The sequence below is a fragment of the Microtus oregoni genome, unplaced genomic scaffold (genome assembly GCF_018167655.1).
Source record: "Microtus oregoni isolate MIOR12 unplaced genomic scaffold, Mior012 000080F_ref0000499, whole genome shotgun sequence".
Taxonomy (NCBI): Eukaryota; Metazoa; Chordata; class Mammalia; order Rodentia; family Cricetidae; genus Microtus; species Microtus oregoni.
Genome location: NW_024544538.1, coordinates 4,409,262 through 4,697,619, shown reverse-complemented (window position 1 = coordinate 4,697,619; position 288,358 = coordinate 4,409,262). Strand labels below are relative to the sequence as shown.

General features: G+C 39.1%; 1 protein-coding gene across 8 annotated transcripts; it reads left to right on the top strand.

Annotated features, from left to right (window-relative positions):
• Positions 1–72,768: 72,768 nt before the first annotated feature.
• LOC121441694 (kelch-like protein 13) lies at positions 72,769–271,510 on the top strand. 8 transcript variants are annotated; one of them, XM_041642920.1, is made up of 10 exons: positions 72,867–72,891; positions 76,152–76,250; positions 164,607–164,678; positions 201,010–201,075; positions 235,286–235,427; positions 250,191–250,323; positions 251,240–251,436; positions 261,941–262,736; positions 267,653–267,766; positions 269,948–271,510. In XM_041642920.1, the coding sequence occupies exons 3-10, from the start codon at positions 164,629–164,631 to the stop codon at positions 270,433–270,435; spliced, it is 1,986 nt and encodes a 661-aa protein (XP_041498854.1). In that variant the 5' UTR covers positions 72,867–72,891; positions 76,152–76,250; positions 164,607–164,628; the 3' UTR covers positions 270,436–271,510. The 8 variants fall into 8 exon arrangements, with proteins under 8 accessions (XP_041498855.1, XP_041498859.1, XP_041498860.1 ...); XM_041642921.1 differs by lacking the exon at positions 76,152–76,250 and having other exon boundaries at positions 72,769–72,891; XM_041642926.1 differs by lacking the exon at positions 201,010–201,075 and having other exon boundaries at positions 72,860–72,891.
• The last annotated feature ends 16,848 nt before the right edge of the window (positions 271,511–288,358 follow it).

Below are 288,358 nucleotides of genomic sequence, written 5' to 3'. Positions count from 1 at the left end.
GTGGCAGAGAACTGGTCATATTACATGAGGAATTCTGCCTCTACTATACAGAGAGCTAGGAATAACTACAATCGCCGGGCAGTGGTAGTACACGCCTTTAAACCCAGCACTCAGGAGGCAGCGACATGTGGGTATCTGTGATTTCGAGGCCAGCCTGATCTACAAGAGCTAGTTCCAAGACAGGCTCCAAAGCTACAGAGAAACCCTGACCTCCCCCCAAAAAGAATAACTACAATCATTAAAATAAACAACTCAACTTAAAAATTAGCTCTCGAAGGAATACAAATGACTTGTAAATGCTTGGAGAGGTAGTCAATAGCCTTAGCCATTGAAGGAGTGCAGATTAAGACTGCTTTAAGATTTCATCTTGCTGCAGTCAGACTAGGAGCATCAAGAATACAAATGGCAACAAGTGATAGAGTGCATTTATTGGTTTTTGTCAACATTTAATGACTAGAGAAAAAAGTAACTCAGAATATATGGTAAAAAAAAAAAAAAGCCTTTCTTGGCTGACCCAACAAAAGTATTTGAGCTTTTAGTTTTATTTATTTTACTTTTAAAAAGATGAGTGTTTTTCTTTCTATGCACGTAGGTATAGGTATTTTTGCCTGTGTCTTAGTTATGATTGCAGTTTCTGTGATGAAACACCATGACTAAAAGCAAGTCAGGAGGAAAGGGTTTATTCGGCTTACACTTCTATGTCACTGTCCGTCATGGAAGGAAGGCATGACAGGAACTCAAACAGGGCAGGATCCTGGAGGCAAGAGCTGATGCAGAGACTGTGGAGGGAGCTGCTTTCTGGCTTGCTCCCCATGGCTTGCTCGGCCTGCTTTCTTATAGACCCCAGGAGCTTCAGCCCTGAGGTGGCACCCACAATGAGCTGGGACTTCCCTGATCAATCACTAATTAAGAAAATGCCCTACATCCAGATCTTATGGAGGCATTTTCTCAATTGAGGTTCCCTCCTGTCTGATAACTTTATCGTGTGGCGAATTGACGTGAGACCAACCAGCACATGTATGTCAGCATGTATGTCTGTACATTACGTGCATGCCTGTATACACAGAGTCCAGAAGAAGGTGTTATTGGATTCCCTGAGCCTGGAGTTCTAAACCACTCTACGTGACCATGTGGATGCTAGAAATTGAACCCAGGTACTCTAGAAGGGTAGCCAGTGCTCTTAACTTCTGAGCTATTACTCCAGATCCTATTTAATTTTTTTATGAAACAAGTTTGTTTTTATTAATATATCATATTGTCCATATTGAGAGATTTCTGCATGGTATTTCCATGCACGCACACAACATGGTTTGATTGTGTTGAGTGCCCCTTTTCCTAATCTTGCCTTCACTTTCTCATCCCTAGTAACCACTCGTCGACTTTTAGGTCGGTGTTCGTTTGCTTTCCACACAGGAGACCGAATTTGTGACACTTGTATTTTCATCCTTGCCTTATTTTACTTGACAATCTAGCTTGCTACAAATGACAGAGTTTTATTCTTCTTTGTGGATGCCTAATACCCTATTTATAGATGCACCACATTATTTTCCATTATTATATTAATGGACACTTAAACTAATTCTATATCTTAGCTATTTTGAACAGTACTGCACTAAACTTGGACATTTTTGTTAGAGTTGGCCCATAACATTTTGTCTTACTGCTTATCTGTCAATAAATTAATATACAGGGTGATGAATTGACTCTAGGGACTGAATCCATGGTCTTCTACATGTAGAACAGAGCTGTATTCCCATCATGAAGACTTTTAAAATGTGATCTACATGCCAGAGGGGAAAATTCAACAGGAAGTAATAACTTATACTCTACTTTAGCATATGTTGTATGATTTTTGTTTGACCCCCTTGTATATATAAAAACCAAAGGCTTAAAAATAGCTCTGGTCACATTCTTACTTTACATTCATTTCTATTTATTCCTGAAATAGAGCAGTGAATTGTTTAGGTTTTACTTTTCTTCTTCTTCACTGTCACAGTTTAAGAAGCTCCTGTAAACAGAGAAAACTTTTATTCTACTGGAAGCCCCATTCCTCGTCAGCAAGAATCATAAAACTCTCTGGGTGAAGTAGGCCTCAGAACTTATTCTAACTAATTGCTCATCACTTGTGCCTCTCCCTTTCCAACACTTGGAGTAGGATAATGGCATTTTCTGGTTTTCTTCATATATTGCCTCTCATCAGTATGATTTCTCCTCCAGTCACCATATTTCTGTTTTTCCTGCTTTAGCTGTTTCTAAACTGCTTTCCTCGGGCTCCTCTCCTTTTGTTCATTCTTCAGTGTGGTGACAATATTTTTCCCAAGGTTAGCAATGATTGTATTACTGAATCAGAGGCTAGTACTCTCATCTTGCCAGTGCATTAGAGCATATGAAACATTAGCCTCCTCTTCTTGAAAACGGTACCTTCTTTGGCTAGCGGTTGTTTATGTCTACCTCTTAGCTCATTCTTTGGCTCCATTTCCTCATCTGGAACCTTCAGTACTGTTTCCCAAGGCTGTAAGCTTATCATGGGCTCTGCCCTACACTGTCTTCTGAAATGTCAAAATCATCATTTTGTGCACGTAACGCCCAAACTAACCTTCATCACAAATTTCTCCTTCTGTGCTCCAAGATGGCAGATTTAATTGACCATCAAATAACTCTACCTGAATGCCTCATAGGTATTTACCAAGCTCTACCAGGATCGTTGCGGTAACCATCAGTTCCATTCCATTCTCTTTAGTTCTCTATATTGTCGACAGTGTAAATTTTCAATATAAATATGTTTGGGTCATTCTTCAGTTCAAAATTTTTGCTGCTTATCCCTTGCCTGTAGTGTAAATCTATACTTCTTCATGGAGCATCCAAGGTCTTTTATGAGCAGGCTTTTACTTTTTTTCAGTGTTTATCTCCCTGAATACCAATACTGTTCTGCTGTATAGCAACACCAAACTTCCCGGTAATGTCATATCATTTCATATACACAACTTTGCCTGTGCTGTTCTATTTTAGGTCACAGCATCCTTGGAAGTCTTTCTTGAGTGACTTTTCTGGATCTAATCCTTTCATTACATCCCATATCAACCTTCATTGTAGTTAGCATTACCTAATAATTGCTTCCATTGTGTTTTGGTTTTACTAAATACTCATATTAGCTCCAAAGGTAAAGCAAGGAGGAAGCTTATGGGATGAGCGAACCTTTAAAGCAAGACTAGGACTCACAACCTATGGCTAGAACGTGCAGAAACTTTACTAATACTCTCATTTCTCCTACATTCCAATGGCCTTTCTTTCTTTCTTTCTTTCTTTCTTTCTTTCTTTCTTTCTTTCTTTCTTTCTTTCTTTCTTTCTTTCTTTCTTTCTTTCTTTTTTGAGACAGGGTTTCTCTGTAGCTTTGGAGCCTGTCCTGGAACTGGCTCTTGTAGACCAGGTTGGCCTTGAACTCACAGAGATCTGCCTGCCTCTGGGATTAAAGGCATGTACCACCTCTGCCCAGCCTCCAATGGATTTTCATTCCTTAAGTGAAATTAGGAATGAGGGTGTCATTTAAAAAAAAAAACTGGTAAGGACTGCTGTTAGCAGAATAAAAGATAAAGTGAAGCTTTCCTAAAAGTGCATAGGTGCTCAACAAAGCTAAGACTTTTCTTGTCTATCTAACAAAGCAATACCATCTTGTCAGTGGGTTCCATCATTGCTATGAGACTTACATGTGCCCTTCTGACTCTGTCGCTCTGTGTTTTTGTGACAGCTACATACTGTCCCAATTGTTACAGAAAAAGGAAAGGTAGCAGGGCAGGTTGAATACAGGCCACTTACAAACAATGAAGATGACAAAGCGATTGTCTGCTCAAGCACACTAAAAGAGGATCCACATTAGGGTCAGAAGCACTCCAGAAAAGAATAAACTCTCAGGGCTTAAAACATACACAGTTTTCAAAAATACCAAATCCTCTATTTTCTGGGCTGGGGACAGAGTTCAGCGGTAGAGTACTTGCCTGTTATGAGTGAGACTGCTTTCTGTCTCTAGCACTGCAAACAAGGGAAGCACCACTACCAAAGCACCTTCAGCCATCTCTAAAAGGAGTAGACTAAACCTGATACTGTGGCATTAAGAGAGCTTTTTGACCTGCTGGAATATTTATATTGGTCTAGATGATAATTACATGGATGTAAACAAAAATAAAATTTTATCATGACTCACTTTGATTTTTAGACTTCACAGCCTATGAGTTATAACTCAAAAAAGTTAAAATAAATAAAATACATCAGAAGAAAGCAATCTGCCACAGTTTGATGTTTTTATTTTTTATAGTTCCTTTGTGTGTGTGTGTGTGTGTATAATAAGATGACTGTCTGAGGGTCAGAGGACAAGCTGTGTGAATTAGTTCTCACCTTCCTCCATGTGGTTCCCAGGGATTTCAATCCAGTCATCAGTCTTGGCCTCAAGTGCCTGTAACTGTTCAGCCATATTAAATTAACAACACATAATTTATATTTCAATCACAATATTAGCAAATGCAGATTTCTATCTCATAGTTCTGTTTTATTTAAGGGGTTTCCAGCTTTTGCCACCTTAGCAGACAAACTGGTGATGAAAGCAAGCAAAGGTCCTTACAAAATGCTATTCCATTAGGTGTATAGTTAGGCTTTTGTAGAGACTATTGAAATTGTCTTCTTTCCTCCCAATGCAGTGGAAATCTTGCACAGCCACGGAGGTTATTTTACATCGACCTGTGCCAAGTGTGTAGCGTAGAGCGAGTTCCCTGGCAACGATTGCTTCTACAATAATTGTACTCATTTCTGCAAAAGAATAAGGCAGGCGATAATTACCTTCTTATCTCCTAATTTTCTGTATTCATCCATTCCATCTTGGGGTCTGTGTGCTCTGCTTGTCACCTACAGTTGCCTGCTCTTGTGGCCATAAAAGCAGCTTTTCTTCTGCAGAAACACTGTGCCACTTAGAAAGCTTGCATTTTGTAGAGACTTGTTGATCCAGGGAGGTGCTGTTGGAACTGAAGGGATAAGCGTGTCCAGTAAGCCAGTCACCAAGAAGGTTTGTCAGACTGCTTTTGGGGCTGATGCCAAGAACAACACAAGCGAAGAAACAGCTCAAAAGTGGACCCAGGAACTAAAGCCCAGCCTGGGACGCTGGGGTCTTAAATGCCCATTCATAGCATTCAGTCACAGACACAAAAGCAAAAGTAGGACAGGGACAAGCAGGAGAGATTCTTAGGAGGCTCCAACCCACTCTAAAAGAGACACAGCTACGTGGAGGCCATTTGTTCCCAAGCCATCAGTTGTGAATCCGTCTTTTTTTTTTAATTTATTTATTTATTAAAGATTTCTGTCTCTTCCCCGCCACTGCCTCCCATTTTCCTCCCCCTCCCCCAATCAAGTCCCCCTCCCTTCGTCAGCCCAAGGAGCAATCAGGGTTCCCTGCCCTGTGGGAAGTCCAAGGACCACCCACCTCCATCCAGGTCTAGTAAGGTGAGCATCCAAACTGCCTAGGCTCCCACAAAGCCAGTACGTGCAGTAGGATCAGAAACCCATTGCCATTGTTCTTGAGTTCTCAGTAGTCCTCATTGTCCGCTATGTTCAGCGAGTCCAGTTTTATCCCAGGCTTTTTCAGACCCAGGCCAGCTGGCCTTGGTGAGTTCCCGATAGAACATCCCCATTGTCTCAGTGTGTGGGTGCACCCCTCGTGGTCCTGAGTTCCTTGCTCGTGCTCTCTCTCCTTCTGCTCCTGATTTGGACCTTGAGATTTATGTCCGGTGCTCCAGTGTGGGTCTCTGTCTCCTTTCCTCGCCCGATGAAGGTTAATATTCAGGAGGATGCCTATATGTTTTTTCTTTGGGTTCTCCTTATTTAGCTTCTCTAGGATCACTAATTATAGGCTCAATGAATCCGTCTTAAACTGGCTGCACACGTTTATCTGATGGTCAACTAAGTTATCTGATCTTACTAGATGTTTAGTTTATCATAATAATACCTTACAATTTCACAGTCTTTTAGAGTCTACAAGATTCTTTTGTATTCCTCACACTCCAACCACAGCAGTTCCACGAGGGCATTGCAGAAGTTGCTATCATAGTCCCTTATCGGGGTAATGAAACAGAATTCCAAAGTCACATAGGTAATAGTTGATAGACAGAACTAGGATCCCCTTTTCTGGATGCAAATTCAAGTTACTCTTTGTTAAAAACTACACTATGGATATTGATAATGATTTTAGAAGTTATGTTTTGCTGGTACTATTTACTTTTCCATTGGCATTCTTGAAACTCAGAAAGGCTCTAATACGTAGAGAAATTACTTGGAATTCTGGGTATTTTGTAGGATGTGAGAGACTCTGCCTAGTTCTTTTCAAATCACAGCATATACATGGCAGCTTGGGTTGTGCTCTGAGAACAGACTATAGTATTTATGCTTTCTGAGCTAAAGTGAGTGATTCAGAAGATTCCTTTGCCTCTTGCTTGGCAGATGAAGCAGTGTGTCATAGTTGTTAAAAACAAAGACTTCGGAGCCTGACAGCTTGGGTTATAATTATAGCTTTGTCGTGTACTGACTATATAACCCAAGGCAAGCTCTTTACTCCTCTGTGCCTCAGTTTTATCCTTTTGAAATGGGTAATCATAGTAGCCGTCACTTCATATGAAGATTAAATGATTGATATATTTATTAACTTCACACTAGTGCTTACAGTACACAGTAAATGCTGTGAAAGTTTGCCTCTTAATATTGGCAGTGTTCCTCTTGGAATATCCATAGAGGGCTGTGTTCGACGTGAGTATAAATATGAGTGTTTGTGGGGGAAACAAGAGCAGCTAGAGTGAAAACTAGGGTATTGGTCAGATACATACATCATGCAGGGTCCTACCTTTGATCGCACACATACATCAGAACTTCTGAATAGCCCTTCTTCCAAGAGTCGGTAGCTCTAAGCAAACTCTAGACATGCTGTGCTTCAGCATTTCAGGGAAGGTGGCTTCCATCTTGTGACTGTTATATAATTACAGTCCCCAAAATTGCATAACAGAACAGTGTTTCTGTGGACTCCAAATGTCAAGCATTTGCACTTTTCATGCATGCAGATTATATTGTATTTAATTTGCTGCAGTGTGTTTTTATGAGAGAAAATATTCATGTATTCCTTGGATAAATGGGAAGCAGATCCCCCCCCCACACACACACACACGTACTTTTGCCATGCTTCAGGAAGGGTGGGCATGATGACTGATGAAGAGTAGTTGGAAACAGGTCCTTGAGAGTGCCAGCCTCTTTCCTGGCTTGCTCCAGGAAACCTTTCAGTTGCTCAGCTCCCACTGATCCTCTCTGCCTCTGATCTCCAGAGCACAGACTGCCACTCAGTTTGGCACTTAATTATACACTGCCTAAGGTAAAATCTCCCTCCCCAATTATAGCCCACTCAAAGTATACCCCTGTTCTCCCAACAAAGTCCTGAGTGAGACAGTTGATATTTGAGAGGGAGAGTTAAGTCATAAATTAACTGTTGATTGCCCATGGCCCTTTCCATTTTATCTCCATATCCAGTCCGATGCTCCGTTGAAAGGCATGTAACTGAGCTCTTTTACTTTGTTCTCCTCCCCCCTCTCACTCCACTCCCTCACAACAGCATTATCGAATTTTGTTTCCCCACAAATGCTAGCTTGTGGTTTTATGTTCCTTCTGTCGCTTTGTAGCTTTAAGTGAAAGTTAAATCTTTGATGGAAGGAATGAATTATACATAAATAAGGGGCAAACACATATGCAAATATCCAAAATGAATTCCTAGTTAAAGTAGGCAAAATGGTCCCATAAATTGAATCCTGTGTTTGTTAAGAAAGATGAGGAAATCTGAAGGTTGTGTTTGAGCAATGGGCTGGAAGAGGCAGAATAGTTGTTAAGAACTGTGGGCTTTTGGACGCCTATGACTCCTGAAGTGTCAAGAGTATAAATATAGAACTTGTAGAAAAGCCTAGGGAAGCAGATGGGACAAGATGCTGTCTGCCTAGAAAGGGGGAAATCTCTCTCCCTTTATTTTGTGCCTTCCCATGGTCCCCCACCTCAGTAACTAAATCAGATTGCTGCCCCCTCTTTCTTGGCTGCAGGACACTTCCTGAGTACAATTAGGATTCAGGTTCAAGATTTTTTGTGTATGGTTTCCTGCTCACATGCCATCTTGGATCACACCTTTTCCATGTGTGTTCAGAATTTTACAGACTGGATTAGAACACACACCCTTTTCAGGTATATGATATTGAACCTGTGCATTTGAAAGTAGGAATAAAATATCTTCATGGTCAGCTGTGTCATTTTTCATGATTTTGGCCCTGGGATGGAGGTTCATTTTAACTATGGGATCGAGAGGGATCCTGAGTGCCAAGATCTTTTGAGATTTTTTATGATAGTGTGCTGATTGTAAGTATGATATAGAAATTGCTGGGTTCTGGTAGGATTTTTAAAATTAATTATTACTGGGAATCAGTAAACTATACTACACATTTTCTCTTAAAGGTACATACGGTTATTCAGATTTATGAAAAAATTAATTGGTTATGTAGTCTGCAAAACAACTCACAGAGATTATTTTAGGCAGCAAACTCCTCTGGGATGCTTACTATAGGGGTCAGTTGAAAAATCCAGAGAAGAAAAGCCTTTTCACTTCACATGCAGTACACTTAGAACCGTCTGTTAAATGAAGAATGGTGGTACATTTAAATCATGGCTTAATGTTTGGTTTGGGATCTAACAGAGAGTCCACTTGTCCAAATGAATTCAGTTCTATCTTTGTCCAGGAAAGTCTTATTTTGACTTTGGGAGCTGAAGGTAATTGGATTAGGATCTTTTTTTTAAAAAAAAAAAAAGTCAGCAGAGAGGTACCATTCATTCTGCCTCCTGCCATGGTGGTCTCAGACAACTAGATTCTTGTTGCAAGGGAATTTTAATGGTCAATGGTCCTTTCTATGCACTTCTTCCCTAAGGGTGTTAGCTAAAACTGTGGTATTTAATTTTTTTTTTGATAGCGTTTCTGTGTCAATTCCCAAAAAGAGCTCATAAATTTCTGGTAATATGTGAATCATATAGAAAAAATTGTTAGCCCAAGAAAAGTAGTACAGTCTTAAATTCTTTCTGTATTTACTGTTAAGACCCCTCAAAGCATAGCTTACTCTGAAAACCATAAGACCACTGTGACTTTTATATCATGTTTTACCTTTTAAGTCAAACTTGTATGTCATAAGCAGCCAGGCATGCAGGGACACAGGAGGCAAAGAGAGGGGGTCAGGACTGGTCTATACCCAGGGTTAAGGCTTTTACTCAAGAAGGGTGACCTGCTATCCAAATCCTAGCATCCAAAGACATGTGGTACATTTCCCTTAGAATGCAGTAGGGATCTTGTTTCGGGGATTTCCGTTGATAGAGAAGAAACTGAGTGAGACGCAGGACAATAATATTCTTTGGAATAGCTGGGTGAATATGGATGTCTGTCTTGTTTTAGCAGGATTTCTTCTAGAAGCTAGGGACAAAGGAATGGCTTAGTTCAAGAAACACAAACAAATGAGTAGGGTGAGATGGTCTAGTAGTTACTGTGATCCGCTACCCAACTAAAGTCACTTGAGGGAGAAAAAGGATTTATTTGACCTTACAGTTGGAGGGGATGGTGAATTGTGGTGGGACAGTGAAGACAACGATAGCCTAACGCAACTGGTCATCTTGTGAACAGAGTCAGAAAGTGGAGAGATAAAGGGCTCACCTGGCTTCTTCCTTTATATTCAGTCCGGGACCCAAATTCAGGGGGTTGGACTGCCTCTTTTGAGGGTAGCTTTTCCTTGTTTGGTTAAAACTTCCTGGAAATACTTTCATGAACATGTCCTTGGGGTATGTTTTCGTGAGGATTCTAAATCTCATCAAGTCGACAGTCAAGATTAACCATCACAGATGGGGACTCAAATGGTCATAGCCAAGCTAATTGGGAACCCAAGCAAAAGATAACGGCTAAGATTGGAGAATTATAGAAGAAACTCGGCAGTGTAGCTTCAATCTGAAATGTCCCCCAAAGTTTCATATGTTAAGCCTTTGGTTGTTAGCTGATGGGCTTTTGGGAAGTGATTGATTCCTGAGCCATCTGGTGTGATAAATGTATTTAAAACTTTGATGGCATTATTGAGAGCGTGGGAAAATTGAAGACCCACCAATTCAACATTAACTACTTCCTAGTTGGGGAAAGTAGATCACTGGGGCCAGTCTATAGAAAGACACACTTTGTGCTAAGCTACCTCCAGTCTGCTGTGAGGTGAGCAACTATATGGTTTCATGCCTTCTTTGGCATAGTGTTCTACTTTATGCTCGAATAAAAGTTATGAATCCAGCTAATCTTGAACAAAGCTGTCTGAAATTGTGAATCAAAATAAACTCTGCCCTTTTAGCTTAATTTTATCAGATATGTATCACAGTGATGGAAAACTGACGAACACACCCAGTCCTGCAAATGTTAGTATCATGTATACATATCGCACATTTTGTTTAGTCTTTGTAGCATATCCACGAGATAATCTGTTGCTTTCATTTACCCACACTAAATGTGTATTGTCTTTTCTGGTCATGTGTTTGTGTATTTGTGCAGATATATCATGTGTATGTGGCAGATGGGTAGACTTGTCCACGTGTGTACGTGTGGATGGAAAGCAGACATCTATAGCAGGCATCTTTCTCACTTTTCACCTTTATAAGACAAGGTTTTTTAGTGAATCTGGATCTTACTGTATTGGCTAGAATGGCCAGGGAGACTCAGGGATTCTTTTGTACTGCTTCCCCAAGGCTGGGATTACAAAGACACGACCAAACCCAGTTTTTTATGTGGGAGTGGTGGATTTATACTCAGGTCTTCATTTTTGTGTAGCAAGTGTCCCATAATTTACCGCAACTCTAAGTTAGCCTGACTTCACAGGGTATAGGGCTTTTTCAACCTCAAATAGGTTCCTTGGGTGACATAATTTATGGCCAGCTTATTATCAATATGGAAATTTCCGTCACTCTCCTCAGATTTGATAGTTTGGTAAGTTCACAGACATCATGAAGGCGCTATTCTTTTGATTATGCATTGTTATATTACACAAGGATGTTGTAGCCAGTGGAGGAAACACACAGGCTAAGACACAGGAGATAGATACAGAGATTACATATATTTTCTTCTAGTCAACATGTTTATCCACTAACCTGGACTCTCCCCAAGTCTCTGTTTGCCAGAATTTTTATATAACTTATTTTCTAGCATTTATCTCTTCTCTAGAAATCTGTGGGTGGGAGTGAAAACCTCAATTCTACAATCACACTGAGTACTTCACATGATCAGCTAGCATCTAGAAGTTAGCTAGGGCCTCTAGCATCTTTAGCTCAATAGCATACACTCAGGTTGGATCAAAAGACACTTGTTATAGCTAGTAGTCACCCCTACCACTGAAGAAATACTAAGAGCTTTAGGAACTCTGAGCTAGGAACCAGGGATATGAGATAAAATATATTCTTCGTGATATCACTGGTAAATCTTTCTTGTCATTTTTATTTTACAGACAGTGAATCTTGGATACATGGAGCTGAAGTGATTTGCTGAAGGCGGCAGAGTTGGGAAGTGAGTGGTACTCCCGAGAATTGAGCCTAAGCATGGCTGCTGTCAAATGCTCTTAGCTACTACTATTCCTGCCTGTATTCCCTCCCTCCCTCCCCCCATTCTCTCTGTGTGTGCGTGTGTATGTGTCTGTGTGTGTACAGATTGGATGCAAAGAATGCTAAAACTCTGGCGGCTCCAAACACATGCAATGGTTAGAATAGGCAAGGTGGTTCTCAACCTGTGGGCCACACACCCATACTCACACCTGTGGTAACTTTTAAGTTGATGGCCGAGCATGGATTTGGTTGTAATCACCCTGCTTCTAGTGACTCATGCCAACACCTTCAAGAACTCAACTACCAGCTAGGTCCGGATGCAAAGACCAAGCTGGTGACTGGATGGCGCATGTTGGAGAGATCTCAAGAGCAATGCAAAGGTTTGTGAACTTGGACCAAAGTTAGAACTGAAGCCAGCCCACCAAAGGGGACTTGGAAACTGCAGCCAAATGAACCAGGTAGATTGCCTAATAAATTAGCCACATTTCCAAAGACTTGAAGGACGGCCTAGAGCAGTGCTTCTCAACCTGGGTGTCACAAACCCTTTCGGGAAGAGAACACCCCTTTCACAGGGGTCGCCTAAGACCATCAGAAAGCACAGATGTTTACATGATGATTCAGACCAGTAGAGAAACTACAGTTAGGAAGTCAGAATGGAAACAAGTGTGTGAATGTGGGGTCAGCAAAGCATGAGGAACTGTATTAAAGGGTCGCAGAGTTAGGGAGGTTGTGAAGCCACCATTGTACATACTAAAAAACGGGAACAAAGAAAATTAATAAGACAACAAAGGAAACATTCAATCTTAGTATTGCTAACCACCAAGTACTAAAGGTAGTGATGCCAAAGATATTTCTCTTTTTATTTTAAATTAGGGATACGTGGATACTATATGCCTTATTCCCATGTGATCAATGGGCTTAAGCAACAGATTTTAATTAGCAGGAGGAAGTCTTTGTTCATTAAACTAGAGTATTTGCCTGCCGTTTTTCAGGTATTTTGCAAATGATATCCAGTGAGGAAAGTTGACTATGGAAGAAATTTGATAGAAGCTAAACCTGGGGAAAGACTAGTCCAAAGGTCACCAGGTCACAGTGTGTCAATTCCTTAGGCTCAAAAAACAAGTTGTGTCATTCACTACCAATCACTGACTTATGGAATTTTCCTGTGTGATCTGGGCAATAAACTCCTCAGTTTCATCTCTCTAGCCCCTATGTTTGCCCAGATAACAATGTTTCTATGGACTGGGTCAGCCTTGCTTGGTTCTTTTCCAAGGAGACATGAAATTTCATTTGTAATATGGAGACGTGACTTTGTAGTTATTCTTTTAAGGTTAGTTAGTCTTCCTTCTTCACTGAGGGCCACATCTTATATTATGTGTATCTGAGAGAAAAGCATGTTATTACTGTGAATGAAATATTGTGTCGGTGAAAAAGTCTAGGTGAAGTATAGAGAGGAAGAAATACTAGAGCCAGCAGGCAGCATGATTTAGAGCAGGCCAGGCTAGAATCCCAATACAGATAAGGCCAACAGTGGAAATGTATCCTTTTGGAGGAGGTTCTGGCTTTTTTAAAGACGCTAAATGTGAACACCTAATCAAAATAATTAGGGGAGATGTACCAAGGCATTTTGCAGTCATGAATAGAGTGGAGTCTTCTTAAGTCAAAGGACAGCAGGTGGGCTGCACAGTGAAGGAGAAAGAGCCCCGGGTGGGGGGGGGGCAGGGAGGCTGGGTGCTAATTCAATAGCTGCTACAAACATTTTCTATGATTTGCAGCAAATTATAGAGCCTCTCCCGACTCCTCCATTCAGCCTCTGTTATAAGAGGAAGCTTGGGCTAAAAGATCAATCCATACTCATGCGAGGCAGCAATTGAAATCGACTTCTGACTCCTGTCTTGCTTTTGGGCACTTAACTTTATTCCTACTGTTCGCAGTGAAGAATTTCAACACTACCACGGGCCAGAGGACAGTCTGTGTTAGAAAATTCTCAGATGGATGACAATTTACAGTCTTCCATTTATAAATGCTCATGGTTTTTGTGTCAGCATAAATACGGACTTTACATATATTAATTTCAGCCTCTACAAAGATTAGTGGCACTCTTTTATAAAGTTGGTTTAGGGCAGATGGAGCGAAAAGGGTTGTCAAGTAAAGGACTTTGCAGAGATTGCTGGAATTAGAAAGGGTTGATTGTGTCTAAGTTGATGGAAACACAGCATCTGTGTGGTTCTCATCTGTTGAGGGAAGCAATATGTTAACAAAACTCCCAGTTATTGCCTCTGTTCTTTTTGGTTTTGCTTTTTGGTTTTTCAAGACAAGGTTTCTCTGTGTAACACCCCTGGCTGTCCTGGAACTCACTCTGTAGACCAGGTTGGCCTCGAACTCACAGAGGTTCTTCTGCCTCTACCTCCTGGGTGCTGAGGTTAAAGGCGTATGCCACCATGTCCGGATGGATTCATTCTTATTTTTATAATTGCTTATTCTGTGGCAATCAGTCAGTCAAGTCCTTTGTGTAAATTACATCTTCGATTCACACAATGAATCTATGAATCTATGAACTATTGTTTTCTCTCTCCCATTTTTACTTAAAATGAAGCCTTAGAGAAGATGGGGTCATTCCCTACACTGCAGGAGAAAGGAAGTTTGTTTTAAAAAAGATGCTGGAAGATGCAGAGACCATAGGAGGTTGAGATTGAATTAACTGAAGGGAATATTCCTTGGATTTGAAACAAGGATCAACCACGAAGTCCTCAAGAGAAAGCCTGGTGTCTCCAGTGACTAGAAGTAGTAGCTGATTAACTTGGGCGAGTAACAAGATTCTCATGCTTGGGAATTGAACTTATGTGCAAAGATATCAAATTTGTTTTGCCTTGTTTTCTTTGGAGACCCCATCATTTCTCCAAAGAATTATTTTTTATTTCCATTGTGGATTTTTTGTCATCAATTGGGTACATAAACTGGATTTCTGTAGAGAGAAATGCAGCATATTTATACAGATACATTTGCCTATGGAGATAAAGTATTGAATCTGATGATAATTCCCCTTTAGGGATGCATTGTAATAAATTTATTGACTGATTTGATGTTCACTGTAGTTGACACCATTTAAATTCATTGATCTTTAAGGCTATTCTTTGTAGCTTATGTCTGGGCTATAATCAATAATTTTATATTTAGTGTGAATTTAACCATGACCAAAAGATTGATCTCTTCTTTGTCATGGCTCTTTATTGTAAATAGAACTTATGGTTTCTATGTTGTAACCAGGATAAATGGACAAGGAAGATTTTCAAGATTCTGCCCATGTGTTCGGAAACGTTATAGTCATTTTTAGCCAGGCCAGGAAGCATAGAATTCAAGGTATTATAAGTAAGAAATATATGCTTAAATATGACGGAAATTATTTAGAAATAGTGTGTCCGTTCAGTCTAGCTCCAGCCTTTAAAAGATCTTCCATTAAACACCCTTAAGAGAAATTCATCTGTTTTCACAGTAACTTAATTATAGCAAGTTGATTCATTGGATAACAGTATATTTTGTAGCCATTCATTTATACGCTAATTTCTTCCTGCTGATATATGATTTCCTCAGATATTTAACAAATACCAGTAGAAGAAATTATGTAATTTTAATGAATTCACTTAAATTCGGTATTTATACACCCGTATTTTACCTGTATACTTTGCAGAATTCTTAATAAGACCTTCTATTTCTGTTAATAGGATCCATTTCTATCCTTTCGGATCACCCCGAGAACTCTAGTTTGGCCCACAACCACTCTCTCTATTGGCATTCCTATCCACACTTGTTTTTCTTGAGACAGGATCTCATGATGTTACCCAGAGTGATTTTAAAGTCGGTTCAAATGCTCTTTCTGCCTCAGTCTTCTGAGTAAGTAGGAATACAGATGTTGCCACAGATACAAGCTGACACTTACATTTTGACTTGCTCTGAAATTCTCTCCATTAAAGTAATGTTGAAAAACCATGCTAAAATAAACAGATGTTATACGTAAAAGGAAAAAAGTTTTGGCTGGTGTGATATTTTGCATCTCTTATTCAGGCAATCATATTATTGAGAGGTCATGGGTGAAATATCCTCATTATGTCCAAAATGATACCATATCGTAGCAGTCCTCCTGCTCCTCTGCCTCTTAAAGTCTTCCTTCCCCCTTCCATGTTATAGCCTGAGCCTTCGGTATGGGGTTATGCTATGAAATTCTCTAAATGTTTGAATAAATAAAGTAAACAAATCAAAAAGGACCCTGTTCACCATTTTTAGCCATGTTAATGCTCATAAGATTTGTTGATTGTTACCTTGGAATACATAAATAGCTTAACTCTCAGGAGATTTACTGTATGGTGGCCAGAAAGCTCGGGGCCCTAAGACCCAACCTCTGTCTGCCTGTTACGAGCTAAGAATGTGAGCTGGCCTTGGTCACTACACTTTCTGAATCTTAATATTTCAATTTATTTATTATGGGATGCTGAATAATGTTCATTCTCAATATGCCTGTGCTCTGTTCCCTGGTAACTGACTGTTAGTTTACATGGCAAAGCAGTCAAGTCCATGTGTAGATAGCTTAAGGCTTTTGTTCTGAATTATCTGGATGAAATTGGTGTTATCATTAAAGTCCGCAGGAGAAGGCAAGGAGACACAGAAGGGGAAAAGACTGTATGATGATGTAGAGGTTGGAATTATGTGTCTTGAAGGAACAAGGGTGTAGAAGGAGCTGCGGACTGCATCCCTGCCACCCAGCTACCGGCTGCCTGGCTAGCTTATGCCTCAAAATAATGACACATAAACTGTATTCATATAAACACTGCTTGGCCCATTTCTATTAATGTGTGTAGCACCACGAGGTGCGCTTACCAGGGAGATTCTAGCCTACATCCATCCTGGGTCGGAGCTTCATCACATCTGCCCCAGAGAGGAGAGCTATTGAGTCTGAGCTCACTTTCTCTTCCTCCCAGCATTCTGTTCTGTTTACCCCACCCACCTAAAGGCTGGCCTATCAAATGGGCCAAGGCAGTTTCTTTATTAGCCAATGACTTTCCTCCATCACAAGGGGTTATTAGTCAAGAAATTCAGGTAATCACTAGATGCTTACAGGGGTAAACAAGTGGTTAAAATGAGGGAAACAAACCAGATTGGTTTTTATCAAAAGACACAATTGTATTTCATATGACAACCTTCTTTTCTTGGTGGGGGGGAGAAGGTTCTTTCACATTATCTCTTGAATTATATGATCTATATTTTACCTTTATTCTACTTTTCCAGCCATGGACAGGAAGAATGTTTTATCATCCTCGCTAGAATAAGAAACACTAGGACAAATGCCATGACAAACGGCCCCTAATGCCATGGTAATGGCCACTACAGTGTTGGCGGGGCAATAGGGAATGGTGTGAAATGTGACTATCTAGAGAATTCATGCCCGTTCTAACGAGGACTACTTCTACTCAGCTGTGTTGTCAATAACCACCATAGGGGAACACTCCTCTAGAACTGCTATAGTTTCTGGTGGGGGGGGGGGGGTGGGAACCAGAACAATTGTGGTAGAGTTTTACTGCATAGCTAAGGATGCTCCTACATTCATTAGATAGCCCGGTCTGGTCGTTTAGCCTACATACCCTTACCTCTGCCGCCTCAGCTGGCACTATACCATTTGTGACCTCGCGTTTTCAAGAAAAGACAGCAATACAGATTTTTAAAGGTGACTTCACCTCCATTTTAAAGATTAGTTTTTTTTTTTTAAATTACTAGGTATTGAGTGGGCCTCTAAATTGTGAGTGTGGGCATTAACATTGCATTATTTTATTTAAATAATAATTTAGCAAGTCTCATTTTTTCCCTTTATCTTTGATCACCGCCAAGGCCACATTCAAATGTCTTCATCTAAAGCAAGCGTGGGAATACAATTCAGACTCCTGTGGTGGATAAATAATGAGATGAAGGAAAGGGACATAAAGAGGACAAAAAGAAAGAAAAGAACCGAGTCACTGTTCCTACGTGTTGCCACGTAAATATTTCCAGGGTGTATCTTTCACCTAAAACAACAAGCCAGGACATATGATCTGACGGTGAGATTAAGAAGCTGACGTGAGAATGTCCAGGACAGCCTGGAACACGTGGGACACATGATAACAGAAGTGACGTGCATAAGGGACACTCTCTAACCTTCAGTCTCCATGACAGTCCTCACACCTCTACTCCAAGGACTTTCTGTGCTTCTGAATGCTAATATGTTGCTAACTGAAAGCCCCCAGACAGACCTGCCTGCCTGTGAGTTGCAGATGTATAGGTACTCTGGGGTTTGCTATGACTCCCTAAACTTTCAGTTCTGGCTCTTCAGAAAGCCAAGGACCTGGCTGTCTTCACCTTGTCCTAGATCCCTGACTGTGATGGGGAGGAAGGCCTTAAGGCTTAAGACACAGTCCTCTTCAGTGTGCTTTTCTGTATCGGATGTCCTTGGGCTATGCTGACTTATAGGAGAAAGTGCAGAGGGAAGTGTGCTTCAGCTGAAATCAAGACTTCTCAGAGAATGATCTATTTCTGCTTGGGAGTCGTTTCATCTTGGACAACTATTGGAGACCAGGCTGATGGTTGCTAACGGAGGGGGGTAAAGAAGGCAGTAGTAGTGTCGTGGAGTCTGTTTTCTAAGTCTCAGCTCCCAAAGTGTCTGGGGGCCAGGCATCCCAGTTAAAGTCCGAGAGTGGTAGCTAACTTGAGAACGGGAGAAATTGAGGATGCATGCTGGCCTCCCAACACGTGGGCTCGATTAGCCAAGCTTGTTACCAGCAGGGGCTTTGGCCTAGTTCCTTTCTGAAGCCCTCCAGCTCTGACCTTTCATTGTTTGCTTGTACTTTAAAAACCCAACCTTAAAGCGAAACACTTTAAATCCCCAAAAAGTGGGTGTGTGGCCAGACAACATCTAGAAAGAAAGGCCTCTTCTCTGAGAAAAATAACCTGAAGAGAAACTAAGGATGGGGGCAGACCTTCATGTGGACTCTCTCAACCTCCTCTGTCATCCCGATCCTTCCCTAACGTTCGTAGACTGATATTCATCAAGAAATACTCAGATCCAGATCCTACTGAAGACTTTAATAGTAAATGCTCACTCTTCTCGGTGGCTTTCCTTATCCACTAACAAGCCAGGTGGAATTGGATTTGAATTTATTAGTACTTACCAATTTGATACTTTTCAAAGATTGAAGGTTAAACTTGCAGTGGAGTATGATTTGAGGTGGGCTGAGTTCATGCTCATTTTTGAACTTTGAACTCATACCCAGGCCTTCCAAAAAGAACAGAGGGCAGGGCCTGTTTCACGAGGCTTTCCCTGGATGCTTACTTGGTGGTTTACTGATCTCCTCTTTCTTTTGCTCGTGCTGAAGCTGGAACCCCAGGCCTAGCACATACAGGCAAGCGCTCGACCACTGATTTACAGCCCTAGGCTGGGGACTACCGTACTGAATAAATGCGTCATCGCAAGACTCAGTTTTGTTGTGCTGCCCTTCGGCCTCGGTTCCCCAGGGGAAGCACTTCTGTCCACATGCCCTTAGCTTTAGGAAATCCAATGCTGCTCAGATCTGATGTGAAGCAGCAAAAGCAAAGGGCTCTGACGATGACGCATTTTTCTAATGGCATCTGTATAGTGTACAGAGAGGCCTTAACAGATGACATTTGACCAGCAAAATATTCCAGGTCAATCCAAAGTAAAGCATCACCGTAAGGAGCCTACCTAAGTAAGCAGGAGTGTTTTTTTTTTTTTTTTTTTTTTTTTTGGCCATTTGTTTATTCTGGAGCTCTTCAGTTCCTCTTACACGACCCAGGAACACTAAATGTAGAGCATCTCAAACAATCCTGCTGTTGCTAATGGGAAAAGAAAATAGACGCAGACCCTTGACTAAGTCAAGGAGTCCTCTGATGTTGCTTCATGAGAACTGAGAATTTCTGTTACAGCTTAAGTGGTAATTTAAGAATTTATGAGAATTTGAAAATTATACGTAATGCATGTTACAAAGGAAAATTATTTACTACAAATTCTTTGTCTCAAACTCCTGCTCAGAATCGTGGACTCTGTTTGTTTTCTATGGCATTCTCTGGGGTATCCAGGTCATATTATAGGAGACCCGCTTGAGAAAATTGGAACCGATATATCTGGCCCCTTGAAAGAAAGTAATGATTCTTAGCTCAGAGAAGGTATGCTCCCTTTCCTTTTATAAGTTTAAGGTAGTACGTTTCATATAGTTTTAAAAATCCCTTTCAAGTAACAGTTTCTCCAAACCAAAGCTGAAATGGAAAACCAATGTGTAAAAGAAAAAAAAATGGTTTGTCAGAGCAGGGAATTGGAGTTTCAGAGGTTAGGTGCAGGAGCTCTGGGGCTTAGGAAAGAAGTTTGAAAATCTTTCCCCTGGCACATGGCCATCTGCATGCGCCAACTTTCATATGCTCTCCATACACCCACTTAACGTGTATGAGTGACTATGCGTGCCTAGACCGGCTTTTGACCCTGCTGAGGGACACAGGGGTGAGTACAGCAGAGATACCTGCCTGCCATGATCAAACTGAAGTGTGTGTTCCTCAGCCTTCTTTTCTCAAACACCTTACACAATCCACCTGACAGGAGCGGAAATGTTTGTTTTCCTCACCGCTCTGGAATTACACTGCCAGCTTGTTTGTCCTGTAGTACCTTAGCCTGTCCTGAGGCTAATCATCATGGCTAGGGGTACGTGACAGAAAAACACAACCAACAACAACCAAACGATTCACCTCAGATAGAAAGCAAAGACAGGAGAGAGACAAAGGAAGAGACACAAAATCAGAGATAGAGAGAGACAGAGACAGAGAGACAGACACATAGAGTGGGGGTGGAGGAAGATCCCAATAGCAGCTTCCTGGACATATTCTAATTATCCAAATCTCATTTAAGAGGGTGTCCCTTCTAAAGGTTCTATCGCCTCTCAATAACACCAACTAACTGAGTATAAAGCCTTAAACACATGGATCTTTGGAAGACATTTAAGATGGAAATCGTAGTAGAACATTTAGTGAAGGGCCAACTAACATGCTCTAGAAGAAGAAGGCATGGTTTGCTAACTAACTGTGCTTTTAAGGTGAACAATAAAATGGCAAAAGGGTGTTGGAAGAGCCTGGATATTTGCTTTGGAATTTCAGAAAGTGTGGCCACGAAAACTATCTCTAAGGGAAGTTTGAGTGAAGCTTTGAAGGAAATGGGGGTGCTCACCCTGTGGAGAGTCAGTGAAAGAGCCTTCTGTAACACATTCAAAACCTGGAGGTGGGACTGCACCCTAACACATTTCGAAAACAGCAAGGTTTTTGCTATGGGTCAAAATCAAATGTCAACGCAGAGTTTTGAGTTTGCAATGTTAATTCCGACAATATCTCCTAGGCTTCTGAGTAAACAATAGATTGGCTGAAGGTGAGAATAGAGCAGAGCGACCTGCTCGTTTTTTCCCCAGTGATGATCATTGAACCCAGGGTCTGTGTATGCCAGGCAAAAGCTCTACCACTGAGCTTTATTCCCTAAATTTCCACCCTTGCTTTCTTGAGTCAAAGTCTTGCTATATAGCTCATGCTGTATTTGAACTTGTGATCCTGCTGTCTCTGCCTCCCAAGTCACTGGGATTATAGTCATGAACCAAATGTCCTTAAACAAGTTAGGTTTCTGTAATAATCCAGAAGGGCAATAGAATGGATTGGGACAAAATGGCAGCACTGGGATGTTATTGGTGTTCTTCTCCTATAGGAGGGCCAACCAGAATTGCTCTGGAGCGGATGAGGGGAAAGAGACACATACACACACACACACACACCATACATACACACACATAATACATAATACATACATACCATACACACACACACGGAGAGAGAGAAAGAGAGACAGAGACAGAGAGAGGGGGGAGGGTAGAAAAGACAGCAGTGCCATCAGTAACAGGTTTTTGATCTCAGGTCTTCAATGAACTAAAATGGGAAGAAGGAGGGATAAGAAGGGTTTATGCCTGAGGGTGGAATAGGTGGGGTTGGATGAGTCGAGAGAGTATGAACAAATTGAGGTGTCTGTCACACAGCCAGACAAATATGTCTGCTAAGCATTTGGGTGCGTGCATATTGAAGTCCGGACAAAGTTGAATCTGAATATTTGCATTCTCCCATGCTCTTGTAGTAGACATGTGATATGTCAGAAATCCATCCGAGAATTATCTTTGTATAGAAGGCACACGCCCAGAGGGTTTGTAGCTTCCTGGCCCAGTCACTTCACTTTTGAGTTGGCATCGAAACGCCCTTGATTTTACTCTTCACCAAGTGGGATAGATAAACATGTTCACAGTTTCTTTCAAGGGCCCTTAGGGATGCCATGTGAAAGTAGGAATTAGAGTTCCACAGAACTAAATTTCATAATCTTGGATCCAGAACATTGGATTTTAATTGTAATGACCTCCTTGGAGGGCCAAAGAAACTTGGGGATAAAGCAAAGAAAATTTGTTTGGCCACCAAGACTGCCTTTCCAGAACCAAGGGCACAACACAAAGCTGGCATTAGCCCACATTGTAAATGACTTTATCAAGAGGAAATCCTCTTCAAAGGAATGTTCGGGGCAGTTAGGAGAGGAAAAGAAGCCAAAAAGCAACAGGCAACTCTGGGAGGAGGGGCGTAAAGCAGCTCTGCCTAGACCAGAGAAGAATGTTTTCATGCCCAGACCTTCAGTGTCAGTCAGTGCCAGACGGGTAACTTGCCTCCCTGGATTCCAGTAGCCGGACCCTAGAGGAACTGCACAGTCCCGGGTTCAAAGCATGGAAACTGGAACAAGGTCACTAGTCAGTCAGTGCAAACAAAGATGCTGTCTGGAGTGCAGGAGGTGGGGAAGAAGAGGAGGTCAGACAGGAAAAGGATGTTGATAAAGTACAGGAAATAGTATTTTACTTATTTATTTTCTTTGACAAATGCATACATGTATATAATATATTTTGTTCATTTCCAATACTCATTGCTCCTTCTCATACCCCTCCCACCCCCGCCAAAGCCATTCTTCAGGAAAGGGTATTATTGGGCGTTCTCCAAGGGAGAAGTACAGTTAAAGACTCTGAGCAGTTGATGGCCTTTGAATAATGAGGTGGATTTGGCTAGGCCGAAATAGGGAAGGAGATAATCCTAATAAGGGAAATGGCATGAGCAAAAGGAGATAACTCTAGGGAATAGTAAATTAAACTGGGCAGACTTAAAGAAAGTGGAAGTGTCTGAAAATGGAGCTCATGCAGTCTGGAGTTAAATATTCTCTGGAGTCAGACTGATATTGCTTTGAAGCCTACACCTGCAATTTACTCGGTGACTTTGGGCAAGTTATGCAACCTGCTTTATCCTGTTTCCTCAATGTAAAATGGAAATAAAATAATTGCATCATATGATGTTTGTAATATCTAGGTTTTGGCACAGTTCTACTAAAGGATTTGGCACAATTCTCTCTTACCTATCAGCATGACCAATAAAGATAAAATAGTGAAAGAAATCGTATAAAGCATTTTATGCTAGTTATCCTCTTGTTGAGGGATTATGAGTAATTTGTAGCTATTCTATAAAGATTCTTACACTAGTAATTAGGGAAAACATAACAAAACTTCCTGCCTTTTAAACAATGTCTGAAAGGAAGTGAAAGACACTAAAATCACAAAAACAGATCATAACTAAGTTATTAAGCACTGCCACATTGAGAATTTCAAACTGTGTGTCATGAACTTTAAGAGGCAGTGAGTGTTCTTCATTCCATGGAGCCTGGATTTAATTTTCTGTATGAAATACTCATTATAAAAGCAAATATTTTAGAACTAAGTAAATTACACGTTAGGTAGGTAAACTATAAAAATTATTACAATGGAGAGATTGAATTTATGCCGCCACTATTTTTGTCCGTAACCTTAGTGAAGTTGCTTTGCCTTCTGTGTGCATGGGTGCAAGAGGAACTGGTAAAGCTGTCTTTGCGGCTATTCAGCTGTGAGAATTTCTCTATACTTTACAAAGAGAATAGAACTGAGAATTAAACAACACAATTTCAATAAACAGCGCCCTAATTCTTGATTTCAGATTTGTGTATTTATCAGAAGAGCCTCATGTTCCTCACTGATTTATTTTATAACACATAAATATAATTATTTGAACTTGAAAATAAATTCATGTTAATGTAATTTTGCCTGTTTTATACACCAGGATTCTGTGTTGTATCTTCTTTTGGAGAAGAGTCTGTCTGTTTTTGAAAAAATATTTAAAAAATGCTAAAAGCAAAGTGAGGGAATTGGGGGGCTTTGGACATTTTGGGATAGAGAAATATAAATGTTTGATCTGTGTTTTTGGAAATTTTATTTGGCAGAAATGTGAGAGATAGACTTGGTCTAGATAGATAGATAGATAGATAGATAGATAGATAGATAGATAGATAGATGTAGTCTTTGATAGAGAGAGACAACCAATTAGTAGTTAGAGATACATGTCTGTAATAGATAAGTATTTTTTTGAATTAGATTTGGGGGTGATCCAACTAGAATAGATAAAGTCTGCAAATTTATGATACAAACCATTAATAAAGATAGATTTTTTCTTTTTGAGATTATAATATAATTACATTTCTTCCTTTCCTCCCTCCAAACACTCCTATATAGCAGTCCATTTTTTTCTTTTAAATTTATGGCCTCTTATTTCATTAATTGTTATTATATGCAAATATGTGTATATATATGTGTGTGTGCATGGGTGTGTGTGCGCGCGCATCTATCTTCAAAATTATAACATGCTTAGTCTGCATAATGTTACTTGTATGTATGTTTTCAGAAATGATCATTTGGAATTAGATGTTCTTCCCTGGGGAGCCGGTATGCTCTTCCCTGGGGAAGGCTATTTTCTCTTCTCTCAGCTTCCCTTAGTTACCTATAATGCTTTGTATAGGTTTGAGACCTCAGGGTCTTTTCCGTGTGCATATTGTCATGTCTGTTGGTACTGTTCTTACTCATGTTTTTGAGTCTCTACTGGTATGTTTTACTATGAGATTGTATGTTCCTGAATATGCTATTTATTTGGCTCAGTACTCTTTGTGTCAAATGACTTCATGATGACAACTGAAAAAAAATTGTTTCGCCTCTTTGTTTGGGTTTTCAAGTCAGGGTTTCATAGTATAGCCCTTGGCTGTCCTGAAACTCACTCCTAGACTAGGCTGGCTTCAGACTCAGTGATCCTCTTGTCTCTGCCTCCTTTGCAGTGGGATTAAAGGTATGATGTAACTTGGTTTCTTGGTCTTTTATAGACAGTGAATTGATATTACAGGTAGTCAGGGCTTCCCAGCATAATTTTGGAATCAAGCTAGGTGAATATTGAAAGATTCATGTCAAGCACTCATCCAACTTCACCTATGTAATTAAGCAGCCACGGGCGAATCACATGTTCTAAATCTGTCATAGACTATAAAGGTTTTTGATTTTTACCAGTGGGAATACATGCCAGAGAGAAATTAATTATACCTGTAGTGCAGAAATCACAGTATGAATAAAGAAAATGGATTATATGCTCACAGAGATCTTTTACCTAACATATTTTGATATGTATACAGTTTTGAAACTGAAAAGTGATGGAATTTTAGAACTCAGCTCATATAGTTCCACCAGTTCCGACATTCAATCCTAAATTGTATTTGATATAGAAATTTAGAATTTAAGTAATGCCAGTATCCTTCCTGTGACACGGCATTTTTTAAAATAATTCCACTCAAATTTTAAACTATTGTGTTCGCTCTTCGAAATCAAGGGGATTTGACACACAGAAGGAAAAGGAACTTTACCTGTTAAAGCATGTGCGCGCGCGCGTGTGTGTGTGTGTGTGTGTGTGTAAATGCTTGAGTCTTGAGGTAAGATCAGTAAGTTGAAATTTTGCCCCACTCTTCCACGTTTGTGGTTCACACATTTCCTTGTTTTTCCTCAAATATATTTGCCTACATAGACTATACTTGTGCAATGCGGATCTGATAACTAGACCTGCAAGAAAACGATCTTTGTTAGAAGGTTACAGTGCGAAAAGTGTAAGCAGTGTTTGTTACAAAGTTGGTGTTTACGGTTGGGGTGTATGGAAACTTACACAGCAGGGCCATTTTTCTTGTTCCCTCTGTATCCTTGCCAAGCATCTCATTTATAACATTTTAGAAATGGCATCTACTTTAAATTGGTAAATGGATCTCAACATCCAGACAAACTTAAAAGATGCTCTCGCCATGAAAGTACAATTTGTAATTTTATCTCAAAAAGTCTACAACAGATTGAATATTCCTTATTTAAAAATGCTGGCGACCAGAAGTATTTGGGATTTCAAATGTTTCTAGTATTCCACATAGTTATGTGTTTAATAAGATACCTTGAGGATAGAACCCAAATTTAAACAAGAAATGTATTTATGTTTCATATATATTCATATACACAGCCTGAAAGTAATATATTACAGAATTTTTCATTCTGAATTTGAGGCATTTTGAATTTTAATTTTTTCCCCCATTTTTAGAGACGGGGTTTCTCTGTAGCTTTGGAGTCTGTCCTGGAACTAACTCTTGTAGACCATGCCGGCCTCAAACTCACAGAGATTTGCCTGCCTCTGCCTCCCGAGTGCTGGGATTAAAGATGTATGCCACCACCACCTGGCCTTAAATGTTAAATTTTAACTTCTAGAGCCATGGTTCTCAACCTTTCTAATGCTGCGACCCTTTAATACAGTTCCTCAACCATAAAGTTATTTTCAGTGCTACTTCGTAACTGTAATTTTGCTACTGTTATGAGTCATAATGTAAATATTTTTGGAAATAGAGGTTTGTCAAAGGGGTGGTGGCCTACAGGTTGAGAACCACTATTCTAGTAGAATGAGACCAAATTTTATTATGGATACCACCAAATTGGGAAAATTAAATATCATCCAGCTACAGATAAGATTTTTAGTATAATCATTTATTTTTTCAGTGTCTCAATTTTTACCACAATCTTGAACTGAGTGGTACTAAATGTTTGTAATTGCAAAAAAAAGTTAGAAAGGCCTTAAATTTGGAATTAGATTATGTGATATCTAATATATTAAAACCTTGTCTCAAAAAACCAAAAAAATTATTAAAATGTATAATCGTTGTAGACCACTTTTAGAAAATTAGAAAATACCAAAAGAAAAATAAAACACATCACAATCTCATTCCCTTGTGTGTGTTTGATGCTAAGAACTGAACCCAGGAAAGTGTATTCCATCATTGAGCTATCTCTCCAGCCCAAGCATCCTATCGCTGGGCCATAGCCTCTTCCCATGGTATCTGCTTTTTAATAGTGAAAGCCCCATATGAAAGTGTTTCCTCCAAATGTATAAATAGAAATCCAGAAAGTCAAAACACGACTTAACGTCACAAAGTAAAATGGTGAATTAATGAGAGTTCCATGGCTGTGCCTTGCATTTAAAGTATACGAGTTGCCCATCCCAGGTCTTATTCTGTCCCACATCCCCAGGCAAAGAAGAAGCACAGTGCCAAAGCAACCAGCTAGAGAGTTGCTGATCACTTAGGCGATCTTTAGGGCTTCATGGCCCACATGATACATTGTCATCACTGAGGCTGATATGCAGCAGAGCAGGCAGCTTCTTCTCTGTAATAGAAATAGACATTCTATTCAAATAGCTGCATCAGACAAAGATGAAACGGATAATACTAAAATCTTACTGGATATGAGAAAAGGAAAATGATCTTTTCTTCATTTTTTTTTAATCCATTTTGCATAGCAACCACTGTCTCCCGTCCCTCCCCTCTTCCCCCTCGCCCCCCCACAGTCCCTATTCCCCATGGACTCCTCAGAGAGAGCAAAGCCTTCCATGAAGAGTCAGCAAAGCTGTGCATACCAAGTTGAGGCAGGCCAGGCCCCTTCCCCCTGTAGAGTTATCCCACCATAGGCAATGGGCTCCAAAAATGGACTTCATGCCCCATGAATGAATCCTGGTTCCACTGCCAGTGGCCCCACAAACTGCCCAAGCCACACAACTGTTATCCACGTTCAGAGGGCCCAGTTAGGTCATGTGCAGGCTCCCCAACAGAGTCAGTGAGCTCCGACTAGCTTGGGTCAGCTGTCTCTGTGGGTTTCTCCATCATGATCTTGACACACACAAACACCCCCCCTTGCTCATGTAATCCCTCCTCTGCCTCTGTGACTGGACTCCAGAGTTTTGGTCCAGTGCTTAGCTGTGATCTCTGCATCTGCTTCTATCAGTTACTGAATGAAGGTTCTGTGATGACAACTAGGGTGGTCACCAGTCTGATTACAGGGGAAGTCCAGTTCAGGCTCCCTCTCCACTATTGCTAGGAGTCTTAGCTGGGGTCATCCTTGTGGATTCCTGGGAGTTTCCCTAGCCCTAGCTTTCTCCATAACCCCATAATGGCTCCCTATGTCAAAATATCTCTTTCGTTCAGGCTGCTCTTTAACAAATCTCTTATCCTGTCTCTACCTTCTCTTCTTATCCTTGACTTTATCAGTAGACAGCTACTCATCACACAGAACAGAGCTAGGCCTCTAAAGAAGTATCAAAATGACGTATGTTCTCCCTTTTATGGAGGTTAAAAACCAATGAGAATAATAGGCACCAAATACCTACGCCAATGAACAGTTAGTTGTAAAAGGTATACTCCTGGAGTTGCCATTATGAATACTTTCCTTTTTATGGAATTAAAATATTGAAAGTTATATTTTGCCCGTATAACCTATAAAGTTACATGCTATTTATATAACCTAGGCTATACAGAGTATTCTGTGAATGCAATGTATTCATATGCAATGCAGTACTCACAGACTACCTATGTAGCGCCTAATGGAACATTCCATGACTGTCTGTGGCAGTCTTGGCTCTCCCCCTTTTACCTGGTCTGCTGATTTTCGACCCTGATGGGAGAGCTGGAGTTTCACTGTGATTAGGTAGGTGGTGGTGGAGCCCTGGTCCTGAGATAAACTATCTGCCCAAAGGCCACTGCTTAATCTCAGAAGGCAAGAATGGCGCCAGGCCTCCACACCACCTACCCCTTTGAAAGTTCTTACAGCCGCTTGGTCATTATCAAGATAGAGATCAGTTGTTCTAGAATGCAGCTCTGAGGCAGGAGGGTAGCGTCTTGCAAACTAAGATAGGGGTGGAAACTTGAAGAGGCACCTCAAGCAGCGATTCTGAAGCAGTTGGAAAATGTTCCTCCTCACTCTTCCCACAGAGCTGCTCTTTGTCTCGTGGCCGATTTCTTCTACATGAATAACTCCCCTTCTTGTGGCCAGACCCAACAATCCAGCATTCATTGTTGTGATAAAAATAGAAAGTAGCAGGCATTGATTTCTCATGGCAATCATTTCTAAGTCTGTCTTCTGATTTCTTGAATACATACAAACTAAATGGGCAGGGCCATCATATGGGAGGGAGTGCCACGTGCGGATGGGAGGTGGATATTTTGACAATAAGGAACACTAAAGGATGGTGTGTGCCTGCTGGAGCTCGCATTATACCACCCTGTGCCCTGGGTGCCAGGCCTGGAGGTGTAGGAATCAGTGTTTGCTTTGCTGACTGGCCTTCAGTGGTGCTTTGGTCTTAGTCTTTGTTTTCCTACTTCTCCCTCGGGGACTGGAAAGGTTTAGCTATGCCTTTGATCCTTGGATGTATGGAACTTGGTTTTGATCCGACAGGGCTCCCAGCTAAGAGGTTGCCTTAAGTCTCAGAAGGCAGTTTGCAGCTGGGCTTTTGAGCTAAGACTGTGATGACTTTGGGAGAAAGACTAAATACATTTTACCTCATGAGGTGGGTAGAGGCTTTTAGGGGGGTCAGAGGCAGCATGCTGTGGTTGTAATATACTGGCCCTGAAGGCCTGTGTATTAAAGGCTGAGCTGCCAAGGTGAGTAGGAGGAGGTGGTGAAAGTTTTAAGAAACAAGGCCTGTTTGGAGGAAGTTAGGCCACTGTGCATCAGGCCCTTAAAGGAGAAGTTTGGAACCTTGCCCTTTCCTGTCTTTGTCTTCTGTTTCCTTTCCCGCCTGCTGTGAGGTTAACATGCCTCCTTTGCCAGGTGTTCCTGCCATGTTGTCGTGTTTTACCCAAAGCTACATAACCAAATAACTGTGGACTGAAACCTCCAAAACCATGAGTGGAACACATCTTTCATCCTGAAGATGAGATTTTATGCAGTTGTGATGGGAATGTGTGCAAGCATGATTCCACAGCAAACACGATTCCACAGCAAGCATGATTCCACAGCAAACACGATTCCACAGCAAACACGATTCCACAGCAAACACGATTCCACAGCAAGCACGATTCCACAGCAAGCACGATTCCACAGCAAACACGATTCCACAGCAAACACGATTCCACAGCAAGCACGATTCCACAGCAAGCACGATTCCACAGCAAGCACGATTCCACAGCAAGCACGATTCCACAGCAAACACGATTCCACAGCAAGCACGATTCCACAGCAAGCACGATTCCACAGCAAGCACGATTCCACAGCAAACACGATTCCACAGCAAGCACGATTCCACAGCAAGCACGATTCCACAGCAAGCACGATTCCACAGCAAGCACGATTCCACAGCAAGCACGATTCCACAGCAAGCACGATTCCACAGCAAGCACGATTCCACAGCAAGCACGATTCCACAGCAAGCACGATTCCACAGCAAACACGATTCCACAGCAAACACGATTCCACAGCAAGCACGATTCCACAGCAAGCACGATTCCACAGCAAACACGATTCCACAGCAAGCACGATTCCACAGCAAGCACGATTCCACAGCAAGCACGATTCCACAGCAAGCACGATTCCACAGCAAACACGATTCCACAGCAAACACGATTCCACAGCAAGCACGATTCCACAGCAAGCACGATTCCACAGCAAACACGATTCCACAGCAAGCACGATTCCACAGCAAGCACGATTCCACAGCAAGCACGATTCCACAGCAAGCACGATTCCACAGCAAACACGATTCCACAGCAAGCACGATTCCACAGCAAGCACGATTCCACAGCAAGCACGATTCCACAGCAAACACGATTCCACAGCAAACACGATTCCACAGCAAGCACGATTCCATAGCAAACACGATTCCACAGCAAACATGATTCCACAGCAAACACGATTCCCTTGCAGCTGCAGTCCTCTGCTCTGGGCCTATGCAAGTCCAGGCCTGTCACCAGCTAATCATGGGCTGGGACAGGCCTCATGGCTCCCTACCTATCTTTGCTGAGCTGTTCCTAGCTGATGGATTCTGGGGGAAGGACAGTCATTGCCTTCAGTTTTGTGCTCTATGAGGAGCCCCCAAAGCTCTCATGGATAGATTCATAGATAGGCCTCATTAAAAGCAGTGGCCCACAAGACAAAAACATGAATGCGGGAAAGAACCCTGTAGGACAGAAGGAATATAAGACAGGATGGGAATTAAGAGTGTGGGATGCACACGCCAGCTCTGAGCGATCTGCCTGGCGATGAGGAGAAAACACAGACACCCAGAGCTTGGTGGCACAGGGGGGTCTGGATTCATGGCCCTGCTGCAGTCACGGTCTGCCTTGATGTCCTTGGCTCCTCTTAACATTGAAGGTCAAGAGGATAGGGTGCAGAGGGTCAGCCCCACCCCTCCCTGGCTGCAATACCAGGGAGAACTGACCCAGCCACAGCACTTGAAAGAATGGGCCCTGTATCTCACCTGGACAACACAAGAGAGCTGACCCTGTCCAAAAGGGGTGCGGGTGAGCCAGCCCTTAGAATGAAAGCTTGGGAGACCTGTCCCTGCCTCTCATCTGCCATTTGGTCTGGCGGGCCTCCCCACCCCAACCACCCCTCACCACCTGTGGCAGGTGGGAGAGCTGGCCCTGAGGTTATGAGAGCGAGCACGAGAGCTGTCCCTGCCCTTGACCAGCTGCAACACTCAGGAGAATAGCCCCTGAGCCTGGCCAACACAGTGGTGTAATTGTGGGTGAGCTGGCCTTGGTGGCATGAAAGGAGGAGAATCGGCTCCACCCCTTGCTTTTGGCTGCACAGGGTGAAGTAGCCCCGGGGCAGTGCTGGAAAGCTTATAGTGGTGAGGTTGAGGGACAGCTGGAGGGCTAATCAACCCTGTAACCACCCAAGTTCAGAATCAGGGCTATGAGATGACTCATCCCAACATTTCCCCCATCTCTGGTCTGCTGGGGATCCAGTCCAGTCCTTCAGATTCAAATCTGCAGGATCTCTACGACACAGGGCAGTAACAGGATATCCAAAAGGAGTCCCTGTGAGGACCCCAGCATTGATAGTGTAGCAGAAACCAGAGGTCTTGAATCTGACCAATGACTCATTGCAGTGAACACTCACGAGTCAAGATGTGTGGACATAGGGTAAACTGTGTGAGTCACTGTCACACTGCAGCTTCCATGGTGCCATTTTTCTTCTTTTTTCTTTTCTCTTAAATTTTATTTTATCTTGCGTGAAATGTTGCAAGGGCAGAGGGCAGATACGAAGGGATGGGGGGGATGAATGGGATCGAGATTCATGATGTGAAAACCAAAAAGAATAGGTAAAAAGTTTAAAAACCCCAAACCACATTAATATATACACAAATTGTAAATTGTAAAAATAAAGTTAAAAAGGAAACCTTTAGAATTTAGAAAAAGAGTAGAGAACACACCATATACATGTATGAAATTGTCAAAGAACAAAATCAGTAAATACAAATGGTTATATGAATACTTTTATTTACTGTTTACGCTCAGTCTTTTCATGTTTGCCATCTCAGGTTTCATTTTCCACCCATCTGTTTGGATTGTATGAAAAGGACTTGATAAGATCAGTTCTGAAAATCTATAGAGTGGCCCTTTGTAAATTAGAAATGTTTCAGGACAAAAAGATACTACTAGTCATAATTCATCTCACAGCCATTGCTGGAGACTCTGCTCTGTGACCAGTACTGAGCGAGATGCTGGGAGAGTACACAGGACAAGGCAGGCACAGTCCAAGTCTGAGTTGCCAGGGAATCCGCACACCAGTGGAGTTGACACTCAGTGATAAGGAATATAGAATAAGTTCAATATGATATCATCTGGAGAAATTTTAATTATGTGCAAACATACAAGAGATATATGGGAATGCAATAAATACTAAGTGTTTGACAACTACAAACTACCGAAAGACCTAATGCTGCATTAATACTCAAAGCCAAATATTCCCATTACAGAATTAATTTGACTTATAAGAACAAGTCTGACAGTTTATTTTAAAGTTTAATTATTACCATACTTGCATTATGAAACATTTTAGCATTTTTTTTTTTTTTTTTGGTTTTTCGAGACAGGGTTTCGCTGTGGCTTTGGAGCCTGTCCTGGAACTAGCTCTGTAGATGAAACATTTTAGCATTTAACAATTGTACATTCTTCTGTTCTGTTATAAAAGACTATTATTTTTAACACTGTCAACTTCTGGATTGTTCCTGTAGACAGTCAATTATAAGGGTATATGACTAAATTAGTTACCCACAGTTGACAAAAACCAGTACAATAATGTAATGCAAATAATAAAAACCCAGAGGCAGATAACGGAGTTCAACCTGAAGATCAGAAAAGCAAAAGAGCCAACCACTGCAGAGACCTTTTGCCTCTACCAAATCTTCAGAATGAAAGGACAAGATCCTGTCTCTACGAATCCTCAAACTCCACACTCCACTAAGTTCCTGTCTCTTCCCCCTTTATATTCCTCTCTCTGTCCAGCCATATTGCTTCTATCTCCACCTCCCTACTGCTGGAATTAAAGGCGAGTGAGCTCCATCTTGCTTTTAGACAGATTCAATCTTGTGAAGCCCAGGGTAGGCTTGAACTCAAAGAGGTCTGTCAGCCTCTGTCTCTCAAATTTTGCTATTAAAGTTATGTATCACCACTCCCTGGCCTGTATGGCTGACTAGTATGGCTTCTTTGCCCTATGATCTTCAGGCAAGCTTTATTTATTAAAACACAAATAATATACCATTATACAATAACAAGCTGTCTTGAAGATGCCTCAGTTTTTAAAAACATTTTCTTTCTAATTTTATTCATTGTATTTTCTACTATATATGGCATTAATGATGCAAGTGCATGGATATGTCACAGTTTGCACCTAACATGTCCTCCCAAGGCACATGTGATAATGGATTGATCTCCGGGGCTGTAACACTTGGGAGATGGTGGAGCTTTTAGCAGGGGGTCCTAGTGGGAAGTCTTTAAGTTGTTGGAGGGATGTCCCCAAATGGGGTTGTAAGACTGTAGTCTCTTCGTTTTTCATATTTCCTGGCTCTGTGCTGAGTGGTGTTTCTCTGTCATGCATTCACACTATAATGGAGAACTGACTAATATACTATGATTATAACTGGGTTTCTAGTTTTTGAAACTTTTGACAGTGTGATATTCAAATGCTAATATTGCACTTAACCCCCCAGGTTATATTTCCAATAGAATTTGCTTTTTTTCTGTATATAAGGTTTTGAAGACTGAACCCAGGATCATAAACATGATAGACAAATGCTGTGACTCCTTTTTTATTGACAAGAAGCCTTTTGTTTTCTTGCAGTGCTGAGCTTAAGCTCCGCATTTACGTATAACCCACAAGCACTCAACCACTAAACTGAGCTACACCCCAACTCAGGCCATTTTATGAAAAGGCTTATTTATAGCCTAAATGAAAGTAAATATCTGAAAATTAAATTGAACACTTAAATATGATCTTGTTTTAGTTTAGAAGCATATAGGTATGTCAAATAACTAAAAGTACTAGAATTATCATATACTTTAATCTACATTATTTGGGCTGGCAGTTTTATTTATTTTTATAAACATTATTACAAAAAGTATGTATTCTTCGTACATATAAATAGTGAACATATCTTTAATATGTATATTGCTGCTTAATCTATTATACCGTTTATTTAACTATGTCACTATGTATATATGACTATCCATAGTCATGATTATTGGAAATTTAGCAACTTCTTCAATACTTATGCAATAATAAAAGTGTATTTATGTTTAAAGTGGTTAAAAATTTTAACATGAGGATAACATTAAGGTAATTATGTGGAATAATTATCTAGAGTGCTTACCTCTATTGAAAATTAATATATAGATATTAATAATAATAAAAATTGTCATGCCCTGATCATGTACAAATTCAAGCAAGTCAAAATGATATCGGTGTCACCAGTAACCATTTCATTTTCCAAAACCTTAGTTCAAATCAAAAATCAAATTAAAGGTTTGGCATAAATAGGTAGACCAAACCAGATTCCCTTTTCCTATTTGATACATTTATAGGTGTTGAGGTTATAATTTATACATATAATCAAATTCCCTCTTAGTATGTAATATTTAATAACTAGAATTTAAAATAATTTGGATGTATTTTGAAAAATAAGAATATTGTGTAAGAATAACCTGCGTTTTAACCAATGCTTCTGCTTTCCCTTTTGTTTTTGCCACGGTTTAGGCAATTTCTTTCATGAAGCTCTCTCACGTAGCCTTTGGGTGTTCCTCCAGTTCCGATAGCCTGTCTCAACCTATCCACAGATGCTGCACTTAGCAGTATTTTTACCCAGGCTATGATCCAGTTAAGATTTTTACACTGTTTCTCCGGGCAGCACAAATGGCCCTAGGAGACATAAAGATGGACATATGGGTGTTAATAAATTTTCCTATGTCGCAAATTATTTCTAAGAAGATTTAATGCAACAAGCATGTTCATACTTAATCCTGAACACCATTTATATTTACAGTGGTCTGCCCAGAAGCAAAAGAAAATGTATGTAGGATTTGCTTGATTGCCATTGAAAAATATTAATATCCATTGGCTTATGTTTATGGGTCTCAAGACATAAACAACAAAGGGGTCAATTCTATGAGACACTGTCAATACTAGACAGCGACCTTTGCCTTATCTTTTAACTTTATTGTTGCTTTGGCAGATTATAACAAGATAAACTATCTTCATGAGCTATATGATTGATTTAGTGTTTGACAGGTGATCAGGGGACCTTTTTCCAACAAATTTCTCTGATGTAATAACTTGAATACACATCATCGGCAACATAAAGAACAGACTAAAAATATGTATTGGTTTTGTTAGAAGTAACTGAAATAGAAATATTAACAAAATAATAGAAGAGGGTTAATTGACTGATTACAGGGATTGCAAACTGATTACAGTATTAACAGCTTGTAATACAAGAACAGGAGTGTTGGAATCAAATAGCTCTGCCATTAACTCATTTTGAGAATCAGAATAAAACACCTGTGTCTCTATGCCTTTACTTACTCTTCTCTAGCATGGAGGGTCAGATGGATCTGTTTCAAAGAATTGTCCTGAGGATCGAAAAATCAATGTTAAGTACTTAGCATGGTTTTTTTTTTTTTTTTTTTTTGGCCACAGATGCACTAAATAAACGGTTGAATCATCATTTATTATTTGTAAACTTCATTAATGACTCACTTATGGCCCTTATTACTGATGATCTTGTATCTGAGTTGTAATATAAGAGCTAAAATACTAAACACCTTGAAGAAAAATGCATGTCCTTTTCTGGCCCTATAGATCCTAATACAGTGAGGTAGCACTTATTTAGCGTAGATAATCAGACTAAACAGGTACCTTCCAAGCATTTTTATACATGGCTTATTGAGATATTATCACACATCAGCAAGCATGGATACATTTAAATATGAACATTTTAATAGCAATGTTTATTTGTGTTACTATATAAATATTTGGTCTTATATATTGTGTGTGTCTTTCTATATATTTTGTGATATTAGAGCTTGAACAAGCTATATTTTATTTCATAATCCAATGAATATTCACAGTTGAATTGAGAAAGTTTTGAAAGACAGGCTTCACTGTGTGCAATGAACTCTGATTATTTTCTTTCCTACTCAATTTCACTTAATTGATTGTATTCACTTGGGCCTTTAAATTGATTCAGAAACTCAATAATAAATCTCAAACTATGGTATGAAAATTCCTGCGCTGTACCACCACGGAGTTCTGGATCTCCTCACAAAATTATGTTGGCAGATTAAGCTAGTAGGATGCAAACAGAAATTTTGTATGAGAGACAAATGAAAGCTGTTTTCAAAGCAGTTATGGACTGAATCTAAGTCCTAGAAATAGGCAGTTCAAGAATGGCGGGGCGGGCTGGAAATGCAACTCAGGGGTAGTAAAAAAAGGGGCTCTACATTCAACCTTGATCTAATGGCAAGAGTCAGGGGTAGAAGAAGCTGGGATGAGAAGGGAGAATTTGCTTTGGTTTTAAAATGATGAATTTTGAATGTGAAAAGATTCTAATACAAAACGAGGCTACATGGTCCATTCTATCAAAAAATCTAAAAGGAAAAATAGCACCAGGGATTTATTATCTAGAATTGAAGTTGGTAGGCCCCAGTGCTACCTAGATATGTATGTTTCTGCTACTTTAGTTACTTCAGGTTTGAGAATAGGGAATGAGGAATGGCAAAAGAATTCTGGTTGTGAAGGACAGTGTATTCAGAGCATGACAGTAACTTGGTTTCCCAGTGGTCAGAAAAGGTAAGTCATATAGTAATAAAAGGACATGGCATTTATATTATTGAATGTAGTGAAATTATCACTGCTTCTAAACCCTTTTAGTTTCAGAATTTCCTAAAGACAGCAGGAAGTAATCTGAATGTTAATTTAACACAGTCTTGTTTTCTGAGTTCAAGACACATTATGAAGCTAAAATAGATAAAAAGAGCATTTCTAATGTAGAGAAATGCATAACACAATGAAATAGAATTGAGAATCAAGGCAAAAACACCAAGAATGTGGTCAAATTATATTGACAAGGATGCATCTCACAAAAAAAAAAGTTCAAGGAAAACCAGATATCCACCTAATAAAGAATGAAGTTGCAACTCAATCCATGTATAAGCATCAGCTCAAAATAGACTCAAGGAATAATGATTACATCTGAAAGTATGAAACTCTGAGAAAAATACAAACGAAAGCTTCATGATATTGCATGCATTTGTCATTGATTCCTAGATATAGCACTAGAAGTACAGGGAATAAAAGGAAAAATTGACAGATGAGACTGTATCAAATTCTAAAAGGCTTTTTGTTTATCAAAATGAAAAAGCAAAACACAAAAGTGAAAATGCACCCTACAAAATGGAAGAATATATTTGAAAATTCTATATTGAACAAAGGGCTATTTATTCAGATATCAAGATACATCCTAAAGCTCAACAACAAGAAAATAATGCAATTATAAAATGATTAAATGATATGAATAGGCATTTTTCCAAAGAAGGCATATAAGTGGCCATTAACATATTTAAAGAGGCTCAACAACACAAATCACTAGAGAAATGTGAATCAAAACCAAAATGAGATACCAGTTCATATCCACAAAAGATGGCTACTTGTGAAACAGAAGTAACAAATATTGGTGATGATGTAGAGAAATTGGACTCTGTGTATTTTTGAGAACGTAAAATAATGTAGCTTAGTGGGAAATACTATCAGGAAACAGCATAATGGTTCATCAAAAAAACTAAAAAATATAAGTACTATGATTAAGCAATCCCACTTAATGGGTTTATAAGAAAAAAATATTGAAATTAAGCTCTCTACCCAGGTGTGGTGGTGCATGCCTTTAATCCCAGCACTCAGAAGTTTGAGACATGCAGATCTCTGTGAGTTTGAGTCCAACATGGTCTACAGAGTGAGTTCCAGGACAACAGGACTACAGAGAAACACTGTTCCAGGGATTGGAGAATAAGAAAAAGGAGCTCTTAAAGAGGCATTTGTACCTTCCATGATTATGTTAGCTGTTTGCAATGTCTAAGAGGTGGAACTAACCCAAATCTTCATCAACAGATAAGTAAATAAAGAAAATTTGGCAACCCTAAAATGGTTTCCTTAATGAAAATATCTTCTTCCCTGCTCCTTTATCTGCCCTTCCTCCATCTCAACCCTTCCATTCCCCCAAGCTCTTTCCAATCCTTCCCTTCGCCCTTCTCTCTCCCCATCTCCCCTACCCCCCACACCCCCATGCTCCCAACTTTTGCCCAGTGATCTTTTCTGCTTCCAATTTCCAGGAGGATCTATATATGATTTTCTTCGGGTTCACCTTTCTAGGCTTGTCTTAATGTCCTTGGTTTATGTCTAGAGTCCACTAATGAGTGAGTACATACCATATTCATCTTTTTGGGTCTGGGTTATCTCACTCAGGACAGTGTTTTCTATTTCCATCCATTTGCATGCAAAATTCAAGATGTCATTGTTTTTTTTTTTTTTTTTTTTTTACCGCTGAGTAGTACTCTAATGTGTATATGTGCCACACTTTCTTTATCAATTCTTCCGCTTAGGGGCATCTAGGTTGTTTCCAGGTTCTGGCTATTACAAATAATGCTGCTCTGAACATAGTTGAACAAATGCTTTTGTAGTATGATTGGGCATCCCTTGGGTATATTCCCAAGAGTGGTATTGCTGGATCCTGAGGTAGGTTGACTCCCAATTTTCTGAAAAACCGCCAAACTGATTTCCAAAGTAGTTGCACAAGTTTGCATTCCCACCAGCAATGGAGGAGTGTTCCCCTTACTCCACATCATTTCCAGCATAGGTTATTATTGGTGTTTTTGATTTTAGCCATTCTGACAGGTGTAAGATAGTATCTCAAAGTTTTGATTTGCATTTCCCTGATCACTAAGGAAGTTGAGCATGACCTTAAATATCTTTTGGCCATTTGAACTTCCTCTGTTGAGAATTCTTGTTCAGTTCAGTACCCCATTTTTTTTTTAATTGGGTTATTTAGAACTTTAATGTCTAGTTCCTTGAGTTTATTTTATACTTTGGAGATCAGACCTTTGTCTGATGTGGGGTTGGTGAAGATCTTCTCCCATTCAGTAGGATGCCTTTTTGTCTTAATGAGAGTGTCATTTGCTTTACAGATCTAATGGGAGCTCACCAAATCCAGCTGGACTGGGACTGAACGAGCATGTGATCATACTGGACTCTCTGAATGTGGCTGACAATGTGGGCTGACTGAGAAGCCATTGATAATGGCACTGGGACTTGTTTCTACTGCATGTACTGGCTTTTTGGGATCCTAGTCTATTTGGATGCACAGCTTCCTAGGCCTGGATGGAAATGGGAGGGCTTTGGATTTCCCACAGGGCAGGGTACCCTGCCCTTTCTTAAGACTGGAGGGGGAGGGAGGAGAGTGAGTGGGGGAGTGGGAGGGGAATGGGAGGAGGTGGGGAAGTGGAAATTTTTGAATGGAAAAATAAAAATATAAAAAAACAAAGACACGCGAGCGAATAGTATTCATACCTAAAAACAAAGGAAATCTTATTATTTGCAACAACTTGAGAAGAACATGAAGATACTATGGTAAGTATGCTCAGCTAGTCTCACAAAGACAAATATGATTGATTCTACTACATACAGGAAGTATCTAGAGCCGTTGTTCTCAACCTTTGGGACATGGCTTTTTTTGCGGGCCGAGCGACCCTTTCATAGGTGTGGAATATCCTGCACGTCAGATATTTATATTAAAATTTACAAGAATGGTGAAATGAGAGTTATAAAGTAGTCACAAAAATATTATGGTGGGGTCAGCACAACATGAGGAGCTGATTAAAGGTTTGCAGCATTAGGAAGGGTGAGAACCACTGCTCTAGAATAATCAAAATCATAGAAACAGAAAGTTGGATTTTGGTTGGAGGAACTGAGAGAAGAGGCGAAAGAGCTGCTGGTCAGTCGATAATGGAGTTTCAGTTTTCTAAGATGACTAATTTATGGATATGGGTTGTGTAACAATAAGCACATACTTAATGAACTGTACAATTAAAATGGTTACATTGGGAACATATATGTGTTATATATAACATATAATATATGTTATATATTTTTACCTATATTAAAACTTTTCTAACATTTAAACATAAACGTTATATTTTTAAAAATAAAGTTCTAAGGCCCTGAAGAGATGGTTGAGTGGTTAAGAGCACATGCTTTTCTTGAAGCTAGTTGTAGTTTGATCCAGCACCCATGTTGCAGTTGACAACTGTCTATAACTCCAGTTCCAGTGGATCCAATACTCCCTTATGGCCTCCAGACATGCATGAGGTACACTGACATATATGCAGATAAAATGCTCATACGTATAATCTAAAATAAATAAATCTAAAATTTTAATAAAAAAATTGGCATGTAATTGTAAATATTTACGGGATAGAGTGCAATATGATAATACATGTATATAGCATATGATCAGATTAAGGCAACTAGCATACCCATGACCTCTATATTATTTGTATTGGTAACATTAAAAATTGTCTCTTGCTGTTTAGAAATATACAGGCAAATGTTGTCAAGTATAGTCACACTACTGTGCCCTAAAACATTCCAAGTTTTCCTCCTACTCAACTAAATTTCTACACCTCTAAATTATGGTCTCTCCATTCGTTCCTGGTACTCCAATATTCCCAGCCTCTGCTAACTACCATTCCATCCTTTTATCCTATGGGATCAATATTTTTTTAGCTTGTATATACAAGAGGGAATGTGTAGTATTTTTCCATGAGTAAATTTTTTTCAGAGAATGTTCTCCAGGGTCAACTATGTTGCCACCAATAACATATTTGTTCTTTTTATAGCTGAATTATGTTCTACTGTACATATATAGCATGTTCTCTCTACCAATTAATCTGACAATGGATAGCTAGGCCAATTCTATATTGTAGCTATTGTGGATGGTGCTGCAGTTGACATGGGCATGTTGCTATCTCTTCAACATACATATTTCATTTCCTTTGCCTATAAAACAGATAGTGGGGTTACTGGATCATATTGTTCTATCTTTTTCTTTTCTTTTCTTTTTTTTTTTTTTTTTGCTGAGAGTCTGTGCTGTTTTCTATAGTGGTTGTACTAAGTTATAATCCCACCCACATTAAATGAGAATGCACCTTCCTTTGCATCCGTTTTTGCTAATATCCATTGTAGAGTGGGTGATGTGAAATCTCATAGTGGTTTGGCTTTGCAGTTCCCTGATAATCAGTGATGCTGAGCACTTTTCATATGCTTGGCGGATGTCTGAGAAATGTACCTTTCGACTAATTGACGTTTGTTTGTGTTTGTTTGGGGAGATGAAGTTTTGATAATTGACCGGGCTGGTCTCTAGTTGTGATCCTCCCATTACTTTATGAGCGTATGTCACTATAGTTACGGGCTACCATTCCTAGCTTGCCCACTTTTATATGTTTCATACCTGAATATTAATACAGTATTGGATTATTGAGTTTCCAGCTATTTTCTCCCATTACATGTGTTTTATCTTTAGTGTTTCCTTTGCTGTGTAGGAAATTTTAGTTTGTTGTCCTCTCATTTGCAAGTGTTTATTCTTGTCTGTGTTTGTAGGACTGTGTTTAAAAATCCTGGTGCAGAGCAATAGCTTGAAATGTTTACCTTAGGATTCACCTTCTTATTTAGCTTCTCTAGGAACATGAATTATAAGCTCAATGTCCTTTATTTATGGCTAGAAACCAAATATGAGTGAGTACATCCCATGTTCCTCTTTTTGTGTCTGGCTTACTTCACTCAGGATAGTGTTTTCTATTTCCATCCATTTGTATGCAAAATTCAAGAAGTCCTTGTTTTTTACTGCTGAGTAATACTCTAATATGTATATATTCCATACTTTCTTCATCCATTCTTTTGTTGAAGGGCATCTAGGTTAAGAAGGTGAATCCAAAGACAAATACATAGGCATCCTCTTGAATATTAACCTTCATCAGGCGATGAAAGGAGACAGAGACCCCCATGGGAGCACCGGACAGAAATCTCATGGTCCAAATCAGGAGCAGAAGGAGACGGAGCACGAGCAAGGAACTCAGGACCACGAGGGGTGCACCCACACACTGAGACAATGGGGATGTTCTATCGGGAACTCACCAAGGCCAGCTGGCCTAGGTCTAAAAAAGCATGGGATAAAACCGGACTCGCTGAACATAGCGGACAATGAGGAATAATGAGAGCTCAAGAACAATCGCAGTGGGGTTCTTGGTCCTACTGCACGTACTGGCTTTGTGGGAGCCTAGGCAGTTTGGATGCTCACCTTACTAGACCTGGATAGAGGTGGGCAGTCCTTGGGCTTCCCACAGGTCAGGGAACCCTGATTGCTCTTCGAGCAGATGAGGGAGGGGGACTTGATCGGAGGAGGGGGAGGGAAATGGGAAGTGGGTGTGGGGAGGAGACAGAAATCCTAAATAAATAAATAAATAAATAAATAAATAAATAAATAAATAAATAAATGTTTACCTTATGTTTTCTTGTAGTAATTTAACAGTTTGGAACATACATTCAAGTCAATCCATTTCATGTGATTTTTGTGACTTGTGAGAGAATGAGGTCTAATTTCATTCTTCTGAATTTGGGCATCCAATTTCCCCAGCAACATTCATTGGAGGGACTGCTATGTTCTTGATGTCTTTGTTAAAAAAAAGTGGCTGTAAATATGTCCACTTATTTCTTAGTACTTTCTTCTGTCCGGTTGCTTCTATGTTTAATATCAACATTATGTTGTTTTGTTTCCCATGGCAGCATGTTTCCTCTGAGATATGGAAAAAGGCCATGTATTCCCACTTCTATTTTGATTCAATTTAGAGAAGGGAGTCCTAGCTAGAGCAAATAGCCAAGAGAATTAAAAGAAGGGCATCCAAATTTAAAATAAGGAAGTTAAACTCTCAGTGTTTGCAGATAGTAGGATTTCATATCTAGAAAACCCGCAAGACTCCACACACACACACACAAACAAACTGAACACTAAACTGTTAAAACTGACAGGTCCCATCCATTTGTAGTATCCCAGGCAAATATATACATCCCAGTGGTATTTCTTTATGGCAATTATTAATTAGTTGGTATAGAAACCAAAAAAAACAATCCTATTAACAATAATTCAAAGAGAATACATAGGTAAAAAAAGTACTATATAATCAAAACCGTAAAGAAAAGCACTGACAAAATAAATTCAGGAGAATGTGCAAAAAAGTGGAATCTATGTTCATAGACTAGAAGAATTAGTGTTATTGACATATCCATACCAGCTGAAGCAAAACAATGTACAATTCACTTCAGTTCCTATCAAAATACCTATAGAATTTTTTGGGGATAAGTGTTTATTTGTGTGTGTGTGTGTGCGTGTGTGTGTGTGTGCGTGTGCGTGTGTGTGTGTGTGTGTGTGTGTGTGTGTGTGTGTGTAAGCACTATGGCTGGGAAAAAGTGTCCTCTAAAGGTTCATGTGGTAAAGGTCTTGATTTACAACCCATGGCATTATTAGTAGGTGGTAGAACTCTTAAAAGGTATAGTGTTGTTAAGAAGTAAGGTTACAGAAGGCATGACCTTGTTGAGTATGTCGGGAACCCCAGCTACTTCCTCTCTCCAGCCCAATTCTTTGCTATCTCTTTTGTTTCCAACCTGCCATAAGGTCAGTAGTAGATTCCTCTCCCACAAAATTCTATTGTGATATAATGTCTTTCCAAAGGCTGAAAAGCAACATGGCAGCCTACCCTGACCTGCGTGCTTCTACAACTGGGAATGAAAATAGACCTTTCTTGATTTTATTTATATCACTTGAAGTATTTTGTTATAATAATGAAAAGCTAACACAGAAAATAATGTGTCTCTATTTATTTTTGGTTCGGTTTCTGTGGAGAACCCTCACTAATAAAATGTCTAGTAAGAGACATTTGCCAGAAATTCACCATACTGAAGGTATCACTTGTTTATGTTGTACTTTCTTCCTAAGTATTTCATTAATTTCTACCTTTCTACTCTCTTGATTCTGCCGTAAAGATAATAGAAAATAGGGGGAAAGGGATACATTTGCTGGAGAGGATGTGGACTAAGGGGAACATTCATCCATTGCTGGTGGGAATGCAAACTTGTGCAACCAATTTGGAAATCAGTGTGGCGGTTTCTCAGAAAATTGGGAGTCAACCTACCTCAGGATCCAGCAATACCACTCTTGGGAATATACCCAAAAGATGCCCAATCATACTACAAAAGCATTTGTTCAACTATGTTCAGAGCAGTATTATTTGTAATAGCCAGAACCTGGAAACAACCTAGATGCCCCTCAATGGAAGAATGGATAAAGAAAGTATGGAATGTGTACGCAGTAGAGTATTACTCAGTGGTTAAAAAACAATGACATCTTGAATTTTGCATGCAAACGGATGGAAATAGAAAACACTATCTTGAGTGAGGTAACCCAGACCCAAAAAGATGAATATGGTATGTACTCACTCATAAGTGGATTCTAGCCATAAATAAAGGACATTGAGCCTATAATTTGTGACCCTAGAGAAGCTAAATAAGAAGGTGAACCCAAAGAAAAACATATAGTTATCCTCCTGGATATTGAAAGTAGACAAGATTGCTGGGCAAAAGTTGGGAACTTGGAAATTGTTATAGTAAACTACATTTTGATGGAGGAAGGTCATTGGCTAATAAAGGAACTGCCCTGGCCCATTTTATTGGTTAGAGGATAGGTGGGAGGAGAAAACAGGACAGAACGCTGGGAGGAAGAGGAAGTGAGGTCAGAGACTCGACAGCTCTGCTCTGGAGCAGACGCCTGAGAGAGACGCCATGCCCTGCTCTCGGGATGAAGCTCCGACCCAGGATGGACATAGGCTAGAATCTTCCCAGTAAGCGCACCTTGGGGTGCTACACACAGATGATTAGAAATGGGCTAAATTAATATATGAGGATTAGCCTAGAAGAGAATGGGCCAAGCAGTGTTTAAATGAATACAGTTTGTGTTGTTATTTCAGAGCATAAGCTAGCTGGGCAGGCGGCCGGGGTGCTGGGAATGCAGCCCCGCCACCCCAATTACTACAAATGGCGCCCCAGGTGATGGACTAAACCCACTTAAAAAACCTGAGAAGTCTTAAAAATAAGGGAAAGAGAGTTTAACACAGATTTTTGCTGTTGGTGGCGTGCTGTAGAGAGATTTCCTGATTCGGCAACAGTAGCAGAAAAAACGCTGTGTCATTTTAAAGCGCGACTTCCTGGGGCTGTGCCGCCATTGCGATCTCTGTCTGGCTCCTGCGGGAGACAGAGCTTTTGAATAGAGCATTTGGAGTAAAGTGCTACGATTTGTTTGATGGCAACTAGACTCGCAGTGTTCTCGGGTCTGCTCTGCTTGTTAGAGGCAAGCATGTGCTTTCATCTAAGAGAGGCTTCCTGACTCAGCTTTAGCTGCAAAGCCTGTAGCTCATTAAGAGGTCCTGCCACGAAACACTTAAACGGTGTTGACGAAAAGCTGAACGCATGCTTTTCGGTTTTCAGCCGTAGCAGGAAAAAAGATGCGCCGTTTAAAAATGCCGGCTTTCTGGGCCATCCTGCCAGGGCAAACTCTGACTGTTTGAGGCAGGAGGGCCGGCTACCGAGAGAGGACTTGAGTGTTGTCTGTTGTCGCTCTCTTGCTGGCAGGGACCTTGAAATGCCATACAGTTGTTGCAGTAAACATAGCTACAGCCTGTATGTCCGCCATGAGGCTGGAAAGCTAAGGAATGGACTGGATCTAGCTGGCAAAGCCACGCCTTTAATCCTACTGATATTGCTTGGTAAATTAAAGACTCGTGTGGTCAGAAAAAAGAGAGATATACAGTAAAGAGAGATTCAAAGACAAAGAAAATTTTTAAATGGTTTACAGTGTGTTAAAAATATATGCAGACTAAAAGTTGAAGTTCTTAAAGTAAAAAACAAAAAAAGGAAGAGAGTTGTGTGTGGTAGCACACGCCTTTAATCCCAGTGCCTAGAAGGCAGAGACTAACAGATCTCTGTGAGTTCAAGGTGTAGTAGTGTACACCTTTAATCCCGAATGCCTGGGAGGCAGAGACAGGCGGATCTCCGAGAGTTCAAAGACAGCCTGGTCTACAGAGTTACTTCAGGTCAAAGATACAGAGAACCTATCTCAAAAAGCAAAAAGTTAAAAGTAAAAATAAACTAAATAGAGGTTTAAACAAAGCTGCACAAAGATGGAAAATACACAGAGAATTTTGATACTGTATGCTATTATGCTCTCTTTGAATTGTTTGAATGCTGAGGAAGGAGCAAAAGCTACTAAAAGATATTTGTTTATAAATGCTGCTGAACTAATCCAATATTTTGAATTTGGATCTAAGGATATGATACTTTGGAAAAGAGTTTCTTATTTTGTTTTCACAGAGGATGAGACGCTGTTCATTTCTTCTATTCCGATTTGGTATGATGGACCACGCCCTCCTGAATGGTTCCTGTGCACGCCTTCAAAAAATTGCTTCGCTCAACTGCCAACTGAGATGAAACTAACACACAGGTTATACCGTGAAAGACCTAATTAACAACGCCCCCATTCAGCAGGAAGCAGTTTGGAGAGAAATAACTGCGCCCATATTCCCATAAAATGTTTATAAATGTTCTTTTACATTTAAAGGGGGATATGATATAGATATGAATAATTTACATTAGTCTAGATTTTGCTTTATTGATAGAGATTTACGGTCAATTTTGTTATATGTATAAGTGTTTCTGATTTTGATTAAGGTATTGTGATTGTGTAGTTCATTTAAATATGTAATGTATAATTAGGAAATATAAGTTGTTAATAGATAATCATAAATAATAGTCAAGTTTGTAGTCATGTTAGTTAATATTTTCTAGATGTGCATAGATATATTTTAGATAGACATTCTTCATGTCTTTCAAAGATTACAGAATAGGACATTTAATGTTTTAATAACTGAGGACTTTTCATGACAATGAGACACTCTGCTCCTGGCAGCACCAATGTACTTCAAGAGGAAGATGGGCATCGAAGAGGCACCTTATGGAGTTTGATAGCCATTTGGGCAAGAAACTGCTCTTGCCTGGACTATTGCATAAACTGGACACAGAGAACCCGCAGAGAGAGGACTACTGAACTTGCCTAAAGGTGAGATGATCTTTCGGGGTTCCTGATTCATGAAAGAGTCTGCGAGACATTCTGCAGGACACAACAGATAGTGACTGAACTGACTTTGAATTTTCCTGCTTTATGGAAATGTCTGCTGGATACCGTGGGCCTGAAGGCTGAAGATGGATGCCCCAACGGTACAAAAGAACTTTGGGTGACTGTCCAGGCAGCGAGATGTCTTTGTCATTTCTAGAGTTTGAAGTTTCTTAGTTCTTGTTTACTTAGGTAATATTATATCTTTCTGGAGTCTTTGATGGAGTTAAGAATAGTTAGTTATAGTTTTCCTTAGTTATGATAAAGATTATTGTAACTTTTACTTGATAACTGTTTTGTTATATGTAATTTTGCTATGTTAAAGTTAAAGCCTTTTTTTTTTTGTTTAAACCGAAAAAGGGGAAATGATGGAGGAAGGTCATTGGCTAATAAAGGAACTGCCCTGGCCCATTTTATTGGTTAGAGGATAGGTGGGAGGAGAAAACAGGACAGAACGCTGGGAGGAAGAGGAAGTGAGGTCAGAGACGTGACAGCTCTCCTCTCAGGAGCAGACGCCTGAGAGAGACGCCATGCCCTGCTCCCAGCATGAAGCTCCGACCCAGGATGGACATAGGCTAGAATCTTCCTGGTAAGCACACCTTGGGGTGCCATACATAGATGATTAGAAATGGGCTAAATTAATATGTGAGAATTAGCCTAGAAGAGAATGGGCCAAGCAGTGCTTAAAAGAATACAGTGTCCGTGTAATTATTTCGGGGCATAAGCTTGCCGAGCAGGTGGCCAGGGTGCTGGGAATGCAGCCCCGCCGCCCTTATTACTTCAACATTTCATTCTAGTTTTATTTAAATTATTTTTATATTTTGTTTATTGTTTTTAATTGAGCTATACAGGTCCCCACTCCCTTTCCTTTTTTATTGTTTTTATACAATATGCTTGAATATATTCCCCTCAACCCACCCTAGCTCTCCTCTCTTTCCACCCAACTTCATGTTCTCCCTCTCTCTCACTCAAAAAAAGACAATTTTTTTTAAAAAAAAAGACAAAAAGTGCACAAATTAATGAAACAAAATGTCCCCCTCCTTTACATGCATAAAACACAGAATCCTTTGTATGTTGGTACTCCTAGCCATGGGGCCTGCCCTGGAATGCACCTGAGATACCCAGACACTCCATTGGAGTAAGCTGATTTTCCCTTTGCCAGCAGGTATCAATATCAAATAGATTCTTGGTGTCAGAGGGCCCAATCTCCATTTCCCCTTTTACAGTGCTCAGACCCTGTCTGACTTGTTGTTCTACTGTGTTAAGAATATTTTTGCTCTTTGAAATTTTGATCCTTGCATACAATATATTTTGATTTTATCTACCCACTACTACCTCCTTCCAACTCCCGCCAGCGCTCACCAGCCTGTATCCCTCTTGACTTCAACATTGTCATCATCATCTTCTAGCATAATCTCTGTTGACCACATGTGAATGATTGGGGGGGGGGGGAGCATCCACTGAGACATGGGCAACCTAACAGTGGCTGCATCTCCAAAGAAAAGTGATTGTCCCTCCCTCAGTAGCCACCAACTGCCCATAGCTCCTCAGGTCTAGGCCTCTGGAGCCCCTCCTCTCCCCATGCTGGAAATTGGAGTGGCTTGAAAAAAATGCGAGAGGGAAAAAGATATCGGGTGAAATCGCTGGATTTAAACATCTTCCCTAGAAATAGTTGCTAACTGAATATATATGCATCACTTTGAAGTGGTTTTTATATATGCCAAGTAGATTTGGAAACCTTTATGAGATTAATACTAATAAACTGAGACTTGGGTTTTTTGGGACATAGTCTCAAGTACATAGCTTAGCTTGGATAGAAATGTGTTTTGTAGCCTCGGCTGGCCTAGTACAGAGATCCACCTGTCTCTGTCTCCTAAATGCTGGGATTAAATGTATATGCCACTAGGCCTAGCTGGGACTGTTTTTTACAACTGTGTTTTTCACATTTTTGGGCCTATTTTTGAACCTATCATTTTAGGTATTCATAGGAACTACTGAAGCATACTTAATCATTTTACAAAATATAACTTTAAGTAGTTTATATATGATATTACACAAATTTTGTTAGACTTTTAACCTTATTAAATCGAGATTCCATTACAGTTAGGGAATAGCTCAATTTATATATACTAATAAATTTGAGACCCTGAGCTCCACCATCCCAAAATAAAATATATGCTTTGTAACAAGCTACTCTATCATTTAATGCCTTTAAACAGTAATTCACTTGATCTTTCTAGTGGACCCTATCTTTGTGTGCTGGTGAGTAGTGAGGCTCAGAGGTGCCAGCTGGTGAGGATGTGGCAGGTCCTGTGGAAGAGGCATTCAGTCACCAGCTGCGAGATAGAGGCCGTGCCATTGACCCAGCCTCCACCGAGAGGAGGAGAATCATTCTGCTGCAGAAGGGCCACATCTGCCACGTGCGTAATTTGTTCTCCCCGTTGAACCTACGGATTACCTTGCTGTGGGTTGAGCATAGCTGGATGCTGACTCAGAGCACCTGGATGAGCTTGCTGAGCATGCGCTGTGGTTTTCAGTTCGCGCCGGCTCAAGCTTGACTCAGGTGTGCTGAAGCAGAGAGCTAAAGGCGATGGACGAAGGTCTGGAAGGCGCAAAGCGCCAGTAACAGGATGAAACTCGTCTGAGTGGCCCTCGGTGGACAGTTGTCAGGACCCCTTGTAGCTGAGTTGACGGTGTCCTTGGAACTACAGAAAGTGAGCTCCTAAGAGGCTGTGCGCAGAGTGAGAAGATTAGCATATCAGTGACTGTGGCCCTAGGCTGCTGTACGTGTGGAAGCTGCCTCTGGAGGATTACAGGATGTCTGGGGCCTATCAAGAAACTCGTGGTAGGAACCTGGAGTGTAAACAGAATCTCTGGACTCATTACTTTTATGGCTTCATAGCAGGGCTGACCTTCTCAGCTGACCAGGGAGATCTCTTCTCTTAAGTTTCTTCCCTTAGACTCTAGGAAGGATGTTTGTGTGTCTGTTTTTTCACACCACACTAAGGAGTAGAGGTTAGGGGTTGGATCACAAAGAAGTCAGTATCCCCAAACTGTTCTGAGGACACTGCTCATTAGTGACACCATTATGGAAATGCCACAGAAATGTCTGGTATAACCAACAGAAAAATATAAAAATATTTTCTCATCATTTTGGAGGCTGAACATCCAAGATAAAATGTCCAAAAGATCGGCCTTTCTTCTTGGCTTGTAAGCAACCATTTCTTCCTGTGCACTCCCAGGATCTTTCCTGTTAGTGTCCCTGACTTCTTCGTGTGTTCTAATCTCTTTCAGGGACACTAGTTAGATTAGATTGGAGCTCACCTAACAGCTTCCTTTTAGCCTCTTACGTTCAGAATGTGGTCTTGGGGTAGAAGTAGGAGCTGCTCCGAGTGGAACTCGGAGATCTCAGTTCTTGGGAATAACGTGGAGTGAAATAGTCCCAGATGACCCCTACAAGCAGGGCTGAAGTAGATTCCCAATTTTCCTTGGTGATCCTAGAAGAAGTTACTGATCTGCCAAGGTCCACTCTTGTGTTGATAGTAGCCGCGGCCCCATCCTTCATTTCCACAATTACTTGTAAGTTGTCATTTTTAGATTCCTGGAATAAGATGCCTTCTTGGGGTTTTAGGTAGCTAGGAGTAGCTACAGTGAAAGGATGGTGATTGGGTACAACACCTCTAAAGTCTTCTAAGCTTCTTTAGGGGCAGCGAGCCTCTAGTAGTTGTTAGTGACCTCTGTCTCTACTCCTACCCTGTGTACTTTTGCACCTTAAGTAGGGATGGCTTAACTTTTGAGGCTAGGTTACACAGTACCTGGTGACTTCCATCTTGCTCACTTGAATCTCTTATTTTGTTCCTCACGCTCTTAAGGCTATCCCCCCTTCTGGGAGGTTTCCTGAGCTTTAGGTCCAGGAGTTATGTGGTAGATGTTTCAGTTGGGGCTAGACACTGCAGAGTCGCTTGTTGAGTTTTCGTCAGTTGGGTTTTCTTGTAATGGGCTCCATCTGTTGCAAAGAGAAGCTTCTTTGTTTGGGTATGAGAGCTACAGTTAACTGTGGTTATTAGGACAAATATTTAGAATGCAGTTAAGAATCACGCTAGTTTAATAAAGTGATGGTGTTTGTGTGTTTTCCTCCATGATCTTACTAGCCCTGGGTAGTTGGCTAGTTTCCAGTACCAGGCACAATTTCCCTCTTATTAAGCAGGGCTTACTTCCAGCTAGAGAGCTGTTGGTTACTGTCAAGATATGCATACCCCTATTGTACCCTCAGGGTTATAGTTTGGCTGAATTCTTTTTTTTTAAATTTTTATTTATTTATTTATTAAAGATTTCTGCCTCCTCCCCGCCACGGCCTCCCATTTCCCTCCCCCTCCCCCAATCAAGTCCTCCTCCCTAGTCAGCCCAAAGAGCAATCAGGGTTCCCTGCCCTGTGGGAAGTCCAAGGACCACCCTCCTCCATCCAGGTCTAGTAAAGTGAGCATCCAAACTGCCTAGGCTCCCACAAAGCCAGTACGTGCAGTAGGATCAAAACCCATTGCCATTGTTCTTGAGTTCTCAGTATTCCTCATTGTCCGCTATGTTCAGCAAGTCTGGTTTTATCCCATGCTTTTTCAGGACCCAGGCCAGCTGACCTTGGTGGGTTCCCGATAGAACATCCCCATTGTCTCAGTGTGTGGGTGCACCCCTCGCTGTGGGAACACAGAGACTATGGAAGCAGTTGTTTTTTTTTTTTTTTCTGTGTTTTCTCTTTCTGTTTGGATGACTTAGTTTAAGATTAAAAGCCTGAATCTATCTGGTTAGCTACCTGAGGTGATATTGCCATTCCTTTGCCAGGAAAAGGCAGTTAAACCTACAGTGACAGTATACAATGGAGAAAAATTGGTTCTCCAATTACAGGGAGTTTTTCTCAGAACCGATAATGGAAGAAATTATAGAGATTTAATGGAGGAGGGGCACAAAATAATAGTAATATTTGTGAATTACTGTGTAATTATTGCATCAGCCTTGAGTACTTGTGGATTTTAGAAAAAGAGTAAGCACTGTAGTTCATTTCATTGAACTTTACCTATTTCTTGATAAATGTGGTATTTCTACTTTCTTTTTCTATACCATGTATGAGAAAGCTGAGGCTTTGAAAAGTTCAGTAAGACTTCTGAGGATATGTGCTATTTTTTTATTCCTCTTTACTCTTTTGGCTCTTTGGGGAGGGGTCCACTATCTAGCTCCCAAATAAATACACACTCGGAGGCTTATTCTTTCTTATGAATGCCTGGCCTTAGCTTGGCTTATTTCTAGTCAGCTTTTCTTAAATTATTCCATCTCCCTCTTGCCTCTGGGCTTTATCTTTATCCTATATACCTTGCTTTACTTGTTACTCCAGAGCTTGCTGTGTAACTGGGTGGCTGGGCCTCTAGAGTCCTCCTCTCTTTCTCCTTTTCTCACTTCTTCAGCTCTTCCAAGATTCCTTTAATTTATTCTCTCTGCCTGCCAGCCTAACCTAGCCTTTCTTCCGACTTGCTATCGATCATTTACCTCTTTATTAAACCAGTCAGAATAACACGACTTTACAGAGTTAAACAAATTCAACATAAAAGAATGCAACATCTTTGCATCATTAAACAAACATTCTACAACATAAACAAATATAACACATCTTCAATTAATACTCTACAACATATATGGTATAAGGTAAAGCCTTATTTCAGCTCAGGCTTATAAAAATCCAGAATCCAAACATAACTATTTTTTAATGGGTGGGAGGTCATTTACTGGAGCACGAACAGCTTAGCATCATTGCAGAAAGTGACACTCCTTCCTTCATCCACCATTAACTGTCAATAGCCCTTCCCCTTTATATTATAAAATGTTGGCAAGACCAACCCCTGTGCAGATCTTAGGTGGATACAAGCTTAACTCTTAACTACTAAATGAAATCACAACTTCTGCTTCTGAAATATTGAGATTTGTTTTACAGGTAAGAATAGTGATCTATGATGTTAGTCCCAGAACTTAGGAAACGAGGTAGGAGGACAGTGAGTCCAAGGACAGCCTAGACTACAGATGGGGCTCTACCACAACAGCACCATCACCAGTGACAGTAGCAACCGCAGCATAAAACAAAAGCCAGTGCTTCAAGAAACTCACTTGTCCACATGCTCAGGGAATGTGGATGTTTTACCAAAGTGGGCAATAAACATAAGACATTGATCAACTACGACATAAATGAACTTTGATGACTTTGTGCCAAGTGAAATGTTAGTAACAGAAGAACAAATACAAGGTGAAAAGTAGAAAGATGGCAGTCAGGACAAAAGGTGGAGGCAGGAGATACAGGGGACAGTTGCATACTAGCTCTGGGATTTCATGTTGAATAAAATGTTAGCTGCTATCATCAAAATTAAAATGACCAAAACAACAATCCTTGATTTCTTACTGTTCTAGGATCTAGCAGTCTGGACTGAGTGTAGATTCGGTGACTTATCTCTGTTCAGCGTGGCATCACTCACGTGGCTGGGCTTATTTATATGCATAGTGGTGGCTAGCTAGCTATCAGCAGGGATAATGGTAGTGAATGAGAGAAGTGACATTTACATTGGAGCTGGTTAACCTGAAATACTTCCCATGATTATTGGGTTCAACTAAAAGCAAGCGGAACAAGCTCTAAATGAAAAGTGCTTTTTGCATATGATCTGTTTGAGTCTGCTTATGCTCAGGCATGACTGAAGTAAGTCACTGTAGGAGGACTGATTACGGATATGGGGAGCAATGATTAGTGGTAGCCAAGATTATATCAGTCAGTTTGAAAATGTCTAAAAATTGGGATTTTTCTCTAAAAGCATTGGTAATACACAAATTCAACTCAGGACTAGAAATATATGGACAACTGAAAACAAATTCTAGGCACAGGTGTTGCTGTTCTACAATTTAAGAATTTAATACTACTTAGTATCACCCTTTATAGTATCAAGATGGCTTTAGTGCAAATCTTCTTACAATTAGAAGAGCCATCAAAATTTCTTCACTCAGCAGTCATAAGTGATTTTGCTTCTTTCTGCCTTTATGATCCCGTGATTCATCCTTTCCCCCAAATTTACCATCCTTCATCTGTAATAGTTGTTCACTTTGGGGATTTTTGCTTGTCTTTTCTGATGTGACTGTTGTCTCTGATCTTTGTTTGGATGAAGTCTCATCATTGAGGATTCTATTTAACTTTTGACTTCAAAGGAAGTCTTTCTTGTGTACCCTTTCTGAGGTAGTCTCTTCCAGCTTTTATCATGTGCTACCTATACTCCTTATAAACCATTTGCTTCTTTTCTTTGTAGCAGTGAGCATTGCCTGAAAATTACCTATTTCATTTTCACCCGAAATTAACCTACGATTAAGCTATTACATTATTACTTGATTATTATGCTCCTCATAGTATAATATATGGTCCTTATATGCATTAATTTGCCTCTATACTGTCAAGAACACATGGGAAGTACTCAATAAACACTGCCGGAACTAACTAATAACTCAGAACCTAGTCTACTCAAAGCTTAAATTAGAGGTCTTCACCCCTAGGATGGAGATGTTATATTGTCTTTCAGGCCTTTTCCACTCAAATTTTATGCTTTTCATTCATATAATTTCAATGAAATTCCACCAGATGATAAAGATGTTAATAGCAATGAATGTGGATGAATATATAACTGTTTTATGTTTGAAATAAAATTGTCTATAGTGGTTTTTAAATGCATTACATGTAGATAGTTTGGGATAAAAAAAATTGTGATGTGCCAGGGAGTGGTGGTGCATGCCTTTAATCCCAGCTCTTGAGAGGCAGAGGCAGGTGGATCTCTGTGAGTTCAAAACCAGCTGATCTATAAGAGCTAGTCTAGGACAGTATCCAAAACAGAGAAACAAAACAAAAGAGAGAGAGAGAGAGAGAGAGAGAGAGAGAGAGAGAGAGAGAGAGAGAGAGAGAGAGAGAGAGATTGTGGTGTAATTTAAATTGAAAAAGTTAATAGATATTATTTTATTTCTGGCTATGTGCCATTGATAAGGACAGAGAAGGCAGGATGAAGTTTTTGCTTGAGTGAAACCAGAACATCATTAAAATCATATATATAGACTCAAAAGCTTCTCTGCTTGTGACCAAAGCCCATGTTTGTCTCATGGTAGCTGTGGAGGTATAGGGACGTCATTCAAGCCCTTGTGATTCAGAGTATACTTCTGTGTAAAAGGGACAATAATAATAACACCTACTTCATTTAATTGTGTTTTAACTGTTAACATTTAGTTTTAGAAACATTCCTAGAAGAATGTATTCTACCCTGAGCACATTTTCCTCTGCTTCTTCCCCCTTTAACCCCTCATATCCCTAGTTAGTATGCTTTGTTTCCCTAGCAGCACCAAGTTTCACTTCTACTTTTAAGCCATAATTTAGTATTTCTTTATGAAATCTAGGACCCTCAGATGTGAAAAAACTTATTTATCACTTTGAGACTGGTTTAACTCACTCAATATGATTATCTCAGTAAGTTCCAATTTCCTTTAAGCAACTTTTTTCTTCTTTATGACTGAAAAAATTTCATTACATATCATGTTTATGTAGTATTTTATATATAATGTTTTACATAATTATATATAATATATATGATATTTTTCTTATCCATTTTTGTTATTGGTTACCTATGTTGGTTCCATAACTTAGCTTTTATGAATAATACTACAATAAACATTGATTGTGAGTATCTCTGGTGTCTTGACTTGGAGTACTTTGGGCAAATACCCATAAAGAGTGTATTTGGGTCATATTATAGATCTGTTTTTTGAGAAACCACCATACTGACTTCCATAGTAGCTGGCCTAGTTTACATCATATTTTAGTTACTGTCCTATTACTGTGAAGAGATAACATGACCAAGGCAACATGTAAAAGAAAGAATTTAATTGTGGACTTGCTTAAATTTTCAGAGGGTGAGTCCATGATCATCCCAGAAGTGAGCATGGCAGCAGGCAAGTAGGCATGGCACTAGAGCCGTAGCTAAGAGCTTAGATCTTGATCCATAGGTAGTGTCAGACGAGACTGGCATGAGCTTTTGAAACCTCAAAAGTCTTCCCACAGTGAAACACCTCCAACAAGGCCACACTTCCTAATCCTTCCTGAATTGTCTACAACTGGGAACCAAGAAATCCAATAGATTAGTCTATGGGGGCCATTGACATTCACAGCACCACATATGACCCCCAGAAGTGTGTGAGGATTCCCTTTTGTCCACATACTTGCCAGCATTTGTTGCTGTTTGTTCTTTTTAAAATTATTTTATCTTTCAGAATTTCATACTTGTATACAATAAAATATGACTATATCCACCCTCCCATTTCCCCACTCCATCTTTTTCCATGTTGATGTGGGATTCCCCTCTGTATGCTATGAATATGTTTTATGACTGTTTGTTAGTAAGGAAGCTGCTTTGGCATTTGGCAGGGCAGAATATAGCCAGGCTGGAATAGATATAGAGTAGGAAGAGTCAGAGAGACATCATGTAGCTGCCAAAGGAGACAGAGGTCAAAACCTTACTGGTAGGCCACAGTCTCATGGAGATACACAGATTAGTAAAAATGGGTTAATTTAAGATGTAAGAGCAATCTAGAAATACACCTAAGCTATTAGTCAATCAGTGTTGTAATTAATACAGCTTCTGAGTGACTATTTCTGGGTGTTCTGAAAGCCGTGGGGGTAGTTGCAGCAGGAAGTCATGGGAGGTGGGTAGCTCAACTGCACAGTAGGGCCATACAGTAAAACTGAGTCACGTGGGCATGGGCCCGCCAGGAAACTGCCAAGTCATGCAGCAGTAGCAAAAAGAGGGCTGTGCACACTTTCCATCTACACTTTATAGTATATAAGACCATGCCCAAAGTGGGCTTGATGGAGGAAGGTCATTGGTTAAAAAAATAAAGAAACTGCTTGGCTGGCCCTCATTGGTTAAAACATAGGCGGGAGGAGTAAACAGAACAGAATGCTGGGAGGAGGAGGAAGTGAGCTAAGACTCGACAGCTCTCCTCTCGGGAACAGAGGCCTCAGAAGAGACGCCATGCCCCACTCTCGGGCAGACACACGCGATTCAGCTCCGACCCAGGATGGACGTAGGCTAGAATCTTCCCGGTAAGACCGGTACTCACAGATTATTAGAGATGGGTTGATCGGGATATCAGAATTAGCCAGTAAGGGCTAGAGCTAAAGGGCCAAGCAGTGTTTAAATGAATACAATTTGTGTGTTGTTATTTCGGGTAAAGCTAGCCGTGGGGGCGGCCGGTGCCGGGGACGCAGCCTGCCGCTCTTATTACTACATGGGCTGGTATTTTAAAGGCTATTGGCTGAAGAATTTCCTACAACACCACATCTCCCCAGCATATCCCCTTTGTCAATTTCACATATTCTTTTTTTTTTAAGTGCCCACTAAATCCAATTAGTGCTTCCCATGTACATGAGACATCCACTGGGATACAAGAAACCCATTAGTGGCCAAAGAAGAATGATGAAACCCTGTCTCAAAAAACAAAAAAAAAAGAAAGAAAGAAAGAAAGAAAGAAAGGGAAAAAGAAAGGAAGAAAGAAAGAAAGAGCAGTTGAATACTTAAAGTGCTGCTTAATGGACCACACTATTAGGAACATGGAAGACAGTGGTGCTGAATATCATTTGATGAACTGGGGAGGCCTAGCTCAAGAGGTTTCAGAGGAGAAGAATATTAACATATGGCCTAGAAATTGTTCTTGTGTTATTTTGGTGACGAATGTAGCAGCTTTTTGTCCTTGTCCAAAGAGTCTTCCTGAGGCTAAAGTTTTGGATGAATCCCATTGGCAGATTCCATCTCAAAAGAGCCTAGTATAGGCTCTATCATGTGGAAAGGAAACATACAAAATGTAAAATATGAAGAAAAAGGAGCACCAGGAAGTGCAATGGAGCTAAATCCTGTGTTCGAGGAGATAAACAGATTAATAAATGAAATTAAGGGAGTGGTGACCTTAGTTCAAGATCCTACCTAGCTAAATTTTCAACTTGGAAAAAGGAATTAAAGGAAAGTTTTGAGCTTGTTATAGTGATGCACTCCTTTAATCCCAGCACTCAGAAGGCAGAGGCTGGTGAATCTCTGAGGTTGAGGCTAGTATTGTCTATGGAGCAAGTTCAAGGATAGCCAACCTTAGGCAGTGAAAGTAACCATCAAAACCGGAAAGTTGGTGAAGGTGTAACTGAACAACGGGGCCGTGTTCTAGCCCCAGCAAGCAGCAGAACTTGGAAGCTTTGGCCACATGGTTCTGGCTTTAGAGTCAAGGACAGAAGAAGGGAGTTATGGAATCTAATTCTGCGACTAAGGAAAGCCATTGAGGCCAGACATGTGTCTGGGGTGTTCATGAATGGAGGCCTAGAAAGGCCATTGCTTGAAGCTACGAAGGTGAAGCCTGGACTGCTTTGGAGATGCCAAGATCTTGGAGATGCCAGAGCCATGGGATACTTGCCAAGGAGAACTGTTAACAGAGAGTGGAACCAACCCAAGAGAGAGAAACTGAAAGGAGTTGGAGATTTGAAGAGCATTTTGACGTTAGGCATAGAGATGCAGAGTGTCGAGTTTTCCCATCTGGTTTTCTGGATCACTTTGGTCCAGTATTTCCTCACTTTGCTCCCTTCCCTATTTTTTGGACTGGTAATGTATGTTCTGTTATATTATATGTTGGAAGTATGTGGTCTGTTTTTTTATTATTATTTTGATTTTATAGGGGATTGCATGCATCTCAGAAGAGACTTTGAACTTTTAAACATTGTCGAGGTTCTGATAGACTATGGGGATTTTTGAAGTTGGACTAAATACATTTTGCATTATGATATTACAAGCGAATGGGGGCTATGGAGCGGAATGCGATAGTTCAAATATAACTGGCCCCCATAAGCTCATAGGGAGTGACATTATTAAGAAGTGTGGCTTTGTTGGTAGAAGTGTATTACTGAGGGGTGGGTTTTGAGTTCTCCTATGCTCAAGCTATGCCCAGTGACTCAGTTCATTTCCTGTTGCCTGCAGTTCAAGGTGGAAAACTCCAGGTCCCTCTCTAGCACCATGTCTGCCTACATTCTGCCATGTCCCACCATAATGATAATAGACTGAACCTCTGCAGCTGTTAGCCAGCCACCTCAATTAAATGTTTTCCTACCTAAGAGTTGCTCGGCAATGTGCTAGACTTTGTTGGCTTTCCATGGGAAGCCTTACTCTCTCTGAGGAGTGGATGGGGGTGGGGTGGGGAGGTGGTGATGGGAGTGGGAGGAGAGGAGAGGGTGGCAACTGGGATTGGTATGTAAAATGAGAAAAGATATTTTAAAATAATTAAATTAACAAAAAAGTTTCTGTGGTCATGGTGTCTCTTCACAGCAATAGAAACCTTAAAATACTAGGGGATACAATGTCACAGAAGATCCCCCTATCCTCTGATTGCTCCAATTTTTCTGCCCCCTCTTCTGCAATGCTCCCTAAGCCTTAGGTACAGGAGTTGTTTTGTAGCGAGATGTAGCCCTTGGGACTGGGCTCCAAAACTCTAATAGCATTTATTAAGTCAGATTTAAGATAGTTACAGCCCCTAAACATCTTTCTCACCTGAGAAGCCGAGAAGCTGGTAGTTACTAGGTCCTTGCTGTTGAATGCCTCAACGTTAGAAGTAGCCTCTCAATACCTGTCCCCCACTCAGAGCCAACAAATCAGTCCACAAGGTGGGTTTTCTAATAGTCTCAATCTTGTACTAGAAAGCTGGAAGGTTCCTGAATAGTCACTGATTCTTTGTGCATGAGGAAAGCTCAGAAAGGCTGGGTCTGTTATCAGTGAAAGAATCAACAACAGCAACAGGAAAAATCAACTGGGTGGCAAGAGGAAAGGCCAAGCGAGCAAAATTCAGCCGTCTTTTCTGACACACACAGTCATTTTCGCTTGTGCTGCTACCGAAAGGTTCCGTCTATGATTGGGGTGTCTTTTCCCACAACAATCAAGCTAACCAGAATGCTTCTTCAGGTGAGAAGTGGCCCACTCCCTACTCAGGTGATTCTAATTTGTGACAAGTTCACGTTAAAACCAATCATAAAAATAAGCAAGGGCAATGGCATTACCTGGTATGGTTTGGAAGAACTCTGTGGCCTCCTTCACCAATACCAAGGAGGGAGGTATCCCAAGTTTGCATTGTTATTTTCATTTAACAACCTGTGTCTTCTTGGAGCAGTATTGTCCACCCATGAAGGCAGCCTACCTTCATTTGAACGCTTTGCTTTCTTTAAGTTATATTTTGAAATTCGGTTGCTAACTAATCATTTTTCAGAAGGCCTGCACATGCATCCTTAGTTTTGATTAACCTACCCACTACCCTATTCCCTAACTCATGCCCCTCCCTCACTTCATACTGTAAACCCCAGTACTCTCCCTTTTCTTTCTTGTCATTCATATTCTACTCTCCTTCCAGTTGTATTTTTAGTTGGGTTGTCAGATAGTAGGTTTCTATCTGTTTGGTTTTTTTTTTTTTGTATTCTCCTTTCCTTTGGGGTAGCCCTCATCATCCCCCAATTTCTTTCTTATTCCCATGCCTCCTCTGCTTAAGCCTTGTCACCTTTAGTATTCTACCTCTCTACTTTGGATTTACCTATGATTAACCACTTCCCCTCACTTATTCTGTCCCTCCCCAGTGGCCCCTTTCTGATTTCTTTTCTTTTATTTTAATTTATTTATTTATTAAAGATTTCTGTCTCTTCCTCACCACCGCCTCCCATTTCCCCCCTCCCCCAATCAAGTCCCCCTCCCTCGTCAGCCCAAAGAGCAATCAGGGTTCCCTACCTTATGGATAAGGATGATGAACACATTAGACAATATCCTTAGCCATTTTATGTTTCTTCTGAGAACTCTATTTCCAGGTCCATACCCAACTTTAAATTGAATCTCTCTCTCTCTCTCTCTCTCTCTCTCTCTCTCTCTCTCTCTCTCTCTCTCTCTCTCTCTCTGTTTTTTCATGTATATTGTAGGCACCAATCCTCAATCAGATGTATAACAAAGATTTGTTCCCATTGATTCTATAGGCTCCCTCTTCAGTACATTAACAACTTCTTTTGCATGATAGAAACTTATGAAGCCCTATTTGTTGATTGATGTTTCTATTTTCCTGGATGACCATAGTCTTATTCAGAAAGCCCTTACCTAAGCCTGTATCTAAAGTATACCCAGAATGCTTCATTCTAGAAGTTTCAGAGTTTCAGGTCTAACATTAAAATCTTTGACCCATTTGGAACTGATTTCTGTGCAGGGTGAGAGAGACAGAATAAATTTTATTTGTCTATGTGTGGACATCCAGTTTTTTCCCCCCACACTGTTTGTTAAAGATACTGTCTTTGATCTAGTGTGTGTGTGTGTCTCTGTCAAAAATCAGGTGGTTGTATGTGTGTTATCTAGATCCTCAATTTTATTCCATTCATCAATATGTCTGTTTTGTGCCAGGGTCTTGCTCATTTTACTATTATGGCTCTGTAGTACAACTTGAAATCAGGGATGGTGATGTCTTGGTCAGGGTTTTATTGTTTGGGATTATTTGGGCTATCTGGGATCTTTTGTGTTACCATATGTCTTTTAAGATTGTCTTTCTAAATTTTTGGTGAAGATTGTGTTTTAATTTTGATGGAGATTGCATTTAATCTGTAGGTTGTTTTGGGTATTGTGGCCATTTTCACAACATTAATCCTACCAGCCCATGGGCACTGGAAGTGTTTCTGTCTTCTGCTGTCTTCTTCAATTTCTTTTTTGGTGTCTTAGTATTTTCATTTTACAAATCTTTCACTCTTTAATTAGCTTAATTCTAAGATATTTAAAAAATTTAAAGTTATCGTTACTTTTTTGAACATATCATGCCCTAATCATTTATTTACTTAGCAGGAGTAGGAGTTTAACCTAGGTCTTTATGTATACTAGGCAGGCCCTCTGTGACTGGTGCTATATACCAGCCCTCTTTCAACATATAGCTACTAGAAAGCTACCTGAAGCCGATGTTTATGGCTCACATATTTCTTCTTATTAGTGTTGATCTGGTCTTTATTTTGTGTGTATAAACAAAGGCTGAGAACAGTCAGAAGAGAAAACTAACAAGTTCTGTGTTTTTCAGTGACCATCAGGAGTCATCATTGTTGGGAAACTGCTCATCATCTGTAGGTGCAATGAAAACAAAAACCTGATCAGATGCTTTTCAAGCATCACCTGATTTTAAGAGAAAGATCCTTGACAACAATATGCTTATAAAATCTAGGACTATTGTTTCAATGGGGTACCTATTGATTAATTTATTTCTGGGATCTCTAGACAAAGCCAGGAGAATGAAATGTAGTATTATATCAGAAGAAAGCTAGAATACAGAACTAGAAACTCAGATTCCTTGTAGAGAACGTTCCTATGGCATCACCAAGAATAAAGATAAGAAAGATGCCTTTCATCAAAAGTCCCTTTCATAATGGCTGCCCATGTATAGCTCAGTGGTAGACTGTCTGCCTCACACAGAGCCTGGAGTTTGATCGTAAGTCTATTAAAAAATAGAAAACAAAACACAAAACCCCCAAATGTGTAATTTAATAGCGCTGTCAATCTCAACTAGCTCACTAACTCTTACAATTACACTGTTACGATGACCAGTGATTGCTCCTGTTTTCCTTTATGAATCAGAAAAGAGTCCATAGAGGGAAATGATTTGTGCAAATCGATTAGTGGTTGGCTTACTTGCCATGGTAGAAAAGGTTAAATATAAGTATTTTGAAAATAGTTCAGGGATAGGAGTATATCTCAATGGGACAAGGCTTGCCTAGCATGTACAAAGTCCTGGTTCAATCACTATCATGACAAAGAAAAAGCAAATAAAAAAAAAAACTGTTCTGAGTTGATCCTGAAAGAGATGCTGTAGACTGGTACATTCCCATGTTATTGTTGTTTTTTTTTTTTGACTAATAGAATCGAATAGTTTTATGGGAGTTTTGTAAAGTTTTAAATGTTAGAAATAAACAAGAAGAGACTAATTTATTAAGTTTGTTTTTGTAACAGTCTTCTTTGAAGACGGATCTAGTTTGTTTAGAATAGGGATTAGTGTGGGCACAGTTTGTCAATCTATTGAACACATTTTGCCAGACAGCAAGTAACTCATCATCCTTGGCCCTGGAATTTGATGGTGTAGATTGAAGTAGACTCCTAAGAAATGCCTGCAAAGCTGGGAGGTAGTGGCAGCACTCCTTTAATCCCAGCACTCCTGAGGCAGAGGCCAGTGGCTCTCTGTGAGTTCATGGTCAGCCTGGTCTACAGAGTCAGTTCCAGGACAGCCGTGTTCCAGGACAGCCGTCTAAACATAGCGAGACCCTGTTTCAAAAAAAAAAACTAAAAAAGAAAACAGAAAAAAGAAAGAAATGCCCGCATTTGCAGTGCTTTGGTAAGAGGAGTAGTCCTTAGACTTGTGTCACCCTTCTGGTACAGTTGTATATGCTCTGAAGTATAATTAATTTATTAACATGAACAGTTAGGAAAGATGAAGTATTTGTATGCGTCTGGAATTTTGGGGTTTACGTGATCCTCCTACTTTTTTAGTCTGATGAGTAGCTAGGATTACAGATACATTCCACTATGCCTGTTTAGATATAAATATAATATTTAACCTCCAGGAGAATCCCATTAGATCACACTTCTATTCTACAAATGCTATAAGTATACAAAAAAAGATGTAAGGTCTTGAGTGGTGGAGCTATTGAGACGCAGAGATTGGATTGGTATCTAATGAAACTTTTCCTTTTATTACTGGCAAGAGTTGTATGCATCTGCCACCTGGAACACATGCACACACACACACACACACACACACACACACGTACAACCCCCTTTCCATGTGCACACACAAGACTTCCTAGCCTCATATGGCTAGTCATTTGCATGGAGTAGATTCAATCCAAAACTGTATGAACAAGTCTTTCATCATCTTGCAAAGTATAAAATCCTAATCTGTAACAGAATAGCAAAATACCTTATATGATAATATGCAAAAAGAAAATGGAGATAATAGTCCCTTTACTCTCTGGTCCTTGATTTCAAACCATTCCTGAGCCTTTATTGTATACCTGTCTTTCTCTTTTTACAAAAAGAAAACACAATAAAGAAAATGCAGCATTTGAAAGGTATGCAACTGATTGCTTAGTATAATTGAGGGGTAGTGACAAATATTTCAAGTATACAACTTGGTTAAATATTGACATATGTATGCAACTATGAAACCATTCCTGTAAAGTCATAAGGCAAATTCCTGTCATCACTCAACATTTCTCTGTGTCCTCTTTGTCTTTTCTGTTATTTGGCCTTATTCATAGCCAGCCATCTGCTATCACTATAAGATTCATTTTAATTTCATAGGACTTTATATAACTAGAATAGCACAGTTTACCCCATTACATCATATCTAGTTAATTATTTTGATATTCATACATACAGATTGTTCTGTGCATTACATTATAATTTGTTCCTTTTATTGCAAGGCATGTATGTGCCAGTTTACTGATTACCTATTGATGGATAGTTGGATTGATTTACCTACTAAATGATCCCTCCTGAAAATACACCTGTTAAGGATATCCATATACAACTCCCATATGAACAAAGGGAAGCATGGCTATCCCTTTGTTCAAGGGGTTCTGGGTCTGAAAACTGGCTCAAGTCTGGAAATCGGTTCTCAGGCTGAGATTCACTTCAGTCATGATCCAATACAGCCCTTGTTTCATTTGTTGAGAATGTTTTCAGTTATACGGATCAAACAAAAATTCAGTAAGGTTTTTACCTATTTCATGCTTGGAAGCACCGTAATTTATTAGCCAGTACCAAAGGTCCGTACAAGTCATGCCACCATAAACATTCATTTTGCCTGCACTGACTATTACAGGTCAGGCCGTTATGGACATTACTTTGTCTACGCTGCCCATTGCAATAGCTATGATCACCTTGCCTTTGGTGATTCATTGCTGTCACCTGGCCCCTGCTACTCTGGGGCCCAATTAAACCCGTTACATATAATTCATCCAACTGAGCATCAGAATCTCCAACACTGGGTCTGACACAAGGAAAAAATGGTGACAACAGAACTCTTCAGATGTGCTGGTGTCCCTCTCATCATAGATTGTAACTTATAGGATTAATGAAGGGCACATCTTTGGGGTCTTCCCATTGTGGAGGATTGGGTTTTACACAGTGCCTCCTCTCTAGCAAGACAATTTCCCTGAGCCTTAAAACCATCAACACTAAGCCAAGGAATATCAAGCGTCTTCAACCCCTTTTCTGTAGGCCATCTTCAGCCAACCTTTCAAACAAACTTTGGACACCATTTTTTTTCAAGTGTGAAAGCTTCCATATTAAACCTGGAATCACCACTCAAAAGGCTCATATCAACAACCTCAGCCTAATCCAGTTTTATGTTCCTCCCACCATTATCCCAACACCCTTAAATCTATTCCCACACATATTCCCCAGATTTCTACTTGAGTGAATTAGCAAATTCATTAAGTTCTTTAGATCTGTAGTGCATCTCTTCATGAACTACCCTTTCTGTCTCCCGTCTAGGAGCGTTCTTGGCCTTTCATCCGGTTATAGGTCTAGAGCCAATTTGTGGAAAAATAAATAAGGAAACTGACGATGCTGGTCTGTTCCTCCTAGTATCTCTGGATAAACTGACAAAAGAAGAGAATGAGTGCTGTAATAAATTTCGCCAGCTTCTAGTATCTCAGAATGCAGTGAAAGACAACAATGAACTCAGGGAGAAAATTGACTGACTCCAGACGCTTGTCTTCAGTACATGCTAGAATCCTGAAGGAGTTAGTGAACAAATGAACTTGCCCGTGAGATAGAGAGCAAGCTTCCTTCTTCCGTGTCTTTTATATAGCTGCCAGCAGAAGATGTGGCCCAGATTAAAGGTGGATATTCCCACCCCAGAATATATGTATTAAAAGTGGGTCTGCCTAATTCAAATGATACAGTTAAGAAGACAATCCCTCACAGGTGTATCCAGCCACTTGTATTTTAGTTCATTCCAGATATAGTCATGTTGACGACCAGGAATAACCATCACAGAGATATTCTTAATGTTTTCTTTGTTGTTGTTGTTGTTGTTCGAGACAGGGTTTCTCTGTAGCTTTGGTGCCTGTCCTGGAACTAGCTCTTTTAGGCCAGGCTTACCTCAAACTCACAGAGATCCGCCTGCCTCTGCCTCCCGAGTGTTGGGATTAAAGGCGTGTGTCATCACCACCTGGCTATATTCTTAATAGTTTTAAAGGTTTACTTTTATTTATGTGTATGTGCCCATGTGTGTGTGTGTGTGTGTGTGTGTGTGTGTGTGTGTGTTATATGTGCTTATGCCTATAGAAGCCAGGAGAGGGTATAGTCAGTTGTGAGTTCACCAACATGAGTACTGATAACTGAACTTGGATGATCTGGAAAATCCACAAGCCGTCTTAATTGCCAAGCCATGTCTCTGGTCCCACATGCTGCATTTTTATGTATAGTAGGAAGCATGGGCCTTAGTTTACATGGACATACCTGTTGAAGAGAACACTTGTTTCAGCTTGGCATGGTGGTGTATACCTTTAGTCCCAGGAATGTGTAGGCTGAGGCAGGCCAGTCTCTACTCCATGCCAGCCAGGGCTGCAAAACTAAAACAAAACAGACAGGAAAACCTGTTGTTTTCTCACTGAATTTGTCAAATGGACAATCATTGTGTATATTTGTGGGGTATAATATAACATTTTGATCTATATGTTCAGTAGTCAAAGTAATTATCTACCACCTCACCAACTTACTATTTATTTTGTGGTCAGAATGCTAAAACTCTATTCTTTCTGTAGTTTTGAAAACATCACCTTGTTGCTGGAGTTTCAACTTTTCTGGTGATGAGAACTAAATATTTGTACCTATCTGTTGTTTGTATCTCTTTTGAAGAGATAAGTTATTCATAAGATCCAGACAGAAACAATCCCAGAAATTTTCCAAGTCTAGACAAAGGAAAAGTAATCAGTATATTGAAGAGGCATCGGTTTTCTTGTGTTCGTTCATTGCGCCGTAATCCACAATAATCAAGAAAGGAAACAACTTGTGTCCTACAACAGTGGACACGTTACATGCAAAGCACGCTTAGATATGCTTTTGTATTGACTAGGAATCATGAGTGAATAGAGAGAATTCAGTACTTATACAGAACCGGATATTACGTAATCTTTAAAAAGAAAGGAAATTCTGTCCTTTGTGACAACATGGGTGGAACCAGAGGATCCTAAATTGGGTGAAATAAGTCAGGTTTATTTCAGAAGACAAATACCATATTATTTCACACATGTAGAATCTCAAAAATTGAAACTTGTAGAACTAGGAAACGAAATGGTATTTACCTTAGGCAGAGAGGCAGAGGAGGCGAGGAAGAAAGGGAAATGTTGCTCAAAGACATATTCGGTCTGATTGGGGTTTAAAGATCTAGTGCATTCTGGCCAGAATTATTGTACTGCTTACTTCAAAACTACTTTTTTCCCCCAGATCAAATAAACTTTCTTATAAAAAAAAACTCAAAAATCAACACAATGTCAGCAATTGTAAATGTGAGCTCAGTATCACATGAAGAGAAGAGAGTAAGAAAGGCTAAGTAGAAGGGGCCAAGGAAGAGGCGGATGCAGGGAATGGACATGAGTCATGAAAGAATATACAAAGGTACTTGGAGGTGCTGCCTGACTTACAGACAGTCACCTCACCATGTCCTCACTCATAGTCTTACTTCTATGTGCATTCATATTGGTGTGGTGACCCAATTACTTCTTTTTTGATATTTTTAATTTTTTATTTAAAAAATTATTTTCATTTATTTTATATACCAACCAGTTTCCCATCCCTTCCCTTCTCCTCCCCTTTCCCATCTAGCTCCCTTCCCAACTACTCCTCCTCCACCTCCACTCAGAAAAAAGCAGGCTCTCCATGAGCTTGCACAAAAAAAATGACCCATCAAGATGAGGCAAGGGCCAGGTAATCCAGCATGGGGATAGGTTACCAAAAGCCAGCTGAGTGCTCTCATTGTTAGAAGCCTTACTAAGAGACCAAGCTACACGATTGTCACACACATGCAAGGGCCTAGGTGGGTCTCATGCAGGTTCCTTGACTGTTGGTCCAGCCTCCATGACCTCCTGCGAGCTCAGGTCTGCTGTCTCTGTGAGTTCCCCCATCATTACCTCCCTGGCTCATACAACCCGTCTTCCCTTTCTTCCACAAGACTCTCAGAGCTCAGCACAGTGCTTGTCTGTGGATCTTTACCTCTGCTTTCATCAGTTACTAGATAGAGTATCTCTGATGGCAACTATTGAAGTTACCAATCTGCTTCCAGTAAATGGCCAGTTCAGGCACCTTCTCCACTATTGCTAAAAGTCTTAGTTGGGGTCATCCATGTAGTATTCTTCCCTTATTCTGTATGTTTAGTGTTTTGATTTTTATGTGGCAAGGGTACTTTTTTTTTTGTTCCAGTCTATTTTGTGTTCTGTAAGCTTCTTGTATCTTCATAGGCATGTCCTTATTTAGGTTGGGAAAGTTATCCACGATTTTGTTGAATATATTTTCTGTGCCTCTTAGCTGCAATTCTTCTCCTTCTTCTATCCCTATTACTCTTAGCTTTGGTATTTTCATGGTGTCCCATATTTCCTGGATGTTTTGTGTTAAGAATTTGTTGGATTCATCGTTTTCTTTGGCCAATGAATCTATTTCCTCTAGGGGCTGCTGATCTTGCAGGGGATGCTTGGCCAGGGGGAGTGTGATAGATTCAGTGGGTTTGGGTAGCTGGGTGGGTCTTGTAGGTTATAGTGGTCAAGGGGAGGTGGGCAGTGGTAGAGCAACCTTCAAGAAGAACTCTTAACTGCTGTTTGTCTGCAACTGCTGAGATGGAAGGGGGAGGGCAAGGAATATGCCCTGGAGTTTAGGGCCTAGAGATTGGGGCTGTTTATCTGGGAGACAGGTCACTCACCTGATGATGCAGGTGTTGTTTGTGTCTCTAGGGGCTGCTGATCGTGTAGGGTGATATTTGGCCAAGGGGAGGGTGATGGGTTCAATGGGTTTGCGCAGCAGTGGTAAAGCAACCTGTAAGAAGGACTCTTACCTGCTGGTTGCCTGCTGGTGCTCAGATGGGAGGGGTTGGTCAAGGAATGTGCCCTGGAGCAGGCCTGGCTGAGACTTTGAGGATGTTTATCTGGGAGACTCACCTGCTCTTTCAACTGGTGCAGGTGTTGTTTGTGTCTCAAAGGGCTGCTGATCTTGTTGGGGATATTTGGCCAGGGGAGGGTGATGGGTTCCGTGGGTTTGGGCGGCTGAGTGGGTCTTGTAGGGTACAATGATCAATGGGCGGCGGTGGAGGAGCAGTCTCCCCAGTTACTTCTTATAAAGACTTCAGTCATAGGGGACTCAGGCTTGCCCTAGAGAACCCTTTATGAATGTCTACCTATCTTCTAAAGACTTTACACAAGTGTGGTTAAATTCTGGTATACTAGAACATGTGAACACAGAGTGTTCTGGGGTGGGGTTAATATAATTCAACCCACAGTGACCATTTACTTGTTTTGTTTTCTTTTCATCACGATATTTTGCTTTGACTTCTTTTTTCTTAGCTCCTGAATTTGCCATATGCTCATTATTCTGCTTTCCAAAACTACGGTATTCTGAATGATTTTTGTTCTCTTTGTAGTAGTAGTCATCATTGTAGTAGTTTGGGGGCTGGAGTTGAACCCAGAACCTTGTTGAGGCTAAATACGCACTTTTCCATTGACCTCCAGCTCAGGCCTTTTCTTGTTCTTGATGATTAATAGAGATTGTCTTATATGAAACTGAAAAGTTTATGAAGTCTTCCAGGCCAACATTATTACCATCTCCAAAGCTGAGGAAAACATATTAAGACAAAATAATGGGCGAAGTATATATCATATACATTCAGGGTCTTCTGACTCCAAGTCTAGGGTTCTAGCTGCTAGATTAACTGTGTAAAAAAGCACCTTAGCCCAAATAGCAAGATTCCCGTTGATTAAGTACACTGTAGCCTCTCACTCCCAGTTCAAATGTGGAAGCCAGAGCTGTCCTCATCCTTACTAAAACTTTTCTCCTTGGGTGGGAAAACTGTTTGATCACACCAAACTAGCCCATTTTCCCGTTATTTCTCATGGAGGAATTTAAAGTAAAAATATTTGAATCTTTTGGTGGCAGGGAAAAACAGTAACTTTGACACATATTAACTGAATCTGTGTTTATTTTAAACTGTAGTCTAGGCTTTTGACACATAGTGAAATTAATTACCTTGGAAGTATCTTGATGAGATTGTAAACTAGCAGAAGCCATCTCACTGGTGGGCATTGACTGACTGGTTACATATACAATAATTATTGGATAAGCACAGTGAGGAGCGGGGAAGCCAGGGAATGCACCACCGTTAACACAGGCAGACTGGACTGAATGCACTGATAGGTAAAAAGGAATCGTGCACATTACATGTGTACTTGGAGTAACTATCATGGTGCCAGACTGATAAGTATGGTGGGCTGTCTTTAGCTCTAGCACAGTTTTAAGTAGCTGGTTATTCCTAAATTTGCCTAAAATCTATCGTGCTGCCAGAATTTCAGTGTAAGGAACTTTAAATATGAGGACAGAAATATTGAGATCTCAGACCCCAGATCAGCTTACTGGTAGGCGAACCAAGTATTGGGACACACATATCATTCCAGTCCCTAGTCTCATCACTGCTCTTAAAGCTAGGGTAAACCCGACAGCGATCAATTAGATTGGTTGCTAAGCAAGCTCCAGTATTTTTCAAGGAAAAAACTAGAAATTTACAAAAAAAAATTGGTGTGTATTTGTATGTTTGTGGGAGTGCAGGTGGCCAATGGCACTATGAAGTGCCTGCGGAGGTGAGAGGGCAACTTCCACCACATGAGACTGTGAGGCCTGGGAATCAAACTCGGGCCTTCAGGCTTGGCAGCAGATGCCTTAACCTGCCGAGCCACCTTACCTGCCTGAGACTAGACTTTGAAGTAGAAATGATGAGGGAGTCTAGAGAATAGGTAGAAAGGATGGCGGAAGAAAGAGAAGGAGGTGACCTGAAGGCTCAACTGTCAGGAAGGCGAATGATTAACAGAAGACGGGCAAGAGGCAAGCTGACTCGACTGTTTCATTTTGTTTTATTGGTTGGGGTCTAGGTTAATGGAACTAGGCAGATTTAAAACTTAGAAGAGTGGTCTCCGCAGTTTGGAATTAGTGTAGCATAGTGGTGAAGAGATTCGCCTCGCTTTACCATTTCCTTGTTCATAATCTTCACGGACCTCGTGGAGTAGCGCTGACGGTACAGCGAGTTCAAAGCACAGCGCGTAATAGTAGGTAAAATGTTAAGTGCTGTGTTTGTAGTTGTTCTTCTCTTCCCTAATATTCCGTACTCTAATAGAAAGGAGACACGGTGCACACATTCCAGATCATTATAAGAGTGATGAACAATTAGTTGTATGTGTGCCTGGATCAGGTTTATTTCGAGTTTTGGGCCCCACTGAGGTAATGAGACATCTCTTTCTCAGTACCTCCTTTGCTTGCTCTCTGGAGTGACTTCGAAGAGGCTGGCAGGGTGCTCTTGGTAACTTCCTTGGAGAAGTCCATGCTCTGCTGTCCCTTGATACTTGACAGTTTTCACTTCTGCCTCTTGGACATTAGAAGCCATGCGGGCTCACACCCAAGTGTCCTGGTTTCAAAGGCTCCCAGGCCACTTGGCAGTCATCCTGCTTCCGGGCCCAGCCTTGCCTCCCTCTTTGGCTGAGTGTTTAACTCGGACCCCACACACAGTCCTAGCCCCAGCCTCCGCGCAGGCGCCGGCAGGGCCACCCCTGCCGCCATGTTTCCCCCGCCCACGCACTCCCCTCCCACCACTCTCCCTCCAGTCCCCAGCTGGGCTCCCGCTCCCCTCCCTTATCCCCCACCCCCTGGTGAGGTCAGGCGGAGGCTCTGCCGCTGCAGCCGCGGCAGCTCAGCTCCTATTCCCAGGCAGCCTGGAAGAGGGACTTTGGCAAATAACCGGAGCGGCGTTCGGGTTAGGGTAAGCGCTCTCCCTCTGCCCGAAGATCTGGAGAAGTGGCCAGGGCGACTAGGGGGTGCAGCGGTGCGGGAGTCTGTGCCTCGCGACAGAAGGGGACCCGGGCTGCGCTGCGCGATTCCCTCTTTGGCCCTCGGGAGCGCAGCTGCCCGCGGAGGGGCGGCTGGGTGCAGGGACTCAGCCATCAAGGTGAGGCGGGACCCTGAAGTCCCAGGGGCTCCACGGGCTTCCCCACCCTCCGCACCCGCGGTGCGCGGCACGGAGTTGGGATCTGCGCGGGGAACTGCGAGGTGGGGAACCAGCTCCTCTCTTTGCCCACCCGGGTTTTCAGCCCCGCGCTATCGCGCGCTCAGAGCTCCGCACCTTTGCACTTTGCAGGTCCCTTTGGCTCTACCAGAAGGGTGGGTACTTCTAGGACCCCAGTCAGAACTCAGTTTTCCTGGGCTTCTTTGTCATCCTTCCAAGATCTTCTCTGGTTTTTCCTTGCCGCTGCCGTGATCCTCTGGGGTTCCTCTGTCAACCTCAGCCTCACAGTCTCTCGTCCTCTAACAGTTTCTACTTTGTGCTTCCTAAACCATCCCGCTTTCAGAATTTTGAGAGACTCCACCGCTGGCTCCCCAGTTGAGAACACTTTTTTCCCTCCAAGCTTTTTAACTTAGTTCTGAATGTCTTCAATTGTGAATGCCTTGGCTCTTTTCACCCCCTTTTAAAACTCCCATTTGATGATTTATTTTCTTGGAGTCTTACAGGGTTCAAACCTATCATTTACAGAAAAAAAATGGAACAAATTTCTTTATTAAATATCATTTAAGAAGCATCTGTTGAGGAACTTGAGAGGTTTCTTTCTAGGTTTTAATAACTTAGTCCAAACACCAGTCACGTAAAATGTGTGTATATATGTTTGGATGAAATGTTTGTACGCGGCCCTAAACCTTCCTGGCAGTGGAGCAGGCCAGATTAAAGAGGGTCTGGTGGGGTTTGTAACCCTGCCTCCATTTCTCCATCTATAAATTAGGATGCTCAGCATTTAAGTGTAGTTGGAGGATGACCATAGAGATTTGGAGCGAGTCACTCAGGTTAGTCACTAAGCACATTGAATGGGCACTGAGAAGCTTTGGAGTCTAAAACTAGCTACCTCTGTTGGGAGGGGACCTGCCTTTTAAAGAGAAGCCACGGTTTCATATGGTACCATTTGGAAGCTCGTGGTTCTTTCAAAACAACCAGACAAAACCAAGCCCCCCACTTTTTTAGCCATTTCACTTTCTTCCCATGCTGTTGCCATGCTGTAATTAGTGTGGGGAAATTGAATGGAGAAGCCCAAAGTGGAGGCCGATCCCCGTGAACGAGCACATGCTGACGTGTGCAACCGTGCTTCTAGAGAGAGGTTTTAGCTAGTGCTCAAACTTGAAAACTGAGCAAAATGAGCTAAAGAGCCGTGACATCATTCTGTATCTAAAAACATTAGCCCCCTTGGCCACAAGTCCTTATTAATACCCTTACACTTACCAGTGATTGATATGTTTGCTTAATGTGTGACCAGGTGCTGGCCCTGCCTCAACAGTTCACTAATTAGCAGCAGTTTCGGAAGCAAAGCAAGTTGCCCATGAAGATGGTGACAGCATTTCCCTCTCCTGGTAGCACTTAAGTTTGGTCGTGAGGCAATGAATGAGAAGAGCTTCTGCTGCAGTATCAAATGAAGCATTTGGAAATAGACAAGAACTTCAAATGCTCAGTATTTTTAAGTTGCCATCTTTATTAGCAAAATTTAAAATGTGTGGTGTGGTTCTGTCAGTTTTAGTCAATGTTTTGAAGTAATTTTCAGAAGAGCGTAGAGGCTATCAATGATCAGGTTAGTTAGGTAACTTGCTGCAGATACTTCCTTTTGCAATGAATTTCTAGAATTTACTTTAGTTCTAGTAAAACTTGGAAGGTGATAGAGGAAAGGGTACTTACCCTAGTAGGCCCACCATGTTCATTTTTTTTTTTGCAGCCCATTTTTGAGACATACATTTTACTTGTTTCCCTTTGAGATTATTATTCTTAAGCCTAAACTAAGATTATCACTGGTGTGACTTTCTAATTGAAAAGTATTCCTTTTTTTGGCCTGGAAGATAAAGAAAATTTGTGGGTGTGAGTTAGCCATAAGCATTTTTTCTCTGCATTTTCAATATTTGGCAGATTGTTTGATATACTTAGCGATTATCATACTGAATGTTTCTCTTTCCTTTTAAAAAAAATGAAAAAAGAGTCTCACGTGGCTCATACTTGGCCTCTGGCTTGGTATGTAGTTGAGGGAGAACGTGTGACCCTCTGATCTTCAGCTACTCGGTGCTTGGGTTACATACCACAGAACCAGCTCAGACTAAAAGGATCATTTCTGATTTTACTAAAGCTAACTTCAGGTTCTGCTACTATTCCCCTTTTCTTTTATATTATATTCATTAATTTGATCTGCAGTACTGAAATGAGATTAACCTACATATTCAAATTGCTTAATTTGTGACGTTTAATATATTATTAAAACCTTTTCTGCAGTTTGTTTCTGGTGTAATTCTACTGTTTACTTCTGTAAACTAGTATAACGATTTGGCAAAAAAAAAATCACATTTTAAAGAAGCATAGAAAGTGTGAAAAACTAAACAGCTCTAGAGTAAGCTTTTCACAAATAGAGAAAATGGTTTTCTCAGAATGAGAGATATTTATAGCGATGAAGTTTTTAAGTATTACTAATTAATTTAGTATTTCATGGTATAAAATCAGTTTAATGTCTTCCATGTGCCAAGGCTCTATATAGTAGGCATAGTGGAAAAACTAGTAAGCCTGAGTCCTTATAGATTGTAAAAAGAGCAAGAGACTGTAAAAAACTAGAAAACACCTAGTTTCACAAGGGCGGTGCATGCTAGTGAATGCTGGTTGGCAATTTACCTGGACTAAGAAAAATCTAGCTAGTCCGGAGTTTGGGTGTGTCTGTGAGGGCGGTCCTGAGATTAATATATGAATCTGAGTGGACGCCACAGGAAAGATCTGCCCTCCGGGTGGGTGGGTACCATCCAATTGGCTGCAGAGAACACGTACAGAAGGCTGGTTGCTCTCTCCCACACTTAGGAGAGACACTCTTTCCCCTGCTATCTTGGACATCGGAACTCCGGAACTCTGGGCTCCTTTGCCTTTGGACTGAGGCTCCACTCTTAACCTGTGGCCCCTTAGGTTCTCAGGTTTTTTGGTCTCCATTAAACTGAGAGTTTCTCCGTTGGCTTCCTCAGTTCTGAGGCCTTGAGACGGAGTCTGAGCTCTACCCCAGCATCCCTTGGTATCCAGTTTTCAGACAGACTGCTGTCGGACGTCTCTGTTGTCGCGATTTGGTAAGTCAATTCCCGTAGTATATCTCCCCTCCCAGAACTACATGAATCCCCTATGTGTTCTGTGTCTCCCTCTGGAGAACTCCGGCAACTCTGGCAACTCTATCACTTCTTAGAGAAGAGGTGGTTTTTGAGTACAGCCCTAAAGAGAAGAGAGAATGCTTTTAGTTTCTCAAGAACTGGGAACAAGCTGGGCCTGGTGGTGCGTGCCTTTAATTCCAGCACTCTGGGGACAACAGGAGGCCGGACCCCGTGTGTTTGAAGCCAGCCTGGCCTATAGAGCTAGGGAGGTTCAGGACAGCCAGGGCTACACTGTTGAGTTCTGTCTCTTAAAAAAAAAAAAAATCTGGGTTGCCAGGTGGTGGTGGCGCATGCTTTTAATCCTAGCATTTGAAAGGCAGAGGCAGGCTTATCGCAGTGAGTTCGAGGCCGGCCTGGTCTACAAGAGTTAGTTCCGGGACAGGCTCCAAAGCTACAGAGAGTTACCCTGTCTCAAAAAACAAACAAAAAAGTTGGGAACACATTCTCCGGGGAAAATTCAGACGTAGGATTCACGAAGAACAGAAAAGACAGTGTGGCAAGGTCTTTAGCAAGGTGGACCAGAGAGTGTTAGAGATAATAGATACATACGTAGAGTTTGGAAGCCCTCAGAAAGAATTTGAATTTGGTTGTCAGAACAATGGGAAGCCATTAGGGAATCTGAAATTATTGGCTGGAAAAAAACATGTTTTTCAGAGCATTAAACTGAATGCCTGGCCCAGTCATTTACGTTAATACTCAAGAATGAAAACTCTGGTAAATTCACTAACTAGCAGTGCTTTTGTTTTTCTACTCTGTTTACAAAGGGACTAGGGAACTAGAAACTCCAGGGCCCGAACAAAGCCTGTTCAAAGCAGGCCTAGCAGTCTGCTTGCCTCCGGCAAATTTTTACCTGTGTTGCAAGGTAAGTTGTCAACAACTTTGCAAAATCCCAGCTTGTCCAGGCCTTACAGCACATACCTCTCATTTCAGCACTTGGGAGGCAGAGGCAGACAGATCCTTGAGTTCTAGGGCAAAGGCTACTCAGGCAGATCTCTGAAAACAACAAAACAGAGCCGAAGCCGGAAAAAAAAAAAAAAAAAAAACCATCACTGCAGCATACAGATCTTGAATTTGTTTTTCCAGGACCGATCTGTTAATTTCTTACACATATCCTTCTTTTGGAAGGCTGGAAGTTCCTTTTGTGTACAAAAGAATCACTTCGATTTTAGAAACGTTGTTTGGACTCTTAAGAGATTTGTTATTCCCTTTAAGAAATTGCTTCTCTAACATTTCCGTATCACCATAGATTTACACTTTGAGTTTAGAATTGTCTTAAGGTCTGAGCCTTTAGTTGAAAGCCATCCAGATTTTATTTTATTTTTGGTCCCAAGTAGGACTTAGTATGGTTATTAACATCTCCTAAGAGCCAAAGCTGGTGTTGTAGGACATAGTTCTTGTAAAATGACCTCTAGCACCTCCTGCAGGTTCAAATTCCAATGTCTTAACTGAGCAAGCCCAGATCTTCATGACTTGACTCTATAGAATTTTTCCAACATTTTTATTATGCTAGTACAAATTTCTGTTGGTTCCACCTGTTTTTTTTCAAATATTACACTTTTGCATTTAGCATTATTTCTGGTTTAGCATTATTTCCACTATAGGAAGCCATGCCATGTAACTCTTTTTTTTTTTTAATTATTTTTCTCTGTCCTTTCAAATCTCAATACTATTCAGGGACCAGCTTAAATAACAGGCCCTGTTGCACCATCTGCTATTGTAAATAGCCTCCTTTCCTTTGAAACTGAAGAGTAGTTCCAAACTTGTCCCATTGGGTCATCTTTACGCTTTTGTGATAACCTGGCTGCTGGCTCTGTGAAGGTGACCTGGACCTCATCTGGTTTGCCAGTTGTTGGCATCCCAAGCACTGGGCCCATGATGTCCTTTCTAGTTACTTAATAATGAAAAAATGCTGCCCTGTGAATGTTCTCATGTTATGTTAATATAGCGCATCATTTAATACTGCATATCTCTCTGGTATTCTAAAACATTCTATGGGGGAGTTTATTTATGAAGGATAGTTGTTGAGAACATAAACACTGTAGCTAGGCAGCTTGGATTCTGATTTTCTCTAGGATACTTAGTAGCTGAGGGATGTGGAGTGAGGGAGTAGCATAAACATACCGCAGTTGCCTCATCATTTAAGTAAAGTAAACTAAACTTACCCCTTTTAGTATTTTATTTTATTTTATTTTTCTGATTTTATTTTTTTATTTTTTTTCCATGTTTTAAGTATCATTTTTTTTAATTTATTTATTTATTAAAGATTTCTGTCTCTTCCCCGCCACCGCCTCCCATTTCCCCCCCCCCAGTTAGGTCCCCCCCCCATCAGCCCGAAGAGCAATCAGGGTTCCCTGCCCTGTGGGAAGTCCAAGGAACCCCCACCTCCATCCAGGTCTAGTAAGTTGAGCATCCAAACTGCCTAGGCTCCCACAAAGCCAGTACGTGCAGTAGGATCAGAAACCCAGTGCCCTTTTAGTATTTTAAATGAATTGGCTAGACCCACAATTAGTTTGAAAAATTCAGACTTCCAAAGCTCTGGAAATTGATAAAAATTTCATTGGGTAAGTTAGGTATCAAAACTCAAGTGGTAACAAAATACAGTTTGAAAATATCAAAGTCCCTTTTCTCCTTAGTAGTCATCTTTATTTATATTTATTGTAAAATTTATAATAGGCTTATGGAATAGTGCCACAGACCCTCGTGGAGTATTACATAATATACACTAATACAAGCTTTGGCCCATCTGAAAAGCTGGACACTTCTGAACTGGGATTCCATCTGGCACTGAGGTTTTGAGATAAGAGACTGTACCCCTTGCCTCCTTACAGGCAAGTGCTTCAAGCACGGCTTTGCACATATTAATAGTAAGCTGTTGCTGTGGGTGCTGGAGATTAGGGAGGTAAATAAATTACTTTATCTTCTCAGTGCCTTGCTCATAATGGTTACCATGTAAATGGTTACCGTATGAATACACACTGATGTAGTCACGCAACTTTCAATAAGGAGGGCTGGCTGTCTGCTCCTTATATCAGAAGAAAGCAGATAGAGCAGGGCGAAAACAGCTGAAACTAGCTCAAACCCTGGTCTGTCGGTACTGGTACTTGGTGCTCCATCTTGTAAGACCATATTTATAGTGTATTTTTGTGCTTCTTTTGCTATTTAAACTGCCTATGGTTTTTTATCATAAGAGACCCTTTTATGTGTGTGTGTGGGTCAGTTAATATGTATTTGTTCTGATGATATACTTACTTTTGAAATTAGTAAACATTTATTCCATTCATAATTTATCTTAAGAATCTGTATTAAAAACAGAAGGAAGGTATCAGACAAAAGAGACATAATCCCTAGCCTTTAGTAATTCCAAAACCATTCATATTTACATAGGATCATGAGTGTTCAGTATAATTCTTGATTTTTTATCTTTAAATTTAAATTAATATTAAAGCATGCAAAATATAACCTAAGAGTCAACTGTTAACTGACCTTGGTATCTATTACATGGATTTCTTTAATATTACTTCCTTCTCTCATTACCTAATATCTTGGCAGCCATTTTATTCCAACTTGACTATAAAAGAAAACCACCTAGTTTTAAATTAAAGATTGTCTTCATCACTATTTGCCAATCATAATTGGTATATTTTATGCATACTTTCACTTTTGTGAAGTATCTATAATCCTGTATCTCAGTGGACTTTTTTTCTGGAAGTTTTTAGTTAAGATGGAGCCCTTCATGCCATCTTCAAATTCCTATTCTTTTTGGCTTTATTTGAGACAGGGCTTCCCTGTGCAGCTGCCCTGAATGTCCTCGAATTGCTTCTGTAGCCAAATTTGGCCTTGAATTCAGAAATCCTCCTGCCTCTGCCTCTTGAGTGCTGGGATTATAAAGCATGTGCCACCACAGCTTGGCACCCTGTTATTCTTCAGTTTGGTCTTTTCATAGTATCCCAGATTTCCTAGATGTTTTGTGTCAGGAATTTTTTATATTTAATGTTTTTTTGACTAATATATCTGTGTCTTCTGTTGTTATCTTCTACACCTGATATTCTCTCTTCCATCTTTCATGTTCTGTTGGTGACATTCGTGTCTGTAGTTCTTGTTCGTTTGCCTAGATTTTCCGTTTCCAGAATTTCCCGTTTGTGATTTCTTTATTGCTTCCTTTTCCATTTTCAGATCTTGATGAGTTTTATTTGTTTCCTTCAACAGCTTTTTTTTTTACTTTCTTTAAGGGATTTATTAATTTCCTCCAATTTTTTGTTTGCTTTTCCCTCAATTTCTTTTAGTGATTTACTCATTTCTTCCTTAAGGGCCTCTATCATCTTTATAAAGCTGTTTTTAAGGTTTTCTGTGCTTCAGCTGTGTCGGACTATTCAGGACTTGCTATAGTAGGATAGCTGGTTCTGGTGGTGACATAATGCCTGGCTGTGTGTTTTTACACTGTCGAAGCATCTGGGTGGGTTAGGGTAATTGTAGGTCTAGGTGCCGATTTCTGGATGGGTGCTTTTACTCTCCGTTTCTGTTTCCTCTCTGGTATTCTGGCTGGAGTGGCTCCATTCTGTCAATTCATTCAGCTAATATATATATATATGAAGTATATGTACTACATCCTAGGCATTACTCTAACCTAGTGGTTTTCAACATGTGGGTTATATATCATATCAGATATCCTGCATATCAGATATTTACATTGCAATTCACAACAGTAGCAAAGTTACAGTTAAAAATTGCAACAAAATAATTTTATAGTTGGGAGTCGCAGTAACATGAGAAGCTGTATTAAAGGGTTGAAGCATTGGGAAGCTTAAGAACTGTTGCAGTCTAACCCAAACTAACAGAATCGCTATCCATTTCTCCTTCCACGACTCCAGGATCCCTCAGATCCCTCAGACTGGAGAGGCTGGACTGAGTAGTCAGAGTGGTAATGTGGTGATGTGCCCTCGAGACAGGAAATCAGTCACTTTGTATTTTAAATTTCTTTTGAGACTTTATTTTTTATTTTATGGGTATGGGTATGGATGTTTTGCCTGCATGTATGTTTATGCACCAACTTAGTGCATGGTATCTATAGAGGCCAGAAGAGGGCACTGGGGAGGCAAGAAGGGGACTTGGGGAGGCCAAAAAGCAGTCACTGAATCGTCTGTAATTCCATTACAGGTGATGGTGAGCTTCCATGTGGGTGCTGGGAATTGAATCTGGGCCCTCTAGCCCTTGACCACTGAGCCATCTCTCTAGCTACAGTTTAGATTTCACGAAGCATCTATTTTATGTCAAGAGTCAGAAGATTAACTATTTTTTAATTACATTTTTTCATGGTCTCTCCATGGACAGTTGTAAGTCTGAGATGACCCCTCAACGGTTATTGAGGCCATCTTGTATTGCTAGAATCTTTTCTTTTATTTAAACATTCATATTTTTCCTTAAATTTCCATTATGACCTGTGGGAAAGGTCACTGGTGTTTTTCTCCGTTGGGCCAAGTTCTTTTAATTCAGTGGTACACACTGTTTGCTCAGGAATGGTTGAAATGTTAAAATGTTTCAGATTCCTAGCATTGGTGGGTAAGAGTTAGACTGACAGTCAGGGCTTTGCCAGGGAACCAGCATCGTCAGAAGAGAGATTCTTAGAACATAGTCATCATGAACTTAAACCTCACAGTGGAGGGGTCAGGGCTTTGCCAAGGAACCAGCATCGTCAGAAGAGAGATTCTTAGAACATAGTCATCATGAACTTAAACCTCACAGTGGAGGGGTCAGGGCTTTGCCCTATTATCTGAACACTCGCTGATTGGAGGTTGTCTTTCCAAGTTTAAATTGTCGTTTGTTTACAGTGTGTTAATTGCTGACTACTGGAAGAGTTGAGGCTAGAGCAAAGTTAAGGCAATCCTTAACTTTTTTAGAAAAGTTTTCTATCATTTTAGATGGTTTTGAAAATAGGACAACAGTGCCTGTTACAGCACAATAATTTGATTTGCTACAAATGAGAAAGATTTAAAAGAAAAAAAGGGCAAGTGAAAAAAGGGGGTTGAAAGTAAATGGGAGAAGTCAAACACTAAATCTTTCAACTGTTTTTCATCATTGCTGTCCCACTTTCATGGTTTGCTCATGCCAGATGCAGTTCCGGGGACCTGCCATTGCTGCGCTGTTGTTAGTGCTGAAAGAACATGGGCATGGGGGAGGGGGTGCAGTGATTCAGGCAAAGCCTTTGCCGTCTACAAGCAGGTGCTTTACATTCTATCCAGTAAAAGAGGGTAGGGGAATTGTAGTGCTTCTTTGAACCTGCTTTTAAAAACCAAACATTAGTAAAGAATAGTTCATTTTGAGCCTTTCCTGCTCTACTCTTGGGTATTGCTGAATGAGAAGACAGTACAGTTTAATGGCTTAGGACCGAAAAATCACACATTTGCATTGTGCATTTGAGGTAAATTGTTTTCTCTCTCTGAACCTTATTTTTCTCATGTATCTGCTGAGTATCTGATTTAGTTGAAGTGTTAAATAAGGAATGTAAACCTAGCAGTGGTGGTGCACAGCACTTGGGAGGCAGAGGCAGGTGGATCTCTGTGAGTTCGAGGCCAGCCTGGTCTGCACAGAGAGAGTTTCAGGACAAGTCAGGGCTACATGGAGAAACTCAACCATAAAGCGCTTGGTACAGCTCACAGCACGCACTGCATAGAGCTACTCTTTTGTTTGACTTGTTTTTATTTTCTCAAGACAGGTTTTCACTCTGCGGAGTACATGGACCTGAAATTCTTGCTATAGTCCTCGCTGTCCTTAAACTTGGGGACAGTCCTCTTGCCTCAGCCTCCTAAATGCTGTCTTTTTAGACATATACCACCTTGTCTGGTTAGCTATTATATTACTGTTAACTCTTTTCCTAGATTAGTGGCTTAATTAGTTGAAAACGTGGCCAAACACAGATGCATTGCAGTTCATACATGGAACAGAAATGTGAGAGATTTGTGTGTCTTTGTGTAAATCCTAGCTAAAATAACATTTTAATATATTTCCAATAACATGTTTACTGACAGATAGGAAGTTTATGCTAAATGTATGATACTTTAAGTATGTGTCACTGTTTTCTTTCTTTTTTATTTATTTATTTTTTAAAGAGACAGAAGAAACTATTTATTTGTGGCCAGAAACCCAAGGTAATGCTTTGGAAAGGTCCAGCCCTGTTGGTGCACATTCTTACAGCTTTGATGAGTCGGGTAATTAGTGGGTGGTCTGTGAGCTCCATGCCCACCAAAGGAATTTCTCTCACCAGCATGTTTGTAGAAATAGAATGAGCGTCTCTGCAGATCGGTGTTTTGCAGGCAGCGATAGAAGCAGCAACAGAACTCTTTGACTTTCTTTAGTTTTGAAGGTTCCATTGTCATTCTTTGTTTTTTAGTCTTTATGCTGATATTTTAAAATTTTAAAACAATGGCTTTTATTATATTTTTGTGCATGTATGTCACTGTAATGTGATTGTATTGTGTTCATATTTATCTTATATTATCCTCTCTTATCTGTTCTCTTCCCTTTCTTGCTGGTCTCCTTCCTCTTTCCAAATGGTCCCTACTTTTGATTTTATGATGTATTAAGTCTAAGTCTCATATGTGAGACAGAATATGTGACATTTATTTTTTTCCCCAATTACTCTTTCTTGTTCCCTCTTCCCTTCCTTTAGAACACTGCTTCTCTTTTACAGCCTTTTTACTTTTGTGTGTGTTTTCACATAAGGGAATAAATGAGACATTTTGGTTTATTTTCCTTTATGTGTATGCTTGTCTCTACATGTAAGTATGTGCATGTGTATGTGGGTACCTACAGAGATCAGAAGAGTGTCTAGCTAGGTTCCTGGAACGGGAGTTTCAGGAAGTTCTGACTCCTCCAGTTTGGGTGCTAGGAATGGAACTGTCTTTTGGAAAAGGATTAAATGTTCTTAACCACTAAGCAGCCTTTCCAGCTCCCATGGCATATTTAAGATGGTCACTTCAAGTTCCATCTGTTTTTCTTATTAATCACTTAATTTCATCCTTCTTTGTGGAATAAAACTCCATTGTGTATATATGCTACCATTTTTTTCTTACAAAGATTTTAAGTGTGTGTGTGTGGTGCGTTGGAGTTACAGGTGGTAGTGAGCTGCCAAATACGGATTTTGGGAAATGAACTTGGATCCTCTGTGAGAGAGGAATGTGTTTTTAGCTGTTGAGCCATCTTTTTAGCTCCCAGTCACCCCCATTTTGGACTGATTTTTATTGGCACGTATTCATTGCCTATCGTTATGTGTGGTGCCCTAGGTTTTTATTTCCATCACTGCAAAATAAAAGTAATTTTGGAAAAATTAGTTTTATTATACTCTTAGAGAAGAGTAGTTTAAATGTTAAAAAGAGGTAATGCCTTTTATCATAGGTCATCCTTTGTTTCTGTTAAGAAGAGTTTATTGGCATTGCAAAGGGTCAGTGCGCTGGAAAGTAGACAGAATGCTACCTGTAACAGCATTTTTATTTTGAAGTATAGTTAGTTATCCTTTATTTATCCCTGCAGAATCTATATGGTGAGGTTGAGTAACTTGCTGTGAGGCACAGCTAAGAGTTGAGTATCTCTCATTTCTAAGCTAGAACTAATGCACTAATGATATAAGAAACTGTCTAATGTCGTGAGATGAGATATTTGTACACTCTGTGAAGGTGTATTGCTGGGATTGATATAATAAAAAGCTGGAGGCCCAATAGCTAGGTAGGAGGGATAGGTGGGATTTCCAGGGAGAGAAAGGGAGAGGAGGAGGAATCAAGGCACGCAGGAGATGCCAGAAGATCCAGAGAAGAAACAAGGTGCGAGATGGAAAGAGAGGTAATGTCCCCTGGTGGAACATAGATTAACAAAAATGAGTAATCTAAGTTGTAAGAGCTAGTTGAAACAAATCTAAGCTAAAGACCAAGCTTTCATAATTAATAAGAAGTCTCTGTGTTATTATTTGGGGTTGGTGGCAGAAAAAGAAAGTCCATCTACACTTTAGCCCAAAGGATCTTTTATCAATAAAGTGAAAGTAAAGGAACAATAATAGAAATAGCAAGCATCATTTTTGTTTGTTTGTTTGTTTGATTGGTCTTTGGGACAGGGTTTTTCTGTAGCTTTGGAGCCTGTCCTGAAACTTTCTCTGTAGCTTAGGCTGGCCTCGAACTCACCGAGATCCGTCTGCCTCTGCCTCCCGAGTGCTGGGATTAAAGGTGTGTGCCATCACTGCCTGGCCAGATACCAGCCACCATTCTATACACGTAAACTTTCTTATACAATTTGTTATTTATTAAAATGAGTTATGGATAGTCTAAGAGGGTTTCCAAGTGCCTCTTGGCATCATACAGGTACAGTATCCATTTAAACATCAATGAACAGGCATTTGTTTAACAATGATTTGTAGAGCACTAGCGGAGATTAAAATGCATCCACTATCTGGAAATAGCTTACAGGCTAACCAGGAACTGAGAACATGAAATAATTTGAGAATTCGATGCCAACCAATGCTAATGATAATGTAAATCACTGAATTGTTCCAATGTGCGTAATGAGCCTGACATTATTCCAAGTACTTTCTATACATTTGTACACTTAATTTAAACCATAGCAGTGTAATGAGGTAGGGGCTATTGTTCTGTTGGTGGAGGCTGTCTGTTTGTCTCCTGGCCACCCAGACGAGAAATAATCACACAGAAACTATATTAATTACAGCACTGTTTGGCCAATAGCTTAAGCATATTTCTAGCTAGCTCTTACATCTTAAATTAACCCATTTCTATTATTCCGTGTATCACCACAAGGTCATGGCCTGCCAACAATGTTTCCACAGGTTCTGGTGGACATTTTTCTCCTTCGACAGCTACATGGCATCTCTTTGATTCTGCCTTCTCTCTCTCTACATCTCTGTTTGGATTTTCTGCCTGGCTTTACTCTATTAAGCCATTGCCCAAAAGAAGCTTCTTTATTAACCAATGGCAATAAAACATATTCACAGCATACAGAAGGCAATCCTACATCATTGTCCCCTTTAATAGATGAGGAAATTGAGGCATTAAAAAGTTTAGATAAATTTTTCGAAGTATTATTTTTAACAAATAGAATAGTTAGCCATAAAATCCATGCAATCTATTTTTAAGGCCCATTTCCTTTCTCTCTATGAAAGAAGACATGCAGGAGAGTGGGATAGCTAAGAAAGCATAGAAGAAATTATATTTTGGAAAAATGCAGAAGAGTGATCAGAGGAGAGGCAAGAACTTTTATTTATTTATTTTTATTAATGAAATTTTTTATTATTTTACATCCTGATCGCAGTTTCTCCTCTTCTCCCGTTCCCTCTCCCTTCCACTCTGCACCCCCATCTACTCCTCCATCTCCATTCAGAAAAGAACAGGCATCTTCTGGGAGTCAGCAAAGCATGGCACATCAAGTTGAAATAGGACAGAGTTCCTCCCCCTGTATCAGGGCTGGGCAAGGTATCCCACCATAGGGAATAGGTTCCAAAAGAGGCAGCTCAAGTGCCAGGGACAGGTCCTGATCCCACTTCTAGGAGCCCCACAAAGAGACCAAGCTATACAACTATCATATATGTAGGTCCAATGCAGGCTCCCTAGCTGTTGGTCCAGGATCTGTGAGCTTCTATGAACCTGTTAATTGTTGTTTTCATGGGTTCCCTTGCGAAGACTGGGATCCCCTCCAACATCCACCCCCCCGCCAGCCCGTGCAATCCCTCCTCCCTCTCTTTAACAGGAGTCCCAGAGCTTGCCTAATGCTTGCCTGTGGATCTCTGCATCTGGCTCCATCTCTTCAGTTACTGGATGAAGGCTCTCTGATGACAATTAGGATAGTCACCAGTCTGATTACAGGAGATGACCAGTTCAGGCACGATATCCACTACTGCTAGGAATTTTAGCTGGGGTCATCCTTCTGGATTGCTGAGAGTTTTCTTTTAAACACATATGAGTATTTTGCATGGTGGTACACTTAGAAGCCAGAAGAGATTTTCTTCAGATGGTTATGAGCTGCCTTGTAGGGCTGAGATTTGAATCAGGATCCTTTGGAAGAAAAACAAATGCTCTTATCTGCTGAGCCATCCATGTAGTCCTGTGGCAAGATACTGTTAAGATGTTGTTTTTGAATAGGGTCTTATTGAAAAGTGAGTAAACACATCTTAATATTTTAGTACCCAAAGTTTTGAATGTATTTGCATGAGTGTCTGTTCACGTGTGTGCATATTTTTAATGAGGGAAAATTGAGATGGCAAGTCTTTCATAAAGAATCAGAAATCTGTTTTGTGGTGTCTGACTTTACGGCCTTATGTTCCTTTTTTAAGATTTATTTTTATTATTTATTTAAGCATTTGTACACATATGTGCAGGTGCCTGAAGGGGCCAGAAGAAGATGTCAGATCTCTTGGCGCTGGAGTTACTGATGGTTATGAGTCATGTGATGTGGGTTCTGAGAAAGAACTTGGGTCCTTTGCACGAACAGCAAGTGTTCCTAACTACTGAGCAATCTCTCCAGCCCCAAATCCTGTTCTTAAAAATAGTATAATCAACCAGGTGTGGTGGTGCATGCCTTTAGTCCCAGCTCTGGAGAGACAGAGGTAGGTGGATCTCTGAGCTTGAGGCCAACCTTATCTACAGAGTGAATTCTAGGACAACCAGGGATATGTAGAGAAACCTCGTGTCCAAAAAAACAAAACCAAAAAACATAATTGATACCCTGTATAAAGTTTATCTATTTGAGTTATACAATTCCGTGGTTTGAGCTGGCCTCAAACTCACAAAGTCTGTCTGTTTCTTTCTCTGCCTCCTAAGTACTGGGATTCAAGGCATGACGCACCATGCCCAGCTATTCACTTTACAACCATTTTTGGAATGTTTCACCTCCCCTCAAATAGAGAAACAAGTGTTTTGAAACAAAGGCGGCATGGGCAGGATGGAAGTAGATTGTCTGTTTGCTCTGCTGCTTTACCTATGAAAATACCCAGACTTATTCTCTCAGTGTAACTCATATCTTCATAGGGCCCCTTTCCCCTCCACAGTCTAGTTCCAAGCTTCTGCCAAAACACTTCCAATTTTGTTTTGGACATTGACTAGTCATTCAATTGATTATTTGGTTTTTGTTGCTGTTCAATTTGATTCTCTAATTGTTTGCCATTGAATTGTGATATTAGTCCTAAAGAGGTGTAAGTCAGACTTGCGTTTAAAGACAAAACTGCTAATCTCACTAGTGTGAATTGTTGTCTTCTGCTATGTTCATTCTTTATAATAAAAAATAATTAGAAATAGCTGAGAAATGTTACGAGTAAACACTGATATTTTAAAATATTTTAAATGTTATGCCTGATAATAGATTAATTGTAGAGAGTTTGTTAATATAAAAGAACACTATACATGATTTTGGCTGGTGGATAGTATTGGGGCCATGTGCCAATGAAAAATGTCTAATACAGTGGTTACTGTGATGTTGTTGTACACAGCTACTATGAAAGAATTGCAATTTTTGAAAATTTTTGGTCACTTGTGTTTTAGTCACTGAGGCTTCAGAAGAACTCTGGTTAGCATTAGAATCAAGTGCTGCCTTCACTTCAGTACAGTTGCCACCCCAGACAAGGGTGTTGGAGGAGGGGGTCTACTCCCAGGCTTTTGTTAAGTGTTACTTTCCAGGGAGGGGATTGCTAGCTGTCCTATGTAAGTTTGGAGTTAATTTTAGCTTGGTCTCTTTTGCTTTGTTTTATTTTACCTATTTTTTTTTATTTTATCAACTTTGACTTTCAAAATGATTTTTGAAATGTTACCGTACTTGCTTAGTTTATGCTCACTGTATTACTTGGGTGGAATTTCTACTCAAGGGATAGTTGATGTTAAACTCACCAGATTCTCAAAAGAATTTGCTGTGCATGTCAAGTCCAGCTTTCATTTGCTTTAGTGTGTTGTCTGCTTTGCCCTGCGCAGCAGAGGCGTGTGCTCAGAGTTGGGGAGAGAATAGGATCCCACACGATGACCCTGCTTTTGCCAGGAGAAGGAAGCCAACTGCAGCGTTCTTTAAATAGATCAGAGATTTGCAACTTGCCACGACTCCGTTGGGGGTCGCATGACCCTTTCACAGGGATCACCTATGACCACTACCAGAAAACACAGGTATTTACATCATGATTCAGAACAGTAGCAAATTGCAGTTATGAAGGAGCGATGAACTAATTTAATGGTGGGGTTCACCACAGCATGAGGGACTGTGTTAAAGGGTTGCAGCATTAGGGAGGTTGAGAACCACTGAACTAGATGGAAACCCAGCCTTATTATCTAGGTGTTTGGTATCACATGGGGTGAAGGAATAAAGAGGTATTGTTGGGTAGATTGGGGGGGGGGTGCGGATGATTCTTGATTTATAATGGTTGGTGTGTGTGTGTGTGTGTGTGTGTGTGTGTATTGCTGCCTTTATTATGTCTAGCATTTGTTCATTAAGCCTTTATGCTATTGGGGTATATGGAAATAGGTTAGACATCCGTTCATTTGAAACAAGCCAAAATTGGGCTTTCTGAATGAGAGAGTATCATACATATTGTTTAGCAACAAGAATTTAGAGTAATGTGAATGTTGAATTTTCTATGACTTTAAATATTTATTGGTTTTAAAAAGTGCCCATTCCAGTATTCTCATTAACTCATGCTTCAAATGGTCTGATTTTCTGCTTAAAGTGCTGCTTAAACCAGTTTGTTAAGTGGCTGAGAAGGACCCCTCGTGTGGCTTCAATCCATCTACTCTTTTACAGATAGATGTGCTCTCTCTTCAGATAATGACTCTCTGGCTTTAATTAGCCTGAATGTACAGTGCAGGTGGCACTTTATTTCTCTGGGTGGGAATGAAGTATTTTATATAAATTCACTCAACAAATATTAGTGAGTTCTCTGACTTAAGTGCTGTGCTCCAGAAGTCACTAAGCCCAACTCCTGTGTTTATCTTCCGAACCAATGACAATATTCATGTTTGCTTGCTCTTTCTTCTGTCGGAGCATTCTATCCAACGGCCTGGGGAAAGGCAGAAGCATCCACCTTCCTTGTAAGGATGTTGCTTACACACAGTCCTTTCACAGCTGTCTCTCTGGCCATTTTAGACCTGCGGTGACATCTAGCTTCAAGGGAAGCCGAAACCCTGTTGTCCTTTCCTACTGGAAGAACATGGAGTGGAGGCTGGCCAGCAGTGTCTGATCACATTTCCCTAACCTAGCCCCTGAATCATTGGTCACTTTTGTGACTTATTTGAAGATGCCATCTCTCTAACATTGGCCACCTGTTTGCCTGTTTCTGTGGCATGCGTTTGTTGGAGGTATCGCCATTGCTTTGAACCTGAAGCAATGGCAAATGCCGAGGCAGCTGAAGGGCACTGCAGCGAGCGCAGCTTACCTTATGGCAGCCAGGAATCAAGAAGAGAGAGAAGGGTGGCAAGATGTAGTCCCCCGCAGCATATCAGAAGAACCCACTTCTTCCACCTCTTCTGCTTTCTAAGTTTCCATCACTTCCCAGTAGCCCACCCGATTATGAGCTTGTCAGTGGGTTAGCCCAGGTATAAGTCAGAGTTCTCACGATCCAGTTAATTCTTCAAAGCCAGACATCTGGATGTTGCTGTATTCCAAAGCAAGCATTGGCCCGTGAGCTTTTGGGGACACCTCAGACTCAAGCTATAATAGGCTTTCTGATTTCTCTTCTGGTTGTCCCTTTAACTTCTTCCTCACCGCCACTAATGTTGCAGTCTAACTTGGAGCCTTACTCGGCCTCCTTGTACTTCCTCAAACTGGCCATGCTCTCTTAGCCTGGCAAATTTGCACTTGTTTCTCTTGTGGAATGCTGACCATTTCCTGTCACTCAGAGTTCAGTTTAGATGACATCTCTTCTGGGAAGATATCCTTGAATTTCTTCTACTTCACAATTCCAGCCTGGGGTTTCTTTCACATACTCGTATAGCATCGTTTGTTGTCCCCCATAGCAGTTTTTATTACTGTTTTTGCTTCTCTGTAGTTGCCGCTGGCTTGTGAATGCATTGAGGTGAAAAAGCCAGTCAGTTGGTCTGTTGACTGCTATAGTACCTGCCTTAGATTTAAGTTTAATGTTTGCTAACTGGGGAAAACAATGAATGAATACTTTGCTTACTTTGTTGAGTCCAAACTGACAGTTTATCCCTTTTCCTCTTAAAATTTCAAGTAATACCAGTGATCCAGTAGCCAGGACTGCATAATTTTATGTTAGGCATGGTTAAAATCAGGTATGTTAACATAAGTGCCATGTTATAAGAGATATAAGAGGTGGATGTATAAAATTTTAGAATTAAAAGCTTCCCCAGGGATCCCTTAGTATCGTCCCTCTAATTTTAGAAAGATGAATAATACATGGAAAAGAGAACAAGAGAGTTCAAATGGTTCTTTATCTTTAAGGAATTTGCAGTGTCATAGAATAAATCATATTTATAGACATGAAAAAGACAATTGACAATTAGGTGCCAAAGGTGTAGAAAAGGTTTGTATGAAAGGCTTGATTTAACCAAAGAATTAAGTTGTGGAAGAAGCCTTGATAGGAGTTCAAATTTTGAAATGAATGTTCCAGGTGTGCGGAGTGTCTAAAGGTAGGAAGATGGAAATGTACGGGAGCATCAGGGAAACATGTTCATTTGACAGGTTTTGAGTAGTTAGAGGGAAAGCAGAAAATTGGAACCAGAAAGTAGAGCGCTTGGCTAAGAAGCTACTGGGGGAAACCATGGGCAGTTTCTAATGAGATAACTGATTTAGTGAAAATAGATTTTTATGTTTTAGTTGACTGATATGTGGGCAGAGTTTAGGCAGAACGGGTTATGAAACTGGCACAATGTCTAATAGGCCTATTTAAAGATTAGCGACTTAATGGGTTTTTGTTGTTTTGCTTAAAGGCAAAACATGATATACCAACAATTCCCAAGATAATGAACATAAGAATGTCAGAATTTTTCTTAATGGAAAAATAAGCTCAAGCCTCAAATTTGTAATATTAGTAATGTGCATGCATTAGTCATGACATGCTATAGATAATTGCATAAACTCTCACGTTATGCCAATCAAGTGTAAACATCCCTGAAGTAACTGAGAACATGGTAGCAGCTGCAGCGTTAGCCTGAGCTATTTTACCAGTCACCTTGAGTAGACAAAGGAACATGAAGCATGAACTTCCTTATGCATTTGGAGGCCGTTTTAAGATTTTTTTTTTTTTTTTGGATTTTCGAGACAGGGTTTCTCCATAGTTTTTTGGTTCCTGTCCTGGAACTAGCTCTTCTAGACCAGGCTGGCCTCAAACTCACAGAGTTCCGCCTGCCTCTGCCTCCCGAGTGCTGGGATTAAAGAGTGCGCCGCCACCGCCCGGCTAAGAATGGTTTTATAGCAAACTAAGAGAATGTATTATTATACGAGCTGAGTTCTGCAATATATTATAGTTCCTCTGAAACTGAAAAACATGTGGGAGAACCCTGAATTCTGACCTTGTACGGACTAATCAAAATGTAGACATATTGTGAAATATATATAATATAAGTATTATACAGAATTTGCCTTGTTAGTGATGAGTACATTTTTTTGTATAGGGTCTCATGTATCATGCTGGCCTTGAACTCGCTGTGTAGTGAAGGGTGACTAAACTCTTGAGTTTTCTGCTTTTGCCTCTGCAGTGCTAGATGCAAGAGTTAGCCGATTCCCTGCATGATACATTTTATTTTTTAAAAAAGATTTATTTATTGATTATGAGTACAGTGTTCTGTCTGCATGTATGGCTGCAGGCCAGAAGAGGGCGCCAGATCTCATTACAGATGGCTGTGAGTCACCATGTGGTTGCTTGGAATTGAACTCAGGACCTCTGGAAAAACAGCTAGTGCTCTCTGCCACTAAGCCATCCATCTCTCAACCCCCGCATGATACATTTCTTTAAGGGAACAAGTACATATTTCTGGAGGAGAGACTTGGATGATTTTGGCTTTGATTTGTGAAAAATCCAAGTTTGCAGCTCATATTTATCCCCCCCTTTTTTAAGATTGCAAAAAAATTAATACTAGCTTTTTAAAAAAATCTCTGTGGCGGTGGTGGCGCACGTCTTTAATCCCAGCACTCGGGAGGCAGAGGCAAGCGGATCTCTGTGAGTTCGAGGTCAGCCTGGTCTACAAGAGCTAGTTCCAGGACAGGCTCCAAAGCTACAGAGAAACCCTGTCTCGGAAAACAAAATAAAAAACCAACCAAACAAACAAAAAAACAAATAAAAAATCTCTATGTGAACAGTTTGTATCCTTTCTTTTTCACCTAAGAATTGCAAAGAACATTTGCCTTAAGTGAATGTTCACTTATGTGCTATTGGTTTCAGACTGTCATATTTTTAAAATAAGATAATTTTATTTATTATGTATGTATGTGTGCCTGAGTTATGTACGTCTACCCAGTAGATGCATGTGTCCGCAGAGCCAGAAAAATGAATTGGATCACCTGGAGCTGGAGTTGCCCATCACTGAGAGCTACCATGAGGATGCTGGGAACCAAAGCAGAGTCCTTGTAAGAGAAGCAAGTGCTCTTAATTGCTGAGCCAGCTCTCCAAACCAGAGACTGGCATATTTTAAAAATCTCTTTGAGGAAACCTATATCAAATGAGTTTAGATGACATGTAGATAAATCTTTTCTATACTGCCTTTAGACTTTAACACACTTTAATCAACTTTGTATATGCTTTTGAAAATTAAATCCATTTTACTTTCTTTTTTTTTTTGAGACAGGGTTTCTCTGTGGCTTTAGAGCCTGTCCTGGAACTAGCTCTGTAGACCAGGCTCGCCCCGAACTCACAGAGATCCGCCTGCCTCTGCCTCCCGAGTGCTGGGATGAAAGGCATGCGCCACCATCGCCCGGCTCCATTTTACTTTCAAAGTAAAAAAAATCTTTGATTCTCTTTTTTTACGACTCTAAGATTTAGTAAACTTTACCCCATAATATACTTCTTATTTTTGCACACCAACATAAAAATCTTTAACAAACATTTTTCTTTTTGGCGTGTATGTATTTGGCATTTGTTCATGTTTGGGGGGTTCATGTGCATTGCATGTGTGTGCAGGTGTGGAGGCCACAGGTCAACATTAGGTATCTTCTTTCTCTTGCATTTATTTATGTGTCTGTTATATGTCTATGTGTGTTTTGCCCACATGTACATGTGTGCACCATGTGTAAGTAGTACCCACAGAAGCTAGAAGAGAGCATCGGATCCCTTGGAACTGGAGTTAGAGGCAGCTGTGTGCCTCCATATGGGTCTCAGAATCAAACCTGTATAACCAAGGATGAACTTGAACATCTGATTCCCATCTTTCTGAGGAATGGCCATACTTGTTTCCATACTGTCTGTACAATTTCCCACTCCCATCATCAGTGGAGGAATGTTCCCCTTGCTCCACATCCTCTCCAACATGAGCCATCTCTTGTATTATTGATCTTAGCCATTCTGACAGGTGTGAGATGGAATCTCAAAGTAGTTTTGTGTAACGGCGTAAACGAATGCAGACAGATTGTAAAAATATATATAGCTTTAATGGAGAAATAGACTTACCGAACCACCATTCCCGCGGAGACCAGGAAAGCAGAAAGGGACGGCTGGGAGCACGCTTGCCAAATTTATAGGCAGACATTAGCCCGAGGCGAACATGCCCCCCAAGGGGCGGGACTTATCCCTACATCTCCCCTTTTTGTCTAAATAGGACAGAACTAAACCAAATACAACTATATACAATAACAACAAATAATAAATATAACAAACAATATTGAGAACAAAAGCTTTGCTAAACATTCTATCTCAAGGAGTCCAAATAATGTAGAGAGTAACTGCAATTATATAATCTTCAACTCCATCAAAGATCTGAGAAGGGAATAAACACTACTCAACAAACGAAATATATCCAAAATGTGCAACAATTGACAGAGACAACTGACTACCTGGGCAATCACCCAAAGTCTCGTTTGCAACGTTGAGTCAACCAATTTTGGCTAAGGCCTAACATAACTGACATACCATTATTAAAGGCAAGGAACTTTTCAAAACTATCTTACCCTGTCTTGGCAGGATATGACAGTCCTGTTTTATCCATTGATGCACGCTCTGTATCTCTGTCAGTGGTTGAGGTATGGGCATTTCTTTGCCCAAAGGCCAGTTCTGCCAAATAGAAAGGCTCCAGGTGGAGTGTCTTTGGTGCTCAACATTCTCTCGGGAATAGAGCGGTGTTGCCAGGAGCAATTGTGTCTCACTATCACAAAACTCTGAGTTAGATTAAAGGCCATTTTCTACAGCTCTTTGAAGAGGTTGAAGATTATCTATCTATACTGAGTATAATCTCTATATATCTAGAGAACCTGTCTAATTATAAATGACAAACTTAGATGACTATTTATCTATATAATTCTCAATATCTATCTAACTTAAAGACTAAGAAAATAAACAACTGTGTAACAAATGAGGATAATGACCTCCAAATATAAACACTGTACAAATATACATTGCAATATGGTAAATATATATCAATACACAAACATTATATAAGTATCTTAATCAGAGGTAGAAATGTACACTGCAATATGGTAAATATATACAATATATATATCAATACAATATATGTCAATACATAAAAATGTTTTAAACAGACATAGAAACATGCATGCATACAATAGTCAACATAATTTAACTTTGTATCAATATACAAGAATCGATACCAATATATTTGTCTAAAAGCAGTAACTCACAATTATAAATCTATTATCCCATCATTCCCTCTTTTTTTTTTCAAAATGATCCCTGAGCTTATAAAATTCCTCCCCCAACCTCCCAACCCCTAAATGATGTCCCTAAACCCAGGGGTAAACTTTACTGGGAGAGGGGACGTCGTCCTCTCGAATTACTTCCAGCTGTCATGGGGGCGACGTTCTTTCTGGGGGATCATGTGAAAGTAAAATGATGGTTAAATTTCAAGATCAATGTCTTTGAAAATTGCAAATAGTCTCTGAGTATTTTTGGAGGTCTGGCCAGAATGTTGTACAAGATGTGCACCATTTCAGCTAACCAAGTTGGGATCGTCTTGTGCAGCTGGTATCCAAAACAGGTCTTGTAGTAGAGCTATCAGTATCATGACGTCATATCAACCAGGTAGAATTGTTGTGGGGCCCCATCTTCTTCCTGGAAACTTCAAATGTCACTTCAGGAAAAACTCATTGTTCATTGTGAAAAACTTAAACATTAATCATATAGACATATATAGACATACACATATATATTCAATGAAAGGCATGATAGATATATTCAATGAAAAGTATGATAGATATGAAGAAAAGCAAAGTTGTTTTCTAAACTCATATTTCTTTCTGTCCCATATCATGGCTCTTGACATGAGACAGAAACTCCAGAAACTCTGGGTTTTTCTCTTACTAACAGGCTTGGAATTGGAGAGGGACTGAGCCAGAGTCCAACTTCAAAACCAGCTCTACGTATTTATAAAGAAATGTTTAATAAGACACACACACACACACACACACACACACATATATATATATATATATATATATATGTATATGAGTATTTTCCTGTGGAGATAAGAAAAGAACCCTGCCCCCAACCTATCTGTATTTCTTACCATCAGTATGCTCACCATCCTTGTGAATGAATTGCTATTTATCTTTTCCAAGTGGCTTTTCTTCTTCAAACCGAACCTTTATTAATTTTGACGGTATCCACAATTTTTCCTCACCTGTGGAGATAAGAGCAAAACCCCTTCCCCAACGTAGCACATCTCCTGGCTTCCATTGTGAGGTCAGCACATCCTTGAAATAAAGTGGTTGATGTAGTTCAGTAGACTTTTCCATTATCCAATGTCTTTCTGCAGCTGTTGTTCCCTTCTCATTTGCGTTGAGAAAATTCAAGGTTAAAAAAGCATTATGTAACCTATTTCTGGGGGTGTTTTCCACCCCTTTCTGTTTGTTCAACATATCCTTTATAGTTCGATTTGATCTTTCTATGACTGCTTGACCTGTAGGATTGTATGGTATACCTGTAACATGCTTGATATTGTAATAATCAAAAAACCGTTTCATTTTCCTAGAGACATAAGCAGGACCATTATCCGTCTTTATTTGTGTAGGTATACCCATGATAGCCATGACTTCTAATAAATGAGTGATTACTGAATCAGCTTTTTCTGAACTTTAAGCAGTTGCCCACTGAAAGCCTGAATAAGTGTCAATGATGTGATGAACATATTTTAATTTGCCAAATTCTGCAAAGTGGAACACATCCATCTGCCAGATTTCATTCCTTTGGGTGCCCTTTGGATTAGCTCCTGCAGGCAGTGGCGTTTGGTTATAGAAAGAGCAAGTAGGGCCTTTCTTTACAATCGCCTTAGCTTGTTGCCATGTAATTGAAAATTCTTTCTTCAAACCTTTGCTATTAACATGATGTTTTTTATGAAATTCAGAGGCTTGTAGCACACTGCCAATCAATAATTGATCAATTTCTGCATTACCTTGTGCTAGAGGACCTGGCAGACCCGTATGGGATCGGATGTGTGTTATGTACGTAGGGCAAAGCCTGTTCCTGATCAAATCTTGAACCTGGAGAAACAATGAGGTTAGTTCTGTATCATCAGGTATAAATTCAGCAGTTTCAATATGTAAAATAACTCTTTCTGCGTATTGTGAATCAGTGACTATATTAATAGGTTCTTTAAAATCCTTTAGCACCATAAGAATGGCATATAATTCCGCCTTCTGAACAGAATTATACGGACTTTGTTCCACCTTACCCAAGTCTTCTGATTTGTAACCTGCCTTCCCTGATTTATTGGCATCAGTATAGAATGTACGGGCTCCAGTTATTGGAGCATCACAGACGATTCGAGGAAGAATCCAAGAAGTTCTCTTTATGAAGTTAAGCCTCTTGCTTTTTGGATAGTTGTTATTAATGTCTCCCAAAAAATTAGCACAAGCTCTTTGCCATGGTTCATTATCTTCCCATAATTTCTTTAGTTTATCAGCAGTGAAAGGCACTACAATTTCTGCTGGGTCTATGCCTGCTAGTTGACGAAGTCTCAGCTTGCCTTTTATAATTAACTCAGAGACTTTCTCCACATAAGTTTTCAGTTTCTTACTTGGTTTATGTGGTAAAAAGATCCATTCCAAAATAATATCATCTCTCTGCATTAAAATTCCTGTAGGAGAAATTTTTGATGGTAGTATGACGAGAATACAATCTAGCTCTGGATTCACCCTGTCCACATGTACCTGTTGTAATTTTTCCTCAATCATTGTCAGTTCCTTTTCTGCTTCAGCTGTTAATTCTCTGGGACTGTTTAAATCTTTATCACCATCCAAGGTTTTGTTCAAATGAATTATTAGATCAGGTGTTATTCCAATAGCTGGTCGTAGACTGGAAATGTCTCCTAACAGTCTTTGAAAGTCATTAAGAGTCCGTAGGCGATCTCTCCTAATTTGTGCTTTTTGTGTCTTAATTTTTTGCAAACCTATTTTATAACCTAAATACTTAACAGAATCTCCCTTCTGAATCTTTTCAGGAGCGATTTGCAATCCCCATTTAGGTAAAAGTATCTTTATTTCTTCAAACAGTCTGTTCAAGGTATCCATGTTTGAATCGGATAACAAAATGTCGTCCATGTAATGGTATACTATAGATTTGGGAAATTTCTTGTGTATTATTTGCAATGGTTGGTTCACAAAATATTGGCACAGGGAGGAGCTATTTAACATACCCTGGGGGAGAACGGTCCAGTGGTACCTCCTCGAAGGTTGATAATTGTTATAAGTAGGCACTGTGAAGGCAAATTTTTCTCTTCTTTTTGCAAAGGAATAGTAAAAAAACAATCCTTTAAATCAATAACTATGAGAGGCCATCCTTTTGGTAATAAAGAGGGCAAAGGAATTCCAGATTGCAGAGGGCCCATAGGTTGAATAACCTTGTTGATGGCCCTGAGATCTGTCACCATTCTCCATTTACCTGATTTTTTCTTAACCACAAATACAGGAGAATTCCAGGGGCTGGTAGATTCTTCTATATGTCCAGCATCTAATTGTTTTTGTACCAGCTGTTCTAAAGCCTGTAACTTTTCCTCAGCTAAAGGCCATTGCTTTGTCCATATTGGTTTCTCAGTCAACCATTTTAGAGGCAAGGCTGTTGGTATCTCTGAAGGGACATCAATTGCTTGTTCTTGTACAGCCCGAATGGCCGGTTTTCTCCATTTGTAATATCTTTTAATATTATTCTCAGAAATATAGGCTTTAGAAGTAGCAGGAATGTTAATTTCTGTATTCCATTGTTGTAATAGGTCACGACCCCATAAATTCATTGCGATATTGGCTACATATGGCTTTAATTTTCCTATTTGTCCCTCTGGCCCTATACATTCAACCCATCTCGTGCTCTGCCTTTCGCGAGATAGGGTTCCAATTCCCAGGAGCTGAACATTTACATTCTGAAGAGGCCAATGCGGATGCCAAGATTCTGGGGTAATGGTACTTACATCAGCACCTGTGTCCAGCAGGCCAGTAATAAAAATGCCATTTACACACACTCTCAGTTTAGGTCTTTGATCATTTATAGAAGTTTGCCAAAACACACGTAACTTATCTTTCTGATCATTATTGCTTGTAACAGTAGGCATGGGGCTTCCTAATTGTCCTGATGAGGCACGTTCTCTGCAGAAACTGGAAATGACTGAACCATGTTTGCCGACTGTATCGGGTTGCCTTGTCTATCTCTTGTAGACCTGCATTCATTCGCCCAATGTCTGCCTTTTCCATATCTTCTACATAAACCTGAAGGCTGAGTCCTCCTATTTCTGTTATTTCTTGAAGGTGCATTATTTTTATTATTTCTGAAAGATGCATTATTATTATTATTATTTCTGAAAATCCGTTGTCTACAATTCATTTTCATATGACCCATTTTGCCACAATTAAAACATTTGGTATTCTGGTGTCTCCTTTTACCATTGGAAATTGCTTCTACTACCCATGCTTCAGTGCCATAATCAAATGTATCAACATTGAGTGTATGCAAGACCCATTCTTCCAAGGGCACTGATCTGAGCTTTAAAGGCCGCAATATCCTTTTGCATTCCACATTTGCATTTTCATAAGCCAAAGACTCAATCATTATACGTCTTGCTTCTGGGTCAGATATCCCTATTTGTACAGCCTTAGTTAATCTTTGTAAAAAGTCACTAAAGGGTTCTCTCTGTTTAACTCTGACAAATGATTCCATTCTCTGTCCTGGGTCTTGTACCCTGTCCCAAGCCCTTAAGGCTGCTGTAGTACACATGAAGAGTGTGTTTTCATCCAAATTAGCTTGTTCCTGAGGGTTGGAAAAGAGCCCTTCACCTAGAATTTGATCTAGGGAAATGTCAATTCCCTTCGCTTTTTCCTGCTGTTCTAAGAGTCTAGCCTCTTGCCTGTATAAGCATTTCCATTTCAATTGCGGTCCACTCTCGAGTACCGCAGAGCTCAGCTGGAGCCAGTCCGAGGGTTGTTGCTCTGCTTGTCGTGGCCCAAGATCTTAGCATCTCTTTAATAAAAGAGGCTTGCATCCCAAAAGTCATGACGGCCTGTTTTATTTCCTTGAGATCATTCATACGGACAGGCACCCATGTATCCTCCTTGATGACCCTAGGGTTTCTGGAACCAATCACCTTCTCTGTTGTTATTACTGGAAAGGCAGGTAGAGCTGTAGGTAGAGCTTTGTGGAAATTGTCCCGGAGAGATTTACCCATAGATGTAGTTAAAATTTGCCTTTCTACCCTTTGCTCTTCTTCATCAGAATTTAGAAATTCCTCAATCTTTTCAATTCTATTCACCATTGCCTTCTGCAATGTCTGAATCTCCTGTCCAGAATTATGTTCCAAAGCCTTCATTGAGGATTCTAAAGTATGAAGTTTGTCTATTAGAGATAACATCTCATCTTTGGACATTATTTTATGGCATAAACCGTGCCTTCTTGTATTGACAATCTTTCCGCCAATCTGTCATAAGCTTTAGACAAAATCCGATTGTCACATTCAGCAGTTTTGATTCTCTCAGTTAATGCTTCATTTCCTACAGAAAGGGACTGAATCTTATGGTCCAAATCTGCTGTTCCCTCTTCCATAGTAATGAATTTCTCCTTAATATCAGCCACTAATGTTTCAGTTCCTACAGAAAGGGACCGAAGCTTACGATTCAAATCAGCTGTTCCCTCGTCCATAGTAATGAATTTCTTCTTAATATCAGCCACTAATATTTCAGTTCCTACAGAAAGGGACTGAAGCTTATGATCCAGATCAGCTGTTCCCTCTTCCATAGTAATGAATTTCTCCTTAATATCAGCCACTAATGTTTCAGTTCCTACAGAAAGGGACTGAATCTTATGATCCAGATCAGCTCTTCCCTCTTTCATAGTAATGAATTTCTCCTTAACATCAGCCTGGAGAACTTCAAACTGATTCTCAATTGTTTTTAAGCGTTCAATCTCTGCCTTAAGAATCCTGGATTCATCTCGTATAAACTTTATCATTTTTCTATTATCAAACCATTTAGTGCCAATGAACACTACGAATCTCAGAAGGATCCATAGATGTGGGGTGATAGACACCTCTTGTAAAATCTCCCACATGGTACAATTAAAAAAACTGTTAAATTCTTGAATACTAACATGTTCAGACATTTTATTTATAAAAGAAAAATTTTTTAACTGCAATGATCGGTTCCTGCCAGTGGTGGTCTCTGTGTTTTTGGAGCCTGTCCTAGAACTAGCTCTTGTAGACCAGGCTGGCCTCGAACTCACAGAGATCTGCCTGTCTCTGCCTCCCGAGTGCTGGGATTAAAGGTGTGCACCACTACCGCCTGGCTGGTCTCGAACTCACAGAGATCCGCCTGCCTCTGCCTCCCAAGTGCTGGGATTAAAGGCATGTGCCACCACAGCCTGGCAGGCCTCAAACTCACAGAGATCCGCCTGCCTCTGCTTCCCAAGTGCTGGGATTAAAGGCGTGTGCTACCACCGCCTGGCTGGCCTCAAACTCACAGAGATCCACCTGACTTTGCCTCCCATGTGCTGGTATCAAAGGCGTGTGCCACCACCACCCGGGCACTTTGTATCAGACCAAATCTGCCACTGTGGCAGCTTTTGTTGCAAAACCGCAGGTACTTGAGTTTCTGCCAATTCAGGCAGTGGGGTTCTGCTCCAAACTTAGCCAAGGCAGGCAGGGAGGGGTTAATTGCTCTGGCGAGCAGGTGGGGCAGAATGGACCTGTGTGGCCAAGTGTGTCTCGGACTTGGCACTGGGGCCAACTAAAAAACAGCACCCAGGAGGGTGCTGTGTTAGCTAGAGGGCTACCCGCTTGAGTCGGGGGCAAAATAGCCCACGTTGGACGCCAAAATGTAACGGCGTAAACGAATGCAGACAGATTGTAAATATATATATAGCTTTAATGGCGAAATAGACTTACAGAACCACCGTTCCTGTGGAGACCAGGAAAGCAGAAAGAGACAGCTGGGAGCATGCTTGCCAAATTTATAGGCCAACATTAGCCTGAGGCGAACACGCCCCCTAAGGGGCGGGCCTCCTCCCTATAGTTTTGATTTGCATTTCCTTGATGGCTAAGGATGTTGACCATTTCCTTATGTGGCTTTTAGCCATTTGGGTTTCTTCTTTTGAGGATTCTCTGTTTAGATCTGTACCCCATTTTTAAATTGGGCTATGTTTTCTGATATCTTTTTTTGAATTCTTTATGTATTTTAGATATTAGTCCTCTACCGAATGTGTAGTTGGTAAAAATATTTCCTCATTCTGCAGTCGGCGTTTTGTCCTTCTGATGGTGTCCTTTGCCTTACAAAAGATGTCCATAGGTGTGTGGATTTGTGGCTGGACCTTCAATTTAATTCCATTGACCATTTTGTCTGTTTTTGTGCTAATACTATGCTGTTCTTAGTCCTACAGCTCTGTAGTACAACTTGAAATTGGAGATGGTGATATCTTCAGCAGTTATTATTCAGCTATCTCGTGTGTGTGTGTGTTTCCATATGAAGATGAAAATTGTCCTTTCAAGAGCTCTGAAGAACTGTTGGAATTTTGATGGGGATTGCATTGAATTTGTATATTGCTTTGGTAGAATAGCAATTTTTATTATATTAGTCCCACCACTCCATGAGCATGGGAGATCTTTCGATATTCTGATATCTTCTTCAATTTCTTTCTTCAGAGACTTGATTTTTTTTTATCATATAAGTCTATCTCTTGCTTTATTAAAGTTACTTCAAGATATTTTATATTATTTGAAGCTATTATGAAAGGTGTTGTTTCCCTTATTTCTTTCTCAGTCTGTTTATCATTTGTATATAGGAGGGGTACTTATTTTTTGCCCCATTACTAAAGGCGTTTATCAGCTGTAGGAGTTCCTTGGTAGAATTCTGGGGGTATGATGTATACTCTTATATTATCTGCAAATAAAAATACTTTGATTTCTTCCTTTCCAATTTTTATCCCTTTGATTTCCTTTTGTTGTCTTATTGCTCTAGCTAAGACTTCAAGTACTATATTGAATAGATAGGGAGAGAGTGGACTGCCTTGTATTGTTCCTGATTTCAGTGGGATTGGTTTGTGTTTCTCTCCATTTAATTTGATGTTGACTATAGGGTTACTGTAAATTGCTTTTATTATGTTGAGGTAGTCCTTTGTATCCCTAATCTCTCCAGGACTTTTATTATGAAGGAGTGTTGGATTTTGTCAAAGGCCTTTTATGCATTTAATAATATAATCATGTGGTTTTTGTCTTTTAGTTTGTTTATATGGTGAATTATCTTTATTTATGTACGTTGAACTGTCCTTGAATCTCTGGGATGAAACCTGCTTATGGTTGATGATCATTTTGATGTGTTCTTGGATTTGGATTGCAAGTATTTTATTGATAATTTTTGCATCTATGTCCACAAGCGAAGTTGGTCTGTAATTTTCTTTTTTATTGGGTCTTTATGTGGTTTGGGTATCAGGGTAACTGTGGCTTCATAAAATGAATTGGGCAATGTTACTTCCATTTTCTATTTTGTGGAATAATTTGAGGACTATGGACATTAGCTCTTATTTGAAAGTCTGGTAAAATTCTGTGCCCAAACCATCAGGCCCTGGAGTATTTTTGGTTAGGAAGCTTTTAATGATTGCTTCTATTTCACTAGGGGTTATAGGTCTGTTTAAGTTACTTATCTGATCTTGATTTCACTTCAGTAAGTTAAATGCATGGAGCAAATTGTTTTAGATTTTCCTTTTCTTTTAGATTTCTTTGAGATTTTCATTTTTTGATCATTCATTTCTTTTAGATTTTTCAATTTGGTGGAGTACAGGTTTTTAAAGTATGGCCTTATGATTCTCTGGATTTCCTTGGTATCTGTTGTTATGTCCCCCTTTTCATTTCTAATTTTGTTGATTTGTATGTTCTCTCTGCCTTTTAGTTTATTTTGAGAATGGTTTACCAATTTTACTGATGTCTTTCAAAGAACTAACACTTTGTTTCATTGGTTCTTTGTATTTTTTCCTATTTTATTGATTTCAAGGCCGAGTTTGATTATTTCTTGACATGTACTCCCTTTGAGTGTGATTTTCCTCCTTTTTCTTCTTTCCTTTATTTTTCTTCCTTCCTTCTTTCTTTCTTCCTTTGTTGTTGTTCTAGAGCTTTCAGGTGTGCTGATAAGTTACTAGTATGAAAATTCTAGAATTCTTTATGTAGGTACTTAGTGGTAATTGTTCTCTGTGAGTTTGTGCATACTGTGTCTTCATTTTCATTCATTTCTAGAAAGTCCTCCATTTCTTTCTTAATTTCTGCCTTATCCCTTTCTTCTTTCAGGAGAAAGTTGTTCTGTTTCTGTGAGTTTATAAGCTTTCTGTTGTTTCTTTTGTTGTTGGTATACAGCTTTAATTTCTGTTGGTCATATTAGATGCAGGGTGTTATTTTAATCTCTTATATTTCAGTCTCTTATAGCTGTTGAGACTTATTTTGTGTCTGAGTATGTGGTTAATTTTAGAACTTTCCATGAGATATATGGCATATGAGAAGGAGGTTTATTTTGTGTTTGAGAGAAATGTCCTGTAAATATATGTTAGGTCCATTTGGTTCATGTCACCAGTTAGCTCCAGCATTTCTCTATTTTTTTCTTGGTTTGGATGACCTGTGTATTGGTAAGAGTGGGATACTAAAATTACCTATTATCATTGTGTGAGAATCGATATGTATGTAGCCTGTGGCTTCTCAGGGAGTGCCTTCTGGAGATCAGGGCTGGGATAAAGCAAGGAGGGGAAGGATGTTAGGAGGGGAAGATCTGCCTGAGCCACTGAAGATGGAGGCAGAGGCGGGATAGGAAGCCTTAGTAGGTGTTCTGTTTCAGAGCTGGGCATGAGACAGGGCAGTGGATGTGTAGGAATGGAGGCAGGCATGAAGGCCAACAGTTAGCCTATCTGCTTCTCTGCTCAGAGGCTGGTTTCATTAAAAAAAAAAAAAACAAACCTGAGAAGGCACATGAGAAAAGCTGACTAGAAAACTAAGAATGACTGTCTTTTATCTGTTCTCTATGTATTTATTTTTGTTTTAAGGCAGTCTTCTTGTGTATTCCAGTCTTACTATGTAGGCCTTAAATGTGAGGCCCAGGGCGGCCTCCAATCTGAAATTCTCCTAATTCAGCTTTCTGAATGCTGGGATTGTAGCACAGTACCACAATGCGTGGCACTTCTAATGTGCATTAATAGAATTTGTTTTAAACTTAACTTTTTTTAAACTAGGAAATAGCCTTATTTGTAGCAGACAATTTTAAAGATTTTGTTTTGTATATATTTTTGAGATAAATTTATCTTCAACTAGCCTCTAATTCACTTCATATGCAAGGATGAACTTGAATTTATGATCCTCCTGCCTCTCCCTCTCAAGTGCTGGGATTGTAGGCATGCCTCCAGGGCTTTATGCATGATAGACGGGCACTTTACTAATTGAGCTATATCTCTAGACCTACAAAAGTTACTTAACATTCGACTTCGAGAGCATGTATATCCTTCAATCTTTTTTTTTTTACAATGGCTATAGCTTATAGTGCATTATCAGAGCCCAGAAATGGAATTGGTACTGTGTGTGTGTGTGGGGGGGGGGATTGAGTCCTGGAGGGGTGCACACGTGCATGTGGGTGCTTGCATCTGTGCATGCGTGTGTGTGTGTTTGTATGTAGTTTTGTTTAACTTACCACATTGCGGTTCACTTAGCTGCCTCCACAGTGAAATGCAGTTAGTTAATCACTCTAAACATAATTTTAAGAACTCAAGAGAAGGAAAGCAAGCATTGTATTTTTCTCACTGCCGTTCTTTTCCTTCATGCTGCAGGATTCTTTTATCATTTCCTTTCAGACCAGACAACTTCCTTTACTTACTCCTGCAGGGTATATGTGTTCATGAGAGACTCTTAGTTTTCGTCTTGCAAGAACGCCTTCTCGCTCCCATTTATTTCTGAAGGGCACTTTAGTTGGGTTCCGGGTTCTTGGTTGGCAATTTAAAAAAAAAATACTTAAAGTAAAATCTTCTGTCCCTTTCCTTATGGCCTTAACCCTTTCTGAGGAGAGTGTTTCTGCAGTCATGTGGATCGCTTTCCCCACATATGTTGGGTACTATTTCCCATGTGCTCAGCTTCATGACTGTGGAGTTCTTACTTCCTTAAATTGAAGAGTCTCCCTTATGTGCACATTCACTTGTCTTTGTTTTAGTAACTTGTGGTTAAATTCAACCTGAAAATGTTCCATGACAAGGTTGAGACATAAACAATCCATGTTTTAAAATGTAGCCTGTTTGGAGCAATGTGCTATTCTCTCCAGGGTGTTGACTATTCCTGCTTGTGCTCATGTTAATCCTTTGTAGTGGGGGAGGACATGCACGGAACTTACTACGGTAGATTGTTCTCATTGCTCTGATAGCTGCTCGTTCCTTTCTCTTAAAGATTCATTTATGTCTGTTTCTTTATGTGGATGTGTGTGCACCTGCATGTGGATATGTGCACTACATGTGCTCGGGTGCCCACACAGAGCAGGAGGGAGTCTTCAATGCGCTAGAAACTGGAGTTATATCCACTCGTGAGCTGCCCTGTGGGTGATGGGAACTGAACGTGGCAAGAGCAGTAAATAATCTTAAACTGTTGAGCCTTAAACTGCTGAGCCATCTCCCTAGCTCCTAATTAGTTCCGTTCTATACTTAATTTATAAACTGGATTTTTGGGTATTTAAAGCAGACATAGGATGTATAGTATTTGATGTATGGAGGTCGCTAGTTTCAGGGCTCCACTGGGGTGTGCCTCATGCTGTACAGGGGGGAGTACTGGGGCCAGATTGCTGCTGCTCCTCTCCCTTTGAATCTTTTTTTTTTTTTTGCCATGGATGTTTGAACTTTTGTTCTTCTTTTTCAGAAATTTCTGATAGTTGACTTTTTAAAACTTCAGCATATGTTTTCTTTGTTGTTCAAATTTGGTAATGAGTAAGGTTCTATGTCTTCCAGTTCACTCATTTTTTTCTTGCTTGCTGCCATTGTGGCACTGAACCTATCTTTTCAGCGAGTATTTTCATTTGATGATTTTGTTTTTGGACTTAAAATTTTTATGTTGTTTTTTTTTATGTCTTAAATTTCTGTTTTTTTCTTTTTAAGGCAGGATATCACTATGCAGTCCAGGCTGACCTTGAATTTGTACAGTGCTGGGATTACAGCCATGAGTCATAAGATATGGTTGTGTCTTCTATTTCATTACTTAGACATTTTGTTTTTTTATGAGCCTTAATGGACGTTTGCTCATCATTGCTTTTTCAAGTACTTTTAGGTCTGCTGCTTCGAACTTTGTCAGCTTGAACATCTCGGTCATTGTGCCATCAACAAGTGTTGATTTCTTTTCTGTGTGTAGCTTGATCTCCTAGTTCTAGGTATGGTCAATGATTTTGTTTTGCTTTGTCTTTGGTGTGGGAACCCAGACATTTTGTATCAGGCCATGCGATGCTGGATCTGAATTGTTTTGTTTGCACTGGCATCCCCTGATATTTCTCTGCCACCAGAGGATGCTGCCTCACTACCAAATGGGTCTGGAGGCTCAGGTTCCTCAGTTGACCTCTGCTGATAACTAAATTGGTGGCTCCTCCTTACTAATAAGGTGGCACCACAGTGATATCTCCTTGTCTGCGAGGCCAGGGAAAGCCATATCATCGTCCTTGACATGGTCTCCACTGACACCATGAGAAAGGTAAGCTCTATGTAACCTATAAGATGGTGCTGAAAGTTCCAAATCGTGACTGTGTTCTATGTGCCACTATCCCAGTGGGCTCTATGCTTTTTCATTGTCACCTTGGCAATCATGTGGAGTCTAGGCTCCCTTATAGCCCTTTGGTGATACAGGTAACATGTCTTATTTTGTTTTCTGCAGGGTTTAGCTGGTTATAAAGTTGTTATTGTCTCAGGGCTTCTTCTCTGGCTCTTTTGCCTTTTTCTTCATCACTTGTCTAGATAGGACAGGGAAAACCTGTCCCTCCTTCCCTTCCTCTCTCTCTCCCTCCCTCCCTCCTTCCATTATCTTCCAATTTCTTGTTCTATTCTGGTTTTAGTCTCTGCTAACTGTCTTTTCTAGATTATCTTCTTTGACTTTATGTTTGGAATAGATGAGAAAGAAACATACACAGAGCAGCCACCACTGTGTTCTTTCTTAGGTCCCCGGGTCTCAGCCAATCTACCCTTTTTGCTGACTTTCAGAACTATGTTATTTTTTTTCTTACAGTTTACATGGTTAGCTGTACTCTGTAGGAGGAATAGAGAAAAACTCCACCTACTTCATCTTCCCAGAAGCAGAAGTTTGAATTATTTTCGGCCTTGCCTGCTTTTTGTCATGATTTAATTACATTTCAGCTTGAAATGGGAGACTAATCCTTGTCTTAACCCTGAACTCCAGAGACAGTTTGTTATTTTTACAGTATTATTTAAATTTACCTTTAGACAGGCATTTCCTCCCATTTGTGAAGAAAACAAAACAAAACGAAAAGCCCCCCTCCCAAACAAAAGCATGTACCACCTAGATAAGAGTCTATCTTGAAGAAAGAACTTATTCCTTTTAAAAGAAAGCTTTCTGAGATAAAAATAACAAAAATGTATTGCTAGAAAAGATAACATAGATTGCCTAATGCATGCCATAGATTGCCTAAAGAGAAAAAGGTTCAAGCCGTAACAGGGGACTAGTGTAAAATGGAGACTGCTCTTTCATTCCCAGCTGCTGGACCCAAATAATCACACAGAAACTATATTCATTACAACAGTGTTTGGCCGATAGCTTAGACATATTCCTAGCTAGCTCTTATATCTTAAATTAACCGATTTCTATTAATCTATGTATTGCCACGAGGCTGTGGCTTACCAGAAAGGTTCTGGCATCCTTCTCCTTCAGCAGCTACATGGCATCTCCCCGACTCCATCTCCTCTCTCTATATATCTCTGTTCAGATCTCCTGCCTGGCTTTATTGTGCTCTGCCATAGGCTGAAGCAGCTTCTTTACTAACCAATGTTAATAAAACACATTCACAGCATACAGAGGGAAAGCCCACATCAGACTAGTGTCACACTTAATGTGATGGTATATGTACTGCTTAAGCAATCAGAGATGCACACGTTAGTGCAGCGCCAGTTGTTGGGTAGCAGTTTGCTCATAGATGAAAACCTTCCTTCCATCTTGGAAAATCCCAAAGACAAGATGTTTATAGGTAGGTGAAATAAAGGTTTTAGGGGCAGCAGATAGTTCAGGGGACCTCTTTAAGACAGGAAGTAAAGAATACAAAATAGCTTCAGAAAATCCTTGAAACTGATCAGATTTCCTAGGATCCTGTTGATACATGAAGAGTAAAGACTAGTCCCTCTTAGATGAGCCAAGTTGCAAAGAAGAAACAGAGAACTTCCAAATAGCCTGAAAGTAGCAGAGACCAGGCAAACTCTCAACCTTCCTAATGCTGTGATGCTTTAATATAGTTCCTCATGTTGTGGTGACCTGCAGTCATAAAATTGTTGTCATTGCTAGTTCATAACTGTGATTTTGCTACTGTTAGGAATTGTAGTGTAAATATCTGATATGCAGGATATCTGATGCGTGATCCCTGTGAAAGGGTCATTTGTGCCCCCCAAAGGGCTGTGACCCACATGTTGAGAAACACTGGCCTAGATGACAAAGACCAGCTGAGCAAATTGAACTACCTGGAAAGGACCCTTCCCCCTGGTGAGCTGCTTGCAGGCTATGGGCCTTGTGTTCCAGGTCCTCAGCTTTTGTAAGCTGTCATCCATGCTGTGATGGGCTTTTGTGATGCTACTTTCCTTGAATCATGTCTATTCCTGCAAGTAGCCCCTCCCCCATATTCCTGTAAAGTCAGCATTTGGTGGTGGTTGGCACTTTATTCATGGTACTTTGTCCTGAACTCCCTATCTGGGATGAGTAGATGTGTTCCATTTCTGCAGGAAACGTCCGTCTCATAGCACCAGTTAACCAGCAAGCACATCGCACATCTTCAAGTCCTTCAAAGACATACTGTATTGTTCTACATTTTTGCTTACTGGACTGGTTGAAAGTGTGTCTGCTGTACATTTCCCAAGTCCTTAAATGTCATACTATGACTATGCTCCGTCCTTCCTGTTGCAGTCCTGGTGAGGCACTTGGGAGCGTGTTGCCTTACTAGTTAGGCAGTGCTAGAATTCAGAAGAGGTCTCCGATAAAGTGTGTGTGTGTGTGTGTGCGCGCGCACGTGTATGTGTATGGGTGTATTGATTGTTCCATACATAAAACTTAATTAAGAATGAGGGGACAGAGTTAAATGTAGTCCTGCTCGTTCGTTGAGATTGCATACAGAGCAGATGAGGAAATGGAGCCCAGAGATGTGCAGGTACCTGAGAGTGGTTTTCAAAGCCTACTTAGAACAACTGGAGTTTCTATTTCCTGAATCTGGGGACCCTGTGGTTTTTACTAGTTTACACGGTGAGCTGGAACTCAGACCTAGAGTCTGTCCTCGGGCATGCACTACAGCATGTGGAAGCCATTATAAGGTACCCGAAAGTAGTCTTTCTCATGAAATGGGTTCAGATAAAGTTTTTAAATTTAAATCTTCAACCATTTAAAAATATACTTCAATGCTGAACTGGAAAGGAAATAATTCAGAAATCTTAGCTCTATATTCATAAAGAAAAAGATCTGAAATGAATTTTTACTATTTTTGAGATTAAGATATGATCATTCTCTTTTCCCTTTCCTCCTTGCAAACCCTTCTGTGTAGCTCTCCCCATTCTCCTCCAGTAATTGTTATTGTATGCATATATGTATAGCCATGTATATTCCTAACTATAGCTTGTATACTTTATATAATGTTCCTTATATGTTTATTTTCAGGGCTGACTGTTTGGCACTGGATAACCAATTAGTGTGCTCTTCCCTAGGGAAGACTACTTCTGTTTCCAGCTGAGGAAACTGAGTTGCCTATAGTTCTTCATGGCACGGTTGAATTTATTAATTTTTATTTTGAAAAATCGTATTCCTGGAACATCTGGTCTCATTTCTCAAAGTCATTGACTTCTTTTGTTTTTCGAGGCAGGGGCTCTCACTGACCTGGAACTCACCAAGGAGGCTAAGTATGCTAGCTGGTGAGCCCCAGGATCTGCCTGTCTCTGTCTCCCTAGTTCTTTGCCACAATTACTTTAACGGCTGACCTACTGCCTGGCCCTGTAACTTCTCTAGGTTTTTATAGAAACAGAGTTTAAGCTAATATACTAATTATATATGTAGAAATATATACATATATATTGTTGTTGAATTTTTTGTTACAGCAGGCATTCACATATATGAGAAGACATTAAGGAAGAACAAAGAAGTAGCTAAGAAAAATCTTCATCTCTGTAGCAGCCATTTTTGTTTGTTCATTTACAGATTTTTTCCCCCCATGGAACTACAAGCAAATGCTTATATCCTCTTGTAAACAGTGTATACTGTATACTTTTCATATATATGTGAAATATCTGCCTTATGTTTTATTTCTCATACACATTTTATTCATTCATCAGTAGATGGATGTTCAGATTATTTTCTCTCTTTGTCTAATTATTTAGAACACTTCTAGGAATGTTTGTCTGCAACGTTGGTTCTCAACCTCTGGACTGTGACTGCTTTGGGGGGGGGGGGTCAAATGACCTTTCTTTCCCAGGGATCACATATCAGATACCCTGCATATTGGATATTTACATTGCTATTCTTAACAATAGCAAAATTAGAGTTTTGAAGTAGCAATGATAATACTATGGTTGGGGTCACCACAACAGGAGGGACTGTATTAAAGGGTCGCAGCATAAGGAAGCTTGAGAACCAGTGCTCTACAAGTTGTGTGGCAAGTTACCTTATTACTTTTAGTGACAGCAAGAAAGCCCACACCTTGTGATGTTAACGTTCTCATCCTTCGTACAGCATGGAGACTGTACTTGTGTTTCTCCAGTCTGCCTCCTCATTCTTGATACATTCTCCTACTTTGCTGGCTACTAGGAAATAAGTACCAGCTTAGCATACCTGGACAGTCTTAGATTTAGGGATGTTAACTTTGTCTAAGCTGCGATGCAACATAGTTTCTATGTATAGTTTGAGGTAGAGTTGCTGCAGCATATAGAAGGAGAGCTGTGTCCTCATTGACCTGCAAGAAGCCTTCCTCAATTTGGGCTTCATGTACCCATTCCCCTGCAACCTTAGAAAAGATTGTCTTTTTAGTCTCTGTAATATTTAGTCCAAGCTCCCGTTATTTTGTTTTCTAATTCATTTATTTGTATATTCTCTCTGATGCTAGAAATGTAGTGTTTTGCTTATGCTAGGAAAATACTCTATCGCTGAGCTACAGCTTGATCCCATTTTAAAATGTTAAATTTCTTTTTAATTGTAAGACAGGGTCTTGCTAAGTTGCCATCTGGCCCTGATTTTGTGATACACTTCTGTCCTTCTGTAGCGGGGATTACACCGTGTCTAGCATATATGCATACTTGCACGGATCTCACTGGGCTCCTTTTCTAGCGTATGAAGCAGAAAGCTTAGTGCATCCATTTTCAGCTTTTCTTTTTTTTAATATCAGCATGTGTAAGGCTATAATCTTTTTTAAACTTTGTTTTCAGTATGCCTCACATTTTTCTGAAATTACATTTGTGTGTGCATGTGTGTGCATGTAGTCATGTGTGGAGGCATGTGTGCCAGGGTGCCTGTGTGGAGGTCAGAGGACAGCTTGCTTATTTCCTTCCACAATGTGGTTCTTAGAGATTGAAGTCACGTTATCAGGCTTGGTGGCAGGTGCCTTTACCTGCTCAGGCATCTTCCCAGTCCCACAAACTTTTCTATGTATATTATTGTTTAAAATTCTTGAGTATTTTATAATTTCCATTTTGAATTTTTTGGCACAGTGTTATTCACAAATTTAATATCTAGGTACAGCTATTATAATTTATTATTGATTTTTTTCCTTAGCAAAATTGCTTGATCGTAAAATACCACATTCAAGACTGAGTAGATAGCTCAGTCACTAAAGTGCACATATATGGAACCTGAATTTGATTATCATGAATCAGGTTTTAAAAACCCGCAGGGGAGGTGGTACATAATTGTACTCTTAGTACTGGGTAAGTGGACATGCGGGGCTTCTAGTCAGTGAGAGACCCTGTATATATAAAAAGAAAAATAATACCACCTGAGGAATAACACTTAAGGTTCTCAACGTGCATCACACATGTGCACACATGTCCACATCTAGATATCCTCGTACATGAAGATTAACACACTCACACACACACACTCACACACACAAACACACTCACACACACTCACACACACACTCACACACACACACTCACACACACACACACTCACACACACACACTCACACACTCACACACACACTCACACACACACTCACACACACACACACTCACACACACACACTCACACACACACACTCACACCCACACACACTCACACACTCACACACACACTCACACACACTCACACACACACTCACACACACTCACACACACACACTCACACACACACACACTCACACACTCACACTCACACACTCACACACACACTCACACACACTCACACACACACACTCACACACTCACTCACACACACACTCACACACACTCACTCACTCTCACACACACACTCACACTCACACACACACTCACACACACACTCACACACACACACACTCACACACACACTCACACACACTCACACGCACACTCACACACACACACACACACACTCACTGATGTGGGAGTGTCATATATCAATCTGTTGATTTCATTGGTTAAGCAATAAAGAAACTGCTTGGCCCTGTGGGTGGAGTAAACAGAACAGAACGCTGGGAGGAAGAGGAAGTGAGCTCAGACTCCACAGCTCTCCTCTCGGGGGCAGACGCCTCAGAGAGACGCCATGCCCCGCTCCTGGGCAGACACACACCATGAAGCTCCGACCCAGGATGGACTAGGCTAGAATCTCCTGGGTAAGACCGGTTCTCACAGATTATTAGAGATGGGTTGATCGGGATATCAGAATTAGCCTGTAAGTGCCAGGGCTAAAGGGCCAAGCAGTGTTTAAATGAATACAATTTGTGTGTTGTTATTTCGGAGCATAAGCTAGCCGAGCAGGTGGCCGGGGTGCTGGGAACGCAGCCCCGCCGCTCCTAATACTACAACTCACACACACACATACACTCACACACACACTCACACACACACACTCTCACACACACACAGAGATTTTACTCTAACTCTAATTTCTTTTGCATTTTGTGGAGGGTTTGGAAAGCCTGGTCCTCCTGCCTCTACCTCCCAAGTGCTTGAGTTGCAGGTATATGCCATCACACCTTGTTTACCTGGTTTCTGGGGATGGAGACCAGGGCTTTGTGCATGCGAAGCAAACATTCTGCTAACTAAGCCACATTCCCTACCCTTAATAAATTGAAATTTTTGTGACGCACACTCACAGGGGGAGCGTTGCCCTTTCTCCTCCAGTGATAGCCTCACAGTACAGAATTGGCTATGGAAATGACAGTACACTCTCTAGGAGTCTAAACCTATTTGGAGACAAAGCTACAATATTTGTGATTCTGTTTTCCCCAAATGTGGTGTCTAATAATAAAAGAGGCAGGAAAAAAAGACGAAAATAATTCTGAAACGGATTTTGAGAAAACTCAAGTTGGAAAGTAATGGCCGATGCTGTCTAGCCGTCCAGGTTTGCACTCAGACTTTAACCTCAGCTTTTCTGTATACTATTTACTCACTTCTGATAGTTTCTGTGTTTTCCAATCTCTATTTTGCCCTTGATATATTGGTCAAGGAGGTCACTGTGGTTCAAACTGTACTCTCTCAAGGCTCTGAAATACTTGGGCAAGTTTTCAGTGGCTTCTTCCCATCCTTAACATACTTTAGAAGTAGAAACATCTTCACAGGAGAACTAAAGTTTTCACTTCTTCGTTTTGACAGAATCGAATTCTCCCCCGTTGGGTTCTCATATCACATCTCTCTAGTGTTTTTCTCCTAGGGGTTCTTCTGACAACTGCAGTGTTCTGTGTGCACACATCTAGCTGTTAAGCTGCTCCTTCTTAGGAGTCTCCTTGCTCTAAAGGGGCACTATGACCTCAGTTGAAATGCTGCTTCTGACTAACGGTTTGTTTGTGAAGCAAGTGCCTGATCATAAATCTGCCATTCCTTGCCGATTGAGGAAAAACTGGTTCTCAGTGGATTCAGAATCTCCTTCAGCGCATATTTATGAGCCTGATTTGGCAGACTAGTTTTAATAACCGTTAACCTTCCCCAGCTGCAGAGGGTCCACCACCGAGTTTCTTAGTAAACAATCTGTGTACTTACCATGCAAACTTCGAGAACAGTTTATGTGTTAGTTTCAGCTTCTTTGGATTATGCTGCTGCTTGGTGTGTGATCTGGGTGGGGACGCCTTACTGATATGGGAAGTATCCATCTTTTTCAAGCACTTCAGTGTATTTCTAAATAGGGCAAGCATTTTCCAGTGGGGATTGTTAAACAGCTTATTGTTAAATTTAAATTCCATAAACTATATAAATATATGTGATCTATATGTCTGCATGGACTCTTTTCAAAGGTGTTTTGTATGTGTGTGTTTGCCTGCATGCATGCACTCACATATATATGCATGCATGTGTGCAGATCCCAATGGAGGTCACCACCTAGGGCAGTGGATCTCCTGGAACTGGTTGTGAGCCTCCTGGCATGGATGCTGGCAACTGAACTCAGGTCCTGTGTAAGAGCACCAGCCCTTGAAGTGATTTGTAAGAGAATAGCAGTATTTATCAGAGTGCAATTTGTAGGACAAATTAGAAGGAGGCAACCCTTGAGGCTAGGAGGCTAGCCGACTAATGCAAATTAAGATCTAATAAAGAAAAGAGATCGAAGGGCAAATGAACAGAATGTCAGTCAAAGATTTCACACCTGGACTGGATGAAGGAGCAAGAAAGTAGAGGGGAGGGGAGCACAGGTCTCTACTTGTGGGGAGAACTGTGCTGTACCACTGCCCAAGGATGCAAGAGGCTGGGAGGGGAGATTAAGGCACTTAGGTAATGTGAGTAGTTGAAATGTAGTTATGTTACATTTAAGGGTCTGGGCTAAGGGTGTAACTCAGTGATAGAGCATTGCTTAATCTGTCAGAGGCCCTGGGTCAATTCACAATGAGGCAAGAAGAAAATTTGTGCGAGTTGTGTGTGCTGCACAATTAACCTTTTAATTTAAATTTTAAATTAAATTTTGTGGCGCTAGAGAGATGGCTCAGTGGTTAAATGCTCTTGCTACTCTTGCAGAAGACTCAAGTTTAGTTCCCAGAACTTCCATGGCAGCTTACAACTGCCTATAACTACAGTTCCAGGGGATTTGGTGCCCTCTTCTGGCATGATGTAAGTACTGCATGTTTGTGGTACACTTTCCATATATACAGGCAAAACACTCATATGTAAAACAAAAATAAATCTTTTAAAATAATAAATAAAAATCTAAAATTATGTATTTATTATCATAATAAATTAATTAAAATAAATGTTTTTCAACATAATATTTTTATTGATATTTGAGAATTCCTTTTTTAATTTTTAAAAATTTATTCTTTTTTTTTTTTTTTTTTTTTTTTTTTTAATATTCTTTTTTTTTTTTTTTTTTTTATTTTTTTTATTATATTTATACAAGTTTCCACCTCCTCCCAGCCTCCCATCTCCCTCCCCCTCCTCCCACCCTTCTCCCCCTCCTCCCACCCTTCTACCCCTCCCCCCACTCCTCTCCCCCTCCCTCTCCAGTCCACAGAGCAGTCCAGGTTCCCTGCCCTGTGGCAAGTCCTAGGTCCTCCCCCCTCCGTCCATATCTAGGAAGGTGAACATCCAAACTGGCTAGGCTTCCACAAAGCCAGCACATTAAGTAGGATCAAAACCCCGTGCCATTGTCCTTGGCGTCTCATCAGCCCTCATTGTTCGCCATGTTCAGAGAGTCTGGCTTTATCCCATGCTTTTTCAGTCACAGTCCAGCTGGCCTTGGTGAGCTCCCAGTAGATCAGCTCCACTGTCTCAGTGGGTGGGTGCACGCCTCGTGGTCCCGACTTCTTTGCTCATGTTCTCCCTCCTTCTGCTCCTCATTGGGACCTTGAGAGCTCAGTCCAGTGCTCCAGTGTGGGTCTCTGTCTCTGTCTCCATCCATCACCAGATGAAGGTTCTATGATGATATGCAAGATATTCGTCAGTATTGCTCTCGGATAGGGTCATTTCAGGTTCCCAATCCTCAGCTACCCAAGGAACTAACTGGGAACCTCATGTTGGGCACTTGGGAGCCCCTCTAGGGTCAAATCTCTTGCTCACCCTAAAGTGGTTCCCTTAATTAAGAATTGTGTTTCCGTGCTCCCCTATCCACCTTTCCTTTATCCCAATTCTCCTGATTCCCCAAGTCCCCCCTCCTTCCCTTCTACCTTTTCTCTCCCCATCTCCCCTTACCCCCATCCCACCCCACCCCCAAAATCCTAATTTTCTCCCCGGCAATTGGGTCTACTTCCCTTAGCCAAGAGGATAACTATATGTTTTTCCTTGGGTTCACCTTCTTACTTAGCTTCTTTAGGTTCACCTATTGTAGACTCCGTGGCCCTAATTTATGGCTAGAAACCAATTATGAGCGAGTACATCCCATGTTCATCTTTTTGGGTCTGGGACACCTCACTCAGGATAGTGTTTTCTATTTCCATCCATTTGCCTGCAAAATTCGAGAAGTCATTGTTTTTTACCGCAGCGTAGTACTCTAGCGTGTATATATTCCATACTTTCTTCATCCATTCTTCCATTGAAGGGCATCTAGGTTGTTTCCAGGTTCTGGCTATTACAAATAATACTGCTATGAACATAGTTGAACAAATGCTTTTGTCATATGATAGAGCATCTCTTGGGTATATTCCCAGGAGTGGTATTGCTGGGTCCAGGGGTAAGTTGATCCCGAATTTCCTGAGAAACCGAAACACTGACTTCCACAGTGGTTGCACAAGATGGCATTCCCACCAGCAATGGATGAGGGTACCCGTTCCTCCACAGCCTCTCCAGCAAAGGTTATCCTTGGTGTTTTTGACTTTAGCCATTCTGACAGGTGTAAGATGATATCTCAAAGTTGTTTTGATTTGCCTTTCCCTGATTGCTAAGGAAGTTGAGCACGACTTTAAGTGTCTTTTGGCCATTTGAACTTCCTCTGCTGAGAATTCTCTGTTCAGTTCAGTGCCCCATTTTTTAATTGGGTTAATTAGCATTTTAAAGTCTAGTTTCTTGAGTTCTCTATATATTTTGGAGATCAGACCTTTGTCTGTTGTGGGGTTGGTGAAGATCTTCTCCCAATCAGTAGGTTGCCTTTGTGTCTTATTGACTATGTCCTTTGCTTTACAGAAGCTTCTCAGTTTAAGTAGGTCCCATTTATTCAGTGTTGCCCTTAATGTCTGTGCTTCTGGGGTTATACATAGGAAGCGATCTCCTGTGCCCAGCTCCTGTAGGGTACTTCCCACTTTCTCTTCTATCAGGTTCAGTGTGTTCGGGCTGATATTGAGGTCTTTAATCCATTTGGACTTGAGTTTTGTGCACGGTGATAGATAAGGGTCTATTTTCATTCTTCTACAAGATGACATCCAGTTGTGCCAGCACCATTTGTTGAAGATGCTTTCTTTCTTCCATTTTATACTTTTAGCTCCTTTATCGAAAATCAGGTGTTCATAGGTTTGTGGGATAAAATTCGGGTCTTCTATACGATTCCATTGGTCGACTTCTCTGTTTTTATGCCAGTACCACACTGTTTTCATTACTGTAGCTCTGTAATAGAGTTTGAAGTCAGGGATGGTAATGCCTCCAGAAGATCCTTTATTGTATAGGATTGTTTTGGCTATCCTGGGTTTTTTGTTTTTCCATATAAAGTTGATTATTGTCCTCTCCAGATCTGTGAAGAATTTTGATGGGATCTTGATGGGGATTGCATTGAATCTATAAATAGCCTTTGGTAGAATTGCCATTTTTACTATGTTGATCCTCCCAATCCAAGAGCAAGGGAGGTCCATCCATTTTTTGGTATCCTCTTCAATTTCTTTCTTCAATGCCTTAAAGTTCTTGTCAAATAGATCTTTCACTTCCTTGGTTAGATGTACCCCAAGATATTTTATGCTGTTTTTGGCTATTGTGAATGGTGAAGCTTCTCTGATTTCCCTCTCTGCTTCCATATCCTTTGTGTATAAGAGGGCGACTGATTTTTTGGAGTTGATCTTGTATCCTGCCACATTACTAAAGCTGTTTATCAGCTGTAGGAGTTCTTTGGTGGAGTTTTTGGGGTCGCTTATGTACACTATCATATCATCTGCAAATAACGAAAGTTTAACTTCTTCCTTTCCAATTCGAATCCCCTTGATTCCATTATGTTGTCTTATTGCTATTGCTAGAACTTCAAGCACTATATTGAAGAGGTATGGGGAGAGTGGACAGCCTTGTCGTGTTCCTGAGTTAAGTGGGATGGCTTTGAGTTTCTCTCCGTTTAATTTGATGTTAGCTGTCGGCTTGCTGTATATAGCTTTTATTATATTTAGGTATGACCCTTGTATCCCTAATCTCTCCAAGACTTTTAACATAAATGGATGTTGAATTTTGTCAAATGCTTTTTCAGCATCTAATGAAATGATCATATGGTTTTTTTCTTTCAGTTTATTTATATGCTGGATTACATTGATAGATTTTCGTATGTTGAACCAGCCCTGCATCTCAGGAATGAAGCCTACTTGATCATAATGGATAATTTTTCGGATGTGTTCTTGGATTCGATTTGCCAGTATTTTGTTGAGGATTTTTGCGTCGATATTCATGAGTGAGATTGGCCTGTAGTTCTCTTTCCTGGTTGAGTCTTTGAGTGGTTTTGGTATCAGAGTAATTGTGGCTTCATAAAAGGAGTTTGGTAATGACCCTTCTGTTTCTATCTTGTGGAATACATTAAGGAGTATAGGTATTAGATCTTCTTGGAAGATCTGGTAGAATTCCGCATTGAAACCATCTGGTCCTGGGCTTTTTTTGGTAGGGAGGTTTTTGATAACCTCTTCTAATTCTTCGCGACTAACAGGTCTATTTAGATTGTTCACCAGGTCCTGATTTAACTTTGGTATATGATATTTATCTAAAAAAGTATCCATTTCCTTTACATTTTCCAATTTTGTGGCATATAGGCTTTTGTAGTAAGATCTAATGATTCTCTGAATTTCCTCTGTGTCTGTGGTTATGTCCCCCTTTTCATTTCTGATCTTATTAATTTGCAAATTCTCTCTCTGCCGTTTGATTAGCTTGGATAGTGGTTTGTCAATCTTGTTGATTTTCTCCAGGAACCAGCTTTTTGTTTCATTGATTTTTTGTATTGTTTTCTGTGTTTCTATTTTGTTGATTTCAGCCCTCATTTTGATTATTTCCAGTCTTCTACTCCTCCTAGGTGAGTCTGCTTCTTTTTTTTCTAGAGCTTTCAGGTGGGCTGTTAGGTCTCCAATGTGAGCTTTCTCTGTTTTCTTTAAGTGGGCACTTAGTGCTATGAACTTTCCTCTTAGCACTGCTTTCATAGTGTCCCATAAGTTTGAGTATGTTGTTTCTTTATTTTCATTGAATTCCAGGAAGACTTTAATTTCTTTCTTTATTTCTTCCTTAATCCAGCTATGGTTCAATAGTTGACTGTTCAGTTTCCATGACTTTGTATGCTTTCTGGGGGTAGCATTATTGTTGAATTCTAACTTTAATCCATGGTGATCTGATAAGACACAGGTGGTTACTAATATTTTTTTGTAACTGTGGATGTTTGCTTTGTTACCGACTATGTGGTCGATTTTCGAGAAGGTTCCATGAGCTGCAGAGAAGAAGGTATATTCTTTCCTATTTGGATGGAATGTTCTATAGATGTCTGTTAAGTCCATTTGATTCATTACCTCCACTAATTCTCTTATTTCTCTGTTAGGTTCCTGTCTGATTGACCTGTCCATTGGTGAGAGAGGAGTGTTGAAGTCTCCTACTATTAGTGTGTGCGGTTTGATGGCTGCCTTGAATTTTAGCAATGTTTCTTTTATGTACGTGGGTGCTTTTATATTAGGGGCATAGATGTTCAGGATTGAGACTTCATCCTGATGAACTGTTCCTGTTATGAGTATAAAATGCCCCTCTCCATCTCTTCTGATTGATTTAAGTTTAAAGTCAACTTTGTTAGAGATTAGTATGGCCACACCTGCCTGTTTCTTAGGACCATTTGCTTGATAGGCCTTTTCCCAGCCCTTTACTCTGAGTAGGTGCCTGTCTTTGTGGTTGAGGTGTGTTTCTTGTAAACAGCAGAATGTTGGATCCTGTTTTCGTATCCAATCTCTTAGCCTGTGCCTTTTTATAGGTGAGTTGAGTCCATTGACATTAAGTGATATTAATGACCAGTGGTTGTTAACGCCGGTCATTTTTTTTTTAGTCGTAGAGTTTGTGAGTTTCCCTTCTTTGTTTTGTGTTGGTGAAGGGTCTCTAGATGTCTGAGGTATTGTGGTCATTGTTGGACTCCTTGGTTAGTGATTTTCCTTCAATTACTTTCTGTAAGGCTGGATTTGTGGCTGCGTATTGTTTAAATTTGTTTTTATCCTGGAAAATTTTATTTTCTCCATTTATAGTGAATGAAAGCTTGGCTGGGTATAGTAATCTGGGCTTGCACCCATGGTCTCTCAGTTTCTGCAGTACATCTAACCAGGACCTTCTGGCTTTCATGGTTTCCATGGAGAAGTCAGGTGTAAGTCTGATAGGTTTACCTTTATAATTTTTTAATTTTTAAAAATTTATTCTTCTCTCATATAGTATGTCTAGACTGCAATATTTCCTCCCTTCACTCCTCCCAGTATCCCCCACATCCCCGCATTCCCAGGCCCAGTGATCTTCTGTTTTCCCTAGAAAACAACATGCCTCCCAGAGAGATCAACTGATCATGCCATAACATGATACAATAAGACTAGGCACAGACCCTCATATCAAGGCTGGATGAGGCAACCCAGTAGGAGGAAAGGGGGTCCCAAGAGCAGGCAAAAGAGTCAGAGACGCCCATAATACCACTGTTAGGAGTCCCACAAGAACACCAAGCTACACAACTGTAACATATATGCAGAGGGCCTAGCTCAGACCCATTGAGGCTCCCTGGATGTTGGCTCAGTTTCTGGGAATCCCTTCAAGCCCAGGTTAGTTGATTCTGTGGGTTATGTTCTCATGGTTCCCTAGATCCCTCTGTCATCTACAGTCTTCCCCCCGACTTTCTGCGGGGTCCCCAATTCTGCCTAATGTTCATCTGTGGATTTCTGCATCTGCTTCCATCAGTTGCTGGATGAAGCCTCTCTGATGGCAATTGGACTAGACACCATCTACGACTATAACAGAATATAATTAGTAATTATTTCATTAACTTTTTTGGCTAGCCATGTTTGGTTCTATGCTTGGCATCTGGGCTATCCGGCCTCTGGTTCCTAACCCTCCAGTCAGTATCAGGCATGGGCTCTCTCCTCATGGGGGCCTTGAGTTGACCCAATCATTGGTTGGCCACTCCTACAAGTCCTTTGCCACTTTTACCCTAGCACATCTTGTAGGTAGGACAAATTGCGGGTCAAAGGTCTGTAGCTGGGTTGAAGTCCCAGTCCCATCACTGGAAGTCTTGCCTGGGTTTCAGAAGATAGCTGTTTCAGGCTCCATAGCCCCCATTACTAGGAGTCTTTGCTAGGGTCACATGCACGCTCAGATTCCAAGGAGTTCCATTACACTAGGTGTCCACATCGCCCCCAAATTCCCTCTCAATCCCAGTTGGCTTTTCCAGTATTCTTTCCCTTGATCCCTCCCCACTGGATCCCCCTTGTTCCCATGTCCCCTTGCCCCCACTCCCCCTACAAAATCTATTCTCTCTCCCCTTTCCAGGAAGTATGTCTCCCTTTGATCTGTCTGTGTTAGCTAGCCTCTCTGGGCCTGTGAGTTATTCTTTACATAACAGCTAATGTCCTCTTATAAGCGAGTACATACCAAGTTTGTCCTATTGGGTTTGGGTTACCTCACAGTGATCTTTTCTAGTTCCATCCATTTGTCTGCAAATTTCTTGAGATAATTGTTTTTCACAGCTGAGCAATACTCCATTGTGTAAAATGAACCATATTTTCTTTACCAATTCTTCTGTTGAGGGGCATCTAGGTTGTTTCCAGTTTCTGGGTAGAGTTAGCCAAGGTGTTAGCTCTTCTTTAGAAGGTCTGGTAGAATTCTACTGTCTGACCCTGGGAGTTTTTCACTGGGAGTCTTTTAGTGACTGCTTCTGTTGTCGTAGGGATCATAGGTTTATTTAACTTGTTTATTTGATCATTATCTAACTTTGGTAAGTGATACCTATCAAGAAATTTTTTATTGGTTATTTGGGAACGTCACACAGGGCACCCAGTCACACTCCTCCTATTCCTTATACTACCATTCCTCCCAGGCCTGCACTTCTATCCTTGTGTTCCCCTCAAAAACAGAGAAAACTACACCAAGTCCAGTTGGTATTGCCCGTGCACTCACTGGAGTATGGTTAAACTCCCAGTGGCCATGCCTGTAAATAATCAGCCAACAGATGTTTGAAACCAAAAGAATGCATGCAATTAATGGCACAAGGTATTGTGTATAAAAAGTGATACAGGAAGAAATTCAAGACATGGTTAAAAGACCCATCAGGATTGTAGATCGAGTTGTACAGAGGACAGGGAGACCTGAAGCGGTGGTTTGAGGAAGCCAGGAGAGCTGTGGTGAATTGGGTCAGAAGCTGAGGAAGAGTTGCTGACCTGGAGACTAGTCATCAGCGTCAAGCTCCAGAGAGGCCACACGAAAAGACACCACACATCCGCATTAGCTTGCATTCAGCTTTGTGGGTAGCTTGATGACCTAGGTTGATGATAGCAGTCCATGTAATGCATTGTTTTACACTGGTGGGTATACCACTCGTTTTCATGGGAGACTGTCTGGATAACCTAACAGTCATAATAGGTACTCGGTTGACACTTGTTGCTTTAATATGTTTCAATATGCTTTTCCTTACTTCCCTAAGGAATCTAACTTACATCTCCTTATGCCTTGTGGAAGTTCATTATTTGTTGGCTACAGCAGTCTGCTAGATTCTCTTTGCATGTATGTTTATAGGGAAAGGCTATCTTAAAATAGTGATGAGTTTCTAATTTTGTTTTTATTTGAGTACTATGGATTTCAGCATCAGTAGTTACGGTACTTAGAATTTTGTTTTATAACATTTTCCCCTCTTCTGTTTCTTCTTTCTTGCTGTGTTGAGATTTCAGTTGCAGTTACTTGTAGCTTGTTTAGAAAGGAGAAAATGTGGCAAACTCGAGAATTAAGTCACAGTTAGAAAGCATCCATTCTAAAGCAGAGTTTTAAAATATGACTGCACTATAGTAAAAGAACCAAGTGTAACATAAATTATCATAGAAAATTGGGATTTATCATTTAGCTAGAATCTAGCAGGACTGTGTATAATTTGCCTTAAGGAAAACTGCTTCCCTTTGAAGGAGGTGGCTCCCACTGCAGTAGATGTACCAGGGACAGTTACTGGGAAGAAGAGGGCTAGAGAACAGTGTGTAGAGAAAAACTGAGTGTGCTGGCTAACTGCAGCTGCCAACTTGGCCATTTCGTCAAATGCCGTTGCAGATAGTCCGTGATGAGGTTCATCTCTTTTTTTTTTAATATTTATTTATTTACTTATTATGTATACAATATTCTGTCTGTATGTATTCCTGCAGCCCAGAAGAGGGCACCAGACCTCATTACAGATGGTTGTGAGCCACCATGTGGTTGCTGGGAATTGAACTCAGGACCTTTGGAAGAGCAGGCAGTGCTCTTAACCGCTGAGCCATCTCTCCAGCCCCGAGGTTCATCTCTTGAGCAGTGGGTTAAGTAGATGACTCTTCCTACTGCGAGTGGTCTTTAAGATGCTCTGAAGAGAGAGTTGTGCTGCTGCCCTTGCCCATCAGAATATGCAAACAGTGCTCCTGAAGGGTTTGGAAGTTCCCCAGGTATCCTGCTGGAGGAAGGCAAAGACTGAATCCTTGGTGTTAGTCAGTGGAAGAACTTGTCAGATCACCATGCTGAGCAGTGAGCAGCCGGACAATGAAGGGTCAGTGATGGGCAGGACCACACTAGGACCAGGAGTTTTTAGTCATACTTCTTGCTTTCTATTTAAATGCTACCTCAATTCAGAACTGAGATGGACTTGTCATAGTGTTTCACAGAGATTTTTCTTTCTTTTTAACTTGTTCACCGTGAACAAGTCTCATTTCGCTGCTGTTTATTACTGCATGGTGTATGTGTTTGTGATGTATGGGTAAACATATATTCACCCATCTATCCTATTGACGTTTTTCTCTGCAGATTCCCAATATTGACAAACAGCATGCTTCTATTTTATTATTCTGAGTGTTTGGCTTTCCAGGTCTGCCTTTCTCCTTCCTCTTGGATTGCTGCTCTCTGGAATTGTACCCCATTCTTGGTATTGGTGTAGTTCACTGAGAGTATGGAGAACTTACTGTATGTATAGAGCATGGATGGCATTCTGCCAGCTGTGGTGGTGTTCAGAGGAACAAGGCCAAGCGCCTGTTCTTAAGGGGTGTATCACTGGAAGGGAGGAGCCATCTATGGCATACAGTGGAGCCTGCTCAGTTCTCTAGGAGATACTGATCAAATATAAAATAGAAATCCACTAAGAGTAATGCCTTCTGCTTGGGTGAGTTTGGGGCTCATCCTATGTATATATGGAATTTCAATCACTACCTTGGTGTGGATGGAGTATTTGTGTAAAAGCGTGTCAGAATCAGAGGGAATATCGTGAGCAACGCTGTTGGGCTCGGAAGGGGAAAACTTGTGGGACTAAGAATCCAGAGTTTGTTCCTTTTATTTCACGTTGGTATTTTGCTGTACAATTTTCATTTGAAGAGTAATTAAGTTGCTTTGGTCTGGAGAGGCTATAAATAAGGCTACCATAATCATGTACGTGTAGATGTTCACAAAGATGACATTCCTTTTGTGTAGCAATGTTTTGGAGTGAAGTTGCACACTGTAAGTGCTTGACTTCAGAGAATGATGAAGTATGTTTTTGTAACTAAATAGACATTAGATATACCCAGTAAATTAGATTTATAAGAAATGAAAATAAAAATGTCCCTTGTTTTGTGACTCTGGTGTGACGACTGGGTCTGGTAAAAGTTTATTCACATGTATGCAAGGCAAATAAATTTGAATATTTATGGAATATTATTATAACAAGGGTTATTTGAAAATGTGTATAAAATGAGGAGCCTGGATGGAGAATTATCTCATTGTGCTAATTTGCATGTACCTAATAGCTAATAATTTTCAGCTTCTTTTCATGTATGTAGGCGTTGTATCTTTCAGGATTTCGATTTTTGCCCATTATAAACAATCAGGTTGCCAGTTAAGCCAATGTGTAGTTGTTCTTTAGATTCTGGGCACAAAATTCTGTAGCAGATGTGTGCTTTGTGCTCGGCCTTTCCATTCTCCTGCTCGTGTCTTTGTCAGACCAAAATATTTTGACTGTTTGTTTCCTTTTCATGAGTCATGATTTTTGTAACATTTTATAATAAAAATCTTTGCCTAATTTAGACTGATCAGCTTACTGTCGCTGAGAAATACCTGAGCTAAATCGGCCTACACAGAAGAAAGCTACACTTACTTTTCCATTTATTTTTGTTCACATATGTTACTTATACAGAATACCGGATTCCTTATGCCAGTTCCATACATGTACATAAAATTAGTATCACGTGTGATATTAGTCTGAGTGTGGCTTTTATGTTTAACATATCATCTACATTTTCATTCAATTCCTCGAAAATGCCATTAGGCTCATTCTTGTGGCCACATAAAATTTGTATACATATACATTTTCTTCTAAATTTATTGATGGGCACCTAGGCATGTTCCAGAATACGGCTGGTGTGACTTGGACTATAGTAAACATGGATGCACAAATATCTCTGTGGTGTGCTGACTTGGAATTCTTTGAGTATATACACAGGAGGAGTGTACCGTACTTGTATTGCAACCCCCATACTGATGCCCATGGAATAATGAGTGTGCTGATGTAAACCTGCTCCATTCTAGGTCACGGGTATTGGCCTTTGTTGTTGTAGCCAACCTGACTAGGGTAAAAAGGAGTCTAAGTGCAGTTTTAAGTTGCGTCTTGTTGGTGGCTGTGGAGACTGAACAGCTTTTCCTGTATTTATTGGTCATTTGTAATGAATTTGAGAACGCTGTTCAACTTGGTTGTCAGAAACTGATTGGATAACTTACTCTTTTGGAACTTAATTTTTTGAGTTCTTCATGTATTCTGAATATTGAATTATTGTTAGATGAGTAGACAGAAAATATTCTCCCATCCTGAAGGCTGTCTCTTGACTCTAGGTGATTGTTCCATGGGTGTTTCGAATTGGATGTAGTCTCATTTGTTGACACTTAACCGTTAGGGCCCAGAATGTTGTTGCCTGTGCCTATATCTTGAAGTTTTTCCTTCTGCTTTCCTCTACTTGCTTTAAAGTTTTAGGTGTTACATTAATGTCTTAAATCCATATTGAATTGGTTTTTGTTCAGGAGTTTCACTTCATTATTTTATATATGGATAGTTGGTTTTGCCATCATCGTTTGTTGAGAATACTCTTTTCTCCAATGGATGTTTGTGACACTTTTGTCAAGAAGCAGATGATTACACTTTGTGTGTCTGCTTTTCTGACAGTGACATGTTTTTATTACTGTGACTGTGTAATATAATTTGAATTCAGGAATCGTGATGCCTCCAGGATTACGTTTATCCCCCTCAGGATAGCTTTGGCTATTCAAGGATTTTTGTATTTCCAGATACATTTTAGAATTGATTTCCTCTTTCAGTGAAAAATGCGTTTGGAATGTTAATGGGGAGAGCTCTGAATCTGTAGATTGTTTTTCGGAATATCACCATTTTCACAGTATTAATTCTGCTGATGTATGAGCATGAGAAGACTTTCCACCTCTTAGGGTCCTCATCAGTATTGGGAGAGGTCTCCTTGCTAATGGTTTTAGAAGTTTCAGTCTGTTGACTCCATTTCATTTGGTCTGTGAAGGTACAGTGTATGGGCGGGACAAAGTTTGCTTGCCTTAATGTGCCTGGAAAGGAAAAGTCAGGGAGCAGCCTCAGGAAGGTCCTTATGTCCCCGTTAGAGGCGTACCTACATTAACCTTACTTCTACTAAGCCCCACCTACCCAACATTCTACCGTCTTCCCAATAGTGCTACAGTGGACTTTGGAAGACCCTTACAATCCAAATCAGAAGATCTCACATATTTTCTCTCATATTTTCCTATTAACAATTTGATATTTTTGCCTTTTATACTTGGTTTGTGATCAATTATAGTTAATTTTTTGTAGTTTTTATTGACCTATACATTTTTCTCTGCTCCCCTCCCTTTCTCTGTCCCTCCATTCCTCCCATATCCCCTTCTATCCTCACCTGTGACCCCCATGCTCCCAATTTACTCAAGAGACCTTGTCTTTTTCTCCTTCCTATGTAGATCCATGCATGGTTCTCTTAGGGTCCTCCCTGTTGTCTAGGTTCTCTAGGGTTGTGGATTATAGGCTGGTTTTTCTTTGTGTTATGCCTAAAATCCACTTGTGAGTGAGTATATATTATATTTGTCTTTCTGGGTCTGGGTTACCTCACTCAATATGTTTTTTCTAGATCCATCCATTTGCCTGCAAATATCAAGATGTCATTATTTTTTCTACTGTGTAGTACTCCATTGTGTAAATGTACTACATTTTCTTTATCCATTCTTCAGTTGAGGGGCATTTAGGTCGTGTTCAGGTTCTGGCTATTATGAATAATGCTGCTATGAACATAACTGAGCACATGTCCTTGTGGTATGATTGAGTATCCTTTGGGTACATACACAAAAATGGTATTGCTGGGTCTTGAGGAAGGTTGTTTCCTAATTTTCTGAGAAATCACCATATTGATATCTGAAGTGGCTGTACCAGCTTGCACTCCCACCAGCAATGGATGAGTGTTCGCTTTTCCCCACAACCTCTCCAGCATAAGTCATCATCAGTGTTTTTGATCTTGGCCATTTTGGCAAGTGTAAGATGGAATCTCAGAGTTGTTTTGATTTGCTTTTTTCTGATGGTTAAGGATGCTGAGCATTTCCTTAAGTGTCTTTCAGTCATTTTAGTTTCCTCTGTTGAGCGTTCTTGTTTAAGTCTGTACTCCACTTTCTAAATTGAATTATTTGTTCTTTTGATGACAAGTTTCTTGAGTCCTTGTATAATTTGGAGATCGGCCCTCTGTTTGACGTGGGGTTGCTGAAAATCTTTTTTCCATTCTGTAGGCTGCCATTTTTGTCTTGTTGACCATGTCCTTTGCTTTTCAGAAGCTTCTCAGTTTCAGGAGGTCCCATTTATTAATTGTTCCTCTCAGTGTCTGTGCTACTGGGAATATATTTAGGAAGTGGTCTCCTGTGCCAATGCATTCAAGTGTACTTCCCACTTTCTCTTCTATGAGGTTCATTGTGGTTGGTTTTATATTGAGGTCTTTGATCCATTTGGACTGGAGTTTTGTGCATGGCAATAGATATGAATCTATTTTCATTTTCTACATGTTGATTTACAGTTATGCCAGCACCATTTGTTGAATATGCTTTCCCTTTTCCTTTTTATATTTTTTGCTTCTTTGTCAAAAATCAGGTGTTCATAGGTGTGTGGATTGATTGTCTTCAATTTGATTCCATTGGCCTTCCTTTCTGTTTTTATGCCAATACCAGCTGTTTTTGTTACTGTAGCTCTGTAGTACAGTTTGACCAGACATGGTGATGCCTCCAGAAGTTCCTTTATTGTACAGGACTGTTTTGGCTATCCCGTGGGTTTTTTTTTTTTTTTGTATGAAGCTGAGTATTGTTCTAAAATATGTGAAGAATTTTACTGGGATTTTGCTGGGCATTGCCTTGAATTTGTAGATTTCTTTTGGTAATTGCCATTTTTACTATGTTAATTCTACCTACCCAAGAGCATGGGAGATCTTTCCATTTCTGGTGCCTTCTTCAGTTTTTTTCTTCAAAGATTTTAAATTCTTGTCATACAGGCGTTTCACTTGTTTGGTTAGAGTTACCCTAAGATATTTCATGTTATTTGTGGCTATTGTGAAGGGTTGATGTTTCTCTGATTTCTTTCTCATCCCATTTATCATCTGTATAAAGGAGGGCTACTGCTTTTTTTTTTTTTAGTTAATCTTGTATCCTGCTACATTACTGAAAGTGTTTATGAGTTGTAGGAGTTCCCTGGTAGAGTTTTTGGGACACTTATGTAAACTATCATATCGTCTGAAAATAGAGTTTTATTTCTTCTTTTCTGATTTATATCCCCTTTATCTTATTTTGTTGTCTTATTGCTTTAGCTAGGATTTCAAGTACTGTATTGAATAGATATGGAGAGAGTGGACAATCTTGTCTTATTCCTGTTTTCAGTGGGATCACTTTGAGTTTCTTTCCATTTAGTTTGATGTTGGCTGTTGGCTTGCTGTATATTGCCTTTATTATGTTTAGGTATGTTCCCTGTCAATTTTAGTTAATTTAAAGTCTTAGTTTCTAGGCATATTTTCATTTTGTTTAAATCATGGAGTGAAGGTATTGTGGAATTATAGTACCTGGAACCTCCTGGAACCAATCTGATGCTTGAATTAGCCTAATCAGGACAGCAGAGGCCATGGACAGGCAGCTCAGATGGCTTAGTAATGTAATCAGTGGTTCTTTCAAATTTTTGTCCTGAGCTGTACTGCATCTGTCTCCTTTTTATATGACTCAGCTGTCCATCCGTCTGCCTGCCTGCCTGTCCATCTGTCCCTCCTTTCCTCCCCTCTCTCCCTTGCCCCCTCCCTCTCCTCTCCTGTCCTCTCCTCTCCTCTCTTCTCTTTCCTCTTTTCTTCCTCCATCCTGCCTCGCCCCCCTTTCTCTCCTTCTTCCTTGCTCTGCCTCTCTCTTCAGACTGCTCTTTCTCTGATACTCCGCACATGGCTGCCCTAGAAGGAATAGTACAATTAGTTTAGTTTAGTTCCATGTGTGGTCTGTCCAGTCTGCTTCGCTCAAGGACAATGGTATTAGAAAGAAAAGAGACATGTATATTTTGTGGGTGGAAGATATGCAGTTCTTGGCGATTGGAAAGGGTATTGGATGTGCCAAAATTTCTCATAGGACTAGTTGATACACATTTTAAAACTTAATTTTAATTGGTTCTTTGCAATGGATCATAAAATGAATTGTCCTGTTTTCTGCATTATTTGAAAAAAAACTAGATTTTATGAGATGACAGAGGTTTTTGTCCCGTCTGGTCCCACAGTAGTGCAGTCCCAAAGAAATGCACAGAGGTTGGCCTATTAGCTCAGGCTTCTTATTAATTAATTCTTATATCTTTACCCATAATTCTTTTTTTAAAAATATTTATTTATTTATTATGTATACAGTATTCTGTCTGCAGGCCAGAAGAGGGCACCAGATCTCTTTACAGATGGTTGTGAGCCACCATATGGTTGCTGGGAATTGAACTCAGGACCTTTGGAAGAACAGGCAATGCTCTTAACCACTGAGCCATCTCTCCAGCCCTACCCATAATTCTTGTCTGTGTTAGCCACGTGGCTTGGAACCTTTGATCAGCAAGGCATTCTCATCTGTGTCCTCTATGCCTGGGTAATGACAGCAGACTGAATCTTTCTTCTTCCCAGAATCCTCCTGTTCTTATCACCCCACCTCTACTTCCTACCTAATTGCCCCACCTATACTTCCTGCCTGGCTACTGGCCAATCAGCATTTTATTTAACAAGTACAAGAAACAGATTTTTACAGGGTAAAACCATTGTCACGCAGTACTTCCCCCCCTTTTTTTTCCAAAACACTAACTCTGAATCTAATCTCCTTTGTTCTAGCTTTCTTCCTGACCATTATCCATACAAATTGTAACCAACGTTCTAAACAAAGAAAAACATCTATAATCCAATTTTTTGGGGGGAATGCAGGCATAGTTTTCTAGGCTACTTCCTGTTGATTAGAGGCACTGATAATCTTACAGGGACCTAAAGAAAATCTAGAATTATGGTCAAGTTGTGACAATGGTTTTATCCTGTAAAGATTTGCTTCTTGTACTTGTTTAATAAAATACTGATTGGCCAGTAGTCCTGCTGGAAGTATAGGCGGGGTGACCAGGCAGGAAGCAGAGACAGGGCAATGAGAACAGGAGAACTATGGGAAGAGAAGAGCTCAGTCTGCAGTCTTTACCCAGACACAGAGGAAGCCAGACACAGAGCAAGCAAGATGTGACTGCCTTGCTGAAAAAGGTATCAAGCCACATGGCTAACACAGACAAAAAATATGGGCTAATTATAAGTTAGAAGCATTGATAAGAAATCTGAGCTACTAGGCCAACCAGTTTATGATTAATGTAGACCTCTGTGTTTTTCTTTTTACTGTATGACTGCAGGACCTGGTGGGACAGAAACCTCTGTCAACAATAACACATAGAATTTTGGTACAATATGTTGACCATTGAGTAATATTTTGTTATTTTATTTAAAAATGCATTTATTCTTTGATAATTTTGGACACAGATACAATGCAGTTAGAACTTAGTCATCCCCCAACTGCACTTGCTCCTCTCTTTTAACTCCTCCTGGACTCTTTGTCTCTCAATTCCTGTACCAATTTCATGTCTTCTTCTTTCTCTCGCTATTTAATGAGTCATTGAGTCCAAATAGTTGTGATCATGTGCACATGAATGTAGGGCATCACCAATTGGATCATGGGCAACTTTCCATTCCAACTGTCCTGAAGAAAACTGACTCTCCTTTCTCCATTGACCACCAAATTCCCCTAGTTCTCAGCTAGGGCTGGAACTTAGTGAACCCCTTTCCTTTCCATGCTGGGGTGTTGATTGGTGTGATCTTGTACAAGTCTTGTTGATCGTATGCAGGCAACCATAGCTACTGTGAGTTCATTATTGCAATAACCTGGTCAGGCTTTTGAGACATTATTTTACAGTATTATTTCTTGACCTTTGGCTCTTGCAGTCTTTCTGCCCCCTCTTCCCAGAGGTTTCCTGAACTTTGGGTGGAGGACTCGTAATATAGGTGACAGGTAATATAGATGACAGGTAATATAGATATCCCATTCAGAGTTGAGGACTTCAAAGTTTACACTTGCTTATCCCTACTTTTTGACCAGATATGTGTCTCTATATTAGCTACTGTCCTCAGCATTAAAATCTCTGATGAGGAGCGAGAGCTTCACTAATACAAATGAATGACAAGTATTTAGAAGGCAGTTTGATAGTTTGCACTTTTAGCAAAATAATAGTAGCAGGGCTATTCTATACCAAAGGATTTTGGCCAGGTTTCCAGTACCAGGTATGAGGTCCTTCCTGAGGCCACCATTTCATATAAAGAATGTCATGTTTATCCAACAATGAAAGGAGGAGTGGAGATTAAAGCAAAGTGATATTTGAAGTAGTAAACATTTATTACAAGCTTATGTCTTAAATAATTGTAAATTAAATACATTAAAATTCAGTTACCTGTGAATGCTGGAGACTTATTACTAAATTTTTGTTTAGGTAGCTGCTTAGTATATGTTATTTCATTCAGCTTTTACATGCACCCTTTAAGAAGTGTTATTATTTCAGAACCAGAGAAGAGAAATTAAAACACAGGCAAAACATCCAGCAAACATGTGACAAGGCTAAGGTTTGAGGTCAGGTCTGGAGTTTTTGAGTCTTTTCTCCAAGTCTACTATTAGGAAGTATTATGAGTTTTTTTTAAAGGTTGATTAATTAATTAATAATAAATTAAATGCATGTATGCATGTATGTAGGTGCTGGGACCTGAACTGGTGAAAGATCACTGTGGGGTATTAACTCCTGAAGTGTCTCTCCTGCACAAGCTTATGAATAAACCCTTTTCAGAGGCCCGTAGAGTCAAGACTCCACAGCTTGTTTTCCTATCTGTGTATTTGACACTGTTAGTAATGTGTGGCAACAACTTCTTATCTGGAGCAGACTGAGGGACTTGCACTAGTCTAATGGTAGCCGCTAAGCCCCTGGGCTTGTCAGGGCTCACTAAAGTGATGAATCAATGCTTAAAAATAGCAGGAGCTTCTGCATTTGGGCAAGAGACTTTTTTGGTCGATGTGTTCTAAACATTAATGCAGGCTAAATTGAGAATTGGGGGACTAGGGGAAAAGTGACCTTTCTTTTTTAGGCTAAGCAAACAGAATGAGGAAAGCAAAGACTGGCTAAACTTTGTGGAGCAGTATTTTATGCTTTTTTTGTGTTTATATACTTGAAACTTGGTATTTCCAAAGCCATATTTTTAATGTGAAAAATAAGGTGTGCCTTAGAAATTTTTGTTGAAGACCAATATTTGTAGTGTGACTTATTTTTAGTAGTTAAATAAAACAAATTTATCTAGTGTTGCTATAGAAACAAATCTATCCTTCACATACATATTTTTATCTGCGTTAATGATAGATTATTTTATAATTTATCAGCATAAATAACCTTGACCAATTCAATGAATCACTTGGCTTGTGTATTTCAGACTTAATCTGAAAATACTAAAACCACTACTATGGTATAAATCATAAAATTACTGATTTTGTCCTCCTGTGTGGTAAAGAAGATACATGAACGTTCTAGCAAAATATAAGATTGAGCCTTTAAATTTTTGTTGCTTGTTTGTTTGGTTTTTTTCAAGACAGGGTTTCTCTGTAGCTTTGGAGCCTGTCCTGGAACTAGCTCTTGTAGACCAGGCTGGCCTCGAACTCACAGAGATCCACCTGCCTCTGCCTCCCCAGTGCTGGGATTAAAGGCGTGCGACACTACCGCCCGGCTTGTTTGTTTGTTTATGGCATGTGGGGGTACGTTACAGTGCACATGTGGAGGTCAGAGGACATTTTGAGGGGTCAGTTCTCTCCACCGTGTGGGCCTCAGGGATTGAACTCACTTTGTCAGACTTGAGAGCAAATGCCTTTACTTGCTGAGCCACCCCACTTGCCCTGATGGACCTGTTGTTAATCTGCTCAGGCTGTCTCAAGCAGGCAGCTAGGCCTGAACTACTGCCAAGGCTCAGGAAGACAACAGCCTCTCCAGGACCTGATTTCCCATTCTGAGGACACAGGTTGCTTGCGGGCAGCTTTGCACAGTGTGGTAAAATGTCTGTCTGTCTCATGAGTTGGCCTGGTTTGATTCGAATGGAATTTCACTAATGTTTTATGAAGAATTGTCAATTTTAAACGACAGTGAGTGACTGGGAGTGGTTGATGAGTTTGATCATCTAGAATTTAGATCGCAGTCCTTTCAAGGTCAGAAAGGAGAAACCCAAATCCTTTTTGCTGTGTCTTCACAGGCTGCTTTTGCACAGGATAAGCTAATTGTGTGGTATGCCACACTATGCATCAGATAGCAGTTTGGGCCAAAGAGCTCTCAGTGTTTCTTTTCAAAAAGTACCTAATCAGAAGTAAGCGTAAGCTCCGTCTCCTTCTGCTCCTGATTTGGACCTTGAGATTTCTGTCCGGTGCTCCCGTGTGGGTCTCTGTCTCTGTCTCCTTTCATCACCTGATGAAGGTTAATATTCCTGAGGATGCCTATGTGTTTGTCTTTGGATTCACCTTATTTAGCTTCTCTAGGAACATGAATTATAGGCTCAATGTCCTTTATTTATGGCTAGAAACCAAATATGAGTGAGTACATCCCATGTTCCTCTTTTTGGGTCTGGCTTACCTCACTCAGGATAGTGTTTTCTATTTCCATCCATTTGTATGCAAAATTCAAGAAGTCCTTGTTTTTTACTGCTGAGTAATACTCTAATATGTATATATTCCATACTTTCTTCACGAGCAAGGAACTCAGGACCACGAGGGGTGCACCCACACACTAAGACAATGGGGATGTTCTATTGGGATCTCACCAAGGCCAGCTGGCCTAGGTCTGAAAAAGCATGGGATAAATCCGGACTAGCTGAACATAGCGGACAATGAGGAATACTGAGAATTCAAGAACAATTGCAGTGGGTTTTTGATCCTACTGCACGTACTGGCTTTGTGGGAGCCTAGGCAGTTTGAATGCTCACCTTACGAGACCTGGATAGAGGTGGGCAGTCCTTGGGCTTCCCACAGGTCAGGGAACCCTGATTGCTCTTCGAGCAGATGAGGGGGGGGGGACTTGATCGGGGGAGGGGGAGGGAAATGGGAAGCGGTTGTGGGGACGAGGCAGAAATCCTTAATAAATAAATAAATTAAAAAAAAAAAAAAGAAGTAAGCGTAAGTTACTGGCCAAGCAAGATACTGGCTTATGCGTAGGGACAGTGACTTCCCACTTCTAGTCAATGGGTTGAGCGCCCCGTAGTTCTTCTCAGTAGCTCTCATGCTTTCTCGTTGGCACTCCTGGAGCAGAGACAGAAGCTTCTTACTGGGAGGATTTTCTTCAGTAGTGAAGCCTTTAATATTTAATTCTTTATTAAAGTCTTTAATATTTAATTCATGTTTACAAGATTTATTTAATTTAGTTTAATTTATTATATATATGTATATATACATATATATACATATATATGTATATATATATGTTTATATGAGTCCAGGTGCCACAGAGGCAAGAGAGAGTGTTGGATCACATGCAGCTGAATTATAGGTGCTTATAAGCTGCTCAGCTAGGGTGTCGAGAATCCTCTGCAAGAGTAATATGTGTTGTTAATTGGGAAGCCATCTCTCCCGCCCCTTGCAGACTTTTTGAGCAATGTTATGTGGTTCACAGACTTTATGTAACAAATTGAACTACTAAGTTAAAACTGGCTTGTTAAGAAACTTTGGGACTGAAATTCAGATTAGGCTTTCTTCCCATCGTCTGTCTCACACGCCATACTTAGATGGAAAGCCGTGACTGTTTACATTCAGACCTAGAATCATTGCAGGAATCAGCTTTACCTAGTCACAGGTGATTGTTGGTTTTTCTTCCAAACCGCTTCTCCATTTTTATTACTACTTGAATTCTAATTTCTGGGCTTAAGTTTCTTTTTGCTGTTTAGTCAGAGGGCCAGTAATTAAAACCATGTCCCTTTTTTATACTTGACCAGTCTCGTTTTCTCTTTCTGAATCCTCATGTTTCAGGACTCTGTAAGTCACCCTATGTGGCTTTTAATCTGTTGGACCTCAGCTTCAATCCTCTAGGCATTTTGTAGTGCTTCATTTAATTAATGAGAAATAAAATTCAGACACATTGTAAGCTGCCCATAAGCATACTGAAAATACAGTGATTTGATTAGCCTGGGAAGGAAATGACAAACTAAGTATGATCAAGACTCTAGCTTTCAGGCCCACTGTAGCGGAGGATGGGAAGTGCTTGGTGCTCCCACCTGCTTTGTCGAGTAAGTGCCATTTTTGTGAGTGGGCCCCCAGGAGACCTGTGAATGCAGGTGCCTCCTCTCTAGAATACTGATTTGCTTTTTCTTGGATCCATACCTAGGTGTGAGGAAGACCCATCTGCTTTTCCATAAGGACTGTCATAATTTACATTTCCTGCGAATGGGTTCTCGTTTCTGCACATTCTTCTTGGCACTTGTTACCTTCCATCTTTTTTCTTCTTCTTCTGATACTTGTTATCCTGCTGTTGTGAAGTGATAGCTCCCCGTGGTTTTAGTATGTATTTCCCTGCTAGTTGTTGACTTTGAGTATTTCTTCATATACTGGTCAGCAATCAGTGTTCTTCAGATAGTGATTAACATGTCACCATGCTAAGTAAGATCTAGGATTCCCTAGGAGACAAGCCCTTGGTAGTTCCCCTGAGAAACTATTTAGATTAGTTGAACAGATAGAGCTGTTTACTGGCATGTGACACCATTTTGTAGACTTGGGTCCCAGACTGAAGAAAAAGGAGAAAGCAAGCTGAATACAAATAGCCATGCTCTGCTTTCTGACCGCGAATCCAGCTTGAGTACAAGTCTCATTATGCTTCTTCCTGAATTCTGCTGCCACTGTCCTTGGCTTTTTTTTTTGTGACTCTTCTAGTAGTTGCTGTATCAAGTATGGATTGCCCGGCTTAGCAAATTAAGTGTAGTCTACTCAGTTAAATTTGGGTTTTAGATAAATAACAACATTCAGGGGCATCCTTCTACTAAAACATATTTTTTTAATTGAAATTTGAAGTTAACTCACTACATGTCCTGAGTCACCCTACTCAAAAGCAGAAAACCTCTTGGGACCAAATTTTCCATGCCGTTTCCTTACTCGCTGTGATGTATAGGCACCAATGAAGTGCGTGTGAAAAGCAAGGCGTGGAGCTGAAGGAGCTTCGTGGTTAAGAACTGTTGCTTTTCCAGAGGGCCCGAGTTCAGTCAGGAGGCTCCCAACTGCGTGCAATTCGAGCCCCAGGGGACTGGATACCCTGCTTGGTCTCTTAAGATACTCACATACCGGTGGTACACAGACACATGAGTGCATATACATAAAAATCAAAAGAAAACTTAAAAAAAATTTTACAAAGAAACACAACTTCTGTACTTGTCTTACTGGTGACCACTTACCATGCGTACCTCCTGTCTAACTGCAAGCTTTCTTCCTGCTGACTGACATTGCAACCTGAGGAACTGGGATCAGAGCCTGATCTCTGCTAACCCCCATTAAACCAGGTTCCGCCACCAGCCCTTGATAGGCTGATTCAACAAACAACAGTAAAAAGCAGAACCTGCCATGAGGCTTAGATTTCAGTGGAGGTCCAGACGTATGCATGCATAAGCAAACTTGGTCTGGGTGTAGATATACCCATTTATCTATCGTCTGGTTCTCATTGTTTCTCACAGGGTAGTCTGAGAAGGTGGTGAACCTCTGTAAACCTTTTGCCCAAAGACAAGTAGTTTTCTTCCCCCCAGAGGGAGATTCCTGTGGACCATTGTTTCAGTGGTCTGGTAGCTGAAGGGAGACACACAGGTCCAAGGGATTCTCCAGGGTCTCCTCATTCTTATTAGGCTACTTGTTCTCACTCCCAATACCATCCCAGACTCGTATTTACCACCATTCTATAAGAGTTGCTCATAAGAAAACCAAGATGAATGCACTGGAAATAGTGAAGAAAAAAAACCAACCAAACTAAACAAAAAAGATAAAAAAAAACCCAAAAAACAAAAAACAAATAGTCACTTGGAATTGGAATAAGCTGCGACAGCTGAGATATACTGAAGCCTAGGACAAGGGAGAAAACCAGCATTATTTTTATTGTTTATTTTATAGATTGAGTCTTTGTTCATGGATGTTTTCATTTTTAACAGCTCGCTTGAGATTTAATTCACCACCATAGGATCCACCATTTAAAGTGTAACTTTATAATTGCTAGTTTAGTCCCAGAATGAGGCAACAATTGGACAGTGCAGATTTGGTGTGTTTGTGTTACTAGAAAAATCACCTCTCTGTCTTTTACCCATTGTTACCACTCTGTCATTTTCTCTCCCGCTGCTCCATTTCTGACAGTTTACTTAGCAGCACTAATTTCATTCCTATTTTATTAATTGCCCTATTCTGAACTTTTCATATGAATGGAATTATTCTAGTTATTATTTATTTTTGTCTATTTGTTACAAGCTAGAGTCATTTGGAATGAGGGACCTCGATTGAGAAAATGTCCCTACCATAATATTGGCTCATGGGCAAGACACGCTACCAAGTATGAAGAGAGATCTCGTTGCAGTTTTGATTAGCACTTCTCTAATGATGAAAAACATGCTACAAAATTAATGTGCTTTTTGTTAATTTTTGTGGTAGCTTTATGTCTATTTTATTTTTTTCTATTGTAGATATATTTTAATTTACTTCTCAGATACATGATTTTCAAATATTTTCTCATTCCATAGTCTTGTTTTTTGTATTTTTGGCAATACCTGTTTTTGTATAAATTGTAAGTTTTATGAAGTCCTATTCATTTGTTTTATTTTGGTGTTCTTTCAGTTTTGAGATCATACATATTTGCATCTATTTTTTACTAAGTGAATTTGCTCTAATATTTAGATTTAAAGTCTTCAGGTATTTTATTAGCATGTATGAAATATACATAATAGTCTGTTTCCTTATGACATTTCAGATACATCTATGTATACTTGGCTCATATTTGCCTCCAGTTACCATTCCTGTCCACGTTCTCATGCTAACCCTTTCCTGTTTCCAAATATGTCCCACCTCATTCAGCTTTTAAGTTCCTTTTCTACTTTGATGACTCAGGAGCATGAACACGAATTTTTTTTTTTAAATAGAGGCATGATCCCTTACTAGTAACTAAACCCCTGAGGATGTCTTCCTCTTCTCCATCAACTGTTAGCTGTGTATAACTCCTCAGGAAACAGTAGGGACTCATGAGCTTCTTCTCCTTCCATAATAGGAGAGCTTGTGCAGGTAATCACAGTTGCTGTGAGACTGAGTACATGCCATGTTTAAAGGCAGCAAACACAGCTCATCTGCTTCCTTCATCACCTACATTTTCTGCTACTTCTTCTGCAATTGTTCCTCCAGCCTTTGAAGGGGTAATGTAGACGTCTCATTTTTTATAGCTAGGAATTCTACGGTCATGTTTTCTCTGTACTTTACCAGTATGCGTCTCTGAAGTCCCTACTGCAAAAGGAGGCTTCTCTGATCAGTGCTGATCTTACTATTAAACTATGAACATAAATATAGTCTTGTAGACGTCAGTTTCGTAGGTGCATTGTGTCCATTCAGCCAAGCATTAGCAATAGGCGCCTCACTCAGGCCCATGACCTCTCAGCATTTTTTGATTGGGTGCTCTTCAGTCATCATCAAATAGATCATCAAATTCAAACCGAAAGCAGTTCGTTTCCCCAAGTATTCTTCCTTTCGCTTTCAAATTCTCTCCCTTCTGCTGTGCCTTTCACCTCATTAAAGAAAAAGATTTGACCGGGCGGTGGTGGTGCACGCCTTTCATTTCAACACTTGGAAGGCAGATGCTGCCGAATCTCCGTGAGTTTAAAGCCAGCCTGGTCTACAGAGCTAGTTCCAGGACAGTCAAGGCTGTTACACAGAGAAACCCTATTTCAAAAACCAATAAAAATTGCTCCTTTTAGGTTCCATTCTATGTTCTTGTGCTCTACACACACACACGCACGCGCGCGCGCAGACACACACACACACACACACACACTTCCATTTAAATGCACATTATAAAACTTAAAAGCTGGGATTTACATATTAGAGAGTGCATGCTGCATTTGTCTCTCTGGGTCTGGATTATTACACTCATGTAATATGTTCCAGACTTCCCAATTTTATTTTTCTTTACAGCTTAATAAAATTCCACTGTGTTATGTACCACCTTTTCATTATCCCTCTATCACTTGATAGTCAATTAATTTTTCTGCTATTATGAATTGAATTGCTATAAACATGGATGTGCCAGTATCTCTGTAGTTGAATACAGAGCCCGTTGGGTATGTGCTCGGGCCAGGAATGATATAGCTGGTTATATGGCAGTTCTATTTTTAGGTTTTGAGGAGCCTTCTTCACGATTTTCAAAATGGCTGCACTGGTTTACATCTCCACCAATAGTGACTAAAGATTTCTTCTTTCTCTACATCATTGCCAACATTTGTTGTCATTTGTTTTCTTTAGGAAGCCATGCAACCTGCAGTGAGGCTAAAGTTGTTGATTTTTAATAAGTGTTTAACATCCTTAGCCATCAGGGAAATGCAAATTAACATTTAAGTTTTTCTTTAAGTTCAGAGAATTTTGTGTGTAATATGAATTAGGTTATAAATTTACTTTGTGCATGTACTTATACATGTCTGCCAGGATCCTATGTTGAAAGGTTGACTTTTTTTCATGAGATGGTTTTTGGAACCTTTGTGGAAAAGATAATAACTCCCCCCCCCCCCCCCCAGACTCTCAAGTCTGTTCTGTTGACCTGTATGTCTGTTCTTTGCAAGTTACCATTCTTTTTTGATCATCCTTGTTTTGTAGTATGTTTTGAAGTGAAAGTCTAGTATTCACATCAGTATTGGACTGCTGAGATAGCCCAGTCAGCAAAGTACTTTTTCTGCGACCATGGGGACCTGAGTTCAATACCTAGAACTCATGTTTGAACAACAATAACAACAGCACCAAAAAACCAAACCAAACCAACCCACCCACCCGTCCCCCCAAAAGATGTTGTGGTGCATGACTATAACCCCAGCACTGGAGAATTGGAAATGGAAGGGTCTCTAAGGTTCACTAGCCACCTAGCATAGACTACTTGACAAACTTCAGACCGGTGAGAGATCTTTTCTCAAAAACAAAGTGGATGGGTACTTAGAAACAACACCAAGGTTGACCTCTGGCCTCTACAGGCTTATATATGAACCACCACACACTACACATACCTGTAAAAGATGAATGAATTGTTGGTCACTAAATAAATATGAACCCTTGCTGAAAATGCTTCAAGGTTAATGGACATAGAGAACATTATTTGGATGGGGAGATGAGGAAGAAATGCTCTGAGAGCTGTACTTGAAATAAGTGCGTGAAGGGAGATGATGTAAAGGAAGCAAGGAAACGGTGTATTTTGAACACCTGTTTTGTGTGTGTGTGTGTGTGTGTGTGTGTGTGTGTGTGTGTGTGTAATCTCATGTACTCCTGTATGTTCTCCTAGAAGTATTTCTCTCCCTGTTACATAGTAACTTTCTGAAAATGGGAGAGTTTAAGTAATTTCTTTGTAAAGCTACCAAGCGACAGTAGAGTTCACACCATCAGGATTCTAAGACACTAGTTCTCACCCTCCCTAATGCTGTCAACCTTTAATACAGTTCCTCATGTTGTGGTGACCCCCAACCATAAAGTTATTTTTGTTGCTACTTTGTAACTGTAATTTTGCTACTATTGTGAATCATAATGTAAATATCTGTGTTTTCAGATGGTGTTAGGGGACCCCTGTGAAAGGGTCATTCATTCCCGAAGGGTTGCGACCCACAGATTGCAAAACAGTGCTCTAAGATATATCACCATGTTCCCTTGAAAATGAGGTTAATGAAATAAATGTTTCAAGCCAAATTCTCATGAAGGAAAGAAATTACACAAGGTGTTTAATCAAAGAGAAGCTGCATATATTGTGACTTTTAAAGGTTAAGAGTTTTCTTTCAGTAGGGTTAGTGTTGTGCTGCCTTATAGTTGTATGTATGTTTTCAGTATTTCAATATGAATTTTATAATAATCAGTTTGTCCTAAGAATTCATCTGGGATTTTGATCTGCATCATGTTAAAACTACAGGTCAGTTTGGGGAATATTTCCATCTTCCCAGTAAGTCTCCCAGTTCACAAATATGGGGTGCTTTTGCAATTATCATTTTCTTATTTATTTTTGTGGTGATTGAACCCAGGCAGGACCTAGCACATGCTGGACAAAACACTGTACCTGCCACTAAGCGACGTCACCAGCTCCTACTGTACACTTCTCAAGGTCTTAGCCATATGAAGAATAGCACACTGCACTTGTAATCCCAGCATTAGGGGTGCATAGTCAGCTGGATCCTAAGTTTGAGACCAGATCATATTCAAGTTTACTTAGTGTTTTTTCTTCTTTTTTGTAATTAGAAGAATTAAGTTTTGGGTGGAGGTGGGGGGATTGGGCTGGAGAAGTGGCTAAGTGGTTAAGAACCACTGGCTATTCTTCCAGAAGTTCCGTGTTCCATTCCTGAGCCCACTTCAGGCAGTCCACAACAGTCTGTAACTCCAGATCCAGGGGACCTAGCACCTCTTCTGGCCTCTATAGGTATTAGCCATGTACATGTTGTGTAAACATGCATTCAGTCAGAATATCTATACACATAAAATCACAGTAATTAAAAAAATTCTAAAGAGAATTAAGTTTTGTAATTCTCAATTCTGTTCCATTTATATGTATGTAAATTCATATAGACAATTGAGTGTGATATATATATGTCATATAAACTATGAGTGTTTATTTCATGTGTATATTAATGGAATTAAATATGTTGTATATTGAATAGTTGTAGTCAGAGGGAATATCTTTCACGTCATTCCTGATCTTGGGGGACAAGAGCTTTGTCATTCATGGTTAAGAATAATGCAAATTGGTTTCCTTTATTCTTTTACTTAACACGAACTTTTAAAATTATCGTTGTTATAGAAATTTTTGACAACCCCTTAAAATTTAGAGACTGAGGTAATCTACTTCTTTATTCCACACTGGTCATAGTCCTGTGATTCTGAATTCAGATTGTTCTGTGATTGTACTTTTGTTCTGTGTATGCTTTGTTAAAAAGAACAACTCTGTAGATCACAGCTTGTACCTTTTTTGAGGTGGTGAGGTCAATTTAGGAAATAAGAGGTCACTATCTATCTAGCAGGCTTTTGTGCCAAGAATGCCTTGTGGGTTTTTTTTTTTTACATTTGGTATAAAAGCAATTATAAAGGATTCCTGTATTAACTTTTTAATTCAATGGCAAAGTTTGGAGCTGAATGTATTCTAGAAGATGACCTTTTGAGTGGTTCTAAAAGATTAAGTAAAAGATAGGGCTACATGCAGTTCCCTTTCATGCCTCTTATTTCATTTTGATCAGTTTGTCAGCATTGTGTTCTCAATTCTGAAGAACTATGATGTTTTTTTCAGATTTGCATGCTTGAGTCCCCTGCACAGTACAAACACAGTGAGCTATTAGTACCGCAGAGATTTAGGTTAGAGAGCTTTGTATCCGGAGTGTTGCTTTCCTTGGAGTTCTTATTGATGAACTGTCGACCAACAGTGCTCTTTGTGTTTGAAAGCTACTCGCCAGAAAGAAGTGAAACACAGTCCTAAGTAAGTTTAAATTGCAGTAATTGTGACCAGAACAGGCTTTTCATTTAATGAATTTAAAAACCGCTTACTTACATATATGTGTGCTAGGGCGTGGTGAGTAGATACATATGTATGTTCTGAAAGGCACATTGGGTCCCCAAGAGCTGGAGTTACAGGAGGTTATAAGCCGCCTGATGTGGCGAGTGGGAGCTGAACTCAGGTTCTTGGTAAGAACAGCAAGTACTCTTTTTTTTTTAATTTTTTTTAATTTATTTATTTATTAAGGATTTCTGCCTCCTCCCCACCACCGCCTCCCATTTCCCTCCCCCTCCCCCGATCAAGTCCCCCTCCCTCATCTGCTCGAAGAGCAATCAGGGTTCCCTGACCTGTGGGAAGTCCAAGGACCGCCCACCTCCATCCAGGTCTAGTCAGGTGAGCATCCAAACTGCCTAGGCTCACACAAAGCCAGTACGTGCAGTAGGATCAAAAACCCACTGCGATTGTTCTTGAGTTCTCAGTATTCCTCATTGTCCGCTATGTTCAGCTAGTCGGGATTTATCCCATGCTTTTTCAGACCCAGGCCAGCTGGCCTTAGTGAGTTCCCGATAGAACATCCCCATTGTCTCTTTGTGTAGCTCAGTGGTAGAGCATTTGACTGCAAGTACTCTTTTTTTAAATTATTTTTTATTGAGCGCTACCTTTTTCTCTGTTCCTTTCCTCGCCTCTCCCCTCCCCTTCAACCCTCTCCCAACGTCCCCATGCTCCCAATTTACTCAGGAGATCCTGTCTTTTTCTACTTCCCATGTAGATTAGAGCTATGTATATCTCTTAGGGTCCTCATTGTTGTCTAGGTTCTCTGGGGTTGTTATTTGTGAACAGCAAGTACTTTTAACTTGTGAGCCATCTCTTCAGCCCCAACTTATTTGTTGAGGTTGGCATTGAATTTCTGAACTTAAGCAAACCTCCTGCTTCAGCTTCTTGAGTAGCAGGGCCTACCAGCACACACCATATTGTGCCAGAATGTATTTTAATTGGCATCTTTATTTAATTAGCTTATTGTAGTATGATTGAAAGGGGTTGCTACTTAGCGTTTTGTCTTTTAAAAGGGAAATTATGTGTCTTAAACATTATATTTATTTATTATTTTATGTGTATGTTTTTTTTTCTGCATGAATGTGTGTTGTGTGGCACATGGATGCGGTGTCCATGGAGGACATCAGAGACCCTGGGACTGAAGTTACAAATGGTTGTGACTGGCTTAGTGTGGGTACTGGGAATTGAACCCAGGTCCTCTGGAAGAGCAACTAGTTCTCTTAAGTGCTGAAACATCTTCAGGCCTTTCTTTCTTTTTTTAATGTAACATGAAGACTTGATAAGCCTTATGAAGCCTTTTTACTGTTGAATAGATTATTTCCTCAAGATTGATTGTGCATATACATTTCTGTGTGCTATATGAAGGCTCCTCATTCATATTGGCCTAATTGGGATTGAACAATACTTTCCCCTTTTGTGAAATAAATTTTAAAGTTATAATATAATTATATCATTTTGCCCTTCTCATTCCTTCCTCCAAATCCTTCCATATAACCCTCTTGCTCTATTTCAAATTTTGACTTCTTTTTGTTTTTACATATTTATATATCATGTGTATATAAATATTTATACATAAATTATGTCATATTCATACATAATATATAAATTATATATTATAAATTTATACTAAACAATATTGTTTCTACAAATGTGCAGTTTATACAATTATAAATATGTGAACAATGTATTTAGGAATATATATAAAATAATTGTATAACATCTATTACTAAATACATAAATATAATATGCTTAGTATATGTAATGTTATTGTATGTTTTCAAGAGTGACCATTTGGTATTGGGTGTTCCCCACCCCAGTGAGGACTTTTTCCTATTCTCTGAATTCTGTAGTTCCCCGTAGTTCTTTGCGTAGGGTTGAGGCCTCCTGAGCTTTCCCCTTTCCACATTAGCATGTCTAATGTTGTCTTGTTCTCTTCATGTTTAGGCAGCCATGTTGGTGAGACTTCCTGGGTGTAGCTTCTGACATTCCTAGGTGATAGAGTCTCATAGCAGACTCCCAGTTCCTCTGACTCTTACAGTCTTCTGTCTCCTTTTCTTCAGTGAACCTTAGGTGTAGTAGTTGTGTTTAGATGTATCAATTGAGAATGGATTCCAGAACCCTGCGTTTTATTTGGTTGTGGTTTTCTGTAAGGATTATAAAAATGGCTCAGTGCACCTAAATTTCAAGTGTCTGTTGCAGTGCAATCATATTCCCTTGCATTAGATATGTATTTTGTGCTTATATAGCTTATACATCTTAATTGGTTTTGATAAGAAGCTTTTCAATAAGGTGATTATATAGCATAAAACCATTTAAGTTTTTATCTTATGGAACAAGGGGACAAACTGAATTACGCCTGTTAGCATGAAGATGAGGTGAAAATACAATCTGAGATTGCCTGACTAATTACCCAAATTGGAGATATATGTCTATGTGTGTGTGTGTGTGTGTGTGTGTGTGTGTGTGTGTGTGTACGTACACATTTTATGGTTCAACATCTCTATTTTATTGAGGAGTTTTGTATCAATGTTTATGAGTGAAATTGGTCTCTAATTCTCTTTCTTTGTTGAGTCTTTGTGTGGTTTGGGTATCAGGGTGACAGTGGCATCATAAAATGAATTTGGTAATGTTCCTTCTGTCTCTTTTTGTGAAGTAATATGAAGAGTATTGACAGTATCCCTTCTTTGAAAATCTGGTAGAATTTTGCGTTAAAACTGTCTGGCCCTAGGCTATTTTTGATTGAGAGACTTTTGATGACTGCTTCTATTTCCTTAAGAGTTATAGGTCTATTTAAATTGTTTATCTAATCTTGATTTAACTCTGGTAAGTGGTATCTGTCAAGAAATTTGTCCATTTCTTTTAGATTTTTCCACTTTTGTGGAGGTCAGGTTTTTGAAGTATGACCTAATGATTCTCTGGATTTCCTCAGTCTGTTGTTATGTCCCACTTTTCATTTCTGAATTTGTTGATTTGAATATTTTCTCTGTGCCTTTTAGTTAGTTTGGATAAGGGTTTATCTAGTTTGTTGATTTTCTTGAAGGATCAACTCATTGTTTTATTGATTCTTAGGTGTGCCTGCCTTTTTATGTTCTAGATTTATTTTCGGGGTGCTGTTAAATTGCTAGTATGAGATCTCTCAAAATTCTTCATGAAGGCCCTTAGTGCTATAAACTTTCCTTTTAGTGACACTTTCATTGTGTCCCATAAGTTTGAGTATGTTGTACATTCAAGGAAGTCTTTAAGTTTTTTCTTTATTTCTTTCTTGCCCCAGTTATAACTCAGTAAGATAAAGGCTTTCTTTTTTTGTCGAAATTTCTGGCTCTCCAATAAATGCACAAAGACTTAATATTAATTATAAATGCTCAGCCCATAACTCAGGCTTGTTATTAGCTAACTCTTACATCTTAAATTAACTCATATTTCTTTTCTACCCTCTGCCACATGGCAGTACATTCTTTTAACAAGACATATTCACCTTGTTTCTCTCTGCTTCTCTTCGCAACTCCTGAGATTCTGACCTTATTCTTCCCAGCATCTTTTGTGTTTTTCTGTCCTGTCTATGCCTCCTGCCTAGCTGCTGACCAGTTAGCTCTTTTATTAAATCAAGCAGAGGTACCTTGGCAAAGAAACATCTTTACAGTATACCAAAAGATTTTTTGATAACAGTAGAAGAGTTGTAGACTTTCTGTTGTTGAAATCAGTCTTTAATCCGTGGTGGTCTGGTAAGATACATGGGGTTATTTCAATTTTTTTTGTATGTGATGAGACTTTCTCTGTGGCTGAGTATATGGTTAATTTTGGAGAAGGTTCCATGTGGTGCTGAGAAGAAGGTATATTATTTTGCATTTGGGTGAAATGTTCTGTGGTTATCTGTTAGTTCCATTTGAGTCATAACATCTGTTATTTATTTTATTTCTTTGTTTAGTTTCTGCCTGAATGACTTGTCCATTTGTGAGAGTGTGGTGTTAAAACTCCCCAATATTATTGTGTGGGATTCTATTGTGACTTAAGCTTTAGTAGTGTTTCTTTTTCAAATGTGGGTGCCCTTCTATTTGGAGCATAGATATTCAGAATTGTGACTTTGTCTTGGTGGATTTGTCCTTTGATGAATATGAAATACCCATCTCTATCTCTTTTGATTAATTTTGGTTGGAAGTCTATTTTGTTAGATTGCTTCTTAGGTCCATTTGATTGGAAAATCTTTTTCCAGCCCTGTACTCTGAGGTAATGTCTATCTTTGATGTTGTGATGTGTTTCTTATGTGTAGCAGAATGATGAATCTTTTTATTTCCATTTTGTTAGCCTGTGACTTTTCATTGGCAGGTTGGGTCTAATGATATTGAGGGATATTAATTACCAATGATTATTAATTCCTGTTATTTTGGTGGTGATGGTGGTGGTGGTGGTGGTGGTGGTGGTGGTGGTTGTGGTGGTGGTGGTGGTGGTGGTGGTGGTGTGTGTGTGTGTGTGTGTGTGTGTGTCTGTGTTTCAGTTCTTTGGGTTTTGCTGGTGTGAGATTATCTATTACTTGTCTGTTTTTGTAGGTATAGTTAACTTCCTGGGGTTCAAGATTTCCTTCTAGTACCTTTTGTAGGGCTGGATTTGTGGATAGATATTGTTAAAATTTGACTTTGTAATAGCTTGTTTTCTCCATCTGTTGTGATAGACAGTTTTTCTGGGTATTGTACTCTGGGCTGTCATCCATGGTCTCTTAGAGACTGCAAGATATCAGTCCAGGCCTGTCTGGAATTTAGGGTCTCTGTTGAGAAGTCAGGTGTGATTCTAATATGCCTGCCTTTATATGTTACTTGCTCTTTTCCTCTTGAAGCTTTTAATATTTTTTTGTTTTGTATGTTTAGTGTTTTGATAATTATGTGACATGGGGATTTTCTTTTCGGATCCAATCTATTTGGTCTTCTGAAAGCTTCTTATACATTTATAGACATATCCTTCTTTAGGGTAGGAAAATTTTCTTCTGTGATTTTGTTAAATGTATTCTCTGTGTTTTTGAGCTGGGTTTCTTTTCCTTCTTCTATTCCTATTATTCTTATGTTTGATCTTTTCATAGTGTCCCAGATTTCCTGGATGTTTTGTTTTAGGAATTTTTTAGATTCAACATTTTCTTTGACTGATGAATCTATTCCCTCTATTGTGTCTCCAGTGCCTGAGATTCTCTCTCCCATCTCTTGTATTCTATAGACACTTGCAACTGTAGTTCCTGTTCACTTACCCAGATTTTCTGTTTCTAAGATCCCCTTCATTTATGTTTTTCTTCATTGCTTCCCTTTCCATTTTCAGTCTTGAACAGTTTCCTTTATCTGTTTGTGACTTGTTGTTGTTTGACTTTCTTTTAGGGATTTGTTTATATCCTCTTTAAGAGCCTCTATCATTTTCATAAAGTCATTTTAAGGCCATTTTCTTATACTTTAACTGTGTTAGATTGTTTAGGTCTTGCTGGTGTAGAGTAGCTGGACTCTGGTGATGCCATATTGCCCTTTCTGTTATTGATTTTGTTCACACACTGGCATTTACGCGTCTGGATTTGGGGTGATTATAGGTCTAGGTGTTGATTCCTGCATTTGTCTTTGTTAAATGGTGGTTTTGTTCCTTGTTTTCTCTCTGGTCTTCTGGCCCAAATGGCCAAGGGTTCTGGTGACTAGCATGTCTTCAGGTCCTGTAGGGTTTTTTGGGACCTAGGGGTCCCTAGATCTGGCCTGGCCTTTGGTAAAGCTGAAGTCTTCTTCTGAAGTTGTAGACCCAGATATGGAGACCAGAGGAGGAAGTACAGACTAGGTTCCCTAGATCTGGTCTGGCCTCTGGAATCACTAGGGCCATTCTGGCTCTAGTATAGCTGCAGGTACTGTGGACTCTAGATCTGACCTGTGCTTCAGGTAAGCTGAAGTCTGCTTCTGAGTCATCGACCTGGGGTCCCTAGATCTAGCCTAGCCTCTGGGGTCCTTAGATACAGTCTGGTCTCTGGTAAAGAAGTCTCCTGAAGTCATAGACCAGAATATGGAGCTGGGGGTGAGGATGTGGTGGGGCAGGGAGTGTGCAGTCTGGGATTGTTGGGCAGGCTTTAAAGGGGTTTTGTTGGCAGTAAGTAATGTCTTACTTGGGGTTCCTAGGACCAGCTTGGACTCCCGTACGGCTGCTGGGGCTGTGGCCCTAGTGTGGAGACCAGGACAGAGGATACAGTCTGGGGTTATTGGGTGGATTTTCAGGCATGTTACTGGCAGTGGATGATGTCTTACCTGGCGTTTCTAGATCCTACCTGGCCTTCGGTAAAGATGAAGACTTCTTCCAAAGTAGTAGACAGGAATGTGGTGCCCAGGGAGTGCAGTCTGGAGTTATTGGACAGGCTTAAAGGGGTTTTCAGCAGGTGGTGGGCAGTTGTTTTCACTAGGGTCCCTCTGACTACTCTGGCCTCTGGTTCAGTCATATTCAGATTCTTAATTTATTCATATTTTATGTGTATAGTGCAGTTAGTATATGAATTGCCTGTAGCCATTTTCCCAACCACTGTTTTTTGAAGGGGAGTTGCCTGGGATGGGGTTGAAACAAAGTCTTGTTGAGAAGGTGTCAAACTCACCATTTGTCCTAGGTAGTCTTCCAACTAATGATCCCCTTGCCTACTTTTACCAAGTGTTGGGATTACCCTTACAAGCTGTTTTTCTGTTTTGTTTTGTTATTTGAAATATTCAGATTTATCCTTAACTGATTTCAACTGCCACATTTATGATAGAGCTAAGAAATAATCTGTATTTTGTATATTTTATCAAGATAAACTTGTTTGATTTCACACTACATGGTAGAGATGTTATTTTTGGTGCATTTTGATAGCAATTGGAAAGATTTTCATTTGCTCGTTTTTCCCTAATCTATAGATTCAACCTTTAAAATACCCATGCCCTCTGTATGATGGAGGAAGGTCATTGGCTAATAAAGAAACTAACTGCCTTGGCCCATTTTATTGGTTGGAACATAGGTGGGTGGAGTAAACAGAACAGAATGCTGGGAGGAAGAGGAAGTGAGCTCAGACGCGATAGCTCTGCTCTCTGAGGCAGACGCATGAAGCTCCGACCCAGGATGGACGTAGGCTAGAATCTTTCCTGGTAAGACTGATGCTACACAGATTATTAGAGATGGGTTGATCAGGATATGAGAATTAGCCTGTAAGGGCTAGAGTTAATGGGCCAAGCAGTGTTTAAAAGAATACAGTGTCCGTGTAATTATTTCGAGGCATAAGCTAGCAGGTGGCTGGGGTGCTGGGGTCGCAGCCCCGCTGCTCATATTACTACATCTGTATTTGTGCTTTCTGTTGTTGTGATAAAACACCATGACTAAGGCAACTTATAGAAGAGTTTATTTGGGCTTACGATTTCAGATGTTTAGAGTCCATGGCAGTGTATTGGAGGCAGCAGATGGCAGCAACTGCATGTTGAGAGCAAAAGCTGTAGGCTCACATCTTGAACTGTAAGCACAAAGCAGAGAAAGCCAACAAGAAATGGTGTGCGTTTTTAAGCAATCAAAGCCTGTTTCTAGTGACATACTTCCTTCAACAAGGCCACACCTCCTAATCCTTTACAAACAGTGCCACCAACTGAGGACTTAGCATTCAAATACCAAAAACTATGGGAACATCTCATTTAATTCTCCCAATTCTTCTCTCTAAGTAATTTGATTGAAATTATACTGAGGAAAAAAAAACAGCTTCTGTATAAAATTGAGTCTGTCTGCCCTTGACTATGTTGTATATGCATCTAATACTTATTTTCTCAGATCCTTTATTATTTTATGTACTTATGTAAAGTTTTTAAACTTAAACCTTTCAGCATATATTGAGGTTTTTCTTAGGTATTTTTACAAATTTTGATACTTATGAGTGATTTTTTTTTCATTGATGTTTACAATGTGACATTTGTGGAATAAAAGTAGTCCTTTTATTTATAGGATCAACATTCTTACATTGAGCCTCTAACTGTGCCAGATTTCCAGGTAATTTGTCTACACAATGCATAAGAAATGTTATATTAGCTGCAAATCATTAGGTCTTAGACTGTCTTCTTTGATTGTGCAGCAGCAGCATCCCTTGGGAACTTGTTAGAAACACAGTTTCTCTGGACTCATTACATCCTAAATGAATGAGAAACTGTTTGTAGCAATCTGTATTTAACATCTCTCTCGGGGCTTCTGATGCTCAAGCTTGTAGGCCGCTGATACAGAGAAATTTTCCTGTTGTTACTTATATTTTTCCCCTCTTGTATTTTTTCTTGTAATATTGTGTTATAGGAATCAGTAGAAAAAAATTACTAACTTCCAAGAGTAAGAGGGAGGTAGGAATTATGGGATACATGCATTCTTTCTCACTTTTTCAGTTCCTTAATTTGAATCATCAGGAAGAGTTTCGATTTTGGTGATTAGCAGAAGTAAGTTTGATTCAAAGTGAGACATGGTAGGCAAGCAGAAGTATCAGTGTAAAATTGCAAGACATCAGGTCAGCTGGGCCTGGCATTTGACGCTAAATAAATGTTTGTTAAAGAAAATTTAGCTCTTTTAATAATAGGCCAACTATTTGAAAATAATCGAGATTTTAAAAATAGGAGTGCAATATAATCATTAGTAATAATGATTACTTGCAAAAATGGCAAGTGATGTCATAAGACAACAATAGAGCCCAAGGGATTCCTAAATATATTACGAGTGACAAAATTAGAGACCATGAACGACCTTGTTGAGAAGGAAAGAGTGATACTCTAAAAAAGCACCGTGATTAAATGAATATGGCATATACTGGACAGCAAGGTGGTGCACGGTGATGACATGGGCATAGTACCTCAGTGACTAGAACAGCAACCTGAATTTCTAGAGAAGTTTGTGTCATCTATGTCATCATTCCACCAGAAAGAGCAAGAATCAGACGAATCATGGAAATCTCTTCATTCAAGTGGGAGTTTGGATCTAGAAATAGTTGTTACTGTAATTTTCTGGGCCCAGGAGATTCAATGAAGTTGACAATCAGCTGACATCATTGAAGCATCCCTAAACTTATGGTGAGAAGAAAGAGGATTTGTACTATGTATCCTGAGCACCTCTTTCCAGGTTTAGTGCTCCATAAAAAGAAAGTTATATTAAAAAAAAAAAGTCAGTTCCATCATGAGAATGGTTACTGACAGCCCTACTTGATTACAGTCACCAATAGATTTTTCAGACCTACAGACTTGGCTCAACAGAGGTCAGTGGGAAACCAGGCAAGCTGATCACTTACTTCAGTGATGCATTATGCATTTAGGTGACATTTAGGTTAGTGTGGCTGTTCTAGTTTATGTTACACAGTTAGAAGGGGTGACTATATGGGAACATACCACTTCAGCATTCAAGTATAGATTTACTATGAGAAGGAAGTTACTACTTACTGCAGTAGTTGGTGTATAGGTGTTTGGGTTATGCCATCTTCTATGATGCAGGTAGGAGGGAACTAGGAGCTTAAAAGATAGTTTATCATTTTGTGATTTTTTTTTTGAGATACTAAAGAGAGAACCCAGTGCTTCATGTATGGTAGTCAGTGTTGTTCCACTGGAATACATTAACAGTTCTTTCTGTGACATTTTATCATGTATGCTTTGCAAGTATACATGGCTTCTGGTATTGGGTGTCTAGGGGGTTCCTCTGTGTGAGCATGAATGTATATGTCTCTGCATTTATAATGTTTCTTTTGCTCTTCCTGATTTGATTGTTTTGTCATATTTGTTTTGTTTGTTTTTGGGTAATCTCTTTTAATTTTATTATCCCTTAGGAGCCTGATGTTTTCTAATAGACAGAAAGGGAGTGAATCTGGATGCGAGGGAGGTGTTGAGGAGCTGGGAGGAGTAGAGGGAGGGAAAACTGTAATCTAGTTATATTGTATAAAAATCCATTTTCAATAAAAGAGAGAGGGGAAATGTAACCTTTCATTTATTAAAGCTCAAAGAACACATTTCTGATTATTAAACTTCAGATTTCATGATTTCAAGATAATTTCATATTTTCAGTGATGTTTCTATATTTAACTTGAGTTAGAGGGATGCAGTTAAATTCGATCTTGCTTGATTTTGTAAATGTTTTGATTTCGTGGTGCTGAACATTTCCCACCAGTCCTGTCAGGATCCTTTCCTTATAGCAGGACTCATCACAATTTTACATGAAGATAGACTCTTGTAGAAACTTCTACAATTTCTTTCATATAACATCAATTTAATTCCTAAATAAGGGTTACCTTATGTGATGAAATTAACTTGGGATAACTCAAGTCTCATTATTTTTAAAGCTATTTTTTTACAGACATGGATAGAGTGATAGGGTGGTATTTAATTAAATGTAAAGTCATAGGAATTGATTTCAAATACTAGCTAACAATATGATAGGTTCTTGAAACATTAGATTTGTGAGTTACTGAAATACTTATGGCAAAATCCCTTGACTTATACAAGATATCTCAACTACGAGGAGTAGTCTTGTCAGTTTTATTTCTAGTGAGCTAAGTAGAATATTTTTAAGGCAAGCTATAATTAGGTCTTTGTCAGGTGTGTTCTCTGAGTAGTGATTAATTTCCCTTTTTATTTGTCAGGTTGTCACAGGCAATGAGAAGTGTGGCTTTTTCCCTTTTTTTATCGAAGGGTTGATGAAGGTTGAGACATGGTCTCATAATGCGGCTCATATTGACTTCAAACTTAAGATGCTTTGCATTTTGAGTCCTAGGATTAAAAGGATACACAAACATTACCAGCTGAAGTATGTCTTTTTAGTTATAGTGCTTGTCTGGTTAGGTTTTTGAAAGTTTATTTTATCTTTAGAGATTATAATTTAATTGCAACATTTCTCCCTTCCCTGTTCTCATTTGATCCATCAATCCACTGGATCTTACAGTCTCTCCATACCCTTTCTACAATGTTCTCTGAGCCCAGGTGTGGGAGTGTTTTGTAGATATATTGGTACTGAGCTCCCCAACTCTGCATTTTGTGTAATGGTATTTGTCTAAAGAGAAGCTTCCTTGATGATGGGTGGAGATCATACTACCTGTATTTATAGATTTTTATAGATTGTTGTTAGAGATTATGCTGGTTTAGTAAATTAGTGGTTATTTAATTTTTTGAGATTTATGTATTTTTATTTAATGTGTATGGGTGTTTTGCCTGCATGTATGTACACCACATGTATGCAGTATCCACAGAGTTCAGAAGAGGGCATCAGTTTCCCTGCATATGGACTTAACAGAGGTTGTAAGCCAGCATGTGGGTGCTGGGAATTGAACTAGAGTCCTCTGAAAGAGCAGTTAGTATTCTTAACTGAGACATCTCTTTATTCTTGTACACTTTCTTTTTATAATATGTGAAACCTTAGGAGCATGTCTTTTTGTTTTAAGTTTGGAGGCAGAGTCATCATATCTTTCCAACTCAAAAGCATTGTCCCTACTTTGGGGACAGGAGTTGTTTTGGAGATGCATTCAGTGGGACTGCAAAGAGAAGTTTTATTGCTGAAAGGTGAGGACTGCATTTATCTCTGTATAAAGGCAAATGTACCCCAAAGCCATGCCTCAACCTCGTCCAGCCTCTCAAAGGCCATTGGCTGAAGGAGCTTCCCCATCTCCTCTGCCTTTTGTCTGAATAAGAGAGTTCAAAACCCAATACAAAACTATATATAATGAGAACAGATATTAAGTATAAAATTAGAATTACAACCATCATAAACAGTATTAAGCAAGGAACATATGCTAAATGTTTTAATAATTACTCTATCTTAAGGAGTCTAAGTTTTGTATTAGAAATGTCTTGGCTAGAATGTAAGAGGAAGGTAACTATGACTATCTAGTCTTCAACCCCATTGAAGGTGTGAGAAGTGAGATAATATTACTTGAATAGGCAGGAAGTGCAATCAAACTGCTTCCAAAATGTGCAGTAGATGACAGAGACAACTGGCTATCCGAGCAATCACCCAAAGTCTCATTTGCAGTGTGGAAACAACCAACTTTGGCTAAGGCCTAGAATAACTGACAGACATTTTTCACAGGCAGAAAAATTTTTCAAAACTGTCTTATCCTGTCTTGGCAAGGTTTGGCAGTCTTTTTTTCTAGTATCTTGTTTGTCCAATCTGGACGTCATGCATTTTGTCAGTGGTCAAGGCATGGACAGTTTTTTGCCTAAAGGCCAGTTTTGCCAAGAAGAAAACAAGCTCCAAGTGGAGTGTCTTTGGTGTTCAACATTCTCGTGGGAATAGATCAGTACTGCCAGAAGCAGTTGTACCTCACGTCAACATAATCCTAAATTATTTAAATGCCATGTTCTACAGTTCTTTGAAGCAGTTGAAGATTACCTATCTATGCAGAATATAATCTCTATGTATCTAAAGAACCTGATTAGTCTAATTGTGACAAACATGAATGAATATTGACCTCTAATATTTAATACGTGTATAACTTAAAGACTAAGACTTCGTATTAGAATATTAAACAATCTTTAAACAACTGTGCAGCAAATGAGGACAATGACCTCAGAATGTAAACAATGTATAAGTATCTTGATCCAAAGTAGAAATATATAATGCAATATGATAAATATATCCTAAGTTTGTATCAATATGAAAAATGTTCTAAACAGAGGTAGAAACATGCATACATACAATCTGACAAAATAACTTTGCATAGGTGTACAAACATTGTAAACAGAAATAGGAGTATATTCAATATAACAAATATAATTTGAACTTGTATCAATATACAAAATCTATACCAATGTAAATTGTTGATAAATAATAGCTCACAAGTATTCACTATTACTATTATTATTAGTATAATTAGTAATAATAAGCTCACACTAATCTACCTGTTATCACATTCAATTTTCCTCTTTTTTTTCAAAGAGATCTCTGAGCCTACATAATTTACATCCCAACCCCCAGCCCTAATCCAGTAATAACCTCTAAATGATATCCTTAACCCTGAGGACAAACTTTGTTGGGAGAAGGGACGTTGTCTTCTAAAATTACTTCCAGCTGTCATGGGAGTGCTCTTTCTATGGGATCCTGTAAATCTAAAATGATGGTTAAGTTTCAAGATTACTGTCTGGTATAATTGCAAATGGTCTCTGAGTAGTCAATACGATTTAAGGATTATGATGTTTTATTAAAGTAGTAGTTGTAATTCTCCTCCACAAATCATGACTTTCACTGGCCCTGGGTAGTTGGCTAGGTTTCCGTATCATAAGATTTCCCTCTTGTTGAGCAGGCTTTAAGTCCAGTTAGAGAACTATTGGTTACCAACAAGCAGCGCATCCCACTACTGCAATTGGCTGCCATGTTAGTAGTTGTGGTTCATAGATGTCATAGCTGGGTAGTACTTTTGGTTGCTTCCTCCTTTGAAAACTTTCAGGGCACTACCTAATACCATGAAGTTTTGTCTTCAGGGAGAAGGCATTCAGGTCAGTTTCAGCTCAGGAATTCTAGGCCTTGTATGTATCTTCAACAAGGAACTTAACTTCCACCTCTGGGGTTGGGCAGTAAGGAAGGGAAATAGCAACAGCCTGTAATGTTTCAGGAGTCTCTCGGACAGCTCTGCCTAACAGCCAAAAGAGGGCTTCTCATTCCAGTCACTGGGGTTTTTGTAGGTGGATTTGGGCACTTAGAAGGAGCATTGTCAGCCTAGATGAAATTTTTCATTTAAACTCTATAGATATAATACACTGATTTACGTGTATTATAGGGTTGTTTTTTAGTAGATAATAATATGATTTATGACGTGGTTTCTCAGTGTAGCCTTAGCTGTCCTGGAACTAGCTCTGTAGACCAGACTGACCTTGAACTCACAGAGATCCACCTGCCTCTGCCTCCTAAGTGCTGGAATTAAAGGCGTGTACCACCACTGCCCAGCTAATTATATGGTTTTTAAACCTGGCTTTAGTTAAATTCTATGTAAATTTGATTGCATGTGTTTATCCCTTCCTAATCCCATTCAATTATAAAAAAGCAAATAAAAAAATCAAGTTGGGGAGAATACAGTAGATGCACAGAGGAGGTTAAAACTGTTTTGAACAAATTAAGTTACAGCTTAAATGAACTCCCTTTCTCTCCTTATGAGAAAAATGAACTAATTCTTTCTATGGAAATTCTAATATCTCCAGACTTGGGAGCCCTTGGTCTGTGAGAAGCAAGAACATATTAAGAGATTTAAAACATGGGTTTATTAAAAGCCTTTATGGTAAGTGGCTAGAGTTCCATATCCTGTCATACAAAGCCCTGCTTTTAAGGAACTGGAAGAGTCTGCTTTTGAATTTTAATGGGCAACCCCAGGCCGCTATCTGTGCCTATGAGACGAGTTGCTAGTGTGAAGCAGGGTATTGGTTGAAGGAGGAGGGCTGCATCACACTGTTGCAAGGACCTAATTGGATGCGACTTACATATATCTTGATTGCAATCTCTGTTTGGTGTGCTAAGTGACTCTGGCATGCATACCAGGCCTGAGAGGGAAATGTCGCTAAGGCTGTCATCCAAATGAGTTGTGCTGATACTGAGTATTTCTTCCTTACAATGGATGTGTCCATTGTTTTTAAGAAAGGGCTGGTACATTCTGCTTGGGCCATAACCTACTTTTGTCTAGCTGAGCAAATACCCCCCCCCCCCCGTTTTTTCTTTGCTGTGTGGAGATCCGCTTGTCCTGCTGCTGCTCCAGGTCGTTTTTGTCTGTAATTCCTTAGTACATTTCTCTTTGTGCGACTCTGGAGCCATCTACCTCTTTTCTATATGACATCATATTTAGCCTTTGTTGGCTTGGCCTCATATTGTTTCGTAGATTACACACTTTGAACTGTTCTAACAAAATCCCAAAGAGGGTTAAATTCATACAGAAAAGAAAACTACTTCTCCTATTCTACAGAGTAGACCTTCAGAATCAAGGTGCCAGGCTCTTCGTGCTTTATCTTCCTGTGGGAGACGATGAAAAGGAAAGGAGAAAGAGAGTGAGTGCACACATAAAAGCAAGCCAAAAGCTGGTGAGATTGCCCAGCAGATAAAGGTTCTTGCTGCCAAGTTGTATGACGTGAATTCAATCATGGGTAGTACAGGGTAGGAGAGCACTGACTCCCACAAAGTTGACCTCTGACTTCTGTGTGCACACCATCACATGTGCCTCTTCTGAGACCAAATTCAAAGACAAGCAAATGAAACATATCCTTTTATCAGGAACCCACTCCACAAGACGACCATGAATAAGGGTGTTGTCTCCACGATCCAAACATCTAACAAACCTGAATGCTTCCCAGTTCTGCCACAGTAGGGGTAAAGTTGTCCAACATAGTGCTTCTGAGTGGGACACCGCCAAGTGACAGGAAGGATTATAAGTAGGTTTGAATGCTTAGCTTCAGGACACTATAGTTTTGCCTAATTTAATTAGTATAGCAGAGCTCTATTGCTCATCTCACCCTTCTAGAGTCCTAGTCGCAATCTAGCTACATTTAGTATTTTAATGCTTTATCATATCTCCTTTAAAACACGCCATAGAGCCTGAACAAAACACAAATCTTAGAATGTAGTAGTAGCAAAGAGTTCCACAGTAGCCCAGAATGGAGTATAACAAAGGTTTACTTAGTTGGGGATGTGCTCACAGTAAGGGTAGCGATCCTCAGTCTTCTGTGCGCTGGGAACTGGGAGCCAAATCCAGCAGATAAAAGGGCCATGCGTAGTTTTCATCTGCACATATAGTGCATGAGACCACGCCGAAAGTGGACCGGTATCTTAAAGGCTATTAGATGAAGGAGTTTCCACAGCATTAGAACATCTCAAAATCCTCTCACCATTTAGCCTGTGAACAGTGCCATCCCTGGGCAGGTAGGTAGGACTCTACTAGAAATTTAGCTAAGACAGCATGGAGGAGTAAACCAGAGAACAACATTCCTGCGTGGTTTCTGCTTCAGTATCTTCTTCTGGGGTCTTGTCTTGAGTTCCTGCCTGGACTTTCCTCTATGAGAGATTATAACCTGTATGCCAAGAAAACCTTTCCTTTCTTCAGGTTGGCTATGTTCCGTGTTTTATCATAGCAGTAACAACAGTATAAATCAGGACAGTTGGCACGAGCCTATCCTATAGCTGGAAGCACCACATATTTTGTTTCTGAATACACGGCCACTGTCATGGAAAGGGGCAGGAAGTTTTTCTCAGGACTCATTTTCATAGTGTCAGAAGAGGCTGTGGCAGCAGTTAGGAGAGAAAAAGCTCTAATGGTATTTCCATCCTTTGGACCTTGCATACCAGCTTGTGAGGCAAAGGGTGCTTAGTGGTTCTGAAAACAGGTGATTATTAACTGTCCACTTAAGAGGAACATCCACAACACCGTTTCCAAGGATCCAGTATTATTACTGAAGGGCAGAAAGAGTGTAAAAGCCAAATGGAAAACCATGAAGTGTATGATAGATAAGACAATAAGTGCAGCGCTTGAAATCACAAGAGATGCATCTGACTGTATATAGGGTCTATGTAAGACTCAGCCTGTAAGCTTTAAGTCACAGATGGGGAAAGTACTACTGGGGGGCAGCTAATGACACTGCAGGGGTGCGGCAGGAGAGCGCGTCCTTGTCTTTAGTGAAGAAGGCACCGGTGAATCGTTCATGCTGCAGTGGATAGCTTCACTTCAATAGCCGTAGGAATGGAACTCTTTTAATTCACTAGGACACACACACATGCGCGCGCGCGCGCACACACACACACACACACACACACACTCACCAAAGATAGGCCAAGCAGTGGAGACTTGGTTGGATGATGATGTCTGATGAAGATGTGAGATGGAGAGAAAAAGCATAGGGATAAAAGGAAACATAATATATTCTATTCATGTATGAAACTGTCGAAGCATACATAAATTTATGAAAATAAACAGACAATAAAAAAGTTTTAAATAAAGGGTAAATACAAAGTCATTTGGCTTTGAGATGCTTTAGATTTGTAGTTTCACTTAAGGTCCTTGATTGTATGCAACAGTGGGATTATAAGCATAAAACGTGATGTGAACGTAAATATACATACTATTTAGTCTTTTTGTTTGCCTTTTCAAATTTATATAAAAAGGTCTAACAGAGTATATTTTTCTACCACTCCTATTCCATAAAAAATAAACTGGAAGAACACTAGAATAGATGAAGAGCCCCTCTTCCACTCTGTAATCATTTTTTTCTGTAATTTTTCATAGCAGACACTTTTGCAAACAAAGCTGCTTGTCACACATTGTTATCCTTCTAATGTGATAATTTGACTTTATTAACAGGAACACTAAAGTAAAATACGCATTTTTATTTCCAATATGCATAAAGAAAATATAATTTATATATAACATTATGTTATATATACTAATATAATATATACTATATAATAGATACTAATATATAACATGTTATATATACTATGTTAACATATATATGTAGAATGTTATACATTAATATATTAATATGTGTATAATGTTATATTAATATGTACATTATATAGCATTATATATAATATCTACATTTTTCTTTTTAAAATTTTTTTAAAAAGAAAACAATCCTTTAAAATTATACATACCAATCTAAGTTATATATTATATATTAATTAATATGTGTATAATGCTATATTTATATATATTAATATATAAATTATGTAGCATTGTATATAATATCTATCTTTTTAATTGACATTATTACAAAGAAACAGATGTAGGTGTAATTCAGTTTACTAAAACAAGATAACCATGAAACCAATTTTATTCATTTCAAGATAAACAAAATTGCTACCTAGTGTTTAATCCCTAAGATTTAAGATGTTCTAAATTTCTGGCCTGTATTTTGTGCAAACCCCTGTAAAAGCTTTATGGGCTTCTCAAACTTTGAGTGTCCACATCACCATGGGAATTGGTGCTGTCTTTGTATAGTGAATATTTGCCCCAACCCTTTGCTTTTCATTTCTTTTATCTAACCTAACTTCCCACAGACTTTTCAAGCCTACTGAATCTGTTTATATGTATCTTCAATTCCTCTATATGCATTGACTGTCTATAGACACTTGCTCGCTAATTGTAGTAGGAGCTGCGGGCCTCTTCCCACAGCCCAGCTCCTGGCCACCTGGCTTGCTTATGCCCCGAAATAACAACACACAAACTGTATTCTTTTACACACTGCTTGGCCCATTAGCTCTAGCCCTTACTGACTAATTCTCATATCCCGATCAACCCATCTCTAATAATCTGTGTAGCACCAGTCTTACCGGGAAAGATTCAGCATGTCTGACCTGGTGGCTTGCTTCATCGTGTCTGCCCCAGAGAGCAGAGCTATTGAGTCTGAGCTCACTTCCTCTTCCTCCCAGCGTTCTGTTCTGTTTACTCCACCCACCTATGTTCTAACCTATAAAATGGGCCAAGGCATTTTCTTTATTAGCCAGTGACCTTCCTCCATCAGCTAATGACTTCACATGGAATTATCAACGCTATTTTCAGTAACTATTTAATGATTCGCCATTGGGTTTTCAATATATTGTGACTATTGAACTTTGTAATATGAGTCAATTTCATAATTTCCACAGGTTTTATTATGGACACTAGATACATGGATTTATATTATAAAACTTTCCTAAATTTTAAAGATAGCACTATAGTGAATTTTGGCTTTTTTTTCTTCCTGAATAGGTCTGTTCAACTCTGAGAGGTGATGGATATTCTACACAGAGGAGAATTAGTTGCTGCGATACTCCGCAACCGGTATTTATGGAAACAATTTACTTTATAAGTTGTATGATTCCTCTATTTTATGTGCTTAACATAGAAGGTAATAAATATTTATTCAATGCCTAGCTTAAAAATAGGAATTACTTTTAAAATAAGTAAATAAGAGAAGAGCTAAGTGATCAGATACATAAGGAGTGTTGCTGACACTGTGTTCTGAGCTAATGATAAAGAGAGCGTACCTAGAAAACACACTGGATATAAAGTGTGAACAGCTGGCGTACAGTCGCTGGGGATTATGATTTCAAATTTTAGTTTTAAAAGCATTATCTCTGAATAAATACAATCATAGCTTCATGGTAAAAGTCCCAATAACATTTTTTAAGTAGTACTTCCCTGTGATTATACAGATATTTCTGTCACTAAAAATCCAGTTATACGCTTTCCACGGAGTTACTGTGAGCCATTAGAGCACTCCAAGGCAGGTTAAGAATTTAAATTAATGGTTTAAAGAAAAATAGACTTGTTTATGCATGTGTAAAAGAACATTTCTCCATCCTAGTAGTTTGATTGCAGAGTTTGGGTGAAGCTTTGGAAATAGCATGTCCCACAGAGTTCTCTGTGTTCTGGTTATTTGCATGGTAGGAGCCTTGAGGAGTGTTCTTATCTGTTCTAAACTTCAATTTCATCCTCTGTGAAGTGGGGCCAGTAATGCCTCCATTGCATGCTGTAGTATGGTATGTGTATGCTTGTAATGGGTGTGAGGGGAAAGAGGGAGGGCACAGTTGGCAGCAGGCTTGGCAAATAGTAAATGTTATGGAAGTGCTAGTATTATTGAAATTTTAGTGTGGGACTTTAGTTATTAAAATGTGGCACAGCCATACAGGGGACATCGTTTCCATTAATAATAGATGCATATACAACTGGAGTCCTGTAAGTTTATAATGGAGGTGAAAAACCCTATGTAGTCACCCTAGCAACACAGGACAGTTTGTTAGGTGTGTATTTGTGAAGGTAGTGATAGAAGCGAACCTATTTTTCTGCATGTTGTATACAAGTTCACCTATTAGTTGTGTGGAAGATATAATAATTAATAATGATAATAAATGACTAAGTTACTGGATTGTGTGTTCATTATACTATACTTCTAATATTATTTTAGATTGTGATCCTATTCATATAAAAATGTTTGCTATAAATAATATACTGTGTTACAGTGACATTAACCTCATGTGGAATATTTTTACAATGTCTGTAAGGTCTGCCATCTAAGTTTGTGTAAATGTGTGGATGACTATATGCTATGTACACAGTGATAAACTTACCTAATGATTTATTTCGCAGAACATATTCCCATCATTAAGTGAGTCACAATGAATTTGTGATTCTGAATTCTGAGGTATTTTAAAATACAGTTGAATTGTAAGACAAAAAATGGGAATGGTTAAGACAGAAGTGGAACATATATAAAGTCATGGCTATTTGATGTATAGTATATAATGGGTTTTACATAACAATCCCATTAAGTAATCATTTAAAGGATGCTGATGTATCGGGTTGTGAACTCTCAACATCTTTGGAAGGGTGTGGTATGAATCTGTACTGGGAGACTGTAAGATATATTTGCTCAATAATGCAGAAATCAGTAAAATGAGAAAAATAATCTGTGGTCATCTTTGGTGAAAAGACAGAGAAGACTCCTACCAAAGAAGCAGGTAGGTTAAGTGCAGATCTTCACCTTTTCCTTCCCTCCTCCAAATCAATCCCCCTAGTTTTCTCCCCAGCCCTGTAGCAGACCACCTACTGCGGCCTTCTATCCTCTTCCCCTGTTTTCGGTGGATCAAACAGATATTCCCCTCCAAACTTCCTCCCGGACCCCACACTCGATTCTTTTTTTTTTTTTTTTCAATTTTGAAGATTTTATTTTTCTTTCTGACCACGTATACATGTAGCAGGAGTGGACATGCTGTGCTTGTGAGACCAGTATCTCTGGAGCCCAGAACGGGCCGTTGGATGCCTTAGGACTGGAGGTACAGCAAGTTGGAAGGCATCATGAGTGCTAAGAATTGAACTCCTCAATTCTCTGCAAGGGGCCTTCTGAGTCATCTCTCCAGCCCCCTCAAACATAAATTTCACAGAACATTAAGTCAGCATGAATTCTTTGAAAGGATATGTTTTTCTTAGAAGTTTTCTTAAGCTATCTGAGAAAGATTCCTAATTACAAACTCTAGAGAACCCACTTCATTTATCACAGCCTCCAGCTCCCGCATGCATTCGTGGGAACCAGCAGGCACTGTGGATCGTCACCGCTCCTTCCTCACTCCAGATCCCATGTGCCACTCTCCCCCCAACTCTGTAGTAGACCACTGTTGCAACCTTCCTCTCCCTGCAGCCTCCACTTGTTGCAACCTTCCTCTCCCTGCAGCCTCCCGCTCCAGTGGATCACACAGATCTGCTCCAAACTTCCTACCAGTTCATCCTGTGAGCTCAGCCCTCCCCCCCCCCGTGTCCAGCAGGCATTCCCTAGGAACCTACCAGCTAAGCCTGCGAAAGATGCAGTATGTCAGCTAGACAGGTAGCACACTTCAGATCTTCACTCTCCCTCCTCTCCTCCACATTCGATCCTTCAGTTGCGCCCCCAGCTCTGTAACTCACTACCTCTTGTAACTTCTCATGTTCTGCCCCCTTACTAGGGCACTGAGCAGATTCTGGTAAACACGTTGCTTTCCTGCTTCCTGAGTGGGCTCCATAAGACCCCTCTAGTCCTTTCCTAAGTATGAGCACTCAATACTTAGAAACACATTTTACCTGGAATTCTCATTGACCGCACCTATCAGGATCCCAAAAGAATTCCCTACCAGGCAACACAGAGCCACCACACACTCCAAAGAACCGGAGAGGGCAACAGAAACCACAAAACACTGACCCAAGAAAGATAAGACCAGATACCAACACCTAGAATTGGTATTCCCAAACCCAGGTGCCTACACCAGCATAAAAATACAATCAATCACACTCAGGACAATATGATTCCACTAGAGTCCTACAACCCTACCATAGCGGACCCTGAGAACTGCAACACAGCTGAAGCCCAAGACAAGGACCTTAAAAGAGCCTTTATGGATATGATAGAGGCCCTTAAAGAGGAAACTAATAAATCCCTTTAAAAATCTATGAAAACACAAACAACAGTGGAAGGAAATGAGTAAAATAGTTTAAGACCTGGAAGTGCGAATCACATCAGTGAAGAACACCCAAAGTGAGAAAAAGCTGGAAATGAAAAATTTAAGAGCTTGAACAGGAGCTTCAAAGGTAAGCCTGACCAACGGAATACAAGAGATGGAAGAGAGATTCCTGGACATTGAAGAGTAGTGAGAGAAGAAATGGATACCTCAATTAAAGAAAATGTTAAATCTTTAAAAATCCTGGCACAAAACATCCAGGAGATATGGGACACTATGAAAAGACCAAATCTAAGAAAAATAGGAATGCAGGCAGGGGAAGAAACCCAGGTTAAAGGCATAGAAAATGTTTTTATCAAAATCATAGATGAAAGTTTTTCTATGCCTATCAAGGTGCAAGAAGCATACAGAACACTAGAAGACTCAGCCAGAAAAGAAAGTCCTCTCAGCACATAATAATCAAAACACTGAACACACAGAACAAAGAAAGAATATTAAAAGCTGCAAAGGAAAAAGATCAAGTAGCATGTAAAGGGAGAACTATTAGAATTATATCTGACTTCTAAATAGAGACTAAAGCCAGAAGGGCCTGGACAAATGTGTTCCAGACTGTTAAGAGACCACAGATGCCAGTCCAAACTAGCAAAACTGTTGTGATTGCTATTCTTGGTTATCAGTTTGACTACATATGGAATTAAATAAAACCCCAAAATAGAGGACACACATGTGAGGGATTTTGGCTTAATTTTAATTAGGAAGATTTACTTCTAATTCAGATCTTTGAGGTAAGAAGACACATATTTTTTTTTATTGAGAAAAGGAAAAAAAACAAGTTTCCGCCTCCTCCCAGCCTCCCATTTCCCTCCCCCTCCTCCCACTCTTCTCCCCCTCCTCCCACCCTTCTCCCCCTCCCCCCACTCCTCTCCCCCTCCCTCTCCAGTCCAAAGAGCAGTCAGGGTTCCCTGCCCTGTGGTAAGAAGACACATATTTAATCCAGATATTAAAGCAAGGAGACACACCTTTAATCCAGATCTAATCTGGGCCACACCTTTTACTGGAAACCTGTATAGGGACATGGGAGGAAAAAAAGCTTTTGCTCTTTGCCCGCTTGGTCTTGCCTTGCTAGCAAGTCCTTACTTTCACTGACATTAGAACCTGCTTCTTCAGAATTCCATTGTATACCGAACAATAGCTGAGACACCTAGCAGTGTAGACTGAGCAACTACTGTATTCTTGGAGTTTCTGTCTTTACCCAACTAGTGGTGGATTAGCTAGACCACAGTTTGTAAGTCATTCTAATAGATCCCCCTTCTCTCTGGACACAAAGCAGGTCTCTACAAATACAAGAAAATTGAAATAAAACCTTGCATCTTCTTTGGCCACCATCGATTAGCTGGATATCCACAACATCAGAAACAACAGAAAGTTTACAAAGCCATGGAAACTGAACAATTCACTGCTAAAGGATCAATTCATTAAAACAGAAATTCAGAAAGAAATTAAAAACGTTCTAGAAGTGAGTGAAAGTAAGTACACAGAACACCCAAACTTACAGAAAACAATGGAGGCAGTTCTAAGAGGCAAGTTATAACAGCAAGTGCCTATAGAAAAGTTTGGAGGGATCTCATACTAGTAGCAAAATATCTAAAAACTCTAGAACAAAAATAAGAAACCACACCTAAAATGAGCAGACAGCAAGAAATAAACTCTGAGCTGAAGTCAATAAAATAAATAACAAGTAACCAATGCAAAGACTCAATTAAGCAAAGATTTCATTCTTTTAGAAAATCAGTAAGATTTCACAATTAGCTAAGAGTCAGACAGAGAAATAATAAAATTAGAAATGGAATGGGGTACATAACAACACACCAAGGAAATCCAGAGAAACATAAGGACACACTTTAATTTACCAAATTGGAAAAAAAATCTAAAAGAAATTTTTGTGATATATACCACTTAAAAAATTTAAATCAAGATCAAATAAACATTTTAAACAGACCTATAACCCCCTAGTGAAATAGAATCAATAACGGAAATTCTTCCTAACAAAAAGAAAAATCTAGGGCCAAATACTTTTAGCACAGAATTCTACCAGATTTCAATGGAGAGTTAATGTCTATGCTCCTCAAATTATTCCACAAAATAGTAACAGAAGGAGTATTGCCTGATTCATTTTAGGAGGCCACAGTTACCCTGATACCTAAATCACACAAAGATTCAACAAAGAAAAACTACAAAGCAATTTCCCTTATGAACATGAATGCAAAAATTCACATTATAATACTTGAAAACTGGTTCCAAGAACACATCAGAAAGTTAATCCACCATGAACAAGTAGACATCATCCCAGAGATGCAGGGATGGTTCAACATACATAAATCAATAAATATAATTCACCATATAAGCAAACTGAAAGACAAAGATCTTTGGCAAAGTCCAACACCCCTTCATGATAAAAAGTCCTGGCGAGATTAGGGATATAAGGGACATACTGCAACATAATAAAGACAATTTATTTTATTAAATTAAAGCATATAGCCAATATCAAATTAAATGTAGAGAAACTCAAAGCAATTCCACTAAATTCAGGAATGAGACGAGGTTACCCACTTTCTCCTTACCTATCCAATACACTCTTTGAAGTCTCAGCTAGAGCAAAAAGACAACTTCAGGAGATTAAGGGGATACAAATAGTAACAGAAGAAGTCAAAGTATCTTTATTTACAGTTGATATGATATTATGAGTGATACTTTTCTTCTGTAAGTTCTTACTTTGAATATGTACCTATTTCCCTTGTATATTGTATTAGTTCTTTTTTGTTGCCATGGGAATATAAGATAGAAAATTAACTTAAAGAGGAAACAAAGAAAATTGCTTGGTGGGGAAACATTTGCCATTTAAGTATGAAGACATCAGTTCAAATCCCCTGTATAGCCAGGTGCCTATAATTTCAGTGCTCCTATTGAGAGATGGGACGTAGAGACAAGCAAATCCTGCAAACTCATGGTCCTGCTAGCCTTGCATAGTGATGAAGCAAAGAGACCCTGTCTCAAGCAAGATGGAAGGCAGTGACTGACTCCTGTTTTCTTCTGACTATTCATGCCGTGGCATGTACGTACCCACATTCCTACACATGAACATGTACAGACACATAGACTTGTGCCCATGTCATACTCATACAAACAAGGAAGAATGTTGTTTGGATCAGCATTTTAGAGGCTTCTTTTTGGGGTCTGCTGGCTCCATTACTCTGAGCCTCATGGGAGTTAGAGTATCATGGTACCTGTAAATAGTGTCACCTCGTTGACACCAGGAAGCAAAGGGAGAACGAAGGGTAGGGTCTCAACTGACGTACTTTCTCTAACTGGGTTCCGTATCCTAACGTTTTACTAGTAGTTACAAGCAGGGCTTTATCACATGACTTTGGAGACAATAATTAAGATGCAAACCATAACAGACACAAGGCCAAGAATGAAACCGCTGGGGCATGCACTCCTATATAGCACCCATTCTTGGCATTGTGATATATTTAACTGTAGGTTTTCTGTGACTAGAAAGTCATTCCTAGTTAAGGTACCCTTTTCTCATTTGTAATAATTTGGCCTTTTGTGTGTTTGTTAGCTATTTGGACATTTTTAAGTATATTTTCTGTATTTTGCCTGATTAAAATGAATTGTTTTATTTTTTACTTTTCAGAGGGTTTTGGTTTACTTTTGATAAGGAGTTATATTTAGTGTGCACACTTTCTTACAGTCTTGCCTTCCTGTTTCCTTTTTTTTTTCTTCATGGTACTGGAAATTGAATCTAGGGTCTCAGTTTGTTCCTTTAGTGAAAAATTTACTTTTGTCCTTTGAAGATATATTTTGTCATTTTAAAATTTTATGACTATTAGTTTTTGCATCTTTCCTATGAAACTTTGGCTCCTCTCTAATTTCAGGCTTTCTTTAGAAAATTATAGAACTTTAGCTTCCACATTAAAAGTACACTGTTGACCATAAAAGGCATGAACATGGCCTGAATTTCATGTTGAATCTGATTAATTAATAATGCCACTGTATAGAGGAAACCATTTTGTAATTTCAATTCTCAGATCAGTGTTGCTGTCATTGGCATGGTACCTGAATGGGAAGGTGAGGGACATCTGCTTGAGCTCAGGAAGCTGATGTTAGGATCCCTAGCTGATAGCATAGTGACTTCATTGCTCTAGCCTAGAGCTTTTCTTGTTATGAATATGAGCACTTAGACCAAAAAAAGATAATTCTGTTTACAAAAAACTCATTCAGAACCTAGAAAATGATGAACAGCTAGCTACTCAGCTCATTTCAGAATGGTACGCAATTCAGACTCATCAAAACCTAAGGAAAAAAGGGACTTCTATACATATGCAAATTATGAATAAATTTTAAATTCTAAATAAAACCAGGCACACTATGGAATGTATGAATAAGTTAACCCCTTTTATTAAGAAAGTTAGAATATTGAATAGAACTTATAAAATAGGAAAATTATTCATACTAACATTGCATCTTACAACATATTTATCTTGTAAGAAAAACATAAAATGCTGAAAGTACTTGAAAAAATCAGATGTTTTAAAAAAAAGAACTGTTAAAAAGATAAAGGTACAAATTTTCCCCTTTATTATATAAAACTATTTTTTCTGAAATAATTCCAACATCATTGATGGTAAAACAATTTAAGAAGGAGCAGAAAAGGCCATCACCACGATTATTTAATATAATACATACCTGTAAGTTTAGTCCAGCATGACAAAAAACAAAATAAACGACTTTGAATGCTAAATAATCCATGAAAATAGTAGACGTTGATATTCAAAGGAATGAACCTGTGCCCTATCTTGAACCAATCACAAAGATAAACCCCAGATGGATTAAAGACCTAAGCCTAAGATCTGGGCTAATAAAATTCCTAGATGGAAATGTAGAGAATGCCCTCTGTGATATTGTTGGCATTGATATTGATTTCGATGTAACATTAGAAGCTCAGGCAACGGAAGCAAAAATATACTAGTTGGAACCACCCTACAAACTTCTGTGTGGGGGCTAGAAAAATGGCTCAGTGGTTAAAAGCACTTGCAGAAGAGCCAGGTTTGGTTGCCATTATCCATATGGTGGCTTCCAAACAGTTGGATCCCAGTTCCATGCGATCCAAGATGTTCTTCAAGCCTTCAAGGACACTGGGCATTCATGTGGCACACATATATGCATGCAAGCAAAATATTCATATGCATAAAATAAAAAGAAAGAAATATTTTTTGCAAAACACTTTTGTATGACAAAGGAGTCAACAAAATGGGAAGATAGATTGTCAGAAAGTATTCAAACACAAAGGATAAGTTTTAGAAAGAATGTAGATATTATAAGCAAGCCAGTGTATACACTGGTGAAGATATATAGTCATAGAGCCAGTGCAGAAAACAGTATGTAGGTTCCTCAACAAGCAATCCAGAGCTTGTTTTGTGTTTGGCATTTGAGGAAGTGAAACGTGCAACTTGTTGAAGGAAGTATCTTTACACCCATATTCATTATAGCATCATTCACTATAGCCAAGAGATGAAAAACTACCTTTAATATATAATGAAGAAATGACTTGTTCTATACAAAATTACAGTGGAATCATGTCCAGGCTTTTTAAAAGGGATACAGCCATTTGTCACAATATGGATGAATCAGGAGACATTTTGCTAAGTGAAATGAGACAGATGTCAATCTCACTATGGGATGTAAGGGAAAAAAACAACCAACCAGCCTCAGAGGTGAAAAGTAGAAACGATGGGCAAGGAGCAGGAAAAACTGGGGTGAAGTAGGTCATGGGGTACAGATTTATACTTAGGTAATTTGCAAAGATCTGGAGATATGAAGTGGAGCTTGAGCATAGTAATTGATATGGCAGTATTTGATGAAAATTTGCCAGGAGAGTAGATTTTAGGAGCTTTCACTAAAGATGACAAATATGGAGTGTGCCAGAAATGTTTTATTTGACTATTAGTAATTGTTTCACCATGTCTACATATACTAAATCACCACGATGTATAACCTTAAATGCATACCATAAAAGATCAAATAAATTTTAGAAGTGGATATATTCATATATCTATAAAAATTACATAAGATTTTTTAAAAGATTTATTTATTTATTTATGGATACAAGTGTTTTCTGCATGTACATTTGTACACCAGAAGAAGGTACTGTATTTAATGGGACTACACCACCCTGTGGGTGCTGGGAATTGAACTTCGGACCTGTGGAAGAACAGCTAATGCTCTTAACCACTGTGCCATCTCTTTAGCCCCAAGTTATACAAGATTTTTTAAAAAAATCAATAAACAACTAGAAAAGTAATTTATAAATAAAAATTAAAATAACAATACCTTGTATTTGTATTAGTAGTGGCTCCTTCAAAGATTCAATGAAAAACATTCCATACAAAATAGCCACAAAGCATAAATATTTAGCAATAGTCTCAGCTACAACTCACAGGACCTATGTGAACATGATTTTTAAATTCTCAGAAGTAAGGCAGAGCACTTACGTTGCATGCCATGATCTAATTACAAGACTAAAACTGCTGGTTAAATATAAATTCTCCCTAGATCATTGTATAGATTCTGTAGCTTTCTCTTAAGTTTAGGAAAATGCCTGCTGTTTAATCTCATCTTTCACTGCTGTTCAGGAAAGCATGCAAATCTGAAACATATTCATGGAGCTATAAGGGGAAAAAGTTAATGATTTTTGCTGTCAAGGGAAAAAGAGGAGTGGAAGAGATGGACAGAAGCCAAGTTAAGTTGGATGTGTAAAGCAATTGCTGTGTTGCACTGTGTTGTATTATATAGGTATGAATATGCCACAAACTACTTACTGAAGCTTTCAACAAGAGAACTGACATCTTGTGTAAGTTATTTGGGGAAGGAGGGTTGGAGATTTTGTGAGACCAACTGCCTACTGTTGCATCAAAGTGGGAAGTGAAAGATGACAATGGATGGCAGTGGAGATGCAGGAATGGACTATGAAATATGTAGGCTATGTCTGAAAGCACTCAATAGCCAACCGGATTAGTCACGCCCTACTCAGAATAGTTTTGAAATTCCTAGCATGGCAATGCCACCAAGGATGCCCTCTTGTCTCTGTCGGAATACAACCTATTTTTCAATATGCACATCAAATTTGATGCTCTCTGATCAGCCAGATGGTCCAGGAGAGTCTCTTGGCTTCTGAATAGTTGAATGCATTTATGATATGGCTTTTATTTTCACATTGAAGTAATTTGAGCTTGTTGATACCTATGAAATTGTTCATTGAACTGTTTCAGAGCATGGGTGACTTACCAAATGCATTTTATGTCGTTTATAGTGGGTTTTGTACTCAATAAATAATGGGCAGGTACTCAGTAAATACAGAAACTGGAGTACTGATGATCAGTCATTTGTTGCTAGTGATTTGTTTGGTTAGACAGTTTAAGGTGGTTTTCATGTATTTTTTCCAATCAATCATCATTATAATTAAGAAACTAGATGCTGGCAATCTTAAGACATGAGATGAGATAATTTAGTTTAGACTCTAGAAATAGTCCCAGGCTTGTTTTTTGTTTGTTTGTCTGTTTTGTTTTCAATTTTTTTCGCAATTTTTCCTATAGGGTCCAGCTCTTTTAACTGGTATATTAGGTAGTCACTTCTTCCCCTACCCTGTTCTGTGCCAGAACTAGACTGTTTTAACTAGTTAAACCTGATTCCAGGATGCCTTCCTGATATACTCAGACAGTAGAGAAATAAAATTTAAGGAACTTACCTAAATTATAAATTCTCACAAAATTTTAGTTTTAGTGAAATTTATATTTTCATATTAATTTTCTAATTTTCAGGTTCCTAATTTCCTGTTCAGATAGAGCTGGTTAATTTAATTGCCTTATAAATAAGATTTGATTTAATTTTTGCATCGGTCCATTAAGGAACAGTGGTGAGTTGCTTCACTCAAATTTAGAGTTTTGCTTTGTGACTTTTCTTATGTTTATGGACCTTTTGCACAAGGCTACTATATTGAAGCATTTGGACAAGCTTTCACTATTCCTTTACATTTTATATAAGAAAATTTCTAATGCATGAAACATCTATGTTGACAATCATTTTGTAATAGTGTATGATGTCAGATGAACACAGGACTAGGAATGATGTCCTGTGATGTTTTAAAATAGTCAGCATTTATTATCTTTAAAGTGTGCACATCTGTAAAATATGAAGGCTGGCAATATTAGCCCCTCCTTTTGAGTTAAAATCCAGACTCATACTTATGTATAAATATACCTATGTATATTTAGACTCATACATAGTGAGTCTAAATACAAACCTATTTGATTAACTTTATAGTAAATGAATTTAATACAGTTATTACTTAACAAAGATTTGGCCTATTACTTTTTTTATGAATTATGTTTCTGAACTGGATTGAAGATTTATTTGTGCGTTTGATTATAAGTCAAGAATTCTCCTAGAAGAGGGATACTGAGACCATTCACTTTTCATACAGTTGGCTTATTTTGATTTAGAATTCTTGTGAATTTTGGTTATTTTCTATTACTGCCATAAGATCCTACAGTAGATTCAGATTATTTTATTTTCCCATCACTGAGAAGCTGTATATTTGTATACAAATGGCATGTACACTTTAGTAATGTTGCATGTTTTATCATCTAGAGGAATTTTCCAGGATAAATTTTTTTTTGTCCTAAGGAGAAAAAAAAATGCTGGTAGATCTCTTTTTCTACATGTCTTATGTTATTCATAATTCGGATCATATTCTGCACATTCATCTTGTGCAGTCTCGTCCAAAGCCATCCTGTTCATCTTTGTCTCTGTGTTGATGACTTCATATAGCATGTCTAAGCCTTTTTTCCTGAATCTCAGGCTAAAAGTGTATTGTTCTCACTTTCTATCATTTGGAATGGTAGACTGCATTATGTAACACATATTTGTTTATTATTGCTATATTATGTAACACAGGGAAAAGGAAAAAGTATATATCCAAGGCAATAAAATAGCCTAAGACAATCTTTATTAAGACTTCAATGTATGTTCATTCTAGTCTTTGGTGCACTTTTGAATGTCACCCGATTATAATGGATATAATGGGGTCTGTTGTAGTGATTGATTCGGAGCAGGGGCTCTTACCACATTCAACTCAAGCCCTACTTCCTACTAGCTGTGTAAAGTATGGAAGGTTCCTTCACTTCTCTAATTCTGTTTCATCTCTAACCTAATATCACACTGTATAGGATATATGTATGTGTGTACATATATATGCGTGTGTGTATTAAATAGAATATATCTAAGACAGTTAAATTACTGCATGTAGTGAATATTTAATAATAGAAATGCTGTTTTATTACACCTCATATTATGCCTTTATCTCCTAGTTAATATCATGAAAATGTTCACATGCCAATAACATCTTATAGTACACAAAACAGATACATGCTCTAAACTATTACATGGTAAAGATAAGTTCTTAATACTAATTTTTAGGTTTGAAGTGTTACTAGTTTCAGATGTCATAATTTCTCATTTTGCTTTTCTTCTGTTATTGATTTGTTATGCACTGTGACACCTATAGCTATGGTTTGCATGTGGATTGCTCAACTAACGTTCAAAAAAAGTAAATGAATTAAGCCTCAAACCCCCATCCTCTTGGATACTAGCCCCACCCCTGTCTTAGAATTAGTCACTAGTGATTATAGAGCCTTAAAAAAGTATAAAGTTCTTCTGGGGCAAGGCAGCTTCCTTTAAGCTTTCCCGGTGTTAACAATTAGGAAACCTCTGAGTTTCTACATTCATGTTCATTCAGTCATATCAATTCTTTCAACATCAACGACACTTCAGTGACACTTGGTCCAGCCTTGTGCATCCTTCTAATTTGTACTGTAATGACAATTTCAGTGTTCAACCTGAAAGTCTGCTGTCGGTTGGCTTTAAAATGACCACTAGCTCTTGCTTCATAAATCTATCTACAGTCTACAGGAGTCATGGGATCATTTCTCATTCATGTCCCATAACACCAGGCCTGCTCAGAATACAAAGGGTTCCTAGGGTCATCTTTGGAATGCCGTCATCCCATAGGATGCTTTTCAATGGTAATATTCTGTCATGTCAGTTAACAAAGGTCTGTAGTACAGTATAAAAATGGACCATTTGATATTTTCTCGGAAATCTAACTTCAGTGTTTATAAAAGTTGTCTAGCCTTTTTCTGAGATTATTTTTACTTGGCGGCTCCCTAAATCCTACTGATTCGGTGAAACCATAGAAATGAATGGTTGTGGATCTATATCCATTGTCCAAAAAGCTTGACTTGAGGTTTGTTTTGAAATCTACATTCATTTTGGGTTTCTGAAAGCTGATAAGATCCATAGCCTGTCTTCTATGTAATAAGAGGCCTCGAAGGGTTTACTATGGCGTGTCCCTATCAGCTACTGTGATGTCTCCAGGTGCCACTTAGGGACCCTTACACTGAGTGAGAGAAGAAGACTGTGACTAGCCTCATGCCAGGACAAGTCAGGATTCACTGTCAACTAAGTTCAGATCAGCTCAGATTCTGGTACCAAATAAATTACAAGAAAGAAAAGAAGGTGCCTTCAATTTTCGAATATCTGTATTTTCAAATTGTTGATAAGGGTTGCCTTTTAAAAATGTTCTTGCTTAAGGTGTAGTAGCAGTGTCTTTAATTCCAGCACTTAGGAGGCAGAAACAGGTACATCTATGTAAGTTTGAAGCCAACTTGGTCTAGATACTGTGTTCTAGGACAGCCAGGGCTACATAGTGAGACCCTGTCTCAAACACTGGAAAAAAGTTATTGTTTTGTGAAACAAAGTTGATACCCTAATAAATTAGTCTTTCTTCTCCTTCCCCTCCTTTTCTCTCTTTCTGTTTTTCAATTTGACTGCTTCACAAAATCCAAACTCATGGGAAACATTCCCTTGATAGCTATTGAGTGCGACTTGAATTTCAGACTCATTCCTAGCCAATAAAGATGCCCTTTTCTGCTTTGTTGAAAGGAAGTGCATTGTTAGACATAATTTTGAGTATCACAATATTCCACAAATATATTTTTAATCTAAGTAGATGAAATTTATTTGATCTTACAGTATTTGTGGACTTCTGGAGCAGGAGATAATTTTGCAGCCTAAAAACATCCACAATATCTAACTATGGTTAGGATTCTTTGACACGGATGGATTCTGGCCTGGAACATCTTCTTGATGACTTAAGGCCCTGCATGAAGGCTGATCTGTGTTGAGGAAGGGCTGTGTCAAAAACTGAAGTGAGCCAGCATTGGTGTTTGTTGTTGGTGTTCCTATCCATTACATGAAGCGAATAATCCCCCTATCACAAGTATAAAATAAATTATTATTTACAAACCAACTTTGATGAGGATGAACCCAATGGCACATGTCATTTTGATGAACAATTTATATAGCATGGAGTAATCTAATACAAGCAATAGAGGTGCAAGGCCTAGCAAGTATGTCTAGAAAATGGACTTTGTAAAAACAAGTGTTTGACATAGCTGGATTGTTTCTTAAAAAACAATCTAGCTTTTCTGTATAAACTGTGGATCAATTACTTATGCTCTTTCAATTTCAAATTAACCTTTTTATTGTTTTGCTTTGAAAAAATGCACTGGGCCCCTTTAAATGTTCCTTTTTTTATTTTCAAGACAGGGTTTCTCTGTAGCTTTGGAGCCTGTCCTGGAACTCACTCTGTCACTTTGTAGACCAGGCTGACCTCGAACTCACAGATATCTGCCAGCCTCTGCTTTTCGAGTGCTGGGATTAAAGGTGTGCACCACCACCCCCTGGCTAAATGTTCTTTTTCTTTACCTCTTAGCCACTAAAGTTGTGCCAATAGAGGTACTTGGAAGTTAAGTCAGGAAGCAGTGGCTTGGTTGCTGTTGTCTTTTCCTTTTTCTCAGCAGGCTTTTTCAAGGACATCTTCAGTGGTATTTATCTTCTCCATCCAGTAGTGTGTAGCATTTCCTCATGTCCACAGAAACAGATTTATTGCAGAGTACTTCTAGTGATATTGTCTAGGCATTCCAAATGTTCAAAATGATAAATCTCTGGGAAATTCTACTGGATGAACAACACAGAAACTTCTGTCCCCTTCATTGAGCCAGATGTTTGTCCTCTCCAGTCCTGTGTGGAAAACACTTCCTTGGTCATTTAATCTAGATCTTAGGGGTGCTTGTTGCTTCTGGTAGCTATGATTCTTGAGCTTAGAATTCATTTTATGCACTGCTAATCAGTTTCTCATGACTCCATTTTTATGCCATTCCAGTCCTCTGATGTTGTGGAGTCTTTTTAACCTTCAGGAATTAGATTAAGACAGGTGAAGGCAATTTAAAGTCTCCGTTGTCCATTCGAGTGTCACTTTTATTGTGTTTGTAGTTGAACAAGATAAAATAACACATTTCAAGTCTCCTTGAAGGTGATGCTTTACAATCCCATAAAGATGAGCATTTCTTCCTGTTGGGGCTCTATGTGTTGTGTTTTTGTCTCTTGTCTTTGTCTCCATGCCTAGCTACCGCCTTTATTACTACGAATGTGTGTGTTCTTATTCTTCTCAATCTGTTTCTATTAGTCTTTATAAACTTGGTTTCCTTTTTTTTTTATAAAGTTACTTCTTAGTCACAGCTTTGCTGATAGCAAACTATCGTTTGACTTCCTTGGGTCTCAGCTTCCCTTGTTGGCACCATAGAGCTATAAAAGATGACAAATGAATGAAATCACAAAATATAAAGGTGCTCTGCAATTAATATGGTGCTATAAAGAGGCAAGATGATATTTTGTTTATTACATAGATGGTTTTCCCTTTTATATGCTTAGTGGTTTAGTTATCATTTATTTTACAAGCGTTGTTGTACACTCAATGATGCTTATAACCCAATAAAATTTATTAAAAAATACATAGGATTATGAAATGGGGTTGAATGTACTGGGTGCTAAAATAGGTGAGAAAATCAGACTAAAGTAAACCTGATAATTAAAATTTAATTATGGCTTCAAGATCCATGGTTTAGTTACATGGAGAGCCACCTGATCTTGAAGGATCTAAGCTGTCATCTGCTAAATGGCTGTGATGTTCATGGGACTTCCGCTAGGAACTTTACATATATTATCATTGTTAACCCTTATATTTATTTTATAATCACTTTATTCTCTTGGAACGATTTTCAAAATATTTTGTTTGTGGACAGATTTGTGTTTTTTTTTTTTTTTTTTTTTTTTTTTTTGGTTTTTCGAGACAGGGTTTCTCTGTGGTTTTGGAGCCTGTCCTGGAACTAGCTCTTGTAGACCAGGCTGGTCTCGAACTCACAGAGATCCGCCTGCCTCTGCCTCCCGAGTGCTGGGATTAAAGGCGTGCGCCACCACCGCCCGGCCTGTTTTTGAACAAACTTAAGTTGTGTGGATCAATGGCAATACAATCTCCACATAGAAAATTTAACTTTTAATGTAGCTTATCAATTTTATACTACTTGTATATATTAATGGATACTTGCATTCTAAAGTGGTTTAAATTTCACTTTACTTAAGAAGAATAAATGCAAAGATTTTTATGATAGTCTGTATATCATAAGAATTAAATTATACTTGCCATTAGATGAAGAATAATCTAGAAGGTGACATGCTTGGTTATATATAGAAAGAAATGGAGCATGCAATTTAAAGTAGTGATTATTATTTGAACCAAAGTGTCCTGTTAAATGAAAGGATGACTGCATTCTCCTTAGTGGAAATTATTACGAATTTAAATGAATGTGTGTCCTTTCTTTAGTTTTTGCCTATAGCTTGGTTTATATACAGTGCCCACCAGACTCAACTTTTCTCAGGGGATGTTAAAGACATTTGTCAGAAAGCTTTCTTTAGTGCTCCCTTGCGCCCCCCCCCCCCCGCCCCGTGTGTGTGTGTGTGTGTGTGTGTGTGTGTGTGTGTGAGAGAGAGAGAGAGAGAGAGAGAGAGACAGAGAGAGAGAGACAGAGAGAGACAGAGAGAGAGACAGAGAGAGACAGAGACAGAGAGAGATAGAGACAGAGAGGGGGGAATCCATGCATTGTTAGTATTGCTAGTTTGAAGATAAGTTTTAAGCTTCTTTTTGGGGGGCAATGCAATATCTGAGGATAAGATCCTATTAGGTCAGAGGTTTCTAGAGGGTGCTGTGTTTTGTACTGGATATACAAAGCACAATTTGAATAGAGTCTCTATTTATTTTAATGATTGATGGAAGAAGAAAACCATGCTGTATCACACTTATCACTTTAATGGATGTTATTGTTTAAATCAAGACTAAGACAGGTACCACTACCTCCTTCAGACCCATGCATTACCAGTGCAATGCTCTGGCATGCTCAAGAATACATTTCTGCATTGTTTACATGGATACTTCAAACCCTCCTTTATTAGAAGAAACAAGTCTTTATAATATAATAATGGTGAAGTGCGTGATCTGTGGTTTTTTTTTTCTATTTTATTGTTTGAAGTCATCATGTTTCAGTAAATAAAAACTGAATTTAAAAAACAGATCTATGCAGTGAGGGTTATGGCAATATTAAGGAATGGTTTTAATGAACTTAGTGATGTATCATTTGATTGTATATGGAGACAAAATTAGGTATGTGTTCAAATTATTTGCTGCTGTTATAGAATAATAAATTTTATACAAAACAAGTATTCCATAAATATGATGAAATAATTTGAAATTTCTAGTTTATATGCATAATGGGAATGATTTTTTTCTTTGCATGCCATATGTATAGAAACACATTTTGGTGTGAAAATTTTCAATGACAGTGCTTCTTTGAAACATACAAAAACACAAAAAAGGCTACCCAAAACCTATCTGAGAGGTTTAGTCTTTTAATGGTCATTGTGGTGTTACCTTATGAATCAGAAATACCATTTATAGGTATATCTCTGAAAGAATGGAAGACTCGTGCTCAAACCAGTGTATGCTCATGTGCAGGACATCCCTATTCACTCTAGCCAAAATGTAAAAAGGGGTGATGGGAAGCAAGTCTTTCATGGATATAAATTTTATCTGGGGGAATAAACTCATTTTGCAACAATTTTGGTGAAATGACTCCACAACATTCTGAAAACACTAGATGCCTCTAAAATGTTCACTGAAGTCATTAATTTTATTTCATATGAATGTCAGCTCAAAAAATAAACAACTATCAACAATGAAGCCTACTCAGTAGTGAGGTGTGTGTGGTACTGTGTGCGAGGATATTAGGTTGGTCACAAATACTACCTGTTATAGGAGCCATCTATCTCTTTTGATGAATTGTTTTTATCAAAGGTAAATTATATTCTTTTTCTTGTCACAGTCACAGGAATTTTGTTTTAAAATAAATGTTCAGTTTTAGTATTGATTTAAAACAAAAGTAAACAATAAAGTTTCCCCTGAGATGACAAATGAGGACGAGTCACAGATGACTGGAAAATGGAAACTTCAAGAAACGCTATTTTCTGTGCTCAAGGGAATTTATTTTTAATGAGTACATATTGAACATTAGTTTAAGCTCATCAAAATTGAACAAAGACATGGTTTTTGCCTTTGGAGCTCTCATCCTAAGAAAGGTGAAAAGTCGGACTTATCAATAATTCCAAGAATCTAAATGTGCCAAGTTCTTGAACAGAGGACAAAGTGGGTTCATAATATGGTACCTGATTGGCTAGCAATACGATACAGAGGAAATAAACTGAAGTTGAAGAGCCTCGGCTTAACTTAGGCACTGTTGCTGTCTCTGTTAGAAGCTCCTTCTACCTCTACCTTTTTCTTTGTCAATAAACTGAATGTCATCTAGATTCCGCCTCTCCTTTATCCCCTCACATATGGAGATAATATATCAGGGGCTTAAGAATATATGACTTTTGGAGCTAGACTGCTTTGTTCCGAATTCTAGGTCCAGTATTTATATTCTGTGTAACAGTAGCCATATTGCTTTGTTACCCTGTCTTAGTTTTGTATTTTGGAAAGGATATTATCAAAATTTACATTATAAAAATATAGTAAATTCAGTGATGAAGTAGGCGAAACATTTTTAATATTCTTTGGCACATAATAAGTGATAAACATTTGCTAATTAGACTTGTATATTCTATTCCATAAAAATCTCTTTGACTGTCTTCCAGTACTGCTATCTTACTTTGACCTGATTTGGTCCCAGTTGGAATTGTGCCCTAACTAGTGTTGTATCCTCCTCCCTCTCTGCTCCCCCCTGACTTGATGCTTTACATGCTCTTGCGTGTTTATAAATACTCAGGTCTGTTGTCATCTCTGTCAAGCGTTCTCCGATTTCCTGCTCTAGTACAGTTAAGGCTATCTGTGGTTTGCTCATTTATTCCAGCTAGAGACTACTGCATTTACTTCACATCTCATGTCACTTAGACCATTCTCACATTGAAAGCAGGGGCCTGAATTTATTGTGTCGATGTAGCAGCCTAAGCACAGGCCCTGGTTACAAAGTAGATGCTTACTGAACACTTAAGTAGTTGAATGAAGGACCTCTGCCTGTAGGTGCTTGGCTTACAGTCTTTGTTTCGAATGCCGAAATGAGCACATGTAAGGAGAAGCAGCTACACATGTGTGGTGAGTGCTGGGGGAGTTTATAAAAGGGCATTTGGTTACCTTTAGAATAACCAGATTTGAATATTTGAAACTCAAGAAAAGGCAAAACTTCTGTGAAAACAGGAGGTCATCCACAATCTTTACAAGAGATTTTTTTTTTTTTTGGAATTTTTCTCAATGTCTACTTGCAAATCAGTTTTTTAACCATTGCATATCACATCTGTGATGGTGAAATGTGTATGCCAGATGCAATAACTACAATTACTATAGTTAATCTGCGTGCGTAGTCAATGTCAGTGTGTCCCTTGGACAGTACTAGCCTGAGACTCAGAGCCACGTAGAAACAACATCAGGAAAGAAGTGCTTGACTTTGACCAGAAGCCAGAGTTGTAGAGGAAGATGAGCTTTGTTGTTTTTGTATGACCTTTTGAACGTCCCGTTTCCCTGTTCTACAACACACTTTCTATCCTTGTCTTCCCTCTAAATTGTCAGATATACTACCTCCTTGCTCTATTTCACATTCATGGCTTCTTTTTCTATAATGGTTGTTACACATGTGTGTATGTACGTGTATATTTCTAAATATATAAATCTGCTTATCTGTGTAGGCATGTGTGAGTGCCATGGCACACTTGTGGAGGTCAAATGACAACAACTAGGAGTGAGTTCCCAGACATGGAACTTAGGTTATCAGGGTTCAAGGCTGGAAGGGACTTTATCCACTGAGCCCCATTTCCTTGATTCCTACTACCTTCCAAAGTCCCTTTGTGCTGCTTACATTCATGAAATAGCACCCTGCCCAATATTGCCAGGGTCACAGAAGTTTTCCATCTAGTCCAGCCAGCTTCAGTCCCTCAGGGCAAAAGCTCTTTGCTCTTTGAAGAGACTTGGTTGAACTAATCCACACTAATGTGTGAATATCTGCTAGCCCCCTCATCTCAGAAGCTAGAGTTATTATAATCTCGGCAGGCTTCCGGTTAGCTCACATGAACCTGTAATCTCTGTAAATTCTGATAGTACTACAGAGCAAACAGTGGGGCAGGAGGAAGCGAGATTGGAGATTAGTGGGAGTTTCACAACAGCAGAAGCTATTTTGAGACTGCACACTTCTTGCTTCAAACCATTCCTTAGTTTCCCTTCTTGGCCTCCCCCCTTACATTGGTCTTGTATATTCTCATGCACAGGCTTGTTATATGCATCAGGTTGTGTCATTTTTTTCTTCATGGCTACATGGCATTTCTGGGCAAGGTGGTGCTGTTAAGTAGTTGTACTGGGAAATAGAATTGCATTGAAAAAGAGGCTCCTACAATCATGTAGCTTGGTCTCTTAGGAAGACTTCTAACAGTGGGACCAGGACCTCTCCCTGGCACTTAGCTGGCTCTTGGTAACCTGTTCCCCATGCTGGATTACCCGACCCTGCCTCAAGGTAAGGGGAGGAACTCAGTTTTGCCTCAACTTGATGTGGCATGCTTGTGCAAGGCCATGGTAGGCCTGTCCCTTTCTGAATGGAGATGGAAGGAGAGTGAATGGGGAGGGGAAGCTGGTTGGTATGTAAAATAAATGAAAAAAGTTATTTAAATAAAATTAAAAAGGAAAAGAGGCTCCTGAAGATTACAAGCGGTAGGGTGTTTAAGCTCAGCCTTGGCTTGTGATTTGTTAGTGCAGGGTCACATCTTGGCTTCTGTATTTCATTGTCCAGGACCTTCTTCCTTTAATTGGTAGTGTATGCATTCCTGGCTGGCTGATTGTTCTTTGTGGCTCCCGGTCTGCCCTTTCTTTAGGCTCGGATTCCTAATAGCCTTTATGCTTCTTATACTCTCAACCAGGCTCGAAGGCCTTGCATGCTAAATTGCTGTTCTCAAATTTGAGTCCAATGTTAGCAAAATCCAAAGATCACATTATAAGACCACATTTTTTTCTTCTTCTTGATGAAAGCCAACAGGCCTCCCAGCCGTTTCCCAAGACACCCTGGAGATAGTGGCTAATGATCCGCTTCAGTTAGCCCACATAGCTCCTACAGCTTCCGCCCTCACTGCCCGTACTCCATGGTAATCCGGTTTGCAAATAGGCTCTTTCTCTTGGGAAATCCAGTTGTATTTTATTTTTATATTGTTCCCTGTGTTGATGTCCTTGATATTTGTTCCCTGCCAGTCTGCGTGAAAGAAGAGACAAGGAAATGTGGAGCTAAAGAACAGAGATTCATTCGTAAACCTAAATAAGCTTCTAATTGGATAAGGTTTCTTAGCTCTTTAATCAAAATTCTGTATTCCTTTATTTTGAAAGTTGAGGTCATGTTAGCATTATGCCCTCCTGGGTTTCAGTTCTCTCCTTAATCGTGTTTTGTTCATTGGGATGTATCAATTGTGCATGCTGCTGGGTTGCATTAAGACAGATTCCTTTGAGTATATGATATGCTTTGACTGTATCCTCCATCCCCCCACTGCTTGACTCCTTCCCATCGTTCTGCTAGTCTCCTTCCTCCTCCCAGCCTCCCGTTTGCTTGTATAGTTTCCTTTCGACTGCCCTCCATACCGTTTGTGTTACTGGGTATTGGCAATGTGCAGCAGCTTGCTTGATTGAACCTACTGTTTAATATTTTTGCTCCATCTAGTGAAGCATTGATTGCCAATATTGGGTTTCAGAATGTGTTCTTTCATCAACACTGGTGGAAATAAGAATTTAATAGAATCTAGCAATCCACAGAATAGACTTCTATCATTTTTAATTACTAGTCTGTGGAAATGACTAGCTTTAGAAGGTGTGCCTTCATTTTTTCAGCATTCACTAGATTAGCTGGTGACAAGCCTGTGAAACACATTTCTTCACTCTCTCAGCTTTACCAATTTTGCCTTTACTTAGAAAATTGACAATGAGCACTGTTTTTATTCTAGCTAAGCATTTCCTTTTCTCAATACAGTTCATTAGTCATTTAGTGAGTCACCCCCACATCCATCTCTTCCACGGTTATTTATCTGCTATGCCGAGCATGCTGCCAGTCACAGGGTCTATCATGCAAGCATCGAACAGAAGCACTTTCAGTGTGCTGCTTGTTACTACAGTCTTTTGTTTGCGGCTTGTGACTCATATTTTACTTTGGGGAGGATAAAACTCCTTTAATGATTTCTTATTTAACTATCAAAAATTAGGATTAGAAAGAAAAGAAGAACCTACCTCTGCTGACATGAGTTTTACAAAATTTATCTTTTTTTATCAAGTTGATATTTGTGAGGCACTGATTTAGGGATTATAAAAACATAAAATCTAACCTTATATGAGTAGGATTTGGTGTGTGTGTGTGTAGAAAGATGGGGAGGGAAAAGAAACAAGCAGCTATAATACAAAGAGATAGGAGATATATTCCTCAGGAAACTAGAACCCGGCACCTGGTAAGGAATTGTGGGAGGGTTTCATGAAAGGGGTATTCATGAATACTTAAGCATGGCTAGACGTTTCTTTGGTTGACAGGGAGCACGGAATTCCAAATGGAATCATCTATGAAAGTAGTTGGGCACAATAAAATATGGGATGTTTAAAATGTATGACAAAAAATTGCTGATTTATAGGTAAAAGGAAACCTCAAATTGACATTGGGAAGATATTTCTGGCACAGGTATAGATCAACACTTCTGCAACTTTTGTTTGTTTATTTGTATGTTTTGGTATAGTGAAACTTTCACGAGTTACTCTCTATTCCTCCCCATCACTATGTGAAAACTTAGGGAGGATAGTGTGCTTAGTATTTGTAGTTTGCAGTTTTCCTTAAAATAAACAACACTGTGTGTGTACCCACGTGTGTGCATGTGTGTGTGCCCCTCATAAACACTGAATTAGATGTCAGAGGCCTGATTCTTGTTTTCCGTTTATCTCAGCAGCTGTTACCAAGTGCATCATTTAACGATGTTGTTTTCTCACTGGTAGAATGATGAGAACATTGCCTTCTTGAGGACCAGGTTAACATGAAAATGAAAATGAGATACTTAAGAATTAAGAAGTATAATAAAATACTAGAATTTTTTCTGGTTGAGATTAAGCTGGTACTTAACACAAGTAAATATCTTACTTAGTATCTAGCTAGGAAAATCAGATCCACAAGTAATTGACAGATGGGGATGTTTTTGTTTATTAATCTAAAAGGTTTGAGCTTGTGTTTGGGGAGTTCAGTTAGTTTATTTGTATTTTTCAAATTAAAATGATAACGGGGCTGGAGAGATGGCTCAGCAGTTAAGAGCACTGGCTGCTCTTCCAGAGGATCTGAGTTCAATTCTCAGCACCCACATGGTGGCTCACAGCTGTCTATAATGGGATCTGATGCCCTCTTCTGGCCTGCAGGTATATGTGCAGAACACTCAGACATAAAATACAAATAAAATAAAATAGAATGATAAAAAATTAGGCACAGAGGCGCAGCGGCAGCGGCGCACAGAGGCGCAGCGGCTGCGGCGCCAGACGCACAGAGGCGCAGCGGCGGCAGCACGGCAGAGCGGCGGCCAGACCCAAGCGGCTGGGACAGGCATGCAATAAGGAGAGCAGATCGCCCTACTACAATTGAATCAAAGAGGTAGGCCTTTGGTTGGCCAGGTCACTGGCACAAGGGGAGCCTGGTCCTGTCCTGAAGATCCTTCGGAGGGGTGAGAGGGTTCTTGGCCTGCAGCAGGAACCACGAAAGAGAGTGAGGGCATTTTGTAAGCGGAGCCCTTGGCCAGCAGGGAAACCTGATCAGGTTTCTAAAGGATCCATTGGATAGGATCAATAGGAGGAGATGGGCAGGCGCCAAGGCAAGAACTCACCCAATAATCCGAAAAACAACATGAAAACATCAGAACCCAATGATCTTACAACAGAAGTATTTGAACAACCTAACACAGAAGAAGTGGGAAAAATCGACTTTATGAAGATAATAGAGTCCCTTAAACAACATGTAAAAAATGCCCTTATAGAAAGGGATGAGAAGTATAACAAAAAGTTTGAAGAAATGAGTAAATACGTACATGATACCCGGGGAAACCAAGAAAAAACCATCAAACAGGTAATGGAAACAGTTCAAGAATTGAAAACTGAAATGAAGGCAAAGAAGAAAATACAAACTGAGGACCAGCTGGATATGGAAAATCTAGGCCAGCGAGCAGAGTCTACAGAAACAAGCATAATCAATAGAATACAAGAGCTAGAAGAAAGACTCTCAGATGCTGAGGACACCATAGAGAAAATAAATGAACAGATCAAAGAAAACAGCAAAGCCAACAAATTCTCAACACAAAACATTCAGGAACTATGGGACACAATAAAAAAACCAAACCTAAGAATAATAGGAATAGAAGAAGGAGAAGAGTCACAGCTCAAAGGCTCAGAAAATATTTTCAACAAAATTATGGAAGAAAACTTTCCCAACTTAAAGAAAGATATTCATTTAAATATTCAAGAAGCATACAGAACACCAAACAGACTGGATCAAAGAAAAACATCTCCTCGCCATATAATAATCAAAACACAAAATATACAGCTTAAGGAAAGAATATTAAGAGCTGCAAAAGAAAAAGGGCAAGTAACTTATAAAGGTAAACCGATCAGACTTACACCTGACTTCTCGATGGAAACTATGAAAGCCAGAAGGTCCTGGATAGAGGTTCTTCAGAAGCTAAGAGACCATGGATGCAAACCCAAACTACTATACCCAGCCAAGCTATCGTTCACTATCAACGGAGAAAACAAGACATTCCAGGATAAGAACAAATTTAAACAATACGTAGCCACAAATCCAGCCCTACAGAAAGTAATAGAAGGAAAATCGCAACCCAAGGAATCCAACACTGCCAACACTGCCTACAATAACCCAGGCATCTAATGACCCTTCACGAGCACATCTCAAAGAAAGGAGACACACAATCTCTACTACCAAAAGCAATAAGAATAACCGGAGTAAACAACCACTGGTCATTAATATCACTTAATATTAATGGGCTCAATTCACCTATAAAAAGGCACAGGCTAAAAGATTGGATACGAAAACAGGATCCAACATTCTGCTGTTTGCAAGAAACACATCTCAACCACAAAGACAGGCACCTACTCAGAGTAAAGGGTTGGGAAAAGGTGTTTCAAGCAAATGGTCCTAAGAAAAAAGCAGGTGTGGCCATACTAATCTCTAACAAAACTGACTTCAAACTAAAATCAATCAGAAGAGACCGAGACGGTCACTTTATACTCATAACAGGAACAATTCATCAGGAGGATGTCTAAATCCTGAATATATACGCCCCCAATATAAAAGCACCTACTTATGTAAAAGAAATATTACTAGAACTCAAGGCAGACATCAAACCACACACACTAGTAGTAGGAGACTTCAACACACCTCTCTCTCCAAGGGACAGGTCAATCAGACAGAAACCTAATAGAGAATTAAGAGAATTATTGGAGGCAATGAAGCAAATGGACTTAACAGACATCTATAGAACATTCCACCCAAATAGGAAAGAATATACCTTCTTCTCTGCAGCTCATGGAACCTTCTCAAAAATTGACCACATACTCGGAAACAAAGGAAACCTCCACAGATACAAAAAAATATCAGTGTCCACCTGTGTCTTATCAGATCATCACGGATTAAAGTTAGAAGGCAACAACCACGCTGCCCCCAAAAAACCGACAAACTCATGGAAACTGAACAGTCAACTACTGAACCACACCTGGGTCAAGGAAGAAATCAAGAAAGAAATTAAAGTCTTCCTTGAATTTAATGAAAATAAAGGGACAACATACTCAAACCTATGGGACACAATGAAAGCAGTGCTAAGAGGAAAGTTCATAGCACTAAGTGCCCACTTAAAGAAAACGGAGAATGCATACATTGGGGACTTAAAACACACCTGAAAGCTCTAGAAAAAAAAGAAGCAGACGCGCCCAGGAGAAGTAGAAGACTGGAAATAATAAAACTGAGGGCTGAAATCAACAAAATAGAAACACAGAAAACAGTCCAAAGAATCAATGAAACAAAAAGCTGGTTCTTGGAGAAAATCAACAAGATCGACAAACCCCTATCCAAACTAATTAAACGACAGAGAGAGAACACGCAAATAAATAAGATCAGAAATGAAAAGGGGGACATAACCACAGACACAGAGGAAATTCAGAGAATCATTAGATCTTACTACAAAAGCCTGTATGCCACAAGACTGGAAAATACAAAAGAAATGGACATTTTTTTAAATAAGTATCATATACCAAAGCTAAACCAAGACCAGGTGAATGATCTAAATAGACCGGTTTCTCGCGAAGAATTAGAAATGGTTATCAAAAATCTCCCTTCGAAAAAAAGCCCAGGACCAGATGGTTTCAATGCAGAATTCTACCAGAACTTCCAAGAAGAATTAATACCTATACTCCTTAAGGTATTTCACAATATAGAATCAGAAGAGTCATTGCCAAAGTCCTTTTATGAAGCTACAGTTACCCTGATACCAAAACCACAAAAAGACCCAACCAAGAAAGAGAATTACAGACCGATCTCACTCATGAACATCGACGCAAAAATCTTCAATAAAATACTGGCAAACCGAATCCAAGAACACATAAGAAAAATTATTCATTATGATCAAGTAGGCTTCATCCCAGAGATGCAGGGCTGGTTCAACATACGCAAATCTATCAATGTAATCCACCATATAAATAAACTGAAAGAAAAAAACCATATGATCATTTCACTAGATACGGAAAAAGCATTCGACAAAATTCAACACCCCTTTATGATAAAGGTCTTGGAGAGAATAGGGATACAAGGGTCCTACCTAAATATAATAAAAGCTATTTACAGCAAGCCAACAGCTAACATTAAATTAAACGGAGAAAAACTCAAAGCCATCCCACTAAAATCAGGAACACGACAAGGATGTCCACTCTCGCCATACCTCTTCAATATAGTGCTTGAAATTCTAGCAATAGCAATAAGACAACATAAGGAGATCAAGGGGATTCGTATTGGAAAGGAAGAAGTTAAGCTTTCGTTATTTGCAGATGATATGATAGTGTACATAAGCGACCCCAAAAATTCTACCAAAGAACTCCTACAGCTGATAAACAGCTTTAGTAACGTGGCAGGATACAAGATCAACTCCAAAAAATCAGTTGCCTTCCTATACACCAAGGATAAGGAAGCAGAGAGGGAAATCAGAGAAGCATCACCTTTCACGATAGCCACAAATAGCATAAAATACCTTGGGGTAACCCTGACCAAGGAAGTGAAAGATCTACTTGACAAGAACTATAAGTCTTTGAAGAAAGAAATTGAAGAAGACACCAGAAAATGGAAAGACCTCCCTTGCTCTTGGATTGGGAGGACCAACATAGTAAAAATGGCAATTCTACCAAAAGCAATCTATAGATTCAATGCAATCCCCATCAAAATCCCATCAAAATTCTTCACAGATCTGGAGAAGACAATAATCAACTTTATATGGAAAAACAAAAAACCCAGGATAGCCAAAACAATTTTATACAATAAAGGTTTGTCTGGAGGCATTACCATCCCTGACTTCAAACTCTATTACAGAGCTACAGTATTGAAAACAGCTTGGTATTGGCATAAAAACAGAGAAGTCGACCAATGGAATCGAATAGAAGACCCTGACATTAACCCACAAACCTATGAACACCTGATCTTCGATAAAGGAGCTAAAAGTATACAATGGAAAAAAGAAAGCATCTTCAACAAATGGTGCTGGCAAAACTGGATGTCAATCTGTAGAAGAATGAAAATTGATCCATATCTATCACCATGCACAAAACTCAAATCCAAATGGATTAAAGACCTCAATATCAGTCCGAACACACTGAACCTGATAGAAGAGAAAGTGGGAAGTACTCTACAGCACATGGGCACAGGAGACCACTTCCTATGTATAACCCCAGCAGCACAGACACTAAGGGCATCATTGAATAAATGGGACTTCCTGAGGCTGAGAAGCTTCTGTAAAGCAAAGGACACTGTCACTAAGACAAAAAGACAACCCACTGACTGGGAGAAGATCTTCACCAACCCTGCAACTGACAAAGGTTTGATCTCCAAAATATATAAAGAACTCAAGAAACTAGACCGTAAAAGGCTAATCAACCCAATTATAAAATGGGGCACTGAGCTGAACAGAGAATTCTCAACAGAAGAACTTCAAATGGCCAAAAGACACTTAAGGTCATGCTCAACTTCCTTAGCGATCAGGGAAATGCAAATCAAGACAACTTTAAGATACCACCTTACACCTGTCAGAATGGCTAAAATAAAAAACACCAATGATAGCCTTTGCTGGAGAGGTTGTGGAGAAAGGGGTACACTCACCCATTGCTGGTGGGAATGCAAACTTGTGCAACCACTCTGGAAAGCAGTGTTTCGGTTTCTCAGGAAATTCGGGATCAACCTACCCCTGGATCCAGCAATACCACTCTTGGGAATATACCCAAGAGAGGCCCTATCATACAACAAAAGTATATGCTCAACTATGTTCATGGCAGCATTGTTTGTAATAGCCAGAACCTGGAAACAACCTAGATGCCCTTCAATGGAAGAATGGATGAAGAAAGTATGGAATATATACATATTAGAGTATTACTCAGCAGTAAAAAACAAGGACTTCTTGAATTTTGCATGCAAATGGATGGAAATAGAAAACACTATTCTGAGTGAGGTAAGCCAGACCCAAAAAGAGGAACATGGGATGTACTCACTCATATTTGGTTTCTAGCCATAAATAAAGGACATTGAGCCTATAATTCATGTTCCTAGAGAAGCTAAATAAGGTGAATCCAAAGACAAACACATAGGCATCCTCTGGAATGTTAACCTTCATCAGGCGATGAAAGGAGACAGAGACAGAGACCCACACGGGAGCACCGGACAGAAATCTCAAGGTCCAAATCAGGAGCAGAAGGAGAAGGAGCACGAGCAAGGAACTCAGGACCACGAGGGGTGCACCCACACACTAAGACAATGGGGATGCTCTATTGGGATCTCACCAAGGCCAGCTGGCCTAGGTCTGAAAAAGCATGGGATAAATCCGGACTAGCTGAACATAGCGGACAATGAGGAATACTGAGAATTCAAGAACAATTGCAGTGGGTTTTTGATCCTACTGCACGTACTGGCTTTGTGGGAGCCTAGGCAGTTTGAATGCTCACCTTACGAGACCTGGATAGAGGTGGGCAGTCCTTGGGCTTCCCACAGGTCAGGGAACCCTGATTGCTCTTCGAGCAGATGAGGGGGGGGGACTTGATCGGGGGAGGGGGAGGGAAATGGGAAGCGGTTGTGGGGACGAGGCAGAAATCCTTAATAAATAAATAAATTAAAAAAAAAATTAAACTTAACCAATATCCTAGCACATATATTCTAACCCCTTTTAGGTTCTTTATGTTAGTAAAATATGTATATTTATGGTCAACTTTGAATAATTAATATTGGTTAAGTAGTGTTAATTTCCATCTGTTGTATTGCTGTGTAGTCAGTTATATGCTATGAATTTTGTTCCTTGCTATTTTTTAATAGATTTATTTTACATTTCAGCCACAGTTTTCCCTCCCTCCTCTCCTCCCAATTCATCCCTCCTGTCCTCCTTTGTTTCCGTCCCACCCCAATCTACTCCTCTTCTACGTCTGTTTAAGAAAGGCAGGTCTCTCATGATCAGCCAGCCTTGGCATATCAAGTTGCAGTGAGACTAAGCACCTCCCCATGTATTAAGGGTGTGCAAGGTGACCGAGTATGAGAAGTAAAGTCCCAAAAGCCAATGAAAGAGTCAGAGACAGCCCTTGCTCCCATTGTTAGGGGTCCCACAAGAAGACCAAAATACACAACTGTGATGTATATACAGCAGACCTAGGTCAGTCCTGTGCAGGCTCCCTGGTTGTCAGTTCAGCCTCTGGGAGCCCCTATGAGCCCATGTTAGTTGATTCTGTGAGTTTTCCTGTGGTGTCCTTGACCCCTGGCCATCACATTTGACCAGATTGAGAGACCAACTGGTGGAAACAGATGCAGACCCACAGCCAAACATTAGGCAGAGTTTTGGAAATTCTTTAGAAGAAGGGGAGAAAAGATTGCAGGATCTATACGATTTTTTTTTAACGAAGAGATTCATTGACCTATCCAACGCATAGGAATGTTTCACCTTAATGTATGTGCAGCATGCATGTCCCTGTTTAATGATGGAGGCGAGAAGAGAGCATCTCTCCCTCCAGAACTGAAGTTACAGATAGTTGTGAGTCACCAGGTTTGGTCAGGAAACTGAACCTGGTTCTCTGCAAGAACAGCCATTACTCCTAACCACTGAGCCATCCCTACTGCCCTGAGTTGTGACCTATTCTAAGGATATCTAAGACACTTCAGATTTTGTTCTGTAGGATTGGAATGCTACGAAACCCTAGTCTTTGCTTTCTTTCCCATTTCTCTCCTAATCCACAGACAAGTTATCAGTAGCAGTAAAAGCCTTCTTTGCCATTCCCTTTCCTTTGCTCCATAGTATTGAATGCCAATACTACTGAAATCTGGTAATTCTCCTGTAGTATGAACTTGAGAGCTATAGGAATATGAATAATTTCTTTTAATATAAAACATTAATAGGGTTCCAAAAAGCCAGTAAAAGAGTCAGGGACAGCTCCTATTCCCACTATTAGGAGTCCTACAAAAAGACCAAGCTACACAACTGTAATATGGGCACAGAGGACCTAGATCAGTCAGAACCTAAGTGCAGGCTCCCTGGTTGTCGGCTGTCAGCTCCTAGACTAACCCTTCTTTATACCAATGATTTTCCAAATATGCCATACATAGACTTAAGGACAGAAAGCTCTATAAACAACCTCCCTTCAACCATGTTCTGAGCGATCTTACATCGCAGCAGCCAGAAAGCTGTCATGAAGGTGATAAGAAGATGATATTTAATGTGAAATTGGAGTGAATTATCGTAAGCCTAGTAGACACTTGTTACAACTAATCACAGATATCCGATACTTATTAATGGACTTTCATTGGTAGTTTTTTGTAATCACGCCTCTCCCCCATTCCCTTTACAACCTTGAAATTATCTAGCTAGAATAATTTCAGTAAAATATCTATTCTAATGAAATGATAATGTAAACTTGATCTGTCTTTCCTGTCTGGTCTAAAGAAAATACTAGAATAGTTACTCTGTTGTCTGTTATACTAAACGGGTGAATGGTCTGACTTACTTTGTTTTCAGTCCCTGATATCATTAATGTGCAGTTTTAAAACATTATTCTGGAGACAAATGAAGCAGTTTTTATGTCCTCCTAACTACTAATCCTTCCTGAAGATTATTTGAGAAGATGTGGCACATTTCCAAAGTTACATACCCTCTGTATTTTCCTCTGTATTTAATTATTTTCTTAAAAATTAGTATAAAGCTCTCAATGAAAGAAAAGGGTATGTAGACAACTCTTATCTTGGAAATCTTAAGTCAGAGAGCATACACTTTCAATTATTAGCTAAGTTTTGAAATTATTAGCCTCTTCCTCTTCATTCATTTGAACATAAAAGCAATGATTATGATGAAAAGACTTTCATTATTGACATAAATGAAAACATCATGGCTTTTGTATCCTTGAATAAATCTTAAGATAAACAGGGTGAAACAAAGCTCGAATACTTACTGAGTATTCGACATTGGGCATAATGAGATGTGATTCCATAGAGTGAAAATACTGATATTCACAAGCTTAAGGACACCTCTTTCTATATTAATCTCCCAGCAAAACAGTTAACCCTTTAAAAACTACAGCTCTCTTCTTACACGCAGGTATTCTCCTTTAACAGCCTGTTCCTGAAGATATTGAAGCAGGATCAAATAATTCACCCTGTTTCCCATCTCTTTCTGTGCTCCTCATGAATTCCTTTAGTTTATTGAACGCCTTCAAGGTGAATACTTTTGCTTTACTGCTCGTGATAAAAGATAGTCACAGTTTCCCCCAACTTAACAGCTGTTTTCTAAAGGTCACTTGTCCATCTTTCAGCTATTCTGTTGGCATCTTTCATCTGTCCTCTGTAATTTTGGAACTAGAGGTACGACATACCTAGCAATAAAGTGAAGCTCCTGTCTAACAGGGCTCATCTCCCCACCATTTTTATATTCTCCTTGGAGGTTTGAGCATGGTTTAGGAAGTTATTAGAAGAGCTATGTACTTTGAAATCTGGAAAAGTGGGTTTCTTGAGCTCATGCGGCCCCATTCTCTGCCTTCTGCCCTTATTGTCACCCTTTTGTTCAATTCTGTTTCATGTAATGAGCATAGGATCAAAGTGATTTCTTATGTATCGCATGCTAAACATTAGAATAACGCAAGCCCCTCTTAAGAAAAATTGGACGATATTACAGAAAAGAGTACAATTTAGGGTAAATCTACAAGGGTGGGTTTCTCTCAGAAAAGGAGGTGGAGGGGGTAAAAATGCATGCCAGGAGGACCTGTGGAGCAAAAGCAAGAAAGAACAAAGAAAACTGGTTATGACGGGGGGAACGACAGCCTGCTGTTTCTGGGCTGCTACAGCCGTGAGCTGAAAGAGCCAGCCAGCCACTGTGGAGTGGATCCTTGCTGCACTTACTGCCTGGTTAATTCTGCTGTTGATCCATCCACTCACTCAACAAATGGTTTCTCATAACACAAAGGATACAATGCAGATCTTTTCACTGTCATGCATTGTCTTCTGCTCTGTGGTCCTTTGTATGCCTTAAAATGCACGTCCCTCAACACTGCCACTTTCTTTGCAGCCACTCAGCCACCGCCAGCTGTGAGTCAGTTGCAGCACGGTTTTCATTCTTCCTCTGCTCTGGCACCCTGGTTCTGTGCCACGAAAGCTTCTTCACCATGTTTTTCTGCCTCATTCCCCCCTCAGGCAGGAGCTTCTTGAGATTAAAAAAGCTGTCTCTCTGGTTCACTTGTCTATCAGTATCAGTACACATAGTATATAACACAGGTAATTCCAAGAGTAAATGAATTTTGAGTACTCACTGAATACTAAAATTTTATCGCATGTAGCTTTATTCAAAAGAGTGATCTAGAAATACTATGATTAAAGCATTAAAATGGGAGATGCGGGGAGAACAGTTACAGTCGTTTCTTTTGAAGTAGCTTGTTTGTTTAGACAAACCAATAGGAGGTAGATTCCTGGAAAATTGATGTAAGAGAAAAAATACAATATTTAATGACTGGCTAAGATTTAATACTATCTGTGGTATATAGGAAAGTGTGAAAGATAATAAAGATTTAAGACCATATTACAAATAATGAACCCTGATCCTGGCAAAAATAAGCTTATTTTGAGGTAAACATGTTTTGTCTGAGGCAGAGCTCCTGATGCATCATCTCACTCTGCCTCTACTGGGAGAGGAGCGTTTTCTTCCTCTTCAGCTTCCTAAGCTCTGGATTCACTCAGTTCCCATTTTCATTTCTGATCAGGAGATTAGATGTGAAATATAAGTAGTTCAACTGCACTGACTAATTTTTTTTATCAAGGCAAGATGTGCGGGACATGGACTTTTGTATTTGCAAGGCTTGTTTCTGTTTCTGGGAGCCACAGCTGAAGTGTTATACCAGGCAGAGGCACTAGGGTGCGCTACTGTGTAGTAGCAGAGCCTAGCTGTGCATCACAGCTCTTAACTTTAAAACTCCAGAGAATTTGATGAGAGAGGGATCCACAAGAACATGACAAATGATGAGAGTTCAAACCTTAAGAGAAAAATGGGCTTACTGGTAAGAAACCTTTCTTTTCCTTTATTTACTACTCTTACTTATTCATTAAAATGGCATGCCTGTTATTTTGAGATGTGGCTGTGTAACGGTATATAAAAATCAATTTTATATGTATTGTAGAATTCAGGAGACATATTGGTAACCATGTAACAATCATAGGGTGCGTGTGTAAAGCTTGATTTCCTTTTACAAAACCTCTAAGGAATTTTTATTTTACTTCAGACTTTGGAATGGATTTATTTATATAGCATAAATGTAATGCAGGTTGAGAAATACGTATTTTTAAAAGTTAAAATAAAGAATAGGGACTTGTGTAGAGATAGATAATTTCACTTAGTCACCAGAAGGTGGCACACCAGATTGTTCTTATATACACAAAGAAAAGGAATAATATTAATAAGAATATAAAATAACCTGTATTTAAAGATATTTTAGTATATTATATACATAGGAGTAATAGAATTGGCATTTGCTTGGCAAGGCTTAATAAGAAGTAATGACAAATGTGAATTTAACCTATTATACCTTTTTCTTATTTAACCATAATATTTTTGTGTATAGCATTTTTAAAGTAAGCTTTGAAATAGTATTTCCATTAAAGAGACACTGTCTTTAATATATCATTTTCACAAAGAAATAAAATTCTCGACAGCGTCATTTTTTGTAGAGAGCCCTTTGACTTAAGAGGATATTTGGATAATGTCTTTGTCATGGTCTTTCTAAAGATTCTCTAGACTTTAATCTAGTTATGACTTTAATAATGCACTAATGCTTGTGAAATGATCCAGAAAAAAAGTTCCGAGATGGCTTATTTTGAGGAAAATATTAGGGAAGGCTAATGTTTGTTTTGTATAAGCTGATAGCAACATCAATGAAATAAATGCAAATAAATTATGCATTGTGTTGGAGTGCCTCAAACATCTGCCAGCAAATTGTCATCTTTTTAAGGATATTTGACTGTCAGCAGCATATACTGCAGTGTTTCTGGTAGTGGTCTCTATTTTTAAAACTGCATTCCGGAGGCAGTACCAGAAGAATGTCTGTCCAAAGTTGAGATGTATGCGTGTGTGTGTGTGTGTGTGTGTGTGTGTGTGTGTGTGTGTGTGTGTGTGTGAGTGTGTGTGTGTGTATGTGTGTGTGTTTGTGTGTGTGTGCGTGTGTGTGCGTGCGTGTATGTATTCCGAAGGAGCTGGCTATATTAGAAAACTTCACAGAAAAAATCCCCGAAATTTACTGTACAGGGGATTGTACATCTATTTAGCTGTTTTTATTAATTATAGGCAGTATGGAAATAAGAAAAAAGGTAGTAAATTAACCTAGAAGAACATGAGCCATTTGTTCTCTGAATGATTAAAATGTCTGTCATTTGCTTTCTGGTCTTCATGACAAAGCAGTGTATCAGAAAAGAGCTGACCTTTAAGTGTAAAAAGCTAAAAAACTGACAAATCATTCCAAAGGCTGAAGTTTATCTACTGGGAAAAAAAAACCGTTTCCTTCTATGCTAATTTGATTAGCTTGGCCTTATAGATCAGCTGCAAACCAATGTAGTACTTAATGCCAATCTGAATTTTATAGTTTCTGAAATATTAAGAAAGCTTCTAAGAACAAATTGAATCTTATGACTTTCTGTTACATTTTGTAAAACTAATTTATATTGTGGCAAACTGTTCTGTATGGCCTTAAGTGTTTAGATTTTACAAATATGGCCTATTAAATTACATTAAATATTTTCAGGTTGTGCATTGAAAATTTTGAACCAGATACAATAAAGTCACAATTAACCAGATTTTTTTTTTTTTTTGCACTCCACTTTCAGGAGACGGAGGCAATTGTCTTTAAAACAAGCCGATTTCAAGGATTTATTCAAAAAATCAACTTCAGGGTATGTCTAAGGGTCTACATTTTTCTGTACCTGTTTTTTTCTGATAAGAATTTATTTAATAAGAGACCCTGAGGTATTTGAAGACATTCAGTTATCAATTAATCTTCCATTGATGTCTAGGGTGTGTTGATTAAGAACTGTGTTAATAATATTTGCATTGTTGTGTTGTTTTGTATTTTGCAGTTTCAGTTCACAAAGCTAAGTTCATTTGGCTTTCTTATTATTGCTGTGGGATAACCAAGGGAAGCAGCATTTTCCTCTAATTTACAGAAGTGAAAAATAGCACTTGAGGTCATTAAGCTAATTAGTGTCAGAGCTGCAGCCAGTCCACGGGTCTCTTGTTCTGTCCAATTTTGCTAATGGACAAAGTTTAAAACCAGTGGCTAACTTTGAAACCGGATTGCATAATCAGCCTGACTCCCACTGTTTTCTCGTTCCTGTACTTCACACTTTTTGCCACTGTGCCTCTGTCTGTCTGCCTCTGTCATCTGGGCATCTTGCTCTCAGACTCTCCCTGACCTGAGACGCTTTTGAATGTGGGAGGGCATGATAAGGGCTGTGGATACTGGTTTGGCAGTGGTGAGCAGCCAATGTAATGTGCTAAGGGGGTCGGTCCATTGATGGAGAGGAACCTGAACATTACTGTGGCTTGCGTATCTTGGGCAGGGGTAGGTTACCTTGATTTTAAGGCAGCCTTTCCCCAAGCCTATTAGACCTGGTGTGATAATATGTCTGAGTACTTGTTTAAAATGCAAAGTATGAGTCCCCGCCCCCAGACTTTGACATTTTATTCACCCCAGGTGATTCTTCAAACACTAATGTTTGAGAGCGTTTGCCTTAAAGGTATAAAAGTTTGCTGTGCCTCGCTATTGACTCTTGAAGAGCCAAGGGAAGAATATCTTTCTCTCAGCAGAATCTATGCTTTATGTCAAAGCATATCAGCTAAGCCAGTTGGGACGAGGGGCAGACAGGGGTGAGGAATGAAAGGCAGCGTTTGTGCACATTTCTGTGTCTATGCCTGAGGTGGATCACCGTGGCTTTTGTGACTTTTGAAGGCTGAGGTATTTTAGAAAGGCTTGTGTCTCTGTTTTAAACTTAAGGAAGGTAAAAGGCAGAGGAAAATATCACTAAGACATGAAAAATAAGTTTTGGTATTTTAATTATTTTGAGTTTTGGTATTTTAATAGCTAAATTTTGCCAGATTTTTAATTTGAAAATATTTTTAAAGAACGTCCGAAAAAGTAGGCTGTCCAGACTGCTGTGTGGTCAGAGCTTCACAACATCCCTGTATCCCTCCTCCTTTGGATGTGTCGGGTGAGACCGAGAGCACCATGCAGTCTGGTCACGTGTGCTCTTCTGTGTATTTGAAACATTAGCAAAGTTTTCCATGCTTACTCATGACAACCAATTCATCATGCTGATTCTCTCAAGGGGGGTTTGACTAAACAGTAAATTATTGATTTTGATATTTGTGATTTATAAAGCCTTTATATGACACTATGTACAGTGACTAATATGTTAAAGAGGCCATGGTAGAAAGATGCATTTAGTTGACATGAATGCATGGTCTTAAATAAATTTGCTAATGTTTTCCCTATCTTCTGCAGGAGCAGTTTAAGCTCAGTCTGGCTACTTCTTCAAGTTTTGTTGTTTACAATTTTTTTTTATACTTTACAAATCTGAATCGTGAAAAAATGTATCTCTGGAAACCTCCAAGCACAAATATTTGGTTTTAATATGTTGCAATTTCGTGGGAACTTGCTCAAACCCTTTAGTGGATGACTGCTAAAAACGTTCAGCAGTATCTAACTTAGATTAAACTGAAGAAGGAATCGTGACTGCTAGCCAGTACTAGCCAATAGGAAAATGTGCTTTCGTGAAGTTGTCCATAGCTTCAGAATGCTGTGGGGAGTAAGCGATTATTTTAGGCACGTACTTTGAAGATACTAAGTAGTTCTGAATGTATTAGTGGCTATAGACAATCTTATACATGCAAGTAGAAAACCAAAATTTAGGTTACATTTAGCTTAAATGTAGGGTAAACTTAGAGGATGTGTTCTATTTTTACTCAAAATTGCAATAGAACATGAGATAAAGGACAAGAAATAAATTCTGTAGTGTCTAAACCTGCCCCTGTAATTTAGACCAAACACCATATATTTGTCATATTTCAGTACTTTTTTGGTATCCTTTACCTGTTTTGGAGTGCTCAAAATCACAAAAGAGAAGAATTCTAAATTAGAAAATGAGAAGACTCTAGAAATAGTCACAAAAATAGAGATCTTGACTAAGTTACTAAGTCTTCAGGACTTTCCATAGAAGGCAAATGATGGGAAATGTTGGGATTCATGTTATGGCAATGGGTCGTTGGGTCCAGGTTTGAGATGGAGTTGTTGTTGAAGATTTTTTTTTCTCTTTTTTTAATACAATTAAATCTTTATTTATTTATTTATTAGAGACCTGGTCTCGTTCCTCTGTAGCCCAGCTAGCCTCAAATCCTCCTGTCTCCGATGCCCAAGGTCTGGGACTAGAGAGGCATATGCCCCCCATACACAAATGAACTTTTCTTTTCTTTTTTTGTTTTGGTTTCTCTGTGTATCTATGGCTGACCCGGAACTTGATAGACCGGGGAGGCCTTGAACCCAAAGACCCAGCTGCCTCTGTCTGGTGAGTCTGGGATTAAAGGCATGCGCCACCACTGCCAAGTGAACTTTCAGTTTTTGACAGTAGCAGTTTCAGTCGATATATGTATAGGGAATTTAAAGTTTTAATGAATAAATTTAGAAAACAGTAATAGTAAACCATAGCACTTTTATTGCAGCTTAATATAGTATTTTATAATTTTAATGACTCATTGGAATCAGCTTACTTGGAAAGGATTTCCTGCTGGCAACCCCAAAAATGTAGTTGCACTATAACCCCGGATTAATAAACAGGGAAAGGAAGAGATGAAATAATCAGGTAATCTTCCAATCTCAGTTTTAGCCAAAACAGCAATTTTTTCACGGGAATCTTTGCATTTAAGTATTTATTTTCCAAAGGAGTAATAGTAGGTCATTCATTAAAATTGGAATGTTGAAGCAAATCTACTGTTTGAAAGGTTTATAAATGACTAGCTATTTCGAATATAGAATATAGGAAGTGTTGGCTTTCTTTGATTGGCACTCTTTATGTTTGCTATACAGTGTGCTTATTACTGAAATTTTCCAACCGTCATAAGTAATCATTATTATGAATTAGTTTACTTTTACCCAGATGGTACAAATATAAAGGATTGCTGTATTTTCTCCATTTAACTTGGTTGGTTCTGCTTCTATATAAAGTTACCAAAATAAAAACAAAGTCCTGCAACGTTAAAAGTGCAAATACTTTATTTAACAGAGACATAATTGTTCGTCCAAATTTACTGTGGATTTTTATTTTAATTATTAATCCCGTTAGCTCGAGCATGCTAATGTTCTCTCACAGAGTCACACCCTACCCCATGCTGTGCATTTACTGTGGATTTTTATTTTAATTATTTAATTATTAATCCCGTTAGCTCGAACATGCTAATGTTCTCTCACAGAGCCATGCTGCGCATTTTCAAATGGTTTTGATTTTGGATAAGCGTTGAAGCTTAATGTCTTATTTCTCTCAAAGTAATTTAAGGATATCTTTAGAAAGTTGCTGAGAGGTATTTACCCAGATAAATGATTATTATTTAAGGTGACAACACAGCTTTTTCAATAGATTATTTTAGCTCCATAAGTATATATCATGGACGATTTTATTTAACATGTACTTACTTTTATCCAGATGGTATCTGAGCTGGTCAACTTTTCATCAATGTGGCAAATACCTCAGTCAAACCGTTTCATCTCAGAGGTTTTAGTTCAAGGTCAGCTGAATCCTGTACGTCGAAGGCAAGGTAGACTATCACGGTGCTGGGAGCATCTGATAGACACTGCTTACATCACAGTGTCTAAGAGCAGGGGAGAGACTGGTGCCAAGGTATATTTTCCAGTGCACACCTCAGTGACCTCCTTCCATCATTTCTTTCTACTACTACTCGCCCCTAGTAAATACAGACATTCTAGTTTGGAATTAAAGTAATTCTGAACAGATGGGAATACTTTAAAAGACTGAAGGGTAGAAAAAAGAAAGATATAATGTAGACACTACCAGAAGGTAGGCAGCAGGGAAGGCAAGGACTTCGGAACTTACCATTCAACATTAATCATTTTTAGCTTTAGCAGCAGAGTGAGTACATTCAGAATCTCTGGGTCCTTTGGTTCTTCAATAACTGGAACTTTCTTCTTTGCTTAATATAGTCCCTGGGTATCTTTGTCCACCCACTCCTACTCCTGTCCTAAACCTGTGGCTTCTTTGATACATTTTAGCAATTAATTAGTAAAAATATGTAGATAGCAGTCAAGTAGGACTTCCAACTATAAACGTTTTATGTGAAAATCAGGACGTTCTTTCCATTCCCCTGCCAGCCATTGCCTCTCTTGCCAACAAATTTCTTTTTTCATCTTCGGTTCCATATGTTGCGTGTCATTATTTTTTTTCAAGACAAGTTTTTTGTGTAGCCTTGGGTGTCCTGGAACTTGCAGTGAAGACCAGATTGGCATCTAACTCAGAGATCTGCCCGCCTCTGCCCCCCGAGAGCTGGGATTAAAGGTGTGCACCACCACTGCCTGGCGCGTTCTCCAGTTTTTAGTCTACTAGCTGTTTACATTACTGTTCTACCACTGCATAACATATTACTCTCAGCCACTGGAGCTATTAAAGAATCCTGCCCTTCATATTACTTACGCTACCATGGAGTATGGATTTTTCTGTGCTTGCATATGAATATGAACATAAGACAGTGGTTCTATGTCAGAAGTGGTCATAGCTGTAATTGTTCATATCTCTATAGATATGTTGTCAGACCATATGTATCTATGTAGCTCTGTTAGGGAAATTTTCAAAATAGACTATTACAATGTAGTAATCTGTGAGCAACATTTGAGATGGATTATAACAAGGCTGTATATGTGAGTTATCTATGAAGAAATATATTGCATATTTTGTATTCAAGTTTATGGAAACAAACTAAGAAGATACACAAGTCCATATAATCTTACTGTGTGAAAGATACTTGCATACATGTATATAACTACACATGTGAAGCGTTATTTCCCTAGAGAAATGTGTTTTTCACATTGTTGTGTTTTTTTCTTACTTGGCCAGATTTCAGATTTGGTTGCCATCTACATACATTTACATACATAAATGAAGTATGTAACTTAGTATACAGTGTCTACTGCTATCAGTCTTTAGCTGTAACTTCCACAAGGTTAAACAGAAATTGGTAGGAAAAGAGGTGTTTTTAGGCCTACCAAGAAATAGAAAAATTATACACCCAAGTATCAGTGAATTCATTTGATGGACTCATACGACAGCCTGTAGCAGTCAGTAAGAAAATGTCTATAAGTTATTAGGAATATTTATACTAAGAATAAGAATCAAGAAGATTATCTATGTCATCTCTGTTGTCCTATACTAAGACTGCCTTCAGTTGTGCTTAGGTGATTTTCCACCTGACTGTTTTTCTCCATGTTCTAGACTTAGAGTTTCAGATGTGGTTCTGGATATAATATACCTTTCCCTTTGGGTGATTCCGTCCCATTTCTGTCCTCCAGGGACATCCAATAGGAGGATTAAATATCTCTTAGCTGTCCTTGTTTCTTTGGAATATACTGAGGTCATTATAGGATGTGGCTCACTTCGAATAGAAGCATGAATCTAATGGAAATTCTGAATGAAAATAGTTTAGGAACACTACGGAAGTAATCCTGGACTAGGAGATTGAGAGCAATTTTTACTACTCAGCACTATGAAACTAGATTAATCAACTTCTCTGAGTTCTGATTTTTTAATCTCTGCGATGAGAATACTGGAAAAGATAGTTTCTAGGGAATCTACCAGTTCTAAAAATCATGTTTTCCACCCAGGCAGTGGTAGTTCATGCTTTTAATTCCAGCAATCGTGAGGCAAACACAGGCCAGCCTAGTCTACAGAGTGAGTTCCAGAACGGGCGCCAAAGCTACACAGAGAAACCCTGTCTCGAAAAAGCAAACAGACGAACAAAAAAAAATCTTTTCCTACTTTTGAAGCCATAGAATTCTGTGTTGTAGGAGTTGTCCAAGAATGTTCTTTCTCTCTGTGGCCTTGACCAAGAACCATCATTGTCTTCTGGCTATTTTGTCTTTGAGATGCACATTTCATAGTTACTTAAGTAATCAATGTTCATAAAATACTTGGAATATCCTTTAGATACATTGTCCTTCTGTCTTATACAGTGCTATATAATAACATTCAAGTGTTCTGTAAATGAAATTAAGTCTTTCTGTGATAGGATTGAGGAACATTTACGAATCTCAGTATTAAAATAGTGCTTTGCTGAATCTTATTAAAATTATGTTTTGAAAGCATATTTAATAATTTTCTTTCCTTTATATAGATGCATTTTTTGGTTCTGGGATATTATGCCAATTATAACTACGCTCAATATTTGCTATTAGACTCTCTGCTAAGAGAGTGAAATCTAGTAAACTTTGATAATGCTAATTTGTAATGGGGCAATTTTACCTGAGTGAAGTTTATTTCCAAATGATATATGAGAAATGGTGTTGTTTAGTAGATTAAAATAGACAATAATTCACAGACCATATTTCTACTTAAAGTAATCATTTCTTATGTCCTTGGGATAATGCTTATTTGCGTGTGACAGTTACAAAGTTTATTGGAACTTATTCAATCCAAAACCTAGAACTGAATGTAAATAAATGCTCACATTATATCTAACAAGTTGTGGGTTTAGAGTCTTAAAGAATGGTAAAAATGGGATGTAAGGAAACAGTTTCAGTTGGTTTCTTCTCACTTTGAAAAACTATTAAAATAATTCTATTTAACACAAGTCTCTCAGAAATCTAGATTGAAAATTGTCACAGTTGATTTTGATTGGCTTCTTGGCACTTAGTGATATTAGACAACAGTGTCTGTTTGCCAAGTTTTTTTTTTTTTTTTTGTCAGTTGATTATTGAGAGTAGAATGATACCTCGAGGAGATTTATAAGAAAGTGATCATCAACTGTATACTTTAGAAAGTTGTAAAACTCTCATCCTATTTTCGATTCGGCAACCTTAAGGTGTCTTTCTGGGCAGATAACTACTAGAAGAACTGGTTTGGTACAATTCTGGGAGTAACTGTTCTCAGAAGGTGAAATCACATTGCTTCGTAGAATTGTCATAAGCATAAAATTCCAAATCGCCTTTCTAAAATATACTTCTCTTAACTACATACAGCTAATATATTGCTACTTTTGTTTAATGTTTTGAAATGTCTGCACGTGCTTCAGATTTTGCAAATTTGTTAGAAACTCATTTTGGAATGAGGCATTCCAAGGTGGATGTGTACATGTATATGTGTCTCTATCCATGCTTGTCTGTGCATGTTTTTTCATGTGCTTTCCCTTCTCTCACTTTCTAACAACTTGCCTTGCCGTTTCTGAGGCCTTTTTGCTAGATACCTTAAAATTTTCCAAAGTGAGATACTGACTAGGATATATTTGTATTTGTGAATGTTTTAAAAATCAAGTATGTTTTGGCTGCTAAGATGTTGAGGAACATTTTTTTCTTTGATTCATTTAAAGATTTCTCTGAGAGAGTTTTGTGTTGAGTTCTAAAAGCAGTTGGAAATATAATTTTCTGGCTTTTTTTGAGAAGTAGTTAATGTGTTATAGAATAAAAATTACACAGAAGGTATTGATGGCTGATGTTAATTTAATATTTATAAGGTTTGTGGATTACTGGTCAGTTCTTCAAAATAAACCTTATCTTTCCAGATACTAATATACATGTAAATATCACTTCTATGTCTGTATTTATACCTCATAGAAAATGGATTTTGCTTCTATAATGAACTATATTTTAAAAAGGAGTTGTGATTATTCTAGTTGATTTTATGCTGTCTTTCTGGTGTATTAGATGATGTGTTTAGGATTTTTGAAAATAGTTTTTTATTATAGAAAAATTCATCTGTAGTTTTTTGGTTTGTTTGTTTGTTTTTATACAAAAGAAAAATCTTTTTAAAGGACTTAGTCTTGGTCCTTAGAAACCAGGGGCAATTTAGAAAGAATCTCTGAAAGTCAAAATTTTGGGCTGGAGGTATAAGTTTATTGTTCATTGTTGGGAACTGAATATAAGAATAAATATGAGCTCTTTGTTGTGGTGGTTATTGTTTTTAAAAGGTAGTGACTTTTATGTTATTGGTGGTCTGCCTTTAGTAAGTATGCGTTGATAGAGACAAGATAATTTTATTTTTAGTAGAAATGGGTGATAGGAAGGTAGATATTTAGAGACAGCAACTTGCTCATGTGAGAAGTAATATTTTGCAGCTTGTAAAAAAGAGTCTCACATAGTATTAATTTATCCTATTTTTACTTTTGAAAATCACATAGAAATTGGTGAATTTATTTTGCTGCTTTCACTAAAAGCGCAAAATAACCAATCACTTTGGGATTATTTACAACACTGTTTTCAGGCGGTATTTTAAAACAATGTAGATGAACCCTTTCTTTGACATTGCTTTCATGAAATCCCTCAAGCTGCTTTTACAGCAGCTTTAATTTTTGGAACCTCTTTGACACTTGCTAATCCCAAGAGGTTACTGGACCGCTGCTGAGCTGTGGAGTGGTCCCTGCTGGACACCTGCTTGGCCAGCAGTGTCGGTCTTTCCGCTAGACAATTTGTGAGCTGTTTGGGGGAGGAGGAGGAGTAAGGGGGGTGAGCGGGAGGAGAAAAGGGGAAAAAGGGGAGGGCAGTATTGAATTCGATTGTTGATAGCGTCCCCTCCGAGGGCTGCTATTAAGAGCGCGCTATTCTGTACTTCTCTGCTGCAGAAGCTAGAGAGATACTCATGTTACCACAGCATGCTGTAGATGTATGAGGTTTTGCTCATCCCGGCTTGGAAATAAAAATAGGAAAGGAGTGCAACTTGAATCAGAAGCTACTAGAAGAGTGCGCAGAGTTCTTCAGCAGTTTATATTTGCTCTGACATTTTGCTTTCTTCTAACTGGAAAACAGAGGACCTGGCATTTTTTAACTGGGCTTTTCCCATAATGGCATTCTTGTATTGTGTGGTCAGAGCTTGCACAGAAGGAAAGCAGGCTGCTGAACTTACTCACTGATCTCTATTAGCTGTGGCCTAAGGCTATGCTGAGGTTTATATCCCATTTGTATTGTTGCAGCTCAAAAGAAGAATGTTCAGAGGATGACAAATGTATTCTGAGTAGGTATGTTGTTTCATTCTTATATGGAACCCATCTATTTTTTTCCTGCTACTATTGGTCAGAAATCAGGTTAATAGGTGCAGAACATAGTACAATGCTGCAGTATCCCTGTTAAGGTAGAACAATGGTATTGCAAGCTTTTTTAAAGCACCATAGCTGCTTTTATTAAGTAAAGCTGCATTGTGTACTATGCACAGTACAGGGCACACACACACACACACACACACACACACACACACACACACACGCTGCAGTCAACACTTTCCTAACAAGGTGGCACTATTGTGAGTTGGAAGGATAGAGTCATCTTATTGCTTTAGGGGACAGGAGGATTTAAAGGAGGTACCTTTCAGTCCTATTGTAGAGATTGGAAGCGTCGGTTTAGGGGCACTGGCAGAATCTTTCGCTTGTTCTCCGCGGCTGCCGTGTCAGTCCACGGTGGAATGGAAGTGCTAGTTGGAAGCGCTGTTTACTGTTATTGTAATACCGTGGTGACAACATGCCTTTGAAATGGAAAGCGAGCTCTCCTGCTCTCTGGAAATTCTCAGTTCCTGTGCTTAAAACATCCAGGTCAACTCCACTTTCTCCAGCATACATGTAAGTGAGAGAAAATAGGATGTTAAAGTGGGATTTCATTCATGAATCTGCCGTGTGGTAAAATGTGGGATGGGGATTGCAAATGCACCATCCCCCAACTGACAAGATTGAGAAACAAAAAAAGAAAAAAAAACAAAAACAAACAAACAAACAAAAAAACCACCCTCAAGCTTGCTTGCATGTAAAGATTCTGGCATGCCCACATTACCATTGTTTTTGTTTTCTAGAGTTTGTTTTTACTTAAAGTGTTATAAATGCAAATCTAATCATTGCTCTGCAGATATAGCCAAGGGATTGTATAAGGAAACTAATGTTTAGCCTGTGATATTTGAGATTTTTATATATCTGAAATACTGTGATTTCTTTTGTGTGATGGCTTAAAATCTGCTGATGTTTGATGTTTGTGATATGCTAAGTATGAAAATGTTTGTGTATTATTTTGGATGGATTTGAAACATTTATAGTTCATCAAATGAGTCTTTCAGCCAAGACTTTTACTTTCTAGTTCTGTATAAATATTAATGAATGAGTGATATTACATCTTTCTCAATTTTCATTCATGTTGTGATAAGTTCAGATTCGGGTGGCCCTTGCTTCTATGGCAGTTTCTCCTACATTCAGAGGTTGAAAAGTGTGTTCTACAAACAGCTGTTCTGGAAATGTATTTTAATTAAATAGCTAGAGAAGCGCATTGAAAAATATGTTTGGAATTAAAAAATACTTTAAATCTTTAAACTGTAGCTTAAAAACAAAATCCAGGAGATAGGATGAAGTGTTCTTTGGAAGTATTGTTCGGAATCCTGTTCTTCTAGAGGAGGGATGAGTGAAGGAAATCTTTTGGTTAATAGCGGTGTTTGAACTCTGAAAGTTCCCTTCAAAATCGTTTTAGCAGTCATAATGTGAAAATCCTTGCTTTAGGGGAACCTGTGTTTAGAAGGCTGTTGTGAGTTGCCATTTTTAAACTTAGTTTCTTGAGAAACTCAGATAGATACAGTGGCCAGCTCCTTGGAAAGATACTCCTCAGCTGCTGAGGAACTATGTTCCTGTCTCCCCTGGACCCGAACTGCTTCCCTAGAAAGCAAGGAAAGAAATGAGGATCTTTCAGAATCATTATTAGATCATTTTTCATGAGCCTCCATGTTTGTGTTCGAATTATTTTATCGGGTTGGGTTGTAAACTCCTTTTTCCTTTGGTGAAGTGCAGTCATGTAGGGGATGCTTGTGAAAAGACAGCAGCTATGTTTGTTTTTCACAGACTAATGGAAGGCGACAATTAGTGGAGCTCCTTCCAATTATTTGAGAAAACAGGATGGCTTCCTGATTTTAAGAATCTTAACTAATGAGAAATGATTAAATGTAAACCAAAAGCCACTTGACTATATACAAAACAAAACCCTGCAAAGATTGCTAGATTACAAATGAATAATAGTAATTAATGTTTATAGTATTTTTGCTTTACTTCACTGTTCAGATGAAAAAAAATATATTTCCTTTTGTAGGTGGTTTGCCCTTTTTTGAGATGTTATATATGAATATATGCCCATATTTTATTAATTCTTACTAGCCAGAAGCTCAGATACAAAGTAATACAAAATTTTAATGAACATCATTCTTCCATTAAGAATTCATTTATCTGTTTGACCTGGTGTAGAAAGGAAAACTAGAAAATACTGTGATCTTACAGTGGTGAGTGCTATTTACTAGTAGTACGCCTGGGTAGGATGGATTGATATGTTTGAAGAGCTAAAGGTTAGGCTAGACTATTTGGACTGGTACCAGAAAATATTATTAAATTGATCCCAGCTTGCTTTTCTTTATAAATGCATTACTACCACATATTAACTGAATATACATGGAGGGAAAGAATGTTTGATATGGAAAAGACTCACTTGGGGAGTCTGTAAGTTGTTTACCTTTTAACTTTTAGGTCACAATTCATTGACTCATTTGGCCCAAAATAAGAAGCCATCTTGGTTACTTTGTGTTTTTAATCAGTGCTTTATACTCTAAAATCTTTTCTGTACACAAATGATGTTTAAGTTTAGCATAAACTTTAACCCTCCAAATTATAAAAAAATAAGTTAAATTACTGGATCAGGTACCAATATTTGTTCTTAGACTTGTTTGACTGGCATTAAATCCTGGGTTTTGTTGCCGTAGCTCTTTAAAGTCTTTGTATTGCAATGGAATAGTTAAATTCTGACACATTGGTGTATTGTGATCTATTGGACATTGAGCTATAAAATCCTATCTTAGAATTTCAGGTAATATTTTGATTAATCTGGAATCTAGAATTATTCACAGTTGATGGACAGTCTCTTCATACGGTGCCTGTGCAACCCAAACAATGCTTTTCAATGTTCTATCATTATGTAGTGGGATTTGTCAAATACATTTTACATGACTTTGATTGGAAACAAGTGTTTTCACCAAGAATTGAACTGCTAAAACCAGGTGTCCTTAGTTCTAGTGCCAATGTACTGTAGGAGTTCAGCAGGTATATCAGAAAGTGAAGGCTCTACCATTGTCTTTCCAAACCCAGCTTCAGTGCTGTTTAGCTCCAGCTTTGCTTTGGTGCTGGTCAAGGCTGCTATGCCAGCATCAGCTACAGTACAGAGCATTTAATTCATTGTAAACATTGAACAGAAATAGTGGTTTTATTCCTTGTAGATTTTGTAGTTCATGTTTGTTATCCTTTTGTAGATAGTTGAAATGTTTTATGTAGCATAAAATACATTTTCAACTGCGTTGTAATATGTTGGGTGGAGACAAGAGATTTAGGATAATTATTTGGCCCTGTTTACTGAATAGACATAGTCTTCCTCTAGCTTCATGTTTGAACATGTGCAGAGTGATATGCCAAACATCTGGATGTCTGGAGGGATTGTCTTAATAGACACTGAGTCCTTGGTGTCATATTTGTGCTACTCGTCTGTTCAGCAATAAGTTGAAGTTCAACCTTAGCCTCAGGGAGGTTCTGGTCAGTGGAAAGTGCATTAGTAGAGACTCTGCTCCTGGCAGGTGCACACCATATAAATTCCCTTATCATTTGCCTTAAATGAATAAAGCTGGAAGAGCAACCACATCTAAGGGGTTTGCCAATGTTTTGGTATTCATTGTTTTAAGACAGCGAATGGCTCCTTCAGGCCAGTGTTATAGGATTAATGCATTGTTAAATTCTGAAGGCACACTGAAACAGTATTAGTTCTAGCAATGTTTTCTTCTTTTCTTCACAAACAGCAAGTTTTATCAGTAACAGAAGTATGGCCAGAAGGAGGAAAATAATTAGGTAAGAATTAGATGGTGCATTGTAACAGTGTATTTTAGCAAGATGGATACTATGAGATCTTTTCCTTAGATTTTTACCTTTCTCAGGATAAAAGGTGACAGATATAAGTAAACTAATTTAAACAAGAATAAATCTTATTTTCCCTTTGTCCCTATAATTGTAATTAGTTAGCTTTCTGTTTAAAATTGGTTGAATATGTAAACTGTTGTAATTCTTAGCAATTTCTTTAATCAATAAAATTCAGTCCTTAGATTTCCTGAGGAAAACAGTTTACATACTATGTTAATTTGCCCCATTTCTGGATGATTCAAAAGACAGATATAACAAAAACATATATTTTATACTTTTGATATTTTCTTTCTTTTCTTTGCCCTAGGATTGTCCTCTACTAATTTGTAATACAAACCAAAACTTGGAGTTTGAGAACACTTTCTTAGCTACTGAAATACATAAAATAGTCTCAAATTAAGAAAGAATATTTAGAGGCAGGTGGATCTCTGTGAGTTCAAGGCTAGCATGACCTACAAGAGCTAGTTCCAGGACAGGTTTCAAAATAACACAGAGGAAACCCTGTCTCAAAAACATAAACAAAAATAAAAACCAGAAAACTAAGAAAGATTATTTAATTGCTCTCACAGTTAGCACATAAACTTTTCTTATGTATCTGCTTGATTTGTTTTTGCCACATAACAAAATGATGTTAATAGATAATGTCACTAATGCATTAGACTAATTTGTGTTGCTTTGTAACTCATGTGGCATGGTTGTTAGGGATTTGCACTGTCTTGATTTGCAGAGCGATTACTTTATCATTTATTAATAGAAACCCCCAGTGACCTTTGACGTTATTTGGAGAAGTGACACTCCCTTTAATTGGTGCAGGAATCCCTCCAGTGATACTTCTCAAAGATGGCCCTCCATGTCCTCCTTGTCCATCGTCCCCAGAGCAGCACCTTCATTCATAGATGGCTCTTCTTTGTATTGCACAAATCAGTTTCTCATGCCAGTGGAACCTCATGGAGCTAGGAGAGTTAAAGTATTTCTTGAATGCAGCCAAGCTTGGAAACTGTCGGGTGTGTCATGGTTTCCAGGCACTTTGTGCTCCAGTTGTTCTCGGGGTTTCTTTCTTTCTTTCTTTTTTTTTTTTTTTTTTTTTTTTTTTTTTTTTTTTTTTGGTTTTTCGAGACAGGGTTTCTCTGTGGTTTTTGGAGCCTGTCCTGGAACTAGCTCTGTAGACCAGGCTGGTCTCGAACTCACAGAGATCCGCCTCCCTCTGCCTCCCGAGTGCTGGGATTAAAGGCGTGCGCCACCACCGCCCGGCTTATGTTCTCAGGGTTTCTATGCTAGGCTGTATTGGGGGTCCTGGGAACAGGATGCAGTTCATGTAGTCCCGCTCGGGGAAGGCCGCCCTCTGCTTTAATGTTCGCAAACTTTTCTTTTCGGAGGTTTATGATTAGACTGCATCTCCTCTTTATCAACATTTATTCTTTTAGCTACTTAAGATATTTCAGTCTCGCGTGTACCAGTAAGGCTAAAATTTTCTTGTCAATCCCACTGTACATTTTTAAAGAAACATCTCAAAGCCTTTTAACGAACTTGTGAGCAATACTGCACATAAACAATGTATAAAAAGCTATCTTTCTTTCACTTTCAGATGTTTCGAAGAATTTTAATTGCTAAGAATTTATTTTGCTTCATTATTCTTATTCTTAAAGGATGCTGCTGCCCAGAACCCCTCCCTGCAAAGTGGCTGCCCATAATGGGGCCAGAGGCAGAATTGAAAATCTCCACACTGTCATGGAAAATCACAGTTACTAGGAATTACACCCATTCGTCTTTACAGAATATTTAGGCAAGATGTGTGTAGATCCAAATTTGAGAGAGGGAGGAATGAGAAAGTAGTAAGAGACTGGCACATATCTGTGTAAATAACTTTACTGCAGTTAAAGTTAACAGATAAGCACTGCAGGCGATATTTTCAGTTGAAAAGGCAGTGGGTGTATTACTGTATGTTTCTCCAAGTCTATCCCCAAAAGGGCATATAGCTGTTATTCTAGGTATTCAAAATACATACGACTTTTTCAGTCATCTTATAAATTGAAACTATCACAAGTAAAAAAAAAATAACTTCAGTACAGCTAACTCACATCTCTGACTACCATCACAGCACACTGTGAGGTCTGTAATGTGTCAATGTGAGCTGTAACTCTTGATTCTCCAGGCGTCCCAAGAGACAGTCATATTGCATGTGGTTAATATAGGAAAAGGTCAAAATTTGGAATGTTCGCTTCTGAATGTATATTCTGAATGTGTGTGTGTGTAAATCAGGAGCCACCATATTCTACATTAGTAGCACTCAGCAGTCACTGAGTGTGTTGCATGCCAAGAACAACTACTGAGTATTAGACAGATACAGTCCTTGTAGTCAATCAGAATGACTATCCTTCATCTTCCATTCTGTTTTTATTCATGTTTTACGTCTGTGAAACATCTGAACCAAGATAAGCATTAAGTGCTTTCAATTTTGGTAAACTGATTTGAAGGCAATAAAAACACTACTGAAGAAAAATGGGTATGAGTCTAATGGGCCACAAAGTAGAGATAGGTACAAAATTTTAAGATGCATACTGCATAGTATTCAAAATAAATCAATTTATGCTTAAACCAGATACTATCATTTTAAACAACAAAATGGAAAGCCATCCTTCATGTTAGACAGGAAATAATTTATTGGTCAGATGCTTTTTATAACATAGTAGTAATCATAGCTTTCCAAGCAGCAATAGTTTCGTCTAAATTATGTAATGGAATTTTTGTTTAAAGTGACATTATATCATTTTCCATTACAGTAAAATATTTTTACTGACATAACTCACTATGATGAAGGTATCTATTTTTTACTCAGATTTTGATATTTCTGGTCTACTAAGGTGAGAGCGTGCCCAACTTTTTTCAGAGTGCTGGGTAAAATGTGGTTCGGTGGAGAAGTGAAATAATATCCCTCATTAAGACAATAAAAATAGTTTAAAACTTTATCATGTATATCAGATGCTCTGAATTTCATATGAGAATTTATCCCATTTAAAAAATCCTAGTTTAGTATGGTTAATAGAATTTATTGAGCGCTACTGTGAAAGTGCTAAGCCCCTTCCATGACTCTTCTCTTAAACTGCATACATAGATGTATTCTCTCCTTCTTACAGTCAGAGACACAGAGTTTCAAGTAAGGTAATTAGCTTGTTCAGTATGATTTATCAAAATGCTAAATGAAGCCATGATTTAAACCCAGGGATACCTGAGTTCATAGCTTTTGTGAAGGCTTTCACATCTTCTAAATTAAGTTTCATGGTCTTTGTGGTGCTTGGTATGGGATGCAGGCTTTGAAGATGCTGGGCAAGGTCTGTACCACTGAACTACCCCTCCAGACAATGTGCTTGCTCCCTTTTATTTCCTACTTTAATTGGATAGTGCCTTAGTAGAATCAAAAGAAAGAAGCAGCCTGGTAACTGAGAGAACTTACCCACAGATTGCCAGCTAGAAAAGCTGTAGGAAAATACTGGGTAAACTTCCACTACTTGCTATTCTGATCTGTATTAACTATTGTCTCTTGTATTTGCTAAAACTGTTCACTTGGGTTTGGGTTTGTTTTTGAGACAGGGTCTCTTGGTGTAGCCCTGGTTAGCCTGGAACTTAACAATGTAGAACAAACTGGCCTGGAACTCACAAAGTTCTGCCTCCCAAGTGCTGAGAATACAGGTGTGTGCCACCACACTTGGCCTGTGTAATTTCTTAATGTGCTAGTCTACCCCAGTTCCCCGTGGAAACTAGCTACCATGGACAGTGCTGTAGCTAGCATGCTCCTTTCAGCACTCTCCATGGGTACTTCTCTACTCAGGATGTTTAATATTTTCTTGAGGATAGTATTATCCTCTTGCTCAGTTATATACAAGCACTCAATAAAGATTAAAACTCCCCATTTATTAGTTTTTTATTGCTTTACTATTGAGTCAATGTGTACTGGTGGCCTCAAGCATCACAAATGTATTATTTTACGATTTAGTAGATCATAAGTTTGGGACTGGTCTCAGCAGGCTAAAATGCAAGTGTCAACAGGGCTGAGACTCTGGGGGAAACCTGTTCCTGTTCATTTCCTGTCAGTGATTAAATGAAGTTCTCTGTGGGTGTAGGGCTAAGATCTCCATTGTCTTGCTGGCCATAGCTAAAGGAGAATTGCAGCTTCTGGAGGGGGAGGGAACGGCATTCCTTTGTTTTTGACTGTCCTCCATCTTAAAAGTCAACAAGTTGAATTCCTTTTTATTACTCTATGACCTACTCTGTTTCTTCATTTAAGTACCTATGTAATTAAATTTGGCCATCTGAGCAATACAAGACAGTTTTGATATATCAAGGTCCAGAATATTAGTTTTTTTTTTTTTTGGCCTTGAACATGTCCACATCCTCCTTTTATCTTTAACATGTTCACAAGTTTCTGGGATGTAAATCTTTTCAAGTGTCTACTCTAATGAATCTAGATCAATAGTCATACTAGGCTTGTATAGGGATTGTAAGAAATTATTCTATTTAACCCAAGTGATATGCACTTTGCATTCTTACAACTAAGCTCTTTTAATCTGAATAAGCCATATTTATCTCTGGGTAAATAATTTTCTTCCTGTGTATTACAGTAAGTTAGATGTAACATAGGCAGCTCTCAAACCCTTGCAATAAGACTTAATGAAATTATTATTGAAAATAGAATTGTTCAGTTATAGCCTTATAATCTGGATTTGTGTTGAAAGCATCATGAGAACACTACACAAGAACTTTTTTCTGTTCTGATTCTTGCAAACATTGGAAAAATATTGATGACATCAATTTTTCAAGTAGACATAGTCACATAAAATGCAGATAAGAATATGAACATAAAATGCTAGTCATTAGAATTATATTATTTATTGGACGTCATAAAAAAAGACTATGGTGAAAAGATTTCCACACCTCATGTCTCATTTTTAAAATTAAGTAAGCAGTAGTCGTATATCTTGGATTAAATAGTGCAACTCATTTCCTTAATAAGATTTGATTTAAGAAACAGAAGCATACAAAATGATTCTGTTGACATCAGTGCTGTTGAGAAATTCTTAGAGTGAGGGCATGGTGCAAGTCGGTTGATGTAGCTGCATTATTTCCTTGACAACCTAAACTATTCCACATTTCTAGTTGCCTTCAAAAAGCATTTAATGTTTTTCAATGAATTGTTCAAAATTGGTAGAAATAAAAAGTTTGGTGGAAAACAATCACAACTAGAAGATTCTTACACATCTCTGGAAAGACATAAACCAGGGTTGCCGAGAGCCTTTTGGAAGGCCTTTATACGTGTCAGTTAAAAACACACTTACTTTGGGTTAAGACTCAACAAAATTGAATGTAATTAAAAAATTTTAATGTATTTTAGAATTGCCAAGCAACAGCATGTGTGATTGATAGTCTTTTTTATGCCCTTTAGTGCTAGGTCTCCAGTAGGAAAATGAGAAAGTATTGAAATTTGAGTGCTCTTTAATTACCAATTATTGAATGAAGTTATAGCAGTGAAATAACAGCAGGAGAGTATAATCTGTCCTTTTGTTGCTGAGTTTTAAACCTGATTTTTCAAGTTGCTAAGGCCTGAAAAGTACTGTTACTAAACTTGAAGTCAAATGAAGAGACATTCTGTACTCAGATCCAGTTACCTAGCCCTCTAGACACCTGTTGTAAGGAGGCTACTATGACCGCCCTGACCGAAATAATCACACAGAAACTATATTATCTGCAATACTATTTGGCCAATAGCTTAAGCATATTTTTAGCTTGCTCTTATATCTTAAACCCATCTCCATTAATCTAAGTAATTTGTTATCCTATATACTTTAAAATAATCACTTTTACTCTATTTCTGTTAATGCTTTAACCTAGCACTGATTTTTTCTACAATTTTTAGATCTTATTTTCTTGACTGTATTACAGTTAATGTTAAAGGCTAGTTCACAACAAAGCCTCAAATAGATCTCTCTTTATAGATATTCTCTCGTGTTGTATTCTCACTTGTATTCTCTCATGCTATAGTAAAATATTGTCCCAATTAAGTTGTTCTACCTTATTTTGAGTAGAAATGCAAGATAATTGAGAATGAAGTTTGAAGAATATATGCATGCTCTAAGTTGTAAACAGATTATCCCATTCATGATCTCTTAGCACAACTCCCTATAAAAGTGTTTCTGCATAATCATTTCTGAAAGGTTTATGACTCTAAAGAAGTTTGTGGACCTGTAACCAAAGTTTCATTTGAAATAGACTGGACATCTGGCTCATATTTTTCCATTGTTATATTGTCAGAGTATATTTAAATTGATGCAGTTAGAGCCTGCTGCTTTGGAAATGTTGTGTTATATTGTCATATCATTATAAATTTTGGCTTTGTTTCATGTAATTATAATTTCAGGTTACATTTTTTAATAACTACTATTGTTTATTTATCAATGTATCTTTGGAGATGGCCAGACCTAGAACAAATAATCATTTTTTTACATTGATGTTTTATATGCTGAATAAGAATGAATACCCACAGGGCTGGAGAAAAGACTCATAGGTTAAGATCAGTTATTGCTCTTCTAGAGGGCCTGAGTTAGATTCTCAGTATTTACATGGTAGCTAACAACCATCTGTAACTCCAGTTCAAGGTGTTGTATTGCCTTTTCTGACCTCTGTAGGTACCAGGCACTCAAGTAGTGCACAGACATACCTGTAGGCAAAACACCCATACAGATTTTTTGAAGGAAGGAAGGAAGGAAGGGAGGGAGGGAGGGGAGGATACCCTTAGGGACTAGGGAACAAATTTCAACTAAGGTTGTGGTGCGGGAGAATTGTCTGTATTTTGTCAATCATGTTTTAAATAAACATTGAGTGGCCAGGCAGGAAGTACAGGCAGGTCAACCAGATAGGAAGAGTAGAGGCGGGGCAATGAGAACAGGAGAATGCTAGGAAGGAGGAAGCTCTCTCCTCCCACTACTGCCCAGATACTGAAGAAGCAACATGTGATCTGCCCTACTGTGAAAGGTACTGAGCCACATGGCTAACATAGATCAGAATAATGGGTTAATATAAGCTACAAGAGCTAATAAGTAGCCTGAGCTAATGGGCCAATTAGTTTATAATCTTATGGAATCCTCTGTGTGATTTTCTTTGGGGCTTGCCAGCTGTGGGGAACTGGGCAGGACATAAACCCCAACAAACAGGCCCCTTCATGTTACAAGGTTGGGTGTTGGTTTACGTGAATTATACATAAAATTCATTGGTAGAAAATAGTAAGCATCTATTATAATTTTATGTAATTTAATCAACTAGTAATTATTTGTCTGACTATGATGACTTAGCAAGAAACTACCCTGTCTGATATTTGTATTTCTATTTCTTAATATGGAGATGCTCCATAAATGCTTAATATATGGCTGACCTTAGAGAGAATAGTTTTTGGACTGTAACCCCGTATAGTTCCTCTTTACATCATAGTGTTGAACATATCCATTGGAGTATGTAGTACTACATCATTGTCTTATTAGATGATAAGTTGTGGCTCTCTTGTCTAGGAAAGAGACTACCCCCAAATCTGTATTCTGTGCATCATTGATAGAAAATTCCATGGTGCTGACCCAGATTGACAGTAGTTTTAATAAATGCAATTAGCCAAGGACCAAAATATGTTACCATATTGTATCAGGTTGTGATTTGGTTAAAAAAAAGAAAAATAAAGTTATAGTCTTTTTAAGATTGCAAGTACTCTTATCTTTAAAGGTTATTTGACCTATTTCATACCTTTTGTCTTTACTGGGAAAACTTTTTCAGACAGATTGATATTTTTTTACTAGTATAGATACATTTAAATAATGATTTGTTTTGTGTGTACAGTCTAGCAGACGTTAAAATGAATCTGAATAATACTTAAGAGAAAATATAGTTTTGTACTAAGAAATCATCCATATTTTCTTATGTTATAAATTTTATACACAGAAGAGCTTCTTAGTAATCACAGAAGCTTGGCAGACACCAGATTGAAATTAAATGAATTTCTTCTTAAAATACTTGTATTCTTAGAAAACTTCATATATTTACACAATGTATCTTGATCTTATGAACCCCTCACTCCTCACTACACCTTCCAGTATCCAGGTCCACTCTCAGCACATCATCCTCTCAACTTTGTGTTCTTTTTTTAATTGATGTTTTTATAACCCAATGAATACAACTAATGCACTGCCTGAATATTGTATAGGGCCCTCCACTGACATATAGGAAATCTACCTGCTCACACCCTTCAGAAAAAAGTGACTTGTCTTTCCTCTAGCTGCTGTCAATTCCTAGTAGCTCCGCAACTAGGGATGAGGCCTTGGTAACCCTTCCCACATCTTCCCTGGAAATTTTACTTGTCCTGATCTTATGCAGCCAATGGCAGCTGGTGTGAGTTCATGAGTGTAGCAAGCATGCCATGGCCAGAGGACAGCCTTTCCCAGCGCTCTTCCCTGTCCTTCCGCTCTTACATCCTTTCCATCCCTTCTTCTGTAATGTTCCCAGGGCCGTGGGTGGGGGAGAACTTGTTAAGTGGCCTCTCTGTTGCTGAGAACTCAAGTCACTCTTCTTAGCACTCTGAACAGACTCATCCCATACTGTGATAAGAAACTTTTTTGACCAAGGTTGAGATGCATGCAAACCGATGTGAGTCTAAACATCCAATCTTTTCAAAATAGTTTGACGACGTTACCATTTAAAACAACAGCAGGTTCCCCTCTAGGACCTATGATTTCCCTAACCTTGAATTTTTCATCAGGTTTATAGTACCAGGCATGAAATGCTTCATGTGGAACATGCTTCTCAAATCCAATCAAGAGAGAAATTGGTTATCCCATAATAGTCATGCCGCTATTGCACCAGTGGGCACATATTTCCTGGCAGGTTTGCATTGCAATATTGGGCAAGTCCACTGATGTCTTTTCTCCTCCTAGAAACCTCGAAAGCACCTTATGGCACTATAAAAGCTAACCAGAAGTAAGGAAATCTCCCAGTTAGTTTGAGGTTGATTTTTTTTAACCAAAGTGTGTGGTATATCTTCAGTAGTAGTGGTTCTAGTAGGCAAAAAAGAGCAGTGGCAATAGCCTGTGTTGTTGTAAGTGTCCTCTGGGGTCTCCATGATCAATAATAATAACTCAAAGGGTAGTAAACTGTTCTTGGCAATGAGACCTTTATTTAACCACCCATTTTGTGTGTGTGTGTGTGTGTGTTGCTTTTTTATTTTTTTTTTATTTTTTTTATTGAGAAAAGGAGAAAAAAAAAACAAGTTTCCACCTCCTCCCAGCCTCCCATTTCCCTCCCCCTCCTCCCCCCCCCTACGCCCCCTCCTCCCACCCTTCTCCCCCTCCCCCCACTCCTTTCCCCCTCCCTCTCCAGTCCAAAGAGCAGTCAGGGTTTTCTGCCCTGTGGTAAGACCTAGGACCTCCCACCTCCGTCCATATCTAGGAAGGTGAACATCCAAACTGGCTGGGCTCCCACAAAGCCATCACATTTCGTAGGATCAAACCCCCGTGCCATTGTCCTTTGCGTCTCATCAGCCCTCATAGTTCGCCATGTTCAGAGAGTCCAGTTTTATCCCATGCTTTTTCAGTCACAGTCCAGCTGGTCTTGGTGAGCTCTCAATAGATCAGCTCCACTGTCTCAGTGGGTGGGTGCATCCCTCGTGGTCCCGACTTCTTTGCTCATGTTCTCCCTCCTTCTGCTCCTCATTGGGACTTTGGGAAACCTCCCTACCAAAAAAAAAAGCCCAGGACCAGATGGTTTCAATGCGGAATTCTACCAGAACTTCCAAGAAGAGCTAATACCCATACTCCTTAATGTATTCCACAATATAGAATCAGAAGGGTCATTACCAAATTCCTTTTATGAAGCCACAATTACTCTGATACCAAAACCACTCAAAGACTCAACCAGGAAAGAGAATTACAGGCCAATCTCACTCATGAATATCGACGCAAAAATCCTCAACAAAATACTGGCAAACCGAATCCAAGAACACATTAGGAAAATTATCCATTATGATCAAGTAGGCTTCATTCCTGAGATGCAGGGCTGGTTCAACATACGAAAATCTATCAATGTAATCCAGCATATAAATAAACTGAAGGAAAATAACCATATGATCATCTCATTAGATGCTGAAAAAGCATTCGACAAAATTCAACATCCATTTATGTTAAAAGTCTTGGAGAGATTAGGGATACAAGGGTCATACCTAAATATAATAAAAGCTATATACAGCAAGCCGACAGCTAACATCAAATTAAACGGAGAGAAACTCAAAGCCATCCCGCTTAACTCAGGAACACGACAAGGATGTCCACTCTCTCCATACCTCTTCAATATAGTACTTGAAGTTCTAGCAATAGCAATAAGACAACATAATGGGATCAAGGGGATTCGAATTGGAAAGGAAGAAGTTAAACTTTCGTTATTCGCATTTTTTTTTTTTTTTGTGGGAGCATTATCTACTCCTGGGGGATACCTCTGGAGAAAGGTTTTTAAATAAATATAATATATATAATCTTTAAAAGCTAATAGATTTTCATGGTCTGGAGAGATGCCTTACTGATTAAGAAGCACTAAGGACCCAGGTTCAATTACTAACACCCACATGATGTTTCAAAACCATCTGTAATGCCTTCATCTGGTCTTCACAGCCACCTAACATGCTCATGGCATATAGATGTACAGGAAGACAAAACACTCATACACATATTAAAAAACTAGTAAGTTTTCATAAGGCTTCTTCATATCTCTTTCCAGGTTAACCCGTGTCCTATCCCTCTTTCTTTCATTTCCCTGCTCTATCCCTGAACATGTGATGGGAAAGACCAGTGCTGAAAATTGTAAATTAAGTGAATTATTTCCTAAAATGTTGAAGATTGTTTTTCCATACTACATCACTAAATGGAGACGAAAGGCATAGCAGTACCTGATAAAAACAAAATATCTCTTAATTTATAATATAAATTTAAAGTTTCTTTATCCTCTAATCAAGACTCTTCATTAGGAGCTAGTTGGGATACTCAGTTAAGGAGGACTAGTCCCAGATATCTTGAAGCAAAGAATGTAGAGGTGAGTTTTTCTTTAACAAATTATGCTTAACTGAATAATACCTTTGAGCTATGAGATAGTTTTCTGAGCTGGAAGAACAGTTATCTGTGAAAATACTAAACAACAATACATATCAAAATTGATCATTATAAATATAGAAAATGGGGATGACAGAAATGTTTTGGTGATGGCAGTTGCCTTTTAGCATCCAAAATATTTAATCTTGTGTCACTTGGTTGCATCATAACAGGATATATTTGAGATTCCTGACATTTGTTCTGATTGACTAGGTTTCCAGAAAGAATCATTGGGAACTATGTAATCGAATTCATTTCCTTCTAAAATACTGTAGGCATGTGAAAAGATTTGAAACTATTACTTCAGAGAATAGCTCATGAAGATATAGCGAAGGTAGTAGGTACTGTAGTAGGTACCATTTTCTGACCAGTGGGCAAACTTTTAACCCCTCATTAGTATTCCCACTTCCTTAATGATTCGTTTCTTTCTGTGTGCTTCTCACCTACTTTGAGAGTCATACATTATAATTTGCATAAAAATCCGGTTTAATGTTCTGTATATAAAGGAGTGAAAGAAGATTCTGGCCCATTATCTTAAATTAAGGTGGTATTTTATTAGTACTTTACAGCATGCAAGCAAAAGATATATGCACATAAAATAATGAAATAATAAAAATAAGTTGAATATAACTGGACAATCCAGAAAATTAGGTTAGGCTTTTCACTTTTTTTTTTCTACTAGACTGATGATTGGTTGTAATTTGATTTTGGTTTATGGGGTCCGATTTCTAAATAAATATTGCAGTTGTATAACTTGAGTGTTTGAATAGTTAATAAATGAATTCTAGGCAGGTAAAACCCAATTTATTCATAGTATGGATCTCTTATTTAAATATGTCATAACATAATAGTCAAATTTCAGAATTGGCGAGCTACCAATAATGGGGTAAAATGACACTAGGTGACAAATCCTCAATAAGAAAAGAGTTTCAGAGCAAGTTGGCTTGATATTGAAGCAGTTGGATGTGCTTTCTACTTTATTCATTGGGAATTGATAGAAGAGAAGCTAAGTTCACAGTTGCAAGTGTAGTGAGGCCTTTTGATAGCCAGGCCTGATTGACTAGTGGCTGGAGATTAGAACATTCTACCAATAGATTTGTGTATTACTAGAGACTAAATTCTGTGCCTCTGTATTGTATACCTCTGTGTATGATAATTGGAGTAGTTGCTGTTTCTCCCAACTGACTTGTACATACCGCCATTTTTTTTATACACATACCCCTGTCTTATTTAGGGTCTCTTCTGCTGTGAAGAGACACAATGACCATGACAACTCTTATAAAGGAAAACATTTAATTGGAGTGACTTATAGTTTCAGAGGTTTAGTCCATTATCATCATGACAGGACATGGCAGCACACAGGCCAACATGGTGTTGGAGAAGGAAAGGAGAGTTCTACATCTGGCTTTTCAGACCTCAAAGCTCACGCCAGTGACACACTTCTTCCAACAAGGCCAGACCTCCTCCTAATAGTGCCACTCCCTAAGCGTTCCAACATAGGAGTCTATGTCGACCATTCTTCTCAAACCACCACAACCCTTATGTGCAATCTCTCCGGGTTTATGGCTATCTAAAGTTGATGGGCCCTCTGGATGAAATGTTTTCTGTGTGTCAGGAATGGGATGAACAGTCACTAATTCATTTCTTCACTTCCTGTTTTATTTTTACTTCAAGCTATATAGTAAATTCTACCTATTCCCTGTCATCTACAATCCACCCACCCACACCCACTCATTCATCTGTTTTTCCACCTAGTCACCCACTATCGACCTATATGCTCATCTTTTTGTCTCCAAAATATTATTATAAATGTGAAGAATAAAAATAATATAAGAACCAAACTTCTCAAATAGAAGAAATGTTTGTCAAGGTATATGAAATGATGTAATTTAAAAAGTGTTTGTGTTTTAAATGATAAGAGCAGCACAAAGTCTTAAAATATGGTAGGTTGAGAGCAAAACCATTAATTTTAGAGTTGCTCAAGGACAGGATTGAAATATTCAGTGCAAATGCTTTTTGGTTTGGATAATTAACTTTCATCCTGTTACAGTTATCTAATGGAGTATCATTTGTCATTCCATTTGTCTAGCCCAATTCCCTCATCTGTGTCATAGTGCTATTTTTGGGATTATGATAGTCAGCATTGGAATTCAAAATCTGTTCTCTTCAATGCTGGTATGTTCTTTTAAATGTAGTAATGTAAAAATCTCCCCAACTTGTTCAGAATTATGATCCAGGAAGTAGTACTCCTTACTAATTTTTAAAAGATTTATTTTATTTTCTTATTTATGAGTGTGTGTGTGTGTGTGTGTGTGTGTGTGTGTGTGTGTGTGTGTGTGTAGGTGCAGTTGCTCTGGGAGGCAAAAAGGGGTGTTGAATTCTCTGGATCTGGAGTTATAGGAAAGCTTTGCTGTTTCTCCTGTGGATGCTGGAGATCACACTCAGGTTGTCTGGAAGAGCAGCAAATGCTCTTAATTACTAAGCTATCTCTCTAGTCTTGTTTGTTACCTTTTCTGTGAGAGGGGAACGAGGCCTTTCTGTGTTGTCCAGACTACTCTCGAATGCCTAGGCTCAAGACATTCTCCTATTTCAGCATCCCAAGTAATTAAGACAACAAGCATGCTTCACTGAAGTTGGTTTATTGTTAGTGTTATAAAATGGCATATTACTAATTTTTGCACATATGTAGGGTTCACTGTGGTATCCCTATACACACATATAATGTACAATAACCAGATCAATGAAATTGGTATATCTAACCCTGGATATTTATTGTGTCTTTATTTTGAGAATATTAAAAATAAAACCTCACTAGCTATTTTTAAGTCTTCAGTTAACCCCCATCAGCCATAGTTATCCTATATTAGGAATCATTTTGGACCTGTTAACTGTTCTCTCACCATCATCCTCTCCCACACCCAAAGCAGGGGATTTTGGATGCATGTAATTAAACCAGAAAATTCCTTTCCTCCAACAGAATGTATTATTATGATATCTTTCTTGTATTTATAATAAAAGCCTTTAAATACGAATCATTGTACAGTTTCTACTCTCTATTTTTAACTTTTAGCCCTTGTGTAATGGAAACAATGTTGGCTCTAGGTTTAGGCATGGGTTTGGATTCATAGTTATGATATGTATGTGAAGCATTAAACTCCCCGGGCTTCAGTTCCCAGTCTTGAAAGTGGGATTGTCCTGAGGATTAAGTACCACATGAGAAATGTGCCTGGCACAGTGCCTAGTACACAGCAGGTGCTGGGTGAATGATCTTATTCCTATGTTATTATGGACATCAGCTACTTGTTACTGTAATTCTATTCTGAATGTGATGGATATATGCATGTGAGAAGCTTGCACTATAGTCTCTTTAATTTGAAATGCCATTTTCACATATGCTTATTACTTTGGTTATTTTTCTTTTTCTGGATGCTTGTATTATCACGGCAGAAACAGAATATTGAAAACACAGCAACCATTGATAAAAATGAAAATGTTGCCTATGCAAAAAGTTTCAGTAGAAACATTTCTGATCATTAATAATAGATCTCACATATAGTCATAAAAATAGAAATAACTCATTAAAGTTTTGCTCTTATGATTTCTTTTGTGCCTAACCTTATTAAGGAGATATGTTGTCCATATATTTCTTAGCCAGCAATTAATGTATGCCTTGTTCATACAGGCTGTCATGATATTTGTAGTTTCCTCATGTAATGATACTTTAAGTGATATGTTAGTTAGTAGACTAATATTTCAATTCTTGAAGTAGTATGGATTTTTCCCCTTTTAAACAACTGTATCAGACTTACTTATTTTATTTCAGAAGCTGAAATTTTTGTTTCTGATTTTAATTTTGTATTTCTCTAATTTTTATAATGGTGAAAGCTAAAGTGAATGAGTATGAATACCCAAACATGTCTGATTTATTATTTAGTTTTTGTTTGGATGGGTAGAGGAGGAAAATATTTATTAATATTTTTAACACCCAATTCATACTTCGAATCTATCTGAAAACTAGTGGGAAATGGATCCTATCATCTTAAGTTTTTGATTCATTTCTTAAGGGTGGAAGGAAATACCTTGACAGATTTAGCTCTCAAATTCAAATGAGTATGAGAACAGGTGGCAAAATTTCTCCTCCACCTGTCATGCAACTTTATCACAAGAAACGTTTCATTTAGCAAATGCTGCTGTGAGCAGACACTTCTCCACCTCAGAGCAGACAAACAAATGGAAGGAGAGTACTTCTTTGAAGAAAACCCCTTTCTTGATTTTCTTTTAAAACTGTGAGTTTGAAATCTGTCTTTTCTTTTCCTGAGGGTTGGGTTTGGAAAGGGTCTGCTGTATGGTACTGTCAAAACATGTATGGCTGTCTTGGTTGTCTTGTTGGTGTTGCCATTCTTCTATGCAGTAACTTTTGGGTATGATAATATTATTGACCTGGGAACTTCAGATATTTGTGTTATACTTTCGGCACTAACTGAATCTTAAATCAAGTGCTTTGTTGTAGTGAAACTGTGTGATTACAATACATGTTAGATTTTATATGTATAAGGAAATGATGGCAAGCCAAAAGTTGCCCTGTGAAACTAACCAGTAACTGAGTAGAGAGAAACAAGAAAACTGTTGTTCATGTACTTTAATTTTTTTCTGATTCATGTTTTTTTCTGACAAATTCCAAGCAATGCAGGAATGTATAAGGCAAAATATTTCCTCCCAATGTCAGTGTGCTATTCTTTAGGTGATGTAAGTTAAAAGTGAGCCGCCAGTGTATAAGTTGGCATATATAACTTCCATACCAGGAAAAAGCATCTGGTTTTAATGTATTCTCATGATAATAATTTCAAAAGACACTAAACTATTCTTTTTTTCCTCGACATGACAGTGAAATGTCACCTTCCTCAGCATTTGCATTTAAAATGGATCTGTGTTTGTAGTGATAGAAACCACGAGAATGAAATGTGAATTTTATAACTTACGAAGATAGAAATTTCCAACACAATAGGATTGGTTTCAGTAGTTAGTCTTTTGGATGTAGAGATTGAGGACTGTTCAGAGGGAGTTTGTGAGCTTGGTCTAAATAAATGCAAATTAGACGTGCCCTCCCCTGGAGCATATTTGTGATTGGTATAGCACAATGTGATTGGTATAGCCATTTTTAAGAATACTCTGTTACTTACAGAACTTTGGACAAATGAACTTACTCGTCACTGTTCTGTCTAGGAAACATTTTAACAAGAGTCACAGGGCCTTCTTTTGGTTGCATTCTCCTAGGACCCAGATGTAGTGCGCAATCCTTCATTATCATAAAAAAGGAGAAAAAAACTGGTCTAGTAGTAGTTTTTAGATGCCTTTTGTCAAATATCCATTTATATGAACAGCTCCACGTAGACCCCAGGGACTTCATGCATGTCTGCACTAGTGAATTTGAGAGTGTGTCTTTGATAATTTATAGGTTTAAAAAATAGACACTTTGCATTGATTTGCATGTTCTTGAATACTGAAGACATTGAACAATTTTATCTGTTAACTATTTATACATCTGCCTATATGAATTTGTATGTTTGTATTTATTTACATATGTTTTCCTTGAGGTTCTTGTAAAATATGGAAAGTTTGAGACAAGATTACAATGTTGGTATTGCTTAGCAAAATACCAGTTGCTTAGGATTTTTTTCTTTCTTCAAACAACAGTGTAAGTAAATGCTGTTATACGTTTAGTTTTTCACGTCTGTGGAGGTCTTAGTAAAATGACATAGAGAACGCCTCCTCTCTAACCCACAGCTCTCAACAACAGCAGCAGCAACAACAAAACTGTGATAATTTTCTTCGCACAAGCACATTTGGCTGGTTCATGCACATTTTGTGAAAGATTAGTTTTACGTTCGGTGGTTCACTGCTGTTTTGAAAATAAAATGTATTCAGTGTGCAGGGTTAGTTTGGTAGTCATACATAGATTCTAATGTTATAGCAGGAAGATTTAAGTTTTAGAAAAACTGATGAAGACATTGTCTCCTCTAAATAAAATAACCTTTTAGTATTTATAAAATGGCAGGATTTGCTCAAGATTTACAAGACTGTAACTTTCTATGTTAAGGTGAATTCAGTGAACAGTTGTTTTAAGCAGAATTAAGATATTGTTTTTGTTATATAAAATATAAAAATCTTTTTTACATAATTATCATAGAAACATCAGTGCTATTATCTACTGATCTGTTGTAAACACTTGAGTTTTCAGGTGTTAGGAATGAGGAGAGCTGAGGTATTCTGTTAAAATGGCTTTAGCAGATTTAGTGGTAATTAGTAATCCCCACTGTGTTTTTGTAATGCTAACATTACTTCGTGGAGTCAATCCAAGGATTGGCAAATATTTAAAAGATGAAATTACTGGATAAACACTTCATGTGAATGCAATCCCTCTGTCCCAGGGTTTCTCAACCTTAGTACCATTGACATTTTTTGCCTGAGAACATCCTTGACATACATAATTGTCCTGTGTACTGTGCTATGCCTAGCAGCATCCCAAGAGATGACAGTAATTGCCTACCCCTCCCGCACTTAGTTCAGTGGAAAATGTCCACAAACATTGTCAAGGGACGTGTGTATGGTAAGGGGCAGGGATTGGAAGAAAATTTCCTTCCTTTCCTCTGCCCATTGAGAACCGCTGGCATGCATATTGTTTTAACTATGTGACTTGATAATATTTTTTTTAAAAAAATAGTTTTTGGTCTGGAATTTTTCTGATAAACAGCCCCTTAACATAATAACATGCTGTAATTGTAGCCTGGGCTTTCCAGAAAGAGAAAGCTATTAGTTCCTTACAGAGCTGAAGAACAATGCACTTTCCTTGTAGTCTGTAAGTTTAATAAAAAAGAAACTAGACGGGCATATTGAGTCTCCGAAGAAGGTTGATATGACATGTGTTGTTACTGGCACAAAAATGATAGGGAGTGTTTTGAATGTTAAAGAGTCAGTCTCCCCGGTATTCCAGAAGCCAAGTATGAGGGCTTCTCCAGCTTTTTAAGTAATTAACCAGAAAGCCAGCTATCTCCTAATGCAACGAAAGGGTTGCATTTTCATATAAACCTTCTCAATTTTGAGAGCAAGGACCAAATGACAAGTAAACAAGTTGTTACTTGTAGTTTATTCAAAGAAACGACTTCTAGGGTGTGTCATAAGGACAGAGCAGCTGCGGCTTTACTCCTGTCCTTGTTGGGAAAATGATAATTGATGGCCATTTAAGCCCTGCATGATAAAGAGATGTCTTTGGAATGATTCACAGAAATGAGATTCCATATTCAGTCACAGGACATAAATTAAGCCTCTCATACCAGGCTGTGTGTAGGGAATATAGAAATTAATAGCACAGTCTGCTTGAATTTTCTATTAAAATAATTTTAGATGGATAGATATATTCTGGGTAGCGACGTGCCTCACCATCTATTTCTGACTTTCCCAATTGGTGCTATAAATTCCAGTGCCTGTCTACAAACATGTGTATGAGTATTTTGCACACTATGTAAATTATATATATAGTATATCATTCCTTTTAAAGCTATTTCTGAAACTTTAATGGAAGGCTATGTTCATTTTCTTTTATGCTTGTCACAATCTTATTTGAATTATTCTCTATTAAATATCTATGAGAGATGAATAAAACATGGTTATATTTTATTAATTCATTTTTCATTATACTATGGCTCTAATACTGTTCAGAAGAATTGATGTCACCCTTAAGGCAAGAATTCCTGCTAATTAGTGCAGGATTTAAAAGCACTTGATTGGTGCTAGTATTCAAAAAGCAACATCTTTGTGTAGAAAGTAGCTATCGTCTTAAAACTCGTATGAAAACTGAGAAGCTCGGGTTATAGATATTACAGGAAAAGGGTGAAATCTTTGATACTGGATATAGTCCAGCTAAGAAATCACATAATTTAAATTTCAGAAAATTATAGATAAGGGAAATTCTGATCGAAATTCTTTCTTTTCCTAATAACCATTTAACAGTATCTATCATGAATGCACAAACCAAACCAATTCAGAGCCAAGGACTCCTTGTTCTTAGGCACATGATCCAGAATCCACTTTAGCTATGTAGAGTTAAGGGTACAAAAGGCCCTTTGTAAGAAATAATGACAGATCATTCTAGGGTGGTCATTTTTAGTATAATCTAAGGAAAGCCCTGTAACTATCAACGGTTTCATTAGAGTTTCTGGTAATGAAGTGTCTTGGTGACTCCACATTCTGCATTCCTTTCTTATGGTCCTTGGGAAAAAGCTATTAGTTTAACGTATTTTATTTACTTATATTATCCATGTCTTTGAAAAGATGGAAATACTAGTAGGAAACAGTTGTTTCTCCAAACAATCCCAAATTGCGAAAAGAAAGCTAAAAAAGAGATAGGGGCTGCAAAGATAGTTGAATGGTTAAGAGCATTTATTGCTCTTGCAGAGGACCAAAATTTGGTTCCCAGTGTTCACATGGTAACCCCCAAGCATCAGTAATTCTCTTTGCAGGGGATCTGATTCCCTCTTCTGACCTCTGTGGGCACCAGGCACGCTTGTGATGTATAGACCTCCATGCAGGCAGACATTCATACACAATAAATAAAACATAAAAAGAAAAGAAAGTGAAGCTAATAATAAGAACTTTCGTATTGGGTTGTCTTAAAGTAAAAGCACTCATGATGTGGGAGTGTCATATATCAATCTGTTGATTTCATTGGCTAAGTAATAAACAAACTGCTTGGGCTCATAGCTTAGAACATAGGTGGGAGGAGTAAACAGAACAGAATGCTGGGAGGAAGAGGAAGTGAGCTCAGACTCGACAGCTCTCCTCTCGGGGGCAGATGCCTCAGAGAGACACCATGCTCCCCGCTCCCGGGAAGATGCACGCGATGAAGCTCCGACCCAGGATGGACGTAGGCTAGAATCTTCCCAGTAAGCGCACCTAGCTGTGCTACATAGAATATTAGAAATGGGCTAGTCCAGGTGTGAGAGTTAGCCTAGAAGAGGCTAGATAGAAAGAATACAGTGTCCGTGTAATTATTTCAGGGCATAAGCCTAAGCTAGCCAGGCAGCCGGGGTGCCAGGGACGCAGCCCCGCCGCTCCTATTACTATACACTCACATGTGTAAAGTTCTTGGCAAGTACTTGATAGAGAGCAGTGATTGAATACATCAGTTGCTAGTTTTCTCTTTCTAAAATTAGGTACTTAAAATTCAACATAACCAGGAAGGATATAATTTGATAGCATTGCTATCTGAATAGCAAAATACACAAAGCAAATATTGTCACCCTAAAAGTTCCTTGAGACTATACCTTAAAACTATCTTTTGATTGATTTCTCAGTTTATTTCTACATTTTCTGTTCTTGAAAACCTTTTTTTTTTTTGGTTTTCAAGAAAGGGTTTATTGTGTGTGTGTGTGTGTGTGTGTGTGTGTGTGTGTGTGTATTTCTGTAGGCACGACTCTCTTGGAATTAGCTCTGTAGAGCAGGCTGGCCTTGAACTCACAGAGATCTGCTTGCCTCTCTCTCCCTCATAAGTGCTAGGATTAAAGGTGTGTGACACCACTGCCTGGATAGAAAGCATTTTAAACATGTGGATTTCTTCTATGCTACCAACGGGTAGGATTAGAAGGCAGTGAAAGGAGCCTCCGTGTATTCTGTAGACAGATGATTGTCAGCAGGAGCTATTTACCTAAATAATTTCGTTGCTGTGAATTATGCACATTTTCATTTTTCTTTCCTTCTCATTTAAAAACTCTTTCAGATCTCTTGTGGAAGAGGAAGACCAGCATATGAGACTGTCCTTTGGATGCCGCGAAATGGGGTTCTCTGCCCATTTGCATTCTTCCAAGGCAGGAAACACCCGCATCTTTACCAGCAATACCCACAGTTCTGTGGTGTTACAGGTAATGTCAACTACCTCTTTGGCGGGATTTGTAAAGTTATGAACCTTTCAGTAGCTGTTGCTGTTGTTTTGAAGTATGGGATAGCAATAACTGGGGAGGCTGTTATTATGTGGGGATGGAGAGGGAAGGTGCATGACAAATCTCTCTTTTCGGCTCAGCTACTGTTGTTAACATAAAATTTCTCAGAAATAGAATCTGTTACTTAGAAAAACAAATAAAACCCTACCAGTATAGAAATCTTGACCAAAAAATGCATTCTTGAGTTTAAAACCATTCCCACAGTTTATTGTTTTATTTGTGTACAGAGTATCTTGATAGTATGTCACTTGATTTTTAAATTTATTTTTTTAATTTCATATATGTATACTGTTTTTTTATATCATTACCTCCTGTTTCTTTTCCTTTCTCCATAAAGTACATCCTGTTTGCCAGCATTGACTCTAAAGTCTATTATGTCAAAGCCAGAGGGAAAAAAAATCACAGGTTTCCTATTGTTAATATTCTAGTTTCTTATCTGTTGGGCAATCATCTTTATCATAGTCCTAAATAGCATACTTACTTGATATCTCAATTCTCATTCGGCCATAGTAGGTGTGGTAGTAGGGATGGAGGCTACTGCATACAATCCCACTGATAGATGTAAGAATGAATATCTAACATGAAAGGAGGGGACCGGAAGTCAAAGGATCCCAAAGGCCAGGGATCTGGGACTATTTTGCACAAACATTGACATTCTAAGTGACCTTACTGATCCCTGTGGTCATTGATGAATGAGAGAACAGTAGAGTCCTTGATGGCCTTAAGTGCCTTCAGACAGGTTTAAATTCTGTTCGTCTTTTTGCTTTTTTATTATATTTATATATGCATATATAAATGTATCGTAAAATGAAATCTTCCTATGTCGATATTATGAATCTATTTGATCAAGAACAACTACCCTGAAGTAGTACATATTATAATGAAAGATGATGCTTATAATTATTGTATAATCTCTCTTTGGTGTAATGTCTCAGGGCTTCATTTTCCTTATCTAGAAAATGTGACTACTGATCAGGGCATCTTTATATTGCCTTTTCTTTCCAATCTATAAATCCTGAGAGATGAGTTCTAAAGTTAGTTGTTCTTTGGGTGGTCCTCAGTGGAAATATAAGGGTTCAGTCTTTTGGCATCTTTACACTATATGTAATGTAAATGTTGACTTTTCCAACCCATGTGAGGAGATAATAAGGGGTTAAGTAAATATCAAGAACATACAAGAAAGTAACATACTACTTTAATATCCTTGTACTAAAGAACAGTTTTAAAATACTGGGGGGAGCCCAGTTGTGGTGTCGCACACCTTTAATCCCAACACTCAGGAGGCAGAGGCAGACAGATCTCTGTGAGTTCGAGACCAGCCTGGTCTACAAGAGCTAGTTCCAGGACAGGCTCCAAAGCTACAGAGAAACCTTGTCTCAAAACAAACAAACAAAATGCTTGGGAGAAAACCAGAGGCATCCATACTGCGCTTGTGAACCTGCTATTTTAAAGCGTTAAGCTGAACAGTGATCACTACTGTAGTTCATAGCTGTGATTCTCAAATTTTAGTGCGTGTTAGGATCATCAGAAGGACTTGTTAAAACACTGAGCACTGACTCCCAACCTAGGGATAGTGAATCAAAAAATGGGGTGTCCTAATAATCCCCATTTCTAGCAAGTCCCGAGGTGATGCTCTACTCCAGAGAGTATATATGCAGTCTTCACCCACCACAGGAAATTTGTTCCAGAACTCATCCCAGGGACCAAAATCTTCTCATGTTCTTTATGAAAAGTAGCATAATCTTTCCCTATGACCTAAATATATCCTCTGTATACTTAAAAGCATCTCTAGATTATTGACTTAATACACTACAAACACTACATAAATAGGTACTGTACCGAATTATTTCGGGACAGATGACAAGATTGAAAGTACCGGAATGCCATGTTCAGTATATATGCAGCCATTCTAGGGTAGACTTAACTATACATTTCATCCTAGGTTGTTGAATTTTCAGATAAGGGACCCACACAGCATACTGAGGGTCAACTGTACAGTTTCACCACGGTATGCAGACTAGAATCCTCTTCCACCAACAACCATGGATTCTTTTCTCCATGTATGGATAGATGAGATGATAGATATATTATAAATCATTGTTACAGCAAGGAAACATTTAAAGTAGCTTAAATGTTTTCCCGTTATCTTTTTGTCATTTAATTGTATACGCCCTGCACTCAATACACAGATCTATCCTAATTTTTTGTTTGTTTATTTGTTTTCAGACAAGATCTTGTTCTGTAGCCGAGGATGGTCTGAAGCTCACTATGTAGTCTAAGCTGACTTTGAATTTAGGCAATCAGTTCTGTCTCAGCTCCCTAAACAAAATTCTCAAAAGATAAATACAAATGTCCGAGGAGCATTTTCAAAATGCTCAACATCTTTAGTCATAAGTGAAATGCAAATTAAAACTACTTTGAGATTTCATCTTAACCCAGTTAAAATGGCCAAAATCAAGAAAACAAATGGCACCAGATGCTGGTGGGATTACAGACTGGCCCAGCCACTGTAGAAACAGTATAGAGATTTCCCAAGAAGCTTCAAGTCAATATACCATATAATCCAGCTATTCTTCTTGGGTACTCTTACTACAGGGATGCTTGCTCCTCAGTGTTCATTAATGCACTATTCATAATTGCCAGGAAATATAATGCACAACAAAGATTGTGCATTTGCACAATGGAATATTATTTAACTGTTCAGAAACTGCCTTTAATCCCAGCATTCAGAAGGCAGGGGCAGGTGGATGTCTAAATTCGAGACCAGCTAGTCTACAGAGTGAGTTCCAAAAGAGTCAGGGATACACAGAGACATGCTACTATTATTCTGCTAAATTGACTATTATTCTGCTAAATTTTGTACTAAAACAACTTCTAATCGCCTATTGCTATACTCATAGATGAAGTGTATCTCTCAATCCTTACCAGAAAAGCTACTTTATGTACTGTTGGCGATTAGCACAGAGACTAACAACTGGTCAATGTGCACCTAAAAGGGGACTAAACACTCTTCAGACCTAAATTGGAAATCTACGTCACACCCCTCCCCTGAGTTTCAAGGATTATCCTGAAAGATGTGGACGGGCAGGGTGTAAAAGCCAGAGGCAGGCGTGGTGGAAGAAGTAGTGTTTTCCAGACACAGTAGGACAAATGCGCATGTGAATTTACAGCAGTTGTGAAGGTGTGCCCAAGACTGGTGCAAACTCAAGAAAGACAATATCCCAGTATGTGGGTGGGTGGGTGGTGGTGGGAGTCAGCACCAAGTCTCACCCCTAGCTGAGATGCTATTAGCATTTGATAGCTGCTGGGAGAGAGGGACCTTTGGGTAAGTCAGCTGCTCTCCTGAGCAATGCAAGTGCAAATTGAAGTTGAGGAGTTAAAGGGGAACAAAAGCAAAAGAAGAGACAAGAAAGGAAAAGCGAAGTCAGGAGGGTAGAGAGGTGGGGATAGTTTGGAGAGGGTTGCAGGTGATCAGCATACATTCTGTGGAATTCTCAAAGAATTCATAAAAATATTATTTGTAAAAAGTTATATTCCCACAAACAGATTTTTTAAAACCAATCACTAACAGGGAGAACCTTTTTCTAATTTTGGATGCATGGTTGTCAAGGGAATAAGCCAGAGAAGTGTTTAATATATAAATGGTATCATTGTGTTAAAATTAGCAACAACACAAAACCGGCTTGAACAGGCATCAAAAGTACCGCCAAGGGGAATGATCCATGGGGAACAACCAACTGTTTTAGGGAGTCTCATCCTGAATGATTACCCATTTCCTAACTGTAGTGAGAATATCTTGGTCCTTCAAATTCAGCCCAAACTAGAGTTCCCATTATAGTACACTGGATAGTGATGTGACTTTGAGAAAGTCACTTATCCTCTCTGGACCACTTTCCTTATTTGTAATCTAGGTGAAAGATATGAAGATTAAATGTCACAGTTTATGGAAAAATAAGGTGTGTGACAAATGGTTCTTTTCCTCTCACCCAAGCTAAGGAGAGAGGTTGTCAGGGGAAGAATGTAGCTGATCAGAAGTGATGGGTACACCAAATAAAGTATCCATCTGGTTGGCCTGAGTGACTCTAGGAGATTAGTCATCTTTATTAAATAGGCTGCAACAAATTAGGCTGTCACAGTGCCTAGAAAGACATTTGATACGTAATCAGCTTGGATTCCTAGATCCTTAGACAGATCCCAGGAGAATCCATGATGGAGTTAGCAGTACAAATTGCATGTGCGAAGTAAGAAGATTACCCAACATTAACTTAAGGAGTGATTGTTCAAAGTGGAGGCTAATTTCATTGCCCCCCTTTCCTTGACTGCTACTGTATCTGTGCTTGCTTCTCATAGAGCCTTTGGTTCTTTGATTTTTCCTTATTATCCCAGGTTGACAATGCCTCTCTTTTACTATGCAGTCCTTTGATGATAATTCTCGGTATCATATGCCTTCAGGTATATTTAATTTTTAAATAAGAGCTTTTATTGAGATGCAATTCATACACCGTATAATTCACCTAGTTAAAGTGTGTAAGTGGGCTTTAGACTCTTCATAGGATTTTGCAGCTATCATTATTCCTGGAAAATTATCATCTCAAAATAAGAAAACCTGTATCTGCTAGCAGGTACTCCCCCTCTGCTGACAGCCCCCTCCTTATTCCTAGGTAGCTCTGTCTAGTCTAAGCATTTCACACACACGAAGTTATCAAATATGTGGTCTTTGTGACTAGTGTCTTTACTTATTATAAAGTTTTCAAGGCTCATTCATGTTATAGCATGCAGCATACTTCCTTTCTACGACCAGACTGTATTCCCATTGCATGGATGTATTTTGCATAGATGAATTTTGTTCACCCATTTGTTCATTGATGGGTACCTGGTGACTTCCAGCTTTCTGCTTATGGGCAATGCTGATAGGATTATACATTTTCAAATATTTTTATTTCTTTTTTTATGAGTTTAGGAACCGAGTTGCTTGGTCCTGTGGTAATTTTATGCTCAATCTTTTGAAGAATTGGCGGGGTGTGTGCTAATGTATCTGCACTATCTTATACTTACACTGAATTGTGGGTAGTGCTGGTTTCTTTATAGTAAAGAATATATGTAGCACATGCTCTTTGACATATAATACAGTCAAAGAAAGCACACAGTACATGCTCCTTGACAATTGTTTAGTGTTTTTTTTTAACATGGCCATCCAAGGAGGTATGAAGTTCTACTTATGGTTTTTATTTGCATTTGTCCAATTTTTAATTATGTTGAACAGATTTTCATTTGTGCTTATGGTCATTTGTATGCCATCTTTGGCAAAATGTCTATTTAGAATTTTGACCCAGTTTTTTTTGGGCCATTTATTTTTCCAATATTCAATAATAAGTGTTCTCTTATATAATGTAGATACAAATCCTTATTTCATAATTAGTTAGCTGGCATTTCTCAAAATACCTTCAGTTTTATGTTCTTTCATTGTTCTGTTATGTTAATTTCTAATCATTTGTCCATTCAGCCACATACCCCTTTGCTTGGCATTTGCTTAGCAGAGTTAATAGAAAAGAGGGTCAAAGAAAATGCGAGCATGACTTTCATCATCCTGAAAAGTTACACCATTCTTTCATGTATCATTGTTCTTACACCTCTTTCCTCTCCTGGAACACCCTTTCTTTTCTTTATCTGTCTCCCATTTTTTCATAATGACTCACCTTAAATGATCCCTTTTGGTAACATATTGTTTCCCTATTGGGCAGATATTTGTTAAATTTATATTTACCTGACACATAAAACATCAAGGTAAACGTATTAATGATTGGCGTGATGTTTTGGTACATGGTAGGTTGTATAATGTTTAAATAAAGCTAAATATACTTGTTCCCTCAAATAGTTACCATTTCTTTATGATAAAAAGTTTTAAGATTCTCTCTTCTAGCTTTTCAAACTTTGTGATACATGCTTGTTATCTAGAGGCACTCCTCTAGGCAATAGCATATCAGAACCGTATTCATTCTTACATAACTGTAGCTTACCAATCATTGATAGATTTCTCCCATGTAAGATATTTTATTCTTAAAGCGGTTATTAGATTCTATTATATCCACATAATTCAGTCCTTAATGAATGTTCACTCTTAGAAAGTTTCTCCAGACCTGGAATCTAAGCATGTTCTTTCTGTATGCCCTTTATCTAGTGCTGGGGTATGAGAGTATTCTCCATAAATATCCAGCTTTAATTTTTTAATATTGTAAGTACCATTAAAAGAGTTAATGCATGTGAAGAGCTTAGCCTAATACTTGACATAAAGGAACCACTCATGCCTTTTGCTCTTTTTGTGGAGATTATTTATGGAATTGAATGAATTTAGATGGCAGTATATGATGCATTTACATATAATCTTCCTTCATTGATACTTGAAAACATGTCATGAGACAGAGATGGCAAGAATTGTTATATCCACCATATATATAGGGACTGACTATCTCAGAAGTTAGGAGGCCTGCAAAAATTCATATAACCACTTAGATGACACTTACTAGGACTTGACCCAGGTTTTCTGACTCTGTCTGTGCATTTATATTCTAATTTTGTTCTAAACAGTTTTACCTTTTAAAATATAAGCTCTATAAATATTAACTGCCCATTAGCCATAATTGTAAATGTATCTCAATAGAAGCTTACAATTTACATGAATAATATTATTAATAGAAATAGTAACAGTACACAGATTATTTCCTTCTTTGCCTGTTCTCTATATTTGCCAAAAAAGTAAATAAACCAAAAGCAAAGAGGCAAAATATAAATTGGCATTTCATTGGTAGTCCCATTGTTTAGGACAAGGAGACCATAGCTAGGGTAGCAGGCTCCAAGTTGGTAGCTATACATGCAAGTTGTCATTGAATATAAACCTTATACACCATTTCTTAGATATTGGCTATACTTTAAACTCATGGAAACTTAAAGAACCTTTCTATTCTTCCATTGAGACTGGTAATTGACACTTTCCCATCTTAATAACCAGTGCCTGTCACTCTGATCTTTCCATGTTTTTCTCCATTTTGGCTATTTCTTTTCTGTGCCTAATTTTAGTGCTAAAGTCGCTGTAAGGTATAATTTTATAACCTTCAGTTATTACCTAGCTAATAGATTGTTTAAAAGTAGGTTGTTTGAAAGCTTAGGCAAATTAATGTGTCTTGCTTTCTACTGGTTTAGCTTCATGGCATGTTAATGCTAAAGTTGATGTTTGGGTTGTTGGTCTTGGGATGTTGATGACCTTTATCTCATTTCAAAACTTTATAATTATAAAAGGAACAGTTTTAAAAAGGTGTTGATGAGCCCAGTTTGTCACTGAACACCTTGGATCCCAGCACTCAGGAGTCAGGTGGATCTCTGTGTTTGAGGCCAGGCTGGTCTACAGAGCAAGTTCTAGGGTTGCATAGAGAGACCCTGTATCAAAAAAAGTTAATATAAACATAATGAAAAGTTACATGTTATGAAATAGCTCTAGTAATTTAGATTACTATCTAGTTAAGATATTACAAATTAAGATTCTATCAAAATCATACTTTTTATTTATTTTCTGTTCCTTCCTGCCAACTAGAATAGAAAGAACTCATTTAGTATCTTTCCTGGGGGAAGCACTTCTTAGTTCTCCCAGGGTAGAGTATAATGAACCATTCTTATGCTTCTAATTGATAAATATCTTGAAGCTGTGTCTAAGACATTCCCTTTCAGTTGTGTTATTATCCAATCCTTCCTTTTCTTTTTCTCTTTTCTTCCTTTCCTTTTCTTTTTTTTTCATTTTTTTGTGATAGGGTTTCTTCACCCTCAAGTATTTTCTTTAGTTTTTAGATTTATTTTATGTATAAACATGTTTTGCCTGCATGCATGTATGTATGTATGTATGTGCACTGTGTACTTGGCCAGGTGCCCGAGGAAGTGAGAAGCAGGTGTCAGAGCTGGAGTGACAGAAAGTTCTGAGCCACATGTGGGTGCTTCCACTTGATTATTTCTTTCCGTGACTTATTGCACTGGCGGATCCGGAGAAAAATGTTGAGTAGAAATTTGTAGCATGTACATACTGTGTCTTCTTGATTTTAAAGGAAAGCTGTTGTTAGCTATGACATTATGGGACTTCTCAGTTGGGTTTTTTGTTTATAATTTTTTTTCCTTGTTCAATTCTTTTTTACTTTAAATTTTGTATTCTTTTTACCTATCAACCACAATTCCCCCTTTCCTCCCTTCCCCTGGCCTACCCATTTTCTCAATCCCCCATCCACTCCTCAGAGAGGGTAATGCCTCGCATGAGGAGTAAACTAAGCTTGGCATATCTAGTTCAGGCAGAACCAAGTTCTTCACCCCTTCATCAAGGCTGAGCAAGATATCCCACCATAGGGAATAGGCTCCAGAAATACCAATTCATGCACTGGATAGATCCTGGTTCCACTGCCAGGGTCCCCACAAAAGACCAAGTCCCACAACTGTCACTCACATTCAGAGGGCCTAGTTAGGTAATGTGCAAGCTCCCCAGCTGTCAGTCCAGAGTCAGTGAGCTCCCACTAACTTCGGTCAGCTGTCCCTGTGGGTTTCCCCATAATGATCTTGACCCCCCCCACCCTTACTCATATAATCCCTCTTCCCTTGTCAGTCGGACCCAGTAGAGCTTGGCCCAGTGTTTGACTGTAGATCTTTGCATCTGCTTCCATAAGTTACTGGATGAAGGTTCAGTGCTGACAATTAGGGTAATGACCAGTCAGATTACAGGAGAAAGCCAGTGCAGGCACCCTCTCCACTATTGCTAGTAGTCTTATTTGGGGCTATCCTTATGTGTTCCTGGGAATTTTCCTAGCACCAGGTTTCTCCCTAATCCTATAATAGCTACCTCTATCAAGATGCTTCTTTTATTGCTTTCTCTATCTACCCCTTCTCCAACTCAACCATCTCATTCTCTCATGTCTATTTATCTATTTCCCTTTCCTAGGGTCATCTATGCATGTCCCTCTTAGGGTCCTCCTTGATACCTAGCTTTTCTGGGGCTGTGGATTATAGCCTGGTTATCCTTTGCTTTACATCTGATATCCACTTAGGAGTGAGTACATACCATGTTTGTCTTTCTGAGTCTGAGTTACCTCACTCAGGATGATTTTTTTTTAGTTTCATTCATTTGCCTGCAAATTTCATGATGTCATTGTTTTTTTTTTTTAACCACTGAATGATACTCTGTTGTATAAATGTACCACATTTTTAAATCCATTCTTAGGTTTGGGTCATCTAGGTTGTTTTCGGATTCTATTACGAATAATGCTGCTATGAACATAATTGAGCAAATGTCTTTGTAGTATAATTGAGCATCCTTTGGGTATATGCTCAAGTGTGGTATTGCTGGATCTTGAGGTAGATTGATTCCCAATTTTCTAAGAAATTGCTCATTAAGATTTTAGTAATTTGTTTTATTCCTTAATCCCAACTCGATATTGGGCTTTCCCCATGCTTTCTTATAACTGTTAAGACGATCTTTCTTTCCAAGTCTATTAATATGACAACTTTTTTAAAAATTAGATTTTCATTGCTAAGGCTACTTTTACTTGGAGAGATTGGCCATACTATACTGCTTTTTACGTTGTTAAATTTGGCATGTTATGACTTATTTGTATATTTATGATCTTAATGAATTTGTTTTTATTCTTTCTTTATGAGTCATTGTCTCTCTGTGTAGTTTAAGCTTACCTCAAACTCACAATTCTCTGACCTCAACTTCCTGGGCATGAATATTAGGATTACAGTCATGTACCACCATAATGGGCATGTCTTGATGGATTTTAATGTTATATTTTTTTAGTTACATTTGTCTGGTTTGAGTGTTAAGGTAATGACTGGGGCTGGATAAGGTACTACATACCTGTATACTATCAAACAGGAAATAGAGGCTAGAGAATTATGAGTTCAAGGCCAACCTCACTCACATAAGTAGTTGGAGACTACTTGTACTCCATGATACACTTTCACAGAAAAAAAAAAAACAGTAAAGAGAAAAACTGACAAACCAAATAACACTGCTATAGATAGCATGTATAAAATTCAAGAAGGCTATAGATAGCATGTATAAAATCCAGGAATTCGTACCTGACACTGTACCCTAACATGGAGATATTTAGTCACAAAACTCAAGTTTTGACTCATGTATTATGCAACTCTGCTTTTAGAATAGAAAAAAAATATTTTATATTCTCATTCAATTGATGCCTGTGTCACAAAATGACTCACATTATCCCTGCTAATAGTCCCTGCTCTTAAATCTGTTTTGTCTGACACTATGTTTATGCCAGCTGTATTTTAGTTTTTGTCAACTCAGTATATTTTACCATCTTCTTACTTCTTATTTTATAAATTGGAACATACAGTGAAAGTGATTTTTACTTGGATATAATCCAAGTATGTGCATTGCAAATATGTCATTTCACTTAATCATCATAATTATGAAATGGAATTATTACGTGACTCCAACTTACTTCTTATTACCTTTGGTATATCCTCCTAAATCTTGGGAACTACAATCTATTTTCAGTCACATTATTTCTGTTATTTTGAAAAAAAAAACTCCAAAGTATCATGTAACCTATAAGATACTGAGATTAGTTTCTTTTACATAGTCCAGTCTTTTAGATCCATTCACTTTGCCGTTTATGTTTAGTTTGCCCCCTTTTAATTGTTGAACAGTGTTTCACAGTGTGACTCTGTGGTGTTTCTTGGCTATACTGCACGTTGACCATCTTCCCAATACTTTCCACTCACCAGGGCTCTAATACCATACCATACATCACAGTTACTTTTTTACTTTTTTTATTTTTTGGTTTTTTGAGACAGGGTTTCTCTGTAGCTTTGGTGTCTGTCCTGGAACTTACTCTGTAGAACAGGCTGGCCTCGAACTCACAGAGATCCGCCTGCCTCTGCCTCCTAAGTGCTGGGAATAAAGGCGTGCGCCACCACCGCCCGGCTCAGAGTTGTTTTCTGCATGATGGTATTATATTTTATTTGGATCTAATGCTCTCCAGCCAGCTTTTAAAGTAATTTATTTTTGATTTTTCTATATTAGAATTTGATAACATCAACTTATTCTTTCCTCTTATACAATAATTTTGAAAATTGTTAGGTTGAGTTAATTTGTGTCTGTCTTTTAGGGTATTTATATATATGCCTCTTTGTAATATTTGAAAAATTGATTCATTGGTTAATTTCAAGAAGATAAAAACCTTTTAGTGGCTTTTTGTTCCTAAAGAATATAGAAGAAATAGAAAAAATATGTAGGGGGAGTTATAGAAGGGGGAAGAGTAAATATTCAGGTCCTGAGAACAAACAAGTTCTTACATCAGAACCAAGGCCCAGAAGAAATGAAGTAGTAGAGATGTAAGATAGGTGCTAACACTGAAAGGTGAAATTAAATTAATGGAAGGAGTTTTAAGGACATGCTTAAAGTTAACTAGAAGCTAAGCACGGTCCATAAAACAGAACTCTCTATGTGGAGAGCAGTGGGCAACATAAGTTCATAGAAATAATAGAAAAGGAGTACAAAGTTGTGGGAGAAGATTAATTTTATAAAGAAAGGACACACTTTGTGCAGGATCTCTACGATGATTATTCTAAAGTTGAGTGGAGGAAAGGTTGGTGAGAAAACTGGTCAAGTGGTAAGAGGAGACTGTAAGATGCCAACCCGTATTTGACACGTCTACAAGGGCAACCCCTAAGCCAAAGGCTCAGGGGAAATCACAGAAGAGAAGGTGGGGAGATTGTAAGAGCTGGAAAACCAACTGGAAAGTCTGCTTTAAAATAATGTCTCCTATATAGGACATGAAAACTGCAACCATAAAATCTCAACAATATAGTTGCCTAAACATGACCTGCGTAATGACATCAGCTGACATTTCAGTGTAGATGGGGAATTCTCTCAAGGCCACACCACTAGATGAAGAACTACAAACCATCAGTGGCTGTTGGGAGAGAGAATGAGTCTTCTCTGAGGACAAGCCCTCTGATAAATTATCCACTCCTGAGTGGTACAGCCCTGAACACAAAAACTGCTCTAAAATGGATTCAATGGGGGGGGGGGGTTGTGAAGAAGAGATCAGTAATTTCAGAGAGAGTCAGTGGGAAGAAAACAGGAGGAATTGGTAAACAAGATGTAAATACGGTACTTGCATATGAAATTCTCAAATAAAAAAAAATAAGTGTGAGAATGAGAACAAAAAGTAGATATATTGATGGCAGATTCAAATCTCCCTCATGACACCAAATTACTGAGAAAGGGTTGACTTTTTCCATGATAGTGTAAATAGATTCAAAATGATTTACTTTGTGATAAGGATAAAGTCTCTTGATCCCTTTGCTGAGCTGAGCCAAACTGTCCATATGTGAAGGAATGAGCCATCTGTCCACAGGAAGTTCTTCACTGCATCAATTGTAATTGCTGTGCTGTCGCCACATGAGATAGTATACAACCTCTAAGAATGAAGTTTGTCTTTGCACATTGAGATACAAGGCTATTCATTGCTATGTAGACATGTGCCAGTACACCTGCGCTTTTCCGTATGGATTTTGACTTTTAAAAAAGTATATATCTATAATTTTTAACGTCAAGTTTATTTGTGGATGAAAGGGAAAACAAGCTAAGCCATTGGATCCAACCTTTTATTCCTAAACACTGGGCTTAATTCCATTTTTACTCTCATGTTCAACCTTTACACTCTTTGAGAAGCAAGCACTGTCAGCACATTCCATTTCCTTCTTAGGAGAAGCTAAGCTTCTAGTTCCTAATTAATATGACAAAAGGCTAATGTTTTCCCCACCATGATGACATGACTTTAAAGTACTAATTGACAGCTTCTGAGTGAAATGGAGTTTTGTGAATATCCTAACTTGAACACTTACTACAAAGTATATGCCAAAGCACTCAATTCAATTCAAAGGTTCTGGGCCTGAACAGTGCTAGCCAAGGGCATCTCCTTATCTCAGATGATTGACAGTCTTACCCCTACTGAAGTGTGCTCATTCAGTACTTATGCATACTTACATAATTTTTAAAGTACCTCCCATAAACTTACTGAGCTTTTTACACCTTACATGAGTAATAAGGAACAGTCTTAAATATTGAGAACACTTTCTCCAAGTTGACATTGCTTTGGCTAGATGCATTGTTCCTCATTTACATCTGCTTTTCTGACTAAGAGAGGCAAGGGATGAATTACAGAGCTAGGGTGTGGAGTATTTGTGTTTTCAAAGGAAGGAGGACATTTATGAGCAGTTTCATAATTATGAACAATCCATGCCATTCATTGGCGGAGATGCACAAATATAATACACAACCCTGTCCTAAAGTATGTGTATAATGTGTAACTATTTTTTTTCTCCCTAGAGGGGCAGTAGTTGGATCAGATAATCTCGTTGCCATTTTAGTTCTACTAAACCACATATTTACTTTTAAAAGCAATCTTAAAATTATGATGGGGAGTTTAGATTGTGGTTTGTATTATAGTTATGTGTAGAATCTTTTCAGAATTGCATTCTTAGTAAATTATACCTTTCGCTTCTTAAGTCTGTGAAACATGACTTTATTTTACGTTTTAAGATCGTTAAAATACAAAGGGAACAGCATAATCCTTTATATTGGCTCTTATTGTGTTTATTATAATCTGAGAAAGTGGTCTGTGTTAGTTTCGACCACCCCTGATTTGTTTTATAAATGAATGTTTCTATGAAACTACAGATTGAGTCTTGCCAAATTCTTCCTTTTTGCCTGGCTATTAAATTCTGAATAGTTCCCCATTAGATGCTTGCTGTGACCTTTTCCCATTTTAATAAAGCAAATTATATAATTCCTCTTGTAAAACATGCTGTGTGGTACACATACATCGTTCCATCTGTCCATTGTACTCTTCGAAGCATTTCATTCTCCTAAGAGTAGACAAGCCTGAACTCCTTGTTTGAGGTTCAGAAGAAGGAGTTAATCAATAGGTACTTTTCTCACTGGGACTTGTCTCTCCTCTCCCCTGCAGGAGCTAGCCTGTTCATCCTCTGCTAATCCTTTAAGCCCTTGGAGACAATTAAGCCTCCTGTTGGGACTCCTTACACTCCTTTTTATCAAAGATAATTAAATCTCTGACTTGAAAGATAATTGGCCAAACAGCAGCAGCACTAAGCTGAATATTGGAATATTTAAAGCTAAAGCGTTAATTCTCAAAGAGGGTAAAGAATTCAGGTGATAGAATGAATTCCAGTCTTGCACTTGATACAGATAGATACCCTCTCCTGTATGTCTCAAGGAGGGAAAAGCCATCAAAATGCAAAAGATTCTCTTAAAGTCCTGTTGCAGTACTATCTATGTAATTATGGGAAGGGCTTTATTTTACATATGGGGAAAACAAGTTTAAATGATCTTTTTTTTTTCTTCGAGCAGGGGAAATAGATAGATAGATAAATTCACATATTTCCCTTCGTTGTTCTTAATGTAAATTAGCCTTAATATTCTATTTTTCGTGCTGTGAAATGTATACACACATCAACAAAGCAGTTTTGATTCTTTCTGAGCACTCCTTTGGCTCTGTTTTCCAAATACACTGGCCCTATGAGCGCAAACAGAAGCTTAGCACACAGGGATTGTGATGTTCTTTTCCCCCTTGATTCCTGGCTCAATTTATGTGCTTGTTATAGGGTTTTGACCAGCTTCGCCTTGATGGACTGCTTTGTGACGTGACCCTGATGCCAGGTGATACAGATGATGCCTACCCTGTGCACAGAGTCATGATGGCATCTGCAAGTGACTACTTCAAAGCTATGTTCACAGGTAGGTTGCCTTTTGACACCCTGCATTCACTTTAAGACATCAGAAGAAAGCCTTGTCTAATTATTTTATTGTTATTATTTCTAACCTCAAATCCAGTATTTAGCTCTGCGTCATTGAAAAAATATTTTCAAAAAAAAAAAAAATCTTCACCAGTCTGTGTGGTTGTTTGCTGCTGCTCTGGCAAGGGAAATTGAAGCGTGTTTTGTACCATCCCTTGCACTTCATAGCCTTTCTTTCTTTAATATCAGAGACTCTGTGCTCCTATAATGTGGCCTTTAATCCATCAAAAGTGACAGGAAGTGACAGGAGACCATTTTAAAGGACTGTATTATATATGATCTCCATCAGTATAGACAGAATTTCCTTCAAGTGCTCTTTGAACTGTGAAAACGTGCAAATACCCAACTGTGGCATGGAGGCGTACTTGGAGTAAGACTTTCCCTTGCTTTTTTTTTTTAATTTTTTCTGGAGTTAGGGAAGAGGAGCTGGCAGGGTGTGTGAGCAAGCCTCAGTCTGTAGCTGGGCATCCTCATTCACAGGGTTCCTTCGGGGACTGGAGAGGATCCCTCCCCAGTCAGTATACAGGGAAACCATACTGCAGACTGGCTGGTGCGTGAGGATGCAGGGGTGGCGGGGTGAAGGTAAGGGGGTGGGGGGATAGGGGGCGGCACTTTGTTTTGGCCAGCCCCTTCTCTCCTTTGGGAGCTCAAGGAGCATAGATCCCTTGCTTTTACTGCATCTAATTAGCAATAGAAGTGAGTTTGACTTGGGTTACCTACCTTCATTGAATTGACTGTCTTAGCAATAGATGTGAGTTTGACCGGAGACCCACCTTCATTGAATTGACTGTCTTAGCAATAGAAGTGAGTTTGACTGGAGACCCACCTTCACTGAACTGACTGTCTTTTCATTTAAGGTGGAATGAAAGAACAAGAATTAATGTGCATCAAGCTTCATGGCGTGAGCAAAGTGGGTCTAAGGAAAATTATTGACTTCATCTATACTGCGAAACTCTCTCTCAACATAGACACCCTTCAAGACACGCTGGAAGCTGCCAGCTTTCTTCAGATTCTACCAGTTTTGGACTTCTGTAAAGTGTTCCTCATATCAGGGGTAAGATGTTTTCAAATCTTCTTTTTCCTGTGGTAGATGCTCATAGAGAGTTCGAGAAAGGCTCCTAAAGTCAATTCTATAGACACGTGAAACTTGTGAGAAGAAGAAGCTGTCATATAACATGTGGTGTGGGAGTAAATGGAAAATAAAACAGGTGAATTTTTTTTAAACAGGTGAATTTTACAAAGTAGGATTACTTAAGAGAAGGCTTCCATATGATCAAATGATGTGTAATACTAATACATTTGAAAATATAACTTGTTTTATAATTTTGTATACTTTAATTTTGGTTTATTCATTTCAGTGATTTTATGTAACATTTGACTTACTTTTACACAGTAGTCTTTTATAGAATTAAATTGGAAAATAATCTGAGCTTCTAGAATTCTATTGAAACTAGCTTTACATTTTTTCTTCTTTGATTCTTGATCTTAAGAACTAGCAGTTAAGTGCTAACTTTCGCAAAGATGTGACTCTTGACTCCTTAGAACATATCACACTGTGTAGTGGTTAGCTTTTTTTTCTAATCAACTAATAACTTAACTAGTAACTTAACAGTCACTGTGATCCTACAGATATTTTATTCTAGTCAAGGAAACTTAAACATTTCCTGGCTTACACAGACATGACAAGATTTCTCCAGTTCCTGGAGCCTGCTTTTGTCATTAAAATTATACTGATAATAAAATTTTATTTATTTTCTAATTCATTATTTGATAGATAATATATTTTCCTATAATTGGTTTTAACTAATGTCACCTTAATATTGGTAAATTGCTCTTAGGCCTTTTAGAAATTTTGAACAAGAAATCTTCCTTAAAACACTAAGTTTGGGGAAAATATTTACCTAATTATTTTATTAATAAGGTGCTTCTTATCTGTCAACAGATGAATCAATAATCAATGATATAAGTACACAAGGGAATGATGGAAAGAAAGCTTTTCTATCATTCACAGTTACAAGGATAAGTCTGGACTATAGTATATTAAGTGACATAAGCCACACATAGGAAAAAGAATACTACCTGTTCACACTCACATGTGGAAGCTAGAAAAGTGGATCTCACAGAAGCAGGCAAAGAGTGATTACCAGACCCTGGGGACTGTAGGACTAAAGGAAGTTTAGGGAGAAATTGGTTAGTAGATGCAGAAATAGAGTTCCATAGGCATATTCTGGTGTTCTACAACAGCACATTGGAGTGACTATTTCTAATAATGTTTAATATATCAACATAATTATAAAAGAATATTATAACTGTCTTTACAATGAAGAAATGATGAATAATTAAGATAAATGATACTAATTACTCTATTGCGTAAGATATATGTGTTGAAACATCATATTGTACCAGCAAATTTAAATAAGCAATATATGTGTTAATTCAAAATAAGATAAACAATTAAGCATATTAAACAAAAACATTTCGATAAGACAGTCAATGCCCATTTAATTATACTATTAAAATCTGCTTTTTAAAATATATTTCTTTCTATCACAGAGTACTGAAATGAGTGTCATAATTACTTGTAAAATTGAAGCTAATTGTTATTTTAAAGATTTCATGGCTGTGTGGTGCTATATTATTGACTCTTAGCACTGCTGTGCAGTAGTCTAAATGAAGTTTATTAGTCTCTCATGTTACTAAATTTGGTCTCAAGTTTCATTTCAATCCTGCTATGCAAAGCCCATACTCTTAGCAACTAGTTTTCCTCTGTTTGTTTTGTCACCAACAGCATGTGACAACTTCAAATAAACTGTGGATGTATTGAATATATTTTCATAATGTCACAAGTTCAAGAATTAATTTAGTAGTAACCCTTAAAGCTTATGTTGACAGACTCTCTACCATTGCTTTCCTCTGAGCTTAACAGCTCATCTTGAAACAAACTAGGGAAAGCGCTATGATTTCATTAGAAATAGTGATTATCAAGAAGCATAGTTGACCTGTTATCTAATAGAAGTTTGGCATATATAACTTCACATATTATGATCAATCACTTTACTTGAAAGAAGACTAAATTGAGAGAGAGAGAGAATTTATGTATATTTTTATATATACATACATTTTTTTGAGACACAGTCTCACTATGTAGGTCTAACTGGCCTAGAACTCTCTGTGTGAATCTGTCCTAACACTCAATAGAGGCCTCTCCCTTCTAAATGTTGGGATTAAAAGCATGAACCACCACGCCCAACAGTAAACAGTATTATCTATCTATCATCTATCTGTCTGTCTGTCTGTCTATCTATCTATCTATCTATCTATCTATCTATCTATCTATCTATCCATCCATCCATCCATCAATCCATCCATTTGTTTTTTTGAGACAGGGTCCTTCTGAGTAGCTTTGGCTGCTCTGGAACTCACTTTGTAGACCAGGCCAGCCTTGAACTCATTATTTGCCTAATGCCTCCCCAGTGCTGGTATTAAGGGTGTGTGCCACCAATGCCCAACTAAACCAACTGTATTTAGTGTTAATATATTTCTATCAGAATAGTGCAGAAGAACGTTTCAAGATTACTCTATTTAAAAACCATCTTATTTAAAGACGGGATGATAGTGGTTTTATATGTTTACACCTTTCCAGCAATTCATAAGTTGTTTCTTTAATTGCTTGAAATGCTTTCTACAACTAAGGCTTTTAGCCTTGAGGTGCCTTCATTACCACAAACAGTTAATATTGTCTTCAGGATTATATTCTTTGCTCTTAGTATCTTTAGCAGAGACCCTGCACCATATCCAGTGAGGGGGCTTGATAGGAGCGATGTTTCCTTGTGTTACGCTCCATTCTTCTGCCTCTGCATTGCAGATATCCTCTTCTGCGACCTTCTAGGAGATTCATCTTTTTTAGAACATCATTCTACTTTGTTTATGCTTCATCTTGCTTACTGAGAATGTGGCTGTGTTCTTTTATGGTGGCAATCTCCTCTCTCATGGTCTTTGAATTACTTTTTAGAAAACTGGTAGATGCTTAGTGCCAGGATCGTCTTTTCTTCTGATGCTTTGTTTCTTAGTTAAACTACTCTTCCTTCACCTTTGAGCTCTTTCTCCCTTCCTTCTCAGCAAGGGAAACTGAAAAAGGCACTACATACCTTTTCTACTTAGAACTTTAAGTCTCAACATATTATGACTATTTCACATAGGAGGACTTTTTTTTTTTTAAGATTTATTATGTATACAACATTACTTCCATGTATGCCTGCAGGCCAGAAGAGGGCACCAGATCTCATTATAGATGGCTGTGAGCCACCATGTGGTTGCTGGGAATTGAACTCAGGACCTCTGGAAGAGCAGTCAGTGCTCTTAACCTCTGAGCCATCTCTCTAGCCTAGGAGGACTTGTTTTTTAGTTATTCCCTGAGCTAAATTATTATGAGTAATTTCTTAAGATGATCTTATATCTTAAAAACTGTGCTGAAAACAAATGATTTGGAGGAAATAGACTTCATGTTTTTAATGACACACTGAAATATTAGCTCAAATAACTGAAGTGTCAATTGAGTTGGAACCTTGAAAAAGAAACATTGCTTTTAATTCTTAACCATGTGTGTGGATGAAGAACAGTGGCTAGTAAAATGTGAATTGGCAAAATTAGATCCAGAAAGAATTTATGTAGTAGTTTTGAATGATAGCTTTACATATGATAGCAAAGTCATTTTTTCATGTTTGTTAGGAATTCCACTTCTGTGTAACAGAGCCTGAGGCTCAGTAGAAGAAAGTCAGCCTTCTGTCCAACTTCATTTTCATTTATAATGATGGCTTTTCCCTTGGGCTAATAATTAGTATTTTATTTTATTGGTTTTTCGAAAGGAGGTTTCTCTGTAGCTTTGGAGCCTGTCCTGAAACTAGCTCCTGTAATTAGACTGGCCTCGAACTCACAGAGGTCTGCCTGCCTCTGCCTCCCGAGTGCTGGAATTAAAGGCATGTGCCACCACTGCCCAGCTAGTATTATCTTTTATAGGATCCAGCATTTTTGTTAGTGCTGTATCATTTTCTTAGTTGTCATTGGAAAGAGAACTATGAAATGAACACAGAATACTGATGATTAAAGCTGTTAATCAGATTAGATAAACTTATTTATAAAATTAAAAAAATACTTTCACATGTTATGGATGTAATGATTTTAGTTGCATACTTGAAAAAATTACATTAGGGCTTTTAAGTCTACATCCTGTGCCAGATCTCTGGCACCTTCACTTTCTCTGGAGTCCTTTTCTCTTCTTCAATAAACTCTATTTCTATCACTGAAAAATAAAAGTAAGTGGCTGGAGAGATGGCTCAGTGGTTCAGAGCCCCAGCTGCTCTTCCAGACAAGTCAGGTTTGGGTCTCAGCACCACATGGTGGCTCACAAGCACCTGTAACTCCAGTCCCAGGGGCTCTGCTGCCCTCTTCTTTTTTTTTCTTTTTCTTTTTTATTTATTTATTAAAAATGTCCACCTCCTCTCCTCCCATTTCTCTCCCACTCCCCCGACTCCCCCTCCTCCCCCTTCTACAGTCCTAAGAGCAGTCAGGGTTCCCTGCCCTGTGGGAAGTCCAAGGTCCTCCCCTCCATCCAAGTCTAGGAAGGTGAGCATCCAAATAGACTAGGCTCCCACAAGGCCAGTCCATGCAGTAGAATCAAGACTCGGTGCCATTGTCCTTGGCTTCTCAGTCAGCCCTCATGCTGCCCTCTTCTAACCTCAGCAGGACCCAGGCGTGCATTCAGTGCATATACATAGATTCAGGCAGAACACACACATACACACACAATTAATGAGAAAAAGATAAATTATATTACTTTTTTTGTCCCTATGACATTACAACATTATGATATTTGGTAGCCATTCCCCAGTTTACAAACTGACTTAAATCAAGATTTTCATTCATTATTTTTTCAGTTTGAAGTATTTGTCATCTACTGTTTTCCCTGAAAAATGATTATTATGAAGAATAGCAGGCTTGTCCAAAAAAACAAATTAATTTAATATTAGGTTACTGAAATAGCATACTTGGAAATGAAAAAAATTACAACATATATATATATATATATACACACACACACATATGTGTGTGCATATATGTTATACTATTTTATTATATACATTATATTATATGCCACATATGTTAAGTATTATATTAAGAATAAGCAATATACAATAAATAAGAGAAAAATTGTTTTCTTTATTTTACATAAGCATACTAAGTACAGTATTTCTAAATTTTAACTTCTATATATAAATGGACAGATATTTGTCTTTTTTGGTTTGTTTCACTTTGCACGATAGCCTCCAATATCATCCATTTTCCTGAAAATGACATATTTCATTTTACCATGCTTTATCTGTTCATCTGTTATTGTACATCCAGGCTGATTCCCTGCCATGGCTATTGTGCATGCCGTTGTAAAACATGGATGAACATACGTCTCTGTGCTAAGTGACATAGATTGCCTTGGGTATATACCTGGGATTGGCATTGCGAGGTCATGTGGTAGAAAGCTCTACCTTTAGTTTTTGAAGAGCTTCTACACTGACTTCTGGAGTGGTGGGGCTAGTTAGTGTACATCCATCCCCACCAATAGTGTGTGAGTTCCTAACCAACATCTGTTGTCATTTGTTTTCCTGATGATTGTGCTATGCTGTTTGGGGTGAGAAATAATCTCAGGTAGTTTTGTTACTGAACTTGGAGGTCACAACTTGTGCCCAAAGCCAAGTCTGCCCACAGGTGCATAATAGTCATTTTAAAGGGAAAGCAGAAAAAGGAGATTTATTCAATGTAGCCGAATTGAGCAAGGAGCAAGGAGATACATCAAGTCCCTCCACCATTTTGGGGTCTGAAGGTGGGATTAAAGTTTAAATAGAGTACACATTTAAGTAGTCCCAATTGACCCCGCCCACCTTTAAGCCAAGGTTTTCATTCCTGCTGCGGTCTCCTACTGTAAGGTGGTCTGGCAAGTTGTTGAAAATGTGGAAAATTTCTTTTCTAGAGATAAATTTCCCTCTGGCTGGCCTTTCTTTTCTCCCAGCATGAAATTCCGTAGGAAATTTCAATGACTTTGGTGTCCGTTGTCCAGTAATCTGGTAGCTTGAGAGACACAAGTGTCTCTTTGGAGCATCCTGATTTCTCCTGGCCTCTTACGGTTTGATTTTCATTTTCCCCATGGCTAAGAATGTTGAATGTTGTTTGATACATTTATTGATCATGGCTAAGAATGTTGAACATTGCTTGATATATTTATTGATCCTCGGGTCTTTTGTCTACAACTGGATTGGTTCTCTTAATAGTTTTACGTGTATCTTTATTATCCCTTTGTTCTTATCCAAAAGTTCTTTAACTTGTGTCTTGTGTCTTGCAAGGGAAACCTGGCAGGAAATGAATTTTACATCTTCTGTTCCCCTATTAGCTTCTTCAATTACATATGCTTCCATTTTCCAAGTTGGTTGAACTTGCCTTTGGGTTGTTTTTTTAACAGACTAGAAAGCACCAATAAGAATTTCAGATATGGAATGGGTTTTGTTGAAGAAGCTGAAGTGATAGAATTGGTGTTTATAAAGGACTTACTAATAAATTTGCTTAGAAAACATAAGTCACACAAGTGGAATTTCACTAAAGGAGCACTGCCTCCAGAGCACCCCAGAGATAAGTTAGCATGCTTACTGGGCCTATTTGGGTTACACAAAATTTAGGGTGCTAGGGTGAAAATGTTTACTCATCAGGATTGAGCAGCCATTAGGCTCTGATTCTCATAACAAAGGAGACAACCCTGACTTAAAACCAGCCACCAGTCACTGATCCCATACCAAAGAAGGGGCAGCTGGGAATGGGAGGCAGGTCTGCCATTAATCCCCTGTGCTCTTATCAGGAAAATGTAATTCTGCCAGGTGCCCCAGTAACAAACTATTTGAAAAAGAACAACACCAGCATAGTTAAAATAATTCTGGCAATATGCAGTATCATTGCTGTGTACATCTCCCATCTGCGTCAGTGGCCAGACTTCCAGTCTCCTGTCTCTGTTTTTAAATTGTTTGAAATGTAAGCTGGGGTCGGGACCCGAAAGAGATTTAAGGATGACAGCAGCATATAGAAAATGCATCAACCGAAGGTGGATCTTTTGGGTGTCGACTCTTATTTGGGCATTAGCTAAAGAGCTTTACTTCATTTCCGCCTGGCTCTAGAAAAATTCCCGCTAAGACCCTAAGCAATAGAGGAGAGGGTGCCTGAACTGGCCTTACCTATAGTCAAACTGGTGAATCTTAAATATCACCATAGAACTTTAGTCCAGCAACTGATAGAAGCAGAGGCAGAGACCTGCAGCAGAGCACTGGGCTGAGCTCCCAAAATCCATTTGAAGAGTGGGAGGAGTGAGAATATGAGCAAAGAGGTCAAGACTATGATGGGAACACCCACTGAGACAGTTTTTCTTTTCTTTTTTTTTAATTAATTAATTTATTTATTAAAGATTTCTGCCTCCTCCCCACCACCGCCTCCCATTTCCCTCCCCTTCCCCCGATCAAGTCCCCCTCCCTCATCAGCTCTAAGAGCAATCAGGGTTCCCTGCCCTGTGGGAAGTCCAAGGACCACCCACCTCCATCCAGGTCTAGTAAGATGAGCATCCAAACTGCCTAGGCTCCCCCAAAGCCAGTACCCAATCAGGAGACAGTTTTTCTGAGCTAAGGGGAGCTCACCAACTGTAGCCAGACAGGGAAGGAATCAGCATAGGTCCAAATTAGACCCTCTGAATGTGGGTGACAGTTGTATGGCTGGGGCAGATTGAGGGGCCACTGGCATTGGCACCAGAATTTATCCTTACTGCTTATAGTGGCTCTTTGGGAACCCATTCTCTTTGGATGGATAACTTCCTCAGCCTGGGTATAGTAGGGAGGGCCTTGGACCTTTCACAAAGCAATGTGCCTTACCCTCTCTGAGGAGTGGATGGGGGGAAGGTTCTGGGGTAGGTGGAGAGATTTCAACTCTTATCCCTATATTCTGCACATATTTGATAAAAATTATTTCTTAATACATGTTTCCCCTGTGTCCCACTTATAATGAATAAGTTTCTAGGAATTTTCTGTCCTAACAGAAAATTGTGTTATTGCGTCTTGAAATATTTGTAATACTGATTTTACTGGGTCTTTACATTGCTGTGTGCCCGTAGTGTGGTGCCTGTTGTATAGAGGCTGTAGAAAATAGTCCTTTGATAAAGATGATGACAATTCAAAAATTTGTAAAAATTTCTCTGGCATTATTTCAGGTAGGAACTATTTGTATTGATTAGGTTTTCTGCTCAAGTCTTTTCCAGTCCTTTGGGATACCGATATCTAGAAGGCATTCTCTCAGTGCCCTAAGGAAGAGGTACATTTCCTTTCTCCTGTCATTTTAGTAATGTTTTTTTCTCATTGGGTATTATTGAAGATGGAGGGGGCAGTAGACAAAGAATTAAATGTCCTAATCTTGTTTCTGTTTCTTCTTCTTCTTCTTTCTCCTCCTCCTCCTCCTCCTCCTCCTCCTCCTCCTCCTCCTCCTCCTCCTCCTCCTCCTCCTCCTCCTCCTCCTCCTCCTTTTTCTTCATGAGATAAGGTGTCATTCTGTAGCCCATGGCAATCCTCCTGCTAGTCCACAGAGACCCATGTAATAGGATTATAGTTGGACACCAGCATCCTAGACTCTATTAAACATTTATGTAGCTTGTTTTTTTCGTCTCTATTGTTGAACTATTTTACCTTCTATTTAAATTCTTTCATTTTTATTTTGTTTTTGGGGAGATAGGGAATCTCATCTTGTAGCTCAAGTTCGCCATGAGCTTGTGAGCCACTTCTCCTTCCCAAATGCTAGGCACATACCACCACGCTTGCCACATGCTCTAATTTTAGATTTAATTGAGTAACTAATTGCTGGTGGTATTGTTTTAACATCTTAAATACCCATTTTTTGTTGTTTTTACTAGTGGTCATATCAATAATGATAGAAATCTTCATTTTTGAGAATTTTGTTCTATCATTACTTTTCATTTTTGCTTATCCCTACTGGTAAATAGTTGCAAAAGCACAAATTACCTTAATTTCTTACTTGCCTTAGGAAGCAGATTCATCACTTTAAACAGTAATGCCTTCCACCTAGTACCATTTGGATAGTCAAATATGGAACACTACTCTACTCAATGCTATTTAAGGTTTTTATGACACATCAGCCTTCCACTTCTACAGTAGTGTTAAAATATATTGTATATTAGAAATCAAAGGTATTGGTACATTGTTAAACTGTGCATTTCTAGAGCACCAGGATTAATTTGCATTGTTTTGTGTTGGTTTATTTTAAATATATAACTACCAAATAAAATAAACAATTAGACATGATGATGAATTTTATTTATTTTTTTCTTTTTTTTCCATTTTTTTTTATTGAGAAAAGGAGAAAAAAAAACAAGTTTCCAACTCCTCCCAGCCTCCCATTTCCCTCCCCCTCCTCCCACCCTTCTCCCCCTCCCCCCACTCCTCTCCCCATCCCTCTCCAGTCCAAAGAGCAGTCAGGGTTCCCTGCCCTGTGGTAAGTCCTAGGTCCTCCCCTCTCCATCCATTTCTAGGAAGGTGAACATCCAAACTGGCTAGGCTCCCACAAAGCCAGCACATTATGTAGGTTCAAAACCCCGTGCCATTGTCCTTGGCTTCTCATCAGCCCTCATTGTTCGCCATGCTCAGAGAGTCCAGTTTTATCCCATGCTTTTTCAGTCACAGTCCAGCTTTCCTTGGTGAGCTCCCAATAGATCAGCTCCACTGTCTCAGTGGGTGGGTGCACCCCTCGTGGTCCCGACTTCTTTGCTCATGTTCTCCCTCCTTCTGCTCCTCATTGGGACCTTGGGAGCTCAGTCCACATGATGATGAATTTTAAACCAATCAGTTTTCTTCGGGCAAACATTACCATCAGCTCTCTGCCCACTGCCAAGCCTTCCAGGCTGGAAGGCCATGCTCACATAGAAGACCCTGGTAAAACCCAAGCTTCTGTTAAACCCCACAAGCCACAAAAAGATTCCTGGAAAGAAGACAGGTGGCCACGGGTGAAACAAAAGATGAGAAAAAGTGGAGTGAGATTTATCAGTGTGAATTGTATACATATAATAAATTGGCTACACAACTGATTTTAATTTAATTAAGTTAACTAAACAAAATCGAACAAATAACTTGACTATAATTGAGTAACACGGTTTTCCTAAAATTTCTACCTAGCAGTAATTTCATCAGCATTTGGGAGAAGGAAACTTTTTTGAGGAAGAAAAACTTCATTATTTTGGACATAGTCAATGTGAAATGTTTCTTAGGTTAATTAATCAGTTTCGCTTAGTAAACTTTTTGCTGAATCAAGTGAAGGTTGTTTGGACCTTCTTCACATCTTTATTCACTTCAATGAGAATCTTTATTTGCTTCTCTATGGACTTGACAAAACACTCTTCCTCTGAAACAAGACTTTCTGTGATCAATGTAGCTGTCTAGAAAGCAGCCATATCTTTAATTTTCCTATTGGATTCCTAGGTTAACTTGGATAACTGTGTTGAAGTTGGACGCATTGCCAACACCTACCATCTGACAGAAGTGGATAAATATGTCAACAGCTTCGTCTTGAAGAATTTTTCCGCATTGCTGAGCACCGGGGAGTTCCTGAAACTCCCCTTTGAGCGTCTTTCCTTTGTGCTTTCCAGCAACAGCCTTAAGCATTGCTCTGAGCTAGAGCTCTTCAAAGCTACCTGTCGCTGGCTTCGCCTGGAAGAGCCCAGAATGGACTGTGCCCCTAAGTTGATGAAGAGCATCCGATTTCCGCTGATGACACCACAGGAGCTCCTTAATTACGTGCAAACGGTAGATTTCATGAGAACTGATAATACTTGTGTCAACTTGCTTCTGGAAGCCAGCAATTACCAAATGATGCCGTTTATGCAGCCGGTTATGCAGTCAGACAGGACTGCCATTCGGTCTGACACCACTCATTTGGTTACACTCGGCGGAGTCCTGAGACAGCAGCTGGTTGTCAGTAAGGAATTGCGCATGTATGATGAAAAGACCCAGGAGTGGAAATCTCTAGCCCCCATGGATGCCCCAAGATACCAGCATGGCATTGCTGTCATTGGCAATTTTCTCTATGTCGTTGGCGGGCAGAGCAATTACGACACAAAAGGAAAAACGGCTGTCGATACGGTGTTTAGATTTGATCCTCGCTACAACAAATGGATACAAGTTGCATCTTTAAATGAGAAGCGCACCTTCTTCCACCTCAGTGCTCTCAAAGGATTTCTGTACGCAGTTGGAGGGCGAAACGCTGCTGGAGAATTGCGTAAGTCTGCCTACTTATTGTTTTTAAATTTCTTTTTTTAATTGATTTTTATTGAGCTCTACATTTTTTTCTCTGCTCCCCTCCCTGCCTTTCCCCTCTCCCCTTCAGTCCTCCCCCAAGGTTCCCATGCTCCCAAGTTTACTCAGGAGATCTTGTCTTTTTCTACTTATACATAGAATACATTTTTTTTTAACCCAGAAATTAGTTTTAGGTCACAAAATAAACAGTTCTAGAAATTTAAAGACAAAAATATACCCAGGGTTGCATTTGTAAACTATTTTTTTCTACGAAAATATCAGATATCGTCTATATATCTTATTTCAGCACATACTGTTGGCCAAGGTCAAAATTATCTCTAATACGTAGTTTGCTATATTGCAACAACTGTAACACACATACAGACACACACACACACACAAACACACAGAGTTTTCATATTGAAAGGTCAATTGGAATGTATATTCAATAAATTTATATTCTAATAGCACCTAGGCAGAAGTTTGGCCTAATTCTTCATTCTCCACCTTTAAAAGCCATAAGCTATGGCACTTACTAGGTCAAGTTCCTTTACTGAGGCCTGGCTCTTATTTCTTCATTTCTACAATTGATACCTAGTAGAGGTCACATAGTAAGATGATGTTCTTCCCAGAGTAAATATGAACAGTTCATTTAGAATTAGGTGAAATTGATTAACTTTGATAATTAAGGTCTGTGACCGCTAGTTTCCATTGTACACTTCTTCTGTCTTCCTAACTTCACATTGGTTACGAGTCTATTTTAACAGAAATATTTTGGCTAAATAAATTAATCCCGTAAGGTATATTTTTCTTACTTTGTATTCAATGTGAATAATACAATTTTTCCTATAGTGAATGCCAGGGACACCACATTTTCTCTCTGTCAGCACTGTTATTGTTTAATTTCTTTTATTTTCTAACAATATATATTTTTTAAAGTGTCTACAAAGAGTTTTTGTTGGTTTAAAGTTGTTTGGTGGGTTTTATTTGTTAGTTGTTGTTGCTGCTGCCCCAGTGTGGGATCTTGAACTCAAGAGTATTGTGTATGGTAGCCAAGCACTGTACTACTGTGAGGTAGAGTCCTTGAGGTATCCCAAGCTCCATATTGTCTGTCATGGCTTTAAATACTTACCAGAATCTTTTTTCCTAATATTGTAAGAAATAAAAGAGACTTTCGTAGTCTATAGAGTAAGCTATTTATTGGAGAGAACAACTACTCTCACTTCTGTACTGTCCTATGTATTGAGCACTTTCGTATTAGTGACATGGCCTTAATGTTACCGAGCTTTTTGCTCTGATTTCTCTCTTTTCAAGTTATGATAGTTTTCATAGGACCAAGCTCTATAGATTTGGGAGGGCCTAGATAGCATGATTATTAACTGTGCTGGTTTCCCAATTTATTTCATGCCCTTAGTATAGAGCTGTCACGTCAGGTCTCCGTAGTTTAACCACACACCTTATCTTCATTGTAGTGTTGTAAGTTTATGCGATCTGAAAATGTCTGGACAGTACAAGTGCTGATTTTGTGATTTATTGGAAAAGTAACTACGATAGAGATAGTCTTCAAGAGGTGACAGAACTCTAGATAGCTAACCGTGGCAATTTGTGGTCATTTTGAAAAGTCTATTTGCAGACGAGATGGGTCCATTTTTTAGTACTTTCTTGATAATGTGATCATTCCTATGAATTTGCGGCCACTTCATTTTCATTGCATTGCCCCTAATATTAATTAGAAGTATTCTTCTTCTGGGAATTATACTCTGTAAGCCAAGGTGTATCATTATATAAAACTAAGACACTAGAAGCTTCCTTTTTGTCATGCATCCTGCGTTCTGTTTCTCTTATGTTGTGCCTGGATAGTAACAAGAAATAAGTGAATGTATTGGGCAAATGGCATATGAATAGACTACCTTGAACATGCTCTGTACCTCTAATTAGAGAAGGTTGCATTTATGTATTTATAAATACGTATATAGACACACACACATATACGAACAGTTAAAGAGCTAAAGGCCATGAATTTGAAAGCAAGATGGGGTGAATGGAATAGGTTAGAAGGAAGACATGGGAGAAAAAAGATGTAATTATATTTGCTTTAAAAATGATTTTGAAAATAGGCCTGTTGGTGTTGCTAGACTATGATGAGGCTGAATGACACGTACTTGAAGTCTTTGCTCTTGAGATGCTGAGGAAGGATGATCCAGAGGTCAAGACCAAACTAGATCACATAGTGAGACCCTTTCTCTTTCTTTGTTTTCAAAACAGGGTTTCTTTGTGTAGCTTTGGAGCCTGTCGTGGACCTCTCTTTTGTAGAGCAGGGTGGCTTTGAACTCACAGAGATTTGCCTGCCTCTGCCTTCCAAGTGCTGGGTGCACCACCACACCTGGCTGAGACCCTGTCTTTAAAAAAGTTTCATAAAGCTTAACCTAAGGATAGATAACTACTTTAAAACATATTATATTGTATTATCTACTTGAGATGCTATAGATTAATTTTAGTTTTATTTCACAAATTGCAATTTTTACAACTGTTTGTCTGGTTACAATACAGGTATTAACCTGCCTTCTTACAAGACTGCTCTAGTTGTAATTTAAGATCTCTCCCTTAGCTGGGCATAGTAGTGGGTGGCTTCAATCCCAGGCAAAGCCAGGTAGATATTTATGAGTTCGAGGCTAGCTTGATCTACAGAGAGAATTCTAGGATACAGAGAAAGGACAGACAGGACAGACAGACAGGGAGGAGTAAACAGAACAAAATGCTGGTAGGAAGAGGAAGTGAGCTCAGAGACTCCACAGCTCTGCTCTCCGGAGCAGACGCCTCAGAGAGAGACGCCATGCCCTGCTCCCGGGATGAAGCTCCAACCCAGGATGGACTAGGCTAGAATCTCCCCGGTAAGCGCACCTTGGGGTGCTACACACAGATGATTAGAAATGGGCTAAATTAATATGTGAGAATTAGCCTAGAAGAGAATGGGCCAAGCAGTGTTTAAATGAATACAGTTTGTGTGTTGTTATTTCGGGCATAAGCTAGCCGAGCGGGTGGCTGGGGTGCTGGGGTGCTGGGGAAGAGGCCCCGCCGCCCCTAATACTACAGTTATACATCATAACCTCAGACCACTGAAGTAGAGTTTCTAGTTTAGGGGTCAGGACACTTCTGTCCAGTCCCGGAAACACTATTTATAGCTTAGCTTTGTGGGATATCAATTAGTCACAACTAATGAGCGTCACTCTTGTAGAGCAAAGCACCTGTAGACAATTTATAACCAAATATTTGAGCCTCGGTTCCAATAAAACTTTGTTTATGACCACCAAAATTGTAATTTCATATCATTTTCATGTTTCAAAATAATCCTTTGGTTCATTTTTCCAATCCTTTAAAATATCTATCCGTCTGTCTGTTTATCTAGATATCTATGTTTTTTAAGATAGGGTTTCTCATTATAGCCTTGGCTGTCCTGGAACTAGGTCTGTAGACCAGGCTAGCCTTGAACTCACAGAGATCCACCTGCCTCTGCCTCCCGAGTTCTGGGATTAAAGGCGTGCATCACCACCACCCAGCTCCCAACCTTTAAAACATTTTAAAGTCATTTATATTGCTGCATTGTAGGCCATACAGAGATGGGCAGGGATTGAATTTTGCTGACAACTACCTTGCATTCCCCGGGTGCTTATGGTTGTAACCATTACTTTATGGTTCAAGCCCCTTGCCTTCTGCTAACTCTGCCGTCCTCCGCTTGTCAGTCTTAGGGTAGTATCTGTATTTACTTATTGCACAAAAGTGGAAGACAAAAACGAGGACAATGTACATCAGATTTTGAATCAGCTGCATTTTATTTTCATAATGAACACTGATTGATTTTCCTAATAAAAACAGTTGCACACAGAAGAACTTTAAAGTTTGATAGTAAAGCTAAGGGAATTTAAATATATAAAGGAAATTGATGGCTCAGCTGGAAAAAAAAAGGAAGTTTCGGGTTGATGGGCAGTTACCCAGTTACTGAGATGAATTCCCATCATGCAGTGAGAGGCTCCTGAATGAGAAACTATGGATGGATTCTTACAACCCCTATTAGAAAAATGCAATTAACTTACGGACAGAGGAACAGCATTATCTCATCATGTAAGAGAATATTAACAACCACAGATTAGCTATTTAATTTCTAACACTACCATAAAAAGAATAAGAGAAAATAACAGAAACTGCATCAAGACAGGTAGAATTAGATATCGGAGAGGGTGGTTATGATGGAGAAGCTTCAAAGTTCAAGGAAAAAGTGTTGCATTAAGAGAAGTATATAGCTACTCGGGAGAAGGTGATACCTGGAAGTCTTTTTTAAATCCCCTGCTTGTCTGTAAGATTAGATGGCTTTCTCATAGAAATCTGTCCATTTATTACTTTTCTAATGTTGCATGGTGCACAATCCATTAAGTTCCCTTGTGTATGCGTGAGAGGGTCAGAAAGCTGGGAGAGAACAGTGTACACTCAGTGTGTTTGCTTGCCCAGGTGACAGTCCCTGTGAAATTAGTTTTTCATATTTTGATGTTTCTTCCTGTGTACTATGTCAAAATAGGTACTCAGAGTTGATTGGTTATTCCTTGTTTGTGATTTTTTTCCTTTTCTGTATTTTTAGAGCAAAGAAATTTAAGAAATGTCAAATTAAAAAGTTACAAACAAATGGCAGAAAAGAATCCTTAGTGATTTTTACAGTTCTATGATGTGTTAAATATTATATTGTATAGTCTAATATAGCATGTTTCATATGAACATAGTCTCAAAAATTATAAAAGCCCCTCTGAGGTCTCTCATTGATTTATGCATTTTCAGAAATTAGTATATTATTACCCTACTAAAAAGGAAAAAACTTGAGATAAAAATCATTGTATCTCTTTTTCTTAACAGCTACAGTAGAATGTTACAATCCAAGAACAAATGAATGGACCTATGTTGCCAAAATGAACGAACCTCACTATGGCCATGCTGGAACCGTGTATGGAGGAGTCATGTATATTTCAGGTAGATAATTACACAACATAATACTATCTATACTTTTAACTATATGATCTCTCCATATAGTGCCAGTAACAATAACAATTCTTAGAAAATACTAGGCAAAAGATAATTAATATTTTAGGAGTAATTTTGTGTGTACATTTGCATGTAAATGCTTTGAGCATTCTGAACACTTATAAGCTAACAGCAAACCAATTCAGCTATACACGTATAATTTATAAGAAACTGGAAAGCATTTAGACTTGCCAGTTCATTTTTTTTAAAGCCTCAATACTTTGTATTCTAGTAAACATCAATCATTCTTTGTTAATATGTAGTAATTTGTTTTCCTTAATATTTGCTTAAGTCATGTTAGGAAATATTTCATTATGTAATATATAAGCCCTGTTGTGCATAAAACATGCATAATACTCTGTTTTAGTGTAACCCATCACACACACATACAAACATATATATGTATATACATGTACATATATATCACATAAACACACAATATTCCCTTAGTATTATAATGGAGTTCTACTGTGGTGCCATTATATGCAGAGATATAGTTCTATAAAAATGCTAAAATGGCCCAAGTTTGTTCAGAATTCAATTGATAACTTTCATTCTCAAATGGTTTGTGCCTGAATTGGCCTTCTATAGAATTCAGAAGTATGTCTTAACCTAATGATCACCTTTGATACTGACATTTAAGTTTTTAGACAATTTTATTTATCTTCCCCTTTTCTCTTTCTCTCTCTCTCCCTTCCTTCCTTTCTTCCTTTCTTTCTTCCTTCTCTCCCTCCCTCCCTTCCTTTATTTTTCTTTTCTTTTTTCTTTCTTTCTTCCCTAGTTCAGTCTGCCTCTGACAGCCTGCTCCCCCAGGGAAGCAGTTATGTTCTTAGAAGAACAAAATTGTTAAGGGGATGATAAGTCACAGAGCACTGCATTGTGATGTCTGTAATCAAAAGGGGTTAGTGAAAGGCCTGTAGCATTTGATCAGCAGGTTTCCAGGGTTCAATTCACGAGTGACCATGGAGCGAGCATCTTCTATCGACAGAGTCATAAAGGAGATCATATTGCATGACCTACCTGTTTCGTGTGTTTCAGTTCTCTACTGCCATAACAAGAGCTCCCAGTTCTCAGGGGCAAAGCTGACATTTGAATGGTTTCAGGAGCACTTTTCTGTAACTGGTGTATGTTTCAAAGAAAAATCATCTTCCACATTGATATCAGACTAGGAACCAATCAAGCTAGTTTTATAACCCAAAAGAAAACTAACAAAAAAAACCCCACGAAAACAATGATTTGCTGTCTAGTAGGCTTTAAATCATAGAAAGCGATGCTTCATTGATTGTTGCCTTGCCGCTTGATAACTCTTCAAATGGTACAGCTAAAGATTAGCATAGCTCTGCTCCTTGTCTGCCGAAGGTAGAGACTGATACCTTCATTCCATAGGTTGGATTATGTAGCTTAGTCTTAATCAGTTTGTAGGTTATAAAGACCTAATATACCAACAACCAGCTGATATATATATATATATATATATATATATATATATATATATATATATTTCTCATAATGTTCAGAATTCTAATGTTTTTGCTTTGCAAAGCAGATAGCAGATGTCACCTTCTTCCTGCTCACCCCAAACTCTATAAAACCAACAATTTTGTGTAGTCTTCCTGGTTGGTGTGCTACTGGCGTGAGACTTTCAACACTTTTTAGTAACTATTTTGCTTCATATTCCTAATCCTAATGTGTTAACTAGAATGGGTATTCTGATTTGGAAAAGGAATTAATGAGTACCCAGATTTTGAAGGGCTCTAGCCTGGTGCTTAGTCTACCCACTAAAATGTCACAACTGACTGATTCTTTTTAGTTCAGATTTACTACTGACTCAACTCTAATAGTTGCCAAAATATATTTCCATTCGTTGAAGCTTCTTTAGTATGATCAATCTCCATTTGAGAAAGTTATTGTAATAATATAAGACCTTTTTCATTTGTCTTAAAATTTTGAGAATGATATTTTTTTTTTATTTTTTGTTAAAAGAAAATAGAGTGACGATATTTATGAATTTACTATTTGTAAGCCGCGATCTGTTGTAAAAGGTAGCTAAAAGTTAATTATCTATGGGAGAACCTTACTATTACATTTTAATGACCTCTTTGCCTCATACCTATTATTTTCATTCTCTAGGAGGCATTACCCATGACACTTTCCAAAAGGAGCTCATGTGCTTTGACCCTGATACTGACAAGTGGACCCAGAAGGCACCAATGACCACTGTCCGAGGCCTCCACTGCATGTGTACAGTAGGAGATAGGCTCTATGTCATTGGGGGTAACCATTTCCGGGGAACCAGTGATTATGACGATGTCCTGAGCTGTGAATACTACTCACCTATCCTTGACCAGTGGACCCCAATCGCTGCCATGTTAAGAGGGCAGAGTGATGTTGGGGTCGCTGTCTTTCAGAATAAGATCTATGTGGTTGGTGGATATTCGTGGAATAATCGCTGTATGGTTGAGATAGTGCAGAAATATGATCCAGAGAAAGATGAATGGCATAAGGTTTTCGACCTTCCGGAGTCCCTTGGGGGTATTCGAGCTTGTACGCTCACAGTTTTTCCACCTGAGGAAACCACACCCTCACCTTCTAGAGAGTCCCCTCTTTCTGCACCCTGATCATCCTTCCAGTTAAAATGCTATATTCCTCTCTTTGCAGTGTGTCACAATTATCTTCTCCCCCCCCTTAAGTAGTGTATCTGTTAGAATTAGCCTCCAGTAATTGATACAGATATTTGAAAAATTGATATTGATGTTACTTGTGATGTTTGTATGGCCTAGAATGTTTATAAAGTGGTAACAAACCATCCTGGAAATATCTCCCATAGAAGCTGATGCTTAACATGAAAAAAAAGAGTATTGTCTATAAAATGTTTCTTCAGTACTTTCTTCATGCTGTGTGCTGGGCGTAAAGTATTCGTCATCTTACATTATAATAAGCTAAGTTAAAGGTGGATTATAGTCAGTGTACATCTGTGCTCACTAGGCTTCAGAGTAAAAACCTTTCCTTTCATCTTTAACTGTAAGATGTCAAAGGGAGGCAACCTGCTCCAGCAAGAAACAATGCGCGAAAGGTTGCCAGCTCGCATGAGCTACTCCCTCTTTTCATAAAGTATTTTTGACACATCTGTCAACCCACCTGACTGCGTGGGTGCATTGAGAACACACCAAGTTTCTTAGACACACAGGAGAAATAACAGAAATTCACAACACTAATTTTGTGAGAGGGAAGCATGACCCCTCTGCTTATAAGACTCAATTAGGGGTTTTATTAAGTGTGTATAAATATACATCCACAAACTTATATCAAACACAAATTTTTAAAAATTGAGTATCAGGTCAAATAAACGTGAAATTAAAAAATCTTCTAAAAAGCAGCTTCAATGAAAAATGGGGATTCAGTATGTCCATACCGAATGCATATATGTAGAACCATACTGAATTTAGGTGGATAAGGGCTAGAAATTTTGAGCAACTAAATTTGTCACTTGACCAAATTTTATCTTAAAAATCTGTATTCTCTTCCTTCTCCTTTGCTGTTGAGGTAACTTACCTATTCTGTGTATTCTGTGTACTCTCGGTTCATGAGGTTATTTAGCACAAAGTGTAGCAGCTTCTCCAGAAAAGCTGCCTTTGCTCTATGATGTTCATGTTTTCCCTTCTTTATTCAATAAAAAAATCAGTGTTGCTCTGCTCCGTGCTGTCCCGTTATTCTCTGATTTGACTTCCATTTATTAAAAAAAACTTCCGAGGGACAAGAATGAGGAAGTTGTGTGTGTGTGTGACATTTATTCAAAGAGGAAAGACTTGGGCCAGCCCTCGCCTCACTGTGAAGACACTTCTTGTGGCCTTTGAGGAATTAGTTTGTGAAGAAGCTAATTGGCTGTTACTCAGCTCCAGTGCCATGCCTGGGTAAACTACAGAAGCAATTACATGCCCCCCTCCCTTTCTTTTACCTTCTCTTCCTTCCCTGCTGTGACCTACAAAATTAGGTCCAGAAACCATGACCGGGTCGGTGAGGGAAATGTAGCTATGACAGACACAGTCACAGGAATGCTGGCTTCTGGTGAGGTGTTGCCACTCTGGTGGAGTGGCTTTTGCTTGTGTTGTACTTCAAGCGTGTTAGTATGTACAGCATGGGAAAAGGGAGTCGTCTGGGTAGGTGCTATCTATAGGCGAGCAGGCTCAGGCTGCAAGCATCTGAAAAGAGGGAATTGCAGTGGGTAGTTTTGAATAATACTGGTCGATTGTTCATAAACACTTGTACTTGAGTCAGAGGAAGAAGTCTTTGCCAATTTCAAGCTTGGCCCCTATGGGGAAAGGCTTTGCCAATTTCCCATGGTTCTGAGGCCTTCATTCTTGTCATGGCTGTGTCCATGTCAACACTATGCATTCACTCAGGACTTTACTCACTCAGGGTTCTTTTGTTCCCTACACCCCCTGTCCCATCCCTTTCCTTTTTCCTTGCTTGAGAAGTTATTTCTTAATATATTGCTCAGGTTGCCCTTAAATTTCTGGGCTCAAGCCATCTTACTGCTTCAGCATTCTAGAAGCCCAGGCTCATGCTACCTTACTGGGATAAAGGGCAGTTCTGTTTCTGAGAATAATTTCTCTGGTGCTCAAGACCCATCTTGTCCACTCAAGTGGAACTATGTAAAACAACTTCTTTTTTATTTATTTTTATTTTAAAAAAGAAAACCAACTATCTTTTTTTTTTCACTATATGGAAAAAAACTTCTAAGATTTTTTTTTCCTAACCTAGGGTTTTAAGGAAAAAAAATTACCATCTCTTCTACTTCATCTACAAATGGTTGAATGTAAACTGAACCCAAACCTTAGGGCTATTCCAAAACACAACTAATGAGTCATCCAATTTCTTACCCAGAGGGATAGATTGGCAGCATTGATTTCATCACTTCCATCTTGAGTTAAATATAGTTAAGGAAACGAATTTCCCATCAGTGGTACTTTTGGATATTGTTAGAAGAACCTAGCATAAATTGGAAAGATTCCTCCCCTCAGGCAAGGTTTTTCCTAAGGGAGCACAACTTCTCTGGGGATTTTAGTTTTTCTCTACACGGGCAGATTCTGCAACATTTATTTTAGCTAATACCTCCCTGAAAGTGGAGTTGTATAAAACACAACTAATGATCCTGAAGGGTTCCAGGTGGGTATTCCCGTTCGGGTCACTACATTCCAAGAAGGAATATTCCAGGATTCTTTGCATCCTGAGGCTATCCATCCCTGATTCCACAGAGTCCTCCCTTGCGTTGGTAGGAGGAGAATGGAGCGTTACAGGTGTGAGTGCTGGATGGTCAATCTGAGAAGAGGCATGCATCCCTTCTACTCACATGCTATTGGCTGGCCAGCAGGCTTGTGGCTGCAGTGGTTCATCTGGAAAGAGGCATGCATCACTTCTAGCCATATTTTACTGGCCAGAAGCCCTTTAGTTACATAACAACACAAAGGGAATTGGAAAGAAAGAAGAGGAAGTGAGGTTGGTGATCTCCTAGCAGCCTGTCACAGGGACTAATGTAGAGCATATGCAGTTCTCTTTTCTGCAGCCATGCCATGTGTTATTTAGAAGCAATTAATTTCACACGTTACTGTAATAGCTATTATTAGTTCAAACAGCTGGGGAATCATTACACCTTTCTTTGTCAGCACGTTAACTATTTTCTCTTTCGAAAGGAATCTTTGCCACTGGTCATTGGTCGACTTTACAGGCATTTCTTGCCCTTGACTGTTGTCCTAATTCGGGTTAATACTGTTGTGACCAAACACCATTACCAAAGCAATTTGGGGAGCAAAGGACCTCTTTGGCTCACACTTCATCACACTGTTCATCTTTGGTGGAAATCAGGACAGGAACTCGAACAGGGCAGAAACCTGGAGGCAGGAGCTGATGCAGAGGCCATGGAGGAGAGCTGCTTACTGGCTTGCTTCCCATGGCTCGCTCAGCCTCCTTTATTAGAGAACCCAGGGCTACCAGCCCAGGATTGGTCCTACTCACAATGGCCTGCCCCATCAATCACTAATTAAGAAAATGCCCTACATCTGCGTCTCCTGGAGGCATTGTCTCAACTGAAGCTGAAAGGGTGCCTCTTTTCAGAGCCCTCTAACTTGTGTCAAGTTGACATGAGACCAGCCAGCATACTATATCTTTGTAGGCTCTTGCTATACTTGAATTTTCAAAAGGCTCATGTTTTTCTTGGACAAAATAGCTGGGGTCTAAAAGGCAAGATATTGTTTGTTTGTTTCTATAATTTTTACAATATTCATGTGATTAGTGTTTTCCTAAAAAGGTAGAATTATGTCTTTAAAACTTTTCCTTATTTTACAGTCACTGGTGGAGATGAAACCCAAATAAAAGGAGTCAGCATTTTGAAAGTGTTTCTGAACTTATCTCTCAGAGTCTAGAGGGCAGTTAAATAGTGGCTTATTGTTATTAATTAATTCCCAGCCTGATCACAGTTTCCCCTCCCTCCTCCCTATTCAGTCCCTCCCCAACTTCTTAACCTCCCCCCACATCCACTTCTACTCCTTTCTCAGTAAAGGGCAGGGCTCCCATGACCATCAGTCAGTCACGGTATATCAAGTTGCAGTGAGACTAGGCACTTCCTCTCCTGTTAAGGCTGGATGAGGCAACCCAGCAGAAGGAAAGGTGATGTAGGAGGGTCATCTGCCTATGTGTTACTTTCATTGGTTAATAAAGACACTGCCTAGGCTTTTTGATAGGACAGGATTTACATAGGTGGAGTAGATTGAACAGAATGCTGGGAGAGAAAAACAGAGTCAGTCAGACGCCACTCTTCTTCTACCCAGGACAGACGCTGGTTAGACTCATGCCGGTAAACCACAGTCAAGTGGTGATACACATTAATAAAAATGGGTTAATCAAGATGTGAGGGTTAGCCAGTAAGAGGCTAGAGCTAATGGGCCAGGCAGTGTTTAAATGAATACAATTTGTGTGTTGTAATTTTGGGTGTAAAGCTAGTCGTGCGGGAGCCGGGCGGGACAAAAAGCAGGCCTGCCCACAGCTCCTTCTACAGAAAGGGTCTCAAGAGCATGTAACAAAGTCAGAGACAGCCCCTGTTCCCTCTGTTAGGATTCCCAAGAAGAAAACCAAGCTATACAGCTATAATATATATGCAGAGGCCTAGATCAGTCCCATGCAAGTTCTCTGGTTGGCGGTTGAGTTTCTGCGAACCCCTATGAGCCCAGGTTAATTGATTCTGTGGGTTTTTCTATGCTGCTTTTGGCCGCTTGTGCTCACATAACTCTTCCTCACCTTCTTTCCCAGGATTCCCTAAAGTTCATCTAATGTTTGGCTGTGGGTTTCTGCATCTATTTCCATCAGTCTCTGGGTGAAGTTTGATGACAATGGGCTAGGCAATGATCTATGAATATAACAGGATATCATTAGGAATCATTTCAATTATGCTGATTTCTCAGAAAATTGGAAATCGACCTACATCAACACCCAGCTAAACCACTCTTGAGCATATACCCAAAGGATGTTCAATCATACCACAATGACACTTGCTCAACTATGTTCATATTAGCTTTATTCCTAATAGCCAGAAACTGGAAACAACCTAGATGTTTCTCAACCAAAGAATAGATAAGGAAAATGTGCTCCATCTGTACAGTGGAGCATTACTCATCTGTAAAACATTATGTCCTCATGAAACTTGCAGGCAAATGGATGGAACTAGAAAAAAAATCACCCTGAGTGAGGTAACCCAGTCCCAGAAAGACAAACATTGTATATACTCACCCATAAGTGAATATTTGCCATAAAGTAAAGGATAACCAGAGTACAATCCACAGACCCAAAGAAGCTAAGTAACAAGGAAGAATCAAGGTGAGTAGGCATGAATCCCACTGTTAAGGGAAAATAGAACAGATATCACAGGTGGATGGGGAGGGATCTAGATGGGGGGTCAGCATGGGAACAAGAGGGATCAGGTAGGGAGAGGATAGAGGGAGGGACAGTAGGGGCATCTCTGGGATGAGATAGAAACCTAGAGCAATGAAAACTCCCAGGAATCTATGAGAGTGACCGTAGCTATGACTCCTAAAAATGGTGTTTTATTGAATCGCATGCACTTTTTTTTTTTTTGTTTTTCATTTTAAGACATTTCTGTGGAAATTCAGCTATGGTTCTTTTTTATTTTAGACCTGAGATTTTTATTTACTGGCATCTCTAGGTTGAGCCCTTTGCACATCACATTGCTTTTAGTGAAGAAAATCCATGCAATCTAAAGGATTCCTAAAGCATCATTTTAAGTTGATCAAATAATTCAGTAGTTAAAAATTTGGGTAATTATGAAAATGTAAAGTATTTTAAAAATTGAAAAATATAAGAAGAAAAGTTATCCATCTTCCTTGTACTACAAAGAAATATTACATCAAAGTATAAAAACCTCTAATATCAGTACAGTTTTGCATATCCTGTGGATAGTATGATTTAAAGTATTAATACTAATTTTTTTGATATATCAATAGGTTGGCATTTAAAGCATGACACATCAGTGAGAATTTGAAGAAAATGTTTTCTGACCTATCCTAAGTGAAATTTAATGATCAGGAAATATGTTGAGCTTTTTCTAGTTAAACTATTTAATATTGTTGGGGCTATATAGAATACAATTTAAATATTTTTCTAGTGACCCTATTTCATGTGATTCATTTCTTACAGTCAGTGGATATTCTATCTCTAAATGTCTCCACTACCCAATTTTCACAGTTTGTAGTAGGAGCTGCGGGCCTGCTTTTCGTCCCACCCGGCTCCCGCCCAGCTAGCTTTACACCAGAAATAACAACACACAAACTGTATTCTTTTAAACACTGCATGGCCCATTATATCTAGCCTCTTCTCGGCTAATTCTCGCACCTGGACTAGCCCATTTCTAATAATGTGTGTAGCACCCCAAGGTGCGCTTACCGGGAAGATTCTAGCCTACGTCCATCCTGGCAGCTTGCTTCATGGCGTCTGGCCAGGAGAGGGGAGCATGGCCTCTGAGCTCACTTCCTCTTCCTCCCAGCATTCTGTTCTGTTTACTCCTCCCACCTATGTTTTAACCTATCAACGCCGAGCAGTTTCTTTATTAACCAATGAAATCAACAGATTGATATATGACACTCCCACATCAACAGTTATTTATTTTACATATGTTATTTGATTATGTGCTTAAAATAAAAGTGAGATGGAGAAAAGTGAGATTAAAGAACATACCTCCATGGAAAGAAAAAAGAACAAAATACTAGGAAGTTTGGCATACATGTTGTGCATGGAGCCAGTGAGTATTTTAGTCCTTGTGAATTACAGGGTATCTATCAAAATTACTCACTGTCACTCCTGTGATGTGTTATCCCAGCAACATGATTTATCATGGATGCAACTTTATTTAAAGACATTTACCATTGGAATTTCATGTAATTTGGGGTATTGTAAAACATTACTCTTACCTTGGTTTTTTCAACAATTTAAAAACATGACAGCCATTTTTTAAACTCATAGGCTATGCACAAAAGGGCCACAGGTTTGCTGTCCCCTGCCTTATCTGAGTACTTACGTTATATGGCCTATTTCATATCCATGGGCGAGAAGTTCTGGTGTCCTGGTTACAGTTCTATTGCTGTAAGGAGTCAGCTTGAACAAGGCATCTAATAAAAGAAAAGCATATAATTGAGGCTTGCTTACAATCTCAGCGAGTTAAGTTGTCCTCGATCACTGTGGAGGACAGTTTGTGACAGCTGGGAGGATGTAGTGGGTATGGTGTTGAGATCTCACAGCTGATCTCCAAGGTTTAGGCAAAGAGAGAGACCTCCTAGAACTGGGAAAGGTTTGGTCTTTTGAGCTTTCCAAGCCACATCTAGGGGCACACACCTTCTCCCACAAGGCCGTGCCTACTAATCCTTCTTAAACAGTCTACCAGTTGGGAACCAAACATTTAAATATATGAAGCTGTGGGGGCCATTCATATTCAAGCCACTAGACCTGGGCTACAATGATGAATACAACAAGCTGGAGCTCCGTTAATCATGTGATAGCCATTGCCACGGAAGTATGCTAAAGGAGGCGTCATCTGAACAATGGCACAAGAGGAGGTATTTGCAAAGTGGATGAAAGGAGAGCTATAAACGAGGGCTTTCCTAAATAACATACATAGCCCGTGGCTCCAAATGTCAAAAGACAGCAGCATGGCGAAAAATGTAGCCAATCTTTTAAATTATTGCTGCTCCGGTCTGCTGTGATGGAACATCACGCAGATTGCTTACAACCATTCCCCGTCAACCACCAACACTTTTTTCCATGCAGAAAGGGTCGTACACAACTTACCCTTTAAAATACATTACAACCCAGGATGAAATATTTCACAAGGCTTCGTTCAAATGTCATTGTGCAAGTTTGTTTCTTTAGTACACAGAACTGAAACCCAATGGTAACAATAAGGAAAAATTCCTTCTTAAAGTACTGTAAAGCTTCTTTGGAGGTAAAGGAAGCCCCAGGCACCCCATAATTAGCTCAGTGTTATGGAACACCCATTTTTAAATATTTTTATTATTTCCTCCTTTCATGTATTGTTTTCCCAGTAGGCTGCCTAATTCATACCAGAAAGAAAACCTTTCTGGGTATGGTGGCACAAGCCTTTAAACCTTGCATTTAGGAGGCAAAGGCAGGCCAATCTCTTTGAGTTCAAGGCCAGCCTGGTCTACATTCAGAGAGTCCGGTTTTATCCCATGCTTTTTCAGTCCCAGTCCAGCTGGCCTTGGTGAGCTCCCATTAGATCAGCCCCACCGTCTCAGTGGGTGGACGCACCCCTCGCAGTCCTGACTTCCCTGCTCATGTTCTCCCTCCTTCTGCTCCTCCTTTGGGCCTTGGGAGCTCAGTCCAATGCTCCAATGTGGGTCTCTGTCTCTATCTCCATCCTTGATGGAGATATTGTATGCTGTCAAAGTAAATCATCTTTTGTAGCAAGACTGACTAAGCACTAACATGCTTCGTTAGATTTTCCCACCAACAGCAGCACATTCCATAACCTTATTGTTTGAAATTTGGAAATGACATACTTTATTTGTGTGTGAGTATGTATGTGTGTGGGTGTGCACATGCCATGATGGGCATATGGAAGACCACTTGAAGGAGTTAGTTCTCTCCCTCTACCATACGCTCCCTGGAACTCAAACTTGGTTTGTTAGGCTTGTGGCACAGGCCTTTACCTTCTGTATTAGTCAGGGATCTCTAAAGGAACAAAACTGTTAAAGTGTGTGTGTGTGTGTGTGTGTGTGTGTGTGTGTGTGTGTGTGTGTGGTGTGATTTATGTAGACTGGCCTACAACATGCTGTCTTAAAGTGGAAAGGCCAAGAACCTGGTGGGTGTTAAGTCATGAGGCTGGATGTCTCTGTTGCTGAACGCTTGGAGAATTCCTGGAAAGCTGCTGATATTCAGTCTACCTTGAAATCCTGAAGAAGTCCTAATCGCAGTGAAGGAATTCCAGTGTGGCAAAAAGAGATGAACTTGCCATCGAGAGTAGAGGCAAGCAGGCAAACAAGCAATGCTTCCTTCTTCTACGTTCTTTTATCCAGGCTGTACCCACACATTTAAGTAATCTGACCCAAAAACTTTTCACGGGAGTGTCTGACAGCTTGAGCTTTAGTTGATTCCACATGCAGTCAAGTTGACAGATAAGACTGACCATCGCATCTGCGGAGCCATTTTTCTGGACCACTTAATACTCAGATTGTGTGTGTGTGTGTGTGTGTGTGTGTGTGCACATGTGTGTGCGCACATACCTGCATGCTCACTCACATGCCTGCATACCTGTGTGTCTGTGTATGCCATGGTGCAGATGTGGCCATCAGATGACAATTATCAGAGGCGTAGGTTCTCTGCTCTCACCAGGTGGCCGCTAGGGACTCACCTGCAGTTGGTGGGCTTGTTGGCTAGTTCTTTTACTCACTGAGCCCGTTTGTAGGCCCAGCCTTCATTTAGTTTTGATTAGGGGCTACCACTCCCCTGACCTTCAATGGACCTACTAAACAGGAGTCCCTCTGCTTTTCCACTTTGCCTTCATGGACGCTGTATCTTGGCTGACTCCATTCTTTAGGCCCTTGCCTTCTTTCTATTTCTGATTAATTGGAAGTCTCATTTTCTTTGCAACTCTTAGTTCCCTGACCTGAAGGAACAGTTGTCCTTTGAGGAATCTGCTTTTTCTTACTAACTTTCCTTAGGACAAAATGACAACAGGAAATGAAGGCTCTCACCAGTATAAATGACCATGTGTTTGTCCTTAATATGGCTGAAGGCATTTAAAACAATTAATTGACCTGTGTTACTTTCATTAGTAAGATTTTTTTCTAACATGACCCAAACTCATGTTGTAACCAACGAGAGGACCCCTTTCCTAACAATTACTGCTACTGCAGTTTTTAGTCACATGACACTGTGACACTTGAGACCAGCTGACTTTCCTTTGGACCACATCCCCTCTTTTTAGAGCAAGTTCTGAGGAGTTAAAATCCTAATGTCCAAAGGAAAATCTTTTGGGAATCACTGACCTGAGAAGTCCTTCATCTCAGCTGTTTGCTCGTGCAGTGTGTATGCAAATGCTCAGGCTCAAGGTCCGGGTACCTCTCTGAGGTGAGAAGGCGTTGGTAGCTTCTGTTGCACATTGTGTGGGTACATTTGTTCCCTCTGCAAGTCCTCTAGGATGAGTAGTGCCACTCTTCTTCAGCTGGGACTGAACTAAACACCTATGCAGAAGAGGATTGTAATTGACAGGGCAGTTAGACTTCCATATGCAGCTTTAAGAAGTATTTTGTTAGTCCTCCTGTGGTCCTCAAGTCTGTAATAGCATCCCTTAAGAGGCCTAGAACTCACTATGTAGCTGATGCTGGCTTCAAACTTAAGGGCAATTCTCATGCTTCAGCTTCCCAAGTGCTGTCTTAAACTAACAGAAAAGTGTCTTTTCATGTTTGGAGGTGGAGCATGTGGCTCTTGGCCACCAGGACGCACAGTCCCTAGGTGTGACAAAGTCTGGTACATGAGTAGACTCATTGAGAAGACTCTTCTTGGGAGGAAGGCAGTCAAGGACAGCACTGCTGAGGATGTGTCCTTCGGAGGTCTGAGAGGGCAATCCCGACAAATGAGACCCAATTGTCCCATGGACCCAGGGGAGTCTCGTGAGGGAATGGAGCTGACACTAGTCCTCCAGCTGCTGTACAAAGGGTTTGTCCTGAGGAGGAAACCAATGCTTTAGGCTTTCTGAATGGGGGGGGGGGGACAACAAAACATTTTTCTTGGGGGACTAATTAAAATGTCACTTGTGGGAAAGTGTAAATGAAAAATAGCCCAATTTCCCTCCCTCCAATCTTTTTATAGTGAGAGGGAAAATCGTATTTTAATAAAGACTAGTGCTGTGCAATTAATTAAAGCACACACCTGGCATGAATTCGCTTTCAGAGTTTTTTTCATTGAGGATCACAGATTTTACACTTTAAAAAATTTAAATATGAGCCCCATACTTAATTGACTTTGAGTTCTGTGATTCCAAAACTCCCTCAAGAAATCCCTTACTCATGATTAGTCACTTAGCATCAGCTTAGCTCACAGCCACTGACTGAGAATTATTCTGTTTTCTTTCTATATGGGTACCTGTGTTTTGGATATGTAACATAAATGGATTGCAAAAAGGTCACACAAACAATGTGTGCCAACTTAGCATCCTTTTAAAACTTACGTTCTCCCAGGTATCTATAGTTAATTTTTCATTGTAGCATAGTATTCCATTTTTTAGACAACTTAAAACACATCTTGAAGGGACCTAACCCACTTGAGCATTTGACTATAGCAGGCCTTGCCTTCCCCAATTCCTTCTGCCTTTCTAAAAGAACATTAGATTACATTCCTAAAGCTAGCCCCCGAGGTCCATTCCCTTATTCCATCAATCCCTCCTGCTAGGGCAGACTACCAAGGTCCAGTTATCAAAGTATTGAAATGAGGCAATCAAAAATTCCCTTTGACTCACCTAAGTAACGTGCCCAACTAAAATTACCACCTCATTCTAACCCAAGGTTTCCCCTTGTATGGTTATAAATTTTATATACCATTTTCCTTTGGACTACATCTATCTCCTCTCTATTCACATTCATACATAAATACATAGACAGATATTTGTCTTCTAGGACAAATATCCCTGCCCCTCTCCCTTGTTCCCTTCCTCTTCTCCCTCATTCTCTATCTCCTGTCTTTGTCTCTTTTTCCCTGCCCTCTGTCTCTCTGGAACAAATAAATCTCCTCTGTGGCTGGGTAGTGGTGGATCACGCCTTTAATCCCAGCACTCAGGAGGCAGAGGCAGAAGAATCTTTGTGAGTTCGAGGCCAGCCTGGGCAAGTTCCAGGACAGGCTCCAAAGCTACATAGAGAAACGCTGTCTTGAAAAACCAAAACCATAATAAAATATCTCCTTTGTACTGAGGATGTGGTCCTGGGGGTCCTGGGCCTATACTTTTCCTCTCACATCTTGCTTATCTGTTCATCACTCGATGGATCCTTGCCTTATTTCTGCTCTTATGTTTCCTCTCTAATAATGCTACCTTGACCGTTTCTGTGTAAGTCTGTATGAGGACATTTGGCTTAATTCTCTTGAATTTCCAGTTCAGAGTGGATCGGCTGAGTCACATAGTGATTCAGTGACAGTCCTTTTGAAATGATGCCAAATTGAAAAAAATAAGTAGAATTATTGTTTTGGCGACAGTTTTCTCTTCTTCCTTCATATAAGTGTTTACATGTGTTGACCAACATTAGTAATAGGATACAGTTTCGGGTCACTTTTCTACCTTGTCTTTCAGACTAATGTTTATTCAGATTGATAACTATCAATATTAAGTCATGGCTTGAATTAAATTGGGTAGTGACCTGGAAAAGAAGACTTCTCTGGTATTTCTGTTTTTAGTTTTTCTTACTTTATTACAACCCCAAACCTTGCCCTAGTTCTAGCCACATATCTGTTCTTTCCCTGTGCCACCCGCCTCCTCATTCTATCACAAGCAGAATAAATTCTTTGATATGATACCCATATGTCACTTAATTATCTGTTGCAAAGAGCGGTTAGTGGAACATACAGAATCCATATTATAAAATAAAAAAGATAAATAAACAGAAGGCTAAAAAGCACGAAGAAGTCAGCCCTATGTGTTCACAGGACTAGAAGTCAACCTACTCCATAGATTCCTGGAATCTGTGTTTATTTTGGAACCATCCACAATGATCAACTTATGTAATCAGTCTAAGCATCTGGCAATAGATGAGGAGATAAGGAAAATGTGACAAGTATACTTGTAAATATTTATTTATTATTTCTTTATTCCATGAAGAAATATAAACTTCAGTGATTTGGAATTATGCATTATCATGTTAAGCAAAATTAACCAGTATGTTGGGTAATCTCAGCTATCAATTTGGTAGGTTCCAGAATCATATAGGAGTCAATGCCTGAGAAGGATTATATAGATTATGCAAACCTCTGGGCATGCTTGTGAGAGATTACTTACATTCGTTTAATAGAGGTGGGGAAATCCACCCACCGTGGGCAACACCACTCCATTGGCTGGAGTCCCTGACTGCATGGAGAAGAGAAAGCTAGCATTCATTAATCTCTGCCTCCTAACTGCAGACACAACGTGGAGAGCTGCCTCAAATGGAGTTCCCCACCAATCGGACGGTACCTTCAACTGTGAGCCAAAACCAGCCCTTTCTCCTTCCAGTGGCTTTGTCAGGATATTTTTTCACAGCATCAGAAAAGGAGCTGAAATGAAAATAACATATGTTTTATTTTTTTAAAAAGAAACAAACTGTCTTTTTTTCATTATACATACCCTATCCAAGCTCCCACTCCCTCCCCTCCTCCCATTCCCTCCACTTACCCCATCCCCCACCTGCTATCCACTCCTCAGAGAGGGTAAGGCACATTGTTTTGGAGAAGGCCCAAAGCCATCCCTACTATATCTAGGCTGAGCAAGGTATCCATCCAAAGAGAATGGATTGAAAATACCATATTTTTTCATATATGAAGTCTACATGTACATTTATTATATATACATATACATGTGTGTATGTGTTATGTATATGTGTATAATATATATATATATATATATATATATATATGACAGTAGAAGAGGAAGGGTACTAATATTAAGGGAGTAGAGGCTGATGAGGTTAATGGGGAAGCAGTAAAATCAAAGTACATACTATACTTGAACAAAAATATTATGAAGTCCATCGCTATATAAAACAAATATACATCGATAATTTTTTGGTTTCTTTTTTTGAGACATGGATTCTCAGTGTAGCCTTACCTGTCCTGGAACTAGCTCTTGTAGGCCAGGCTGGCCTTAAACTCACAGAGATCCGCCTGCCTCTGCCTCTTGAGTGCTGGGATTAAAGGCGTGCACCACCACCACCTGGTAATAATTTAGTTAGTTATAAAGTCTTATCTTTGAAACAGAAGCCAAGAAAAATCCACATAGTCAAAGCAGTGTGTCCCCTATCTACTTTAAGTCTTGATTGGCATGGCAACTAACGATCATTCTTTCTTTATCAGCAATAGCCTCTGAGGGATCTACCTTCTATAGACCAGTTCATTTCCAGAAATTTCTGCTTCCATTCCTCCTCCTGCAGAGAAACACCCAGGGGAGAACATTTAGTTGAATTCTCCTTTAACGAATCACATTCTGACCCTGTCTTCTACTGTTTTGCTTCTTCCAAAATGTTCTTTCTGTCTTTCTTACTTATGCTTTTTCAGAAATTCCCAGAGAAGGGACTCCTACTCAACTGTCCTTCAGTGGATGCTATTCTGAGCCTGTCCTCTTAACACTTTCTTTAGGTTAGCCCTCTCAACCAGTCCTGCAGACTTTTGCTCTTCCCAATGACAAATCAGCCTGGCCTTCGGTGCAGAACTCTGAGGCCTGATGGAGGAAGGTCATTGGCTAATAAAGAAACTGCCTTGGCCCATCTGATAGGGCAGAATTTAGATAGGCAGAGTAAACAGAACAGAATGCTGGGAGGAAGAGGAAGTGAACTCAGACTTGATAGCTCTCCTCTCTGGGGCAGACACAATGAAGCTCCAACCCAGGATGGACATAGGTTAAGATCTTCCCTGGTAAGCCACCTCGTGGACTACACAGATTATTAGAAATGGGCTAGTCCAGGTGCGAGAGTTAGCCGAGAAGAGGCTAGATAAAATGGGCCAGGCAGTGTTTAAATGAATACAGTTTGTGTGTTATTATTTTGGGGTATAAGCTAGCTAGGTGGCCAGGAGCCGGGCAGCAGGAACGCAGCCGCAGCTCCTTCAACAGACGCCAGACAAAGCTCTGAGGTGATAGGAACATGATCATGTTAGACCTTTTGCTACCCATTTCTTCATCAGCAAACAGCACATCTAAATTCCAGTGGTGGCATCTGCAAACTCAGCCGCTTAGGGTCACAGGGAAATGGCATCGTGGGCCTGCAAATGTCATAGTTGCCATTTCCTTTCTATATCCTGCACCATACCTGCCCTCTTTATCCTGTTGTCTTCACCATAGCTGTTGTCCAACATCTTCTGCTTGCCCATCTTCTGATACCCTTGAAGACTCTTTGAGTTCGCTGTCCCAGGCTTAGTGTGGCATGGGACAAATTTCATTTCCCCAGGTTTAGCAGTGTGAAGATCAACTGTGATGTGATCTCAAAATTTAAATTGTCTTATTTTTCTCATTAAAGTGGAAATAATGTCCACGCTGCTTGCTTTTCTGGGTTATTGGAAGGATTGAATTAGATAAGTAAAGCAATATGACCATCATTTGACCAGCACTGACCAAGTGCTGTCCCTACAGCAGCCTGGCTCTCTCCTCTCAGTAGTGGTTAGCAGAGACAGAGAGGAGTAGGGGGAGTTGAATGGGTATGGAGATGAGGAGGATCTGTGAGGAGCTGGGAGAAGGGCAAGAATGTGATAAAAGTCTATTGTATGTAAAAGCAAAATTGTAAATAAAAAGTCACAGCTAGAAAGGGAGGGTTTTAGAGAGATCAAGAAAAGAACGATGAAAGCAGAGAAGAGCCCAAACAGCCCCACGACAGAGCAAGCCTTCACTGGCAACATGATCTCTAAAGTAGAAACCTTGCAGTTGTGTTGCTGAGTAGATGCATCAGAAGAGTGGCTTTTTGGCAACGTCAATATTGCCATCAATTCATTCTGTGGAGTTTTGCAGCACGAAGTCTTTTTCAATGTCCAGTGCTTTTTACTTTAAGCTGTATTGTGCCTGCTTCCATCCCCATGCTCACTGTCAACAGACATTGGAGGTAAGTGCAGATGGCTCTATTATCCCCTATTATAGGGCGGGAACCCAAGTCCAGTATTAAGAGATTTTTAAAGGTTGATTTTCCAGGCACTGCCTTTTCTCTATTTTATGGTGGGGCAGGCAGTGTCCACGCCTTTCATCGTGGCCAGCAATTCTCAGAACTTGGAAGGTTCTCTTATCTTCGGATAGGACTGGCTTGAATTAACATTGTCTGGTTATCTTGTGCCTTGCATTTCCATGGCTTTTCATGTAGCGCATACATTATTGACTCTTGACTGCACCCCTGTACCCTGTTGTTCAGCTCTGCCACAGTCCTCTGTCATAATTAAACTAGGCAAGCTAACACAGATGCATGATTACCATATCAATGAGCTTCCCGGTTTCTGTCCTGACGGCGTCCTCATTACTCACAGCACATCACAAAGTGATTCTCCAGAGGCAGCCAAAGAACAGCAAACCTCATTTTGGCTGAAGAGTGGTGACAAATTGGAGGTGGGCATAAGTGGAAACAAGTATGTAGGCGGCACTTAACTAGAGACAAGTGTTAAAGCATAAACCTGACCAAGATGCCCAGGGAGAGTTATAGAATGACCTGAGGTAATTGAGAAACATCCAACAAAATAATTGAACAATCCTCATCAAAAGCGTCCATGTGAGGACAAAGTCAGTCCCATATTGGGGAAGGCCAAAGTGTTGCAACAACTATTACAGTCTAGGAACTGGGTTGAATTCGGGAACAGAAAATGAAGATTAGTGTAAGAAGCTCTGTAACATTCCTGTAAGGTCTGCGTTTTGTTGTACTGAGCCAATGTGGTGTCCTTGCTTTGCCCATTTTGCCAAGGTACTGCAAGCTGTTAGCATTAAGGGAATCAAGCAAAGGGTAGTAAAGGTACTGCTGGGCTAGTTGGGTAAATATTCTGCGATTTAAAAAAAGTATGATAGGACAAGTTAGTTAAAATATGTAGATATAGCTTACTGATTATATTGGAGCTAAGTCCACCGTTTGCCTTGCTACAAGGCTGAAAATGATGAAATCTGAAAAGTCCACCCCCAACACACACACACACACACACACACACACACACACACACACACACTCATATCTTATAATGCATGGCTACCAAATTGTGGCACCATTTTGAAGGCTGTGGGGCAATTGAGAGGTGGTGCCTGGCTTGTAAAAGTAGCTCACTAGGTATTGCCCTTGAATGCTATTGCCATTTGTTTCTTCCCTGTGCTCTGTCTCCGCTTCCTGTTTGAGCCATGTAAAGAAGTCACCTCCACATGCCTCCCCACCATAGACTGTGCTACTCAGACATGCCTTCTCTGCCATGACGGACTGTAATCCTCTGAAGTGGTCAACCAAAATAAGAATTCCCTCCTTCAGGTTGTTTAGGTTAGGTGTTTTGCCATGAGGACAAGAAAAGTAATCAACACGCTGACCTGTGTTTCCTCTTGGGCCTTGGCAACCAGTCTGTTTTTGTGGGAATTTGAACACATGGTTAGTGAGAACCCCAGGCCATGCTGGGGAATGATTCAGAGAGATGAATGTGATTGTGAAACTGAGTTCTATTATCCTAACCTCTTTAGAAAAAATCAGATTGGTTAATTTTTACACTTTACAGCTTAGACATGTTACGCGATAGTTCTAACACAAGGGTGCATATTGCGGAAATGGCACCCTGGGGAGACCCGAGACAAAGAGAGCAGATAAAGGACAACCTCCTCAGAGGCAGCAAGACTTGGAACGAATTCGGGAGACAGTGGTAGTTTTTGAGAGCGATTTGCAAAATATTTAGGGATGGTATTACCTTTGCCAGCACATATGTCATTCTTTTAGATATAAGGGCTAAAGAATAATACAGGGTGTTATAATTATCTGTTGGGAATGAATAGTCAAGAACCCCTCATTGTTTGGGTATCACTTCCTAGTAGAGCTGATGGATGTCTTTTTACTAAAAGCAATATTGTTCAGAAAAGTAGAAATTATTCATTGCATCTAACACTTTATTCTGGAATCATATTTCTGTAGTGGCATTTCATTTGTATTTTAATAAATAAAACTTCCCTGAGGATCAGAAAAGTAAAACAGTCACACTGACCAGCCTTACAGACAAGGCAGCAATAACACACACCTATAATCCCAGTAGCTATACTAGTTTTCCATAGATACCAGGCAGTAGTGGTGCACTCCTTTAATC

Excerpts from the sequence above, each read along its gene's own strand:
- LOC121441694 (XM_041642921.1), top strand. The coding sequence starts at position 164,629 with ATGGATATTCTACACAGAGGAGAATTAGTTGCTGCGATACTCCGCAAC. Across the intron at positions 251,437-261,940 it reads AAGTGTTCCTCATATCAGGG|GTTAACTTGGATAACTGTGT; the intron begins GTAAGATGTTTT and ends TTGGATTCCTAG. Across the intron at positions 267,767-269,947 it reads AGGAGTCATGTATATTTCAG|GAGGCATTACCCATGACACT; the intron begins GTAGATAATTAC and ends TTCATTCTCTAG.